Below are 209,897 nucleotides of genomic sequence, written 5' to 3'. Positions count from 1 at the left end.
GAGTAACAAATTATCCCAAGCTTAGTGGGATAATTCATGTTTATTGTCTCGGTTTTAGTGGGTCAGGAATTTGGGAACAACTTAACATGAGGTTACAGTCAAGACACTGTCCAGGATTGAACTCATCTGAAGGTTTGACTGGGGCCGGAGGCTTTGATTCTACAAATACTTATTGGGTCACTCTAAGGTTGTTTTAATCCTAGGAAGCTTGGATCTTGAGAAGAGTAATAGAAGTTGCATCAAGGAGCTCTGAATTCAAATTCCCATCTTACAACTTCTTTGTTAAGTGATCCTGGACCACTGGCAAGACCAGCGATCTTGCCTCTCTACCTCAGTTCTGTCATATGTTAAAGTGGCATAATAAAATCCGTCTTTCATAGTAGCTGTGACAACTAAGTGAGATACTGTATGAAGCCAGGAGCATAGTACATACCCTGTCTTTGCCATATTTTGACAGGACGTGTGCTCTCCAGCTGGGTATAGCTCCATCAAGCTCCCACATCCTTCTCTGTAGCTCACACCATGCACATCATATAACAGGTACCAAGACTCCTTTTCTCCATTCCCTAATCTGTCCTGACCCCTTGCCTGAACCATCCTGCTTCTCGCTTTCTCAACTCTCTCTAAGTGTCAGTGTCCACCCTCACCCCATCACTCAGATTTGGTTTTCATTCATATCACCCAGCTCTGATTTTGACCCTTCAAAAGCGAAAGCTGGCTCCACAGACTGATGACAACACCCCAGCTGCTTGGTTGATAGTTCCATGACCATTTGCCACAGCCCTGAATCTTCCCACCCTAGCAGTATTGTTAGGGGCTCGAAGTACTCAAACAAACCAACCTAAGTGTCAGGGCAGGGCAAGAGAGTCACACATGAGCCTGTCCCATGGCCGTAGCTGGCTCCTACAGGACTGTCTCCCATCTTACGTCATAAAATGCCCTTCACATCTAAGGATAGGACTCTAACTACAAGAATGAAGGGCCTCTTCTCAGCAGGAAATCTGGAGCATGCATTAGTTGGGTTTGATCAGAGAAGCAGAACTACTAAGAGTGGTACAGAATAAGGGATTCGATCATATGCAATGCAGGCACTGATGGAGAAGTCTTTGCCTTTGCACCTGGTGTTGACTTCACAATCAACTGGGCTTACATTTGGGAAGGAAAGCTGGATATGAAATAAAGCATGGCAAAGGCAAGCTGGAGCCCACAAGGACAAATGGGCACCCATGTTTGTCTCCTGCTGCCTCTACCCTCCATGATGTGAGTGACCTGCAGAAGATGTTGGCCCCTTTGCCAGGTAGCTAGCTGCACACGACCCTGGTCAAGGACTCAGAGAAGCTGGAGGAGGATCTCCAGTAGGTGTTGGAGGGGCTGTCAGCCTGGGTACTGTCCCACCCCAGCAAAGGGAGTTAGCAGATGGGTGAGATTGTGCTTGATGCCACTGTGCCTGGCACCCTTCTGCCAACCTTCAGAGCACAATTGTAGCTGCTTGACTTCCTTTGAAACTTCACATACATTTCTCTTTTTTCCCACTCTAATCCGAGACCAGAGAAGGAAGTTCTGCAAACATCATTCCGGTTTGGCTAACTTGATGAGCAAAACCATCCAAGTCCTGGAATACGTGCTGGGAAAAGTGGTTACCAACTGAGGAGGCCTTTAGAGACAGCTGGAAATGCTTCTGGCTTCAACTGGAATAGTGTTTCTGATTTCCTTTGTAGTCTGTAATGCACATGCAGCCCACATCTGACATTCTAGGGGCCAGGCCTTGGTGACTGGGAGATAGCCGGGCACCTAGAACCAGGCTGTGGTATTTTCTTGTTGATAAAACAGAATTCCAATATCAGGCAAGATCATTCCATGACTGTGACGGATCAATACAAAACAAGGCCATTTTATATCTTGTCTAAGAACAGAAGAAAGCAAGGTCACTGTGTAAACCACAAAAATACCAAATATCCCCCTCTCCTGGCTAAAATGAGTGACTGCTGCATCTTTAGCAATTATAGCTTTAGCCTCCATCTAGTCTTCCTTCTGTCTAGAGAAGATTTATTGAGAGCCAATTGTAGAATTAGCCCTGCTACCAATCCAGAACAAAGTCCCCTTTCTGGAAATCTCCCTACTGTCATCAAACACAGGCCTGAATCTTTAAAGTTCTAGCACTCTCTTGATGAGACACCCCAGTTTCCAAGGATGTGCTTTTCCCCTCACTGTAAGGAGCCATCAACCCGGCCTGTGCAATTACAGGTGTGTTCCTCCTGGCATTTGGTTTGACGGGGTGACTGTATATATAATCATGTGAAAATACATAAAACCGTACTTCTAGAAAGTGCATAAAGTTTAAGGAAATATATGATTTAGGCAAGATTCTTACTTGCCTTGGGAAAGGCCAAGTTTACATGTTAAGTGGACTTCAGAGAGTCACTGAATAGTCAACTCACACTATATCCCTTGATATGAACTTCGACAGGACTGGAAAGGAAGAGGCAATCCGTGCAGTTTTTAGGATAGGGAAAGGAAAGGCAGTTTGGAAATGCTGTTGAGGTTCAGGCATGTGGAAATAAGTCTGGCAATCAATGGAGTAGGGTTAGATACCAGAAAGGGATGGGAAGAAATAAATAGAGGCCAAGAGTTAGAAGATCCAGCAAGCTTGAAAACTAAGAGCAGTGGGATTGTGTGAACTACCTATATAAATTTTAGAGACTAAGAGCCAATGCCTTCAGCGAATTTTAATCTATTTTACCATGGTAAGGGGTAGGGGACACAGACTGGACTTATTAAAAGGGACCAAGTCTAGCTGGCCAAGTAGGAAGTTTGTAGCCATCATACTTCCCCTTTCTAGCATAATACCTGTTATCGCCCTGAGTTATGAGTATGCGACTTGAATATAAATCTTCATAGTTCTTTTGGGTTAAGAATTTCATATTGTCAAATTTGTCATTCGCTCAAAACTTATTGGGCCTTCCACATTCACCTCTTATATCAGAATGTTGGCTGATAAAATCTCTCCCATCCTGAATTCAATTATGAGTTCATTGATTTTTCCATGTGTCTTAAATCCATCAACAAAAATCTATTGTGTGCTTACTATGTGTCAAGCACTGGGAATACTAAGGTGGATAAAACAGACCTAATGCTTGCCTTCAGTCATATATATATATAATCCCAGAAGTAAATGCATAATTATAAATCATGATGGCTACTAGGAAGGAAAATATAGCATGTTGTAAGAATGCAAAATGTGGGGGAACTGATTTAATCTGGGAGGGATGGGGAAAAAGCTTTCCTCTCTGAGGAAGAGAGGCTGAATTGAGAAGTTAGCTGCTCAAAGGAGGGTGTGGAGTAAGAGGAGCATTTCCAGACAAAAGGAACAGCATGTGCAAAGACCTTGAGGAGATGGCTACTGGAAATGCAACAGGCTTCAGGGGAAAGAGGGAGGAGGAGAGTGTTGTGAAGAGAGGATGCAGACAGGGAAGGAGTCACATCATGCAGGGTCACTTTGGAATCTGGGGGACATGGGTGAAACGGCACTGTCAGAGTCACACTGAACTCACAGGTTCCTTGTGTGCTAGGAATTAGTATGGCACTTGGTTCTATTATCCTTCTAACCGAGACACTAATGAAGACCTCGAGCCTCATTGCATCGACCCAACTGCATATTGTTCTAGCAGAGAATGATCTGAAAGGAAGACAAGATGCGTTAAAGCAGAGAGCTGGCAGCCAAAGCAAGATGCGAAGAAGTGAGGCACGTTTTTATATCTTCACTCCTGCCTTTTATTTTCTCCCTCCCTTAATATCCTGTGAAAATGTTAAGTGAAATGGTTTGCATCCCTAGGGTTTGGGGAAGTTTATCTTTTCAGGGCTGTTGGAAAGATGAGAACATTTTGGAGTGGTTTGGTAGCAATTTGTGGTCTCTTTTTGCTTTTCTTGGCAGCGGGACTTGCTTTCCCTGGCAGCGCTCCGCCCGGATGTGCTGCCGAGGCCCAGCACTGTAAGAAGACCGTCTCCACCGGCTGAGTTCCTTAGGTCTCACTTCATGTTTGTAGTCCAATGCACTGAGTGTTTATCCAGGGTTTGGAGGGCTGATGCAGGCCTTTGTCAAGAAAAGAAGAAAAAAGTCAGTAGATAAAATTAGGGAATAGCTTTTGCAGGTGAAGAATAAAATCAGAGATGCAATTCTAGGAGAAGAAAACAGTGCCCTATTCTTGGACTTACAATTTCCAGGAAAAGATAATTCTGTACGAACAAGAAAGAAAGGACATTATTAATCATAAAATATGCCGAACTCAGGAAAAGTTGTGTATTTTCAGTGGAAACGGGAAGAAGGGTATTACAAATAAATCAGTATCCAGGTGCTAATAAATGAAACCTCAGAATGAATCGGGATACTTTCCAATTTACTATAGTCATAAAAGGCATACTTTAGTTCTTCAGATTTTGAGTAAAAAAAACAACCACCTCGAATCTATAATCTTAATTAAGAACTAAAATATCTTATTGCTATCTCTCTCTCCCTCTTAATAATACTTGAGAAAAATACTCACGGATTTGCTACAAAGCCTCTCCCACAATTACCCAAGTGATTTCATAGAGAAGTGAATAGAGAAAACAGAACAAGTATCACATCATGAATTCATGGGTTTTCTGAAGTCACCAGGGCCTGGCTTCACTCCTTGATTCAGTCCTTCAGTGAAATCCTTTAACATTTCACCAATCCCAGTGGAGCTGGGATCAAGCCAAGAAATCCCCCCAGATGAAACAATTTCCCTCTCCATCCTTTTGCCCATCGTGAGGCTGTCACCACTTAGTATTACAGTGTCCCAGCTGGACAAAGGAGAGGGACGATGGCTATATAATTGGCAGTCTTTGCTAAGATTAGAAGAAACTGGGGGTAGAAATGAAATACCAGCAAGCACTCTCAAAAAGTATTTCCGCTTTATACAGGATCAAGCTACTAAAACGAGACAGTCGCTCTAATTCAAAACTTTATGGTTTTTATGGTGAGCATAAAGAATTTGTGCTAACCCTGACATTTTGCCTCAAGTCATTTTTTAGTAGAAGATGCTGACATACAGAAATGATATACTGAGAACTCCCAATTCATCTTTTCCCCATTGTCTCCTTCCTCCTTCATCTGTACTCAATAATAGGAATGAATTCACACTCTGTCAATTAGAATTCATCAGGCAATATACGTTAGTACCAAATGTCTCAGCCTTCCCAAGCTCTCTACTTAATGAGGCAGTTTCTACCCAAAGACTGCATTATATTTAGACCAAGTTCTTAGCCTGAACTGAGGTTTCTGTGAAGTAACATCTCTTTCCTCATCAGCTAGAAAGTGAGATAAAAATAGAGCACCCTTACTTTTCTTCTGCTAATGTGTGTTCAACAGAGAAGAGTGAATGAACTCGTATCACACTGCTCCAACCCCCGGTGAGATGGATGATTGTCTTTTTTTCTCTTTCCAGTCACCAAATCTGACAAACAGGGATGCAGCCTGGCTCAGCTGTGGCTGCACTGCGTGGCTGGATCCAAAGCTTTACGACCAGTCTTTTGAGTCAGAACAGTGGCAGCAGCCGGGAGGCTGACCTAACAAGGATGATAATAGCTATGCCTGGGTGCCAAGAACTGTGCTGAGAGCTTTATGTGACATTGCCACATGTGGTTCTGAGCAAAGCCCAGTAGACATGTGTCTTTACAATCCCCACTCTTGCCCAGAAGTGTTGTGACTTACTAGGTCTTCCACACTGGAAACAAGGAAGGCAGAACTCAACGTGAATCTCACTGCCTCAAACATGGGTGAGACAGAGGGTTCCCAGCTCTGTCTAACTCTGCAGACCACGTTAAAACTTCTTCTGAGACCACTTTAGCATCCTTAATACAATGATCTGGTGCTGCCACTGTGGAAATTCCCCTTCTGCTGTTTATTGCTTTAAACCCTCTTCTCTTTCTCAAACTTTTTCTCAAAAAAGTTTATTCTCTCTCTATTGCTCTTGGTTTCAGGGCTAATGCTGCAAGAGAATGGTTTAGTATCTTTCCTTTAAAATAAGAACACTGTACAATAATTTTCATTCATCCTAAAAATAGCTCACATTTAAAAAATTAATATATTCAGGCTAATTGTGTTGACAGATAGGCCCCAAATATCCCCTCTGTCTTATTTAGTTTTTAAAAAACCTTTAAGTTCCTAGTTTCATCCTCTTGATCAGGCCAAAGTTTTTAAACACAGGTCCAGCAAGCAGTTATAATTTCTTCGTTATTTGGGAAGGCAGAGGACAGGCACTTACTGTGTTCCCACCAGGTGCAGGCACCGCTAGATCTGCTCTACATATATAAACCACATAGTTACAAGAATTGTTCCCATTTTACAGGTGAGGGAGTTTAGGCTCAGAGGGATTAAGTAACCCACTCCATAACACGTGGTAGAACTGGGACTGGAAGTTGGGCCTCCCTGACTTCAAAGTCCAGACCTGCTTTACCAGAAGAGCTGCATGGAAACCCTGAAGGACAAGTTCACACAGATGGTCCTGACCTCACAGAGAAGCACAAATATGGATGTCCCACCTGCTAAGCTGATGGTGGATGGTTTTTTCACTGCTAACTTCCACAGACGATCAATAATCTTAAAGAGCAAGGCAGATGAAATGGCAACTGCATTCAGGGGAAAAAGTCAAATTCATATTTCTCAGACATTAATAATGACAGTTCCTCTTGGAGGGGGTGGCCCTTGCTTGGTCACTTGGCTGCTATTACTCTCTCTAGGCCACTTTCTTCTGGTGAACTTTGCACATTGAAACATTTCTCCTCTGTTGTCATCATGAGGGGGACGGTCTCATTCAACAGCCTTTTATGGGAAAACAGGGTAGGACTTTTTTTCCTTTTCTATATTAGGAGGGTTTTTTCTTTTTCCCCTATGGAGAGATGTGATAACCAATCTCAAGCAATCCAGAGGAGACCAAGACAGGGAATGAATTCCTTAGAAGAACCCAATAGGAGGAGGGAGACTTTTTGTCCCTTCTTTGGTCCAAGCTCCTGTAATAATGGAAGAAGACTATCGAGAATTATAGAGTTTAGAACTGGAATCTTTGAGGTCATCTGGTGACCAACCACCACGGCATGAAGATACCTCCTTCTGATCTCTAGCAAATGGCCAGAGAGACTCTGTTTCTCCACTGGGATATCCTTCATGGTAGAAAGGCCTCACACGGCATGGCATGGGGGCAACCTGATCAAATAATGATGGCATTATTATCACTACAAGTCATACTGCAGAGGGGTGAAAGCAAAGTTCTACTGGAAGGCTGCTTGCTTTCAAATCCCAGCTTCATCCATTTGGCTCTGTAGATCCATTCTCCACCCGCCTCAAGCCTGCTGTGTTCCCCAGGGAAGCCAAACTGCAAAGACCACCTATGGTCGGTACCAAAGAGCTCTCCTGCCCTCTGGCTTCCAGCTGGCTTTCACCAATAGAGAGAAGGGCAGGAGCGAAGTGGGTTAAGTTATTTCCTCCCAGGCCCCGTTCTAGCAGGTTGCCCCATGTCTCAGCTATCAGGTGATAGCTTTGCCCTCTGGGTTTCAGTTAACTTTCCTTTGGGTTTAGGGTGGTAACAGTCCCTCACCATTACCAGCCCATGAGGTCTGCACCTGCACAGTTTTCCTACACCCTTCCCATACCTTTCTAGTTACTCCCTTTATTAAACTTTCCACAGTTTACTTAATTTGAATGTGTCCCCTTTTTCCAGATGGGGCATTGACTGATATAACCACTCACTATCCGTGTAACTTGGGAAAGCTTCTTAATTTCTTTTGGCCTCAGTTTTCTTCTCTGCCAAAGGACAGTGATGATGTTGATGATGATGATGGCTTCTGTCGAAAGTCATCTTGAGAATCTAACAAGGGTATACATATAAGGCACTTTGAACACAGTAAAGATTCAGTAAATATTAAGATAATGCTAAAACTACAACAAAGTCCTAAGCCTGACAGTACCTTAATTCAACTCCCATAAGTTACATCTCATAGCCGGGTTTAGGTTTTAAGTCAACAACCAAGTGGCCTCTTGATTTTTTTTGGATTCAGTTCTGTAGCGTAGTTCTTATTTACACTGGAGTTTAAGAACCCGGAGCTAGACTTAAGACAGAAAGGTAAATCTATATGCAAACATCAGAGTACCCCAGCCCTTATGCTTTTTCCCTAACTGAAATTCTTAGAGGAGACAGAGAAGCTAGAAAATTCAAAGGTGTTTCTGCTAGTTTGTAGGGTTGATCTTGTTCTGGTCTTATATTAAGGCTCTGTCAAGTTAATGCTGGCTGAGAGGTTTGCAGTGTGATGCAAGGATTAAAAGGAGGTAATGGGGTCATACTTTAAGTGGGGAGGCTAGGTGTGGCAAGTGAGCTTAGTGGGTAAGTTAAATTGGGCTCATGCTGCTGTCAAGTTTCATGGTGTGTCAGGAGTTGAGCTAAGCACTATCAACGTATTAACCCCGCCACCTTCACAAGGACCCTGAGGTCCATCATTCTACACTTTTTAGATGAGGATGCTGGGATCTTAAAGAGGTTTTGTGGCCAGTCTAAGGTCCCGCAGAGTCCAATACATAACAAGGACAGTGTTTAACCCAGATCTGACGCAGAGCTGAGCTCTTCCCCAACGCGGAGGCAGGTTGGCGGGGTGCCTCACCCTCAGTGTTCCATGGGAGTGCGACCTCAGAAGAAAGCTTTGTGTTGTCCTAGTTTCTCACTTTGGTTTTCCAGAATAACATACAAGCATTTGCCTGGACAGGTTTTGAATTTCCTGTATTTGAAGAGAGGAGGGTCAGGCTTGCATCATATCTTCCTTAGTTTTCTCCTTTCCAAAACTAAACCTAAAAATTTTCTCCAGTCATTCCTCAGAGGCATGTTTCTGGAGCCTTTTCCATCTTGTTGAACCCCTTCTAGTCTAGCAGTTCCCAATGCTGAATACGCAGGTGAATCAATCACCTGGGGAAGTTTTTTTTTTAAATGCTAACCTAGAGACCCACCCTAGACTGATGCAGTGAAAATCTCTGGAAAGTGGACTGAGGATTCTTATTTTCTGAAAGGTCTTTCTAGATTATTTTAATGGGCAGCCAAGTTTGAAAACCATTGCTTAAAACATGAGGGACTGAGGTGAACGTTGGCAGGTGCCCTTTGGTGTGAGAAAAGAAAATCAGCCCCTTCTAGTTAATGATGATTATACAGGAATTAGCTGTGGCACATTCCACCTGATTTAATAAGCTGGTCAAGGGCAGCTGAATGCAAATGTCCCAAGCACAGGTTGGATGTCAAGGTCCCAAAACTTAGCCATTTATAGAGAAGATGGCAAGTTAGAATGGTTGATCCCATCTAATCTCTCCATACTTGCCTATTCACCTGAGTTCTCTTGGGACCTGAACTTTGAAAACATAATTAAAAGTGTTAAAACACACACACACTAATGGATGTTTAAACAAATGAAAACAACTCAATCCCCTTTTTCTCTTTTCCTTTTCCTTCCCCTAAGCTTAGGCACTCTTGGCAGTGGGTTCTGATAACTTAGCCCTCCGCACTTGTGTGCAGATATTGACGGCTTACGATGGAGTAGTTCACTGACGCTCACTTTAAATGAAGGGGGCACTAGCAAGAGGGTGGTGCTGCATTAATATCTAGGGCTCTCAGAGATTCTGTGTCTTTGTTCTTCATCTACCATCTCAGTAGAAAGGGAAGTAAAACCTCCAGATTCAGAAGAGCAAATGAGACTAAAGTTTGTGCAAATGGCAGCTTCAAACACAAAGTCACACACCTACCTTTGACAGGTAAGAGTAGGTGTCAGAGTTCCCAAACAAGAAAGATGCAAGGAGGTAGCTGTTAATTTACAAATGATTATTTCTTAAAACACATTTTATCAGATAAAACAATATCTGAGATTTTGGGAGAAGAAAGTACCTGGAGTCAAAGGCCCAAGGATGAGGAGATAGTTAAGGTTCTTCTTCTTCTTTCTTAAAGAAAATTCTTAAAGAAAACTTAGAATGGTTTCTGCTATCTTGTAGGGTTCGGAAGGGTCCTAGGATGAACAAGATGCAGATTGTCTAATCTATGGGATAGAAAAGAAAGGGGAAGGAGAGGGGAAGGTAGAGATGGAGGAAGGCATGGATGGAGGACCAAGGATTGGAGGGAGTCAAATTTTGGAGAGAGAGGTCAAGGGAAATGTAGAGATTTTTTTTTTAATCACATTTAATTCATTTCTCTTTTTCTTGTTATTTTTTTCCTCATCTGCCAATTCATCCTTGCATGTTCAGCCAAGAAACTATCCTCCAAGGACCCTCAGAATTAATTCAACTGTTTTTTTGAGGGTTTACTGGGTGCCAGGTTAACGGCTTTATTTTTCTTTTATATTTCATTTAGTTCTCAGCACTGTGAGGTTAGGGACGTTATTCCCATTTCGCAGACGGGATGGAGGAGTCTGCCCCAGTTTTCTCTGCCGGAACGTGGTAAAACCCGGAATCGGAGTTAAGTCCTCAGATCCCAGCATTTAACCTCCAGTCAGTCCTGCTGGGACTTCGGATCCCCGGGCACTGTCCCTGGGGACCGGCTGGCGATTGTCCACGTGGCTGGCCGTGGGACCCGACAGCCCTGGGCGGGAGGAACCGGGAGGGACGGGGGCTGTCCCGGCGCCGCGGAGAGGGACCAGGCCTCCTTCCCCTCCCGCGGGTCCTCGGCGACAGGCTTGCGCCGCTGACATCTCCCGGCGCACTTACACTTTGCAAAAGTCCTCTCGAGAGCCTGTTTAAATCTCATCACGGCCTTTCAAAGGGGATTATTTTTGGTCCCATTTTCCAGACAAGGAAAGTGAAGCTTTCCTTTCCCCCACAGTCACAGGGTCGGCAGGTGGTGGAGCCGTGGGTGTCTGCTGCGTCCCAAGATAATGAAATATGCGCGGGTTTTGTCATTATCATGCAAAGTCGGCGGGGAAAGGAGGACTCCGGGTTGCGGTGCCCATCTGTCTCTTGGGGGCCGCCCCCGGGGCTCGCAAGCCCGGGAGAAGCAGAGCCCAGGGGGTGGAGACGCGTCCCCGCCCCGACCCCGGGCCGGGTCTCTCCGCGTTCTCAGCCCGCGCCCCCTAGGCTGACCTCCCCGTTTAAAAAAAACCCACGACTACCTCCCCACCCCCCGCCGGCCACGCCGCCCTTATGGAGCTGCATTAATATTAATCCCGATGAATAATTGAAGACCAGAGATTTATTCGGAAACCAGCAGGCGAGGACCAGCAGCTGGGCGATAATTCGGCCGCGCCGCCCGCGCACTTGACAGCCCGGGTCCCGCTGGGCCCCGCACCCTGGGTGTGGGTGGGTGGGGTGGGGGTGAGTGTGAACCCGAGCGCGCGTGCAAGGACGGGATGGGGACCGCCCAGGGCCGCTGGCGGGGGGCGGGGACAGAGGGGCACCCCGAGTCTCAGCGCCTTAGCCTGCGCTCCGCCCCGCTTGGGGTGACCCGGAGCCACGCGGGGCTGGAGGAGAAACAATAGCGGCTCCTCGGATCCTGGGCTCCTGCCACCGGGGGCGCAGGCCTTCCCTGGCGACCGGCAGGGCTCTTTTCTTCTTTTGCTAATTTATGGCGAGAAGCTGGGGAGGAAGGATGGCAGAGGAGGGGCCGCGTCCCGGGATGGGGGGCTGGAGGCGGCGGTTGGAGGGATCGCCCGAGGCGGCGGCGCTGGTGATGTCAGGCCTGGACGGAAATAGAGAGGGAGCGCCTGCAAATCCCCGGCTTCGGCCGGGCTAAACCTTCCAATCCCTCCCCGGCCGGCGCCGAGCCAGGGCGCAGCGGCCTCCACCGCCTCCCCCGGCGCGCACGCACCCGCACACGCGCGCACGCACACACACACACACACACACACACACACACACACACACACCCTTGAACACTCACCCGCACACACACTCACCCTCCTCCCGCCACTATTCCCGGTGCCTGTGCTTCGCCACTGGTCGCGCCAGCGAGCCCCCCCAGCCAAGCACAGGTGGCTGCGGCGGCGGCGGCGGTGCATCGCCCCTGCGCCCCCTCCCGCCTTCCCCCCGGGCCACGCTCGGTCGGAAAAATCTCACTCGGAGCCCCCGGGCCCCGAGCACTGGGTCCGGCGCTGCGGCGGCGGGCGGAGGGGAGCGCAGGACGCGCGCGGTGGAGAGCCCGAGGCGGCTTAGCGCGCGCCGGAGCCTCCTGCGCCCCGTGAAGCGCTAAAGGGCTTAGCCCGGAGGGGGGTGGGAGGGCGGGGAGAGGCACCCCTTTAAATACCGCGCACCGCCACTCTCCTGCGCTCGCCCCGGGCGTCCGCTGGTCCCCTCGCCGGCCGCTGCAGGATTCCGCCGAAGAGGAGGGGGCGTTCCCCAGACCATGGCATCCACGGAAGGGTGAGGGGCCTTTTCTCTGTACCCTCGGGGAATCGAGGCCGCGCGTGGGGTGGACCCCCCTATCCCGGACGGGGGCAGAGAGACACTGGCTCTGGGCCGCGCAGATGGTGGCGGAGTGACGGCTGGGCTGGGGGTGGGAGCGTGGGGAGGGGGTGATTTTCTGCTGTGGAGTTTGCTGCTTGACCCTTTCCAGATGAACATGCGCGAAGCGGAGGGCTGCTTTATTGTCTCTGAAGGGATAAGGTACGTGGAGGGTGGAAAAAGAGTGTTAAGAACAAATCTTGATGTTTTTAAAAAATACGGGATTGAGCACGGCGTGAGCGGCCGGAATTGCTGGGGAGGAGCGCTCCGGAAGCGCGGCGCGGGCTGGAAGGGGGAACTCGCCGGGAATGAATGAGCCGAGCCCAGCCCCAGGGCTGAGCGAGATCCGCTGTGCGCGGCTTTGAACCCAGGTTTGCGGAGTCGGGAGGAGATGCCCCGGCCTCGCCCATCGCTCCTTGCCCCTGGATGGTGGAATCTCCCTGGCCAACTCTTAGGACGGGTGGAAGAGATTTTTGGTGCTTCCCGGGAGGAGGCGGGGAAACACGTGGTGTGGGGCAGCGGCTTGGGTGACTATGTCCCCAGACTCCTGCCAGGGAAGCGTCGGCTTCCCCTCTCTGCCCGGTTCTCTCGAGCCCCCCGAGGTAGTCTTTGGCTTAGAGGAAGCCCCCAGCGACGGGAGACGGAGCTGTCAGGGGCACCAGAATCCCTTAAATTCTCATACCTCAGAGGAAGAGTGGGGAAATCTTGTCCCTTGATCAAACTCTCCCAGGAAACTTTTCCAGGATGGGGGAGCCTGGTTTGGAGACTCAGTACTTTGGTTAGGTGACACAATTGCATTAGCCACTTGCAAAAAATTACTGAGTTCACTTTAAGGGGAAAGCAAGTCTCAGCCGCTCTCTGGTGGAGAGTCCTTGCTGCTGATACTTTCCTGAGTTTCTCTCTCATATGTTTTACAAATTCCACATGCTTCTTTTGGAAGAACAGGTCTCTAAGGAGGAGTGAAGAGGTGTTCAAAGTCAGATCTCTAGACTGCAACCTCCAGCAAGGGAAAGTACTTCTTAAACTGTCATTTTGTGTCCAGGAGAAGAAATTCCTTTCTTTGTCTCTTGGAGTCCTTCCAAAGAGGTCTGGTATTTTGCCTTAGCCTGAAATTTCTTTTCTTCTTTTGCCTAACAGTTCAACAGTGTGGACCTTTTCTATTAGTTTTTGATGAAGGTCCTGGAGAAAGACACCTGTGTCCAAGGAGGTGTTACATTGTGCTAAAACATTTAGAAGTAAATTTAAGAGTCCTTATAGCTCAACCTTAGATCCTTCCCAGTCCATTAACTTAAATTAATTAGAAAAAAAAATATGAAGGCTTTCTGCCTGCCTTCAGGACCTTTCTACTTGACCTTTCTTGTCGAGGCGGAGGTTGGAAACCATCTGTGAAATAGATGGATGATGGTGTGCTTTCCAATCCTGCATCTAATTCACTCCTTATTTTCATGATCAGAAAGTGAGGGGAGAGGTTAAAATGACAACAAAAATCCCCAACTAAGTGTGTTGCTCTCCCCTTTATCCTAGCATTTTGAGAGCTGCCAAAATGATTGGACATTAGATATTATGGGGTGGAAATGACCTTCAGTATTTTAACAAGGCTCACATTCAGTGCAATGCCATATTTGTGCAGTGTGCATAGTTAAGAAAAGATTGGCTCTGTGTTTTAAAGGAACTTGTGTTGAGGAGATGAACTAATTGAAAAAAATTGAAAGGCTGGGGAATCAACATAGAAAGATCTATGACCCATTGATCAATTAAAAGCACTAACTGATGAACAAGTGACTTTCAAGGAAACCCTGGTCTTTGCTTTTCTTTCTCTTCCTTCCTTCTGTCTTTGCTTCTGGGAGAATTTACTGAACACTTATTGCATGGACTTCACATGCTAGGCACTCTGGGGAGATCCAAAGACATAAACGGTCTGCCAACTGGCTTTTGGGAAGCTGACTCCAGTCAAGGACTTTTATTAATAAATTGTTCATGTGGTTTGGTGAGAGTCCCTTGCTCTTTTCCAAGTCATTGGTTAATATAACTTACAAAGGGAAATTCACTAAGAATCCTCAGGCTGGTCCTCTTTGGTGAACTTTGTCCCCTAATAATGTTGAAACACTTTCCTTGAAACATACATTTCTGAGAAGTAAGAACAAAATAATTATATACTTTCAACTTATGTGGGTTTTTTTTGTTTTTCAGTTTTACTCTGATCCGAAATCTTGGGAGAATGGGATAGTATGGTAAATAGTCCATGCTAGTTAGCATTTATTTGATGATGTAGTTGCAGTCAACACCATATGATGATTACCCTTTTTAAAAGAATTATTAGAAACAGCAGAGACATCTTATGCTTGTTTGAGATTCTGCCTTCAAAGCACATCCGTGTATACCATCACATTTGATTCTTCCAATAACTCTGTGAATTAGGCAGTCCAATGAAGATATACTTTAAGGATGAAATGATACAGACTATAATGGAATCTTTCCTGGAAGATCCTAGGACTTGGCAGAGCTTTTGGGTTATTATGTGGAAATGTCAGTATCACTGAAGAGTGTGCTGGGCATGGGTAGTGTAGAAGGTTTTAGCAGCTTTCCCCCAGACCTTTGGCACACATACCCTGCAAACTGCCTTTTGGAATAGTTCTTTCTATCATCCTGTGCACTAGGTCATTGCTTTTGCAGAGCATACTCAAAGACATTCTGGCTACTTGAGGTTTCTGATTATTTGGGTTTGGGATTACTAGCATCCTGTGTCTATGAAAATCAACGTTAACTGGTAGTTCCCAGACCCTGAGAGGTACTTTCCTGAAAAGCAAGGTCTAATTTGATAATTGAGCATTCTTTTTTCCTGAATCCCCTGACATGGCTAGAATTACTGAGATGGCTTTTAGGTCCCTGACTCAAATGGGAAAGAGATTATAAGTTGTTGGTGGAAGACACACTAGTATCCGATATTGACTGGGTCACAGTTGCGTGCCCGGAGGTGGGCATTTGGGAAATGTGTTCTCGGGAGTGGGGCATGGCTGGGTCACCATGTATGTCAGGAACCCAGGGTAATCTGTCTTCTGATCAGCTCCCAGGAGCCCAGGGGTCAGGGCTGAACCCAATCACAGGCTTTGGGTTTCAGTCTGACTTAAGAGAACAAGTGAGACAAAACTGCTGACAGCAGAAAGGATCTGGCAAGGGAGATGTCCTGAATTTATTATTTCAAGCCAACAACAGCAAAACATAGAGTGCCTTCTCCCTTTGGGAATGAGGGTGTGGGGTTGGTAGAAAGAAGAGTCCATGGAGGAACTTGTTGGAAAGCTGCTGGCCGGGATGAGATTTGGGGTCTAGAGGCAGTTGCATATTTGATGTCTTAGGCTTCACTGGAATTTTCATTTCTCTTTTTTTTTATTTTCAAGAATATAATAATCAGTCTCACTGGATAAAATGGGTATTGGTGGAACTCTGAGAAAGCCATTTCATGTTTATTATGACAATCTCTAGTGAGTAATTGAAAGCGCTCTGTAATTCTTCAAGAAATAATTTGTAAATCCAATGGAAACTTGTGAAATGGAAAAGCCAGGACATTAAGAAACAAAAGACAAGTCTAGTCATCAGTATCAGTGGCAGCTTCCTTTCCTCTTTAATGCTTTAGGATTAGGTGTTGTCTTCAGCTTTAATGGAAAGGTCAGACAAGGAAAAGCCCTATAAGAGATGACGCTTGGACTGCTAAATCAAGCCGCCTGTAAGAGCTCAGTGTGAGATTTCTGGATCAATGTGCCATAAATTCTACAGATCCAGGATGGCAAAGCTTTTTCACAGGTTGAAGCTCGACACAGGTTGATTTCAATGAAAATCCATTCCCCCTCGCTCCCTTCCAGGGCTGCATTCACACAATGCCCAAATGACTGGTTCCACTCCCCACTCCCCCTTTTAAAACAAACTAAATTGTTTTCTATGCTGATTTCTTTCCGCATTGGACTGGTTTGCCTCTTAGAATAAACTGAAAGTACTCCCACTTCATTCTCCGGCTGTAATTATTATACTCGAATTAAGACTTTAGCAGTAGTAGGCAGAAGTATCTTTATCAAGACAAAATTTTAGCTTTATTTGACTTTTAAGAAACTGTCCTGGCAGCCTGAAAATCTAAGAAATGCCAGATACCATCTTGCGTGTAGTCTTTTCTTTCCTGCCTTTAACAGCTTGTTGGGGGCTGACAGGATGTTTCAAAGAAAGGATTTTAGAATCCAGATTACTGCAAATCACTATTTACCACGATGCTGTGTTGCTCTCTTTTCCCTCTGCCTGGCCCTCTCTCCTCAGTGTATCAAGTGCCAAGTCCTTGGAATGAATTAATTAAAGGAGTGTTTAAAAATATCACATTGCTCTATCTCCACGTGCTCCGTCACTGATTGGAGGCAGACGGGCCACATATTTGTCAGTGGAAATGAAAAGGGTTAGCATCTCTTATAAAAATCTGTCTGGTTGGCCTAAAATGACAGCAGAGAAGACAATGGACTAGCAGAAATAAAGGAGAATGAAGAAAAGGAGAAATCCTTGAACTTTTTAAAAGAGTACCTCATTTACATGGTGCTCTGTTTTAAAAAAAGAGTTGCTTTTCATGTTGATTTTAAAATATTCAGTTTGTTTATTTAAATTCTTACTTGAACAAGCAGATAAGACTGCTGTCTCTAAACTGCTGTCTGGTGTATTTGGCAATTTTGGCAGCTGCTTTGGATTATAGACTCATTGAGCAAGGACTCTCCTTTAAAAATGGAATGAAGAGAATGAACTCCGTTTTGGCAGCTGGACCTGATCTGTGTCAATCCTGGTTCCCTCCAGGATGTATGGCTGTGAATGTTAAAGACCTCCAGTGATGTCCTTGGGGAAGAGGAGGGAGGCATTCATTGTCCCTGCACACCTCTGTATAGTAAAGGCGTCAATTTAAATTGCTGAAAGTACCTTCTTCTGTTACATCCAGGCAGGAGAGCCATCTGCCACTTTGGGATCTGGCCCAGGGCTTTCCAGAGTGTCTCCTGCTGTCCCGGGTCTCAGGACACCAGAGAGCCAGAGACAGACATGGGATTTTGTCTGAGACTTGTCTGCCTCCCCAGCTTTACTTCTGCCACAGCACTGCATATTAGGTCCCAGGTGCCTGTGGACAGCACGTGGCCCACAGACTTATTTGGGGGGATTTTGAAAGCTTTGTCGTGTTTGCCTTTATTTAAAAAGATTTTGCTTACAAAAACAAAGCAATCCTGGTTCTGGGTTCCCTCAAAAAACTGTGAGATCTGATGACAAAGGACCTATCTTTTTTTTTTTTCCGCATGGGCAGGCGCTGGGAATCGAACCCGGGTCTCCCACATGGCGGGCGAGAACTCTGCCTTCTGAGCCGCTGTGGCCCACCCTGCCCTTTTGTTTCTTTATCTTTTAGTGAGTGCTTATAGCCCAATACTGCCATTCTAAGCACTTTATGTGTATTATTGTATTTAATCCCCACAGTCCTATGCGGCAGCGACTATTATTACCCCATTTCACAGGTGTAGAAACCAGGAGGCACGGTTAGGTTTAGAAACTTGCCCAAGCTTTCACAGCTAGTGAGTGGCAAAGCCAGGCAGCCTGGCTGTGGGACACTGGAGCACACTGCTTGATCCAAAGGGCAGGGACCTGCTGGGGCTGAGCAGTGACTGTCCCCTGAGACAGGACACGGGGCTTGCAGGTTTGGGCACAGTCTTTTCTGATGCCACCTTGCTCATGTTACCTGCCTGATTCCTTGCGGCTCTAGGGGAGCAATTGAGAGAATGAGCACTTGGATCCCATGTTCTTAGCGTCTAACATTGCCTCGAAGTTGTGGACTGGAAGAATTATTTACGCTCCTCTTTCTATGTAATGAGAGATCACTTAAATTACTTTTTTTTTTTAACCTCTTAACCACTTCATTCTTGTTATTTCCTTAACTTTGCTCTGGCTGTTCAGGATGAAGAGTTCTTTTGTTATCATTGGTCGTCAGGAAGCCAATAGCAGTGTCTCATGTAGATGCACCGCTTTGAAACTACTGGGGGCATGACCACGTGGGCTCTATCTTTTAGAATATTGAGCCTGACACTGCAGTTCAGCCTTTGGGCATATTCCAGAGGGTCTGTGCCTCTTTAGCTGCAAGTGTCGCTGAGCATTTAGCAGCCTTTGAAATTTATTCTTTCTCCCATGATCTTCAAGCCTGACTGCTTAGGGTTGTGTCTTAACTTTTCCACTTTCTTAAAACATCTGCTGCCCTGTCTCTCTGCGAGTCAGGCTGATGTCGTTTCTTTGCAATGGATGGAAACACTGATGAACAAGGGGCTGTCGTCTGAATTGAGGACAGAATCTATGAGTGGTGAGATTTCTGAGTAATTTTATGAGTAGCACAGTTTGATGATTACCAACAGGTGGCAGTAAATGTCAACACTTGGTCCAGATGGGTGTTTGGATTCTCTCTGGAAGACCCTCAGTGAAATCTGAACTCTCTTAGCATCCCATTCTCTTCTGATAAAAAAGGAGTTTTTTTCCACCAAATATATAATTTGATAATGGTGAGACAGTTATCCTATACCGACAATGTTTATAGGTATCACCTTTATCAAACAAACAAAAAACAGGACCATTCATTTGAACTTTATTCAACTATGCATGTGTGACTTTATTTAATCCGTGTGAAATTCTTGTGTGATATTATGCTCACTTTACAGATGGAGAAATTGAAGCTTAGAGATGTTTTGATTTTATGCTGTTACTGGATACCTTGATTTTGTGGCATCTAATTTTACACATTATCCACGTTTTATAGTTCCTTCACATTTCCTTACAATTTTTCCAGTCCTCCCTTTGTTTTCTTGCCCCAATGAGTGCCTCCCAATCATTTCGGTCAAATAAAGCAAGGTAGCCAAGTGTCTCTGCATAAATAGATGATAAAGAATTTAAGAGCAATGTCCAAGATAGACATCTGTGATTACAGAAAGAATTCAGCTTATCTTTGAGTGGAGATATGAAATTTTTAAAAGTGCCACCTACTCACAAACTGCCCCCCCCCCAAAAAAAAAGTAGCAATACAGTTAGGTAACTAAAAATGACCATCAGATGCCAGCTTGTTGAGACATCAAACCAAGAATTTCAAATGGAAGGGGCAGCAACAGTGCAAGAAGGGAGATGAGGCAAAATAAAACATAAAAGAAGAAAAACATTTTTCTCTATGAGGTATCATCAGGGTAAGCTAACTGCTGTAGAACAATTATTTTGTTGTTGTTTTAATCTCAGTCTTTATCTAAAAGGACAGTTGGGATCTGATAACCAGCTTTGTTAGGAAAGTCGATGTAAGTCACCCTGAACAAAGTGCAATTAAACTTGTTTAGGGGTGAAATGGAATGGGGTCAGCTGACAGCACTCATCTCAGATAGTCAAAACAGATTGATGCTGCCCAGGGGATTGGTTCAGCTATTGTTTCTTTAAGTTTAGATGCAAAGTGCCGCATGGCATAGACAGGTCAAATAACTTAAATATTGAAAAGTGGTCATTGGGTTAATCAGTTTCAAGGCTCTTCACTCGAGTCTATCCAAGGATATCTGGCCCAACAGGAGAATGGTTATTTGAAACTGATGCCTTAAAAATGGAAATTAACTCTAGTTACATTAATCTTTCTATCTAGAGTGTTAATTTAATGGAAGGGACCAGAAAGAATGATAAAATAGAGTGGGAACCAGAGTATAGCAATTATTTATAGTTCCAGGGTTGGTAGCAGCTGTTTCTGTATTCCTACTCTCTGTGCTCCCATGGATCCTTACCATGAGAGAGGTGGGCAATGAGCTGGGTAACCCCTCTCTGGATACTCGCTGCATTGTTCTATTGATTCAAGAAGTCATGTGCTCTGTTAGCCTCCGGCCAAAGGTGCTTGTGTGTTGACATTTCTCTGCTCTATTCCTTTGGTAAATGTTAAGATAAGTTCAAAGATGAAAGGACAGTTTTGTGCAGAAGCCAGTGCCTTGTAGATGATACTTTTGTGGTTATTTACCCTTATTTTATCACATCAGTTGACTCTACTTTCAGAGACCAGGACATTATCACCATGTTTGTGTTTTTATTAGCTCAACAACTTAATTCAAGTGGTTCAAGGTAGAACAATAGAAAGTAAAGCAAGTCAAAGTCCCATTGAAAATTACCTTTCCTTCCCTGTATTCAAGAGTTACAAATCTGTGTTTTGCTACAGTAGATAGATATCATACATATTTCCAGCATTTTGGTAAAGACTTCACTGATGGTGTTTAATTACCATCACCATTATCACAATTAATCACCATTTAGAAGGTACCCTTAGTATGTAGAATATAACTATCAGCAAAATTAAGGGTATGAGGGCTTCATAATCTACAAAGAAAATATTTTTAACAAAAATTTAAAACTTTTTGTCCTCTTTTCCCATAACAAACAAGCAAAAACAAAAATAAAAACATAGCATATTAGTTAAAAAAAATATAAATATTACACAGAATGGAACCAAGTTAGGAAGTAAAAGACTGCCTTCTACTTCAATTTTGTCCTCCAAAAGTATTCATTTTGTGTGTCTGTAACTTTGAGATTCTTTTTTTTATACACATATAAACATCCTATTCTCAATTAAATGCAAAAATACAAATTGGATCATCCTATGCAGACTTTCTACACCTTAATTTTCACTTAGTATCTCTGTATATGTGCATGTGTTTTATATATATATAATTTTTAAAATATTGAATAATAGTCCATTGTATTATTATATAATAACTGATGTAACCAGTCTCTGATTGATAGACATTTGGGTTATTTCGAAGTCTTTTTATTATAAAAGTGTTGGGTTGTATATGAATTTGGAGCAGAATGGGATGATGGCAGGGGCTAAAACTAGTTAGAAGTCCATAGATAGTGGTGATTCAGATGGGAGTTAATGGGTTGAATGAAGGCAGCGAGATGAAATTCATTAGCAGATACCTTTGGTAAATGTTAAGATATGTTCAAAGTGGAAAGGACACTTTTGTGCAGAAGCCAGTGCCTTGTAGATGATACATGGCCAATTGCATGTAGTGAGTGAGCCGGAGAGAAGACCTAAAGCCATTTCTCAAATTTCTGGCTTAAGCATTTGATATAAGAAAGACAGTTCAGGAGAAATGGCAAGTTTGAAGGAGAAGGTAATGAATTGGTTCAGCATATTAATTTTTTTTTTTGGTGGAGGGACATCCAGGTGGAAATCGTAAGTTTGAAGGAGAAGGTCATGAATTCATTCAGCATATTAGAATTTTTTGTGGGACATCCCAGTGGAGATGCTCAGTAAGCGATTGGATACACCTCTTTATGGAGTGGTATTTATGATCTTAGGAATAAATGAGCTCACCCAGAGAGACCATGAAGCTAGGGAAAAAATAAAACTGAACCAAGGGAAGATGGGCAGAGGGAAGTGATTCAGAGTGCCCAGGGCACTGAGAAGTAAGGTGGGAAGTCAGAAGAGAGCAGGTGTCTTGGAGTGACCAACAATGCCACATGGCATAGAGAGGTTAGATAACTTAAGTATTGAAAAGTGGTCATTGGATTAATCAACTTCAAGGCTGCCATTGACCTTTGCCAGAGTAGCGTCAGCAAAACGATAGCTCCTGTTGCCATGTTGGTATGGGTTGGTGTGAGTTGGGAATGGATGGAGAGAAAATGAGTGTACATTATTTTTTTTCCCAAGAGTAGCTGTCAAGTGAAGGCTTGGAATAGAAAAGTAGGTACAGGGGAGAACAGGATTTGAGTTTGATTTATTTGTTTTAATTTTAGGGTGAGTGTGATATAAGCATGTTCATAGGCTGAGGGAAAGACTTGATTAGCGATGGCGAGGGCTTGAGTATGCTTTGTAGAAGATGCTGATGGAGGAAAGACTAGGAACCAGAGAGTAAGTCATTGGTTGCTTTGAAGTTCCTGTAAGTGAAGGCAGGTTGCTCAGTGCTCAGTGAGTACTTCACCGAAGCTCCCTGCAATCTTCCCATTTGATGGATTTCACAGAGTAAGAAAGGACAAATTAAAACAGAGAGGGAGGAAAGTGTCACCTGCCTAGACTGCCAGATCCACGCTGTCAACCCTGGTGATTGTGGAGTGATTGACAGGGAAGCTGGCTCACCATTGGCTCTATAGCTTCATTGGTAAGCAAACTAGACTTGGATATATTTTGATTTTTTTTTCATCATCTTCCAGAAGCCTAAGTCTCTAGCTAGAAGTACTGTCTTTCTTCCTGTGACCTTTCATTTGTACTCTTGCTCAGTTTGTGAAAATTTCTTGGATTCTGTCTTGATTCCTATATGCCCCCCTCCCCTGGCTCCGCATTTTCTTTGTATCACTTCCTGGGAATTAAATTTCTCTTATAAATGGATAACTCCCAAATTTACCTTTCTATCTCTAAGCTCCGGACTTATATATCCCACTGCCTGATTGGCATCTCCGTTTGCATGATGCACAGACATCTCGAACTCACTATGTGCAAAACGGAACTCTTGATTTTCCCCTCCAGACTCATTCCTATTCCTTTCCATGTTTCCCCATCTCAATAAATGGCACTACTGTCCATTTAGATATTCAAAGCCAGAAATGTAGGTATTGTCCTTTTTTCTTTTCCTCTTCTCTTGCCCCTAACCTGTAAAGGCTCTCTCACTTCTGTCTCAAAAACATATCTCAAATCTGGTCACTTCTTTTTATTGCTATGGCCATCTCATTAGTCCAGACAACCATAATCACTCTCTTGGAAACTGCACTAACTTTCAGTTCCTCCCGCCCCATGGTCTTGTCCACCATAGGGTTAGTTCCCTTTGCCTGGACCACTTCCCACTGTACACCTTGCACCGTTCTTCAGATGGCTGACATCCTCTTATCCTATAGCATCCTTTAATTCTCAGCCAATATGCCACCTCCTCAGAGGGACGTTCTCTCACAGTCCCACCTAAATTAGTCCTTCCTTTCCTAGTCCCACCTCATCTCCTACTTTGTTTCCTTCACTGCATCAATTACAATTTTAAATATTTAATTTATTTATTCTTTTACTTTATTTTTTTTGAATCCCCCACTAGAAGGTAAGCACTAGAGGAGCAGGGACCGTCTTTGTCTTGTTCATCATTGCATCCTTGGAGTCTAACACGGTGCAGTCAATAAGCATTTATTGATTGAATGGTCACCCTCCTTGGCCTGGGGAAGCAGGGAAGCCTTCTCAGTGGAAGTGATGCTTGAGCTGGGTCTCTTCCAGGGAGTTTGTCCTAGCATATGGTGTTCCGACTTTTCTCACAGCACTTAATTGTAATAGATTTTGCTAAGTGTTTTCTTGTCTGCCTGCTCGCTATCTTGGTATCTCTCTGAGGGTCAGGACTACATTCATTTATTTATGCCCCAACTTATCTTCATTATCACAATGAATGTTAGTGTAACTTAATTGTCTATCTTGGGAAAGAGGCATGCGAGGACACAGAGAGGCCAGAGGGAGCCAATTCCAAGGGGCAAGAGGGCCAAAGATGAGAAAGCACGTTCTTTTGCTTACTGGGACCTGGCCCTCTTTGTAAGGTTCTGGAGGTCGGTCAACAGCCAGCCTTCTGATTGCAAAGGGTTAATAGGGTTCAGATGGTTATAAAAATAATCAAATCGTTCCTGTCCGTTGGACAGCAACACATCTTATGAAGTAAAAAATGTATTTGTCATAGTCAATCACATACCCATGCTGCTGTCTGAAAAAGATTACAAACTCCTGCATCTGAGGTTATTGTTTTTTTAATTTTAATATTTTTACAGTAAAAACTTAACATACAAACATACGTTCTTGACATACAAACAGTCCATATATGGTGTACAATCAGTGGCTCACAATACCATCACATGATCATTTTTTTGAACATTTACATCACTTCAGTAAAAGAAAGAAAAAAGAAAAAAGAAGAAACTCATACATACCATACCCCTAACCCCTCCCTCTCATTGACCGCTAATATTTCAATCTACTCAATTTATTTTAACTTTTGTTCCCCCTATTATTTATTTTTTATCCATAATATTTACTCATCTGTCCATACCCTAGATAAAAGGAGCATCAGACACAAGGTTTTATGTGAGGTTATTTTAAACTACAATAAAATTAATCAGATGAGAATCTTTGAGCATCTGACACCGCTCCCCCACCATCTTTCCCAAAACCACCTGCCAGCTCACAGAATGATGCCTGTCTATTCCTTTTCCTTATTCCTTATAAAGGAAAACAAGGAGAAGACACCACGAATTTGATATTCAGATACAAAGAATGGGTTTCTTAAGTAAAGATGATTTTAAAAATTTTGTCAGTGAATGAACTCCAGGACTTCACAAAGTGCTTATAAATTGATTTAGAAAAAGAAATGTTACCAGAAGCTGACAGCGTTGTTGTTAAATTGAGGCCTTTGACTTTTTTCAAGAGATTCTGAATGTGTTTAACCCTTTGCAATAGAGTTCCCTCACGCTGGCTTCCTACTGTGGTATGAGAAAAGGACCATGGGCTTGCAAACAATGAGTCTAGAATTTCTAATACTATATGAATACCAGTTGTGGGAGCTGACATCCTTGCCTTATATGCAATCTTGGTAGGAAAGCATTCGGTATTTCACATGAAATATTTTGTTTGAATGTTTTTGCTGGAGAATCTTCACACACATGCAGTCCATACATGGTAAACAGTCAATGGCTCACAGTGTTGTGACGTGGTTGTGTTTTCATTGCCACGATCATTTTTGAAAAGTTTGCATCACTCCAGAAAAAGAAATAAAAAGAAAGGGGAAGAGACTCACACATCCTATGCCCTCGTTCCTCCCTCTCGTTGACCACTAGTGTTTCAGTCTGCCCGTTTTTCCCCCTTTATCCCCTCTATTAATTTTTTGTTTTTTATCCTTGTTTTTTTGCTCATCTGTTCATACGCTCGTTGGGGGAGCATCAGACACAGGGTTTTCACAGTCACATCACATTAAATATTAGTTTTAATGTGAAAAATAATATTTTTAGTTTTATGATGTTCTTTATCAAGGTTAGGAAACTCCACCTTTATTCCTCATTTTTGACAGTTTTATTAAGGATGGTGCTGAATTTTGTCAAATGTTTTTCTGTATGAATGATATGATCGTATGCTATTCTTCATTTACCCTGTTACTGTCGTAGATTATATTGGTTGATTTTTTAAAATTTTGACTGCGACTTGTAATCCTGGACTAAACTCTGCTTATGATGCATTAAAAAAATGAGACTATAATAAGTTTTATAGTTGCTATGTGTGTTTTCTGGTCATCTAAACAAAATTTTAGGCCTTTTTATGTTTCTTGAAGTGGAATTCTTTTCCGGAGCTTTCAGGTGGGTGGACGTTGAGGGTATTTGGTGTGTCCCAGGGGACCCTGAGAATAAAAGCCTGCCTGGTGCCTTCTGTGTTGATTTGTGGTGCTCTTACCTTGGGAACCCTGTGATTGGATGAGGGGCCCAGTTTAGGGAACCCCCTTCCTGATCCTTTTGGGAAAGTGTTCAGCTGAAACCACCCTCCTACGTGGCAAACTCTAGATTCCTCCGTACAGAGCCAAGTCATTCACTCTGCTGCTTTTGAAGTGAAAGTAGAATCAACAGAAGCAGAGACACTCTGTTTTCTACCTCCTCTGATATAAAGTCATTGTTAGTTGGGAGATCCAGACCTTAACATTATCATATTTTTACTTTATTTACTTTCTCTCTCCCTCTGAAGACTCTCAGTGAATTTCAGGGCAGGTAAATTCCAATCTCAGGACAAAACTCACAGGACTGCTCTGCAACCACAAAGACCAACCCGATTTGTCCAGAAGGGGGCACTGTGGACCCACCTGCCAGCCAGCTGCAGGGCCATGCCGGGTTTTCCTGCCAGCCAGCTGCAGGGCCATGCCGGGTTTTCCTGCCAGCCAGCTGCAGGGCCATGCCGGTTTTCCTGGCGCTCTGGGACACGTGCCCGGTTCCCAGGCCTTGGTTTTTTGAAGGAAAATCCCATCACTTTGATTATTTACATTCCAAGTGACCTCGGGTTGTTCAATCAACTGGAGGGCCGGGGCCTCTGGAGGCCAAGGCTGCACCTGGAGAGCTGGGCCGAGGCTGCGAGGGCGTAGAAGGCAGGTGCCATTTACCAGCTGGTCGCTTGTCTGGTCCTGGGTCCTCCCGCTTCACCCTGAGAGTCATCAGCGAGGCGCAAACAGGATTTTCTGGTTCCAGAACTTGGGTATGTCCAACCTGGTTTTGTCTGGACTTAGGGGCCATTGACGGGGAAGAAGAGAGGCTTTTGACACAGGAGGGGTTGAAAAAGTTCATTTCAAAAGGGTTGAAAATGCCCCAGAATAAACCACTCAAGAATGGAAGCATGAAAACAGGTATTTCTCTTTTCAAAATGACTAACAAGCCACCCCAGAAGTTTGGCTTGTACTTCAACCCGTGAGGAAGCAGTCGACACAACTAAAATAGCCCTGAGAGTGTTGGGGTAAAGGTTTGTTAAAGGACATGCTCCTTTAGGAGGCTGCCATAGAGGAGCTGGGGACTTAGACGTGTGTCCACACGTTCGTCCAAGGGAGACTTTCCTGTTTGCCTTGGAGCTAAGCTGCCGAGGCCAGCCAGTGACAGGAAGACGGTTCCGTGTTTCCTCAGGGTCCTGTCCAGCTGTGGCTCTCCTGACCAGCAAGGGGGGCATTTTAAATGAACCTGTAAGTTCTTCATTTTATAGGACCACAGGCTGTTTGTTGAAAAAATAGATAAAAGCAGTCAAAGAGCTCACTGCATGAGTTCTTTACCATAAGCATTTTAACCAAAGCCCGAATTGTGAAGGTATAAGCATATGGACATGGAGAAACAAAGATGGCTTCATGGGCATGACATTTGGGCAGTCTCAGAACTTCATGCTTATAGCAGGGCCCTGTCCTTGGTTTAATGCTCCTTTGTCGCTGTCTTGACATTCTTAATAACAAGGGGCCCCTCATTTTCATTTTGTGCTGGGCCCCAAAAATGTTGCAGCCAGTCCTGCTTTGAAGTCACCTGTGTGGAGAGCTATATACAAAAAATGCCATCAGTGGTGATGGTGAGCATGATAAAAATAATGAGCTTGAGGATATTTGCTCTCTTGCATTGCACTAAACTATTCCAGTAATGAGGTACTTTGCATAAAACAGCTTCTGGGAGCCAGTGTGGCATAGTACACAGGGACTAAAAAGATGTGTTTTATATATTCAGAAAGACTCAAGCAAAACTTCCTGTTTTACCCCTTCCTAGCTGTGTGACTTGATGGAAGTTAGTTCCCCTCTCTGAGACTCAGTTACTTCATCTGTTAATTAGGGACAATATCACCCACATATTAGTGTTTTGGTAAGCATGAAGACAGGACATATATGAAGCTCTCAGTATAGTGTCTGGGACATGGGAGACACCATAGAATGGGGGCTGTCATTATTCTCCGTGGAATAGCATGACTGTGTCACTTTTAGCCTGCTGAACTTAGGTTGGGCTACCTCTCAGGCTCTTGACTTTGCTTGCTAATGCTTGGTGCATATGTGTAGGTTTGTTTGCTAATTCTTTATCATAGAGCCACGGGTGATAAGATTAGAAAGTAGGTCCTGGACTTCTTTGATCACATGACTGATGTATTTGCACTAGCAAAAGTTTGTTTGAAGATTTTTCTTTTATGTGTTTTTTTTTTTTAATTAAAGCACTGTTTTATTTGTGAATGGCCCTTGTCTTATTTTTGGTTCTGTCCAGTTTGCAGTTTTTAAAATTTATTTTATTTATTTTTTATTGACAAACCAAAACAACATAGAAACATGAACATTCTTAATATACAAACGTTCCATATATGTATAAACAATGGCTTGCAATATCATCACATAGAAGTATATTCATCACCGTGATCATTTTTTAGAACATTGCATCACTCCAGAAAAAGAAATAACAAGAAAAAAGAAAAAACTCATACATACCATACCCTCTCGTTGACCAATAGTATTTCCCTCTACCCAATATACATTTTTTCTATTCAATTTATTTTAACATTTGTTCCCCCATTATTTATTTATTTTTAATCCATATTTTTTACTCATCTGCTCATACCCTAGATAAAAGGAGCACAAGGCTTTCACAATCACACAGTCACACTGCGAAAGCTATATCATTATATATTCTTATGTGCTTTTTAAAAATGCAATTTGATTGAGATATTTTATATATTTGCTTACCATATAATCATCCAAAATGTACAGTCAGTGGTCCACAATGTCATCATATAGCTGTGCATTCATCATCACAATCAATTTTCGAACATTTCCATTACTCCAAAAAAAAAAAAGTAAAAAAGAACATCTAAAACATACCATCCCCCCATCCCCCTATTGTTTATTTTTTGTCTTTTTTTCTTTCCTATTCATCTGTCCATACCCTGGATAAAGGGAGTGTTAGTCACAAGGTTTTCACAATCACACGGTGACACATTAAAAGCTATATCGTTATTTATACAATCATCTTCACGGATCAAGGCTATTGGATTACAGTTCAACTGTTTCAGGTATTTCCCTTTAGCTACTCCAATACAACAAAACTGAAAAGGGCTATCTATATATTGCATAAGAATGACCTCCCAAATGATCTCTCAGCTCTATTTGAAGTCTCTCAGCCACTGAAATTTTATTTTGTTTCATTTCTCTTCCCCATTTTGATCAGAAGACTTCTGGTTCAGGCTCATCCCTAGGAGTCGTATCCCCTGTTCCCAGGGAAATTTACCCTGTGGGAGTCATGTCACACATTCCCACATAGCGGGAGGGCAGTGAGTTCATCTGTGGAGTTGGCTGAGAGACACCACATCTGAGTAACTCTGATGACTCTTAGGCATAACCATGAGTAGGCTTAACCTATCCTTTGCAGGAATAAGTTTCATAAAGGCAAGCCCCAATATCGACGGCTTGTCCCATCAAATTGGCAGTCCGCAAAGCTTGTGAGATTATCAGGTCTTCCCCAGATGGGGAAGTTTAACATTTCTGCCTTTTTCCCCAGTCCCTCAAGGGGACTTTGCAAATATGTTTTAATTCTGAGCCCAGATTACTCTAGGATTTATCTGAGCATCATATCAACCTGTGCAAACCAACAAGATCTCACTCCCTATTCGAGGTTCCGGGTAACTATAATGTTTGAATAAGTTGACCATACAAGCTAAATTAGATAGTGTGCTACTAAAAATATAAATTTTGCACCAAATAAACATCTCTTCCTTTGGTCTTACACAGAAGTTGAAGTTTTAAAATACAGTCAATATCATCATTTACCCTTTAGTCTGATTTACCCAGGTAAGTTTCATTCATATTTCTAATTGATGACTGATCACTTTTTCAGTGTTTTTAACAGTTGTTGTATGGGGAAATGTTGACTTTCATAGCTGCAGAACTCTATCTCTGAGTCTCAGGTATCACACAAATACCCCAAATTCCAGGGAAAGACCATAAACTCAAAGAGCTCAGCATCTCAAAATTTAGAAATAACAGTATCAACTCTGGAATAGATATGAATGTTGTAAGAGTTTACCATCTCGGAACCTTTACAATAGGCCTTGACCTGATAACCTGTGCTCTTGAATTCAATTCTCAGAGATTGCATATTATGGTCAGTCCATAGTAGTGAGATGTTATAATATTTGTCTTTTTGTTTCTGGGTGATTTCCCTCAACATGCTGTCCTCCAGTTTCATTCACTTAATTGCATGCCTCACAATTTCATTCCTTCTTGCAGCTGCTCCGTTTTCCGTTGTATGTAAACATCACTTTTCCCCCTTCCGTTCCTCGGTAGGCCACCTCCATTCATTCCAAATCAAGAACACTGACGCCATAGGCACCAGTGTGCAGATGTCCATTTGTGTTCCCACTCTGAGGTCCTTCAAGTAGACACCTAACTACTGGGTTGCAGGCTCATGTCATCCACACACCTAGACTCCGACGGAGCCACCATGCTGCCCTGCAGAGGGGCTGCATCTGCCTAGTTTCCTACTAACAGTGAATAAGTACATCTCTCTCTCTTCACATTTTCTCCAGCACTCATAATCTCTCTGTTCATTTTTAAACAGTCTTATTCACACATATGCAATCCAACCTAAGTAAAAAATCAATGGTTCACAGTATAATCACTAGCCATACCTTTACCACCATAATCTATATAGGACATTTCCATTTCTTCCACGCAAAAAAATTCCCTTACCTCCCTCATATCCACCCTCTTATTGACATTTAGCTCTGGCATGTTGTTATATTCAATGAAAGCATATTACAATATTACTGTTAACTCTAAACCTTAGCATTGATTGATTTTCCCCCTATGTATTATTCCATTTTCTCAACACCTTACAGTGTTGAAATTCATTTGTTCTCCCTCATGCAAATATAGTCTTATATTTGTACATTTAACCACTATCTTTGTCCACTTTAGGCATCACTAAATTATCACTAAGTTAAGTCCTAGTCTTTATCCTCTCTTTCCCTCTGGTGTCATACATGTCCCCAGCCCTCCTCCTTCAACCATACTCACACTCAGCTTTGTTCAGTGTACTTATAGTATAGTGCTCCATCAGATGGTATTGTGCTATCCATTTCTGGATCTTTACAATCAATCCTGTTGAACATTCCATTCTCCTTCAGCACCAAATGCCCAATCTCTATCCTCTTTCTCTTTTCAAATAACCTTTGTTCTCAATTTTAACTCTCAAAGTTAAAATTCACTCATTAAAATTCAAAGTTCACTCATTAATGTTAAAGAGACTATGCAGTATTTGTCCTTTTGTCTCTGGCTGATTTCTCTCAGCATAATGTCCTCAAGTTACATGCTTCATGACTTTGTTCTGTCTTGCAGCTGTGTAATATTCCATCTTATGTATATTTCACAGTTTGTCTGGCCACTTGTCTATTGATGGACATTTGGGCTGTTTCCATTTCCTGGCAATCGTGAATAATGCTGCTTTAAACATCAGTGTATAAATAAATGTCTGTTCGTGTCCTTGCCTTCAGTTTCTCCAAATATATATCTAGCAGTGGGATTGCTGGATCATATGGCAATTCTATACTTAGCTTCCTGAGGAACCACCAAACTGCCTTCTGGAGCAGTTACATCAACAGTGGATAAGTGTGCCTCTTTCTCCACAACACCTCCAGCACTTGTCATTTTCTTTTTCTTTTTATAATGGCCATTCTAGTAGGAGATGGTATCTCATTGTGGTTTTGATTTGCAGTAAGTGAAGTTGAGCATCTTTTCATATGTTTTTGAGCCATTTGCATTTCCTTTTCAGAAAAGTGTCTATGTCTTTTGCCCATTTTTAAATTGGGTTGTTTGTCTTTTTGTTGTTGAGTTGTAGAATCTCTTTGTATTTTCTGGATATTAAACCCTTATCTGATATGTGCTTTCCAAATGTTGCCTCCCATTGCATAGGCTCCCTTTTTACTTTCCTGAAAAAGTTCTTTGATTCACAAAAGTGTTGAATTTTGAGAGATTCTATTTATCTATTTCTTTTTTTCATTACTCATGCTTTGGGTGTAAGGTCTAAGAAACCACCTTCTATCACAATATCTTTAAGTTATTTTCCCCTAAAAATTTTATGGTCTTAATTCTAATGTTTAGGTCTTTGATCCATTTTGAGTGGATTTTTGTATAAGGTGTGAGATATGGGTCCTCTTTCATTCTTTTGGATATGGATATCCAGTTCTCCAGACACCGGTCCGGCTGTGTGGCAGGCTGTGAGACGGCTGGCTGAAGCAGACCCTGTGCGGAGACAGGGTGGCTGGCCGACGTTTCTGTCGCTGAGGGCGCCCGTGCGAGGCCAGACTGGCAGAAACTAAAGTTTGAAAAAAAGTGTTGTCAAGTATATGAAGCAGCCAGAACACTGATTGTAAATGGTTATATGGTTAAAATGGTGAAAGGAGGCCCAGGGAGAAGATGGCGGCTTAGTAAGACGCGCGGATCTTAGTTTCTCCTCCAGGACAGCTACTAGGGGAGTAGAAACGATACAGAACAGCTCCCAAAGCCACGACAGAGATAAAAAAGACAGCGTACCCCATCCTGGAACGGCTGGCTGGCTGAGAGAACCCGCTCTGGTGAGATCGCCGAGGGGCGCGGGCTTCACCGGGCGGGGCGGCAAGCGGCTGGAGTCACTCCCTTCCCCCTTCCTGGGACAGCTGGCAGAATTGGACAGGCGGTCCCCTCAAACCGCAGCGGCTGGTGCCCACACCATGCGCGGCCCCCCGGACCAACTGAGAGAATTGGATCGGAAATCCCCAGGCCGCGGAGAACGGTGACGGGGGGCGGCCCCTTCCAAACCCGTGACTCCCCGGGAACGTGCACTCTCCTGGGCGGGCCGCTGCGGCTGGCGCCCTCCCGCTATGCTTGGCGCCCCGGGCCAACTAGGAAATTCGGACGGGCGCTTTCCCGGGCTGCGGCGGCCAGCGACCCTCCCGGCGTTCGGACCCCGGGCCGGCTGGCACTCTTCCAAGCTGCTTCGGCTAGCGAACCTCCCAGACAGCGAGAGTTTTCCAAAGTTAAAGGACCCACAGCACCTTTTACTGGTGGGACCCGCAGACAAACGTGTGCCACGAGCGCCACCTACTGGGAAGGATAAGAAAAACAGAACCCAGAGATTTCACAGAAAAATCTTACAACCTTGTTGGGTCCGACACCCAGGGAAATCTGACTAAATGCCCAGACGCCAGCAGCAGAAGATAACTGTCCACACTCAGAAGATTGAGAATATGGCCCAGTCAAAGGAACAAACCAATAGTTCAAATGAGATACAGGAGCTGAGACAACTAATGCTGAATATATGAACAGAAATGGAAAACCTCTTCAAAAATGAAATCGATAAATTGAGGGAGGACATGAAGAGAACATGGGCTGAACATAAAGAAGAAATAGAAAAACTGAAAAAACAAATCACAGAATTTATGGAAGTGAAGGATAAAGTAGAAAAGATGGAAAAAACAATGGATACCTACAATGATATATTTAAAGAGACAGAAGATAGAATTAGTGATTTGGAGGATGGAACATCTGAATTCCAAAAAGAAACAGAAACTATAGGGAAAAGAATGGAAAAATTTGAACAGGGTATCAGGGAACTCAAGGACAATATGAACCGCACAAATATACGTGTTGTGGGTGTCCCAGAAGGAGAAGAGAAGGGAAAAGGAGGAGAAAAACTAATGGAAGAAATTATCACTGAAAAAAAAATTTCCCAACTCTTACGAAAGACCTAAAATTACAGATCCAAGAAGTGCAGCGCACCCCAAAGAGATTAGACCCAAATAGGCGTTCTCCAAGACACTTACTAGTTAGAATGTCAGAGGTCAAAGAGAAAGAGAGGATCTTGAAAGCAGCAAGAGAAAAACAATCCATCACATACAAGGGAAACCCAATAAGACTATGTGTAGATTTCTCAGCAGAAACCATGGAGGCTAGAAGACAGTGGGATGATATATTTAAATTACTAAAAGAGAAAAACTGCCAACCAAGACTCCTATATCCAGCAAAATTGTCCTTCAAAAATGAGGGAGAAATTAAAACATTCTCAGACAAAAAGTCACTGAGAGAATTTGTGACCAAGAGACCAGCTCTGCAGTTCTCCAAACACCATTTATTGAGGTGACTGTTCTGTCCCAGTTGAGTTGGTTTGACTGCCTTATCAAAGATCCATTGTCCATAGATGAGAGGGCCTATTTCTGAACACTCAATTCAATGCCATTCATCAGTATATCAATCTTTAGGCTAGTATCATGCTGTTTTGACCACTATAGCTTTTTAATATGCTTTAAAGTCAGGTAGTTTGAGACTTTCCACTTCATTCCTCTTTCTCAAGATATTCTTCACTATTCAAGACACCCTGCCCTTCCAAATAAATTTGGTTATTGATTTTTCTATTATCAATAATTTCTTATAAATATAATTTCTATTTCTGCAAAATAAGTTGTGGGATTTTAATTGGCATTGCGTTGAATCTGTAAATCAATTTGGGTAGAATTGACATCTTAACTATATTTAGTCTTCCAATTCATGAACACAGTGTACCTTCCTTTATTTAGGTCTTTGATTTCTTTTATCAATTTCTTATAGTTCTCTGTGTATAGGTCTTTTGTGGCCTTTGTTAATGTAGTCCTAAATTCCTGATTCTTTTGGTAGCTATTGCAAATGGAATTATTTTTCTTTATTTCCTCCTCAGATTGCTCATTACTAGTGTATAGAAACACTATTCATTTTTGAGTGTTGATCTTGTACCTGCCACTTTGCTGTACTCACTTATTAGGTCTAGTAGCTTTGTTGTAGATTTTTTTGGGATTTTCAACATATAGTATCATGTCATGTGCAAATAGTGAAAGTTTTATTTCTTTCCAATTTGGATGCCTTTTATTTCTTTGTCTAATCGTTCTGGCTAGAATTTCCAGAACAATTTTGAATAACAATGGTGACAGTAGACATCCTTGTTTTGTTCCTAATCTTAGAGGGAAAGCTTTCAGTTTTCCCCATTGAGTATGATGTTAGCTGTGGGTTTTCATATATTCCCTTTATCATGTTGAGGAAGTTCCCTTCCATTCCTATCCTTTGAAGTGTTTTTATCAAGAAAGGATGTTGAATTTTGTCAAATGCCTTTCTGCATCAGTCAAGATCATCATATGTTTTTTCCACTTTGATTTATTGATGTGTGTATTACATTAATTGTTTTTCTTGTGTTGAACCACCTTGCATTCCTTGAATAAATCCCTGTTGATCATGGTGTGTAATTCTTTTATGTGCTGTATTTGATTTGCAAGTATTGTTGAGGATTTTTTCATCTGTATTCATTCAGGAGGTGGGTCTGTAATTTTCTTTTCTTGTAGTATCTTTGTCTGTCTTTGGTATTAAGATGATGTTGGTTTTATAGAATGAGTTAGGTCCTTTCTCTCCTCTTCAATTTTTTCTGAAGAGTTTAAGCAGGAATGGTACTAATTCTTTCTTGAATGCTTGGTAGAATTCACATGTGAAGCCATCTGGTCCTGGACTTTTTAGGATGCTTCTTGGTGACCGATTCAATTTCTTTACTTGTGATTGATTTATTGAGGTCATCTATTTCTTCTTGAGTCAATGTTGGTTGTTCATGCTTTTCTAGAGAGTTGTGCATTTTATCTATGTTTTTAGTTTATTAGCATATAGTTGCTCATAATATCTTTTCATTATCTCCTTTATTTCTGTGGGGTCATTAGTTATGTCCCCTCTCCCACTTCTGGTTTTTTTTTGTCTCTCTAGGTAAAGGTCCATCTATTTTATTAGGTTCTCAAAAGAATCACCTTCTGGTTTTGTTGATTTTCTCTATTGTTTTCATGTTCTCAATTTCATATATTTCTGCTCTTATCTTCGTTATGTCTTTCCTTCTGTTTGCTTTGGGATTAGTTTGCTGTTCTTTCTCTGGTTTCTCTAGGTGAACACCTAATTCCTTGATTTTTGCTCTTTCTTCTTTTTTTAATATAGACATGTATGGCAATGAATTTCCCTCTCAGAACTACCTTTGCTGCTTTCCATCAATTTTGATATGTTGTGTTTTTATTTTCATTTGCCTCAATATATTTATTAATTTCTCCTGTTATTTCTTCTTTGACCTACTGGCTGTTTAAGAGTGTGTTGTTTAGCCTGTATATATTGGTGAATTTTCCAACCTTCCACTTATTACTGATTTCCAACTTCATGCCATTTTGATTTGAGAAAGTATTTTGTTTAATTTCAATCTTTTAAAATTTTTTGCGACTTGCTTTGTGACCCAACATGTGGTCTATCTTGGAGAATGATCCATGAGCACTTGAGAAAGATGTGTATCCTTCTTTGGGGGTGTGGTGTTCTATAAATGTCTGTTAATTTATTTCATTTATCGTATTATTCAAAATCTGTTTCCTTATTGATCCTCTGTCTAGATGTTCTATCTATTGATGACAGTGGTGTCTTGAAGTCTCCAACTATTATTGTAGAGATACCTACTTCTTCCTTCGGTATTGTCACTATATGCCTCATCTATTCTGGGCACTCTGGCTTGATGCATAAATATTTATGATTGTTATGTCTTCTTTATTTCATTTTTAGATGAGATTGTTATGTCTTCTTAATGAATTGTTCCTTTTATTAATATATAGTGTCCTTCTTTGTCTGTTTTAATTGTTTTACATTTGAAATCTAATTTGTTGGCTATTAGTATAGCTACCCCCACTCTTTTCTGGTTGTTGTTTACATGTAATATCTTTTTCTAATCTTTCATTTTTAACCTACTTTTGTCCTTGGGTCTCTTGTAGACAGCATATAGATGGGTCCTGTTTTTTAATCCATTCTCCCAGTTTGTTTCTTTTGATTGAGGAATTTAGTCCATTAACAATTAATGTTATTACTGTAAAGGCAGTACTTTCTTCTTCCATTTGTCTCTGGGATTTTATGTTATATCTTTTTTTCTCTTTTTACCCTTACTTATAGTCTTCATTTCTCAACTCTTTTCCAGATCTCACTCTCCTATCTTTTCCTGTCTGCCTGTAGTGTCTGCTTTAATATTTTTTATAGAGCCAGTCTCTTATTCACAAACTCTCTTGGTGGCTATTTGAAAATATTGTAAACTCTCTCTCTCATTTTTGAAGGGCAGTTTTGTTGGGTATAGAATTCTTGGTTGGCATTTTTTTCTTTCAGTATATTAAGTATATCATACCACTGCCTTCTTGCCTTCGTGGTGGTTTATGCTGAGAAATATGCACATGGTTTTATTGCGCTTCCTTTGTATGTGATGAATCGCTTCACTCTTGCTGCTTTCAGAGTTCTCTCTTTGTGTTTATTTGACAATCTGATTAGTAAGTGCCTAGGAGTAGGTCTATGTGAATCTATTCTGTTTGTAGTATAGTGTGCTTCTTTGATTTGTAATTTTATGTCTTTCATAAGAGTTGAGAAATTTTCAGTGATTATTTCCTCCATTATTCTTTCTGCTTCTTTTCCCATCTGTTCTCCTTCTGGGGTGGCCATAACATGTGCTGTTCACGTGCTTCATGTTGTCATTTACTTCTCTGAAAAAATATGAGCATTTTCCCCATTCTTCTCCCTGTCTTTTCTTTTGTGTGTAGGATTTCAGATATTCTGCCCTCTGGTTCACCAATCCTTTCTTCTGCCTCTTTAAATCTGCTATTGTAAGTCTCCATTGTGCTTTTCATCTCTTCGATTGTGCCTTTTATTCCCATAACTTTCATCACTTATTTTTCAAGCTTTTGAGTTCTTCTTTATGGTTGTCTAATGTCTTCTTTGAATCCTTCATATCTTTTGCCATATCTTCCCTCTACCCATGATTTGATTTTTATGTTGATTAATCATGTTTGTTTAACATTAACTAGTTGTTTCAACTCTAGCATCTCATTTGAAGTGTTAGTTTATTCCTTTGACTTGGCCATATCTTCATTTTTCATAGTATGACTCGCAATTTTTTGTTGGTGTCTAGGTATCTGATTTCCCTGATCAGTTTTTTCTGGAGGTCATTTTCACTCATTTACCTAGGGTTTTCTTGTTGGTTGGCCTTGTTCTTTTCTGTTTGTTTGTTTTTTTTTTTCCTTTTTGGCATTCATTTCAACTTATTCTAGACCTCTAGCTTAAGAAACCTCTAGTTTCTATTTAACTATCCAGAATTTTTCAGTTCTTGCTTTTCCAGCTCTTGCCCTGCCTAAATGGAACCTTTTTTTTATGATGGCCTCCCCAGATATGACCAACCCTTGTCAGATTTCCCCAGACAAGACAGGCCCAAGTTTCAGGAATAGGGTGGAATTAGTATCAAACTTTCCTGGGTTATTAGAGATTCCTGTAAAGCCTCTAGATTCTTCTTTTCCTATCCTTTGCAGCCTGCAGCTCCCCACTGGCATGACATGGTGTCATGCTTTAATTCTGAACAGACATGAATGATGTTGAGACAGAGGCTGCAGTAGAAGGTGGGCGTAGGGCCTTCTCTGATTGAGGGCCACCACTTGAGCTGGACCCCACCCCTCCCTTTACTGGGGGAAGATAAACCCTTTAGGGAATTATGTCCCTTACTTGAATTGTTACTTTTCTCTCAGACTTATCTTAATTCTGCCCTTGCCTAGGTTAGGGCTGACAATTGAAAATGCCTGAGGCTTTTTCCAATGAGCTATTTGGAATAGTTTTTTTTTTTTTTTAAAGAAATCCCTTTTCAGAGCCAGTTTCTGACCCCCAAGTTTTGCCTGTCAAGAGCTGGAGTTGGTACTTGACTCTATGTGCCTTGGGGGCACAACCCTTTTCCGGTATTTGGAACTGGGACAACTCCAAAAGTGTGTTTTTGTTTTGTTTTGTTTTGTTTTTTGATCAGCCATGCCTCCTGACTGCTGGGAGAAACCTCAGGTTTCCTTTCCTCCTTGCTCTTGGTTTATCTGTACTTGGAGCTTCTATTCAGCAGTCCAAACTTGTTAATTAAAACAGAAATCTGATCTTGGCTGAGCTGCCCTCCCTTGCTCCCAGCAGAGACTACTTCTTTTTCCCATGGAGAAGTGTTTCCCAACTGAGCCTGCTATGCCAGTGGGGGAGGGGCATCTATGTCCAGAGTTTGGGGGCTTTACTACAGTTGTGGACAGTCATCCAGGCCCTCCCACCCATTCCAAACTGGTGTATGATATGTGTCTGGTCATGGATGTCCCCCAAACAGTTGTTCCAGACAGTTTATGGCTTATTTACTAGCAGCTTAAAGGATGAGCTACATTTCACATTTCCCTACACTGCCCTCTTGCTCTGCCTCCCTCTTATGTCCTTTTAACTCTTTGATATTAGAGTCTCCCCAAGGAAGTAGCAACTTACTCTCCACTCATTCATCTTTTCTGAAGGTATCTAAAAATAAGACCAATTATTCTGGGAGATGGGAAGGCAGAGGGGCAGGGAGAAGAAGAGGAATTGAGGCATAGGCCAGATGGTCACTGGACTGGACTACTAATGGGGAAAGGGCTGAACCCTAGAAGAAGGGAGTTGACCAGATGACTGTTGCTTCCTTTAACACTGAGGGTGTATGATTTCCTCTCTGTGAAATTATCCCATCAGTTCCAACAATTTGTAGCTCAAGATTTACAACAGCTTGAAGTAGCTCAAGGGGTGTTTGCTTTAATCTTATTATGGATGGCCAAGATGAGTTTGAGTAATTGATAACAATGTGACAGATATTAAAATATCAGATGAGGGAGGGCCACAGTGGCTCAGCAGGCAAGAATGCTCGCCTGCCATGCCAGAGGACCTGGGTTCGATTCCCAGTGCCTGCCCATGTAAAAAATAAAAAAATAAAAAATAAAAAATCAGATGAGCTGGTATGTTGAGTAAAAGGAATTTGTGTGTGGTATAAAAGGAATGCTTGTGTCTCCCCCATAAAACATAAAAATTGTATGCAGCCAGGCTCTAAAAGATTTCTATATGATTATTTGTAAAGAAAATCGAGTAGTTAAAAATATTTCCTGTTCTTTTAAATGTTTATGGGACTCTTTTTTCAGGGCTATATTTATATGGTTTGTGACAAAACAAGTTAAGGTTAAGTCATATTAAGGTACAGTTCTGTAGGGGTTGAGAATACATGACAAATGTATTCATTATACATGAAATCCATACTGATTAAATACAAACAAGATAAAAAGCCCAAACAACTGTAATCTCATCAACCAGTGATAAATATCCTTGACATTGATATATTTCAGTTCAAACTTTTTCTGTACATATTTACTTGTCAATATATTTTTTATAAAAATGGAAGTATAGTCTATATGTTGTCTTATTACCTAATTTTTCAATGGATAATGTGTTATGAACAATGTCTGCAAATAAGTCTACAAACCTGTTTGATAGCTATACCTAATTTACATTTTATGGACGTACCCTAACTTTTTTTTTTTTTTTTTTTTGGCATGGGCAGACTCTGGGACTCGAACCCAAGTCTCTGGCATGGCAGGTGAGAATCCTGCCATTGAGCCACCATTACCCACCCTGTACCCTAACTTTTAAAACCCATCTCCTGTTGGATATTTAGCTTTTTTCTCATTTTCACTATTTTAAATATATTTGTATACACTCCTATGCAAACTTCTCTCATTATTTCCTTAGAGTAAATTGCTAGAGGTAAAATCATTGGCTCAAGAGATGCAGGTATTGACCATTTGACACACATCTCCCAATGTGCAGTGTCTGAGGGGGCAGGAGGCTCTTGTATTTAGTTATCCTTTGAGTCCACCTCAGGGCAGAATCTGTAACTATAGTTGTAACAGAACATTACCGCGGGATTCATTTCTAATCCCTCATCCTGTAGTGAAAAGCTTAGCCAGGTTTAGGCTAAGAAATGTCTCTCTCCTTTATTTGGTAAGATTTTTCTCCTATATTGGCTCTTCATATTTCACCGGATCATCTTTAACATCCCACATCAATCTCTATTAAGATGGCCACATACTTTTGCATCAGGTTTTTGGTAGAAATTGTAGAACAGTCTCATGATTTCTTTACCTATAATTGTACAGAATTCACACTGTATTTTTAAGAGATGTGCTTTCCTCTGACGGGTGTTTTTGGTAAAAGGCATCTCCTGACTTGACTTGGGGCTGGCTTCTGCCTTTTTGTCCTGTCTTTTCTCTGCAGATGAAAAGAGCTGAACATCCCTTCTATTTTGAGTAGGAATAGACTATCTGCAAGCAGAGTACAACTTGAAAAGGCATCCTCCACGGGGCAGGTGTCATCACTGCCAGGTTTGCTTCTAATAGCCCTAACACTTTGTCTTAGGGGCCAGTTCTGCCCCTGCCGCCTCCCTACTTCCTGTTGTGTCCCGTGGATTTTGTACTAGTTCTTTGGAGGCAACAACTACAAAGCAAGGAAGAACTGAGGAAATCAGGATAAATCCCATAGGGAAGAGTATCCGGATGGGCTTAATTATGTGGGTAGGTCAAGTCAAAGGTGTTTGGGTCAAGTAATTAACAAGTAATTGCTTTGGTTTCTCAGGAGCCTTAGAACGCTTTTGCCTTCCTTTAGGATGAAGGGGAAATGGGGGTGAGTAAATGGGGGAAAGGGCAATCTGGGAAGGAAGAAAGAAGAGCAGCGAGGACACGCTCAAGGTAAATGATGGGACTGCTTTTTCTGGGCTGGCGAGGGCAGATTGCAAGCCAAAAGAAAATATTTATTTTGTAAGTAACTTGCAGGCTGATCTAAATAAACTCAAATGAAGTGTCTCCTAGAATCTGGTAAGGACTCACCAGGTTATATGAGATTTAGTGTGGCTACCATGCCTTCCATTCAGGAGGCTGCTGAATGGTCTCTCTTCTAAAATGCAAGTAGCTCCCTTATTCTCATCTGTTTCACAGCCCCAAATAAATAAAGTGGAGGCTAAGCCTTCCGTGAACCCCAAATATCTATTTATGCAATCATTACTGCACGGTATGGCTTTCCAGAGGCGTGCCGTCCTTTACAGTGGACCATTTACTGTGGCTAACCCTTCAAGTTCGGGCAGTGTTTCCTCTGCTCAACTCAGACCACATTTGTGTTCTGTCCCCTTCAAAAGTGAGAGTGGTCAGGGTGGGCCATGGTGGCTCAGTGGCAGAATTCTCTCCTGCCATGCTGGAGACCCGGTTTGATTCCCGGAGACTGCTCATGCCAATAAATAAATAAATATATAAAAACTGAGAGTGGTCATTGCACATAAAAGTTAGAATTAATGCTAGTTAGGCTTATACATCATGTTAGGGGTAATTTTGGTGCTTCTACTGAAATGCTTATTGTCACCACAGACTCAGAATGTTCTAGATCATTTAACCCAACTTCCTCAGGATCCAGAGGCCCACACCAAGTGAAAGGCCTGGGTTTTTGTCCTAGCTCTGCCCTGGCCAGAAATCCTGCTCCTATGTCATACTACGTGCTCTGAGTTTGAGGAGGAAGAAAAGCTGAGGTTCCCTCACTAGAAGCCTGAGACTATGGCTCAGGCATATTCTGGGCTTCTCCTCTTCCTGCTCCATTTTGCAAGCCTCTGAAGACGTGTTGCCTGCCTTGCCTGTGCTGTTGGCTTCACTCTGACCTCCCCTTCCCGGAGACCGACTCTGCTGGGTCCCTTCGCTTCCGTCCTCATGATGCTGCCCGCTCTGGCCTTGCTGTGGGGGAGGCGGGGAGAGCCGAACTTCCCCCAGCTCCCCAGAGCCTCACGTACAAGGTGTCTGTGACTAGTTGGACTTTATTCAAGATATGGCAACATGCTCTCAGGACTGAAGAGAAAAGGAAAAAACCCAAAAATCTAAAGTTTTCAGAGATGAACTCATCCCTGTGGTCTGGCTTGAGGGCAGCGCCTTAGAGAAGGAGCTCTTCTCTCTGCCCTCCTCAGAGCCAACGGCCACCCCCTTTCGGAACCCCCGTGCCTGCCCACAGGGAGCTGGTGTTGGATCCCCGGCACCTTCCCCGGGCTATTCCAGCACCCAGGGAGTGTCAGTGGGTGATTGGCGCTCCCTCTGGCCCCCTGTGGTTGCTCACCTCTTCCTGGGGGCCCCCGGCTCCTTTGAGGACCTCTGAGGCACGACCCTTGCTTCTGCCTTGGGGCACAGCCCTCCCAGCAGTGGTCCTCAGAAGCAGTGCCCCCCTCCCATAAAAAAAGAACATTTTTCCTACTAAAAATGAGAAAAGTTCTCCTAAAGGCAATGTCACCTGCAGATATTTCCTTAATCCACCAAGGAGAGGACACTCGGCTTTGTGGTGCTTCTCCCAGCCCCAGGCCCTGGGCCCTCCTCACTCCTATGAGGACTCGTGCCGAGACAGGCATGAGGTTCCATCTTGGCTGGGGGCATGGTGGCTCCCTCCTGGTGAGGAGGAGTGGAGGGTGGGCAGTGATCTCTCCAGGGAACGGGAGAGGGAAGGGATCCGCTCATATTGTATGTTCTGGGTTCTTCTGCTGGACCTCTCAGTCATTTCCTGAAGGTCAGTGTGGATGCTCCTCTGACTGAATTTAGGAATGATCTTTTCCTAGGAAAGCTATATGAATTACCTGCACTTTTGTATATTTGGAAAGGGACCTTTCGTGCCGGAGGCTCAGGCTGCCTTAGGTGTGTGTCCATTCCATAGCATAGACATTGTGGGTGCCCAGAGCAGTGCGGTCATTCCCTGGGTGCTGGGGAAACCTGGTGGGGGTCTGTGTGACTTGGGGGGCCCTAAGGGATGTCTGTGTGTCTTTGGAGACCCTAAGGGATGCGTGCGGCCGAGGGCGCGGCGGGCACAGGGCGCTGACCTCAGGACTTTCCCGCAGCATCGCAGAAAACCCGGCCAGGGCTGCTGCCTGCAGCTGCTCGCGGTGGGGCATCACATCTCAGGGGACTTAGGTTTGACAGAGGAGTTTGCATTTCTTTTCTTTTTTGCATGGGCAGGCACCAGGAATCGAACCTTCGATTCAGGTCTTTGGCATCGCAGGCGAGAACTTTACCTGCTGAGCCAATGTGGCCCGCCCGAGTTTGCATTTCTAAACAAATTGGACCCTAGGGTTAGTCTGAGGGTTGGGGCAGGAGGAGGTCATGGAAGGGTGAGAGGTTTGAAAAATCACTGAGGGAGGAAGGGCTCCACTGAAGAGAGTCCTCTTACTCCTTTACAGATGGAGGAGGGAATGCTCGGGTATGGTTACTCAGTGATCTCAAGGGCCGTGGGGCCTCTTTTAGCCATTGCTGTGAGAAAAAAGCCAGAGAAAATGTGTGAAGGAAATGCACATGATAATAAAAGGGAGTCTCTATCCTCTCATCCTTTTAAACCAAAACATTTCAGGCAAACAACCCCTTTAAGTCTGTATTTAATATTTGCACACCAGTTTGTTAAAGGATTCGGGTTTTACTGTATTCACAACGATTTTCATTTGGTCATTTTTTTGGAGGGGCGGGTGGTCAAAACTCAGAGGAAAGGGGATTAGTGACTTTTGTGAAACGTGCGAAACTTCCTTCACATTTTGTCAGAGGACCTCTTTCTGGTTGCCACCTTCTAATTGGATTCAGAGCCCACTCTGGAATTACTTTGCCACCTCTGCCTAGGGCAATAGGGCAGCAGAAAGCACTGCTGGGTGGGCTCTCGGCCGCCACCCAGAGCGGGAGGCAGGTGCTGTGGGTCACGGGCAGCCATCTGACCTTGAAGGGACCTTGTGGGGCAAAGTGATTGGGTGCTGGGCAGGCCTCTGTCTTCAACACGGCAGTTATAGAAATCCAGGGTGTCTCATGGACTATCACACAGAGCCCCAGTTCAAGTTGCAAGAAAAGGTGGTGCCAATCATTCATTGAACAGACGCTTACGGAGTGGCCGAGTGTGTTCTAGGTGTTAAGGACAGTCTGTGAGACGAACACAGCCACCCTTTGGCAGCTTCAAGGAGCCCAGTGCCCCAGCCAATACTGCAGCTCGCTCTTCTGCTGCCTTCTGTTCCCACGCCCTAACCAAGACCTCAGTACAGAGCACCTGGTGCCAAGAAGGAGCATAGAAATGCTTGCTCGAGGCTCAGCTACTTCCTGGACCAGTGACTTAGCTCCTCGAACTCCAGTTTCTGCATCTCTCCCTACTCTAAATAGGAATAGTAGCATCAGCCTTGCAGGGCTACCAAGCTCATGGACCCTTTGGCCACTGCTGGAATTTATAGGTGCCCCCATAAGGACAGCTGTTTAAAAATATTTTTAAAATATTACCTTTTGAGGACAGCTGTTTGTCTCCCCGTGGAACACACCTAAAATCAAGTCTTCAAGATATATAAAACTCAGGAAATATTAATGCTACATTACCATCACCCTCACTCCCCACCCCCACTCTAAGCACACACGTGCACCATGCTGCGGCCAAATCTTCCAGAAGGAGAGGTCACCGATGATGCCAAGCCTGGATGGATGACCCTCTGGATTTCCTTGGGAAGAATAGCCGGGGAACCCTGGAAAGCAAAGGGTGGGCTTGGGGAGCTCTAGTTCTCTTGTTGTCTGGCCTGGCAAGCAGGAAGTAGAATTACAGTGTCAATAAACATTTGGAAGCTTTTTGACCCAGGCAATCCCCTTCCCTGCTCTGAGAGAGGCAGGCAGTCCCCACCCTCCTCGAGCTCCCCTGCCCTGGACGCAGGAGGGCGCTGCCTCCCCATCTTTGCTGGAAGCCGGCTAGCGGTCCTCCAGGTCAGGTTTTCTGACTGCTGAAATTGCTGCTTCGTGGAATAGAGCATTCCCCCTTGTGCTTGCATGATTTCACGTTCTCTGTGCCTTCCCAGGTGGAAATTAGTGGAAGGTTGGTGGTGCACTTAAGAAACAAAGCAAAATACGCACAGCTTCATAAACCAGACAGCTTAAAAGAATAGTCAAGCAATACATCTTCATCGTACAAGAATTGAGAGACATTTATAAGCAAAAAGAGTTCATGATACTTCATAATGGTAGTGTTCAAAACACACACACAGAGAATAATATGATCATGAGTGATTTTTATTTACCAAGAGTGATTTATGTACCACTTTGTAAAGTGTTGTATTTCTATTTCCCTTTTCATTTAAAAATAACCTCAGTAAACTTTCATCAGTCTCTCTCACATTTACTTTTTGATATAATATAAAAAAAAACATTTGTTTATTATGACTATTATCAAATCAGCAGTTTGAAACTCTCATATATTACCGCTGAAAATGAAAAAGTAGGCAATTTAATGTAGGTTCCTAACCGAAGTGAGGAGAGGCTTAAAATAATTATATTTTGGCCACTCTAACAGCAGCAGCTAAGGCAGGTAACTTTTTCTAAAATTACACGAGCCGTTAAAATCTTTAAATCCCCCAAGGCGAAGTCTTCTGCAGCCCAGTTGGCTCTCCCCAGTTAGAAAGGTAGAATTTAGCCCTCTATGTACATGGGAAGGGGATTTTGTGGGGAAGGGACAGTGAGGTGTACATAAGGCCGAGGTGACAGCTCAGGGTTTGGTGTCAGACAGGTACTAGCTGGGTGATGGCAGGCAAGTTGCTTGATCTCTCAGAACCTCATTTGTAAAACTTCTTTGGCAGGATTGTCATCAGCATCAAGGGAAGTAACACATAACCAGCACGTGGCTGGCAGGCAGTAGTCACCCAGTGCTCTATTAGGGATCTCCCAATTTTCTCTGCCAAGGGCTAAAAGGTAAAGACTTTAGGTTTTGCTGGCCAGACAGTCTCTGTTGCAGCTACTCAGCTCTGCTGCTGCAACACAAATGTGGCCATAAACTATAGGTAAATGAACGAGTGTGGATGTGTTCTAATAAAATTTTAATTACAAAAATAACTGGCAGGCCAGATTTGATCTGTGGGCCGTGGTTTGCTGCCCCCTTCTCTAGAGCAGTGCTGTCTAGTAGAAATACAATGCAAATCATTTACGTAATATTAAATTTTCTCATAGCCCCACTAAATAAAGAGAAGCAGGGATAATTAATTTTAATAATGTATTTTATTTAATCAACAAATCAAAAACGTCTGTTTCAACATGCAATCAATATGAAAAATCATTGATGTGATATTTTACTTGATTTTCAAAACCTACTGTAAGTGTATTTTACACTTACATTGCATCTCAACCTGTACTGGTCACATTTCATGTGCTCAATGTCTATATTGGATAATAACACTCTACAGGGTGATTTTCAAACTGTGAGTCATAACCATTTACTGGGTCAAGAAATTAATTTATTAGAAAAAAATCAAATTAAAAAAGAAATAGAGGAGGGTAGAGACTATCAGAATACGCTGCACATAGAGACAATATGGATTGTTTATTGCAGTTTTGTGTGCGTGAGTGAATGTATGTATGTGTGTGCTGATCATGATAAGAAACATAAGACATATATTTCTTCCTCTGGGTCGTAGTCAAACATGTTGAAATTCACTGCTTTACATGCATACTAAAGCCAAGTTTAAAAAAATTAGATTAATTGACGTGTTTATCTTCTCTCTCACTTAGCTGTGCTGGTGAAAGCTATCTGCTGACTCATTGAATGAATAAAACCGGCCAAACCAGTTATTAAATGTCATGCTGACCATTACAACAATAAAATCTCAAACTTTAAACTTCACTAACGCTATACTTAGTTTTAAAAGAATCCTCATTTTGCATGTAGTGAGCTGAAGCCTGGAGATCTGAAATGCACAATCAAGACCCTGAAGCCTCGGAAGTGATCTGGGGATTAGACTGAGAACCTCCATGAGCCCAGCCTTGGGCACATCTCCTCCCTCCTTGGCAGAATTGATTCCCAGCAGAGGCGCTTGCTAGGTCTTTCTGTCGTGCACAGGGAAGGGAAAACTGGGTCAGTTCACCGAGTGATTTTAAGCATCATGAGTCATTTTTGCCTGGAATTTTTGAATATCTGAAATAAACGTTGGCAAGTTAATGCCCTCAAGTATTTCATTCGCTTATTGGTTCCTTTAAACATTCTTCCACAATTTTTTCTGAGCACCCACAGGTGTGTCACGTGTTGGGAGACAATGGAGCAAGAGGGATGGGCTCTGTGCTCACGCAGCTGCCACGCCCAGGGAGGAGTTATCTGCCTATAAAAATATGTCTGGGATTATTTAGAGTGAACTGGAAAAGCACTTGCTGTGTCTGTTTTAATAATTCCATAAAAGGTACAAAAGTGAAATCGATCAAATTCACTTCTTTTTTTCTGCTTTTTAGCCATGGCCATGTGATGAAAACCTTTTAAAACAAAGCTTTATCTCTTTAGGTCTTTCCTTTTTAGGGTAAAAAATATTTCCTGAGATAAATACCGGGCAAACCCCACCCCCTAAGTGAACTCAGTATTCCCACCCACCCTGTCCCTTTCCCATGGGATTGATATGTGGGAAAAACCCACAAACTTTGGATTCGGGAAGACTTGGCCACAAATCCTGCCTCCAGGGCTGCAAGGCTCGGATTTGGTCATGGTCTCAGAGACTCAGCTTCCTCATCTGTAAAACGGAATAATAATGCTGGCCTCGTAAGACTGTTGTAAACGTAAGTTGGGAGAATATACGTGAAGAGAAAAAAGTTTGTGTGAAAAATGACTTTATCTATGAATTTTTGATGTGAATCCGTTTTCATAATACTTTGGCGAATTGCTTGCACATGCTTTCTCTTCAAAGTTCCTCCTCTTTCCAGCAGGGTGCAGTGTGGAGTCGAGAAATGGCGTTTTGTGTCCCTTGCTTTAATATTCTGGTTATTTCAAGACTTACAGACTGCACTTTTAGGATAGCTTTTCTCCTCCCATTTGCAGTCTCTCCCACATGTTAAGAATTCAACGGAAAAAAAAATGCCTGAACTGCTTTTTTTTTTTTTTTTTTTGAAACGAATAGGCCTTGCCGTTGTAAAACCACTGCAGCCGAACAGCCTCGGCCAGTTACCCAGAAGTAAATTATGAATGAGTCTGCCTGGGAGAGAGTCTGTAAACTCACCCGTTGCTCTCAGGAGGAACGGGACGTGCCTTGATAGCAGGCGGGGTCAGGGTGCTGGGTTAGTGGGCGGTGTTCTTGCTGCTTCATCCTGTGTGGGAAACCCCAGCCATTTGCACCGGCCTTCTCCTGGGGCCAAAGACCCTATTTTCCTGGCATTTCGGGATTGCATAAAAGATGCACCCCTCTAGCAATCCCTTTTCCAAAAGAGGGATGCTTAAACTGGCATTTACAAAAGTAATGATAAACTTTATTATTATTATTATTATTTTGCATAAGCAAGCACCGGGAATCGAAGCGGGTCTCCAGCCTGGCAGGTAAGAGCTCTGCCTGCTGAGCCACCGTGGCCCACCCATAATGAACTTCATTTTTAAAGCAGTTTTATGTAGAGAAAAATTGCACAGAAAGTACAGACAGTTCCCTCGCATCCCCCTCCCACGTCCCCACACACAGCTTCCCTGTTACTGCCATCTTGCATTGGTGTGGTAACGTTCGCTGCAGTTGATGAACCGATATTGATATATTATTAGAAACTAAAGCTATGGCTCACATTAGGGCACACTCTTTGTGTTGTAGTTCTAGGGATTTTGACAAATGCACAGTGACATGTATCCACCATTTTCATATTATACAGAATAGTTTCACTGGTGTAAAAATGCTGTGCCCGACTGTTCATCCACGCTCTCTTTTTTTTCCCCAGAGAAATTTGACCCATTCCTGCTCAGATAATCCTTTCCTACAAGAGAAAGTCACCATGATTGGTTGAACAGGAACAAGTTCCTGCACCAATTCCACTCGGGAAGAACTGTAGCCTCTGGAAGAGGAGGAGAAGGTGTATCTGAAACTTACTGAGATATAAATTACTGCCCTTCATTTTTATTTAGAAATGTTAGTCATGGATAAGCTGCTCAGACAAGGTAATTTTAAGGCATAACCTCTCTGAGCTTCAGTTTCCTCATACGTAAAATGGGGTTAATAATAGTACCTAATCCTATAGGGTGGTGGTGAGATAAATGCATGGAAAGTGCTTCCCAAAGTGCTTGGCACATGGCAAACAAGCTCTTAAAAATTAGCGATTGTTATTAAAATGGTCCATCAGAGATCATAGATCTGTTTTTCTCTAATGTTTTCATGTCTCCTGAAGTCTGTTATGATATTCAAAATGCAGCCCTTTAAAGCTGATGTTTTTTTCCACTTTCACAAATAAAAGGAGATTTTTCTTTTGCTCCCTTTCAAATGAAAATGCTTGAAATTGCCAGTGAAGTAATAACATACCATGTCTTGTCTTCAACACTTTTCTTTAGGGAGGAGGGATTTTTTTGAAATTTAATTAAATTAATTAATTTATTTGTGGTAGAAACCACAGTTTTTATTTTCTATAAGCTCCTTTAAGGATCAGTGGTCTTCAAAATTATTGGAGTTAGGGCTCCTCTTTACTCTTTTTTTTTTTTATAAGAAAACAAACAATGCACTTAGAACCACCAACAATGGATATCTTAGTTAGCTTAACCATAGACATATTTAAATAAAGTATCCATATAAACATTGTAAAGCCTGTGTTTGTGCAGTAAGTTTCATAAACCAATTTAAAATTAAGGCAACAAGGAAAAAAATCTACATATTCAGATAGCAAAGTTCTTAAATTCTAAGTATTAAACATTAACTTAGATACCGTTTGATCAGCTGTCAAAATGGTGAATGTTTTCAAAACATCAAGTAGAAAGTTCTTACAAATATCTGCGTACTGTTGAGTTTTGATTTAAACTGATATCCCTGAATTTCATGACAATAGCATCTGAGGGTCCATGTCGGAAGATATCTGGGAAAAGTATATATAATTTAAGTGATATGTTCTTCTGACAGAGCAAAAAGTGAGGGTTGAGAGAAGGCAAGATGGGTCTAAGATTAAGGTAACCCACAGAAAAGAAATATATGGTAGAGTGTAAGAAATATAGCAAGGTATGTGATTAAGGGCCGGATAAAATGAGATTATCATTATTTTTAGAGGCAGGTTTTGCTTCTTGCTTTCTGTCTTGCCTGCTTAGAGTCTTCTCATTCTGATGAGACAAATTCCTCCCAGAGATCTAGCCAGAGAACCCGCATGGTTAAGATTTTTAAAAATATTTTTTATATAAATTTGGCTATAAAGTGCTAAGGAGAATCCAGGGAAGCAGAGAGGAATACAAGTAAGTTCTGGTCTTTGAAGGAACACATTTTGGGGAAAGAGCAAGTCAAGAGAGCAGATGGACTGGCCTGGCTCATTGTAGAACTGGTTTTCTGAGACAATCTACAGGTCTCAGTGTGTCTTTAAAGGTATTTTGAAAAGACCATTTACTGCCACCTGTGCCTCTTTGCAGGGCCTTTTGCCTGAAGAGAATGAGAAGCAAAATACTGTAAAGGCTGTGGGCATTAGTGCTGACAGACTAGCTGTGTGACCTTGGAGAAATCGCCTAAACTCTCTGTGCCTCAATTTGTTCATCTCTGAAGTGTAGATGATATATTTCTTGCAAGTTGTGGTGAGGATAAAATGAGAAAACATCCGTGAAACTATAAGCTCACAACACCTGTCATCTCCCTTTTGTGTACTGAAAAAGCTCCCCGTTTCCCTAACTCACAAAGAGGTGGGCAGGGGTTGTTCGAACTGAGAGATTTACTTTCTAAATTATAACTTAGGAAGGGGTGAGGGGAGAGCCTTTTTAAATTTTTTTCTTTCTTCCATTCTGAGCCTCTAGAAATTGTGTTCTTCACATAGAGTATGATCTTGCCAGTTATTCATTCAGCATTTGGATCAATTTTCATTGTCATTACATCTTTAGTTTATCCTGTATATAAACCACTTATTTCTGGGAGGTTTAACAAAGTGCCTATCTTAATTAAAATAGTCTGAGCTCACTGAGGATTCTTGGAGCCAACATGTACTTGTCATTTTGAATCATGGCCATGCGCTGAGCAGATGGTTTCTGGGTCAGTCTTCCTTAGTCAAAGAAGTCAGTATATCTGTACATTTCTTTTGTAATTCATTTATCCATACATTTTTTTTGCTAAGACTCATGGGATTCTAAGGGTGAGGTAAGAATTCAGACAAACCATGGAATGGATGAGAAGAAACATCTTCTGTAGGCCACATAGGATCCAAATTCAGACAAAGTTCAGCAAATGAATGATTTTACCCATTTTCAGTTAAAATGTTCATAGTAATAATGCATCATTAAAAAAAAATCATTCCCACTTCTAATTGATCATAGATGAATCACCCAGCTGCCAGTCCCAATCCCCTCTGAAGAGAGGCCTCCTGTTATTACATTGTTTCTTGTTCTGGCAGTTCATGAGATAGCGATACCTAGCAATATCAGAGTCTCTTTTATTTGCACCCATGGGAGAGCATTTCTGTTTCAAGCAACCAAAAAAGTCCTGACTAGTACAGTGGAGGAAGAGGTCAGGCAATTGCTGTTGCGTAATGGCGACACAGTTGATCAACTGTCCCCTTTATCTTAACTGTCAGTGCTCCAAACATGCCAGTAGAACAACTGCTATCCCTTCAGCACCAGGAATCCATATGGGACAGTGCGTGGCGGGTGATGCCACTCAGTACATATGGTGAGTGGGGTGGGATTCTCAGGCTGCCCTCTGGAAGCCAAGGAGGTCTGTTCAACATACACTGACCCAAGACCTCTGTTGGTCAGGCAATACGCTAGGGGCCTAAATACAGAGATTAATGAGATGAGGTATTTGCTGCTCAGAGCAAAGCTAGCAGCCTCAACAAAACATGCACAAAGCAAAAAACAGAAAATGTAATATCTGTCATCCCACTGCTGTTTTCATATGAGCTCATTTCCTTTAAATCTGCAGGTGTGTTATGTGTGTAAAAATGGAATAGTGTCTTGAAGCTTGCTTTTTTCATTTAGGATTATGCCAGGAGTTTTACCATCATATTCTTTGATATAATATTTGATGACTCAATAGGCTTGCATTTTTTTTAATGTCACTGCTCCATACAATTTACTTAGTGAATCCCTTATTGTTGGACATTTAGGTTACTTCTAACATTTCACTGTGGTAAACATCTTTGTATATAAATTTGATTCTCATGTGCCTGATAATATCCTTAGGTGATTGTAGACTTTTGACTTTTATGGTGTCCAGGTGGGGAAAAATCATTTAAGATTTTTTTTACTCCTGGAAAGCTGGAAACAGTAATGCCTGAGGTAACTAAAGCATGATCAAACTCATCCATCCTCTACCTGTTAGGAGCAATAGTCAAGTCTATGATTTGTTCTTTTGGAAATGTATATCTTGATTCATGATATCCTACCAAGGTTTAGATTAACAAAGATTATCTGGTCTGGTGGCCTCTTCTCAACCATCTGAAAGAATCACTGCTAAGGATGGAATAATCAGGCACAGTAGTAGTAGGAAGACACGAAACAGGTTCAGCAGGAACTCTGAGATAGCGAAAATGTAGAGTGGCTGATAAGGGCAGGAGGGAAGGTGCAGTGAAGTAAATGGCAAGGAAAGGCCCACCCAGCAGAGGGGTTATTCAGGGGAAATGGGAAATGCTTAGTGGTTAAATGAAGACTTGGCAGGTACAGGGAGTGGGTTTTGAGTCTGACTCTTCCTCTTACCTGCCATGTGACCTTGCACACATTATTTGTTCTTTCTCAGCCGTGGTATCCTCACCTGAGCCATGGGCATGTTCTAGTACCTGCTTCACGGGTTCGTCGTGAGGATTTAGTGAGATCACGCGGGTCAAGTTCTAATAATTGTCCGCTATCCATCATTATCATCACAGACATCACCCGTGGCAGGGGGTGTTTGATGAGGGGTCTGTGCTCACATACCCCTGAGGAAGATGCAAATCAACAGAGAAGTTTCGCTTTTCTCAGAAAGACAACAAAATGAAGGGTGCAGTACGATATCTACAAGAGATCAGTGTTCCACTTCATTCTTCCGAAGTACAAAGCAGGGTGGGCTGGGGCTTCCCCACCTATTTCCTAAGGCCTCTGACCACAAGCTGGGGCATTTGTCGAGGGGGCTGGTGTTGTGCTCAGAACCAGCAGGACAGACATGCATTGGACAGACGCATGGCTTGTACTGGTCTCACAGAACCAGTGCTCCTGTGGTGCTTTTAAAAGTTTATATTTAGAGATAGTTCTGTATTAAGATTCTTTTGGGTTCCTTTGATAGAACCCCGATTCAAAGGGGAAAAAAAGGGGGAGAACTTTTTATTGGCTAAGGCTGGCTAAGGGAACTGGGATGTCTGGGGTTTCAGTGACATTCTGACACAGCAGGACCAAGTGCTCAAGTGCTGTCCTGGGGGGCCTGTACCTCTCCCCATCTCTTGGGGGAGGAAAAGGAGAAGAAAAGAAAGAAAAATGTGTGTGGCTACCACAAACTCATAAAAGAATCTCATCATTGGGTGATTTATACCTGAGCTCTGCAACACTAAATTCCAGCTCAATTTTTCAAGTTTTTTCCTCTTCTCCCATTTCTACCTCCTCCCCGCAATGTATGTGTGATTTTTCAAATCAGGTGTTGCTTTCCACCACCTGCAGCTCCAAAAGTTGCTGTGAATCCTGTTTCTTTAAGCTCAGGGTGTCATTAGAGTCTAACAGCCTCCCTGTGCAGCTTATCTTCTCCCTGCGGACTCTAAAAATACCCAGAGGCACTCAAAACAAACGGCGCAAAGTGCCTTAGCACTGTCCCGGTAAAGACAGCCATCGCCCTCACCCTACTCTTTGTTTTTCGTTCGTTTATTTCTGACTCATCGACACCTCTGCTTAGGCAGAAGGGAAGGGGCTACTGATGGACGAGAACTGACTGGAAGAAAGGGACAGAGGGAAACAGACAGAACCCACACTTAGCACAGTGTCTCTGCTACTTGCTGTAGACCTGCACTAGGGTGTATGGAGAGTTCAGACCAGTCCAGGGAGCAGCACAGATTAGCTGGGACTTAAAATAAAACTCTTAAAAAAAAAAGATCACCTAGAATAACTGTCACGTATGTGTCCATGAAGAGGCCCAAGGATCCCATTCGGAGAAGGTTAGTGCCTCACGATGAGCAGGGTCAGAACCCAGGTTGTTTTCAGACGGAAAGCGTGAACCAACCCTGTTGGTTCCTTCCTGTGGAATCCTCAGGTGGGGTTGACCCATCTGGGAATCAGGGTGTTCTTATTTCCTTTTTATGGGACCGTGGAGCTTAGGGTATTGGTGGGTGTTTCTGTCACATGCCCTGCATCTAAGTTTGGGAGCTGTCTAGTCCTGGTTGTATTATCAAAGCTTTTGGGTCTTTCAAAAGCTGGCTGAGGGATTAAATGGTAAAATCAGACAGGGTTATGAAAATATGAGTCAGAACAGATCTGACCTTCTATAGGTCACCTGGAAGATCATATGTCCAATCTTAAATGGAATCAATTATATGTATATCACTAGTCGTGGACATGGAGAAGAAAAATCTATAGCTTCTTACCAACTCCAGGGACGCCTTTACTACATGGAATGTGGGTTTTAGCTGTGGGAAATGGTCATGCGATGGATAGATTGCCCAGAAGTTGTTCTCAGAGCGACCTTTTAGTTGGCTGCTTTATGGCAGGATCCTGGGATTTAAATTAAAAAGTTAAGTCTCGATGGTAAGCGTGAGTAAGTCCTTGGAACAGAATGTATTTAGTGTTGTTTCCATCTAAACATGAGTGGAGGAAACATACATTCTCTTGGACATGTGCTTCTCATTGGAAAATGCAACCAAACGTCTCTTTCTCTTGACTGCATCTCATGGAAAATCCTTGGCCTCTTTTCAAGACTCAAGTAGACACTTCTAAACTCCCAAATTGCCAGGTGGTCTTTCCCAATGAACACCCAGAGGCAAGGGTGCTTGACTCGGTGTGGGTGTGTATTTGCTCATCCAGGATTTCATGTCCGCCTTTTTTAAAACCTAGATTGCCTATTTAACCAGCATTCCCTGTGCATTGTCTCTATGTGGCAAAGGATTTAGAATGGCTTTTTAAATCTGGGTGGCATAATAATAAAATTAGTAACAACAACAGGAATCACAACCCCGAGAGTTAGCATATATGTTGTACTCATAACGTGCCAAATATTTTTCTGTTTATCATAGATTTTAATGCATTTAATTCGATAGTGGTTTTCAGATTTACCCCCCCCCCATCTTCTCCTTGTCCTTCCTAGAGCTAAAATTAGCCAAATTGACTATGCGCTCTTTCCAAGATGACTAGGAAATTGCCAACTTTTAATTGCATCTATATAGATCTGACTTTTCTTTAATTGGAGAGAGCCACAGTTGTATATTAGTTTGGAGATGGCCTTGTTGTTTTGTGATCAAATTGAGAGCTTCAGTTACAGGCAAAGGCTCCTTTGTATTTCTTGCCCTTCCTGCTACCAACACATTGAAAAGGTTCTTACTGTTATGCAAGCGGTTAAATTTCATGCACTAGAAGGGCCGCTGGACTTTTGGAGTTGCTCATGAAGACACAGTTGGCTGACGTGAACGGAAAGGGTGAGTTCTCCCAGAGATTAAAGTTTTGACAAATCAGCCCAGGTTGTGACAATTTTAGACTGCTTCAGATCAGCCAGCATCAAAGGTTTTTTTTGGCCTTTTCCTCTGCCTTTGGTGAGAGATATATAACCTGCAGCAGAGAGCTGCTCTCAGATTGCTGTCTTCCCAGGAGGTTGTGTCCCGGGTGTCTTCTGTCATCCAAACAACACTTCAGAATAATAAGTCCCTAAAGAGTTGCTCTGTGACGGAACCAGCCTGCTTCAACTGGAGCCTGGATTTTGGGACTTGGGGACTTTACCATCTCCTCAATTCACATGTTGGCATCTCCTTTTCAGCATTTGGAATCCTAAACTGCGAATGGGCTTTTGGGATGGGAGGCAGGTGATATTTCCGAGTGTAAAATCAATGGACTGGCTTTGGAATTATGGAAGTTTATCTGATTTAGAATAGCTTTTTTCTTCTGGTTGAAGCTACTAAAGAATCTGCCAAGTGCTATGCTGTTTCCATTTGCCATGTGCAAGTATTTTTATGAAGAACTGGCCATGTAGTGCAATGGATTGTGAATATGTTTCTTAAAGAAAGTCCACATTGGAATAAAGGAAAAGGGTGTTTGCAATTTTCTAGAAAATCTAGATCACGTAACTATGTAAAATAGGTAAAAAAACAAACATACAAAAGACAGGCAAACAAGGCCCCCAAACACACACACACATACAAAAAAACTATTCTGTTTATTGAAGTCTGATTATCTGGATTAGACAAACATAACAGGCAAAACCGTCTGTGTAATTGCCAGTTCCAGCCTTCTGTTCAGCTTGAGGATGCTTATTTAGATGTCTCTTTGAGGGTTACTTTTGAGGGGTTGTTGAGAGATGGTCCATTTCTAGGAGTGCTCAATGGTACCAAGCACCATTGTTAGTCTTTCTTGGAAACAGGATAAAGAGAGTCTGGGCTTTAACCATAAGGAATATGTGGGCTTGAATTCTGGAGTGGCTGCTTTGCTGTTTGGTGCTGGACAAAAAAAAAGTTGAGTAACCTTTCTGAGTGTCATTTCCCTCATTTGAAAATGGAATTGACACTCCACTTTTATAACAATTAAATGGAATATTAGATATAGAGCATCTGGCACATAGTATGTGTTCTGAAATGCCTGCCTCCCATCTCTGAGTTGGGGACAAACCAGGGGATGATTTGACACAGCTAACCAGTCCAATATTGGTTCAAATGAGAAAATCAACTAAGAAAGAGTCGCTAAAGTCTTTCTAGACACAAGTATCCATGCTGTATGCCAACCCTAGTACTTACTTCCTGTGTGACCTTGGAGAGGTTGCTGAACCTCTCTGATCCTCGCTTTCCTGATCTGTGAAATGGGAATAATAATAGTTCCTTCCTCCTACTGCAGTGGTAGGATTAAATGAGCTAATTCAGGCAGTCTTTATTTTAGTGCCTGGTACATGGTAAGTGGGACTGACACCTCTGCTTCTCTTTTGCTTCCCTGACTGTCAGCCATCCTGACCTTCATGAAGACACAGAGGTCTCCCCTGGCTTGTCCATTCACTGGTGGTAAGGCCAACTGCATTTATGGAAGCTCAATCCTGTCTCCAAGGTGGTCCTTCAGCCTCTAAGTTTATACAGCTGCCAGCCAGGTGTAGAGGTTGGGTAGATTTGTGGATGTGGCGTTGAGGATGTGGGTCAAAGAGAGGAAATGATGATAGGTTCGCATCTGTTCTTTTGAAGCAGATCTAGGATTCTAAGTATGAGTATCATGACCCTTTTTTTAAAATTCACAATTAAGACAGATTTAATGTCAAACCAAGATGAGCAATTATCACTTATCACAATTAAGTAAAAACAGTATAATTTTATTATAATCACAAAGATAAACAAGTTAGTTTATACCTTGAGAGTATCAGTGACTTTGGTTCTTTTTCATCTGTATTTTCTTTATTGTTAATTTTTTAAAATTTTGAGATAATTTTAGACTAACAGAAGAATTGCAAAAATAATATAAGCATTCTCATATTCCTCTTTCCCAGCTTCCTCTAATATTAGCATTTTACACAGCCATAACATATTGATACAAATGCAGAAATTAAATTTGATACAATACAATTAACTTAGAGCTTATTTGGATTTGACCAGTTTTTCCACCTCTCTTTTCTAAACCAACATTCCATATTGCCTTGTCATACTTCCTTAGGTTCCTCCAGCCTGTGACAGATCCTCTGTTTTTCCTCATCTTTCATGACCTTGACACTTTTGAAGAGAACTGATCTGATATTTTATAGACTGTCCTCAATTAGGGATCATCTGATATTTTCTCCATTTCTGGCACTTTGACTGCCTTACATGCACTTCACTGCCCACGCCAGGGATATAGTGACAAATGGAAACCATGAGGCTTAATAAATTATCCAGATGTTTCTGAGACTAGCCTGCTTGGGCATTACAGACAGTAGAAGTTAAGTGGATGGACTCTGGAGCCAGGCACCCTGGGTTCTGATCCTGGCTCTGCCACTTACTGCTGTGTGACCTTTTTGTGAAAGTTACTTGACCTCTCTGTGCTTCACTGTCCTTGTCTAAAAAGTGAGGATCATAGTAGAACCAATTTCATAAGACTGAGGTGAGGATTACATGAAGTGAGTATAACGGTACTTTGCATGTCACAGTCACTCAGTATGTCTTAGCTGTTCCCTTTGCTGCATGTTTGGCCAAAGCCCTCTCCTCCCAACCCAGGTGTACTGATATTCTCAAGTGACTGTTCAGGCCTGCAATTTTGTAATGAGTGTGGTTCTGGCCTGTGTGAGAACTTTGCAGCAAAGCCGTGGTATTTTTGGGCATGGGCCTCACGTCCCATCCAGAAAAGCCATTGTAACTAGGGGCCCTGGGCCTTGGGTGCCAGGATCCCATGAAGCGTCAGGTCTCCAGGGCCTCCTTGCCGCACTCGTGTTCCCCACTCCAACCTGCACCACCAGCCCTGGGATCTGCTCAGCAATCACTTCAGACTCCCTCTCTCCACTCCACTTTTCCATCCGCTTGCTCTGCACCCTTTTGGGCATTATGCCTTGTCTCCCTCTCCTCACCTTGCAGAGAATGGACGTGAGGCAGAGAAGCATGTGTGTTTTAGTTTGCTAAAGCTGCTGGAAGGCAAAATACCGGAAATAGAATGGCTTTTAAAAAGGGAATTTATTAAGTTGCAAGGTTATAGTTCTAAGGCCATGAAAATGTCCAAATTAAGGCATCAACAAGGGGTTACCTTTACTCAAGAAAGAACGCCTCTGTCAGCTGGGAAGGCACATGGCGATGTCTGCTAGCTCTCTCTGCTCATTTCATAAGGCTTCCCCAGGGACGCTTTCCTTCTGCATCTGCAATGATCTCTGGTTGTGCAATGTGGGCATTTTTGGCACTGAGGCTTCTTCCAAATTGGTTCCCTCTTAAAGGACTCCAGTAAGCAGCCCCACTTTGGATGGGTGGAGACACATCTCCATGGAAACCACCTAATCAAAAGTTACCATCCACAATTGGGTAGGTCACATCTCCATGGAAACAATGAAAAAGATCCTATCCAGCAATATTAAATGAGGTGAAAAGGACATGGCCTTTCCGGGGTACAAGACAATTTAAACCAGCGCAGTGTGCTACACACACAGCTTCTTGAGAAAGACTGTCTAGGTTTGATGCCTAGCCTGATCACTTAAAAATTATTTCAATCTCTGTGCTTTAGTTTCTTTGTATAGGGCTAACAATAGAAATAATTATTATAGCTAAATTTACTGAGACTTTATTCTGGGTGAGGCTCCACTTTGAGTGCTAATTCCATTATTTTATTTAATCTTCATCAAACTGTGGGACATACGTACTAACATTATCCCATTTAGCAGGTGGGGAAACTGAGAAACAGAGAGTTTAAGTAACTAGCTCAAGATCACACAGCTAAGATATGGGGGAGTCAGATTCATACCCAACCTGGCTTTGGAAACAACAGTTCTATTCACTGCATTCTTTGCCAAATGTGGTCTCCCAGAGAGTTTCTGAGAGGGTTAAGTAAAATAATCTCTATAAAATGCTTAGCAAAGTGCCTGGCTCAGAGTTAACGCTCAGTAAACTTTAGCTGTTCTTAATCCCATGATCTGATTTCTGTTGCCTCTGGCTCCTGGTTTACTTGGCTCTGGGCTGCTATTTCTAGGGTTTTCCCATTTGGCTTGGTGCTCTGCACCATGGACTGTGGGCGCCTTGCCCAGTTTTCAGACCAATGTGCCCCTCACCATGCGGTACTGGCCCCATGACTGCCTACCCAGCAAGTGGGGTCACCTGCAGCCCTTCACCTTGATACAACTGAGCCTGAAGTTCTCCACCTGCTCTGTTCTGCTCAGTTTCTGGTGTTTTCATTCATTTTCCATTTGCTTTCATCTTGCACCTCAATGCAGCTGTTGATTCTGCTTCTCTGACTCTTGTTTCTACCTTGTCATCCTGTGGCCTGGCCTCACCCCTGCCTGAATCAATGACTTCCAGTCCCCTTGCTTGGTTCCTGGGGACTTTCTGAAGGTTGGAAAGAGAGTGTTCAAGGAAGAAGGAGTGAAAAAGAACAGAGGCAGAAGAGCAGTTAACAGGAGTCAGCCAACATTTCGGATGCAACGTTTTGGTCCTTGGTTTCAGACTGCCTTTTTCCTTTTGAAAACAGGGGTCCCTCGTGCTGTTCCAGGCTCTGTTCAAGTCACTGTCATGAGACACCACCTTGCCGTGTGCCCCAGGCATGGCTCAGACCCGCTTTGGTGGGTCTCTGTGCTTCTGACATCTGGCTCCTGGGTGCTTCCCCAGGCCTGAAGACAGGGAGGTGCAGTGGCTGAGAATCCAGGCACTCCAGCCAGACCGCCTGGGCCTGCATCCCTGACGAGCCCTTGCTGAAGGAGCTCCAGCAATTTACTGAAATCCTCTATGCCTCAGTTTCATCGTCTGTAAAATGGAGATAATAAGGATGCCAACCTCACAAAGTTATTTGAAGTATGCAATGAGTCAATACAAGTGAAGGGCTTAGAAGGGTGCTTGGTATATAGTAAGAACCCAAAATGTCATTTATTAAAATTATTATTATTTCTGGGAACTGGTTAAAGACACTACAGTGTCATAGTCATATTTGTGACTGGTCTTGGGTTAGGTTCTTCTTGGTTATTGACACTAAATCTGCAGTAAGTACCTGAGGATTTGAGAATCAATATCTCCAATAAATTGCATGGAGTGTGTACTTCAGAGATACTAAAAGAAGTGGCAAAGTTAACCTAGTTCAGGGACTTTTTTAAAAAATATTTTTATTGAGATATCTCCACACACGTACAGTCCAACCACAGTATGCAATCAATGGCTCACAGTATCATCACATAGTTGTGTATTCTTCACCATGATCATTTTTAGAACATTTACATCACTCCAGAAAAAGAAAAATAAGAACACATACATCCTACCCCCTTACCCCTGTAGTTCAGGGGCTTTGAATCTGGGCTTAATGCCTGCATGCCTGGGTTCCTGAATGTGGCCCAGAACCACTGAAATAGTTCTGGGAAACAGGACTCATCCACATGATAGAACCCCAAGAGAAGAGAACAGTGAGAAGCCATCAGCTGAATGGTATGAGCTGTTGAGGAAAGCTCCATGTGAAATGAGGAGAGAACTGAGAATGAGTGAAGTTGCAGCCAATCCTAAGAGAATAGACAGCAGAGACCAGGGCTGCCTAGAGGGGTGGTGAGGGAACAGCCTTGTCATTTCACTTTTCCAGGCAGGCTTCCCTCTCTTGCCCTCTTCCTCCCTCCTCTGCTTTCTCTGCAAATGGCTTCTTTGCCCACCCCTCTTTGCTCCCCTGCTGAGCCAACCTAGCATTGGTAGCCACAGACATGGCTGAAGGGAGACAGAGTCGGGGCCAGATCTGAGATAATGGTTTCGTCACTCTCAGGCTGTTCTTATTTTTGTTTTCTCAAATTAAAAAATTTTAGACGTGTAACCTGTCTAAGAGAGTTGCAAAATCAGGTAGATTTAAGAAACAGTGTTTCTTAAACTTCAATGGGTTTAAGAATCAGCTGGGGATTCTGTTAATGATGTGGTCTGGGTGAGACCTGGGATTCTGCATTTCTAACAAGCTCCCGGGTGAAGCTGATGGTCTCTGGAGCAAACTTTAAGTAGCTAGGAAGTCTGGTTAATTCAGCCAGTTGCACCTCTGACTGCTGGGTAAAGAATTAGATATTACAAAAGTGACATCTCGAGCATTACTGTAGCCTTCTCTTAAAGCCATCAAATGAGGTCACAGACTCTTTCGTTGCAAAGGATTTGGAGGCATTGTAGGCATATTCCCTCACCTGGTGATTCTAAGCCATACAGAGTGGAGCTGAGCCAGGAGATGTCCAAGTGGCTTTTCTGGTCCGTTCTGCCTGTCCCGGGGTTCCCACACAGGCTCACGTCTCAGCTGGACACGCTGTGGGTACGCTCTGGTGGTGGCCCAGAGGTCCCCTCTTTACCCCATGGTCCCTCAGCCCATTTGACTCTTTTATCCCCAAGGCCCCATCTCTTTCTCTCTCTGTCTCTACTTTTTATTGCAGTAACATAATTCCCATTTTCATCACCTTCAAGTGTGTAATTCAGTTGTATTAATTACATCACTAACGTCCATTACCCCAATTTTTTCATCACCTTAAACAGAAACTCTGCACCAATTAAGCAATAATGCTACCCTACCCCTCTTGGGCTTGGTAACTTGTAATCTTCTAAGTAGTAGACAGTATGCAGTTGCATATTCTGTCTCCATGAATGCACTTATTCTAAGTATTCCATGTCAGTAAGATAATACAATATGTGTCTTCTTGTGTCTGCCTTATTTTACTCAACATGACATCTTTAAGGCTCATCCACGTTATGGCATGTATCAGGACTTCATTCCTTTTTACAGCCAAATAATATTCCATTGTGTGTATACATCACATTTTGCTTAGTCATTTATCTATTGATAAGCACTTGGGTTGCTTCCACCTTTAAGTGCCTTCTCTTTTCATTTCTGGTTTCTGGTAATGGGTCTCATCCATTCTCTGCCCATTTTGTTTTGCTTCGCCTTATGGTAGGGGTGGAGGTGGAGTTGGTGTCCGTGGAGGTGGCGGGCTTAAGGCTTCTGGTATGGAGCCTTGAGCACAAGCTGGTAATAGCCAAAGGATGGAGAATCTGCAACACAATCAGACTTGGGAGCAATGATGAAAGTTCATTTTCTGCTGAAGTCTAACTCATAACTTACTATGATGCTAAAAATGAGTCACTTTGTTCTTGAGGTAGTGACAAAAGACCTCTCTATGGCTTCAGTCTCTGGAGCCACCAGTCCCCTGAAGGCAGTGGGGATGTGTTATTTCTGCTGCTCCCCACCTGCCCCCCAAGCCCGGTCAACTCCAGAGCAGGGCTCGACGTTTTAAGACCAGAGACACATGAAGGGAGAGCGAACAACACATATAAAGTATGCTATCACCCAGCTTGTGTGTTTTATAAAGTCTCTCCAGGTAGTAATCTGAAGTAGGGCTTAATGAAAGTCAGATGAGAAATTTATAAATGGAGCATTGAAAATCAAGGGGGGCAGGCATGAGGACATTGCCCACTGTCACCACGACGATGACATGAGCTGTAGGCTGTGCTGGGGAAGATGTGTCTCCAAGTGGTGTGGATGACAGCTCTGCCCTCACTTGCTTTCTTCCACAGGAAGGCAAATCCCAGGGCAAGTGGGCACATATCAGGGGACAAACACACGGCTTGAACATCACAAACGTCCGGACGGAAATCTGCTCCAATTCCCTGCCTATGTCCATGCACCCAGACCCTCTGTATTTTAGTGGTGAAGAGAAAGCCTGTGGAGTTGAGAAAAATAAATATAGGTTATCTTAAAGTATAGATGAAATGCTCCGTAAGGCAGTTGGAAAGTGGAGTAGAAAAGTCAAGGCTGGCAGAGAATTGGATTGGAACCCCAGCCATGCAGCTTCCAAGCTGTGTGACTGCCAAATTACTCAGCTGGGCCCTACCTTCTTCATCTGTATAATGGGTATCAATATACCTACCACACAGATTTGATGATAAATAATGATGACAGCCATCATTTATTGAGCATGATTGGGAGTCATGCTCAATGCCTTTGAGAAGGTCTTCACATTAAGAGGATATGAATATCCCCATTTTGCAGATGATGAAACTAGAGGCTCACAGAGGTTGAGTGGTTTTACCAAAGTCACACGTAAGTGATAGACCAGGACTCAAATCTGTATCTGACAGGCTTTAAAATCTGTGTGGTTAATCACTAAACTTCACTGTTGCAAGGACCCAGGGAAATAATACAGCATTACCCAAAATATGTGAAATAGATTCCCTAATGAAATGAAAGTTGATATTAGGGGACACATGAGATGATTGGGGGCGCACTGACAAGGAATTAAGTATGATTGCATTATGTGATGAGAAAATTCTTTTTTCAATTCTCTTTTTATTCTTCTGATTATGACAAGGATAAAACTTTCATTGGCACTACTATGTCTTTAACACTATTATAATACTTTTTAACAAGTATTAATACTTTTTAACAAGAAAACAAGCAGGGGAGGTTTCAGCAGACAACAATAGCTAAAATTCAGTAAAATGTCCTTTCTATATTTATTTTTATACCCATCTTTTGTTTATGACAAGTAATTCTGGCTTTCCATTGATGGCAGTAATTAAAAATTCCTCTTAGACTAGATTTATTTAGGTATAAAGAGAAATCGATGTGAAACCATATTAAGTAAATAATGGAGGTGGTAATCTGATATGGTAAAAACAGTGAAGGCTGTACCTGAGTGACTCAAGCAAGAGTTATCGATAACCTGTGAGCGCGTGTTCAGCCTGATGTGTAGAACATAGTTTATACTCAGTAAATGTCAAGGACAGAGGGGAGGGAGAAGGCGTAACAATGAACTGTCCTTTATTCCTGTATTCCTCTCTTACTGTGTGCCAGGCACAGTAAGTGAAGCATAAAAGAAATGGATCATTTGTAAACTGATGATATGGCCTTTCCCTTGAGGTCTGGGATGTGCATTTAGGTTTTTCTGAAAGCTGATAGATAAATCGGGGGGGGGGGGGGGTTGAGGTTTGAGAAAATTGAGTTAGTTTTGGTCATCTCTTATCCAGAGAAGTTGAGTGCTGGGGAAGGGATGTTAGCGCTCAGGGACTGATCCTGTGTCAGAGATGTGAGCCTTGAGGTGGTGGAAGGGATTTTTCCAAGGTTGTCCAGCAAGAAAGCAGCCTCGACGTGACTAGTGCTTTCATCCTTGTCCAACCCAAGAACCTCAACTTTATTCTCTTTCCCCCAAACAGCCACCAGGGCTATATTGGCTCATGGCACAACACACAAAGCTCAGGGCTCAGTCTACCACTCTCTAGGTGCTCAATAATTCCCAAGCACTGCACAAGGCATGAGTTACAGAGAAACTCCTAAAAGTGCAGAAAGTAAATCACAGTCTCCAACCTCAAAGAGGTGAAGAGCCTATGCTATATGACTTTGCCCTAGATGAGGATCAAATCATTTAGGAAATAAGTAAACCCAGGTCTTTTATAGTAAAGTTAGTTAGGAAGGTCCACCTTGGAATAAGAATCCCTCTATTAGTCAGCTTTCATGAGATTATGCTTCACTAACAACAACCCCACAATCTCAGTGGCTTACAAACACAGCAGTTTTTACCTTGCTTCTGTTATGCGTTGTTTGCAGGTCGACTGTGGGTACTCTCCATGTCTTCTTTTGGGGCCCAGGTTGAGGGAGCAGCCCCATCTGGGATGTGTCTCTCTTGTAGCAGAGGAGGAAAGGGCCAGTGGGATCACATAAAGGCTTTCAGTGCTTCGACTTGGAAAAGATGTGTCTTCTGTGTTGGTTTGGGTTCTAGGACAAGATTCTAGGACATGGACTTGAGCACAAATAGCTTATATTGGGATGGTTCAGGAAACACCAGTAGTGAAGCGAGGAAGTGAGACAGGGAACGGAAGGCAGCCAACGGAGGGTAGAATATGACGCAAGCTACCCCTTGAGCAACTTGAGTTGAATCCCATGGGGAAATGTCAGGAAGCAGTGCAAATCACATGCCTCAGAGTGATCCCTTTGAGAGACAGAGAGCTTGTGAATTTACACATGCATGCCTCTTGGCCAGTGGTTGAGGTCTATTTCTGGAAGCAGTGGTGGTGGTGGTGGTTCAGTCTCCAGCATTTCTAGCCTGAGTGAGTGCAGACAGAGTAGCCTTCTAGTTTAGGAAAAAGCCCTCAAGCAAAGGGAACAGACACTAGCAGCTGGAATTTGGCATGAGGCCATTAAAGTGATAAGGTGGTCATTGACCAAAGAAAGTCAAGTGGCAAAGCTAGTCTTCAGGGATGGGGAATATAATCCTCCCACAGGAGTGCAGTAAATACTTGAGAACCATAACCATCTGTAAAAGGCCCTGGTGTATGAAGGACAGTAAACTTTGTCAGCCAAATGGGTGATACTTAATTGAGATCTACTGTGCACACCAGGTGTCTCAACCTTGGCACTGTTGACATTTGGGCTGGATAAGTCTTTGCTGTAGAGGGGCTGTCCTGGGCATTGTAGGATGTTTACGAGCACTGCTGGCTTCTATTCACTAGTTGCCAGTAGCTCCCCTTGCCCACAAATTATGACAACTAAAAATGTCTCTAGACATTGCCAAGGGTCCTCTGGAAGGCAAAACCACCCCTGTTGAGAACCATTGATATTGTGGAATTAAAAAGAATTGAAGTAAGTTGTGGATACCTGGATGGATGAGCTCACGGTCTAATGGGGGAGACAGGCAGGCATATAAATTACAGTGGCAAGTTACCCAGTTTTGGTTTTGCAACGATTTGAAAGATGTAAAGGAAACAGAAGCAGTTGAGGGATGGAGATGGTCAGGGAAGGCTTTAGACAGCTGAGCAAACTTTTGAAGGATGAACAGGAGTTTCCCAGATAAGTGACACCATGTGTAAAAGTTAAATATAATCTTTGATCATTGGGATGTGATCATAACTGATGTTGAAAATGTTGACCTCAGAGAGACCAGACTGCTGGATATTAATTAAACCAGTTTTACCATGTGATGGATCATGTGTAAGGAACAATGCCAAGGTGCATTAGAAGTTCTGCCCGAATGGCATGGTTGCAGCCCAGCCTCGGAGAAGCTGGATGTGTCCTTGCACCATTATTTTGGTCCAGAGGCAAGGCCAGTTTATTCCGTGGCCTTCCTCAGTTCATTTCCTGTCCCTTCCACTTTGAGGTTGTCTGCTTGGAGTTATGCAAAGAAAACTGAATGTGGGTCATTTAGTTAACTTTTCTGGGCCTTAGTTTCCTCATCTGCTAAATGACCCCTTCTTGGTCACTTCTCAGTCTTGCTCTAGGAATCAAACCAGACAATGAGATTTCATAGCACTGACCGTGTGTTGTTATGAACCTGGGTTGCAACCTGCTTTGACTCTCCATTAGCTCATCTGTAAATGAGTATAATGTCCACCTCAAGGGGTTGTCTTGAGGACTGAATTGCCCTATGTATGTTAGTCCTCAGCCCTGTGCCTGGCATACAGTAAGGGAAGAATATAGGACAGTTCATTGCTATCATAAATATTATAAAATAGGTTGAATTTGCATAATGGTAGTAGCTAGCTTTTATTAAATGAATGTTATGCTTCAGGTACTGTTTTAAGGGTTTGCGTATATTAACCTATGAGTATATTAGGTATTGTGATTACCACCATTTTACAGATGAGGAAACTGAGGCACGGAAGAGTTCAATCACTTGCCTTATGGGGACATCTGGTGAGTGGTACTCAAACTCCAGCAAGCTGCCTGAGCTGGTCATCACATCACTGGATCATACAGTACTGAGCATTTCCACATAACGTTTTGAAAAAGAAATCAAGGATTTAGAGAGTTTTTACTTTTACCAAATTATTGGAGCTAGTGTAACTACTATTGGATAAATGAACTTTTGTCACTGTTGACTGAAGTTCCTTAGTACACTTACCACACTTACAGGATATTAATAAAAGGATGGGTGAGCAAAGTTATATTTTTAATCATTGTACCCGAGCTGACTTCTCAGTGCAAGTCTACTGGGTAATGATGAATTATTCTAAACTGACCTCTTCCAGAAATATCTGTAAGAACAACACAAAGGGAGACTTTCAGCTGCTTAGATCTCTCCCCAAAGTGCCACCACCTACCCCCAACCCCAGGCTGGGGAAATAAAATGCTGAGAGTTTGCCAGCCTCCTGGATACCACCTCTGGAACAGCAGGGGGTTTGTCTTCTTCCCCTTTGTGGGGAGGCCTAGTGTACCTGAGGGAGCAGCTTTTGCTTGTTCCAAGAACTGCCTTTACCTCTAGCCTCTGTATGCAGAGGGGTGGTGATGAAAATCAGCACACACTCCCAACTTCAGAAGGATGCCTCCTGCTGCCTGTGTCCTTGTCCCTGGCTGGACTCTCATGTCCGACATCCTCACCTTGCTAGAAACAGAAAATTCAGCTCAGAGAGGGGGTGGACCTGGTCTGCTTTGGAAAGCTCTGTGTTCCTAGCACACTGTAAGGGCTCGAACAAGAATGAACCAAATGGGCGGGCCTTGGTGGCTCAGCAGGTAAGAATGCTTGCCTGCCATGCCCGAGGACCCGGGTTCGATTCCCGGTGCCTGCCCATGTTAAAAAAAAAAAAAAAAAAGATGGAGCTAAGAATAATGCAATGCAGGGTTGTTGGGAGGATTCTGTATGAAGTGCCTGGCACATAGGAAGGGTGCTCAGGTTAGTTCTTCTCTGTGTCATTCTGAGAGAGAGCTGGAGCTGCTAGAGAGGCCCTTGGGGAAACGAGTACCCTACAGTTCCATAGTTTGGCGGGAACTTAAGGCATCTTCTGTTCTGAATCCCAAAAGATATCAGATGAGTCCCTTGTTTTAAAGATTAAAGGCACCATTGGCAACTCAAAAGAGAAGGCATCTTTGGTGGCTTTTCTCTCACTAGCTGTGTCCCAGGCTCCAGGCTGCTGCTTCCTTGCTGCCAGGCACAGCCTACCCTCTGCCTCCTACTCAGACATCCACAGGTCTGCACAGACACAAGGAAACTGTCCTCAGGGATAGATGTTAATGCTCCTCAGGCTATGCCTGGCTCGTTGACTAGCTGATTGTTTTCTCAACACGGTGCCCCAATGATGGTTTCACGCTCCATAGCTCACCTGCCATCACCTCCTGCTTCCTTTGCTGCCCAACCTTTCTAGCATATTCATGTCTCATGCCCTTCTCTAGAGAGACATTAAGCCCCTCCAGTGAGAGGCAGGGAAGTGAGGTGTATGTGCACAGGTGCAGGAGTCCAGTTTTGAAGGCTTGAACCCCAGATTTGCCATTTATCTGTTGTGTGACCTTGGGCAAGTTACTTAGCCTCTCTGGGACTTTTCCTTGGCTACAAAATGGGAATTTGTTCCTACCTCATAGTTTTATTAAAAGATTCAAACAACTGTAAAGCACTTAGGATAGTAGCTGGTACATATTTCCTGAGTCTTCAGTGAGGGCCAGCTGCCATCGATATCCCACAGTGGTAAATGTCACCAAAAGAAGATGTTAGATGCTGCCACTAAAAGAAGTTGAATGTAGTCCAGTGGCCAAGGAGATGTGAGACATGAAAATCCACTTCCCTGTGGATTTGCAATGGACTTGATGGAAGCTATCAGTAGACAAATTTCCCAAAGGACTTTTAAAGGCTCATAAAGGCAATGATATTTTGCCTAATAAATCTTTATGTAACAAATAAATAGTGATTTTAATAATAACAATGACCTTGTGTCGAATACTGCCTATGTTAGGCACCTTAACATACATTTTCTGATTTAGTTTTCACCAATCAGAAAAGATTTTGTTATTATTATATGATTATGTTATACTATATTATCATCCCTTCTTATGAATGAGTATCTGAGGCTCAGAGTTGTTAGGTAATTTGGTGAAGGTTATCAGTGGAGGAAGTAGGAGTGAAAACTCAGGTGGCACTCTGAAAGATGACCATTTAGTGTTGTAGCACACCTTATCTTAGCATACTTAATTTATGAACACAATTTAGAACCAAATAAAATAGAATCCTTTGCCAAATTCAGTAGCCCTTGTGAAATTTTCAGATTAGGATCTAGATGGCCTGCAATAAGCCAAAGACAATGTGTGAGAGGGCCATGAATATGGCAAGGGGTCTGTCTGATGGATCAAGTCCTCAGGAAGTAGGGACCCTACAGAGGTACCATTGGATCAAGTCACCTGCAAAATGTCTTGGGATGGCTGCCGTTCTGAGATGGATGGTGGTTCAGGTATCCTCCTGGGCCCTTCTCCACTACCACTGTTCTGGTTAAGACTGTGGATTCATTCTCCATGCTACACTATAGTCAGGTAAATAATTCTGCAAGCAGACCTGAGTTCTACAATTCTACAGCCTCCTGACCCAAAGCTTTTAATCATTCCTCCCTACCACAAGGACAAATCTACCCCAGTTGTCCCCTTCTTTATAAAAAAATTTTTCTGTGGTACGGAGGTTTTGATGCCTGATAGGAGGTGAGGGAGTTAGAGAGGAGGAAGGAATGATAAGATGTTTTCCCCAGAAGCTGGAAGGGTTGGCCAGTCTAGGCTTAGAGGATCTCATATCCATGATATGAGCTTGGTTTTTAGATAGTGGATCATTGCTTCCCACAGTGTGTTTCCTGGAACATTCAATCCATAATATGTATATAGTTCTTATGTAAGACAAATAAACAAAAATGTAAAATGTATTTTAGCTTGGCCAAACAAAATTGGCCAAGTTTCTTTACTAAGGAACTTCTCAGAGCTTTCAATACAATACTGCACATTGTGAGCCTCAAGGATGAGAAGCTCTTTCCAATCGTGTTTATCCCCTTGATCTTTATATCCAGGAGCATTTGTGGGGATGAGTGTCCGGAAGAGCACATTTTGAGAAATGACACTATTATCCATGGAAGCTGCTGAAGGTGATGTTGGGGACTCACATCTATCGCAACACAATAGTTATGATTTTGCATTTAATTAGAAAATAGAATTCGTGAATAAGTTTAGAGGTAGAACATTTTAAGCATATAAGCATAGATAAAGGATTGACCCTTGGAACATTTCCAGACTTCAAAAGGAGACAATATCTTTCATTTACATTGCAGGTTAGAAGTTAACCTGGTTAAGTCCCTTAATAGGTTGGGGTTAAATGTCAAAGAGCAAGGCTGTGGGGATGGAGATGGTTAATGATCATGGGTTGCAGGAATGATGGGTTAAAGAGGGTAATGCAGGTACGTATGGTGATAGGCTTACCAGCAAAGTGCTGGGAGAGCCAAGTGGGAATTTCACCGATCTGGGAAGGAAACAGCAGGTGGTTCCTGCTTAAAGAGAAGAGAGGACATTGAAGGCCTAAGATGGTCCTGTTGAGGTCTTTAACTGTAATTACACAACGTCCAAACAAACACCTGATGACCTTGAGCTCTCCAGCCAAGTGACAGCAGTCAACAGGACAGTTTGTTATTTCTCTGACATCAAAACACTGGCTAGGTAAACAAAAGCACCTGACAGATCTGCCTCTGTGGTAAAACAGGACCGTGATGGAAGACAAAAGCTCATTCCAGTGCCACATTCCCAGTGTGTTCCTGGAGCCGAGGAAATGATCAGGTCAGAAATCTTGGACGGGGGGCAGTGGGTTGCGAGGGGCAGTGAGAGAGAGGACTCACTTTGCTTTCCCAGAGGATGAGGAAAAATGCAAAGGAAGAAAGTTAGGTTATTCTAAAACACTCATTAGAGCTTATTTCCCGATTTGGCAGACATTTGTCTTCGTCACAGCTTTGAATACTGTCAGCTTCCTTCTGTGAACTAGATCTTCCCTAGAAACATAGAGGCACAGAGGAAGGAGGGAAAATTGGGAAGCATATTCTAGTTATCAGGAAAAAAATTGGCTTCTAGAAACTTGTCAGGATGGTGGGTAAAATGTAAATCCTTGCATCCCAATGCCTAAAAATGAGGCAGGCCCCTGGTACAGCTCTCAGTAAATATGTGTTGAATGGATAAATGAATGAAGATATGATATTCCTACCTTGTGCATGGAATCGTCTCCCTTTAAACAAATGCTTAAACAACATATTCATAAGATGTTTAGTGATGAGTTGTATCTTTCGTCAAAATCATCATCTATGATTACATCTCAAAGACCTTGTACATTGAGAAACGGGGGACCTAATCCTTGATGAGTCTGTCCTTTGCATCCAACCACAGAACTTCCAGGGCTTCTAATGTGAGCATCTTCAGCAATTACTACTAAAGAAATTTGTCTAGGTAGAACGCAATGATTTTTGAAAATATAAAATAGCATTTCAGCCTGAAAGTATAGGATAAGGTGAATGACATTATTTAGATTTATTGTCAACCACTTAACCCTCCTGCAAAATCTCATGGGTCCGGTGATTCAAAAGCAAACATGTGATACTGCACTGCCAAATGTATTTGGTGTGTTTGGGAACTATTGCCAAACTGATTTTTGATGGTAGAAAGATATTTTTGAATCCCTCTAAAGAGAGGGAAAAAGAAACAACTACCTCTGTCGTGGGTAATAGCTCTCCTCTGCCACTTTACATACGAGAAAACCAAGGCCCAGAGAGTTACCCAAAACTTGTCCAAAGAGAAAATCAGTTCAGGCTTTGAGTCTGACCCTGCCAGGTGTTTCTGTAATATACCTGCCGTGGACCAAGGAGGTCAGGGGAAGGATCCATGGGTGCTTCTCCCAAATGTACCTCGGTGCGTCCCCAAATGCTAATCACCTGAAACAATGCCAGTTATGGGAGAAAACAGAAGACAGACCACCAAGGATTCCTAGGGTGGAGATGCAGGTGGAGGGGGTGAAGGATTAGGAGGAGGGGGAGCAGGTCTCGCCATGGTGGCCTCATTCACAGACCCTCTGGCCACTGGTCTTTCTCCATCCTGAGAGTAAAGCCTGTGCTTTCAGCTTTTCTGCCAACAAGGTGGGCGAGTGAGAACTCACATTGACCAAGGGAGCTTACCACGAGGGGAAACTTCTTTTAAGTCTTGTGTTTTATCCTTGGAAGTTAAGCAAATTTCCTATCATGTTCATTTCTATATAAGCGAATTTATTTTTTATTTTAAAATTATGGTATATAATATATATATATGTATAAAATTATGGTATATTATATATATATATATATATATATATATATATATATAAAATATAAAATCTGTCATTTAAAGCATTTTAAGTGTACTACCCAGTGGGCATTTATTACATTCACAGTGTTGTACTACCATCACCGCCACCCATTAACCAAAAGAAATTTTTGTCATCCCAAATAAAAACTCTTTACCCATTAAGCAATAACTCCCCACTCTTCTCCCACCCAACCCTGATAACATCTAGTCTACCTTCTGTCTCTAGGCAATTGCTTATTCTAGATATTTTATATAAGTGAAATCATACAATATTTGTCCTTTCTGTGTTTTTTTTCCACTTAATATAATGTTTTCAAGGTTCTTCCATGTTATAGCTTGCATAACTTCATTTCTTTTAATGACTAATATGTGTATATGTATATATATAAATATATATACGTAGGAATATACATATACATAACACATTTTGTTTATCCATGCATCTATGATGGACACTTGGGTTGGCTGGGTTGTTTCCACTTTTTAGCTATTATGAATAATGCTGATGTTAACATCAGTATACAAGTATCTGTCTGAGTTTCTGTTTTCAATACCTATGATTGAAATTTTTGGTTCTTATGGTAATTCCAATAAGCAATCTTTTAAGCCACCCTGTTTCTCTGATTCTAATATGTCATCATTTATAAGAATTTCCATTGATTTCATAACAGGATTTGGGGGAAAGTCATGTTAAATATAAGATGCATTCCATTTCTAGAAATGTGAAAATATGGGAAGTGTGTGTATCTTCCAAGACATTCCATGACTTCTGTGGAAAGTTGGTGCTCCTGGAAGGTGTGTATTGCTATGTTGTGGCTGGGCCTGTCTTCAGGTGGCCGCCCCTGTACACTTGGGGGTAGAAAAGTACCTCTCATGTGATGCACGACCTTAGACGTGTCCTTGGGTGGTGGGAATGGGTGGCTCCAGGAGAAAGTGCGAGGAATTGTCCAGTGCTCATTCTGGGTCCTTCTTCCTTCTCTGACAACCTTTGGGGCAGAGTTTATTAGGATTTTAGTTAATTCTTTGTTGTGGGAGATGTTTAGCAACATCTGACCTCTACCCGCTAGGAGAATACCTTCCAGGATGGGACAACCGAAAATGTCACCAGACATTACAAAGTTGCCTGTGTTTGGGAACTGCTCTGTTAGGGCAAAATGGAAACCTTGGAAGATGTGGGCCATTAAAGAACCATTAGCCTCAAGCTTTTGTCTTTACTCTAGGGTTCTCTTGTCCCAAAGTGTCACAAAAGCATACCTCTGTCGTCTAGTAGCAGATTGATGTGTCTTTGACCATCGATTTGCAAAACAGTCTGACCTAAGGGCTTCTATGGACCTTTCTAGGTATGAAGTTTTTCTCAATAAGTCATAGGATTTTGGAGTTTTAAATAATATTAATGATGACCAGTAGTCATCATTAATATTTGAATGTCCCTTCAATAGAAGTCTTCCTTTCTCAAGATTCACGATGTATTTTGACATTGCACTAAATATTATGGCCTTATAATTTTTTTTAACAGCCTTGCAAGAGAGGATTTAGTTTCCAACTGAAATAAGAGTAAGAAGGAGTCACTTGTAACCACTAGGGGAAAAAGCACCAAGAGTAGCGAATATCTCAACCTTATTTAACATGCAGTGGATTAACTGCCAACATGCCAACATACTAGAAGGAGGCAAGACTTTCTTCTCTTCTGAAGTTATAGCTCACGTGCACCTTGGATGTTCGTGACATTTCTTAAGGATTACTGAAAGAAACTTTTGATCATCTTAAGTAGGAATCAGTAAATTGCTTTCTCAGCTGAATAGCAGAGATTCACATTTCCTCATCCAGCAAAAACATATTGACATTCCTATTGTGCTCTTAACTGGATTTAGAAAGAGGAAAAAGGCCTGCTCCTGCCCTGATGGAGGGGACAGTCTGGTGGAGTCAGTGGACATTCCTCAATCATGCAGACCATTATAGGAGTCAGGCCTGTTCAGTGAAGTCAGGCAGGCTTCCTGGAAGAAGCAGTGTTTGATTCCAGATAGGAAGGATGAGTGGGAGTCTGCTAGGTGGAGTGCAGATGCTGGTGTCTCTGACAGAGGGAACAGTGTTGCTTCTTGCATTTCAGTAAATAGACAAGCAGATGAGAAAGTCAGTGCAGCCTCACCTACTTCTTTTAAAAGGTTCCTAAGCAGTTATATGTACTCCATTCCACATCGCTCTTGGTTATGGCTACACTGGCAATTTAATAACAGATTTTTTTTTTGGTGAAAAGAGAAACACCATTCTAAATGAAACATTAAATATAATATGCTTCCCAATTTCAGAAAAGTTAGAATGTTAAAAAAGAATATATTTTAGGATCAAGGATATTAAGTATCAGAGTTCAAGTATCAGTCCCAAATCAGGCTTGCCATGGGACCCTATTGCCTTTATGATTTAAGAAACTCAACTGGAAGCTCCATCTCATGTTCAGAGGGTGGCTGAGTCTCTCTTTCCACATTTCCAGGAATTCTTGGAAGCTTCATTTCTCCAAGCCACCTCCCATCCCCAGTTCCTGCTTCTGTTGAATTCTTGCCTGCCAATCTGTCACCTTCTGCACAGGCTGCTTTCTGTGCTCCTTACTTCCTCACAAGCCTTTTTGATCCCCACTTCCCCCAAGTTCCACCACCACGAGGCTATGGATGTGGCAGGCCCTCTGAAGGTATGAGCCCTGAGAGAAGGCAGGCAGCTTGCACGGCAGAACAAAATAGCAAAGGGAATGCAATGGAAACTTCGACGTCTCTGCCCTTAGGAAAGCAGTCTAATGAGGTGGTGAAGAACAAAGTCTGCGAAGTCAGGCTGAGTTTTTCAAAACTCAACTCTGCCACATAACTGTGGAGCTCTGGGCAGGCAACTTTACCTTTTGGTGCCTCAGTTTCCTCACCTGTCACAGGGGGATAATAACAGCACCTACCTGACAGTACTGTTGGAGTACAGAGTGAAGCACTTGGAATGATACCTGCAGTAAGTGCTTTGTTAATGTTAGCGATCATTACCATCATCAGCGTTATTTATTATTAATGCAATTATTACCCTCACTGTTGTTATTATTACCTGCTGGACTCACTTTCGTTGGTCATCGCTGCTGTCAGCCACTGCCTCCCCAACCGTGTCAGTAGAACCTCACGCTTCCTGTTTCAAACTCCTTCCCTCTCCTCCCCAGACCACTTATCCCCAAGCCCTCAAATCCCCATTTATTCCCCAAGGGCCGTGCAGTTTAGCTGTTGCATTAGTTCACTCCCCACCATCTCAGCCTAATCCTCGCGGTCAAATGTGTCCATTGAGGAGTACTATAAAACAAAGCTGCTCTCTCTCTCTCCTGCAATAGACTACACACAGATACTTGACAATTCTCATCGGGGCTGGGAATATAAGGAGGAGAAATTGTAGCACTCCTTTGGAGAAGGGAGCTGGAGACTGGCTGGTGCCCAGAGGCCACGTTGGAAGCGCTTCTAGAAAGATAGGTTGGCAGCAGGGCGGGATGAAAATGCTTTCCCTCACTGACCTTTGAGGCTCTGTCAAGGCAGGAATGGATAAAGAGCTGCCCCTCCTGCCAGTCCGAAATAGTGCTGCTTGCATCGCAGGGCTTTCCGTAATTAACCTCTCCCTCTGCCAGTTGGGCTGGAAAGGGGCTATGGATGTGTTGGGGTAATTCACTCGTGACACTGGCACCCTTCCCTCAGCCTGAGAAGTAGGTTTGAAAACCAGGTAGTGCTCAGTGGAAGTGGAAGTTCGTAACTGTGCACAGGATGTGCAAGCAGCACAGTGAGAAAAATGTAAGGTTTATTATAGATCACGGAGTCCTTTGACTTAATGCTGAATAATCTATACATTTTTGTCAATTATCTTAGAAAATGTTTGCTTTTTTAAAAAAGTTATTATTTTTTGTATGCTGCATGTTGGGGGTCACATTTCATTCTTTTTCCATGTGCCTATCCCGTTATTGCGGCATCATTTGTTGATTTTTTTCTTTTGGAAAGTGTATGGGCCGGGAATGGAAACCAGGTCTCCTGCATGGCAGGCGAGAATTCTACCACTGAACTACTCTTGCACCCCTAGAAAATGTTTGCTTTGATTATAAAGATTACTTTTGTATAGAAAATTTTTAAAATAAGGAAAAAAATTAGTAAGGAAATGAACACCATCCATTATCTTGCTATTTAGACATAACCACTGGTAACCTTTTATGCCGTCCTTTTTTTCCACCCATCTATGTGCAGTTTTTATAAAATCAGGACCATGGTATATATACAGTTTTCTATCTTGCCTTTAAAATGTAAAATAATCTTGTAAGTATCTCATGAGGTCATTAAATGTGATTTGAAAACCAGGCCTTTTTAGCTTCTCATTTTCCTTGTGGGCAAGACTGTGCCATGCAGAATGGCTCAGAGGATGCATGTATATGTTGGCAGGAAAGTCTCTGTTCTGGAGTATTCTTCAGATAAGTCTGCAGTCGCTAGAGGAGTTGACATACTGTCTGTGAGAGCAGAGATGTGCTGATCTTTAGGGAAACGGGAGAAGGGATAGGAAGTCCCCTCGCCTCCCTGCAGAAAGCTGTACGCCGGGGTTAGAACCCAGGCTTGTAAGTCAAGCCTCCTGCCTATGACCTTAACAGGTCTATCCACCTCTTTAACCCTCAGTTTTCTCATCTATAAAGTGGGACTAATGATATTATCTACTTCATTGGGTTATTGGAGGATAACATCTGAGTTGGAGTAAGTATCAATAAATGTTGGCTATTATTATGCTTCTCTCAAATGAACACTGAGTAAGCTGATGGCTATGGATGAAGATGGGGGTGGATTGGTTCACTGTTTCAGATAATCTCTAAGAGGGTGTAAGAATGTTGATGGGTTTAAGATGTTCTCTCAGAGAGATGGTGGGTTCAAGGTGGAGGTGGTCAAACGAATGGACTCTTTAGGCTCCTTGCATCACATTCTGCAGGCCTTGAATTGCAGTGCCTCCAGTGCCTGGCAGGAGCTCACCCACCCCAGCATGGTCTGGGTCCAGGCCAGAGAGGTTCAACTTCAGACCAGGCATCTTCCCCGCCAGGCTTGACAAGGCAGCTAAGAGTATTTTAAGAAACCGTCCAAAAGTGCGTAGCGTATTTTAATTAATTTTCCAAAAATGTGTTGCTCCAGTCAAGCTTTTTGGAGCCCTGAATTGAAAAACTGGGATAAAATCTTATCTGTGTGCATTTCTGGAAGGATCCCTAGGCTTCTGGGGTTCTAGTCTGGACCGGTCAGGGAACTAGGAAGCAGCGTAAGGTGCTGAGAGAGTTCTGGGTTTGAATCTCATATTAGCTATGTGACCTCAGGCAAGTTTCACACCCTCAGCCTCTCTTTACCTTCTCTGCTAATTGGGGTAAACACTTTGTACCTTTTGGGTTGATGTGAGGATTAAAGACAAAGTCTATGATGAACCCAACACAAAGTTGAACTCTATAGATGCTCAATGTATGTTCACTCTGTCACCACCCCCACCCCCCCCACCATCTGCGAGATACAGCAAGGTAGAATAGGAGTCTCTTGGTTTCTTCATCTATAAAAAAAGAGCTGCAACAAAAAGAGTTAATGGTAGAGGCGCACTCCACTTCTAGATTCTGGGAAATGTCCTCTTATCTTTTGATGTTGGTCTGCCTTTCCCAAAAACAAATAGTGAGCCTCTAGTATTTCCCAGTACATCCTAGCAGATAGCTATTGAGTATATATCATGTGCCAGGTACTGTACTGGTCTCATTCGATGATTTCATTTTGTGGAGGAGAGAAACAGAGGTTCTGGGATATTAGGAAACTCACCCAAAATTTCCTAAAGTGGTAGGTGATGGAGCTGGGATTTGTGGTCAGGTCAATCTCCCTTTTAAGCCCATGTTCTTAACCACCATGTATATGGTGGTTTTTTATATATATTTATATATATAAATACATACATATGCCTCTAACTACATATAACTTCTACCCCTGTTGGGAAAAAAATGCAAAGCTTCCTAGAAGTCTTGTCCATGATTAGTTGGACTTCTCTTGTTCCACCTACAGAAGAGTGGCCACTCTAGCCTTCTGGTGAAATTCTAACATCCTCCTGCAGTTAACAACTTAACTCCCCATGCACGACCTTGTTGGAACTCCAAAACAAAAACAACAAACAAAAACAAAAACATTTTGCAGATAAGGAGATAAGGAAACTCAGACCAGAGAAGTGATATAACTTGTCACACAGATTGCAGGGGATTTGAAGCCAAGTCTTTCTGACTCCTACGCCTTGGCTTTTTCCACTACGAATGCTTTCTCAAGGCTGGTGTCATCTGTGGCTGGTTCTCCAGAGAGCCTGAGATAAAATGTCTCTCTCCTACCACTCTCTGAATTTTGGTCATAGATATCGCTTCGTTACTATGATAAGCATGTTTAAAAGCAAATCTACTCATCACTACCCACTCTGGGCCAACAAAAACATCTCTTCCCTCTGACTTTCTTATTTCTGATCATGACCCCATCATTCTCTTATTGAACTACATTCAAAATCTCAATCTTTACTTACAAAAACTCAGTAATTTTCACTCATTTTAACATTTTTTATTGTAAAATATAACATATATACAAAGCAAAGAAAGAAAAGCAATAGTTTTCAAAGTACTATACAAGAAGTACTTACAATACAGATCCCAGAGTTTGTCATGGGCTACCACACCATGATCTCAGATTTTTCCTTCTAACTAACTGCTCCAAAACACTGGAGGCTAGAAGGAATATTAATATAGTGCTTCAGCAGTCATATGTGTTTATTGAGTCTTATTTTGTCTGTTATACCTCCTCCTTCTCCTTTGGGCCTTCTCCCAATCTATAGGGATCTTTAGGCAATGCTTGTTCTGACTTTCATTTTGAAAGAGGTGTTGACTGTAATGGATGGGGGATGTAATTAATTGACAGTCTTGCAGAGGCTGGTCCCTCTGGGTTTCAGGATTTATCTGACCTAGGAACCCTCTGGGAATTATGGGTCCTAGGAAGGCAAACTTATTGCATGAAACCTTTATAGAGTCTCAGCTCAAGCCCTAGGTGTTCTTAAGAGTCAACAGGAATGACTCTTGACTCTTAAGAGTTGGGGTTTAGCAAACCATGGCAATTAGCACTATCTAACTGAAACTTGCATAAGAGTAGCCTCCAGAATAGCCTTCTGACTCTATTTTATCTCTCACAGTCACTGATGCCTTATTTTATTACACTTCTTTTCCCCCTTTTGGTACTGAAGGTGTTGTTGATCCAGGGCCAGACTCATCCCCTGGAGTTGTCCCACTTTGTCAGGGAGACTTTCAGCCCTGAATGTTATGTCCCATATGGGGGTGGGTGGTGGGTGGGAAGTAATGACTTCTCTTGCAGACTTGGGCACAAAGAGAGAGAGAGGCTGCATCTGAGCTACAAAAGAGGTTTCCTGGAAGCAACTCATGGGCATTTTTTAATTCAATGAACATTTCTGGGAGTCCTTAAAATGTGTCAGCTATAAAAAGACAAGAGAGAAATGGTTGCTACATAGCAAAACTTTCTAGTTTGAGAGAAAAACTAGGTAAATAGATTTTGCCCTGCTCTTTGCTAAGAGACCGCCTTAAAGAATCCATGTGGAAGGAAACACACCTTTCTATTGCCATCACTCTTGGCATGGGAGCACATTACCAAGGCAAGCAGGGCTTTAAAGGTGATTAGTGCAGTCCTCATTTTAGAGACAAAGCTGAGACCCAGAGCCATTTAGATCTCATTGGGGTGTCCCTGGACTATTGCAGTACCTGCCTATGTGGTCTCCCCACTGATTGTGTTTCTGCCTCTGCTCCATTCTGCTTGGGTAACTTGGTTCTTCATCAAGTACAGCCCTGATCATTGCACTTCCCTGTTCCCTGTCACCTACAGACCTCAGTGACTTCCCAACCTGCGCCACTGTCCTTCCTGTACCTGTCCACCCTCCAGCAAAGTGATAACTGCTGTTTCTTAGCCAGGCCTCGCAATTCTCCATCTAGCTCATGCTCTACCTAGTCTAGTCCTCTGACAATTCTATTAAATCCTTTCCTTTTGTATTTGTACCCTCTTCTATTCACTTTTTCTTGAGTCTTCCTAGCAGAAACTGATTTTCCTTTCTTTTGCAACACCTGCAGCCAAGATGCGGAACTTGCATGGTTGATGCACATTTCTGTTTGCCTGGCACAAGGTTTGAAAAGAAATAAAATATGTTTATATGACCAACATTTAAAAGTTGGGAAATTGCAGATAAGCAACTGGATTTCTTTCTGGAAAGCTTGGGAGATGACAAAACTCTCTTTTATGGCAACAATTGACCGGAAGTGAAGAGAGAATGTTCCTTTAGGCAAGGCCTGTCTGTCTTCTCAAGTTCACCACAGACTCCTCCGCTGTCTACCAAATCAAACATTTGTTATCTTTTATTACATTGAGCTACTGATTTCCTTATGGTAGGGAAGTATTTCTCTATACTCCTGTCTTTATCAAATGTGGACAAATGAAAGTGGGATCTGGAGGGCTGCTTCTTGTTCTTTGGCTATCCCATTCATCTCTGATACCTGCCTACGACTTTTACCTTGCATAAGCATGTAAGCACTAAGAGGGCAGGGACTCTGCCTTGTTCACTGCTGCATCCCCAGCAACTAGACAGGGTCTGGAATTTAGTAGGCACTCAATAAATAGTTGTTGAGTGAATGAATGCCTGGCCCCTCTAGGCATTTGAGTTTGGGGTTCTCTGCCCTGGAATTACAATTGCACCTTTTTAAGGTCATTCTTGTGCACAAATAACTGTATATCAAAGCAGAATAGAATCATCTTTTCAACTACTAAATTGTAAGCCCCCTGACCCCAAGAATTGTGTGTTACCCCCATCATATCTTTCCCGGCATCCAGCAAATAGGAAACCATGAGTGAACATACTGGGAATCTATGCAACTGGCTCAGGCCTCTGTTAGAATGCAGATGTCCTGCAAAGAGTAAATGATTTCTTACAATCTGAGTTCATGGGAGAGACCAGGACTTGACCGGATCCCTGAGTGACTGCCTGGAGCCAAGGGGACTGAACATTTGGAGGGGAAGGGCTTTTTTGCTCATTATTACCCTACAATGAGAAGGGAGTAAAAGGCAGAGAAAGGGGAGCTGGAAATGAGGAAAACAGTTTGAAAGGTTTCATAAGAAAAAAAAATCAGAATTACTGATTCCTAGGACACGGGTATTTTCTGGACAAGCTTTGGTAACCCACAGAGAATCCAAGTTTCTAAGGCCTTGTAGAAAATTGCCGCTTAATGTGCTGGTTCTTGTTGTTTCCAATGGCCTGTTGGGCTCTTATTCCTTTCTCAGGTTTGATTCCTTTATGATTCTCCCTTTTGATTTGACCTTCATTTTGTAGCTTAAGAGGAAAAGAATTTGTCTTGCTGTTTGTTCCAGTCTTGGATGGAACAGGAAGAAATCCTAAGACATCTGGTATCCCAGTGGGGATGGTCACCACTTCTCCTGCCCAGTTCTGTCCATACCAGAATTTTTTCCCTCCCTTCACAATTGCTCTTTCTTCCACCTTCTGTGCATCAAGTAATTGGTGAATTTCCTTGTATATCATGATGACAAAGCAGTTCTTGTGAACTCACTTTACAATGTGGGACTTGGTGCTGGGTTAGATGGTTCACACATGTTAACCCTCAAGGAAGTAGGTACTGTGCCTGGGAAGCAGATGTTTTGAATAACCAAAGGAAAACAAGCTATTCAAATCTGAGTTCAGCAGTCTCCAGCACATCATCTTGAAATTCATTTGATTGTACTATCTTGCAGTTAAATCGTTTTGTGCATACACCTCTCAATGTATATTTGTTATACATGTTTGTGTTATATACATGTTCTACCTCATTAATGTGTGCTAGCACAATAGATGACATTAGAGGATATGTGTCTAGAGTGTTGAAAGTCGAATTCAGAGGTGGCAAATAGATTTCCTCTCGCGTCCTGACTCTGATGAAGTGACAGCCAGCTTGTGTGCTGTGTCGAGGCTTGGAGTGGTGATAGATTATTAATGTCTGTCATGTGCATGGTATAAAAAAGTTGGTGTGAGCGCCACATATTTTTTATCCCTTGTGTAATGTATAGCTGAGCCCACAATAGTGCCTCAATTTTCTTATCCACAATATATCATAATTCATGAAAATTCTGTCATTGTTATCTACTGTGTATACAATGACTCTTTCTCTATTCTCTAAACCTCTCTTAAGTATGGGGATTGATAAGTGACTCAGCCTTTTGCTTTCGGGTGACCAAATTATCTTCCTTGGGAATTATACTCTATGTGGTGTCCATTACCATCTTGATTAGATGACTTCCAACCTCTGATTTCTTTGCCATTTTCTAGTCTATCTGAATGCTCTGTTTCCTCAAACATAATATGTCTAAAGATGAATTTCTCATCCTCCCCCAAACCAGCCTTCCCACACACGTCCTTGTATCTATTACTAGTGATATCATCCTTCCCATTGACCAGACTTGAATTCTTGACTTTGCCATTGAGTCCCTTCTCATCTTTGATTCCTTTTGATTTGGACTTTGTTTGTATCTTTACTTTCGTTGGTGTGGCCCATATCTTAATTCAGGTCACATCACCTTACTCCTGCAATACCTCCTGCTTCAAATCCCTGCTCCCAGCCTTCCTCCTTGTTGTTCCCAGACTAACCTCCCACATCAACTCCACTTGTTTGTGAACTTTGTCTTTTTCATTCCTCTCAGCGTTTGTTCTTTACGTTTCCTCTTTCCTTTTCTCTCCCAATTGGGTCTACCTATATTCCTCCAGATTCAGCTTATCCCCTCCTTTGTGCATATGTTCCAAACTATTCCATCCATCTCTTTGCTTTCTTTCTTCTGGCATCATGATGTGTAGCTACATCAGTTCATTGGGCCATTAACTGTGTACTTCCTCCAATCCCTTCTTTGGTACACACCTTGGACCATAACTTCTTGTCTGTTTGCCGCCTTCTCTGTCTTCGTGAGGAGTTCTTTAAATCTGACATCTCTTCTTATTTACTGAGTATCCGCTACATGCAAGACATATTGAGTTTGCTTATGAATAAAGTGCTTGAGGCAAGACCCCCCAAATGAGTTTCTGTTGACCCAACTCAGTTCAAGACGGTTCTTTCACCACTCCCAGTGGAGGCCAAGCCAGTTGTGCCTCTGCTTTTTGCATTCTGTATCTCTCTGACGTAAAAGCAGATGACCCAAGAATGCTTTGGTATTAGCCTAGGTTCACAGGTCTGCTCCCAGTGGGGCGCTGATTACCACTTCCAGAATCCATCAGCTGTCTTAGTAACAATTCCTCCTTCAGGGCAATGCACAGGCACTGTGGTCTGAGCACTTTCCATGGAACTGCCTGAGCTCAACCCAGGTACAGCAGACCTGTTACAGGAAGCTTGACCTCGGGCAGGGTCCATATGGGAAGCTGGTTTCAGAGAGAGAGGTTCTTCCACAACTCCTCCGTTCCTGAAGCTCAAAGCAGCCAGCTGCTTCTTCTTCATTTGTCTTAGGGTTAAATGAATTTGATCATTCATTTAACAAACATTTGCTGAGCACAGTGACCTCTATTTTCCTCAGTGCTTACCTGACACAGAAGTAAATATGACGGTCTCTGCTCCAAATGAGCCCATAGCTAAGAAATAAAATGAACCGAAATTACTGAAAGCAAGGATGTCAAACAGGGGCACATATGTGGCCATTCTCCAAATCTGTGATAACCAATCATAGAAATCTTTCTCTTTGAATCTGGATTCAGCCTCAGAATCCTTCTCAACACATTGCTCTAGGCAGCTGCTATTACTGAATTGGATTTATGCTTGCAATCCATCCTTGTCTTAAAGGTGGTTTGAAGGGAGCAGTGCAATGGTGGCTCAGCGGGCAGAATTCTCGCCTGCTATGCCAGAGACCCGTGTTTGATTCCTGGTGCCTGCCCATGCCCCCACCCCCAAAAAAAGAAAAAGGTGGTTTGAAGGCCACTAAGCTAGGGGGAGAGGATTTCAAAACAGCTGGTGAATTGAGTTTCTATATCTGTCTGGCCTAGACTCAGATAACCCTTTAATGGAAGTGTTTAAAAGTAACCCTGTTATTGGGGAAGCCCCACAAGATTGCTCTTTATGACACGTTCCTGCTTTCTCTTAGGGCTTCTTTCATTCTGACTTTTGTGAATTCTTCTTCCTTCTCTTTCCCTTCAGAATGAGTTGTTATGCAAACTTTCATCCTCTTCCTTCTTATGGTCCTTTTTCTTGTCTGTTCTTTCAGTTTGGAAGCTTATCATACCTCTCAGCTTTTATTACCTCTTTGAAATAATTAACTTCCCAAACCATATCTTCAGGAACATCTTTTTGGAAGTCCAAACTCCTTCAATTGGTATTTAAGTACCTCCAGATCTTGAATATATTTATATCTCCAGCTCCCTCTCCACCCCCTAGCTTCTTGCCCGCATAACCTCTGCTGCGAGCAGATGGTTCTTTTCACTCCTGTGCCCAGGTGGTGTGGAGTTGGCTGTAGGGAGTCCTGTTCCAAGCCCTATGCATGCCCTTGCCTCTCCTCTCTGCTTTGCCTGATTAGCACCAGCCTGTGAGTCTCGGCTTAAGTGTCACTTCGCCTGGAAAGTCTTTTCTGTCTTCTTCATGATTTCAAAAGGAAACAAGGTCCACGGGACTAGGACCTCACTGTATTATACTTTCATTCATCCAATGAACATTTTACTGAATGCCTCCTGTGAGTTCCCAGAGAATACGATATGAACCTGTCCCCTAAGCGCTTAGAGTCTGGTCACAATCCTACCATTTGTTACTGTTGTTAATATGTCATATCGCTGCCACTAGACCAAACCCCTTGAGATCAAGAGCTGAGTCCCCATCTTTGTACCCCCCAGTCCTATGCCCGCACTAAATGCTCAATGAATTCTGAGTTGCCTGAGAAGTGAAGAATCCCTTGACTTCTTTTCTGTTTGGTTTGCTGTCAACTCTATTGAAAATGTGGTCCAAAGGGAAGCTCAAAAGGGCTGGAGGGCTGGCAGGAGAAGGAGTAACCCGGGGAGGCTAAGGAAGGGAGATGCCCCGTCTTTCTACCAGTCCCAGAGCAGCAGGAGCTGGGATAGAAATGGAGGCCTTGATGGAAGAGTCATGGCTAAAATGCATTAAGACCATGGCCTGGATTTGAATTCCAGCTCCTCCATTTAATAACTGTGGGAATTTGAGCAAGTAACCTAGTTTCTCTGTGCCTCAGTTTTCTCATCCACAAATGGGTCTTGAAATAATGTCAATTCTTCAGAGTAGTAGTGAGTTTTCAACAAATGAATGAATTTAAATGAGCATAAAGCACTTAAAATAATGCTTGCCAAAAGTAAGCACTTAAATAAATAATGGCTATTACTTAGCTTTTCCTGGCAATGCAATTTACTCGTGATTTTTATTTTCCATTTTCTAGCTTCGTGTAGACAACGTGTCTATTACTTATGTAATCTGAAAAATAGGCAACAAAGCCACTTCTTTCCTTAATCTTTTTTTTTTACTGCTAAGGAGAGACTGATGGGGAAGGGGTTATGGTTAGATGCTGCTACCACTGCCCCTTGTCCAGCGAGTGCATTTCATGGTGTATTTTGTGGGGGGGGGGGGGGGGCGGGGGTGTTGGTAAACTTTAGTTCCTCATTCTCCCCCTGCCACCACCAACTGTTGCAGCCATTGGTCCCCTCCAAGCTGCAACAATCCACAGTGGAGGCTACAGCCTTCCTGGGCAGTGGTTCCGTTGCCTGGAGAACCAGGAGTGAAATCCCCCGCAGGTCTTCCACAGAGAGGCTGTGATCACCGGGCAGTGAAGTAGCATGAGCTTGGGGTCCAGATTTTCTCAGGATTCAGCAGGAAGCTCTGAGAACAGAAAGGTGGTGTGCAAAACCAATGGGAGAAAGGAAAATGGGCAGTGGGTTTGCAAAAGCAGGAGCAGAGTCCACAGGTTTTTATGAAGTGTTTTGTGGTAAAGCTGTAATTGCAACTCCGGTATTTAGCAAGAGTTATTAGGTGTGCTGGCCTTAAAACTGAGAGTCCTGGGGCGGGGGCATATGTGATACTGGCAAGAAAATCAGGCTGGGGTCATGGAGTGGGGTGCTTAGATTCAATGTGCTGCTTAATTCTGCCCTATTTAGTGTTATTTAAATTATTATTAATTTTTTACTCTTGGGGCATTCAAAACTCAACTTAGAGACAAAACAAAAATATTTGTCAGTTATTTACTCATTCTCTGTCTGGAACATAGTTGCTAAGCCTAATTGAGTGGTTCAGTTCTCTTAGTACCATGTGGAGACCAGAGTGCTTAGATTATTTCCCGCTCAGAATGTGATGGAGTGTGATCCAGACAGAGTGCTCAGGACACCAGCGCGTCCCAGGCTTCACAGAGAGAGGGACAGTGAGCAGGCTGAGTGAACTCTTCATTGTTCCTGGTTGATTTGTCTGTCCCCCAAGCTGTGAGGAAGGGCCTTACAGTCTTTTGGAAATTCAGAACCTAGAGACTACCTGAAGAAGGATTGGCCTCCTCTTTGGCTCCCCTTCAGCCCAGAAAGAGATGGCAGCCAGGACTCAGTCCTTGGAGCTGCAATGCCATAGTAGAGGCAACAAGACTTCAATGGTTGAGTAGAACAGAGAATCCTAACCAAGGGTCCGTGTGGTCTCTTAAATGCATCAAACATTCAGTGTCAGAAGTTTGCCTGTGCACATTATAGTGAGGAGCTCTTTGTTGCTGTTCCTAGAATATGCCAAGCTTGCTCCTACCTCAAGATCTTTGCACCTGCTGCTCCCTCTTTCGGAACATGTTGCCCAAGTTTCCACATGGCCATCCCTTACTTTCTTCAAGTCGTTGATTAAATGTTACATCCTGACCATCTGATTAAAACAGTACCCCATCCCTTCTATCCCAGCTTACCATTGCATCGCTTGATTGTTCTTTATAGTACTTATTACCCTATGACATTATTTGTTTGTTGGTTTATTCTCTCCTTTAGTCTATTGGCCTCTATTCTACCTGTAGCATGTAGAACGGTGCCAAACCAAAAGTAGATGCTCAATAATCTATGAAATGGGTGAATAAATGAATAGCCTTCATCATATTTGGAACTCAGATGCATTAAAATAAAATGATGGGAAAAGAGGGTCTGAGTTCTTGGTGGAGCCACTTGCCTTAGGTCCTGAGTATTTCATCTGCGGTGAAATGATCACATGGGCAGTGCAACAAATGCTAAGGCAAAAAAGCCTTCTAGGGATTTCAGAGTATTTGCACCTGTATCATTAATTTTCATCGATACTCCAAACACACTAGATCTGTTTGTGTGTGTAAAAATGGCAGGATTAGATCCCGGCACACAGATAATGGGTTTTCCTCATTTGGCGATGGAAATTCTGACTCTACTGGTGCATCACAGTCGTGTTTGTGACTTGTTTGGGGGCCTTACCCTGGGTCAGAGCAGGACAGTGATGGAAGTCTGATTGTAAAGCTCCAGTCCCACCTTTGAATTGTTATCATTACTTTCTGGAACAAATACCCCAAGGGTTGAACATTAAGTGAACAGGACTGGCTTGGAGCTAGTTCCTTCTGGTACATGAGCTTCCAGTGTTACCAACGAAGGATGAGTGGAATTGAGGCTAGGAAAGGAGGGTCTCCATTTTTTTCTAATTTTAAAGAAAAGTAAAGGGTGCCACACTGATCTGGACAATATATTCCCTCTGACAGAAACTAGCCTTTGTCTCTTCTGGACAGATTGTTTGAGTTGTCTCTGGAGCGTAAAACTCAGAATCATTTCAGAAAGAAAGTTATATTTTGTCAATATCTGTATCAAGTAATCTTGGAAGTTAAGTACAGCACACAGAGCTGATGGCCTCCCTGGTAATCTCCCTTGTAATTGACAGCTTCTTAGTTTGGTCTTTAAAAATGTTAATATTTCCTGCATTAAAAAAAACAAAACAAAAACAACTCTCCTCTTCCAAATATTTTAGATGGTTGATCACCATCTCTCAAAAGAAATCTTAATTTTACAGTGTGATACATGGACATAGTTTTGTCTTAAAAGTCAAACCCTGCAAAAATATATATTAAAATATATTAAAAGCACCCCTCTCCTCATACACACCTGCTTTCCAAACCCTTCTCCATTCCCAGAGGTAACTCCTACAGACAATTTCTTGTTTCTCCTTCCAGACTTTTTTCTCCACACATTATAAATTTAATCTACAATTTTAAACATACTTAAAGGTAAATTCTGGGCCTCTTTTCCTGTTAGTTTATATAGTGCTACCTCATTATTTTTCTTGGCTGCATAGTCTTTCATTGCATAAAAATGTACCAGACTTATTAAACCATTCCCCTATTGATGGAATTTAGGTTACTCCTCAGTTATTTTTACAGGTAATTCCACAAAGAATGTACATTTTTGTGCACACATACACATTTCTCTAGACAGATATTAACAAAAAGAATTTTGTGGGGGGTCAAAGGGTCTTCCATACTTTAAATTCTGATAGAAATTACTTTATTGTCCCCTTGTTCCAATTTAGAGTCCCATGTTAAATTTCCCCATGCCCTTGCCAATCGCAGATTTATCAACTTAAAAAAAAATTTGTCAAATTGATGCACAAAAAGCACTGTTTTAACTCGCTTTTCACTGATTTCTAAAGAGGTTGAGAATTTTTCATGTATTGCTTTTGATGTCCCATGCCTTGGTGGGGTTTTAACATGGTTTCATTAATGGGACTATTTTGGAAAAGCCTTCCCATTACTGCTGCTTAAAGGACCTTTAAACATTGTAATACTTTCATACTCCTTGGTAAAAAGCTGCAGCTCCCTTCTTAAGCTCCCTGCTCCTCCAGCTGCCTCCCTAGGCCCTTCCTGCAGGTCTGCCTTGGAGCCAGCAATTAAGAAGTTAATGTGCAGTGCGGCAAGGAGGCTTCCAGACCCTGGTCCCCTGTCCCAGCTTCCGTTCACCTGTTGTGCAATTTAAAAAATATTCCAACGATCCCCTCTGCCACGCTCCACCAAATGTGCCAACTTCTGCTTTCTGTGAGGCTTGACAGTTTCTGCCCAGGGAGAGATTTATAGTAAAATATTGCTGGACTTGTGTCTTGAACTGGCCACTGCTTGCTTTGTCCATTTCCTAAGATTATGCTTACATAATTTCCTTTTGACTGTAGCTGCCACATCACAATCTGACAGGGCATGTTGGGGGAATAAGATGACACTTACGTAATTTGTTTCATAAGAATCCAGAGGATGCTGGGACTCACTCGAGTGTCTGTAATTTTCCAAGACGTCTGAAAGTTCATTTCAAGGCAGTTTTATGTTGTCACTTTGTCAGTGAGTTCTTTAAAAGATATCCCCTTATTTACGGGATATCCCAAGGGTAGGGGGAAGGAAGAAAGATGCTTTTTTTTTTTTTTTTTTTTTTTAAAGAGGGAGGAAGGGAAGGAAAGACAGAGAGAAGGAAGGAAGGGAGGAAGAAAGGGAAACATCTTTAAACATTTTCTTGTTTTATTGTATTTTGTTTGTTTGTTACATGGGCTGGGGCCGGGAATCGAACCGAGGTCCTCCGGCATAGCAGGCAAGCACTTTGCCCGCTGAGCCACCGCGGCCCGCCCCGAAAGATGCTTTCTTGTGCACTCTGATGTACAGTAGTGCTGTACTGTACTACTATGTAGCAGGCACTTAATAGAGATAATTGCATTTAATTTAATCCTCTCTACAGCCCTCTTTCACTGTATGGATAAGGAAACTGAGGCTTCCAGGGGTTAAAATGAATTACTAAGGATTGTACAGCTAGAAAGTGGTAGAACTGGGTTATGAAGCCAGCTACTCATTTTCTTCCTGTAGATTGTGTATATGTGTGTGCATATTGGGGTGGACGCAGGGAGCGATTCAGAACCATGTTGGGCATCTTTTAAATGTCCTGTTCCTTTGAGGTCTTAAATTTTGCCTACTGAGTCTAATAAAATAAATAGGGAGCTCAGACCATTCCAAATTCTTAGTGCCTTGGAGGCCAGCCTGTGGCCAGCTCTCTGATCTCTCTGTCTGGGATGCCCTGACCCTGGCTGCACCCAGATGACCAAGAGAAACTTGGTGGCTGTTACTTTGGACTCCCTTATGCCAGCCTTCCCCTGTACCTCTAGCCTTGCACGAAGCTAGGGTAGATCCAAAAGGAACAGTTCCCATGGAACATGTTTGCCTGACATGAGCTGGGTCCCATTGCTTCTTCTTAAGGCAGAGAACAGAGAGCTCATGTATGTGGGAATATCTGCAATGGCAAAATATTACATGTTTCTATTAACCAGAACACCTGAGGAATGGGGTTCTGGTTCATTGAACTATTAGGATAACTGGGAGATGAAACCAAGAAGGATTTATTATTAAATAGGTTTTTAATTAATTTTCTCTTTTAAAATAAATCCCTACATTGAAAAATTAATATATGCACATGGTAAAATATTCAAACAGCTCAAAAGAATTTGCAATGATGAATGAGTCTCTCTCTCACCCAAGTCCCCCAGTTATTCAGTTCTTCCCAGAGACCACCATGATTAACAGTGTCCTGTGATCCTTTCAGAAATATATTTGTGTCTTTTGTATATACAATCATAAGAGTACATATTTGTGTCTATCATTTGTTTATCTATCTATCTGTCTGTCTATGTCAGTTTGCTAAAGCTACCAGAATGTGATATACCAGCAATGGCTTGTTTTGTGTTTTGTTTTTTGTTTTGCATGGGCAGGCTCTGGGAATCGAACCTGGATCTCCAGCATGGCAGGTGGGAATTCTGCCACTGAGCCACCATTGCACTGCCCATTAAGTTACATGTTACAATTCTAAGGCCATGAAAATGTCAAAATTAAGGCACAAAGAAGAGGATACCCTCTCAGAGGAAAAGCAGCATTCAGGTTCTGCTGTCACATAGGCAGGCACATGGCGATGTCTGCTGGTCCTTCTCTCCTGAGTTGGTTTCAAAATGGCTCTCTCAGCTCCTGTGGGTCCTCCTAGCTTCTGCCAAGGGGCTTTCCTTCTACTTCTCCAAACGTCTGTGTCTGGTTGTCTGCTCTCTGTATGGGCTCTGAGCTCTTTTAAGGACTCTGTTAAATTAATTAAGACAAACCTTGAATGGGTGGGGCCCTTTCTCCATGGAAATAATCCAATCAAAAGGTCCCACCCACCATTGGGTGGGCCACATCTCCATGGAAACAACTTAATCAAAAGATCCCAATCACAATAAGTCTGAACCCATGTGATTGGATTAAACAAATCATGGTTTTTCTGGCATACATAACAGTTTCAAATCAGCACACTATCTATCATCTATCTAATGATCTATCTATTTAATCATACGTCCATTCATCCATCCATCCATCTATCCATCCCTCCATCTAACTTATGCTTAACGCTTGTGGCTGAAAATCTTTCTGAAACACTTGAATTCATTCTCTTGTCTTGATTTGGTACATTGGGACCAGGTCAGAATCTTACCAGTGACAGAGGGCCCTGTGGGTCCCTCAATATGCCTGTCTGAGGTCCAGTCTTCATTCTAAAGTCCTTCAGCTGGTGAAATGTCATATTGAGCTACTCACCAACCAAAGACTTCCCTGAAAGAGTTTGTTTCCATACCCTGCATGACCTTCTCCTGAAGTTGGTCTCTCTCTTCAACATAGAATATTATGAAGCTACGCGTGGAATGGATGATTCCACTTAGGTGGGGTTTCGTGGACTCCATGCTTCTGCAAACGCTGTCCTAACTCATTTCTTGCTATAGAGAGCTCCTGACCCACAATCCTGCTCCCCAACATTAATACTGCCTGTTCACATATGTTGATTGCTAGGTGACTGTATACCCTAATGAGAGAGGTCAGCTTTCTCCCTAGCACATGCTTTTCCTGATTTAATATGGTAAGAATAAAGGGCCGAATTATGGCTATGACCATCTTCCCTTTTCGCCACTCCTCAGTATACTTTCTCCCAAATTAGCTGGCATGGGAAGTCAGTACTTTATCAGGCTTTGTCACAGGATAGTCACAAGTAGAAAGCAGGATGATCCCCAAAGAACTGCTCTCTAGAGAGCAGTGATATCATTTGGAGGTTTCCTTTTCAAAGACAGGAAAATAATCTGTTGGTTTTGTTCCCATCCTAGCCAGAAGTTCAAGAGAGCTGTAGATACTGGCCCCTTCATACTGTAGCATTCAATGTGTCCTAGGTTCTAGCCTCTCCCACTCACTAGTTATGTGTCTTCCTTGAGCGGGTAAGTCTTAGTGGGGAAAATAATCTCATCTACTTTAATGGATTGTGGTGAAGTCAGGACTCTCTTAACTGCAAGTGACAGAAACCTAATTTAATCTGACCGAATGAACAAAAGAATGGGTTGGTTTATTATCTGAAAAGTCTAGAAGTAGCTTCAGGCATAGATGGATTCAGAACCTGAAATCTAATGTTCAGGACTCATTATTTCTCCATCTCTTTTTATCTTCAAACACAGGCAAACCACTTCTATGAAGGCTCCTGGCAGTTTTATTCTAGCAGCTCAGAAACCTCAGCAAAAAAGAATTTCTTCTTACAACTATTTCCAGCAAAATCTTAAGATTGATTCTTGCTGGACCAACTTGGGTGATGTACCCACCCCTGAATCTTTGTAGTCGAGCATGGAATTCCCTGATTCACCAGGCCTGAGATACACACCCACACTAGAGATGGACAGTGGGTCGGCTGTATCACAGGGACAGGAGCAGAGGAGGGGAGGTGCTCTGAGGGAAAACCAAAGGGGCAAGAACCAAAAACAGTATAAACACATCCTAGGCAGGCAAAGCAACAGGTTTGCAGCCTCGGAGCTAAATGAGAGGCCAGCAAACTGTTTCTGTAAAGGACCAGAAAGTAAATATTTTAGGTGCTGTGTTCTGTGCAGTTTCTGTTGAAACTACTCAGCTCTGCCCTTATAGCACAAAAGCAGCCATAGACAATATGCAAGTGAATGGACCTGAGAGTGTTCCAATAAAGCTTTGTTTACAAGAACAAGTGGCGGGCCAGATGTGTCTTAGGCTCAGATGAGAGATGACACAGCACAAGTTCGCACAGCCAACTAGTGGCAAGTTTGGAGTTTGCAGTTGTGCAATTGAGCACACAAGTGCAATCCAACAATAAATATTCATTGAATTTTGGATCCAAACTGGATAACTTAGTGTGGTTAAAATTAAGCTGTTAGATCTGATTGTGGGCCAGCATGTTTTACATGACTTGTGAGAATGCGCTGCTGCTGAAATGATTCAGATGTCTATTTTACCTGCAGATTCACTACCCCTTCCCACTACATTTGAAAACAATGAATAAAATAGTTACTCACTGCCTTACTTTCTAACCTTTTTGCCACTATTTCTACTGGCTTGATGTGCTAATAGCCTCTAAACAACAAGCCATCAGACTGGCTGTACGCAGGTGAAAGGGTTCTTTTCAAAGTTTCCCTCCATCATCATTCTCAGAGAGAGGCCTGTGGGCCCTTTTATTTATGCTCAGTGGGTCAGATCCATTGGCCAAATTCTTCGTTTCTCGCAAAGCCCATACTAGGTTTTGATTAACCAATAGTCCTGCAGTGATCTACGAGATGGATATTTTAGAACCACCACTCTTAGCTCTTTTTCTCCCCCAAATTTATTCCCAACTGTCATCACTCAGGGTCATTTCTATAAATCAATGCAAAGGAAGAGAGTTTTCGTGAACCAAAAAACCAGCCATCATTTCTTGTGATCCCAAGAACCATAGAGTCCTCAATAAACAGAGTGGAAACTTTGGGATTTCGTTTACTGTTCTTCTAAGCTGAGGTGCTGCTGGATTCAGCTTCGTGGGTTCTTGGCCTTGCTGCAAGAATTCAGGGGCACAGCACAGAAAGTAAGCAAACAGAACATGCATTGAGTATGCATGCGAGAAAGACACGTGGGCGCTCTTACAAAGAAAGAGGTGAGAGGTGAGAGGCCCCAACATCGTGGGTCAATCTGCTTTTTATAGATTTTTGTTCCTTTCATTAACTGTTTTACTACCCTCCCCTTTTTCTTCCTTCCTTGATGCTTAATGGTAGATGAATCACTCAGATGGGGTCCCTTGGCCCCCCAGGTACTGATTATTGCTGTTTTTCTCAGGAATATCTTTCTCCCTCATGCCTGACCTCTTCTGGGAATTTGCCCTTTGCTTATCCAGCAACTGCCTTAATTCTAACCCTGCTTCAAAGAGACAGAAAGTTTTACTGTGAGAGGCCAGACAGTAAGTACTTTCGGCTTTGTGGGCCAGACAGTCTCTGTGGGCTATGATTACGGAACCCTTCTCTAAGCTCCAGTAAGTTGCAAATGGCAAACCAAAGGATGAAGTATTGGAATTGCTGCTACATTACTTGAGCAGAGTCTTTAGAAACTTGGGCTTTGGAGTTGAATGGATGTAGATTCAGCTCCATGGTTCTGCTGCTAATGCGGTGATTTTAGGAATGCTAGTGACCTTGGTTTCCTTGTCCATACAATGAGGGTCACAATAGCACTCTACTTACAGAGTTGTTGTTGAGAGGAAGAAGCCAAGAAAGGCACTTAACACAGCGCTGGTATACTTCTGTAAACAGTGGCAGTTTAATCAGTGCTATTATTGATAACCAAGTCCATTGGGTGAAAGGAACTGTTCAGTGGGATTTAATCAATGAATTGACTTCTCTGGGTCACCTTCAAAGGGAACTTGGTGGAAGGTGCTAAGAAACTCTTTTTCAGTATCTTTTGCAGGGGAACGTCTGAAGAGACTGGATTGGATTTACTTTGCTAAGAGCCTGGTGCTAACTCATGACAAACTATCTTCCTTTTTCTGAGAAATGAGGTCTTACATCATTTGGAGGAAAATCTCATATTAGAAATCCTTTTCTAACATTTGCTTCAGCCATAGAGCTAAGCCAAATGACATGTCCTGAGTTGGGATCATCTCTGTGATCTGAGAACCAGTGATGAGGTGAGATTAAGAGTCCAGAGGAATCCTGGGACTTTGCTAATTAGTTCCCAGTGACTTCATCCTGCTGCCCTCGAGTTGGCCACTGCTCTTGCTGGGGAAAGTATTTGAACTGAAGCCACGGTCTAGGCTTCTCTTCCTCTGGGAATGTAGCTTTCGGGAAGTATGCATCAAAAGTATTTGTGAAGAGTTATCAGTGAGGTTGAGGCTGGTGAGCAGAAAGAATGAGAAGTTTACTTGAGCATGGCAAAAAAAACCCAAAATAAAACAACCCTCCCTTGTCAACAAACACACATACACTCACACTACCTTGGACAATTCAAGGTAAGACACAATAACTGAAGGAACATCTGAGAATGTTATTCTCATCTTGAAGTTCCTGGTTCTTGAAGTAGCCATACTTGCATGAAGGAGAACAGGCTTCAGGGGGAGACACAATAGTGTATGATTCCCAACTGTGCCTTTACTAGCTATTTCAAGAAGGCAAGTTACTTAACCTTATTTCCTCAACTGTAAAATGAGTAATAGTCACTTGACACATATACAAAATGTCTGTTTTAAGAGATGCTGCAAATAACTGCATTCCAGCCAACCTCTACAGGCTGTGAGTCCAACTCACCAAGTCTGCACACCACCTCCCCACCCCCTGCCTCACTGTAGATGTGTAAAGAAAAGGTTGAAGTCACTTCTCAGCATTTAACACACATTGAATCATGACTCTAGTGAGAGCTAATCCTGGAGTCATTGAAAACAAGCAGTCCTGCTGAGAAGATCTGCTGAGAAGAAAACCCTGCTCCCCTTCCTTGTCATCTGCTAATCTGTCATTGATTATTCATCATGCGCTGACGACTCCTCTAGGAGGGAGGTGAGATCACAGGTCATTTGCTTTTTATGTTTTCACACTTGCTCCTTTGAAACTTTCCTTGAAGTTGTAAATTAAGAGATATCTTTAGTAGCAACAATGAAATTCATGCTGTTAAGCCACACTACCCCTACAGGAGAGCCTGGCAAACACATACATATTCATTCCTGGTGTGGGGATTTAATTCAAGCACACCAGGAAAGTGCTCATCTACACAGTGGTGGAGCTAGATGGGACAAGGGCTGCAAACTCAACAAGAGCCAGGCAGGAGATAGTTTACGCTCCTGTTTGCACTTTTTTCAGAAAAATGACATGAACAAACATGATGGCAAATGGCAATTGACCCTTGACCTTGGTGTCAAGAAGAACACAGGGGCTAATGGGGACTGTGGCGGATTAGAAAACTCATTCCTGACTGAGGACGACCACTTCGCAGTTCTAGCTGATTGTTGCCATTGAGGAACACTCACTACAGCTAGCGTTTTCAGTATTTTTAAGAGAAGGGTAATTCTGTGGTTTGATGTGAAATCTACCAGTTTTAAAAGGTTGTCAAATAATAAAAATTTAAAACAATAATAATCCTGCACAACTCTCCTGTTCTCAAGCACTCACGTAGACTGAATGGGAGAATTGGGTGGGGAAGGAAGAATTTGAGGGGGAGAAAAAAAAGGTGGTGTGGATTTATACCCTAAAAGCTTATAGCATTTAATGTGACACCTTCCAAGTGAAAATGTTTGCCTATTTCATTCAAGTTTTGTTGTGCTCGCTAGACACTCTTTACGTAAGGCAGGAAAATGGACAAATACCTTTAGTACTTTTCAACAACAAGGTTGAAACAAAGAGTATTGTTGCTAAGAAAAAATTAATTCATTAGCAATTGACTTGAATTTAATCATGCAGATTAATTGAGGTTTTAGAATTAATTTCTGACTCTTTATCATTAACATTGTTAAAGTTGCTATTTATTAAGCAAAACAAAATATTTCTTACTTAAAGAGGGTGTTTTAGTTTCCTAAGCTGCTTAAAGAAGATAAAATGAAGTGGGTTGGCTTAAACAATAGAAATTGATTAGCTTACAGTTTGAGGCCAAGAAAATGTCCCAATCAAGGCAACATCAAGGCGATACTTTCTTCCTGAAGATGGGTTGCTGGTGATCCTTGGCTCCTCTGCCATGTGGCAAGGCAATGACTACATCTGCTTGTCTCCCCCTTTTCTTCTGGAGTCTGCTGCTTTCAGCTTCTTACTTCCATTGCTTTTTCTCTCCTCTCTCTCTGTATTTAGTCCATTATAAAGGACTCTAGTGAGAGGATTAAGACCCATCCTGAGTGAGGTGAGTCATACCTTAACTGAAAATAACCTCATCAAAAGGTCCTTACACTGGGTCCACACCCACAGGAATGGATTAATTTTAAGAATATGTCTTTCTGGGGTCCATCCAGCATCAGGCTGCCACAGAGGGTGATTGGATTCTGTGACTTTTCTCCACTATTATTAGTGCAACAACACACAATTTTCTTAGTAGCTGAGAAAGAATACTTAAGCTGTATGGGGACAGGGGATGAGACTCACTCCAGGGAGCATGGTTGATGAATAGATGGGCAGCAGTTTGGCAATCCATCAAGGGTGTGTTTTCCTCAATGCACTAAGGAAGGTGAGGATGAGAAATGAAGTAAAAGAGAAAGAGGAGAAAAACTCTGGGGAGTATGGGAAGGAAGAACAAAAATGCTTACCATGAAATTTTATTATGTGTTTGCTGGGTGGTGCATGATGTAAATCCTATCCTCCTTCTACCAGTACAGTCTAAAATGTAGTGTTCCATTCTTGGCAATGGCTTATGGGGTTGGATCTGTTCCCAGGGAAGGGACAAGGGCTGAGTATATGCTGAGCGTGGCCACAGGGAAAATGGGGAATGGGTGAGTGGAGGAAGGGGGCCAGATTATCCATGGCAAAAAAGCTTGCCACTTCTGTGTTACACTGACCCAAAGCCCCAGGATGGATTTGAGTCCTGGAGTTTAGATCCAGGGACCTCATTTTATGAACAGTAAAATTAAGATTTTTATGAGCAGTAAAGTTAAGATTTTACAAGTATATCAGGATTGGGCCTTTCTTCCTAAGCACTTGGAATGAAGGTTTTGCTTCAATTACCAAGGAGTATAGTGATATTGGTGATGGAACAGCCAATGTGTCAGACCATCACCACTTCTAGAGGTGTCAAGGTGATATGGTGCTGCTGGATTGACTTCTGGAAGTACATGAAAACAAAATCATGACTACTTATGGTAATTAGAAATCCTGGTCATCAGAGGTTAGTTTGAACCTCTGGTGGACTTCTGGGCTGAGCAGTTTCATGACCCTTTTCTTGTGCTTTGTTTAGGCTCTCATCAAAAGCCATATTCATAGGAGGAAACTCTCACCCAATGCCTGAGCAGGGAAGACTCCTTCCACTTGCTACCAAAGGTGCCTCCCAAATCCTGTAGACATGACCCTCCCGCCTCCCAGTACCTACAAGGCATTAGTCTGCACCAAACGTGTACCAGGCACAGGGAAGGATGCAGCTGTGAACAAGAGCCATTGTCCTTTCCTCACATAGCCTACGTTCTAGGGAGGAAGACATTCAGGCATCAAGCAAATAATATCAATATGTTGAGTTGTGCAATATAGGGTATTAGAGGCAGGAAAGGTAGATGGGAGCTCAGGAAGGGATTATTCAAAGGAACAAAATCAAAGAATCAATTATTTCAGGCCCCAATATGTGAAGTAATACAATCCCATGAACTACATCTCTCTTAAAAAGAGAGAAAAAGGATAATGAAAGAGGACGCATTCTACATTGTGGACTATGCCATGTAGACATTCATCTCTGTGAGCCAACCTGTCTTAATAAGCCACCATCATGAGACATACATATTCTTCCCTTCACAAGGAATTTTCTTGGTGAGAGAATTTGCCCATTAGTGTTGATTGGATGGCTCAGGTTACATCAGTTATAAAATGAGCATTTCGAACTAGTTAAAGAAGTGATTGGCAGATGAGAAGCTGACATTTATGGTCAAATCAGCAGGGACTGAGTATTTGGTTAATTGATCAACAACCACAAATTTAGTGGCTCATTAGAAAGAACCAAAGTTAGAAAAGGCGGAAGTCCCTTGGGAGGCCCTGAAATGCTTCCTTGAGTGATGGAAGCCATTTAGGGCCCTCATGTTGCCCAGCCTTTTAGCAGATTATTGGCTGAGGAGAGAAAGATTTACTTTAGTCTGTCTTTACCTGGGGCCTTCCTCAAACAACGAAGTGCAGTAAGGAAGGCTAAGAAGCACGTATTTGGCTAAGCACACTACCTCCCTGACAGAGCTCTAGAGAAAGGAGAGGAATGAGTAGTAACAGGAAACTCAGTGTCTTCAGCATTGCCTCTCATGCCAATTGTAAATATCAAATTAATGTAGAAAGCACTTATCATAGAATTTGGTACAGTTTCTTATTGCTGCTATAACAAGTTACCACAAATTTAGTGGCTTAAACAACACGAATTTATTATCTTCAATTTTGGAATTCAGAAATCTGAAGTAGGTCTCATTGGGCAAAAATTAAGGTGTTGGCAGGGCTGCACTCCTTTCTGGAAGCTCTAAGCAAAAATCACATTATCAGTGAGATAATGCATTTGAACTGTCTAGTACATTGCCTGGAGTACCTATTATTATCATTAAGTGGCTTCCCAGGGAAGAAAACTAACCAGTGGGGTAAAAGCTAAAGGGAGAGATTTAGGCTCACCATAAAGGAAGATGTTTCTAATAGCCAGAGCCATCCAATTGTGAGAGGGTCAGGTGTGAAGTAATACTCTTCCCTTCACTGCAATGATTCAGGCATTAATCAGCTATCAGTATGTGGACTGGCTGCAGCAAGATCACCTGGAAGCTTTTGAAAAGTCCAGGGGTCTAGGCTTTACCCAAACTTGTTTAATTAGGGTCTTTAGGGATGGGACTGGAAATGTGTGTTTTTAACAAGTGATCCAGAGACAGATTTGGGGCCATGGCCCAGAGGTTTGTGGGGGTACTCAGAGCCTCTCCAGTCCTGAAATTCTAAGATCCCATGAGTATTTTGTGTGGCTTCTTGCTTCAAGGTCTAGTTTGGACTGGGCCTCAGCCTTCTTTCTGGAATTTTCTCCCCCAAAGCAAAGTCACTCTTTTGGCCTAATGTTTAGTGGTAATGCTCATTCTTAGCACAAAATCACCTAATACACAGAGCAAGTTTTCCTGGGCTGGAGAGGAGAGAGTGAGTCAACCAGTTCTTCCATGTTCAGGCTACCTGTGCTCTGTGTTCAGGACTGCCTTAGTTCAAATCCCTGCTCTACTACCTGCTAACTTTGTCACATTGGGCAAGTAATTTAACCATTTGGTCCTTCAGTTTCCCTTTTTGTAGAGGCTGATGTTATGGGTTGAATTGTGTCACCCAAAAAGAAATGTGCTGGTACCTCAGAATGTGACCTTATCTGGAAATAGGGTCATTGCAGATGGAATGAGTTAAGACAAGTCATACTGGTGTAGGATGTGTTAATCCATTATGACTGGTGTCTTTATAAGAAGGGGAGAAGAAACACAGGGAAAACCTTGGGATGATGGAGACAGAGATTAAAGTGCTACAGCTAAAAGCCAAAGATCCCCAGGGATTGCTGGCAAACCACCAGAATCTAGAAAGAGTCCAGGAAGGATGCTGCTCTACAAATTTCAGAGTGAGAGGGTCTTGCTGGCCTCTTCATTTTGGACTTTCAGCCTCCAGAACATGAGACAACATTTTTTTTGTGTTTTTTTTTCCTAAGCACCCAGTTTGTAGTACTTTGTCATAGTAGCCCTAGGAAATGAATACAGTTGACAACAGTAGTATCTACCCTGTGAGGTTATTGTAAGAATTAAATGAATTCTCATCATTATCTTTTTCCTTGTTATTACCAATTACCAGACCTTTGAGTCTATCAGTTGGGAAGTCTTCCCTGGTTAAGGACCAGAGTTGGACTGAACCCTCGTTGTGATTACACAGCAGCATGTGCTGTCTGAATCAGAGAAGCAGGATGATTCCTGTGCACCCAGGTTGCCTGAAGGAAGGGAGGCAGTTAAGTGGGTGCCTCTTTCCCATGATGGTACTTCTGAAGCCAAGGGGCCAGGAACATGGATCATCTAAGGCAGGAATCAAGGTGGTGGCCTTCCAGAGTTCATTTGGCCTTCCCCTCACTAGCAGCAGGATCCTCTCTCTGTTTTCCTTCTCCAGGTCCTCCTGGTTTTAGGAATCCATAGTTCATTAATCTCTAGTGTCTTGAGTAGATGGGAATATGTATGCATCCGTCACTTTCCAAACACCCCTAGAAAGGAGTACCCAAAGAGCCCTGACTCAAAGGCAGGGGACAGCACTCTGGCTGCAGAACCATGTGGTTCTGCTTTCAGAAGAAGCAGAAATCCTAGTTCTGCTTCTTCGAAGATTTGTGAGTTTGGGTAAGTTTCAGAATCTTCTGGAACCTTTGTCTCTTCACTTCTAAGACAAATAATTCCTTCCTTCTGAGGGATGTTGTGAAGACACAGTAAAGTGATGGATGTTTAAATACTTTGTGAGCTATGCAAGTGTTACTTTTTGTTAATGAGTTAAACTGATGGAATGTTGGTTGATGAACAAAGGAAAGAGCCTGCAGGGATTCCTCTCATGGAATTTGTTATAGTCTGACACCTAAGTACTGAAGTGATTACATTTCCACCAGTTCTTACCCTAGTCTTCATATTTCTGTTTGATCAGTGTGGACCTTACAGGCTGGAATCCCTGTGTAGGTTGTCAGCCATGTGGCACTCTCAAAATCTTAATATGATGTATTTTTTTTTTGGAATATTTTTGTTGTTGAGGTAATACATATACAACCAAAATGTCCCATTTCCACCACTGTCATGTGTACAGTTCATTGATATTAATTACATTCACAGTGTTGTGCTGTCATCATCACCATCCATTACCAAAACTTTTTTATCATCCCAAACAGAAACTCTGTACCCATTAACAATAACTCCCCATTCCCCCCCAACTACTCTCTGGTTACCTGTAATCTACTTTCTGTCTCTGTGAATTTGTTTATTCTAGATATTTCATAAAAATGAGATCATACAATATTTGACCTTTTAAGTCTGGCATATTCCATTCAACATGTTGTCTTCAAGGTACATCCATCAAAGCAATGTATTCTAGAGCATGAAGATGGCTAAATGAGAGTTCCTTTTGGACTTCTATGCCTTATCTCCCCAACAGAAAAATCTGTCCAGATTTCTGACCTTGACACCCAAATCTTGTTTCCTCAAATTGACTGTTAATTTAAGTTGAAAGGATCTTGGCAGGGCATAAAAATTTTCAATTAGATATTGAGTCTAGATTTTTGAAATAGGAAACCCAAGTAATTAAGTCTTAAATAAGATAGCACTTATTTTTCTTTCACAAAATGAAAAACTTGGAACATTCCAGGGCTGGTATAGTGGCCCAACTGTGTCACCATGGATCTAAGCTCCTTTTGGCTTTCCACTTCATTATCCTTAAGATATTCCCTTGATGCTTCAGAATGACTTCTGGAGATGACTCATCATGTCTTCATCTAGGAAGAAAAAAAGGGAAGAGCATTCCATCTAAGTTCCCCTAATATTGACCTTTCTGAAAAGATCCAACAGCAACAACTTTTGCTGGAATCTCAATAGCCAGAATCTGGTAATATGGCCAACCTACCTGCAAGAGATGCTGACAAATGTATATTTATTTTACTAGCTGGCCACATTATTGCCCCTAACAAAAGGGGAAATGGATTTTGGGGTGGCAATAAGCAGCTTCTGCCACAGAAAAGTCAGATAAGGAATTAGGAGACCTGATTTCTAATTCCATCTATGGGAAAAGCAGTTACTTCCCTGAACTTTGGCCTTCTCATCTGTGAAATGGCATTATAGATTTAATCACACCCCCCCACAAAGACCTGTTCAAGTCCTAGCTCCTGATCTTGTGGATGTGAAGCTATTTGTAAAGAGGATCTTTGATCATTCTGGTAAGATGAGACCAAACTGAATCAGGGTGGGCCTTACTGCAACATGACTGGCATTCTTATAAGCAGAGGAAATTCAGACACAGTAGGAGTGAGGAGACAGAGGTCATGTGATGGAGGCAGAGGCTGAGTTATGGATGGCAGGCGAGCCACCAACAGAACCCTATGGAGCTCAGAGGAAGCATGGCCTGCTGACACTCTGTTTTGGATGGTTAGCCTCCCAAACTGTGGGACAATAAATTCCTATGGTTTAAGCCAACCTGTAAGTGCTATTTTTTATAGCAGCCATGACAAACTTAGACAAATGGGAATAACCATTGCTGTCCTGTTGATCTCACAAGGTAATAGTCAAGATAAGATACTACATGGGAGTGCTTTGCAGTTATGGGCATAGAAGAAAGGAAGATAATGTAAATGAGTTTCTTTTGACTCTTTATTCAGAAGCCTTATAACCTGGTCTGTTCCTAAGCCCCTCTGTTTTTGTCTTGTTCAAAGGAGACTTTTTTTTGGCAACATTTTTAAAATTGTGAAATGTAACATATATACACAAAGCAATAAATTTCAAAGTACATTTTAACAAGTAGTTTTAGAAAAATTTCAAAGCATGGCATGGGTTACAGTTCTACCATTTCACATATTTCCTTCTAGCTGCTCTAAGACTCTGGAGACAAAAAAGAAATATCAATATGATGACTGAGTAGTCATACTCATTTTTAAAATCCTATCTTCTCTGTTACAACTCCTCCTTCTCCTTTGATTTTTCTCCCAATCTTTAGGGATGTTTGGACAATGACTATTCGAACTTCTTCATGTTGAGATGGGTGTTGACGTTATGGGGTAGGGGGATGCAATTGATTGATGCTCTTGGAGAGACTAGTAACTCTGGGTTTCAGGGCTTATCTGGTCTAGGAACCATCTGGAGGTGATATGTTTCTGAAAAATAAACTGAGTGAGTGAAACTCAGATAGAGCCTGGGTATTTGTTAGGGTTTACAGGAATACTCTTGGTTGGGGATTGGCATATCATGGCGATTAGTACCATCTAGCTGAAGCTTGCAAAAGAGTAACCTCCAGAATAGCCTCTTGACTCTATTTGAAATCTCTTAGCCATTGATACCTTATTTAGTTACATTTCTTTCCCTCCTTTTGGTCAGGTAGGCGTTGTTGATCCCAGGGTGCCAAGGCAAGGCTCATTCTTGGGAGACTTATAGCCCTGGATGTCATGTCCCGTGTAGAGGAGAAGTAATGATTTTTCTTGCACAGTTGGACTTAGAGAGAGGGGCTTCATCTGAGCAACAAAAGAGGTTCTCTGGAAGTAACTCTTAGGCATAATTATAGGTAGGCTTGGCTTCTTCATTACAGATATGTTTCATAAGAGCAAGCCTAAAGATCAAGGGCTCAGCCTATTACCTTGGGAGTCTCTAATGTTTGAGAGAGTATCAGGATTTCCCAAGTAGGAAAGGTTAAGTTCCATTTTTTTTCTAGTCCCTCAAGGGACTTTGTCAGTACTTTTTAATGAATTGCCCAACATGCTCTGGAATATATCCAGGTATTACATTAAGCTGTACTGAACTGCAAGACCTCTGTCCCAATTCTAGGTTCTGTGTGTTTAGGTTGTTTAACTGGAGCTGGCCAGACAGATTGTTAGATTGTGCGCTACAGAGAATTAAGGTTTTGGACAAAATAAACCTTTCTTCCTTTGGTCGCATATAGTAGGTGAAGTTCTACAATACAGACAATATCATCCTTTATGCTGTATTCTGATTTACCTTAGTCCAAGCAGATCGACTTCATTCTTATCTCTAACTGAAGTCTTATCTCTTTTTTACTTTGTTCAAAGGAGTCATTAACATGTCCCCATCAGATGTTCTTTGGGAAAAATTAGCACCTGTCCTTTTGTTAGCATATTTACCAATATGAGGATTAGTCATTTGGGTGCTCAAATAAAGATATGCTCTATCTATGTGCTGGTTTGAATCTGTTGTGTACCCCAGAAAAGCCATGTCCTTTAATCCTCATTCAGTATTTCTGAATACAATTCAGTATTTGATTGTTTCCATGGAGATGTGACCCACTCAGTTGTGGGTAGTAACTTTTGATTGGGTGGTTTCCATGCAGATGTGTCTCCATGCATTCAAGGTGGGGTTACTTACTGGAGCCCTTTAAGAGGGAACCATTTTGGAAAAAGCTTTAGAGCTACCAGAACCAGAGATCTTTAGAGCAGAAGGAAAATACCCCTGGGGAAGCCTTATGAAATGAGAGAAAGCTGGCAAAGATGTTGCCATGTACCTTTCCAGCTGACAGAGAAACCCTGAACATCACCAACCTCTCGAACAAAGGTATCTTTCCCTGGATGCCTTAATTTGGATCTTTTCATAGTCTTGCCTTAATTTGGACATTTTCACAGTCTTAGAACTGTAAACTTACAAATTAATAAATTCTCATTTTTAAAAGCTGTCCTGTTTCTGGCATATCACATTCTGGTAGCTTACTAACTAGAACAATCTATATTCACTTCTGACACCATAATTTAGTTTTGCCTGTTTATTTTTAAACTTTTTATTAAAATATAACGCTTACAAAAAAAAGTACACACATTTTAAGTGAATAGCTTGATTAATTTTCACAAATTTAACACACATGTGAAGCTAGTGTTTCACTTAAAAAGAACCCCCCTAAGGGCTTAAGAATCTAAGAAACCTCTAGAGGCCACAGTTTTTTAAAAAAGAATTGGCTGCAGGACTGATACTGGGCAATGGTGTGCAGCTGGCAAAGTGTTTGTCCAATGTCCTGACCCAGCCTCGTTTCTCTGGTCTTATGACTGTGATTCTTCTGGCAAGTATTCATTTCAAGGGGCCTCACAGTTCTCCCCAGCAAATCCTGTTCTTTGGGAAGTAACTTAGAAACTCCTTCGCGTGGGGATATAAATGATGGGCTGCTTTTTTCAAGGGTCTCTGGCTTAAATCTCAGTTCCCTTTTGGAATGCAAGGGGATAGGCTACCTAAGGAGACATACTGGACTGGAGGAAGGGGACTTTGGAGTGTGATGGAGACACTTTGAGGAAGTCCTTAGACATCACTCTAAAAGTGGAGTGTGCACCTGGAATGCCAGCCCTGGGGAATCTAGCCATTTGCATAGTCAAGATGGTGACTTGTCCTTTTGCTTGACATTGATGTTGCATTGCAAGGTTGGCTGTTCAGTCTAGGAAGGAGAGAAAAGCTGCACATGCTCTGCTTGAGGAAAGGAGAAGACTTTGGTGAAGAAAACAATGGTAAGATGTGACCAAAATACCCAGAAGATTCCTGGCTGCTATATACCTCACCAAGTTTCTGCCTGGTACCTAAAGACACTGTAGCTGATTGAGCCATTTCTTAGTATCCTAGCCACTCCCATGTCTGGGGGACAGACTGGGAAGACTCAGCTTGAAGTATCAGGGGCCAGAAGAACAACCTCCCAGGCCTGAAGCCAAACCCAGAGCTCTGTTAACCAGGAGCCCTCCTCTCAACTGGCGTTCCATTTACCTTTGGGAAGGGAATCAGTGCTCATGCTCTGTGGTTGAAGAACCACAATTTGGAGGGTCCATATTTACAGATGTTGATGCTCAGCAACTGGGTCCTAAGGGATCCAGGGTCTCACAGGGCATCTTCCTGCGTCTTCATCAGATTCCCTTGAAGCCCTGTTGGCCTGACCCCAGACTGAGTCTCACCCAGATAATTCATGGCTCCATCATCGATGAAAGCAAGCAGGGACAGTCCTGTGCAGTACTGACCTGCACTTTCTTGCCACCTACTGGTTTTTCTAATGCAGCTATTCCCTGTCATGCAGGATGGGACTTCTCCCCCTGAAGGCATTTCTGATCTCCTTGCTTTCTTTTCTCTTCTCAGATTAACTAGTCTTCTAAAACACTACCTCCTAGAACTGAGTGTCACATAGAACATATTTTTAAATGTAATCACCCATTCATTCATTCATTCAATTGTTCTATAATAAATGAGCACCTATTATCCCCCAGGGACCAAATTAGCTTCTGGGGAGACAGAATCAAGTAAGATAAGGTCTTGCCCTCAAACAGTTCATATTGAAGAAACTCTCTAGTGGAAAAAACACACAAATAAATTAATGATTCCAATGCAGTGTGATAAATGCCTTGAGGCAGAAAGCACAGAGAGTATAGTAAATTTCAGGAGGGGCATCTAAAAAGCAAACTTGGGAGTCGAGATTCTGAGGCAAGTCATGCTTGAACTGAGTTTCGAAGGGGAAATAGAAGTTAGACTAAGAAGACTGGGTTGGAGGGTGAGTTGGGGAAGGTGTTTCCGCGAGAGGGAACAGCTGGTTTAAAGGCAAACTGACTTATTCATCTGGAATTGGGGCCAAGTTTCCTGTGGCTCAAAACTCAGAACGTATGCTGCATGACTCTCCAGTTTATTTGAGTTGTTTGAAGTTTTCAAATGTTTTTTCACATTGTTTCATGAACCAGAGGCGGGTAGCAATTACTTCAGAGTTGACGTGCCTCTGGGAACTGTCCTGGCAAGTATGCTTCCAGACCATGGCATAACCTTTATTTTTAAAAAAGGTTCCCAATTTGGGATGATTAAACACCCTTCCCCAGTCACTCACTGGACTTAGTGTCTGGGACTCACTGTTACTTAGTGTCTTATTTCTGGTTTGGGTGGTGGGCCTTTCAGGAAGTGGGGAAATCTTTTGGGTTAAGGCTGGTTCAAGTCTCTGCCCTGGGGAAGACTGCACAAAAGCCCAGAGATTTTTATACTTTAGGTCTGCTCCTGATGTCCTTTGTAAGTAATTCCACTGTAAAGGGGCCAACAGTAATGGGAACTTCCCAGGCCCCCACCCACTCTGGCCTTTCTAAGTCGTTCGCTTTGCAAAAACCACAAGTACTAATTTGTTGCCAAAGAGTTACTAAAACTCAGCTGTAAGTGGTCGTGGTACACCATTTCAGTTATTTAAGACAAAGAAAGAAAGAAAACTAGAATCGAATACCTGTTACTGGTTTGATGCTTTTATAACCATTATCTCATTGGAATTCATCAATGACCCGATGAGTTGGGTGTTATTATCCAAGAGATTAAGTTGCTTTTTGTAGTCACTGCTGGGAAAGGGAGATTTTATCAACGAAGCCAATAACCATGTAATTATGTAATTGTATTCCACTGAGCAACCTTCTGGCGGCTGCTGATCAGAGCTGGTGTTTCAACTTCTGTTTCTGGATAAAACTCATGCTATTTTTATTTGTCCCTTCAGAATTTTGACTCCTAAACCTTTATTTTTGTCCCATGTGTGTGGACTCCCAGAGGGCCCAACTGACTCTATACTTGCCACTCTTTTATTAGCTGGTTTGAGTCCCTTGTCCTGGGAAGCAAAAAGAAAAGAATCCTTTTCATCAGCGTTTGGTTTTTAGTGTTTCTGCGCATGTCATCTCTCAATTTCTTTAGGAGTTGGCTGTGAATGATACAAGTGGTAGCTTGATTAATGACTTAGTGGTGAATTTGTAAATTGGCGGTTTCCATTACCAGTTTACCTGTTTAGCTACCTTCCCATGGCACTAGTCCGTCTTAACTGAGACTTGGTCAAGAGTGGATGGAGGGGTAAGAAAATGCCCGTCTTAATTATCTCCTGAAGTTGGCCCCTCACCCCACTTTGGTGGTGCTAGAAAGACATGCTTTTGGAGCAGATATAGGAAAGGTTAAAATGGAGGTAAGATAAATGGTTGTTGGTTGGTTGCACTTTGTCTCTTGTTTCTAAGTCACCCATCTGCCTCTCCCTGCAAGGGTTGCAATGCAGCTCTTGGACTGTCTCTTCATGGCCAATGAAATGATTCCTCTCAAGGTAAACTCTGAGTTTATTCGGTCCTAGGCAACTGGGATGAAGGCTCTATGAACTGAGAGCTATTAATATCCTTACTTTGTTTTCTGGAGAATTAGATTAAAACAGAATTTTAGAACTTTAAAGAACTTCTAATCCAAGCCTCTTATTTTACAGATGAAGAGCCTGGGACCTAGAAAATAAAAATGAACTAAAAATTAATACTCAAACCCTATTGGTATCTTATAATAAGAGTGTATTTTATCATTTCATAGCACTTTGCCCTTTTGCCAGTTGAATCACAGGCAAGTAACTACACATCCATTTTGCCCTAATATTATTTCTGACACAACTATTTAGGGGCAGAGCTGGGATTAGAACCCAGGCTTCCTAACCTCCGGTCTCATTCAGCCCCTTTTTGTCCACTAGGTACAATTCTGTCATGATTCCAGAGAACTGTATACCACGTTTTCTAGGTGGACCCTAAGAAGCTACAGAAAAGACACATCATTTGAGAAGTCTGAAAAGACATGTCATTTGTAAAGTCTGGAGTGGTTCACTGGCAGGCCCTTCACAGAAATTAGGTTTGTGGTCTAAAAAGTGGACACAGTGGCCAAAAGTGAACAGAAGAAGTGTTAAGGAGATTTTGGAGGTTGTGAACACTCTTGGTTTCAATTGCAGGATCTATGAGGACACAGTGGCTGTCTCAGGTAGACTCTGACTTCTGGGTCCATTAGCAGCCTGGGCACTGTCAACCCAGGCTTCACAGCAAGGGCAGTGGGACTGGAGGGCTGCTGGGAATCCCAGCGTGGCTTAGAGAACCAGGCCATTTCACAGCAGAGTGGCATTCTTTAGGGAGCCTGGGAGGGCCGGGATTTTGAAAAGTCACAGCTGTAATCACTGCCCCCTCGTGGTGCCCAGAGCCCAGCACCGATACCCGTGGTGTTTCCAGCCTTCTTGCCCACACATGCCATTACTTTAGGGAAAACTCCCTTCAACAAGACAACTTTTGTCTTTATGAGTCTGACCTGGTATCCTCCATTAGGGCAATTTTTGGATGTTCTCTTCTCCATGTCTCCCCAGGTCCTGAAGTCAGGAGGGGTGGGGAGAGTTGGACTTGGGCAGCAGGGAGGGTGGAGGGTGGGGGTGTGAGGTGGGGTGGACGGGTGATGCCTGCCCCAGGCCTCACATTCTCCAGGCAAAACACACTGCTTGCTTTTCAATTTCCTGGCAAAATGTTCTGTTGACACCTCATTCAACCAGTGAAGGAGGGAAAAATAATTGTGTGCCAGATAAGGCAACTCTGAAGGGTGCAGGCAGGAAATCCAAATCCAACACAACATTGAATGAGCCTATAATTAAGAGGCTCTTGGCAGAGCAAGGGAAATCGAATGCTGATGAAAAGCATCTTCTGAGAATAGGTGAAAACTTAGCACTAGCCCCACTACACATTCCCTCTCGAGTCGCAGAGGGTGTTTCGAACAATAAGTTGAGCCTGCCATTGAAACAGGAGTCACATGAGTTTGTGTGAGAAAGAACCACGGGACAGCGATTGCAAAATTACAGCTGTTTAAGTAATTCAATGGAGAGGCTAATGCTAAAGGAAAGTGTGGGCTCAATGTTCAAGTTTCTAATTATCCAAACAGCTGTCCCATCACATGGTCTTACTTTGTTGGGCAGCAGAGGTCATTTGAGAGAGTAGGCTGAGTCTGTTTATTGAAACCTTTACTATTAAGCAATTGCATTTCTAAATCCTCCATCCAAGAGGCACTCAAGTAAAAATAGAGGTAATCACCAGTGTTGGAGAGCACCTGGTCCAATGGATTTGGTGTTTGCAAGCCACCCCTGAGCTTTCACTTTCCTTACTTGTTCTGTTCTGTCTACATGGCCACAGGATGTAGGAAGGGAGTATTCATAAGGGAATAAGAGCACACTTGAAATAACTTATTGGGTTTATCCAGATCAGTTGGTCCTGCTCATTCTACTCTTGACCTTGGAAGCAAAGCTGCAGGCTGTTGTGAGAGCAAGCCCCCTGACTTTGTCTAATGTACCTTTCCCTGATACTCATTTCTCTTTCTGAGGGAGCTAGCACGCTCATGGAAACCCCATCACAGCCATAATAGTGATAGAGCCTGGCATTCCCTACGACGTTCCTTACAAATCTGGCATGCATTTTGATCCAGAGTCTATGTTAAAAACCAGCACACGGTCACCAGGGCTCACATCTGATAGGGGCTTCACGCTCTTGGTTGGGACTTGAGGTTTCCAAGTTGTGTCTATTCCATTTATTTTCTAAGCTCTGGCTAATTTCAGGATTCAATGAGGAGACCCTTCATTTTCTCCAGGTGTCTGTGCTGGTTTAAAATGATCTATGTACCTGACAGGCCATGTTTTAATCCTAATCCCATTTTGTAAAGGCAGCCGTTTCTTCTAATACCTATTCCGTATTGTATCTTTGAAACTGTAATTAGATCGTCTCACTGGAGATGTGATTTAATCAACAGTGGTTGTTAAGCTGAATTAGGTAGAGGCGTGTCTCCACTCATTTGGGTGGGTCTTGATTAGTTTCTGAAGTCCTATAAAAGAGGAAACATTTTGGAGAATGAGAGATTTGGAGAGAGCAGAGAATGCTGCGGCACCATGAAGCAGAGAGTCCACAAGTCAGCGACCTTGGAGATGAAGTAGGAAAACGCCTCCCAGGGAGCTTCATAAAACAGAAAGCCAGGAGAGAAAGCTAGCAGATGATGCTGTGCTCATCATGTGCCCTTCCAGATGGGAGAGAAACCCTGACTGTGTTCGCCATGTGCCTTCTCGGATGAGAGAGAAGCCCTGAACTTCATCAGCCTTCTTGAACAAAGGTATCTTTCCCTGGATACCTTTGGTTGGACATTTCTATAGACTTGTTGTAACTGGGACATTTTCTCGGCCTTAGAATGTAAACTAGCAACTTATTAAATTCCCCTTTTTAAAAGCCATTCCGTTTCTAGTATATTGCATTCCAGCAGTTAGCAAACTAGAACACTGTTCAAATGCCCCCTGATTACAGAAGCCTGCCCTGGCCCCTGATGTCAAATAGCATCGCCTCCTCCCACGTCACCCCTCCTTCCCTTCACCCCCCTCATGGCACTTATCTACACTTGAAATATATCTACCCATTTACTTGTTCTCCCACCAAACAGTACCCTCCGTGAAAGCAAGGACTTTCATCTTTTTTGTTTATTGCGGTTTCTCCAGCACCTCCAACAGTGTGGGACCTGAAGTATGTACCCAAAAGAAATTTGTGGCATAAATCCAAGAATGGTTACCGGCTTGCTGAAGTGGTGTGCTGGCAGCCTCTCTGGAGGAGGGCTTTGTTCCCGGGAGAAAGCAAAGTGCCCTTTAGAGCTACTTTTCCATTTTTAATTTCTTTTAGCAAATAGTTATCAAGCAGTTGCTCTTAAGTGTTAAAGAACACCGTCCTGCCCTCCCTGGGTTTATGGATGGATGGAAGATATAGACGTTTACATTAAATTCATCCTTTCAGATCTCACTCCGCCATCAGCCCTTCCTGAATGCCTTTCCCCCTCCCCAAAACTGGATTAGGCATCCCTCTCATGGTTTCTAATAGCATCCTGTGCAGAGACCATCATGGCCCACATATAAAGCAGCTAATTACAGTACAGGGTGCTTTTTGTTTTCCCTTCTGGTAAAAGTCTCCCTGTGGACAGCCATTGTACCTGACTTATTAATCGGGGCGGGGTCTGGTACATGGAGAATGCGCGGTCAATACAAGTTATCCTCCTTATCACCACCATTACCATATGCATCCAATAATCAGCATTTATTTGGCCATTTGTGTATGACCACATTTTTCAAAACTATATCCCTTCTTCTAGAGGGCTTAGAAACAGCGCTAAGAGTTTTAAAATGCTGCCTGAACCAGGATGTGCCGTGAGCTCTCAATAAATGTTATTTTTTATATTTTATTAAAAATCTGGGCTCTCCTTGTGTCCCGGGGGGGGGGGGTGCAGTGATGGGTTTGAGTGGCATGGAATCTTTATAAAGAGTTCTTAGGGGACTCCCTATGTGAGAGCTGCAGGCAGAGGCCCTGATTTATTTTCTATGTGGAAATGTCAGGAACTCCTATGCAGCTGGAGGGCTTAATTCCAAGATGGCAAGTTACAGGAATCCTCTCAATAAATACTCGTGTGCTCATGTCATTTTGATGCTTCCACTTTGATGTGGCTGTTTTGACTCAGAGCTTCAGGGAAATTTGGTCACGGACTAAAAAACATTGGAACAATTTTGTGCAACTAAGCAAGGTGTGCAACAGACATGCAGCCCCATTGCTGAATCGGGTGTGTTTGTTAACCTCATTTTTGTGTATTTTCACTTTGATATGGCTGTTTCAATGCCCGACACTTTGATTACATCATATTGATCCTGCTAGCATGTTTACTTTAAATACTTGTTAGTCTCACTTGAATACCAACCACATTCCTGGTTCTAACTTCAGTGCAGGAGGAATTCAAACAAAGCAGAAGGTGAGGTGATTACATCCTCCAGGGGATCATGGAGTTTTTCCCAGGAATGGCCAGAGAAATGCATTCACCATTTCAGAACATGATTCCTGGTTTAGAGCTTGAGATTACTGGAGGAGAAATTGTTAAAAGTGTAAAAAAGATCGCAAATACAGAAGACATAGAAATATGGTCTAACCATAGTGACGGATCATTTTAAATGAATTTTGCTCACTGTGTTATAAAAAAAAGAGTGTTTCTGTTCTGCTTCATCTGGGCATGGGAGGAAGCAGTGTCTCTTGCTCATTGGTCAGACAGGTCCTTGGCCACAGTGCTGTGAGCTGTCGTGTCCTGTTATCTCTTATAGACAGTTGTTAAGAAGTCAGTGGTTGCCTGAGATTTAACTAGGTAAGTAGAGAATGAGGCCATTGGGGGAGGCTTAGAAGCTTATATTTTGACTAATGTTCTTATCTGGGTACTCCACCAGACCATTCAACATTATTCTCACTTTTAAAGCATTTTGGTAGTAACTGTGTCAAGCAGCCTGTTATGACTAAGTAACTAGCTGTGTTGGAGTCCCAAGTCTTAGCTGTAAGGCTGGAAGCTACGTCCTGGGTGAGTCGTTGGAGCAGTGGTACAGCCAAGAGGTCCTCTAAGTTGTTTGTCATCCTTACTATGAATTTGGTGTTAGCTTTCTCTTCATGTTCTAAGAAGGGAATAATCTGTGTGAGGTATCCTGCTAGAATCCAAATATTAAATCATGTTTAATTTTCACAAGGTAGGTATCAGGTCCATCTCTCTACCCATCACACAGCTAACAAGTAATGGAGTCTCAGTTCAACTCAAAACCTATGCTATCTCCAAACCACTGCCCCATTTTGCAAGACAGTAATTTGCCCAAGATTGCAAGGTCCCCTTAAAAAAATGTAGATGCAATCCCAGCTACGTCTGGCTCCAAAACCTTAGCTCATTTGACTGCTTTAAGTTGTCATTTGTAATAACAGCAAAAAGGTGGCTCCAAGCTATGGGTCATCAGATTGCTATTGATTCCAAACACAGGGAGCCCCAGTCCATGGTGAGAACAGCTGGGTAAGGGTAACATCCACTAGCTTGGAAGGCACTGTCATTTATTCAGATAAGAAACCTGTCTTCTTTCTAGGTGTTAAAGACTTTTTTCCTTTTATTAAATGATGGTGATTGTAAATAGCAACTATGAAAAATGTTCTAAGTTGTCAAAGTAAAATATTGGTCTCCCTATGTCAATCCCCAAGGTTGCATTTGAAATCTTACTGGTGTATGACGCATCAAAGCTGGGACATAGGGCCGTGTGCTCATTTCTGCAGCTCCCTCCCCAGCTGGGGTTCGCCCTGGCTTTATCTGGGGCACGACTAGACTGCACCCATGGATGAAGGTGGATCAGAATGCTTCTTAATCCGATCTTTGACTCTGAATACTTGTTGACTCTTGGGCAGTTTAGCAGGGTCCTGATAATACAAGTGGCTGTTGAAAAATCAAAATGGGCTGAATTTATTTATTTTTCGTTGGTAAATTATCTCTTCCAAAAGGGAGATGAAGCTTGGACTATCAGCATTTGTGACTTTTCTGTTTCCAGGATGAGAGAAGGCTTGAGCTCAGAGGCACTTTAATTTTGGTATAATTCAGGCTGTGACTCTCCTAACTTCGGATTATTCAAAAGTCACATTTTCGTGGTTGTTGTTACAAAAGAAAAAAAAAGAAAAGAAAAGAAAAGAAGCAGCAGCAACAATTTAGAGTGGTGAAAAGAGCTCAAGTTTGGAGCCAGATGTATTTGGGTTTGAATCTCTGGTTTTTGTTGTCATTGTTGTTTTCATTTTGTGAACTGAGGCAATTTACTCTGTAAAATGGGGCAGTGATCTTTACCTTCCCGAGTTCCTGGGGTGGGTAACTCTTGGAAAAAACTCCACCACGGGCTGTGGTGGTCCTTTCATTTACTGCAGGGATCTGATGATAAATGGGACAAAATACTTGGCCCTTGGGTGTTCAGTGTCTCCCAGCGCCGTGCATATAGGGGAACTGGAAACGAGGGCACCTTGAGTCCTTCTTTTGTTTTTCCTACTACTGGTTCCAGATTCCCAGCTATGCCTGGGGAGCCTGTTCGGCCCCCTATTACCTGAGCCCCTCCAACTACGGAGGGGAAGTGCCCACCGCCTCTAATCGCTGCTCTCCCTTCTGTCCTAGTGCCGGCAGTATGCCCAAGCAGGTGGAGGTGCGAATGCACGACAGCCACCTCAGCTCCGAAGAGCCAAAGCACCGGCACCTGGGCCTGCGCTTGTGTGATAAGCTGGGGAAGAATCTCCTGCTTACCCTGACGGTGTTTGGTAGGTGCTTGAGGCCACCTCCCCACCCACCCTTCTTCTCTGCTCCCTCGTGGCTCAGTGGGGAAGCCGGCCCTCCCCCTGTGGAGGGAGACTAAGCTCCCACTTGTCCAGATACCATTGCCTCAATGGCATGATCTACTTCCTCACCTGCTCCAGCCATTTACTGTCCTCCTTTGGATTTTGGTGGGTCTCAAATGTTAGTATGTATATAAATTTCTAGTGAGCATGTTAACATACAGTTTCCCAAGCCGTATTTACAGAGGTCTTGCTTTGGGCTGTCTGGAGGGAAGCCCTGGAATTTGTAACTTCACAAACCTTCTGGGTGATTCCAATGCGGGTGGTCAGTAGACCACATTTAGGGAAATATCTGCCTCAAGATAAAGGTGGCGGTTGCAAAAATCCCCACTAGATGAGCTCTCAAGATCCTACCTCTACTGAACACCTCACTGACGTTGATTAATTTAGCACATTAGCTAATGAGGCCAGTGTGTAAGCGGGGGCTGCTGATGCCTTTATCTGCCCAGCTGCAGCTTGCTCAGCCCCGTTTCTGCTTCATCTTCACCCAAGCCAGGGCTCTTCTTTCATATGGACTCTTGACACAATCTTGGTCTGTGGTTTTCAACCAGCGTTCCTTGAGAACAGGGCAAATGGCAGTTTCTTGTAATGATAACCACACCATTTCCTTTCTCAATCCTTCCCTTGTTCTTTAGCTACGCAGAGAGACAGTGAATGGTGCATCTCCCCATCCGCCCCCATCCGCCCCCATCCGCCCCCATGTACCCCCTGCAGCCCCCCCCCCCCACATCCACATGCACCCTCATGCATACCTTCCATTCTGTGGCCTCTCTTTTGGGTCACACATCTTGGATGTGAGTGGAGCCCGGTCAGAACTGAAAGCTTGCCACAGCTCAATTCACTAAATAAAAGAAAACCCACAGGCGGTGGTAGGGTTTTTCCAAGGCCTACCATCATAGGTCTTGAAGAAGTTGGGCTGTAAGTTCTTCATCTATAGAAGAAAAGAGAAAAGATCAGGCTTTAGGCCATGTTACTTTCTCTGCATCCCTGGGATTAACACTATAACCCATAAATCTAGGACCCTCTTCCCCCCCCCCGCCCCACTCCCTTTACTGTGAGTGGTGCCATGATCTGATCTGCAGTTTCTGCAAGAGTTGTTTCTGTTGGCCATCTGTTTGGAGAGATCTGAAGTTTTTCTTGTAGGAAGCTTGATTATACAAAGTGAATGGCTCCTGCCAGCATCTCTGCCCAAATTGTTTCCTCCCTAATTATGTACATTTTAGAGACCCTCCTCAATGTCCTATGAGATCAGCAAATTCAAAGATTATGTAAGGTTGAAAATTCTTGAGTGAGCCATGTGGGGAAATTATTGGAAGGTGAAGAAAATAGATGAAAGAAAGAAACTCATGCCAGCTTGGTCAACCAAATGTCCCTTTTATCTGACATCCAGTTAAAAAGGGAAGAAATATATTAAATAAAATGCCATGTGGCCAGCCCTAGGCTGTGAGGAGAAGCAGTATCAGGTGCTATATGACATTTCTACCAATCCCTGTGAATCTAAGTGAAAACTCTCCTGTAAGGGTGGGTCAAGTTAAAAAAAATTGTTTCCTGACATGCCGCGGGGCCAGCCTCTCCAGAACATTTCATACTTCTCATAGAGCCTTGACAAGATTCTCCTTAACTCTTCCAATACTGCTATGTAGAATAGTTAGAGCTACAGAAAATTCTTTCATCAAAATGAGTTTCACTTATGTAGTGATGCTTCTGTTACATGCTATTCATCGTCTGATAAGGGGAAGCATAAAAAGGGTCAAATGCCACTGAAACCAGCCCGCACAGCTATTCATTTGACAAGGGCAAAAGTAAACTCAGTTTTTTTCCCTTCTTTTCAGGAGTCATCCTGGGGGCAGTGTGTGGAGGGCTTCTTCGTCTGGCATCTCCTATCCACCCTGATATGGTTATGTTAATAGCCTTCCCAGGGGATATACTCATGAGGATGCTTAAAATGCTCATTCTCCCTCTAATCATCTCCAGTTTAATCACAGGTAAGCCTTCCTCTCTGCGTGCTTGTCCAAAGTGACTTGTCTGCTTGCTTCAGCTTTTGAATTGATCACATAATTTCATTTTGATACAGGTTCAAGTCATTGAATGAGCTGATGTGGGACCCTCTGTGTCATTTCACCTGAGAACCCTGGTTTCCCTATCTCTAAAATTGTGATAATCAATCCCTTAAAAAAAAAAAAAGAACAACAAAGCTTGTCATCTAATAGTCAGTCAGTCCATCTGTCTCTAGCAACAAAAGAAGAAAAGGAAACACAGTCACACGTTAAAAGTGATGCTATCAGAAGTGATAGAAATGTTTAATATATAATTTTTAAATATAATTTTAACTTTCTATTCAGAAAGTGATAAATAAAGGTAACAAATAGAAAAGGATACTTTCTCTTTATTGTTTATTTCTGCATGGAAGGAGGTGGGATAAAAAGAAATGAAATTCTAGATACGGGAGCCCTTTCAGTTTTTCGGAAGAAAGTTACCCTTAAGTGTATATTTATTTATTTTTGGCTAAAATAATTATTTTATTTAAAAGAATTTTTCATTTTGATTTTTTTTAATGCTTTCTCCATGCCATTTAAATTGGTGTGGTTTACAGCCTGAGCTCTGAATTAAGAGTGGGAAGTTGAGCTTTAGCCCATATCTGGATACCAAGGAGCCAGGCCACTTTGAGAAAGTGGCCCTGATGGACTGAGCGCCCAGGAGAGTCAGAGGCTAAGTCAGCTGCACTACATTTTTCAGAGATGTTTGACCAGTGGACCCAGTGGCCGGAAACACAAGAGCTTAGTGGCTGATGGGGTCTTAGCATTCGGTTCCAGACTGAGGGAAGCTGTGCTTTTAAATGTCAACGTTAAAAAAAAAATGTTTCCTGGGATGTGGGGGGGCCAGCCCCTCCAGAACATCAGCTAGTTCCATCCCCCATCACATATTATCAACAGCCCCCTTCCAACATGAAAAAGTTAGAATGGGCATAGCCCAAAGAAAGGGAGAAATATCAAAGGTGATGGTGGAGTTATATAGACAGTATGTTGATTTTTTTTTCTTTTCTAGTACCTCAGAGAAGCTAGAAATAAAAACCTAAATTGTGGAGTTGCAATCCATACCAAACTCTGAAATCTGTTCTACAACTAATTGTTGCGATGTACTTTGAACTCTATTACTTTTTTGTATATTGTTATTTTTCACAAAAAAGATAGACGAAAGAGAAGGAAGAGTATAATAGAGAAGATAAGATTTAACAAATGAATATGACTGCTGAATCAATATACTGATATTTCTTTTGGTCTCCAGTGTATTGGAGCTGCTAGAAGAAAAAATGAAAAATCGTGGAGCTGTAACCCATACCAAACTTTAAAATCTGTTCTATAACTACTTGTTGAAATGAACTAGGAAATTTACTGCTTTTTGGTATATATATTATTTTTCACAATAAAAAAAAGTTAAAAAAAAAGTTCCTCTTCCAAACCAAAGAAAACCCTCTTTATACCTATTTAATAGATCACAACTTGGCCAACTGGTAAGGGAACCTCACTTCTGAATGGCTGTAGTGAGAGTTTAGGTTGTAAGGAGACGTGGGTCATTATGGGCCAGTTTAATTCAGAAAGGTTAATGTCAATACTTCCTCCTGCACAGCAGAAACAACTGATCCTCAGAAAGGGGCTGGAGCTTGCTCTCTAGCAAAAGCTAGAACTGAAACCAGGAAGTGGAAAAATCAAAGGAACACTGGGAAAAACCCATTGGAGGTTGGAGTTTTTGAGCTTGTTTGGCATTTCCTCTAACAATCACAGACCCTCCTGTTGCAGATGAAGTGCTCACCTCTGCGTGGGGTGCTTTATGTTCATGGTCTCTGATCCCTACAAGAGTTTGGGAAATGTAGTCTTCATCATTTCACCTTTGGGAAACTAAAGGGTTTTGCTAGATCACTGTTCCCAGGCTCAGTTTTGAGTAAGAGAAGTTTTGAGGCATGACATGGGATTACCAAGTTTTAAAAAAATTTTCCCAAGTGAGGACATTAAAAAAATAATAGTGAAGAAGAAAAAGCTGGCACATAATCAGCACTTCATAAAAGAAAGGATATCTTAAATTAGAAAAAGTAGAAAGGACAAAATTTCAGAATTAAAAATGGAATATATTCATCTTTAATTCATTATTCCAGACTGATGAAAAGTTGTCACGAACCTTTTTGTAGATGCTAAACCAGATGATCTCCAACTCTCTCCAGCTCTCTAGAATCCCCAAAATGTCTTTGGGAAATAGAACTGGAAACCGTAGGATTGATGGACTATTCAGTAGTTAAATTAACCAGTAATGAATTGGAGTCATGTGGAGCCAAAGTTTCCAGGTACGCAGAGACAGGTAATGAAAAGAGACATAATATAATGAACTCATCCTTCTGAGTTTCTTTTCCACCCAGGGTTGTCGGGCCTGGACGCTAAAGCCAGTGGGCGCCTGGGCACACGCGCCATGGTGTACTACATGTCCACGACCATCATCGCTGCCGTGCTGGGGGTCATCTTGGTCCTGGCCATCCACCCGGGGAATCCCAAACTCAAGAAGCAGCTGGGGCCTGGCAAGAAGAACGATGAAGTGTCCAGCTTGGATGCCTTCCTGGACCTTATTCGGAATCTCTTCCCGGAAAACCTGGTCCAAGCCTGTTTTCAACAGGTAACCCAAGGTTCTGATGCTCTCGACTCTCCAGCCTGATACGTTATCAAAGTGATAACTTAGAGAATGCTTCCACAAACCAGCTCTGGGTAGCAATTTTTGTCATGTTTGATTTTCTCTGTCTAGACCCAGTGGTTGTATGAGGTGAGCGAGGGCAAGACCTTGGGTGTGAAGTCTTCTATACTCTTTTTTTTTTTTTGGTGCATGGTCCGAGAATAGAACCCATATATACTCTTTTTTTTTATAACCTTTTTTTTTTTTCCAGCTCACTTACTATCTCTCTGTGCTGGGATCCTCTTCTCTCTTTGTCTTTTGTCACTTGCCTTCTTTTTATTTTTTAATTTTATTCACAGACCATACAATCCATCCAAAGTGTGCAATCAACCACTCTTTGTAAAATCACAGAATTGTACATTCATCACCACAATAATTTTGAGAACATTCTCATTGTTCCTAAAAGAAAAATCCCATAACCCTTCTACCCCCCTATTGTTGACACAACATTGGTATGGTACCTTGGTTACAATTTATGAAATAATATTGCAATATTACTGTTAACTGTAGTCTAGAGTTTGTATTAGTTATATTTTTCCCATATACCCTCCTATCATTAACACCTTATAATAGTGATTATGCTTGTTCTAGTTCATGTAAAAACATTCTTATATTTGTGCAATTAACCACAGCTACTGTCTACAACAGGTTCACTATGTTATAAAATCCCATGTTTTATCCTCTTTCCTTCTCATGACATACATGACCCTAAACTTCCACTTTCACCCATAAGCCACCCATAATTCATTGCTGTTAATTACACTCACAGTAATGTGCTATCATTACCTCTATCCATTTCTGAACATTTACAATCAACCTTATTAAGAATTCTGCACAAATTGAGCATCAGCTCCCCATTTTCTACCCTTGTTCTAACACCTGGCAACCAATACTCTACATTTTAACTCCAAGAGTTTTCTCATTGTAATTAGTTCACATTAGTGAGACCATACAATATTTGTCCTTTTGTGGCTGGCTGATTTCACTTTTAATGTCCTCATGGTTCATCCATGTTGTCTCATGTATCAGGACTTCATTCCTTCCTACTGCTGAAGAATAGTCCATCATATGTATATACCACATTGTAGGTGGACACTTGGGTTATTTCCATCTTTCGGCAATTGTGAATAATGCCACTTTAAACATCGGCATGTTCATAATGTCAGTTTGTGTTCCTGCTTTCAGTTTTTCTGGGTGTATACCTACTAGCAAGATTAACAGATTATATGGCAATTTAATACTTAGCTTCTGAGGAGCTGCCAAATTGTTCGACCAAATGGTTGCACTATTCTACAATCCCATCAGCAGTGAATAAGTGTTCCTAATTCTCTACATCCTCTCCAACTCTTGTAGTTTTCTGTATTTTGATAGTGGCCACTCCAGTAGATGTGAAATGAAATCTTGTGGGTTTTATTTGCATTTCCCTAATAGCTAGAAAAGTTGAACATCTTTTCATGTGCATTTTAGCCATTGTATTTCCTCTTTGGAAAAGTGTCTAAGTTTTTTGCCTATTTTTTCATTGGGTTGTTCATATTTTTATTGTTGAGCTGTAGGATTTCTTTATGTAGTCTGAACCCTTATTGGATATGTGGTTTCAAAATATTTTCCCCAATGAATAGGCTGCCTTTTCACTTTCTTGACAGAGCCCTTTGAAGCACAAAGTATTTAATTTTGACAAAGTACCATGTATATATTTCCTCTTTCATTGCTTGTGCTTTTATTGTAAAGTCTAAGAAATGACCTCGCACCACAAGATCTTGAAGATGCTTCCCTACACATTTTCTTCTAGGAGTTTTATGATCGCAGCTCATATATTTAAGTCTTTGATCCATTTTGAGTTAATTTTTGTACAGGTGTGAGATAGGGATCCTCTTTGATTCTTTTGGATCTGGATATCCAGTTCTCCCAGCACCATTTGTTGAAGATACTGTTCTGTCTTAGTTGAGTGAATTTGGCAGCCTTGTCCAAAGTCAACTGACCATAGATATGAGGGTCAATTTCCGAATTTGAATTTGGTTCCGTTGATCATTACACATCTGTATTTATGCCAGTCGACTGCTGTGGCTTTCCTTCTCTTTATTCCTGTTTCTGTTTCGTCCAAGGCACATTTTTATCACCCTTGCCCACAGCCCTCTGCAGTACCCAGTGTTCCCAACCTTGGCAGTGGAGCAAAACCACTTGTGGCAGGTTTAAAAAATGCACACGCCCTACAGAATCAGAATCTGCAGAGGTGGGTCTGAGGCTTAGTAGTTTTTAAATTGTGGAAGTAATACATGAAGACTATGAAAAAGTTTGAATAGTATAGAAGCATATAAATTTTGCATATATCAAAAGGTCAAAAATCCTTGATTTCCCTTCTCTAGAGCTACTCATATTGGGATTTAATGGTTCCTCCCATAAATTTCTTTGTCCATTCATGCGTGTGCGTGCATAAGCTTTGAGATATTCAACTCAAATGGTGCTGTTATACATACTGTGTTTCTCCTTGCTTTTTCACTTACCAGTATTTTAGAATCATCTCTTGCTTTCGTTTTTCGCAATTACATCATAGTACTTCTAACAGATAAATTCCTAGAAGTAAAAGTGTACTGCCAAAGCATTTTACATTTTAAATTTACTGCATGTTACAAAATGGCCCTATAAAAGTTTGTAGCAATGGATACTCCCACCAGCTGCATATAGATGTGTATCTTTCTAAAAACTAATTTTTAAAAACAGGTGATTCTGCTGAGTGGAGCCATGGAGTAAGCTGGTGCTAGTCTCCATTCATCAACCTATTCCAAGACTGGTTTAGAATATACCTCTGTTCCCATTAGTCCAGGTGGGAAACAGAGCTTAGAACCAAAGGCTGAGGGCTGCCTTCAGCCATTTCCAGGGAAACACTAAAGAACAAACTTAGAAAATGGTAGTTTAGAGGAAAAACCTGTGTTCCTAGGTGCCCCCCAAAAGAAGTTGCCCACCACTGCTGAGTTCACATTTTATTTGGGTTGTGATTTATTTTCTGGTTTGAAATGTCCTTTTGGAGGCAATGGTAGCATGGAGTTATGTTAACGGGAACTGTTCCAGGCAGAGGAAATTGAACAGATAGTAACTGTCTGAGGAAGGAGATGGTGCTTACAGGTTGTTGCTTCCTCAGTATAAGGTGTTTGCCTCTGAGACAGCCTGCGTAGAAAGATGAATTTGCTTTCCTTGAGGTGACAGACACAATTGGGTGCCAAGTCTATTCTTAACAGTCTGGAAAGAGTGCTTTGAAACAGTGGCTACTGGAAGCTGGGCTGGTTGAAGACTGGGCTCAGGGCAGGGCCATGCGAGGTTCAGGAAAGGACAGATTTGGGTCTCCGTCCTGTGCTCAGTCCTGGCCATGCTCCCTGCTTAAGAAGAGGCCCTTCGTTTCAGTCAGTGAGGCAGGACTAAGGAGCAGGCAGGCTTTGGAGCTGTTGCTCTCTCTCTTCTTGTCAGTGAGTTTTTGTGGGGCCAGCCCGGCTCATGCTCCTTGACTGCCCTGGCGGATGGTTAGCCTTTGCATATAGTGCCCAGGGCAAGGGGCACTGTCTGAGACTAGATTATGGGACTCACTATTCCTTGCCCTAACTCCACCCAACCTCACCCTTCAACTAGCAAAACTCCCATTATGACTGAACATTTAGTTCCCAGCTAAGCCCAGGCTCAAGGTCCGTTGAGTTAGGATAACCAAAGGAAAAATAGTGCAGAATCCTTTTCCCCAGGGTGAGGGTGGGTTATTGATACCTGACTTCAGGTATCCCAGAGGCAAAGGGTCTTAAACTAGATGCAATCCCATGAGTTTAGGGCCTTGGAGAGACAGAAAGGGGAACTCTTATCAGAGCATGACTTTGCATTGCTAGAGAGAACGGGTTCAAGAGAGGCCGTCCATGCCCTTGAGGTGCATTTGGAGTGATTCAAAGTAATTTCCTTTGGATGGAGGGGGCTTCCTGAAACAGAAAGGTGAGCTGTCCCTAGGAGGCCACCTTAGCCAAGGTGACAGAGACCTGTCAAATCTCCTCGTCTTTGAGAGCTGGGAGGTCTCATGCTTGATGCTTAGAGCTGACTCTGAAGCAAGGCAAGGTCTCCAAGAGAGGTCCTAGTCTAGTGCCTGTGGGACAACATGAAATCATGCCCAGTAATAGTGAGCATGTGGTTCTTTTTTTCTGGGGAATTCCATGATCTGTGTATATTCATTCAGCCTCGACTTGTGAGCACCTACTAGGTGCCAAGCTCTCTGCAGTGCAACTAGAATGACTCAGGGAGTGAGACAGACAAGGTCCCTGCCCCATGGACTGTATTTACATTCAAGGGGAGTGAGATATACCAAAACAAACAAATAAAACTCAGGAACATATAAGATATATGAAGATGGAAACAAGTGCTCTGAAGCTAGGCAGGATGATAGGTTAGGGAATAACTGGGGGATACATTTGAACAGAGATGTAGGGATCAGAATAATCTAGGTGGAGTAGAGCTGGGTGATGAATCTTCTAAATAGAGGCCCTACTTGTGCAGAGGTTGGAAAGTATCTGGCATGCTCAGAGAACAGAAAGCAGGGCAGTGGGAGGGGAAGTGTATATTGAATGAGGGAAGGGATGAAATCAGTCAGAAGAAGGCAAAACCCAGCTCAGCCAGGACCTGGTGGGCCAGAGTTTGGGTTTTTATTCTAAGAGGGTTTTAGGTAAGAAGGTGACTGTGTTTCTATTTTAAAAGATCAGTCTGGCAGTGATGGGTGCAGATATAGCCATAGGTAGCAGTAGTGATCTATAGATTGTAGGTAGACAAGAGGAGAGGTGGGAAAGTCAGCTAGAGGACTTTAATGAGTTTTAAGGTGAAAAGTGATGGTTGGACTTAAGTAGACTAGAGTTGGCTTCCCGTAGGGGTTGACTGGTCCAAACAGGTTCTTTGGGTAAAGAACCCAATCTATCTCCTCATCTTCAACTTAAATTACTTATTATGCTATTTAAATTACTTATAATACTTATTATGCTATGCTATTTGGAAGCTGAATTTTGCAGTCAAATATAACTTGCTTCTTTTAAAAAACATTTTACTGTGTAATATAACAAAGTAAAGACAGAAAAAAGCAAAACTTTTCAAAGCACTCTTCAATAAGTAGTTACAGGACAGAACTCAGAGTTTGTCATGGGCTACCATACCATCATCTCAAACTTCTCCTTCTAGCTGCTCCAGAACATTGGAGGCTAGAAGGAATAAATATTTTTTTATCATCCTAATCGACTTTTCTTTTTTGTGAAAAATAATGTATATATAAAAAAGCAATAAATTTCAAAGCCCATCGCTGCATTAAGCATAAGTTGCTTTTAACCACGGCTCTGCAACTAACCAACTCGCTGACTTTGGGTTAATTACTTAGCCCTGTGAGGCTGAAAAGACCACTATTGGCATAAGAGGTTATAGATGTAAAACATGTGGCATCTTGCCTCCCTCCTGATCCTTGTAGCCACCATTTGTTTAGGTCCATGACCTTTACCTGTATTAACCCAGGCCATGGCCTCATTAGCATCCTCAGAATGCACCTACGGTTGGGTCCCGGTTCCCCCTGCTTTCTTGGGAGCTTGTCTGTGTTGCGGTGGAAGCTTCCTTGTCTCTGTTGTTGATGGAAGCTTCCTTTCTGATTGCTCTTGAATTCTCTCTTCATGACATTGTCTCCGCAGACCAAGGGGCCATTGTGCTGTCTGTTCTCCCCATGCACAGTGAGTCCCGGACTTCCTTTCTCCCTGCACAAGCACATGTGGCCAGGCTAGAGCAGAGAGCGGCCTATACACCCCAGAAAACATTGTCCCTGTTTCTCTACCATTTCAAATAGCTGGTCAGTGCAACATGGCTTATCACTGGACCCAGCCACAGTAGGATTGTGTCCAGTAGTTTAACACACAGCTCAGGCTGTGAAAGAACTCAGGCCATCTGAGTAACTCTATGATGTCCAAAAACTGTGTTCGCTTACCCACGCATTCTCTTTCACAGCTACTCAGGGTTCAGCCATCTGTTGCCTGATACATTCTAGGATTCTGTGAATTCTGTGTGAGCTCTAGTGTAATGGTCTTGGAGGTAGTGTTTCTCTGGGTTCAGATGTGAGTTTTCATAGCACTTTGCGTGCAGGATGCCTGGCACCTTTGAAAATAGGATGGCTGCCATGGATGTGAGGCTCAATGTGAGTGGTTCCTTGGGAGGCCATTTGCACAAAGATACTTGGTGAACTTCAAATGAAGCTTGATATGGCTGCCCAAAAGGAGCGAGTGTCTTCCCACATTGCATTTGGATCTGAACTATGGACAAAACTGCAGCTGTTGCAGCTGGTATACTTAGTGCCTTAATGGAGATTCTCAGTAGAACTCGGCTCTGGAAGGAATCAAACTGAGAGCTGGCCTGTGACAGCTCTACCCAACAGGAACTAGGCAGTAGGGAGAAAAGTAGATGGATTATGAGTTACTGATGTGATCCCACTACAACAGCCCTCTCCCATTTTTTTGACTAGACCCTATAGGCCTGTCACGAGGGGCGGAAGAGGCATCTAACTGGATCTGACAATTATGAAAAGCATCCAACTCACACATTTGTTATTGTCTCTGAGGTGCAAAGCAGCAATCATGGGAGTGAAAGAAAAGACATCACTCCTCCAATTTTAACCTCATGTGTCATTACTGGGTCACATTGCTTGTAGTACATTATAAATGCATTTTATAAATCCTGTAATTATCTTGTGAGTAGAATAGTTGTATCACGTTGCATTTGTGTATAATACATCATTTTGTTAAATATGAAAATATAAAATATTCCCAATTCTCATAATTTTGTTTTGGCATTTCTAAATTGTTTATTTAATAGATTTCACTTTTTAGGGCAATTTTAGGTTTACAAAAAAATTGCACAGAAAATACCAAAATCCAGTATTCACCTCTCCCCCCGTACACACTCTCCCCTATTATTAGCATCTTGCTCTAGTGTGGTACAATTGTTAAAACTGATGAACAAATATTGACACATTTTTATTATCTAAAGTTCATAGCTCACATTAAGGTTCATGCTTTCACCATTTCCATGGGCTTTGACAAAGGCACAGTTTTCTGTATACTCATATTCTTGCACCATTATAGTATAAAGAGAATAGTTTTACTGGCTTAAAAATGGCCTATGCTCCATCCATTCATACCATACTCTTTCCCCTGAGACCCTGACGACCACTGATCTTTTTGCTGTCTCTATCGTTTTTGCCTTTTTACAGAATGTCATGTAGTTGGAATCATATATTATGTAGCCTTTTAAGACAGGCTTCTTCCACTTAGCAGTGTATATTTAAAGCACCTCCATGTCTTTTGATGGCTTGATAGCTCACTTCTTTTTAGTGCTGAATACTATTGCATTGTATAAATGTATCATTGCTTATTTATCTTTTCACCTATTGAAGACTATCTTGGTCACTTCCAATTTTCAGCAATTATTCATAAAGCTGCCATAAACATTAATGTGCAGATTTTTGCATGGTTCTTAATTATTTTTAATCTATTGGGAGCTTTAAAATTTGTCAATGGCCAGGACTTTATTGACCTTTTAGACCAAATCTCATCTTCATGCCTTTTCCCCCCCGATTCATCAGATCCAAACGGTGACAAAGAAAGTCCTGGAGGCACCTCAGTCAGACAAGGAGGCCAACGCGACCAACGCTGTCCTCTCCCTGTTGAATGAGACTGTGGCCGAGACTCCTGAGGACACGAAGATGGTTATCAAGAAGGGCCTGGAGTTCAAGGACGGGATGAATGTCTTAGGTAGGCATCCTGATAGACTGGTATTCGTCTCCCTGGGGGAAGTGCCTCTGCTTCTGTCCTTTGCTGCAGAAGAGGAACTTCTAGGGCTGTCCAAAAGAAGCCCAATGCCAGAGCCCCAGCAGCCTCATCCCAGCACCTCGGCATCCGTCACTCTCTTCTCAGAAAAATGATACCTCCGCTGTCCTCTAGGTGGAGCAGGAGGTCACTGGGACTGATAGTTGAGAGATTAAGGAAGAGGCAGGTGGGCAGGAGAAAGACCAAGTGAGGACATGGCAACTATAGGGTCAAGTGTGGGAAAAGAAGAAAGAAAAGAGGCGACTGAAATCCGCTGGACAAATTCCCCACGTTCCCTGGTTTTCTTCGTGGTGTTGGCTAGTCACTTTCATTTCTTTAGGGAGCTCATTCTTTCGTTTCTTGAGAACGTTTTTGAGCTGCCCCCGTGTACCAGCACTGTGCTAGGCAAGGTTGATGTACCTTCTTAGCTCTCACAGTCTGTAAGCAGTGCAATGCTATCAGTATTGGGAAGAGTCGGAGTTGCTGCCCAAAGGGGTATTAGAGATGATCTCATCTACATTTTTGGGATTCTAGTAAACCCCTTCCCCTAGCTTGGTCCCTTCGCAGAGTGCCATCCCAGAGGTTCTTTGGCTCTGAGTTGACCAGACCTGAGTTCGGATTCTGTTTGGACCACTTACTTGTAGTCTGACTTTGGGCAAGTTGTTCCACTTCTCTGATCCTCATATGTAAAATCAGGACGGGACTGGCAGCTCTGTTGTAGTTGGTCAGGAGGATTAAATTAGAACGTGTATCTAAAGCACAGTTTGGTACATACCAAGTGCTCCCTTTGTGTGAGCTTTTATCATTATTGAAGGTAGGTAGAGAGCTGAGGAGCTCAGGAAGAAAACACAGTCCAGATGGGCAGATTTGCACTCAATTTTATATCTGAAATTCAAATTTTACTGGGTACCCTGTTTGTTTATTTGTTTTCTCTAAATTTGTTAACTTTGCTCCTTAATCATCTAGAAAGAAGGGGAGATAGAGATAGAGGGAGGAGATTGCCCAGAGGAGTGGGAGCTATGCCAAGGGCTCTTCTGTGGCCGAGCAGGAAGCAGGTTGGTTAAATGAAAGTGAGGGAGGAGATAAACTTGCTAGGTTGCTTGGCAATGGGAGATCAGTAAACATTGTTGACCATCAGTAGGGTGGAGAGTAGGAAGAAGAAAGTAGGGAAGGTTTCCCTGAAAAGACAATTTTACAAATATCCTCAATATCCACCCTTGAACTCACTGTGCCCAGATTTCCATGACCTTCTCTGGACCTTCCCAGTTCTTACTGATCCCTTCTTGTAGGTCGTAACTGACACCCTAAGCCTCGTGGTCAAAGTGCCTCACAGTCTTCTGCACATCCTGGAAGAGATTGAGGCCATGAGTAATAGAATTCACCACTTTGGTGGGAAACATCCAGAAGACATCCCTGGCCGTTTCCAGAGTCTTGGTGGATTCTGGGAAGTGACCGTGCCTTTGGCTGTGTTGGAGAGTTTCGACACAACTCACTACCCTCTCGACCCCAAGGACCAAGTCTAAGCGGTCTTTTTTCAAATCAAACACGCCCTTTCTAGTGAGTGGGTTCTATCAGGCAATGTTTACAGAGGCAAATAACAAGCTGGATAGGGGCTCCCACCCAGATCAAGGCTCTGGAAAACCAAGAGAAGTTAGACTGTTGAGAAACTTCCCAGTTATAAGTTATGGCGGAAATGAAGGTTCTTTCCACGGTCTTCCAGAGGTGGAGATGGTGACTGTGGCTTTTTGTTTGTTTGTTTGTTTTTTATTTTTGGCTTTGGAAAGTCCCAAGGATGAAGCACTGCAATAAATGAAGATAAAACCTTGACTTGGCTTCCCGCTTCTGTAAGGATCTGTTTCTTTCCAAAAAAAATCTTCTGGGTCCCACCCGACTCCCAGTTGCTTAAATCAACTCCTGTGAGAAATTGCTCCTTAGAAAGTCTATCTCCTATACTATAGATATGGCCAATTTCTGCCGACCCTGAGAGGGGAGCTATTGGGTTTGTTTATTCCAATTTCTTGGGGCCTTGAGACCTTGTGCAGTTTCTCCTAAAATTTCCTAATAGAATAAACCAAGTAATACAAGCTATTTTCAGCCAGAATGCTCACAGATTATTTCTTGCTGTGAACTCTTCTCCACAGGCTTGAAAGAAGGGCTTGGAAATAGCAGCAAGCCCGAATTTGATTTCATATATTACTGCAGAACTAGGTTGCACTCTCCTGGTTCTAATTGTCAGGAAGACTTTGTCTTTAATGGGCCAGCAACTCACTTATGAAGTCAATTGTCAAGCTTTCTGGCCAAGAGTTGAAAAGGGAAAATATTAAATACCAACCATTAACAATCCCAAGTACAAGTGCTGGATTCTTTTTGCTGGAGACAGTAAACGGCAAAAGGAGGTAAAACAATCTGGGCTGACACATGCTTGGGGTAGGGAAGTTGGTGATTTTGGTAATAGGAAAAGGTTAAAGTCAAGGGTTCAGAGAGAATGAATTCCCTGTAAGAGAGTCAAGTTGTAATGGTATAATTTACCCCAGATAGATCAAGACTCCAGGCATAAATGGATATAATAAGAAAATGGATACAATAGAAAGGAACTGAAGATTAGGCCTGCCTACCTGCCCAGGGTAAGAGTGGGGAAGGGGAGAGATGGAGGGGGAAGCAAGGATGGCCCACTCTGCAGGTGCAGAGAAAGAGCCCAGCGAGCAAGCAAGTCCCCGGAGCAAAGGAGACATTGTCTACATCAGCAGTCAGAATCAGGCCCCCACTGCTGGCATAATTGGTAGGGGAGGAGGTGACTGGAAATTAAGGGGAATGCGTGTGACAATCAGAAATCCAGGTAGCCTCCAGTTACTTATGGAGATGCTGCTTAGCTAGCCAGTGGGCCCTAGTCACCAGATGGGTTGAGGTGAGACTCTAGGCCTGAGTGTGAGAAACTGAAGGAGTTGGGTGAAAAGGGCTAACTGGAGTAGAATTATTTTAAGGAAAAAAATTCTATCTAACCATTTGACAAAGAAAAGAATTATGGCAAATTAATAAAAAGCAAATTAAATTCAAACTAATTGGATAAACGGGGGGTTTCCCAACCTAGTTTGGATTTCTTAAAGCTTTCCATTTAGTTTTTCAACATCCCTCCTCCCTCTCACGTACGCATGTAATTTTACACTTAGGATTTTTCTAGAGTGAAACATACCAGGCTTGTGTCTGGGATAAGACCCAACCAATATAAACTTAATTGGCTAATTGGTCTTTGCAATTCCAATATTGGCTCCAAAGTTTGCAGGATAACCTCCAAGTCCGAACAAGCCTTCCCTTGGTAATCTAGAGAATAATGGAAACTGCTTGCACATGATTACATAAGTGAGGAGGAGAGTGCCTTTTAGCTTGGAATGAAAATGAATTTGTTTTCTTCAAGGAACTAGCACTACTTATACTTCACCTTGCTCATGTGGAAAATGCTTAGGAAAGCCATAATTATCCAGGGGAAGGCACTTTCAGTGTGAATTATAATGCTTTCGTCTTTTGAAGCCTAATTCATAGGGTAACGGGAGAACATGGCCCCGTGCATCAGGAGTGGTAAAGAAGGAGGGGAAGAAACACATACGCTCTAATTTGCTCTTCTGTGTGATGTGATTCACCCAACAGGTCTGATAGGGTTTTTCATTGCTTTTGGCATCGCCATGGGGAAAATGGGAGAGCAGGCCAAGCTGATGGTGGACTTCTTCAACATTTTGAATGAGATCGTAATGAAGTTGGTGATCATGATCATGTGGTAAGTGGGCTTGTTCTTACGTGGTCGTGGTGGGGTTGTGAGGTGGCCGTTGGGTCCCCGGAGGGTACCGGAGCCCTCTCAGAAGGAGACAGTGGTCATGGACTTTGAGAAAGGAAAGAAAATCTCTCCTTTTGGAGCTTCCCCTAGAACTGGGGATAGCAAACTTGCAGCTGGGGGCTAAATGTTGGTCCATTACCTATTTTTGCTGTGACATGTGAATTAAGCATGATTGCCATGCTTTTACGTAGCTGAAAAAAGATCAACTAAAGAATAATATCCCACCATACAGGAAGATGACATACAATTCAAATTTCAGGGTTTACAAATAAAATTTTATTGGAACACAGCCATGCCTGTTTAGTGTTGACGTATTTTCTGTTGCTGCGTTCACAGGACAGTGGCAGGAGTGAGTGGTTAGGGCACAGACGGTATAGCCTGCAAGACCTAAAATATTTACTATATGGTCGTTTGTGTAAAAAGTTTGCTAACCTTTGCTCTGGAAGAAAAAGAGGAGAGAGACAAGCTGAAAAATGAGTAACTGCTGAAGCTCAGCAGTAGCTGGAGACACCAAGATGGACCCAATACAGCAAGGACACAGCTTGCCTCAGGCCATGTGCCAAAGTCATGGCTTCAAAATTCTGGTATCCACAACAATGGATCTTAGACCCTGGTCGCTTATGCCACACATAGAAAAGAAAGAGGCAGTACCTAGTGAGAAGGAAATTGTGGAGCATATACTAGAACTCTAAGTGCTCTTTGAAATCCTCACCTCACCCTCTAGTTGTACAGAAGAGAAAATTCTGGCCCAGAGGTAGTAAATCTCAATTCTTAACATCATCATAATCATTATATTGTTTTCAAAAGCTATCCTTTACTGATTTATTTTACCTGCCAGGGGCCACGATAAGAGCTTCTACCTCTCAAATGTAATCCCAACAACCCTGAAAAAATGGTATCAGTATTCCCATTTTACAAAAAAGACAACTGAGTCTCATTGCGATAAATTAACTTGGCAAAGATTACATAGCTAAAGAGAGGAAGAGCTGGAGTTCATATTGATATCAAAATCCTCGATGTATATGTGGGTGGGTTTTTTTTGCCTTGTAAATTATATTGCCTTCACTTCATTTCATGTGCGTTTATAGTCAATGGTTATGAAATTGAGACTGACTGAGGAAAGCATGTGTCCACCCCTTCAGCAAAGAAGCGATGCCACTTCCAGGAGTGAGGACCTTCTAATGTCTCACCTCAAACAGAAAACATTTTACATGCACTTGTATTAGACCCCTCTCAGGGTCTTTTCTTCTGCCTAGACAAATATTAAACTACTACTAAAATAAGTCACGTCTCTGCTCTCTTTTCCATGAGAATTCTGAGTTCACATTCTCCATCTCTCTCTGTTCTAATCCTGCCTGCTTCCTTCTGTAATGTCTCCTGATCCTCTTCCATCTTTATACAGGTGTCATCACCTAACCATGGCTTATTTCTCTCTTCTTCCTTTCCTTGCTCCCCACCCCTGCCTCACAAGGGCAAAAATCTGTTCTTGATTAATCTATTATCTCCAAGGAACCAAGCACAGTGGTGTGCCCGTGGTAAGTAAATTCTGACTCAGATTTCAGGAATGAGTGAGCCAGCTGAAGGCTCCAATCTCTCAGACTAAGAAGATATTCCCCATGATTTAGTGAACCATATTTAATTGATCTGGCTTATTCACATTATTACCTTCTTGCCCATTTAAAGAAGGCAATACTAGTAAAATAATATTCTTTTTTGATTGGTACACTGATTCTTCAACTTCCCAGACAGTGCTAAATTCCTTAATACTTCTTTTAAGGCCATAAAGTGATGCTATAAAAAATAATTTTAAAATCTTTAAGAGCCATCTGAGTTTGCTGAGAACTTACTAAATGGTAATACATATAGCAGAATAGACTTCTTGCTATTAGACATTCAGACCTGCCCTTGTTTCCTAGAATTTCTTGCAGTATATGCATTCTTATTCCAGACACAGTTCATTTTGCATTATTGCCCCCTGTGATGGGGGCAATACTTGCAAGTCTCTTTTGTCATCCATACCAACATCATTTCAACTGAACCTTCTTAGGAAATCAGATGTGTTATTAGGATAAAGTTTTACTTCCTTCTCTGAAGGGTTGGAGGGCAGTGTGAATCAAGAAGCTTCCCATTCGTTGAAGCCAAAACTCATAAAACGCATCATATCCCAAGAGATAAAGAGCAGTTGCGAGGTAGGACTATTTCCTGACAGCTGTTTGGTTAACCCATCTAGGCAGATAGTCAGGAGGGTGTTATATGATATGAGATTCCAATTCTACATGTTTCATTCATTCTTTAGCTGCCCTGTCGGTGTCAGTATTTGGTAATGATGGTTGTGAAAGGTTACGGATCAGTCAGCCACTTTTAACTGACACCTCAAAGCTTAACTAGTCAGAGTTGTTTTATGCTCCTCTCTATCTAGAAGTAAGCATAATAATCATAACAGAATACAACATTGAGGAGAAAATTATTGTTATAATTGTATTATTAAATCATAAATTAGATTTATTAAATTCTTGCTATATGCCCAGTATTAGTCCAATTATTATACCTATACTAACTCATTTATTGAGGAGATAATAATTATTAAAAAGTATCAAATGATAGTTAAATATAAATATAAAAATATATATTTTATATAAAAAATATATAAATTCTTGCTATATGTTCAATACTATTCCAGTTACTTTACATGTATTAACTCATTTATTCCTCACAAAAGTATCTAATAAAAATAGATACTTTTGCTAGCCCCATTTACCAGATGAGAAAACTGTCCAAAGAGACGAACTTGCTCATGTCACACAGCTGTAAGTATTGGAACTGAGTGGAACTGGTATCTAACTCAACTTCTGACTTCAGAGTGTATGTACAGGATCCTCTTATCTACCAGCTGTGTGATTTTAGGCAAGTTAGACAAGCAATCTACACCCCAATGACCTAATCTATGAAATAGGATCATTGTATAATCCACGTGATGAGGTTGCTGTGAAAATTAAGTAAGAGTGTGACCAATAGTCATGAAATATCTCCTATATCTTGGGAACTGTCTAAGCCCTTTACATGAATTAATTTATTATTTTTTAATTTCCATTACTGTCATATTGATCTATATCCTTTGTACCTCTGTATTCATGAATTCTTTAAGAAGCCTTCAGAGCACACTGATTCACCAAAAAAAGAAAAACCCTTAATTTCAGTGTGATTTTCCCATTCTCTTTTTTTGTAAAATTCTTTAAAGCATTTTTCAAAATCTGAGAAGTTTAAACAGAAAGTAAAACTTTTCGTCATCTCACTACCTCAAAAACATAAAATGAGAAGAGACATCTCTGTTTACCCTCCAGTTCTCTCACCCCATCCATCCATCCATTCATCTGTCCATCCATCCATCCGTTGTCCATCCATCCATCCATCCATCCATCCATCCATCCATCCATCCATCCATTCATCTGTTCATCCATCCATTCATCCATTTATCCATCCACCCATCCATCCATCCATCCATCCATTCATCTGTTCATCCATCCATCCATCCATCCATCCATCCATCCATTCATCTGTTCATCCATCCATTCATCCATTTATCCATCCACCCATCCATCCATCCATCCATCCATCCATCCATCCATCCATCCATCCATCCATCCATCCATTCATCTGTTCATCCATCCATCCATCCATCCATCCATCCATCCATCCATCCATCTGCTCATCCATTCTTTCATTCAATAAATATTTTTTGAATGCTTGTTATTTATAATACTTATTTTAGATACAGATTAAATAATGGTGCATAAGACAGAGAAAGTTTCCTACTCTCATGAGCTTACATTTTAGTGAAGGGAGAGAAGTGTGTGTGTGTGGGGGATATTGAAGGAAACAAATTCAGACAGTAATAAGCTATAAAGACAATAAAATGGGAGAAATAAAAATGGGCATAGAGAGTGATGGGGTGATGGGAGTAAGAGAGTGAACTGTCTCTGGAGGGCGAGGAAGGGGTCTGTCTGGGAAGGTAACTTTTGATGAAGTCCTGAATAATAAGAGGGAGAGAGTTCAATGAGGAACCTAGGGCTGAAAATTCTAGAGGGAGGAAACAGCAAGTGAAAGGTTTTTGAGGGTCTGAAGGAAAGTTCAGTGTAGCTGGGGTATGGTTGGTGGGTGAAAAGGGGGTGAAAAGTTGTGAAGTTGGAAAGGTGGGCAGGAGGCAGATGTGTGTTACAAAAGGAAAGCCCTGGAGGATAACCAGCTTGGAGGCTCTAGAGCTGACTTTAACTCTATCCTGATGAAAAGTTCTAATCTACCTGTGGGGCTGACTCAGCATCAGTGATTCCTTGGGGAGCCAATGTGTCCTATCCCTAAGCAGACCAGGAGAAAAAGGAGACATACTACTTCCTGAGCCTGAGTATAAGACAGTGCCTTTAGGCAACTCTTGGGCTGTGTTCTTAATTTTTTATTGACAGATTCTTCCAATTCTGGGTTCTCTTGGGATCTATCCCAAACTTAAGTTGCTATTAGAAACTTGTAGGACAAAAAAAAAAAAAAAAAAAAAGAAACTTGTAGGACAGAACCAGAGGGGCTTTAGGGCAGCACTGAGAAAGTTCTTCAGCTCACCTCCACTGCAGGTGTCTGTCCCACCATCTGTTCTGCACCTGAAAGTCCTGAATCCATTATGACAGGGGGTTTAAGACTGCAAAGACCTCTCTTAAATGAGCTGGAGCTGGGGTAGATGGTTTCAGAAGATGTTAACCAAGTAAAATCTGCATGTCATCAGGTGCAGATGAGATTTTGTTGCTTCCAAACACATCAGAATTACCTGATTATCGCATATAAAGTATAAATGTCCCAAGGCCAGATTCAGGAAATTCTAACTCAAAAGGTATGTGATGGGCCCAGGGAATCCATAGTATTCATAGACAGCCCAGGTGGTTCTGGTGTAGGTGGGCCGTGCACAGAAAAACTGGTGTGATTCTGGATCTGGGGAGTGCTATGTGGGAATGTATGTTTGTAGAATAGCATGCAGCCCTGGGTGGGACGTCTTGGTGGGACCCTTGAGCTGACAAGGGCTAAGGTACTAAGTGGGTGAGTTTAGAATGGATGATACAACAGTAAGAAAAAGACTGAGACATGCCAGTCCTGGATGAATTAGTGGCCTTGAAAACAGTGCATGGAGCTTAAAATACAACAAGAAGCAAAGCAAAGCAAAGCAAAGCAAAGCAAAGCAAAGCAGTCATGGAAGACTTAGCTTTGTGATCATATCCTTCAACAATTCCTGGGTATCACTTGGTTCAGAACTCTTGGCAGTACCCTTGGCCTCTTGATGCTCTTTGGTTTATGGCCTTGATTCTTTGTTTCATTTCAGAAGCTTTCAGTGGTAACCTTGAACCCTGGGCACTTGCCCTCTCCTTTCCACGGAGTGTCCTTTTCAATGGAATAATTCATTCATATGAAAACCCAGGAACCTTGAGCCCTGGCTCCCAAAGTAAAGGCTAAAAATTGCTTGTTTTGGAAACAGGTGTAGGAATGTGATGTCCCTAAAGGCAAAATAGAACAAAGATTTGTTCCTTGTCCTGATGGTCAATTCTAGTTCCAGAGACAAAGGTGTTTGGGTTAATGAGACCATATTTATTTATCATAATGGTCCAACTTTTGGCCCTGAATAGCACTCTCCATTTAGAATGGGAACTCATGTTTTTCCCAGCAAGCTGAATGCGGGGCAGGGAGGAGGGAGTGGGGAGAGGGGTAACCTGTTCCTCTTTGCTAGTTCATTTGGCCCTGGTTTAAATGCATTCTCCAAGGGGACTCTATAGCTTGTCTGCTTTGGCAAAGAACCTTGAACACTTTTCCCCTCCATCCTATGAATCACTTGTACCAGAAGAGAAGAAAAATTGAGTGGGACCCAAATAACTCATATTTGTGTTTTTCTGGACATCTTTAAAGGGTGATTGGTGCATGGGAAAGAGTTGACCTCTTGCTTTGGGAAGATAAATGCTCTCTGGCTTTATCAGAAGACACACTCTCCTCAGTTATTTACAATCTGAGTGAACAAAGTGCCGGGTCCTGAGCATACCCACTGATGTATGGGATGTTGTGACTGTGGGCACACCCGCAGATTGTGCAACAACCAGAAGGCCAATGGTCTAATGACATGCAGGAAGTTTGTCTCAGATTCCCTAATGCCCATGGAGGTAGTCCACAAATATCCACTAGCTTGCAAATATCCCCAGGGCATGGGGCTCGATGTTTATCAGAGAAGAGAGTAGCTATGCTAATATTTTAACTAATTATTGTCAGTTACAAATCAGCTCTTTCAGGATTAGATTCCTTTTGAGAAAATATTGTGCTCTTAAAAACATCCACGATTGGGTGACAGTAGCCTGTAAATGATAAACAAAGCCTCAGTAATTCAGATTTGACTCTTGAAGCATGGGTGATGGGAGGACATGGGGCATACATGTGTGAAAACAAAAGATATAAAGGATTGCTTTGTCTGGAGTCAGAGGATTAATGAGGCTGATGGTGATGGGGATGGATTGTTAGCAGAGCACCCAAATGCATGTTTAAAAATTTAATCCTTCAGCAATCCCCAAGAGGTTGGAGTTAGCCTCTCTAAACCTTGACTTCCCCATCTGTAAAATGGGAATAAATCACTAACTAAGGTAAGATAGCTGGTAAGTGACCAGACACGCTCACTTATGTATACGTATACTTGTATAGCTTATACTTTTATATCTAAGTTTCATCTACTCTTTTGTTCTAACTGGGAAGGGATTACCCCAGACACAATTGCAAAAGCAAGTCTGGTTTAGGTGTTCTTCCTTTCCCAGCTCCTTGGCCTTTCCTCGGAGCCTTATTCCAGAACTACATTTTCCCCACAGTCTTTTGCCAAATAGGCAAAGAATACGCTGAAGATGAGCGAGAAAATGTTTAGCTTACCCAAGAATAAGGAAAAAGCTCAACTGTTTCTAAGCTGTTTATAAAACAATAATAATACAGAAATATAAAATAAGTTTATATAGTAAAACTTGGTTGAAGGCAAGTCATCTGCTTATCTACAAAGAGCTAAATTTGCTCACTACAGGGTAATGTTTTGGTTTAGAAGAGAAAAGAAAAATCCTAACCTTGGAATCTCACAGACCTGAGAGTGCTTTTCTCCTGCTTCCTGGTTTTGCCATCTTGTTATGTAAATGTCCAGAACCTCAGTTTTGTTCTTTGTCAAATAGAAATAGTGATGTCTAGATGTTGGGGTTGGGATAAGAATGAAATGAGGCTAATATATGTGACACTCTCCCCACCATTGCCTGACACACAGAGCTTAATGAATTGCAGCTACTTAATTATTAAAGGGGCTAGTATAGAAGGAAATACTTCCAGACTTAGAAGTAATAAGACCATATTTCTCTGTTTATACTCCTCAGCTCAGATGGTTGCCTTGTTTTATCGATGCTCTCTCTCTCTCTCATTTTAATATATTCACAGTCTTCCAAGAAGCAAAGCAAAGCAAATTCACAAACATTAACATATAGCTTGACTTTCTCAAAAGTTCTAAATTTATTCCCAACTTTCTAGGAAGGAACTGAGGAGCAGAGAATTTAAACAAGTTTCCGGAAGACACAGTGTGCCTCTGGTAGAATCACAGATGCAACCTGTGCCTCTCAATTTATAATTTGGTGGTTGACTAAAAGATGGTAAAGCTTGCTGCCTCTATTCCTAAAAATAATTTGCCTTTAGACTTTTCATCAGAGCAGGCACCACCATATCCGCAGGACAGATTGCAGTTAAATCCATTAGTCTGAAGATAAAAAAGAAAATCATCTATCGAATCCCATGACCTTTTGGTACAAAAAAGCAAAAGGGTGTCCTCAGAGGGCAGTATATAGGAAGGCCCAGATTTAGGTTCTGAATCCCATATGATCTCTTCAATACTCTTTTTTCTTTTATGTCTTTCAGGTACTCTCCCTTGGGTATCGCCTGCCTAATTTGTGGCAAGATCATTGCAATCAAGGACTTAGAGGTGGTTGCTAGGCAACTGGGGATGTACATGATAACGGTGATTGTGGGACTCATCATCCACGGGGGCATTTTTCTCCCCTTGATTTACTTTCTAGTGACCAGGAAAAACCCCTTCTCCTTTTTTGCTGGCATTTTCCAAGCTTGGATCACTGCCCTGGGTACCGCTTCCAGGTAGAGACTACAAGAAATCACCTTTCTTCCTCTCCGCTGACTCCATTACCCTCTTTGCCTCCTCCTGCTCAAAAACCTTCCATCACAAAGTTCAATGAGAACACTTTTCACATACGCTTCCCATCTTCTTGAACATTTGGCTCCTTCTAGGAAGTTCTGGCCCTTCTAATGAACCTTTTTGCTGGCATGCCACTGTCCTGGAAATACGTTCTCATATTAAATTTTCCAGATGAATACATGCTCTTAATTTGCATGCCTAGTTTGCCACATAGAGCATTAGCTGTTTCATTTTAAATGTTTGATGAAAGGGTATAACAGGATGTTATTCTGTTAGAAATTTTCCCCAACTGTGATTTGGAAAATGCTATCACAAAATATCGCTCTATTGAGATGTTGGCAAGTAATTTTTTAAACATAGGGGCACCCGCTTTTAAGAAATAAATGGCACAGTAGGTGAGATTTTCAAACCAACACAAGTAAGCTAAGTCTTTGAACTCTGCCCAAACCTGTAAATGGACCATTCTGCTCCAGCTTGATTTTTTCACAACTGTGACCCTGAAAGTTGGTTTTACCTTCATTAGCTAGTTCCAGTGGCTAGGAAGGTGATGAGGACTCCAGAGATATGCAGAGAAAAATAATTTCTTTTTTTGCATCTCATCTTAGACTGAATTTAGCAAACAAAACCAACAAATATATAAGAAATACCTGGCAATTTAGAATTCCACAGACTAAAGGGGTTTTATTCTTTCAGCCTGCAGTAGTTGCTTTGATTTCTGTACTTGTACCCTTGGGTCACAAAATTAGGACTGAGATCATAAAGCAGGTAGCAGAAAGGCAAGCAAGCTCTGAACCCCACAGCTCAGCATTCGTTTCCTCTGAAGTCACAGGCTGGGGGGGTCCTTCTCCAGAGAGCCCACAATGAGGTACTGCCAGCGAGGTGGCCCTTTGTGCCACAGCGAGTGGCCTGTCATTCACGGCAATAGTCACATTTGTCTTAAGTGACCTAACAAACTAATGGTGCTGGCCACCTGGAAAACTTCCATCTCACAAATCAATGAGAATTTGGTACAAGTAGAATGTGAGGTTCCAGAAAAAGCAGAAATATATTTAATCCTGGGGTTCCAAATTCTGCATCCAGTTTCACTGGTTAGTCTATCATAAAAATTTTACCTGTTAATGTAAATTCTTACTGTTACATTTTGAACAACATAGTAAGACAATGTACTACTGCAATACAATCCTCCCTGGTGACATGCAATTAAGTCATATCCGTTAAACTGGGCTATGACAAGCATCCTTGCACATACATCTCTGCAAAGTTGTCTGATTATCCCCTCGATAAATTTCTAGAAGACAAATGATGAGCACATTGACAGTTTGAAAACTTGTCACCAAAATTGTATTCAGATAAATACATCATTTTATATTTCCACTAACTTGATTTAAGCCTTTCTCCATCTACTTTCCAGCCCTTGTTGTTATCCGTCACTTTCATCCTTTCTTATCATATTGGTGAAAAATGATCTTATTGACTTTGCATCTTACCACATTTGCATTTCTTTGATTCCTAAGCCGGGGTCGGGGGGGAATATCTTTTTGTGCCCTTACTGACCATTCTCTACTCCCTTCACCCTGACCCCGTGAATTATGGTCTTGCTCATTTTTCTGTGGGGTGTTCATTGTTTTCTTACTGGTTTTCAAGCTTTCTTTGTGCATAAGAATATTAACTCATGTATCACATTGCAAATAATGTCCCTCCCCACTTGACATTTGTCTTAAAAAGTTACAATGCCTTTTCCTACTAGATGTTTTAAATCTGTATGTAGTCAGTGCTGCCAGTATTTTCCTTTAGTATTTAGAATTTTGATTTTGCTCAAAATAATATTCCCCAGACACTGTAAAATATTACTTTATGTTTACTTCCAATAGCTTTATGGTTTTGATTTTAGGCTGTTTAAAAAATATATTTTTCTTTTTTTCTCTTCAATATCTGGGTAATTATCCCAGCACCTTTACAGGGCAAGGTACATCTTAAAGGCATACATGTGGTCCAAGTTCGTATTTAACTCAAAGACAAATGTTTGGGTTATCTGACCAAGGTCACCAATGTTAGACTAATTTCTTCTCCCCGCCCCCCTTGCCTTGTGTTTCATTAGAGAAGTGAATTTGGTTTTAATCGTTGGTTACAGTGTGGCTTTTGCCTGGATGTTCCAGATGTAGAATTTCTTCTTTTAAAAAGTCAATGTGGCAAGAGTCACATTCCAGGAATCACCTCAGGGTTTTTATGGCCACAGAGGGGGAAAAAACTCAGCTCTGAGGAACAGCTAGATAAATATTCGTTCTGCCTCCTCAGTCCTTACACTGAATGGAAGAGTCAAGGATGGTTGGCTGGCTTTTCTCAGTAGGCTTAGATAGATGCAGGCAGGATGGCCTGGGACAGATCTATTTGCACTCTTCTGACTTCAGTACTTGCTGGTAAAATGAATCTGGGGAAAAGAAGAATGCCAAGTAGCTGAGAATTATTAGTAGTAATATTTGAAGCAAATCCAGCCATCCTTCCATGCACCTCCATCCTCATGGAAATGATATTTTGGCACTCGGCAACCCTTTGCCCTGCAGTTCTCTATTTAGAAGACACATGAGCATCTCTGGAGTGCTGTTCTTTGATTCTGGGTCATGTGGTCATTAAGTCCTACCCCAGGTCTGGAGGGAGTGAGGGTGAATCGCTACATGTTGTACCTTTGATTAGCTACAGAGCACATGTTTTTCGCCCTATGTTGTGGAAGAGATTGCAGAGTTGGCCAGTATCCATCTATCGGAGAGTTGGACCTTCTGTGAGATTCCCCAGTGAATTGCTAGAAGTTAGGGTTCATGCTGAGTAGTGCTTGACATGTTTGTCCAGCATTCTCAGAATTAGCAGGCCCAGCCCAGGGTAATTCCCAGGCACAGAACATAGTCCATGTAGTTTATCTTTGTTGGAAACTGTGTTTCTAGAGTGAAACTATTGGTCATTCAAAAGTTCCTGATGCCATTTCATTATTGACAGCTAATCCTCTATGGGCACAATTGTTTTCCAGCCCAATTAATGTGAGCAAGCAGGTGTGCTTCAATATTTAGTCAAAGATGAACAGAGTAACCAAAGGGAAAAAGAGAACTTGGAGCTCGGAGTAAATCTCAAAAACCCAAACCAGCAAAACAGCTGTGATGGTTTTTAATTTTGCTCCAGATACTGCTATTTACATATCACATTGCTTAACTGGAACAAAAGAACAAAAACCTGTGGTGGTATTCCAATTTGTGCTTTGTCCTGCTTCTCTAAAGTGGAGATAACCCTTCTCTCTCTTTCCCTGTGTCTTAGTGCTGGTACTTTGCCTGTCACCTTCCGTTGCCTGGAAGAAAATCTGGGGATTGATAAACGCGTGACCAGGTTTGTCCTCCCAGTTGGAGCAACCATTAACATGGACGGCACAGCCCTTTACGAAGCCGTGGCTGCCATCTTTATAGCCCAAATGAATGGCGTCGTCCTGGATGGAGGCCAGATAGTAACTGTGAGGTGAGCAAAATGGGGGGAGGGGGGAAGGACTGAAACAGCCGTCTACCCTATTTCCCCTCCGCGATAACACCACAGCACAGGGGCATGCTTGAATTTCACTTCTCCTGGGAAAGAATGATGAAGGAAATAACAGAGAAGGGGAAGTATTGGCAGGGTCAAAGGGAAAAAGTTGGGACAAGAAAGAAGAAACTAATACTAATGCCTTCTGTTTGTATAGCATATGTGAAATTGCTTTGGGAATTTGATATTATTTGATTTTTAACAGTCCTAGGATGTAGTCAAGCACTTATTTCTATAACCAATTAATAGGAAACTAGACTCCAGGCAGTAGTCTGTGTAAGGCTACAACGCTAAGCTGGCAGGTTTCTACCTGGGCCACATCAGCTAGCTCTGGATCCACTTTTTTCTTTCATTAGAACATGCTCCTTTGAACCTTTCAGAGGGCGACAGGAGAAATGCTGAAATTGCTGAAAAGGAAGAGATTCCTTAATATGGCATCTAACATTTTATTACAAGTTAATAATACATTTTTTATTATACTACAGCTATTTTTCCTATGTATATATTCATCATTAAAAAAATATTGAGAAAGAACACTTGCCCAAGAAGTCATTAAAAACATGCCACTTCTCCATTAACTTAAAGATCACACCTGCAGGGCAGTCTGACACTTGAGCCTCTTATCTATAGTTAAGGTCATTGAAAACATCCGTCTGTAAACCATACAATGCTGTCTTGACATTGTAGCATGAAATAAAATGCTTTGCAGTCATCACTTTATATCATCACTCCAACCCCAAGTGAGAGCTTCTTTTAAGCCAGAATTCAGTTGGTGACTTCAATTAAGGAAAATAAACAATAAGCCAGCTCTATGATTTTATTCATGTTGTATCCTCCCCTCTCTGTGTCTCAATTTCTTCATCTATAAAAGAAAAAGGTAGAGTCAGAATCAGAGGCTTTAAATTGGCAGTCATGGGCTGAATTCACTTCAGAGTCTTGCTTTATTCGGCCTGCAATGACTTGTAAAAATTTGGAATTTCAATGTACCTATAAGGCATGTGCTCCCCAGTTCACCGCAGTCCCCACTGCTCCCTATTACCTGTCCCTGGCCTGCCTTGCCCACCACCACCACCTTTTAGATATTTGAGTTAATGAACCCTACATTTCATTATGGACCCTACGTTTCATTAGCTTCCTTTCTTCTCTCAGAACTATGAGATCAGTAAAAACAGGTGGGGCAGGTGGGGCACATTCTGCATAATGAACGCATTTGTATTAGAAAAAATCCGGAGCATCCATGGCTTGGGTGATTCATTTTGGGAACTGAATTGGGTAGAGGCTGAAATACACAATCATCCCCCATGATGACAATACCTCAACTCTTTTGGCAATTCTGAAATGGCAGGCTCTTTCTATACATTGCCTCTCCCATATGGCCAATGGTTCCAAAGAGGGTTTCGCCATCATCTCCATTTTATGGAGGAAGAAAGTGAGGCTCAGAGAAGTTATATGCCAAATAAAGTATCTTGAGGCTGTGGGTGCTGGAGCTAGGAGTAGAATACTTTATTCCATGGCCACCATCATTCAACTGCATCACATCATCCCCACTTTCTGATTATGACTTAAAGGAAGACATTAGAATGGTCTTTCTATTTTTTCATTGGGTGTCAGGAAAAGGCTAGTGACCTTTGAGTTTATGTTAAAGTAGTGGCCTGTTTCCACTATACTCAAACTTTAGGAAACACCACAAACCTTTATATTAGAAATTCTGGTAATAACCTAGTGTCAGACCGGCTCATGGTGTTCAGGAATTCATTCTCTGGGAAGCCTTTGAGTGGTCTGGGGCCATTAGTACGAGACGTCTAAGAGAGAAAGCCCATTTAGGTCTGGTTTCTCCACATGCATAGATTATTAAAAGTCCAAACTCAGAAACTGACCAGTGTCTGTAGAAATGCTGGAAATTGCAACTAGTCATATCCTTTACCAGGGTCTAGGGAGTTGATATTGTAGTGGAATAACCACTTAGGAGGCTATGCTTGATTTATCTATCTCTGAAGTACTCACTTAGCTCAGGCATTTTGTGTAAACACAGATCTCTCCTCATTCTTGGTAACCATTCCAGTAGATCTCACGAAAGCTCCATACTCATCTGAGCTCAGTGCAGCTGCCAAGTGGGCAAATAAAGAAAAGAAAAACTCATTATATTCCACACATAAGCTTTATACACATGCACAATATAAAGACATCAATAATAAACACAATTTAGTTGGATAAAAATAGCTAAGTCCAGCATCACTGCTGTGCTTTCAAGTAAATTCCTCGTGCTCTGACTTCCCTGCATGCGGGAGAATGGTGACCATGAATTCTCAGCATACCTGTCACTTCATAGAGTTTTAGAGAAGGGAGGGATCAAGGATTTCAAAAGCTAGCTGGGCCTTGGAGTCAGGCAGACAAGGGTTTCAATCCCAGCAGATCATGTATAAGCTGCACAGCCCTAAGTTTCACCATTGCCCTGAGCTTTGGTTTGCTCTTGTGTAGAGCTGTTTTTATCACATGTACCTTGCAGGCTTGCCATGAGGTTCTGCTGTGATTGTGTGTGTATAGTATTTTACAGAGCTCCTAGGAACCAGCCCTAGAGAAGTGAGCCTTGGATGGGAGGGACAGAAAACCAGAAAGGGGTGAGAGAAGTAGAGGAGAAATTGCTGCCTGAGGAGCTGTTGCAGGGCTTAGAATTCCGCGGACATTCTGTTCATTGTAGGGTGTGAGGATCCTCCTGCTAGGAAGAATTCTCTCTATAGGGTTTTGTTTCACAAAAGGTAACCAGCTAACTTGGCCAAAGTGTAAAAGGCCCAGTAAGGATGACTCATAACAGAAGCAACGGCTGTTGTAAATAAAACAGTGGAGGCCAAGAGTGTTGCAACTTGAAGTTCCCCTTCCCTAAGATCTGTCTGTCTCAGGGAAATGCCTGAGAATTCCCACCTTCCAACAGTTGGGGCTTTGGGGAAGTTTTTATTGCAAAGTAGCCTAGTCACCGAGCTCAGATTTCCAGATAAGAATAGCAATTCACATTTATTGGGACTTTGCAGTTGACAGATCTCCTCAGAGTAAGTGCTTTTTATTCATTAGCTCCTGAGAGCTTCTGGCCACCCCAGTGATTTAGACACCATTATTATCTCCCTTTTACAGAAGAGAAAAAATGAATCATGGAAAGGTTGCGTAAATTACCCAAAACCACGTGATTAATAATGTGACAGGATTAGGATTTGACCTCAGGCAGTTCAACTCCTAAACCTTCACTGATGAACCTTCCCTGCACACAACTACCTGCTGGCCCCAGGTAGATTCAAGGAAAATGGAGTTGTCTAAAGCCCAGGTGGGGCAGGGGGAGAGCAGAGATAGGTTCTGTAGACTACACCTAGGGCAGGGGTTTACACTGTGACAGCCTAAATCTGGGAAGGGTGGCAATGCAGGAAATATATCTTTCTAATGGCATCAACCAACAACCCTCTGTGTTACTATGGACAAACCCTGGCGCCTCAGTTTCCTCCTAGGTAAAGAGGAGGAAACTTTCCTCCTAACAAAGATGTTAGATTTGGTAAATGCAGATCCCATGCAGCCCCAACCCCCTAGGATTCTATGCTGGTTAATGCCAATAGCCCGGACCTGGATAAGCCACGTGTGGGTGGCTGGCTTTCACTTTAGAGCCTGAGAACATACCTAACGAGAGCAGACCCCTTTTCTTCTCAGCACCCACAAAAGCTAGTGGGAGGTGAATACTTTCAGAAGCATCCTCCCATTTAGAGATGACATTTTATAAATGGCATCCAGAAAAAAGGAGAAAAGGTCCTGCCCTAGCCTGATCCCCAGAGACTCTCTGGTATGTGGACGGGATGCTCGAACCTTCGATGCCTTTCTCCCAGAGACAAGTTTCCAAATGGTTCTGGGTCTGTCTTGGGCACTGCTTGGAAAGAAGATTATGAGATGCTCCCTTTATTTCATTATCATTTCTCTGCGCCTTTTCTCTGAGTAATGTATTTTCCAGCCCATGGTAAACTATTCAGACATCTGAAGCTTAATGTTGTTTTGAATCTGTTGATTTGTTCCCCTGATGTCCACTCAATTGAGTCTGGCTATTTGTTCTTCTGAGTTCTCATGTTAACATTGGCAATAGCACCCTCAGACTCTTGCCACATGGACCAAATGTCTCTGGTGCTCACAGAGACTAACAGGCATAAGCAGAAATGAATGCCGTTGTGTTCCCATGGGGAAATTAAGAGTAATTTTTTTTCCTCCTTTAAAATTTCCTGGCCTGTTGTTAGAATCACATTTACCTAATTTGAGCCTGGTGATACTTTAGGCTAACTGGATACCATGAACTTATCACTCCTGCCACAGCTGAGCAGAATCCAAATAGACCCGCATTCCATGGTCTTGGTATTCCAGATTTCTCTATTCCCTAAGGGTAAAGGGATAGTATGACTGCTGGGAAAATTAAAGCTTAAAATTGCTGGGGATGGCTTTGCCAAGGCCTCTTTCTCTTCCCATGACCTGGCCTTCTCTGTTCTCACAGCCTCACGGCCACCCTGGCGAGTGTCGGCGCGGCCAGCATCCCCAGCGCGGGGCTGGTCACCATGCTACTCATTCTCACCGCCGTGGGCCTGCCCACAGAGGACATCAGCCTGCTGGTGGCGGTGGACTGGCTTCTGTAAGTGCCTGCGGACAGGGTGCTGCTGGGGACATGAGTACCACCTCCAAATGGTGGATAGGATGTGAGGTTGCCACCAACGTCTTAGCCAGTTGCCGAGCTGGCCCCTCCCTCCAACATGTACAGAGTGTCTGCTTGGAAACCCAAGAAGAAAAAGGAGTCTTTGAGGGCCTCACAGTCTAGTGGGGGGATCAGGTAGATTATAACACATAGTTAAAGGCAGAGTGGTAAAGAATAATCTATTGATGAACAACAAATGCTCATTAGATGCTCAAAATACCATATTGAACGAATGACGCCAAATACTGTATGATCCTATTTATTTGAAACTCTGGGAAGGACAATATAATCTGTAGCAATAGAAAGAGCTCAATGGTTGCCGGGGGCCAGGAATAGGACTAATTGGGAAGGGGCACAAGGAAATCTGTTGGAGTGACAGAATTGTTCCATAGGCACAGGTTTGCTTAGTTGTCTCCATTTATCAAAACTCATCAAGCCTGAACTTAAAATAGCTAAGTCTTCTCATATATGAATTACACTGCAAAAAAGTTAATTAAGAACATAGCACATACGTTGAAGCCTGGTGATAGAGAGAAGCATCCTGCCAGTCCAGAAAGGAAGGACAGAGTATAGGAGATGAGGAAACGGTGACTCTGGCTACTGAGTTCTGAGTGCTTGCTATGTGCCTGCAACCAGAGTGAGCCTTGATATCTTCTTAGAACAAGGAGAAACAGATTTAGAGAGGTAAAGCAACTTGAGAATGAACAGAGCTCCAGCCCCAGATCTGCCTGGCTCTAGAGCCCACCATGATTTTATTTACTGCCCATAGTCTTCTAAAGGTAGCAAGAGCTAAGCTGAATCATGACTGATGGGTAGAAGTCGCCCAGAAGTTACCCTGGGGGTGGGGGATGAGGTGGGTGGGAACTTGACATTACAGTTGGGAGGGCTGGCCAGTGCAAAGGCACTGGGGCTATAAATAGTGTGGGGCTGACGAGTGGTTTAGTATTGTTGGAGTATAAGATGTGAGGCAGGGAGTGATGACGGGGCAAGGTGACAGCTTCAAAGGCCATGCTGGAACTTGAACTTCATCGTGCCTGTGTGGCCCAACTACCTTTCCCCAACTGAGGACACTTTCCTAGTGTAGCAGACTCACCACCATTCACAAAGGTGGGCAAGTCTAGCCCAAAGGTACCCAATGAGGAGGTTGGAATCAATCCTCTCGAGGGCCCACCAGGCTCTGATACTCTGTGAGCTGTACACTGATGTGTCCTGTACAGTTCTGGAGCTAAATGACAGAGGGTGGAGGATGCCATCGGCTTCAGTGTAAGAGGTTTACAGTGACGAGTGTTGGCACAGAAATCCTGAGGCCAAGGTACCCACACTTACTTCTAAACTGCTTCATATTTCAGTGGCAATTTTTTTGACATTTATCTGCATAGATTTTAAGATGTAGAAATCACGTTATGGACTTGAGTTTTAACTGTGCTAAAATAACAGCCCCCACACCACACTGCCTTGCAAGGTGGGAAAAATGCGATTTGCTGAAGGAAAGAAGAATGTCTGAGAAGACTAGAAGGAAGCCTGATTCCTCCTTAAAACTTGCCTCTTTTGATGCATCAAGTAGGATTTAGCTTAGAAATAAGAAGTGACTCCCTGGACATAATCTGGTCAGCTCAAGAGGGCTACAGGAAGCTCATGGATCTTCCTGACCAGTTCTTTGATCACCTGAGAAGGGCTCCGGAAAGGCCTAAGTGGAGAGGTAAAGAGCAAACCCAGAAATGTCTCGGGACCTGCCTGTCTCTGCCAGTAGCTCTCGGATAATAGTAGGCATTGTTCCATGACAGTTTTGTTGCTCCCTGTGTCATTTCTTGGCTCCAATGTGGCAGCCTTTCCCATGAAGTCTATTCAAACAAGCATTCAGGGGGAAAGCTGAGAATAGGGACTGGAAGAATTTGGAGAGAATGGGATGATAGGGTTTGGATTGGGGGCAAGACCAAGGAGAATGAGGCCACTGGCAATGGCTTGGGGACAGGACACACAGTAGGGGTACAGCGTATGTGCGTACACGTAGCCACAGAGTTGCAGTGTGAGAAGCTGATGCACTTCCACATAACAGGAAAGGAAGGTATTTAAATTCCCTTCATGTGGCTTGTCGCTTGCTTATTCCTCTGCCTTCTTGTCTCTTGAGCCTCCTTGACTCATGCCGTCATCTAGGGTCCTTTGCTTGCTGTGGCAACATTGTCTCTTCCCGGGCTTGTTTCTGAGGCCTGAAATCTGCTATTACAGATCATCTTCTTTTACAAATTATTATTATTATGAAATGATGCCTTCATTATGATGCAAATGCCTTTGAGTGGAAAAGGTGCACCATGGATGGAGGATGGGGAAAGGGAAAAGGAGCTGATGTTTGGTGGGCACGGCCATGATCTTAGCACATGTTTTCACGTAATCCTTAGAAACAACCCTCTGGATTATTTTCCTCATGAGGAAACTGAGACTCAGACAGATAAAGTCTCTTGCCGAGGGCACAGAAGAGCTTGTGAGGTCAGCTCAGGGCCCTAGGCCACCCCCCACGTGGCCTCTTATGGCTCAGAGCAGAGCAGGTCCAGAGTTAGAGAGGTGCCGAAAGACAGGTCTATCAAGATCACTCCTGGTTCTACATAGTGAGCAATTTGTTGACCCGTCTTCACCCCTACCCCCCAGGATTACAACAGAACAAAACAAAATGACCGAATGGGGACATATGGGATATTGTCATGTTCTCAGCCACTCTTAAAATTCAAGTCCTCCAGTCCCAGTAGGTCTGCTGTGGTACTTCCTGCTCTTCTTGGCAGTCATTTCCTTTCAAGCCTGATGGATGAGAATCATTCCATGAGACATTCAAGACCTTGCCTGCTCCTGGCCCAAATGTCAGAGAATGGAGTAGGAGGGCCGCGTCTTCCTCCACGGCCCCACACGGGCGCTCGCAAGCTAACACTTGCATAGGGAGGCAGGACGTGCTAACTTGAGAGCTGAAACGTGCCAGCTGAAGGGAGTTGGCTGAATTAAAAAAAAAAGAGATGATACATTCGGACTGACTCTATTGATGAATTTTTGTCTGAGAAAACTCTCTCCCAGGCTGCAGCTGGAAAGGAAAGAGAGAATCTCTTGGGTTCTAGGGCTCTGCTCTCAGATGGAGGGAAGCCATGTGATAAGAGGGGGAGAAAGTTGAGGAGGCAGGAGCTCTGGGTTTGAGGCCCCAACTCTGCACTTCTGTTTATAGGACTTTCAACAAGTTACTGTCTGGGCCTCAGCCAGCTCGTGTGTAAAATGGGAGCAACAGCATAGCAGCTTGAAAGCGGAGTCTAAACCTGATGCCCTTGAGTGCCCTTGAGTGCCCTTGAATGCCCTTCTACTTTTAAAACCTGGAGCAGGATGTTTATATATAAATAGACATGAATGTTTCTTTAAAGAAGAAAAGAAAAAGAGGGGGAGGATCCTGGGAAAATGTGCTTAGGAGTTTGTAGCTAGGTCAGCTCTGCTTTGAATCAATAATGGTGTGACATTCTTTCTCACCAGCAAGGAGAGTTCTGGAAACAAACTCTTGGTCCTGAGCTCAGTGGCGGTTGGGTGCCCATTAGTGTGTGAGTGAGGTGGGGGTCAGCAGGATGAGTTGAGACAGGGTGCAGGGGGAGGGGTGCTGGTGTTTCTCTAGAATAGTAGATAATGGAGGGAAAAAAAAAAAAAAGTAAAAGGAGATTTCGCCCCCAGCCTCCTCTCTAGGCAGGATTTGTAAGCTTTCATAACTCTAGCGATTTTTCAATTTAAAACCAAACAAAGGCTGCAGTGACATTTCATGTGCCTTGGTGTTTGCCAACTGCTGGAGCCCAGCCAGCCTCATTACTGCCCGCCAAGCTCTGGATGCATTTCAGCAGGCAGGCTGAGCTACTCTGTAAATGTCATGATGAAAACTGAGGTTTGGGGACACAGCAAAGTACTGAGTCCTGACACACTGGATGGGCAGGGCTGGTAAAACTGGAACCTGTCCTGGGGCCCAGGGAGCCCCCCTGTCAGGAATCCTATGCAGATTTTTGGGGAATGCTGTATTTTATTTTTTTGCCTGAGCAGGTACCAGGAATCGAACCCAGGTCTCCAGCATGGCAGGCAAGAATTCTGCCCCTGAGTCACTGTCGCACCGCTCCCTATGCAGAGTGTTTAATTGGGCCTTTTTTGGTTGTTGTTCTAATTTGAGAAGTTGTAGGCTTACAGAAAAATCATTCAGAAAATAGAGAGCTCCCATACTACAACCCACCCCACACAGAGTTTTCCTATTAGTAATACTTTGCATAAGTATAATACCTTTTTTACAATTGATGAAACAATATTAAAACTGTACTATCAACTATAGTTCGTATTTCATATTTGGGTTCTTTGTTAGTGTTATACTAGGCATATTTTTTAAAAAAAATGTTTATTGTAGTACATATATGCAACCTAAAAGTTTCCCTTTAAACCACAGTCAGCTATAAAATACGGTGGTGTTGATGACATTCACAGCGCTGGGCTGCCATCAGCCCCGTCCATTACCAAAACATTTCCATCACTCTAGTTAAGCATTAAGTCTTCGTCCCGACCCATACACTGGTCCTGGATAGCTTGTATTCTAGTTTTTGACTCTATGAATTTGCTTATTCTAATAATTTCATATCAATCAGATCATATAAAATTTCTCCTTTTGTGTCTGACTTATTCAACTCAACATGCTGTCTTCAAGGTTTGTCCATGTTGTCACCTGCATAGAACCTCATTTCTTTTTACAGTTGAATAATATTCCTTTGTATGTAGATGTTGCATTTCGTTTTTCGATTTATTTCTTGATGGGCATTTAGGGGGCTGCTTCCATCTTTTGGCAATTGTGAATAATGCTGCTGTGAATATTGTTGTGTAAGTATCTGTTTGAGTCCCTGTTTTCCCAGTTCTTTTGGGTATATACCTACAAGTGGGATTGCAGGTCATATAGTAATTCTGTACTTGACTTTCTAAGGAACCACCAAACTGTTCCCCACAGCAGCTGCACCATTTTACATTCCTACCAACAATGACAGAGGGTTCCTATTTCTCCACATCCTTTCTAACATTTATTTTCCTTTTTTTTTTTAATAGTAACTACTCTAATGGGCCTGAAATGGCATCTCATTATGGTTTTGATTTGCATTGTCCTAATGTCTAATGATGTTTCTTTTCCTGTGCTTTTTGGCCATTTGTATATCTTCATTGGGAAATATCTATCCAAGTCTTTCGTTCATTTTTAAATCAGGTTGCTTGTTTTTTTGTGGTTGGGTTATAGGATTGCTTTATATATTCTGGATATTAAATCCTTATCAGATATGTGGTTTCCAAATATTTTTTTCCATGTGTATTCATGGTAAGGTCTCTTGATGCACAAGTTTTTAATTTTTAACCAGATCCCATTTATGTATTCTTTTTTTCTTTTCTTGCTTGTGCTTTAGGTGCAAAGCCTAAGAAACCATTGTCTAACACGAGTTCTGAAAATGTTTCCCTATGTTTTTTTCTAGGAGTTTTATATTTCTGGCTCTTATAGTTATGTATTTGATCCATTTTGAGTTGATTTTTGTATACGGTATGTAGTATGGGTCCACCTTCATTGTTTTACATATGGCTATCCAGTTTTCTCAGCACCATTTGTTGAAGAGACTATCCTTTCCCCATTGAGTGGACTTGACACCTTTGCCAAAAATCAGCTGGCCATAGATGTGAGGGTTTATTTCTGGACTTAGTTTGATTCCATTGGTCTGTCCTTGTACCAGTGTCATGCTATTTTAATTACTGCGGTTTGTGATGAATTTTAAGGTTGGGAAGTATGAATCTTCTAACTTCATTCTTCTTTTTCAAGATGTCTTTGATTATTCAGGGCCCCTTACCCTTTGATAAAAATTTGATTATTGGCTTTTCCATTTCTGCTAAGAAAGTTGTTAGAACTTTTATTGGGATTGCATTGAATCTGTAAATTACTTTAGGTAGAATTGACATCTCAACAATATTTATTCTTCCAAGCTATAAACACAGAGAGTCTTTCTAGTTATTTAGTTCTTCTTTGATTTCATTTAGCAATGTTTTGTAGTTTTCCATGTATAGGTCCTTTATTTCCTGTGTTAAATATACTCCTAGATATTTGATTACTTCAGCTGCTATTGTAAATAGATTTTTTTCTTAATATCCTATTCAGATTTTTTATTACTAATATAAGAAGCACTACTGAATTTTTCATGTGGATCTTGTACCACTTTGCTGAATTCATTTATTAACTCTAGAGGTGTTGTTGTGGATTTTTTAGGATTTTCTATATCTAAGCTCATGTCATTTGCAAATAGAGAAAGTTTTACTTCTTCCTTTCCAACTTAGATGCCTTTGTTTCTTTTTCTTGCCTAATAGCTCTGGCTAGAACTTCCAGTACAATGTTGAATAGCAGTGGTGACATTGGACATCCTTGTCTTGTACTTGATCTTAGAAAGAAGGCTTTCAGTCTTTCCCCATGAAGTAGGATGTTAGCTGTGGGTTATTCATATGCCCTTTATCATGTAGAGGAAGTCCCCTTCTATTCCTTGTTTTCTAAAAAGGATTTTCTATCTAGAAGGGCTGTGGGGTTTTGTGAAGTGTCTTTTCTGTGTTAGTTGTGATGATCATGTGGTTTTCTGCCTTCATTCTATGAATGTGGTGCATTACACTTGTTGCTTTCATTATGTTGAACCTCCCTTGTATGCCTGAGATAAATCTTAGTTGAACATGATGTGTAATTCCTTTAATTTGCTGTTGGGTTGGCTTTGCTAGTATTTTGTTGAGGATTTTTGGATTTTTGCATCTAGATTCATAAGGGATGTTGATCTATAATTTTTATCTTGTGGTCTTTTTATCTGGCTTTGGTATTAAGGTGATGCTGACCTCATAAAATGAGTTAGGAAGTGTTTGCAATCTTCATTTTAGGGGGAAGAGTTTCAGCAGGATTGGTTTAATACATCATGGAATGTTTGCTAAAATTCACCAGGGAAGTCCCTGGTCCTGGAATTTTCTTTGTTGGGGGATTTTTATTATTGTTTTAATTTATTTATTTGTTATTACTCTGCTGAGCTCTTCTATTCTTCTTGAGTCCATATAAATGGTTTGTGTGTTGCTAGGAATTTGTTCATTTCATCTAGGTTATCTAATTTATTGGTGTACAGTTTTTCATAGTATCCTCTTATAATCCTTTTGAATTCTGTGCAGTCAGTAGTAATGTCCCTAACTTCATTTCTGTTTTTAGTTATTTGCATTCTCTCTCTTTCTTTCTCTCTATCTTTTTGTTTGTCCTTCTAGCTAAAGGTTTGTCGATTTTGTTGATTTTTTCAAAGAACCGATTTTGGTTTTGTTGCTTCACTCTATTGTTTTTTAATTATTCCTTATTTTCATGTACCTCTGCTCTAATCTTTATTATTTCCTTCCTTCTGCTCACTTTGAGTTTAGTTTGCTCTTTTTTTTAGTTCCTCCAGTTGTGATATTAAGTTGCTGATTTGAGATACTGCTTCTTTTTACACATAAGCATTTAGACCTGTAAACTTCCCTGTCAGTATTCCCTGTACCAGATACCATAATTTTTGGTATATTGTATTTTCATTTTCATTTGCCTCAAGATATTTCCTAATTTCATTTGTGATTTCTTTTTTTACCCATTGGTTGTTTGAGTGATTGTTTCATTTCCACACATTCATGAATATTCCAGTTTTCCCTGTTATTGACTTATAGTTTCATTCCATTGTGGTCAGAGAAGATACACTGTATGATTTCAATATTTTTGAATTTATTAAGACTTGTTTTGTGACCTAACATATGTTCTATCCTGTAGAATGATCCATGTGCATTAGAGAAGAATGTTTATTTTACTGCTTTTGGGTGAAGTGTTTTGTATTTATCTCTGTTAAGTCTTGTTGGTTTTTTATATCATTTAAATCTTCTCTTTCCATATTGATCTTCTATTTGGATGTTCTATACATTATTAAAAGTGATGTATTGAATCTCCTACTATTAATATAGAACTGTCTGTATCTCCCTTCAAATATGTCTTTATTTTTTGCTGTTAGTTGCGCGTTTATTTATAGTTATTATGTCTTCTTGTTGAACTGACCCTTTTATCAGTATATAAAGGACTTTGTTCCTTGTAACATTTTTTGACTTTAAGTCTTGTTTATCTGATATTTATAAGGCTATCTCTGCTCTCTTTTGGTTACTATTTGTATGGCATAGTTTTTCATTCTTTCACTTTCAACCAACTTGTGTCTTTGAATATAAGTTGAGTCTCTTCTCTGAAGCATATAATTGGGTCATCCTTATTATTCATTCTTCCAATCTATGCCCATTTACTAGAGAGTTTAATCCATTTACAGTAAGAGTAACCATTGACAGTATAGGGGTCTCTTCTGCCATTTTAGTATTTGGTTTTTGTAAGTCTTATACCTCTTTTGTCGCTCAATTCTTCTGTTATTCTTACTTTCATTATTATTTGATTATTTTAGTGTACTATTTTGAGTCTCACCTCACTTTCTTCTCTAGATATTTTTTCAGATATTTTCTTTGTGGTTACCATGGGCTTTAAATTTAACATCTTAAATCTACAATAGTCATATTTGATTTGATACCAACTCACTTCAGTAGCATATTCAAACAACTGTTGCTATACCCCTCTGTCCGCCCCACCTTGTTGTTGTGCTTGCTGCAAATTGTATCCTTTACATTGTATGATCTTAAATCATAGATTTCTCATTACTTTTTAAAACATTTTTATTGTGAAATATATATTTTAAAAATCAATAAATTGCAAAATATATTTTAACAAATAGTTATAGAATAGATTTAAAGTTTGGTATGGGTTATAGTGCCACAATTTCAGGTTTTTCCTTCTTGCTGCTCCAAAACACTGGAGACTAAAAAGAAATATCAATATAATGATTCAATAGTCATACTCATTTGTTAAATCCTAACTTCTCTGATATAACTCCTCCTTCTCCTTTGATCCTTCTTCCAATTTTCAGGGATATTTGGGTTATGCCAATTTTTAACTTTTTTCATGTTGAAGAGGCATATTGATAATATGGGGCTGGAGGATGGAACTCGTTGATGTTCTTGGAGATACTGGTACCCTTTGGATTTCAGGCTTATCTGACCTAGGAACCATCTGAAAGTTTTAGGTTTCTGAAAAGTAAGCTAGTCTGTGCAAGTTTTGTAGGATCTCATATAGAACCTGGGAGTTCCTTAGGGTTAATGGGAATGGTATTGGTTGGGGTTTGGCAAACATTGGTGATTAGCAATGTCTAGCTGAAGCTTGTATAAGAGTAACCTCCAGAATAGCCTCTCAACTCTTTTTGAACTCTCTTAGCCACTTATACCTTATTTTGTTACATTTCTTTTCACTCTGTTGGTCAGGAAGGTATTATCAATCCCATGGTGCCAGGGCCAGGCTCATCCCTGAGAGTCATGTCCCACATTGCCAAGGAGTCTCACACCTCTGGATGTCATTTCCCATGTAGGTGGCAGGGTAATGATTTTACTTGTAAAGAGTTGGGCTTAGAGAGAAAGTGGCCACATCTGAGCAACAACAAAGGTTCTTTGGAAGTAACTCTTAGGCATAATTATATGTAGATTTAGCTCCTCTATTACAGAAATAAGCTTCATAAGATCAAGCCTCAAGATCAAGGGCTTAGCATATTAACTTGGGAGTCCTTAGTGTTTGAGAGAGTATCATGGGTTTCTCAGGTGGGGAAGTTTAAAAGTTCCATATTTTTTTTCCAGTCCCTCAATGGACTTTGTCAATTTTTTTTTCTGGGGGGTACATGGGCCAGGAATTGCTTCTGGGTCTCCTTCATGGTAGGTGAGCATTCTAGCCAATAGTTTTAGTTATTTGCCCAACATATTCTGGGATGTATCTGTGTATTACATTAAGCTGTATAGAACTAAAGCCCTTGCTCCCATTCTGGGGTCCATGTATTTGGGGTTAAATGAAGGAAGTGTCTAGAAATTTGAATTAGATTGTGTGATAAAGAAAATTTAGGTTTTGGACAAAATAAGGCTTTCTTCCTTTAGTCTCAATCAGTAGGTGAAGTTCTGAAATACAATGTCATCCTTTACCCTGTATTCTGATTTACCTTGTTTGGTCCTAACCTGACTGGCTTCGTTCTTATCTTAATTGATGCCTGATCATTTTTCAGTTTCTTTAACAGTTGTTGTATGTGGCCATCCTGACTTTCAGAGCTGCAGAACTCCAACTCTGAGTCTTAGATTGTCTGTGTAACTTTGGGTTACACAAGTACCCATAGTTCCCAGGAAATATCAAGTAATATACACATAGCACAGCATCTCAGAATCTAGAAATAATACTTAAAGCTCAGAATAAATGTGAGCATTGCAAGAACTTACATTCTAGGCCCCAATTTTCTTAAAAGTATTTTCTAAAAGAGACCGTACAATATTTGATCTTTTGTTTCTGGCTTATTTTGCACAACATAATGTCTTCAAGGTTCATTCACCTCATTGCTTGCCTCACAACTTTGTTCCTTTCTATAGTCACACAATATTCCATCATATAAATACACCACAGTTCAATTTTCTGCTTCTCAGTCATTGTACCCTTCAGCCCACCCATTGAGCATCATGGATAATGTCCGAAATAAACAATCCATGTCCAATAGTATCCTCATTTAGTTGTACAATCATCATCACTCTCAATTTTAGAAAATTTTCATTGCCCCAAAGAGAAAAATAACAGATAAATGCACCTTCATCAAAGAGAAAATCCAGAACTCCCCTTAAGTCTTGTCCCCCCTCCCAAAGTATTTATCTCTAATATTGCTAAGGTTCTAGTGATACCTTTGTGTTAAATATAAGCCTTAGCATACAATAGCAGTTTTCTCCCAAAACCCCTCTTTGTACAAGAGTCAGACCTTCGAAGTGGCTCATGCAAATACTTGCTTTTATTTGTAGTGTGAATTGGTGAGATAAATGACTCTATACAATCCCTTTCAATCATATTCACCTACAATATGGCAATTTTACTTATAAACCCACTGAAGAACTGCCATCATTTCTATCCATTTCTATACATTTAAGTTCAACCTCTTTAGGTAACTGTTCACCAATCTCTGGCTTCTGTGTATTTCTATGTCCTCTATATTCTACATTATAAGAATCTGAGTTTACCTTTACCAGGGTCATATTAGAGAAATCCTACAGTATCTATCCTTTTGTGTCTGTCTATTTCACTCAGCATTATGTCCTCAAAGTTTATCCACAGTGTCTTATGCTTCCGGACCTTATTTCATTTTCCTGCTGCATAATATTCCCTTGTATGTATATGCCACATTTTGTTTATCCACTCTTCTGTTGATGAGCACTTGGATTGTTTCCATCTTTTGGCAATTGTGAATAATGCCACTATAAACATTAGTTTGCAAATGTCTGTTCATGTCACTGTTTTCAGCTCTTCTAGGTATATACTGAATAGTGGTATTGCTGGGTTGTAGGTCAACTCCATATTTAGTTTTCTGAGGAACCACCAAACTGTCTTCTACAGTGGCTGAACCATTATGCATTCCCATCAGCAGTGCATAAGTGTTCCAATTTCTCCATATCTTCTCCGACATTTGTAGTTTCCTGTTTAATAGAAGCCATTCTTATAGGTGTGGGATGATATGATTATAGTTTCAATTACATTTCTCTTATAGCTAATGAAAATGAACCTCTCTTCATGTGTTGCTTTTTTTTAGCAATTGGTATTTGCTCTTTGGAAAAATGTCTATTCATATATTTTGCCCATTTTATAACTAGGTTGTTTGTTGTTTGGTTGTTGAGTTGTACGATTTCTTTATATATACTGGATATCAAACCCTTATTTGATATGTTGTTTCCAAATATTTTCTCCCATTGAGTCAGCGGCCTCTTCACCTTTTTGACAAAATCCTTTGAAGCATGGAAGGATTTGATTTTGAGGAATACACATTTATCTTTTTTTTTCTTTCTTTGCTTGTGCTCTGGGTGTAAAGTTTAAGAAGCTGCCTCTTATTACTAGGTCTTGAAGATGATTCCCTATTTTTTCTTCTAGGGGTTTTATGGGACTGGTTCTTATATCACTGGTTCTTGATCCACTTTGAGTTAATTTTTGTATGGGTTGTAAGGTAGGGGTCCTCTTTCATTCTTTTGGCTACTGACATCCAGTTTTCCCAGGCCCATTCATTGAAAACACTATTCTGTCCTAGTTCGATGGATTTGGGGACCTTGTCAAAGATCAGTTGACCATAGATTTGGTGGTTTCTTTCCACACTCTCAATTTGATTCCATTGATCGACATATCTATCTTTGTGCCAGTACATGCTATTTTGGCCACTGTGGCTTTATAATAACCTTTTAAAATCTGGAGGTATTAGTCTTCCCACTTCATTTTTCTCTTTTTAGAATTTTTTTTTTTGTTTTGGCTATTCAAGGTATCTTTTCCTCCCAAATAAATTTGGTAACTAGCTTTTCCAAGTCTTCAAAGTAGGCTGTTGGAATTTTGATTGGTATTGCATTGAATCTGTAGATCACTTTGAGTAGATGGTCATTGACATCTTAATGACATTTAACTTTCCTACCCATGAGCATGGAATGTCTTTCACACTATTTAGATCGTCTTTGATTACCTTTGGCAATGTTTTGCTGTTTTCTGTGTACAGGTTGTTTACATCCCTGGTTAAGTTTATTCCTAGATACTTGATTCTTTTAGTTGCTGTCTTGAAAGGAATTTTTTCCTTGATCATCTCCTCAGTTAGGTCATTACTTGTATATAGGACCATTACTGATTTTTGCACATTAATCTTGTATCCCATCATTTTGCTGAATTTGTTTATTAGCTCAGGTAGCTTTGTCATAGATTTCTCAGGATTTTCCAAGTATAAGATGATGTCATCTGCAAATAATGAAAATTTTACTATGTCCTTTCCATTTGTATGACTTTGGTATCTTTTTTTTCTTGCCTGATTGCTCTGGTTACAACTTCTCACATAATTTTGAATAATAGTGATGACAGCAGGCATCCTTGTCTCATTCCCAATCTTATGGGGGATGCTTTCTGTCTTTCACCATTAAGTATGTTGCTGGCTATGAGTTTTTCATATATGACCTTTATCATATTAAGGAAGTTTCCTCTGATTCCTACCTTTTGAAGTGTTTTTGTCAGAAAAAGGATGCTGAATGTTGTCAAATGTTTTTTTTAGCATCAGTTGAGATGATCATGTGGTTTTTCCCTTTTGATTTGTTAATGTGTTGTATACACTGATTGATTTTCTTATGTTGAACCACCTTTGCATGCTTGATATAAACACCACTTGGTCAAACTTAGTCTTATGTGTCTTCCCTTGTATGTATAGAATCACTTTTCTCTTGCTGCTTTTAGGACTTTCTGCTTCACTTCAGCATTTGGCAATCTGATTGGTATGTGTCTTGGAGTGGGTCTATTTGGATTTATTCTATTTGAGGTTCATTGGGTTTCTTTGATTTGCATATTTGTATCTTTTATAAGAGTTGGGAACTTTTCCCCATAGTCTCCTCAACTAACCTTCCTAGCCCTTTATTTTTCTCTTCTTCTTCTGGGACACTGATAAGTCTTATTTTTGTGCACTTTGTATTGCCCATCATTTCCTTACAATCAAATTCTAGTTTTTCCATTTTTTTGCCATTTGTTCTTTTGTGCATTCACATACAGTTATCCTGTCCTTTAGTTTGCTTATTCTTTCTTCTGCCTCTTCAAATCTGCTGTTGTGTGTCTCTAGTATATTTTTAATTAGGTCTACAGTATCTTTCATCTCTGTGAGATCTGCTATATTTCTATTTATTTTTTAAAACTCTTCTTTATACTCTTCTAGTGTCTTGTTGATATCCTTTAAATCATTAGCCAACCCAATGAATTTATTTAGATTTGTATGAATGTCTTTCATTAGTTGTTCCAAGTTGTGTGTCTCCTTAAGTGTTTTAAGTTGGTCATTTGGCTGGGTCACATCTGTCTGCATATTAATGTGCTTTGTGATTTTTTTGGTTTTGAGACATTTGATTATCTTGATAAGGTTATTTTGAAAGTTGACTTCCCTTGCTCATTTAAGGTTTTATATTTGCTTGGTTTTGCACTGAAGGTCTCTGTTTGCTCTTGGTTTGTCAGCAATTCCCTGCCAAACCAAGACCTGGAACTCATGCAAGAGATGAAACTCTACTTGAATATCTGTTGAAAGCTAGACAGATAGGCTGTTTCCCAGACTGCACTTTCTAGGTCTTCCCAACAGTTGGCACTCTTGGGAAGCCTGGTGGTGTGGCTCAGCTTGGCTCACTTCCTTGGCCACGCCTCTCCACCTGCATGCCTGAGGGCTCTAGATCTCCATGGAGAAAAGGAGGTGGTAGTAGGACACAATGAGTCTCTCTTGCTGGCCAGTTGTCAGACTTGCATCTCCTCCTTCTTCCAAAAGAAGCTCCCCCCGCCCAATCTCTGTCAAAAGCCAGGTGCCACAGCAGCCTGTCTGAGGGATTGGGGGAAGGCACTGTGCATGGTTGGAAGTTCTCTGTGCACTGGCAGACCAAGTCTGCTGGCTTCCGTGTTTCCCCAAGGAGCTCCCGGCTGCAGCGCTGAGAGGGAAGATCTCTCAAGCTAGCTGCAAAGGCTGGCCCTGCTCCTTCAGAACCCATACCTTTCTGTGCACTGCTGCTTGCCCAAGGTGTAATCATGACCAAGCACACTCACCCTATTCTCTCCATCCCAATTTCTCTGCCTTTTCATCCAAGACCTTCCTATAGAAGACTCTCTCTGGTCACTTACACCCTGGAACTTCTGTCCTGGTCATTTTTCTGTCATTTCTTTAACTGTTCCATGGATCAGGGGTGAACTCAGTTTATCCTAATCTACCATCTTCCCAGAAGTCTTATTACTTTTTCTGCATTTGCATTTTAGGACCTGTAAAATGTAAAATGTGGAGTTAACATACCAAAAAATACAATATATAAATACCAGAATTTATAACTACACATATAGTTACCTTTATCAGAGGTCTCTGTTTCTTTATGACATTTGTTCCAGTGTCCAATGTCCTTTCCTTTCAGTCTAATGAGTTCCCTTATTATTGCTTGCAGGGAAGGTCTAATGGTGACGAACTTCCTTAGGTTCTGTTTATCTAGAAATGTCTTAACCTCTCTCATTTTTGAAAGTCAGTCTCATCAGATATAAAATTCTTGGTTGGAAGTTGTTTTCTTTCAGCATTTGAAATATTTTGTACCACTTCCTTCTTTCCTCTTTGGTTTCTGATGAGAAATTGGAACTTTATCTTATTAGGATTCCCTTATACGTAACTAGCTGCTTTTCTCTTGCTGCTTTCAGAACTCCCTCCTTGTCATTGCCATTGGTTAGTTTAATTACTATGTGTCTGAGCATGTTTTTCTTTGAGTTTATCCTGTTTGGGTTTTATTAGGATTCTCAGATGTCCAAATTCATGTCTTTTGTTAAATTTGGGACATTTTCTGTCATTATTTCTTTGACTATTCCCTCTGTCACTTTCTCTCTTTCTCTTCTTGGACTCATAACGCATATATTGACATATTTTATTGTATTCATATGTGTTTTCATCCCTGTTCACTTTTTTCCATTCTTTTTTTCTTTTTGAGCCTCAGTCTGAACATCTCAATGGTCTCTTCTTTGAGTTCATTGATTCTTTCTTCTGCCAGTTTTAATCTTCTATTGAAATCTTCTAGGGAATTTTTCATTTCAGTTACTGTGGTCTTCAATTCCAGTATTTATCTTTGTTTCCTTTCAAAATGTCTATCTCTTTACTGAGATGTTCATATTGTTCATTGTTTGTTTTCCTGAAAGCCTTTATTTTTTCCCTTTGTTATCCTTTATTTCCTTGAGCATATCAAAGATCATGTTTTAAAGTCTTTTTCAAGAATGTCCAAAGTCTGCTATTCTCTCTTTATGGTTTCTGAATTTTTATCTTGTTCCTTTGGATTGGCTGTCATTTCCTCTTTTTTGTTTGTCTTGTAATCTTTTTTTCCACCCATTGTACATTTTAATATCTGATTGTGTTATCTCTGGGATTTAGTCCCTGCACTATATGTTCTTCAAGTTTGTATATAGCTAGTGATATGATAGAGAATTCCTTGAGTGCCAGGAGCTAACCAATGTAAAGACACCTCTAACCATCTTTGCAAATTGGCTCTGCATTACTTGTGTTCTCCTTCAGAATTTTGCTCTCCTATTAAGAAGACCAGTTTAAGGAGAAAGTGAAGTGCAGGGTTTTTCTGAGCTTGTGTCTTGTCCCAGACTTTTTACTTGTTGCTCACTCATGGCCTTGGGAATCTGCCTTGAACTGGAATCCGATTCCTTCTCTACTCCCTCTGAAATAGATGTTCCATCCCTCCAGGGTACTTTATTGTGTGTTAAAGCTAGTAATCCTTTGCCTCAGGCCTTTTTGACTTAATTGTTTCTTTCACTGCTTTAGTTTTCTGGATGGTGCTTCTGCTGACAAGACAAGTTCTAGGAGAGCAAGCCATAAATGAATGTTTTAGTTCAGTCTTTCAAACTGACACCCAATAATAGATTGGCACTGACATATAATCTCCTTATATGCACAAGGGGTTACTTTGATCCCTCTGGAACAGGGCCAGGAACTCACAATTGGAGTATGAGCTGGCTACACACCATGCTGTGGCAGAGTCACGGGGCTAGCAAGGGTGCCACAAGTGTTTCCTGCCATTTTTAAAGCTGCATTTTCTTCAATGGGCACTTGCCTAGTGATTGCAACCCTTTCATTGTTTTTCTGGAATATTTAGGAAGATTCCTCTGACAGTGTTTGCTAGTTGTTCAAAGATTCTGTTGGGGAATGGCACCCTGAAGCATCTTTCACTGCCATCTTTGTTGACCAGCTACAGATATCTAAAAGAGCCCACACTGGCATATCCCTTTTGAACTAGAAGCCAAGATGCAGGAGAGGTGATGAATACCTGGGTCTGACCACAGGTAGGAAGAGTACAGACAAAATAAAGTGAATCTTAAGTGAACTTGTGGTCCAGTTATCACATAAGACTCTGCTGATGTAGTCATTTCTAGGGACACATTTTCTAACTGAGAGATTTATTAGAAATGGCATTTTTAAAGAAGGTTAATGACTTCCTCTTGTGTCCTCCTTAAAAAATATTTTTTTATTGAAAAATCTTCACACACATACAGTCATACATGGTGTACAATCAATGGCTCACAGTATCATCACATAGTTGTATATCCATCCCCATGATCATTTTAGAACATATGCATCACTCCAGAAAAAGAAATAAAAAGAAAAAAGAAAAAAACTCATACATCATATACCCCTTGCCCCTCCCTCTCATTGACCACTAGTATTTCAATTTACCCAATTTATTTTACCCCTTATCCCCCCTATTATTTATTTATTCTTTATCCATATTTTTTTACTCATATGTACATACCCTGGATAAAAGGAGCATAGACACAAGATTTTCACAATCATGTAGCCACATTGTAAAAGCTGTATCATTATACAATTGTCTTCAAGAATCAAGGCTACTGGAACACAGCTTGACAGTTTCAGGCGCTTCCTGAGCCACTCCAATACACCATAAACTAAAAAGGGATATCTATATAATGCATAAGAATAACCTCCAGGATAATCTCTCGGCTCTGGTTGAAATATCCCAGCCACTGAAACTTCATTTTGTCTTATTTCTCTCTCCCCTTTCGGTCAGGAAGGCTTTCTCAATCCCATGATGCTGGGTCCCTGCTCATCCTGGAAGTCCTGTCCCACATTGCCAGGGAGATTTATACCCCTGGGAGTCATGTCCCAGGGGTGGGCAGTGAGTTCACCTGCCAAGTTGGCTTAGAGAGAGAGGCCACATCTGAGCCACAAAAGAGGTTCTCTGGGGGTGACTCTTAGGCATAATTATAAGAAGGCCTAGCCACTACCTAACTGGAGGGACTCTGAGGCTCCTGCATTATATTCTGTTTGGAGGATACAAGAGTAGCTGTCCAACTTGAGTGTGAACTAGAATCTCCTGAAGGCTTTTTAAAACACAAATTGTTCCCCAGAGTTTCAGATTCAGAAGGTCTGGGATGGGACTTGAGTAAATACCCCTGAGATGTAGCCTGGGAAGTTCACTTCAAGAAGCACCAGACTAGAGACAGGGAATTCCCTGATTGCAGATATTTGAGCACCTCTGTTCTTTTTCAGCACCAGTTGACAGTCCATGCATCCATTTCAACAAAGTTTGCATGGATGTGGTACACTGAAAGCTAATACTTAGTGAGTACCCCTCAACTCTCAGGTCTTGTTCTAAGCATCTTATGTGCACGTGTTTAAAAGTCATAGCAAATTATGAGACAGCTAATAGCTCTCCCCATATTTCAGTTGAAGTAACTGAGTCTCAGAGAGAAGTAACTCACCCCAATTTAGTGGATATTTAATAGGTGAGCTGGGATTCTAACCCGGGCAATCTGGATGTTCTTTGGGTGTTCCAGCCCTGCCAACCTGGGTTTTCATTTCTTTATTTATAACCTGTACACACACATATTCCCAACTGATTTATACCCTATTCCATATCTGATAGAAAAATAACTTATACCTACTTCCCCATCTCTACCGTATCTCTGAAGGTTCTTGGGCTTATATTTATCTTAGTCTTTTCCTTTGATTTCCCATTTCCACTGAGTTCTTCTCTTTTCTACATTTCACCCTATCTCCAATTTGTGTCAACACCAGGATGGAATGTGGCCCCTTTTTAACTAAGTCCTTCCCTCAAAGTATCCCTGACTCAAGGTAGTAGTTGCAAATCAAGAGGTAAAGGTGGAGTGGGAGTGGGTGCTATAGCTCTGTGTAGCAAAATCCTTTTTTAATGTATCATAAAAGAAATTCGTGCATATGGGGAAACAAGGGGTGGGGAGCAAAGCTCAGGAGCTTTTTCATGAAATGAAAAAGAAAAATACCTTTTTTTCACCTACAATTGACTCTCAAGTCACAAATTTTCCGAAGTAATCACCATTAATAATTTCTAGTAGTACAGCAAGTAAAACATGTTATATTAGGCAGCTCTTTAAAAATATCCTTCAATGTTCCCCACCTCTTTGTATCTTCCACCAGCTCTCCAGACCCCTCTCCCATTTCTGTACACAGAGCAGTTCGGGCTGTATTGTCCTCCTCCTTCTAGGTCATGTCCTGAGACTTAACTTTTCACAACCAAAATATCCAACCAGATGCTTGGATAAACAAAAACACCTCTCTCTCTAGAGTTAATTTGCTTCTACATCTTCACTAAAACCCTTTTCTGTTCCTTCTCCACCTCCCCTCACCCCACCCTGTGCCACAAGTGAATAGAACTTGGTCCCAGGTCTCAAAGAGTTTGCAGCCTAATAATGGGGACAGCTGTGGTCAAATAATCCCAACAGAGTGTGCTAGGTACAGTTTGGTGGGGACACAGAAGAGGGAATAAAAAAGAACTTTTTACTTGGACTAATAGTAATAATAATGAGCAGCTTGGTAGTTGGGCACATACCTTGCTCTAAGCAGTATGATAACCCTTTTATATGCAAAGAGCTTGCCATAGGACCTGTCACACAACAATTGCTCATACATGTCATCACTGAAGATCTTCTCAATACCTTTGGAAGTGGGCAGTATTTCCATATTTTAAAAATGAGCTGGAAAGGGTGGAGGCAGGATTGCATCCCAGGTTTGTATCCAAAGTTCACTTTCTTAGGCAGTGTTTGGGTGGGTCCTCCTTCCCTTCCCTAACCTCATGTGGCTTTAGCCCATAGATTCCACCTTGTGCCCTAAAGACAGTCTGTCAGTCTGTTGCATTTTGAGAGGCAGACAGGTTGGTTTGTTTCTGTTATTATTAGGTTGAGTCATAGGAATTGCCAGTACCGGAGCTTTTTGAGTTATGGAAATTGCAATTTCATATGGTTCCACCATATGGTTCACCAATACAAGGGACTAGGTGAATTCAGGGTGATTCTGCTCCCTGGGCTCTGTTCTTCTGTGAGAATCAGGAATTTTAGACAATTCCACAATCTTTCTGGCAGAGGATTTAGACTGAGAGATAGAAAAGAAAGAGAGCACCTTGGCAATTGCCTTCCTCCAGGGAACATGACCTAGTTACTCAGTTTGAAATAATTAAGTCAGGCCCTTCTCTTTTTATTGAGTTCTGGTGGCCCCAAAGGGCAGTCTTGTGTCATTTGTAGTGGGTCCATTAAATTAAAAATTCTGCTCAGGATTCTGCTCAAGGATAGCATCAAATACTCTAAAATGCTTTTTACCAAGTAAAAACCTAAAAGCTCCCGAGGTCAGCATGACAGACAGGGTTTCCTGAGGGGTCAGGGCTGCTTCTGAGAGAAAATGAAAGTATTTGTCTGTGGAAAAAGTTCCCACATGTGAAGCGAGTGTTCAGATTTTACAACCTCATAAATTCCCATATCCTGCTTTTGGCCACAGTTGGACTTCCCCCCAGCTGGTCAGACATTCCCCTGAAATGTCTTTAAGGGTGACCTACTTTGCTCCATTTTCAGATAGTGAGATACATACAGAGCAGCCGTGATATAACTACCAGCTGGGCCTCATGGGAATTTCCCCAATATTCTTTGTGCTGGAGAAACCTGGCATGACAGGGTTCTGATGTTTTAGTGTAATTCAGATGAACTTCTCGTTATCCAACAGATCTCCTGTAACTTCCTGCCACCTCACTTAGAAATCCACCTTCATAAACTTGTCCTTTATCCCTTATCCTCTGTAGTGAAGGAATAGCATCCCTTCCAACTAAGGGAATGGTCGTCATCTCTGTTCTGCTTCTCATTCCCTCTTCTTCTGCGGGACTACCTCCATCAATTATTCCATCTTCTCTGTATCTTCAATTTCTCTTTCTCCACTGGCTCCTTCTCCTTAGCATTTAAACTTGTTCAAGTCTTCCACCTCTTAAAACAAAATAAAAGTAAACCAAAATATCTTCTCTCGATCTTCTTTCTCCATCTACCAGTCATTCTTCTCCTCTTTTCATTCAGACTTCTTGAATTATAAATAATGATGTTTCCACTTCTTCAGTTATCATTCAATTATCTACTATGGTGAGCTGGATTCTGTCTCTTCCTCTATCAAAACTGCCCTCAGACTAAAGCAAAAAATGTTTATTTGGTACAAAATTTATATTTTGACTAGTGCAGTTCCTAATATAACTTATGTAGACAGCTTAATTGAACACCATAAGTACATTGAACCTTGAGTAGGACATGAGATTTTGTAGGTTTGTCCCAAGTGATGCCCCATAAATCCCGGAGTGATTTGAACAGTGTATAAAAAAGTATTTGCAAAGTCTCCTTTGGGGAATGGTGAGAAAGGGGGAAAATTCAACTTCCCCAAGTTGAATTCTTGATATTCTCACAAGCAGTGCGGACAGCTAAAGCTATAAACTGAGTCCCCAATCTTAGGGTTTGTTCATATGAAACTTAACCCCACAAAGGATAGGTCAAGCCTACTTAAAATTAGGCCTAAGAGTCACTCCCAAGAGAACCTCTTTTGTTGCTCAGATGTGGCCTCTCTCTCCAGCCAACACAACAAACAAACTCACCACCCTCCCTCTGTCTACATGGGATATGACTCTCAGGAGTGTGGACCTTCCTGGCAACGTGGGACACAAATCCTAGAATGAGCTGAGACTCAGGATCAAGGGATTGAGAAAACCCCTAGAATGAGCTGAGACTCAGCATCAAGAGATTGAGAAAACCTTCTCAACCAAAAGGGGGAAGGGTGAAATGAGACAAAATAAAGAGTCAATGGCTGAGAGATTCCAAACAGAGTTGAGAGGTCATCCTGGAGGTTATTCTTATGCATTAAATAGATATCACCTTGTTAGTCAAGATGTAATGGAGAGGCTGGAGGGAACTGCCTGAAAATGTAGAGCTATGTTCGAGTAGCCATGTTTCTTGAAGATGATTGTATAATGATATAGCCTTCACAATGTGACTATGTGATTATGAAAACCTTGTGTCTGATGCTCCTTTTATCTACCTTATCAACAATATGAGTAAAACATATGGAATAAAAATAAATAATGGGGGAACAAATGTTAAAATAAAGTTAGATTGAAATGCTAGTGATCAGTGAAAGAGAGGGGTAAGGGGTATGGTATGTAGGATTTTTTTTCTGTTTTCATTTTATTTCTTTTTCTGAATAGATGCAAATGTTCCAAAAATGATCATGATGATGAATATGCAACTATGTGATTATTTGTGGATTACTGATTATATATGTAGAACGGAATGATCAAAAGTTAAGAATGTTTGCGTTTATTTGGTGTTTTTTGGTATTTAAAAAAAAATTTTAAAATTAAAAAAAAAACCACCAAAAACTGCCTTCAGTAGGTCATCAGTGGCCTCCTTGTTGCTAAAATCAAGAAACATTTCTTTTCCTTTTCTTACTTTACCTCTTGGCAGTAATTGGCATTATCCAAAGCATCCTTATTCTTGAAACATATTTCCCTCCACTTGTGAAATACAAATCCTTCTGTACTCTTCCCACTTTGCCCATACCCAACTGAGGTTGGTTGCCCTCAGTGTTCTAGATCAGATTTTCTGCCCTTCTCACTGTGCATACTCTCCAAGCGTGAACTCAAGCACTGCAGCATCCATGGCCATCTCTTTGTGATGACTCTAAATTTGCTACCTGCAGCTGAGATGTTTTCCTGATCTTCAATCCATATTCTCAACCACCTGTGGGATATCTCTCCTTGGCTGTGTCATATGCCTCAGAGTCAACATGTTCAAACTGAAGCCAGGATCTTTTCTACCCTAACCAGTCAAACTCCTTACTTATGGTGGCAATGCCCACTGGTTGCCCGAGCCAGAAACCTGAGAGCAATGCTCGACCCTTTTCTCCCTTACTCCCCATAGTCAATCAGTCTTTAGTCCTGTAGTTATGTCTCCTAAATAGCTCTCAAATCTACCTTTCTCCTTACCTACCACATCCTCACTGAATGGATTTCACTCTTTCAGTCTCATGCTTTTTCTGTCTGTTCTTCATAATGGAGCAATTGTGATCTTTCCCCTTAATGACTCCTCATTTTCCTCATTCAGTTATAGTCCTAAGTCCTGAACTTGGCTAATAAGACCATACTTGATTTGGCTTGCTCTTACTTTCTGCCTCTCTCACTATATCTGTTAGCCATCTTGAAGGCTCCTTATTGCTCCTATCTCTTAGATGGCAAACCCATTACTTCTCTTCTCCCTCCAGCTCATTATCTCATACTTAACCTTATGGCTCAACTCAAGACAGTTCTACTCAAAGCTTTTTCTGGGGTCCAAATATGGCTAAAGTGTCCCACCTACATAACCCCTTAGCACCTGGATGTATTCCCATTAGAACATTAATATCACTCTAGTTGGAGAAACAGACAAGTAATGAAAGGTGGGCTTCTCGCATGTGAATGGAGGCTGGGCAAGGTCCTTGTCTTGTTCTTTTCTGTCTCTGGCACCTGTCATAATGCACTGCACATATATTAGGTGCTCATTAAATAATTGATGAATGAATTAATTGATTAACAAAGAACACAGCAACTAATGAGAGTCTATATTTTCTTCTGGCCAATTGCAGGTGTAAGAAAAAGAACATTTTCACGCTTATATGCACCTGCAACCTTTTAAGCATTCTTAAGGCATGCTGAGTGCTTCTCTCATTTCATTTAACTGTCATGACTAACTTGTGAGGTTGAGATTAGCCCGATTCTACGTTTTACCCTAAGGTAAGAAGTAATTTGCTGAAGGTGACAGAGCCAGAAGACCTGAGTGAAGATTTCAGTCCTAGGTCCAGGGTCCTTTCCATCTTTATTTTGGCTTCAAATATCAGCCTGCTTTGATTCTACCCATCTTTTTCTTCCATCCGTTCTTGTCCTGATTGCTATTTCCAGAATTCCTTTTCAAACTCAAGGTGATCTGTAGAGTAAGGAAAAGATGGGCAGTGAGTGAATGTGGAGAAACTCACCGAGCAATCCTATATAAAAAACTTGATTTTATGGTCACTTCAGGAGAGTAGGGATTTAGGATCAAAGAAAGCCACGGATTGAGGAAACAGGAAATTGTGAACATACATCACGATTTGAGTGAAAAGACTTTACTAAATTGCAAAAGTCATTAATTCTTGAGCCTAGTATTTTTTGCTTTTACGCTATGATGGGGTATGACTGGGGGCTATTCCCAAATGAGAAAGGAGCCGGGACATAATGAGTATCAACTTCGGGTTAGGAACTGGTTTTATCTTCCCCAAGGTTTATAAAGTAGATATTTTAATTGCATGAGAAAAATTTCACTTTGAGCAAGTCACCCATATCATGCAGTTAGTAAGTGAATGAACTAGATTTAAGATCAGGATGTCTGATTCCCAGGGGCTTTGTATTATGCAGCAGACAGTGGATTTGGTGTCACACCAGCTGTGTTCAGGGTCTGCTCTCGTACTCTACTCGGATGTGTGACTTTGGGGAAGCCACTTGACCTCTCCAGTCTTCAGTTTTTCCATCTGTTCATGTGTATAACAGTAGCTTTTATAGAGCTGTGATGAGGATTAAATAAGGCAATATTTATGAAATACACTGTTATACATAGTAAGTGTGATATAAATATTAGCCATCATGATCAATATTCTTATCATCCTCCTCACATTTTGTCCCTTTACTTACGAATAAGGCAGGTTCTTCTGGGCCATGAGTATTGCTTTTCAAGACTCTAGAATTCCTTGAAATTTAAGAATTGGTCAAGCCTGTTGAGTGCATGACTTAGGATATAACCCAGGAGGAAGAGAAAGAATAGTGGAATAACTCCAAAGTAGATCACCATCATCTGATGGGCAAATAACTTAGCTAGCTATGTGGGAGCCCTGTCATATGAATTATTGTCCTTTAAGTAGAGTTAATGTTTGTGGGGGTAAGAGTAGCTTGATCAGGCATCAAGTGTTTGGTCTATGAGCTGGTAAATATATATATATATATTTGAATTGACTTGATAGGATTAATGATGTTAAAATACATGTTATATAATAATTTTTTTTTGAGTTCTTAAAGCATTTTGTTAACTTATTTGCTCTTCACAACAATCCTCACATGGTGGGCAGTTTTATTATTTCCCTTTCATTGATGAGGAAACTGAGGCTCACAGCTGTTAATATGATTAGGGTTGCTCAACAGCAAAGGGGAAAAGTGGGCATTTGAATCCAAGTCAGGCTGCTCCAGAGACCATGCGTTTTCTTAGCCATCACACCCTTACATGAGGGCTTGTTATCAATCTCCACTTCAAGTGCCTGACTTTGCAAGTGAGATGAAGGCTCAGACTCCATTCCTGTACAGACTTGATCACACCAAGCAGATTCTACAAAGCACAAAGTTGGGGAAGAGCTCTCTCTTGTGTGGAGAGAAGCCCCTAAGAGAAAAAGTCCTACTGATTATTTTTTATCATTGGCAGCATCTTTCTGGTTGGAACCAGAAGGACAGCAGTGGCCATCCTAAATGGATGGCCTTGCTGGAGAAGCAGTGTAGGCTCCTCCAGTGCAGTTTTATTAATGTTGTTCTCTAATGAGAATTTGATTAGAAATCTATGATGATAAATATTAAATTTACTTTAGGCCTTTATTCCAAGAACCAGTTAAGGTTCCATGTTGCCTGAAAATTAATCCTTGTACCTTTATATTATCTGAATTGAAAGCTAGAGTGTCTGGAAGAGAACATCTCAGCACAACTAGGAGCCTGGGTACTAATTCTGAGATTTGGACCCATTTTTTCCCTCTAATTCATCCCTCCTACTCATCCAAAGCTCTTCCTTCTTCTCCTTCTTTTTTTTTTGCTATGGTTTGAGTGCTTACTAGTCATTAGAAATTGTGCTAATCACTATACATACATAATGTCATTTAATTTGCACATAAGCCTATGATTATCATTATTATCTCCAGTTGGCATACCAGGGAATCAAAAGGTCCATAAAGGTTAAGTAAGTTGCCTTGTGGATCAGGTAGAGGGCAAAATGTGGAACCAGAACCCAACCCCAGGTCTCTCTGATTTGAGACCTCTATCTTTCAACATACTGCTTCCTCATTTAACTTTTTCCTTTCGTTGTCCCCAGGGACAGGATGAGAACTTCAGTCAATGTTGTGGGTGACTCTTTTGGAGCTGGAATTGTCTATCATCTCTCCAAGTCTGAACTGGATTCCATTGACTCCCAGCATCAAATGCATGAAGATATTGAAATGACCAAGACTCAATCAATATATGATGACATGAAGAACCACAGGGAAAGCAACTCTAATCAATGTGTCTATGCTGCACACAACTCTGTCATAGTAGATGAGTGCAAGGTACCTTTTCCATTTATGGATATCGAGACCTGTATCTAGTAGTGCATGCTGCTTGATCTCTTCAAAAACAAACACATAAGCATAAGCCCTGCATGTATTTTTGTCACTTTTAGTTTTCTCAAGAATCATGTAACCCAGGCTTCTATGAGTCCACGATCATCTAACTCTGTGTCTAACATGGTGGGAAATCAACAGCTCGAACAGTGAAAGAGCCAATCAGCTGCTTGTTTCATCCACATGATACAAAACAACCCTTGTGATTTCCCTACCCATGTACTCCACTATTTGATCAGTTTTCTTGAATATTTTGCCCAAGAATTTGTGATGGCTGGAACTTTTCTGACTTTTCTATTCTTCCAGTGAAACACGAGGGAAATACCCAGCATCATTTAATTTATATAGTACAAGTTTTCCTTCTTGCTGCATGACACATATTGGTAAAAAAAAATATTCCTGCACAACTTCACAAAGCTATCTTTCTTTTAATTGTTTTTCTTTTTTTTAAATGGGAAGGTGAATATTGACCTAATAAGTTCCTTTACTACAAGAATAGGGAAGCAATTTCAAGTAAAGGATAACTATTTTTTCAGGAAAATTATCCAGAGACATTTTTAAAAACACTCTACATCATGCACACTGCCTGGTAGCACCATCTTTCCTGTGGCATGGCTGTTCTGGATTCTCCTCCAAGCTGTTGGGTGCTAAGTGTTCAAACTTGATGAGCTCTGTCTAGCCTTCATTGTAATTAACCTGACATTGTCAGAGACAGAATGTTATGACCAGAGTGAAGCAAACTTGGAGAAACCCTGGCAAGTGAGCAAGGAGTCAGCTCCGGGGATTGGTTTGCTAAAATGGTTCCAGACAGCAGCCAAGGACAATCGAGATGCAATACTCGTGTTCAATTCCTTTTCTATTCCTATTGATAAGGTCTTATTAAGTAGTCAATTTTCCCCTATGTTATTTCTGAGTCATTCCAAATAAACACCACAACTTCTGCCAGGCAACTAATGATGACTTAGAGGCAATTGTCTTTATTGGACTGCAAAATATTTCAGAAGACTGGTGGGCCAACCATAGTCTTTTGCTTATCCTTTCTATATAAGGTACATTTGTGGGTGAACCAAGGCTCAAACACAAATTAGGAAGGAAACCCATCCATCAAGAGGTGGTTGCATAAATTAATTGACTGTTCATGAAACTTATTCCAATTATTAGAAATTCAGATGTATCTAAAGGGCATACTCCATTCTCCTAATAAGTTAGTGTTTCTCACATTTATGTGCATATGTTGGACATCCCCAAGATGTTACTTTGGGACCATGAGGATATTGCATAAGGACAAATAAAACACATAATGCAAGGGTCAACATTCCCATGGAATGGCTTTATGCACTAGTATATTTAACAAATACTTATTATGTGCCTTGTAGGGTTTAGTTAAATGCCCATCTCACTTCTGTGGCCTCTTGTATTTTGGTCATTCATCACATGTTTATAGAGGGCCCATAAGATTTTAACTCAAATTACTGTCATACAAGGAGAAAAAATAGTAAGTAGTAAGAAACAAAGCGAAATCACCGTATATACATTTTAATTTTGCAATTGCATGTAAGAATAAACCTAGTAGTTAATTTTCTATGGCATGGCCCAGGCAGGCATGGAGAAATCTTAGATTTCAGACTTCCCTGGAAGCTCTTTTTTTTTTTAAAGACATCAAGCACATCAGGAACAATTTGCTTCATTTCTTAAAAATTAAAACTATGCCTATCACTAGAAATTAAGTGAGAGAGAATTTGTTCCCATTTTTCACTGCTGTGTCCTGGCACTGAAAACAGTGCCTGGCAGGTAGTAGTTGTACAATAAATATTTTTCAAATGTATCCTTTCAGCATCTCCACCCATACTTTATTTCTGGTCCTCTTTTTGCTGGACAGTTCTAATAGAGATAGTTACTCTTTTATTTAGATGGTCCAATGGTCAAACTGAACAGGTCATGAAGATGATGGCTGAATTGGCTTAATAAGTATTTCAGCTGCTGGCATTATTTTAGCGAAGCAACTGGGCTCAGCTTAGTGAAGATTAGTTGGTCCTCTACTTTTGTTAGATGAGACAATCTTCTTGTTCTAGAGAAGTAAACTATGTCAACAGTGACAGAGTTATGGAGATGAATTTACTCCCTTTTCCAGAATATCTGGGTTCCATTCATTCATTCCTTTGAACTTCTTTCTAGCCAATTCTCAGTGTCACTATTTCTCATTAAGAAAAAAAAATTGAGATGGGAAACATCAAGGGCTTATTGCTCTCTTCTTCTCCATTTTGTTTTTCTATAACCCAGGTGGCTGGGGCAGACGGGGATGGAATGGTTTGGAGAGGGGAGTCCCAAGCTTCCTTTCATGTTGTCCTAGTTACATTTGAAACAGTCCCCAGTCTTAAAAATAAACAAAACAACAACAGAAAAACCGCCACCGTGTCCCCAAGTGCTGTCTGGTTCCTCCAAAGGCACCACATCGTGATTTATACTCTTGTCCTGCTATTGACCTCACTCATCACTGAAAGCCAAATAGGCACATTCAAGGTCATGGTGAAAAGGTAGCTTTCTCTAGGCAGACAGTCTGTCCCTAGCAGTCTTTTTCTCAACAGTTCACTGAAAGGGAAACAAATTTGCTGCAGCTCTGGTCAAAACTTAAACCACTTCAAGCATTGCTATGTCATGTTGGTCTCTCTTTTCAAACTCTCGCCTGGCAATAGTAGTTTGAAGCTATACAAGAGCTTTTTCATATTAATCAAAATAACTGCATGTGGAGCTGTCACTGTGTATTGCATGGTCCTTCTAAAATATTGGGTGGGGGCTAAGGGGATGGAGGAATGAATAGTTTATGTTTTCATTTGCTTGGTTTGTGAAGGGCAGTTGGTTTTCTGTGGCTAGCATCTTGTGTGTGCTCATCACGCATGCATTTCACTTCCACTTGGGTAAGAAGAAGGTCAGATTTCTTTCAAACATTGCTGCGTTTGTCATGTCTCCATATCCTAATGCTTCCATAAATCCAGTCTCTCCATTATGTGGAATATCAGTCGTGGGTTTAAGGTTTGCACATGACGTTGAGGACAGACAGACATAAGGTAAGCTAGGAAAAGTATTTAGAAGTGGAGGGAAACCTCCCATTCTACATGAGGGTTCAGCTCGCTTTGAGCCAGGAAAGCATGATATAGACCATTTGGTGATTATATTTAATTATTAAATCCCAGCATCAAAATAATTTAGTTAACCATTGTGACTGATCTCAGGCCAACCATTGTGATTTCCGATTTTAGACTCAGGTGTGTGTTAATTCACCTGGCATCCACGCAACTGAACCCCTCATCTGCATGAGTAGAACTAGCTGCCTAGTTCTGGAATTTTCTCTGTGGTTATGCGGAGTAGCACATGAATGGTATTTTCTCAGGACTGTGGTATTGTGTAATGTGTCTGTAGATAGACAGGCCCCCCCAAAAAAGGGTTGTAGAATTTATCCCCCAAATTTCAATGTATCGCTAGCCCATCAATACCCGCAAGGCAACGTTCACAAATCAGTGTTGAAAACTAAGACAGGCTCAAAACCAATTTGGAAGAACAATTAAAAACAATATTGGGGCAGTGCTCAGGTGGTGCTCAGTGGCAGAATTTTCGCCTGCCATGCTGGAGACCCGGGTTCGATTCCCGGAACCTACCCATGCAAAACAAAAAACAAAAAAACCAAACCAGTACTGAAGTCCTCTAATAGCAGTTGAACCTAGTGCTTCTCCACATAACCTACGAGCCTTTTTTCCGGTTGGTGGCCTATGAGCTGGACGCTGATGGTAATTATTTTCAGGTGACTCTGGCAGCCAATGGGAAGTCAGCCGACGGCAGTGTTGAGGAAGCGCCTTGGAAACGGGAAAAATAAGGATATGACTTTCAGCAAGTTCTTGAATAAACTCCCCAACGTATTCTATGCTAAAAGATGATATAAAGATTAAACAAGCTTTCTTTGAAAAGGAAAAAAAAAATGCACGTTACTTCCCTGTTTACTTAGTCTGTTAGCTGAGGCTTAGAGGAGCTGTTGTGAGCCAGCGCCGAGAGGACCGGTGCTGTGTCTTTGCCAAATAACGCTCGGTAACCGTCTAATTTTCTCACTTGTGTTACTGTTTGAATGGATGCTGCTGGAGGAGTCGGTTTAAATTGAAGTTCCTTTCTTGCCAGCTTCCCTTTTCTCTCAAGATGCAAAGACGTTGAAACTCTTTTCCCAGGGGACACGACTAAGGGCGCTTGCTGCACTCCAGGGACTTGGGATAATGAGCAAACACAGTGTGTCATTCCTTAAAGTATTCTCCCTGTCGCGTCTTGTTAAGTGCGAGTGATTCTGTTAGAAGCCTCTAGAAGTAATTCCCCTTGAATGTCTTCTAGCGTTTGCATATGCGTTGATTTAAAAACAAAAAAAGCAAGTACCTGTTTTAGGGAACTCTGACAATTTATCTTCTATATACTCTTTTAAGTTAAAGGTTTCAAAGAGAGTTTTACAGGGACCCATATTCTTAAAAGCAACTGATTCTGGACCCCGCGGAATCTCTGCCCTCCTCTATCTAGCCTGTGTGAATAATTATTGAAATTTCAATTATGTTTCATAGTGAGTACTACATATGGTAATGGACTAGGAAGTAATTTACATATAACCACTGTATATAAGGACAAAAGTGAAGAGGCACAGTCAATATAGATTTTAACAAGATTCAAATATTCAAAGTCATGTATGTTGCATTTCCATTTACCTGGTGTAGTGAAATCAAGTGAGATTATTTGATCTGTTTTAATTTCTTTGTTTCACCCGTAAGATTCTTGTGCGGTTTCCTAACAAAAATGACATTTTTAATCCCTCATAGTCTCATCAGCCTAGAAGACCCAATCATTTTACTCTCTTCACACACGGAGGAGAGTTTGTTGGCTGTGCCTCTTTAATCCATCTCTTTAAAAAAAAAACAACAACTAGTATTTATCTAATATGAAGAAAGCTTTTTGTTATATTTATTTCAAAGCACATAAAACTAGTTACAGGGCACAGATGGAAGCAGGGTCAGCCTTCCTTCCCAATCAGATCCTCTCCCAGTCTTCTCTGGGGAAAGGAACAGAAAACAAGCGTCTGTGTGAAAACCCTATAAAGATGGCTTTCCTAGGGCAGAGCCCAGGCAGCCTTGACCCATAATGCGGGAACAAAGGATAACTCTATACAACTGAACATATGGACTCTTCTCATGGCTGTCGAAGTTGGAAGGAATAAATAACATAATTGGAGTCACACAGTGCCTTTTATACTATAGGCACCCAGCGAATTTTTAATGATCGATAATGCCAGCTAAATTTGTGGATGTCTCTACTATCATTTATTATTGAATAACCCACAGTATTTCCCAAGGTTGCTGGGTTTTAGGAGCTTGTTGAGGACTTGAACTTGTATTCTTGAGAAATAAAGCACATCGGCCTCTAAGGCGCGTGTAGAAACTCTGTCCACACATGAGGGTGTGCTACCCAAGGCCAGAATATGGATGCTGAGATATTCGTGCACAGTCACAGAATCCAAATTCTCAGAGGAGAAGGGCTCCATGGACATCACAGACCCTTTACATTCCAGTCCTGGTGGCTTCTTCTCTTCCCCATCAGAGACTTTGTGACTGCACAAGAGACACAAGGTTCTGTTGTTCTTGACACTTAGACCCTCGTTAGTTTTGCATCAGGATCACTACTGAGCAGTATTAAGCACCTTCTTGGTTTTGGTTTTGTTTGCTCAAGAATGGCATTAGTCTTCTTTTTCACTGGGTGGGAAGTTACCAGCGTGGCCAAGGGCATGCTGAAATGTAAGAGCAGAAAGTGCACCCTTCAGGGCAGACATTGTGGACCAAGGGGACACTTCATGGATTTAGCTGTGAAACTGTTAAGAACACACGTTTTGAAGTGGTGCTCCCAAGGGTGTGTTTATGGTGAGAAGAATCTAGACAAAGCATCTGAGAAGTTGTTGGGGTTTTTTGCTGTTGCAGGCCAGCTTGGATACACTGATGGGTTTCTCGGTGAGCGGTCAAAACCTGAATCCCAAAACCCACTCCCAGAGGATTGTCTTCCCAACCCTCTGCCTCAGTCTTTCTGGTTTGTTTTGACTTCAGCTTTTTCCCAGCTATCCTGTTAGCCTATAAATATATAAAAGGACATTGTGTTCAGTGGAAACAAGAATGTACAGCTTAATAAAGCAGACTTTTCTGGTTTGAGACTGTTTGCAAAGTCTCACGAAAATATACTGAGGAAATCACATTTAACAAGAAGGTCAGTAAATCATATTAAAGATAAACAATTTCTCAAATTCAGGACTGGCTTGAAAATCCAGGAGGTCTGCAGAGCATATGACTATGTCCTCCGGTTTCTTAGGACTCCTTTCATTCTCCCCATTTCATCCCCATAGTGATTGGTGGTCCTTGCCCAAAATATGTGCCATAAACAAAACAAATGGATCCAGAGTATACCTCTAACAACCTTGTCTAAATAGGATATGTGTATGTCTGTGATATGTATAGATTCATATTACTAGGCCCGACACAGGTAAGAATGCTTACAATAGTCTGTTAATGTTTGATGATGCACAAATGTTATATTTATATACAGACACAGCAAACCAGAGGCATACATTGCATCCTCTAAGAAGAAAAATGTCCTTAAGTCTTTGGAAACATCACTTTGCTATAGTGTCATTCATCTCCTTTTAGGAATCAGAGAATCATTTCAGGAGAACACCAAATAAGTGAACTTCAATCCTTCCCTTTCTCATTTTGCCCTTTGGAAAATCCAAGTGGAATCCACGTTTGCTTACCTACTGAAATCCAAGGAATCAGATCCAATTTTTGGTGAGAAGAATGGTTTATTTATCAAGGCACTGCTTTACTTCAAGGCTTTCAGGATGTGTCTCCCCCTGTAATCATTTTCAGAGAATCAAGGCAATCATTCCTATCACACAGAACCTCAAAATAGGACTTGAGATGATGGAGTCTGAACCAAATGGCTATCAGCTTCACTTCCTTACTGCCTACTAGGTATGGAAACACAGCCTATAGTCTCTTGCCTGAGGAAGTTACTGTACCCCCAAAAGACAAGTATTGGCTTCACCAGTCAGCCTGGATGTTCACGAAAGCTTAAAGAAAAGGTGCCAACACATCCAGGTCCTGGATTTAGACTTGTGGAAGCTGAGAAAGGGTTGGGGGAGTTCAGTTCATGGGGAGGCACTCTCCCATTAGGTGATACCAGGAATCCCAAATACTGGTTCATTAGAGAGTCTCCGGTCATTTCCACTTGTGTGTGGAGAAGTATGTCGTTTGTAAATGTATCTAGTCAAGAAGCCCTTGCAGAGTGGAGCAATTAGGTAACTCACTGACTGGACCTAAAAGGAAGCCCAATCCTTTTATGTTTATCCAAATATCATACTTCCCTCTGCTCTCAATTACGAAAGTTAATATTTTATTATCTTTTTTTTTTTTAGTTTTGTTAGAATTAAGACTCTTGCCTGTGCAAAATTTTCCATGAAATACAACCATAAATCCAAGTAGATATGCACAATACTCAGAGAGAACCCTCCGTAGTTCAGGCTCTTGATAAATAAATCTCAGCAGTTCTCACTTGGTTTGATGAATAAGATACTCATCAGTTACAGCTAAGTGGAGGGGCCCTTCCCACTTAACTGCTCCTCAGCTCTGTGGCCATGCAGCTAGCTAGGTGGCTGGCATTGCTTTTCTTATTCCCAACTAAATTTATACCAAGCTGAGAAAAAGGAACAAATGGGATTTTCAATTACTGTGCTATTGTTCTTTGAATAAGAATATCAGGGTCAGGGAGCCTAAGAAGATTATGGTAAAGCAAAAAGACTGAAAGAATTCTGAAGTGACACTTTGGTAAGTCTGGTCTGGAAAGACTAATGGTCTCATTGTCTGTGGCAATTTCTGGCTACAACTTTGAAGGGCCAGCGAGTGCCAGCCCAAGCAGATGGCACAGTAGGCAGATTGCTCTCCTTGGGCGAAGTGAGATTGAAGCTACTCGTGCAGCATTGGCTTATGGTTTTCACCAAAAGAAAACCCAATTTCCTACTCCTTCTCCTCCTTACTTCCTGTTCCATTTATCATCGTTGCTGCTTAAGAGACAACTAAACAGGCTGTACAAGTTAGTGAGAGGGTTGGCTTTAGAATGGATGACAGGGACTCTTAATAGACTAGGATCGAATTTCCTAGCATAACACAACTAATTCATGTACTGACACAGAGATGATGAGTAGCAACATGATTTGGTGGAGGAAACATTTGAATTAGACTGCCAATCTTTAGCGGGTTGACTTCAATAAGTCTCACTATATCTCCCTCTAAACCTCAATTTTTTCCATATGTAAAGGGAAGTTGTTGGGATTAAATTACTAAAACTCCTTTCCAACTCTAAGAATCCATGGTATTATGATCTCTGTCTTAATTATTTCTTTCTTAAGGGGCTTACTACACAGAATATTACTTCTTTATATTTTAGGTCAGAGGAACCCACAATAATGATTAATCAAGTAAGATTTTTCTCATCCCCTTTGTAGGAAATTAAATCCAAGCCTTGATTTTTTATAACAAGGTTGGAGGATGGCCATGTTAACCCACAGCTTCATGTCTGGGGACACAAACAAACATACTTTCATTAAACTGCCCTTTACCTGTAACACAAGTAGTGATTCGGGTCCGGAAACACACTCCCAGAGTTACCATGAGAGCCCCGGACAAGTCGGCAGCTTCCCCTGAGCTCTTGCATCACGTCTGCTGTGGCAACGAGCCCACTCCAAATATCCAAACACACAATTTTCTCCAAACAGTCCTAATTACCAACCCAGTGTGGGAATTTGGGAGCTTTTGGCAAATAACCTTGAACACTTATGAAATTTGGTGCAAGATTTGCACAATAGCAGCAACTGTCTGTAATTCTCTTCCCGCCTTTGCCTGCATACAAGCTTTCACAGGTGAGCCCAGGCCACGTGGTTTCTCTGGAGACATATGCAGGGATATTTGATTAAACTCAATTTCTGTTTTTCCGTTTGGTTTGCTATCATGATAAGCATCACTTCCCAGAGAGATAAGCTCTGATTACAGGAACAGAGTGATGCTGGTGATGATTGCATTCTCTGATGCCTGAGGGGTTTCTGGGGTGGATAGTTTGGGGGGAATTTTCACAAAATGCATGTTCTACAGCATACATGTTATCAGCATTGACATTTGAACAATTTGCACTTTCTGTTACTGATGCAATGTACTCTTGCTTTCATCTTTCCTTTTTGTCCCCAACTTCTGCTAAATATGGAGTAGAGTTGGTATTGTGTTGTGAGGCTCCTTACTGCCAGAGAACACCCTTGGTTCTTTAGATTTGAGGGAGTGAGATATAAATAAGGCTAGGTCTAAAGGGATGCTGGTTTTTCCATTAGAGCAGGAGACCTGACACAAAAGCAGCAAGGTAATGACTATTTTTTAATTCATCCATATAAGAACCTGTAGAAAAGTGAGAGAAGCCCCCAAGTTCTAATTCCATTTATACTAAATACTATCTTGGATTATTGCTGATCAGTTTTTTTCTGTGTCCAGTCTTGCTTTATCTTCCTACCTCTGAGCCAAGTATTCATTTTGATATTTTTAAAAGTACTTCTGATTGTTATGCAAGAGCCCTTTTGTGCTAAGAATAAAATCTCCTGCTGGAACAGACCCCGCTGCTTTGCAGTGGCAGCATTTGACCTAGAGAATGGGCATCAACTGGTCCCCAATTCCTCTGGAGACGCCCTCAGGCCCTGGGTGTGTTGGGGCTGAACAACTGACTGTTACCCTTGCTTCCAACCCCGTGTTGATGGGGATGATGTAGTCAGAGCTTCACTCCTTCTGGGGCTCAGCTTCTTCTCTTGGCAACCGTTTCACCTGCCTGGAAACCGTTTCACCTGTTGCCTTTGGTAGGGGGAAGTGTACACACGAACCAAGGAAGTAGGTCCAGCACATCTCACCACAGAACGATTCCTTGAGATGCATGATTAGAAAGCTTACTAGAAATTCATCTTTGGCATCCATTTTTTTCTACAAATTACCTTAATTCCCTCTCTTTTCTTTCAACTGGAAAATATCTCAGCATTACATCTTCATGTTATAGAACACAGATCAGGTTATCTGGTCACTATAGAGATTTGTATATAAAAAGCTACTTTTGTGAGGACTTTTGTATATTGTTTTTCTATTTGTTTTCTACAGTTCAAAGAGAGAGCTGGCGAACCGTGATTCTAATTTGTTCTTGCTGCCAGCAGATCTATTTTGGCTTCCTGGTAAGGATCTGTTACCAGGGACAACAGATTGCCCTCTGCTCAGTATTACACCTTAAATCCACAAATTCCTCCAGACCAATCTTATATTCTTTTTTAAACAAATGCCCGTGCTTGTTTTTGATTATTTATAAAGAGCATGAGAAAATATACTTATTGTCTGGATATTACATGTTTAATATTAATTTACTTTTTAATAATGTTATACATTTGTATCTATTCTACAGAAACCATAGAGAACTCAGTATAGACTGAACTAATCTATTTCGTATTGGTAATTTTGCAGACAGATATTTTCTTAGGGTATTTCTATACAATGACATATGCAGAATTATAATTAACTAGAGCACAAGAAGTTTCTACAGCAATTTAGAGCTATCATTGTTTCCTGAGCATATAGCCACATTTGAAAAATTTAAGAACCCAATGTTTGGTCGTGCAATAAACAAAATGACCATTAAGAGCAAGGAGTCGCTTAAATTCATTAGTTGGCTAAGAAATTGATTTAAATAATTAATCTTTTTGGAACTAAAGAGGAATGGTGCTGATTCCTTATTTTTAACACCAGACCTTGTTTTTCCAGCTAAGCATTCCAATCTTGCTTGCCTCTAAAAAGATCAAGGATGAGGTGATAATAGTCAAATCATTTCTGTATGGGAATCCCCCAACGGCTTCCTTAATTTTGATGGGAAGCCTGGCTTAGGAAAACACCAGGGAGCAGAGATTTGAGAGTGGGCACCAAGAAGTGCATCAGAACAGATTTGTTGCAATTGATTCTCGCCAAGTAAATTGGTAGTAAATGTCACACTGTTATGTAAACCAAACACACTTTCAAGAAAATGGAAAACATTTTTAAAGCCGGCTATGAAGAAATACCCTGTCACTGGGGGCTTGAGGTGAGGGCTTAGAGTCACACTGAAATTGTCAGAAGAAGCCCTGGTTGGTTCTGTCCTTGAATGAATAACAAACCATGTAACCTTCCCAAATGGCAAATCAGTAGCCACTGCAAAGGCAAGGTATCTCCCTTCTGCTAAACACACTTTCTGATATGGTTATTAGGGTTAGTATTTTTGCCAAGGTCTATGTTTCAAATAACAGCTGGTTACATAAAAAAAAAAATATGCTGGTATATATTTGAAACTGCTCCTCATTAAGTAAACAGACTAGATGTACCCTTATCTGGCAATGTTGCATCTGTGGTTTTCAAGTACAGATTGCTATCAAAGCATGAAGTTCTTATGTGTACACACTCACACTTGGTTCAAGCATGAAGACAGTGCCTGTGCTCTTTGTGTAGCTATGATGTAGGTATCTATGTGTAATTTCAGTGAAATGGTATATAGATGTATTGTAAGTTAATTTAAATGTTATTTTTGGTTGTTCATCTAAATGCTGTAGATACGTTGGTTGGTGTTTTGAAAACTCTTCTTTTCCTTCTTGGATACCTAGCTGTGAATCATTTCTCCTCTTTGGTAATGGGATTTGGAGATGTATATGAAGGAAGAACTGATCAATGAATGCTTTGTACTAATAATTTGTTTGAAAATCTGAGTGTGTCCAGCATCTTTGTAAATACACAATTCAGAGCAATGGTGGGGCATATTTGTGTCCTGGTTCTTAGTGAAAGGTCATCCAACATCTGTATAATGCACAGTGAATGCAATTGTGGAGCTTTTGATTATCTAGGCTTAGGTAGGTTTAGAATAAGGACATTCATCTACAATCCTCCTTTGATTGGTGGGTTGGGCTCAGAGTGACCAAAGGTTATTCTCTTCCTGTGCATGTTAGCCTCATGCTCTTGGGAAGAGTCAGCCTCTGACTGTCAAATACTGATCATGAATTGAAGATTCCAAAGAGCCTTGTCCACCTTGGTTCTTGAATCAGAGTACAGGAAAGACATCCATTGACCATCTCTGCCATGCAGGAGAAACTCCACAAAAGCACAATTGAGGCTGTAAACTGCACAGTTGTCTGTATAAAGTTAGAGAACTAGAAGCACAAGAACAGGCAGTGTGCAGCTTTGATATTTGGAAACTGAGGAGATGGGCAACTGATGAAGCACAGATCCCCCATATGTGAAGGGAGTATAACCTCCTATACCTAATATGTTCTGTGTGCATGTTTTGAGTGATTGCAGATGAGATTAACTAATGTAATTATGCACTTGCTTCCTAAAACACACATTCTGTCTAATTATCACTAAGTGGAATGTTATGAGATCTATCGTTCCTGTAACTTCTTCCTGCCCCCCAAGAAGGGAAAAGAAATGGTCATGTGTTGTTGGGAAAACTAAGTGCCCCTCTCTTTTCATGAGCAGACTGAAGCCTTAAAAGTCACATAGCTCCAAGGGCACAAATTCATTAATTTGCAGTAGCTTCTCCAGAGAGGAGAGAGGGCACATGGAGGACAGGAAAATTTCTCCTTGAAAAATGTGGCTTTTCCAACTCCTGTCAACTTCAGGATGGAAACCTAGCTGAATGAAAACTTGCCTTTAGGCAGGATTCTCTTTGAAGATTCTTATATGTGCAGAATGGTAGAGAAGATTGTTTCCTTCAGATCCACACTCTCCATTGGTCTGCAGTCATGTAGCATAGGGCATCTACAGCACATAATGTTTAAAGACTAATCAATGCAAAAAGATAGAAACTTCAATTAATTCTTAAGTTGTTTCTTAAATATGGTACTAGGAAATGCCTCGTTGGCCAAGCACATTTTGTGTAGTTAAGGTCTTAGCTCTCTAGTAACGTAGACTGATTACTGTAACATTTCATGTATAAGACAACTGGACATTCTTTATATACTGGAAATGATTTGTGAATCCGATACTTCACTAAGTGTTTTAACTTCTGTGTGTATATCTCTCATCAATAAATGTGGATTTAAATTCCTCTTAGTTGTTGCCTCTTCTTCAATTCCCATTTGAGGCGATTGTTAGATACATAGTAAGGGACTCCAGTGTTCTTTTCAGAGAAATTTGTGGATGGAAGGCCACGATGTCTACATGGGTATTTTCTCAGTGAAGACACATCTTATATAAAAATTAGAATCTAAAGTTAATTAACTGGGGAAAAAATGGTGATTTTCAGAATTAGTCAAAATCTCAGGGACTAGCCCCCAACTCACAGGGTCTTTAAAATAACCAAAGTTTATTTCTTACTCATGTGACATGTTCATCACCACAAGTTGGTCACAAGACTTTGTTCCATGCCCTTCTCAATAAGGGAGGTGAAGGGAGGCTCCCTCTTTGTTTCTCTACAGCTGCTAATACAGGCTAAAAGGAACATGGCAGATCTTACACTGACTTTTAAATCTTCCTCTTGAATTTTACGTACCTCACTTCTGTTCATATTTCAATGGCCAAAGCCAGTCACATGGCTCCACTTACCTTCAAGGAGGCAGAAAAGTACAACCTTGCCAGGTACCCAGAAGGAAAACTGGGAATAGTTGATGACTATTTCTAATGACTATCAGGCTATGAAAAGTCCTTAAATCTTCAATAAAGGATAGTATACAAGCATATAGTCTCTCAGTAAGTCTAACACAGCAAGTTTTTCCTCCAGGATTGGAAAAATTATTACTATGGATGTAGATGGGAAATACTTAAGGGCCAAGTTGTAGGAATAAAATGCATGATTTTCAAGAGCAGGGTCACACTCAGCATGGTGAGATTCTTACACAGGGAGAGGCAGATGTACAAGCAGGGAGACTCACTGAGAATAGCTGAGCCTCTTCACATTCCAGGGCACACACTCAGGGACTAGAACGGTAGGTGGACGGCCTGAATTAGTTGAATTTCTCTCTCTCTCTCTTTTTTCTATCATTTTTAATTGGGGGAAGGAGGAATATATTTTACATTATGTAAGATAAGTACCTAAATGCGATGCATTACTCTTTACCAAAATCAGCAATCTAGTCACATTTCTGGTGAAAATGTGCATTTCATTTGAAAAGTCATGTTCCTTTCTTCCCTTGGAGCAAGTGTACGTTGTATCCGTATTTGAAATGTTATTAAAATTTTAATTAAAGGAAAAATGCTCATCAGTAGATTTCCATGCTGCCATTTTGTTTTAAGATAGCAAAGAGACACAAATTAGATGTAAGGTACAAATCAGAACACTTTAGTATGGATCCAATTTGGTTAAAACCAGACACTCCACCAGACACTCCATCAGACACAGCCAGAGAGAAAATTTTCTTTGCTTGCTCAGAGAGTGTGGTCCCCATGTTCTAATTTCTTACCCTTTCTCCTGGCTCAGATATGTTTAATCTTTTCATTGTGAAAGTCACATAAGTGCTACCTTTCCTTATCACTGCAAAAAAAAAAAATTAATTTGGGGGGTGAGTATGGGAGAAAGACTTGTATTTGGGGAGTTATGAGACAGGAGTTCTGATCTTGTCTCAGTCACTAAAGAGCTGTGCAAATTTGACCAAGCACCTTCAAAATTTGGAAGTAATATCCAGTCTCCTTTTGATCTGTGAAATTTATATTCCAAAACCCAGGTAAGTCATTATGACTTTCTTAAATCTTATTTATTCTTAACATAGTATCTCAAACTTACAAAGGAATATTTATAACCTATATCTGAGTTGTAGTGCCACATGACATACAAGCACACTAATCCATTGCCCAGCGCGGGAAATACAACCTCACCAAAATCTGGCTTTGACATTTGTGCTTCTTCCTTATGCAGCCTCCTTCTTTGCTCCCTAGAGGAAACTGCTGCTTGGAATTCTTTGTTTATCATTCCTCTGTTTTTTTAAAAATAATTTTCTCATACACATATGCATGCCTAAACAAGTTTTGCTTAGTTTGAGCGTTATAAAAAAGGGTATACTGTAAATGATCATTTTTGAACATGCCTTTTTTTTTCTTTTCAACATTGTGTTTCTAAGGTGTTGCAGGTAGCTATGATTATTTCTTTTCAAGCTGTATAATATTATAGTAATGAAATATACCACATTGTGTGTATTTATTTTTCTGGTAATGGGCATTTGCCTCACTTTCGGTTGTTTTGCTATGATAAACAACGCAGTTATGGATCTTCTTGAATGTTTCCTCTAGGTATAACCTATTGAAGCTTTGCCGTGTGTGCTTCTGGATACGCTTTGTGTTTGTTTGTTTGTGTGCTGTTTGGCATGGTAACAGTTCATTCTTTTTCCATGTGAGTATCCTGTTATTACAGCACCATTTGTTGAATTTTTGTTTGTTTGGGGGAAGCGCATGAGCAGGGAATTGAACCCGGGTCTCCCGCGTGGCAGGTGAGAATTCTACCACTGCACTGCCCTCGCACCCATGGATACATTTTGTAAAAGTCATTTACGTCTGGGCCCCTCAGTGAGATCATCCGTGAAACCGCCTTGGGGCCTCTTGGAATCCATAAGAGGACTGATGGCTGTCTAATGGAGCCCATTTCCCTAATGGGAACCCTAAACCGGACAGAATTAGGCCATTTTCACGGGGGGAATTTAAGTTTAAAAGACGAAATGTAAAAGCTTAATCTCACATGGTGAGACCTTTGAGCACCAATAATGTGCTAAGCCCAGCAGGGTCCGTCCTCCTTCAGGAGAGTGTTATTAATCCGCTTTAGGAAACAGAGGAAGTTACAGGAAAGCATGAGAAGAAATCCCTCTACCAACCCCAAGACCTACCAGTACTCTCTTCTTCCCCAACCTGGAGGGTTATAGTACCATGAAGGGCGTGTCTCAGAAGAGGGCGAGCAGTGTGGCTGCCGAGTAAGGCACTGAATCTCTGGGTGCCTCTCCTTCCAGGCGCGGAGTGACATAAACAGGAAGCCAGAGCTCTGTACATCAAAAACCACAGGCAACAGAGGGTCCAGCAGTTTCGTGCTGCTCTCTACCCTTTTGTCGCTCCTCAGCCCAGACAGGAAGGCGTGGGTAGAGATGCCCACAAGTTTGATGTGGATTGTGAGAGGGTCGAAGACTGTGGAGTACCTCTGTGAAGCGTAAATGTTTTTAGCTTAATGCTTTTCTTTCTGGTAGTTTGCTAAGTTTAGTGAATTCTCCCTCCCACTGAGGCAGTGAGAGGACATATTTAATTCCCATGTCATTGTAGGAAAAACTGGATCAAATTCAGGAGTGTTAACTGGGTCCATGCAGCTTGCCCAAAAGAGAGTATAAGGAGAGTAAAACCATCCTAGATAAATACTGTTTTTACTTTCAGACATTTAAAAGCTGTGACTGTATACTCTGATTAATTCCACAAAGCAGATAAAGTGTTATGTTACTTTCCCTCTTCTTTTTTAAACTTTTAAGTACAACATATACAAAGCAAAGAAAGAAAAAAAGCAATAGTTTTCAAAGCACTCTTCAACAAGTGGCTACAGGATAGATTCCAGAGTTTGTCATGGGCTGCCGTGCGATCCTCTCATATTTTTCCTTCTAGCTGCTCCAGAACATAGGAGGCTAGAAGGTTTGAATACTTTTTTATCATCACAATCGACTTTTTTTTCCTTCTTTTTTGTGAACAATAACATATATGCAAAAAAGCTATAAATTTCCTAGCACAGCACCACACTTAGTTGTAGAGCATATGTCAGAGTTTGACATGGGCTACAATTTCACAATTTTAGGTTTTTACTTCTAGCTGCTCTAAAATACTGGAGACTAAAAGAGATATCAATTTAATGATTCAATATTCATATTTATTTGTTAAGTCCTATCTTCTATGTACAATTCCACTATCACCTTTGATCTTTCCATACCTGTCATTGGGGTTGTTTGGGCTATGGCAATTTTAAATTTTTTATATCGGAAGTGTCTGTCACTAATATGGGGTAGGGAGATGGAACTAACTGATGTTCTGGAGAGGCTGGGCTAGGTGTCAGGACTTATCTGGACCAGGGATCCCCTTTCTTTTTATCAGGTCAGTATTGATATGCAGAACCTTAAGCTCTTTTTTTTTTTTCCAATTATTTTCCTTTATTTTTATTTTATTATTATTTTTTTTACATGGGTAGGCACCAGGAATCAAACCCGGGTCTCCAGCATGGCAGGAGAGAACTCTGCCACTGAGCTACCGTGGCCCACCCTCAAGCTCTTTTTTTGTCTGTTATTTGGAGTAATCAGATTTTGAACTTCCAAATTTTGCCAGGAAAAATCTAGCGGCCTCCAGCTAAGGAAAAAAGACAAATATAGAGCTGCAGTCATCTGTGGTACACGCCTTTTGTTGTATGACCTGGCTGGGCTGGAATTCTCCAGCCACTTCTGTCACTTCTCAGATGTTTTCCAGGCCCGGGTAACATACTGCTCCCAGAAGGAGGAGCCATGGAATTTCCAAAGTGCCTTCATCTGAGTGAAAAGTTCAATTGGAATAGTCTCCTTTCTCCAATTGTTTCCCCTCCTCATCCCAAACTGCCCCCTCACAGGCTGAGGAAGGCAGATATCATTTCTGATTGTCAAGCTATAAAGGAACCCAGATGAGTATCTGAAGTTTAGCCATACCTTTTAGCAGATGGCAAAAATGATGGCCTAATATAAAATGAATTTGAGGTATACCTCAAACCTAGTGTCAAACCAGGTTAAATCTCTCTCTGTCCCTTTCCTAGCCATGGACCATTGGATCTACTTAGCCTCATTTTCCGCATGGGCAAAATGAGACCAGTAGAGCCTCTGACCCGGGGGTGCTGATGAGGGAGCCTCCATAGAGAAGTCAGTACGGTGCTGGCGCACAGAAAGGCCCAGTAAAGGCAGCACTCACCATCACCATCCTCACCATCATCACCACTCTTATCATCCTTTGTGTTATCAATCACAACTTCCCGTGGAAGAAGCCAGGCCTCCTTTCTTCTCTTTGGGTCTTTTTCCCAACCACATCCCATGAACACGAGCAGGTAACCCAGAGCTCAGTTGGCTTCCAGAGAAGCCAAGCTTTGTTGACGCGCCATGACCGATCCTGACCTAGCCTGGGATGATCCCTCCTTTACTTCTAGAAAAACTTATTGGGCATCACGTGATTGTGCTGTTTGATGTCCCAGATGTCCCTCTACACTTTCTCCTGTTACGTGCCAAGGCTCTAATGCTAGGACGTAAAGGAATGCACCTGATTCCTTCAGGAAAAGGAAGTGAGTTTCAGCCTGGCCAAAGTTGCCTCTCACTGGGAAGGGAGACTGAGCTGGCCAGAAATTGTCTAGAAATGAAGCAGTTATTTTCTTTACTCCCCTCAGGGAGTTCCCAACTAACAGCATTGCACGTCCTAGGAGAGACAGAGGTCATGAGGGAGGCCACTACTGTGGAATGTGCCCAATCTAGCAAGACCCTCTAGAACTCCCTGGTCTGAATCTATTCCCAGTAGCTTCCCTTTCTCTTCTGCCCTGTCTTCTTTTCAACATTAGGTTTGCTTTCTCCCTCAATAGTTGCAAGAAAGGAACTTGGGAGAAGCTTTCTGGAGTGTCTTGGTTTGGGGAGTTCATCCATTGCTTTGATAAAATTATTCACAAATGGTGCCCTTCCACAATCTTAGGAGCCTGCTATGTATTATTAATGGTGGCTCTTGTCTTAGGTAAGGCTCCCTAGAAGCTCATGTGACTTTTTTTTAAATGTAATTTTGAGATAAAGTCACATACTATACAATCCATTTAGAGTATACAACCAATGGTTCATGGTATCATCACATAGTTGTACATTCATCACCATGACATTTTCAGAACATTTGCATTGCTCCAGAAAAAGAGATAAAAAGAAAAAAGAAAACCCCAAACCCCAGTACGAGGGAGAGGTAAGGGTATGGACCCCTTACCTCTCCCTTGTATTGACCATTAGTATTGCATTCTACCCAATTATAAGACTAAAAATAGAGGTAGGTTACCTAAGACAGTGTAGTACTGTCAGAGCTAGCTACCTAGATATCAGTAGAACAGAATAAAACATCTAAAAGTAGATCCATACAAAAGGAGATCCATGAGCAACAGACTTTTTTGTTTTGCAGTATAGTTACACAATCATTATCAAAGATCAGGGCTAGTGTATTACGGTTCAACAACTTCAGGTATTTCCTTATGGCGATTCTAAAACACTGGACACTAAAAAGATCTGTGTAATAAGTCAGTGGTCACAGTCAGTTGTTAAATCCTAATTTCTCAGTTACACCTCCTCCTTCTCATTTGATTTTTTTCTCTCAATCTTTAAGGATATCTGGGCAATAGCCATTTTAACTTCTTTTGCTGGAGTCATGCCTTTATGGGGTAGAGAGATGAAACTGGTTGATGTTCTTGGAGACACTGATACCTCTGGGTTTTAGGGCTTACCTGGCATAATAATCAGGGGGCTTTCAGTTGCTGAAAAAATAAACTCACTAAGAAAAACCTTCATAGAGACTTAAACAGAGCCCAGGGCATTCCCAACAGTAAAAAGAATACTGTTGGTTGAGGCTTGGCATGCTGTGGTAGTTTGCAATATCTGCAATAACTTATGCAATAAAGATTGCATAAGAGTAACCTCCAGAATGACCTCTCGCTTCTATTTGAAATTGCTTAGTCACTGAAACTTTATGTTTTCCATTTCTTTTGCCCCTTTTGGTCAAGAAGGCTTTCTCAAACCCACAATGCCAGGACCAGGCTCATCCCTGGGAGTCATGTGCCACAGAAGGGGGAGGGTAGTGAGTTTATTTGCAGTTAGCATAAAGAGAGAGGCCACATCCGAGCCACAAAAGAGACTCTCTGGGGGTGACCCTTAGGCATAATTACACTCCAGCCTAGCTTCACCATTCTGGAAACAAGCTTCATAAGGGCAAGCCTCCAAGACTGAGGGCTTGGCTTATTTAAGTGGGAGTCCCTAATGCCTGAGAGAATATTAGGAATTCCCCAGGTGGGGAAGTTTCATAGTTCCACCTTTACTCCCAGTCCCTCAAGGGGACTTTGCAAGTACTTTTAAATTTTCTGTCCAAAATACTCTGTAATGTATTTGGGTTTTACATTAACTGATACAGAATAATAAGATTTCATTCTCTATTCTGGGTTCCTTGTAATTAAGTTGTTTAAATAAATTGACCAGAAAGATTACATTAGATAGTGTGCTACATAAAATTTAAACTTTGGACCAAATAAGCATCTCTTCCTTTGGTCCCGCACAGAAGTTGAAGTTTTAAAATATAGACGAGATCATCCTTTACCTAGGTATTCTGATTTGCCTAGGTCCAAACCAGGTCCATTTCATTCATATCTCTAATTGGAGTCTGATCTCTTTTTCAGCTTCTGTAATAGTTGCTGTGGGGAGGAATGCTGACTTTCAGAGCTTCAGAACTCGAGCTCTGAGTCTCAGGCATCATGTGACTTTTTTTGAGGGTATACTTTTCCGGAAACTGTAAAGGCAGAAGAGAGGTAGAAGAGAGAAGGAAAGGCCTTGAGAAAGAAATAGTTTCAGGGATAGTCTAACTATGAATAGTCCCCTTAATGTGAGGGTGCTCCCCTTTGAGTGCCCATACAGTCAGTCATTGGCTGCAGCCCCAACTGTAGGACAGAGACATTACCTCCAAGGTAAGGCAGCTCCCCTCAGCAGAGGGCCATTTTCTGGAGGTGGGGGCAGCTGTGAGCTATTAGCCATTGGTCGATGGAAGGGACAGTTGGGAGATGGGGGCCAGGAAGCAAGGAAGGATATCTGGGTGGAGTACCAACAGCATCTATGAAAGCTTCCATTCACCAAATACCTGCCCTATGGCAGGATCTTTTGTTCATTAGGTCATTTGCTATTATCATCTCTATTTTACAGATAAGAAAATTGAGATTCAGAGAAGGTCACATATGCCCCACAAGAAGAAGCTGGCTTAGAGGTCTTTCTAGTTTCACTGCCTCCCACAATACTGATTCCATTTTTCCAAACAACCCAGGAGGCTATACTGATTTCTTGTGGTGTTAAAACCCCTGTGCTGAGTGCAACACCCTTTCATGCTTCATCTTGAAGTCTGGTTATACATGAGACTTTAGGGCATTTGAAGGGGGTTGGCCATGCTTGTCATCCGGTAGGGTCCTGCATCACCTACTGAGCTACCTTCTGGAGTCATAAAGCCCGTGTTTGATAGAGATCTCAGAAGACACTTAGATTCCCTAGGTGCACCTGGGATAGCTGGTCTGGCTAACTGGGACAGATTATTCTTTTTCCTAGAGAATTTGCTAATTCAGGGGGAAATAAATTGTCATCCTGAGTCTCAACTCCAATCAAGTGAAAGTAAAGAAATGTCTCAGGCCTAATCTGGGCTCAATAAGAAAGAATCAAAATTGATTATCAATTACTGCAAAGGATAAGGGAAGAGGGAGTGACTCATATTTGTCTTATATTTGCCATCCTTATCAAGCACTGTGCTACATATATATTTACATATATCCATTAGTTTAATCCTTACAACAACTCTATCCACTTCATAGATGAGGAACTAACACCCTGCAGTGCGAAGGAAGATGCTTTCAGGCATATGTCTAGTAAGAAATGATCAGGGAGGAAGAGATACCTCTCCCCAATCTTTTTTTTTTTTTTTCATATCTGGAGGCTGGGTGGCAGAATAATTTTGCAAGGATTCTGCCACCATAGCTTTCACACACCAGCTCTGTTACAGCCGCCATGTTGCTACTGCTCTGAATTTTTCTTCACTCCTCCCTTACCTGTGCATCATTTGCTCAAGATTCAGAGTCCTGGGCAGGGGGTTCTTACTGTCCAAGCCCAGGGGACTTTTCTAGCTCAAGTTTAAGCTCTGCTTTTTGTGTCCCTGTACCCCACTCTCTGCTCATTTGCTTCAAGACGTGAGCATCTCCAGGGTTCTGCTAGGCCGATTGGCTCTCTTCTTGGAGATACTAATTGTGCACACACTTTTAGGCTATAGTGTAGGAGACAGGATTAACATAAGACCTGCGGAACTACTTGGGAGTAGATGGCATTAGGGTGGTGGTGGCAGTAAACTGCTTTCTGTTATCTGATTTATGTAGAACAGTCTGGGAGGAAGAGAATGTTTGTTTACCCCAAATGGTTATTTTAAGTAAGAAGGAAGAGCACTGAAAGATAAGAACTTTGTTCCCTCAGGAAATGCATGCATGCCTTTTGTTGTCCTGCAGTATATAAGCAGGATCTGGTTAAGAATAAAGTTGTCTGATGTCTGTGGTCTGTTACTGCTGAGCTTCAGACCCCCTGAACCCATCTGTGTCTTTCTTTTTCTTTCTCTCTTTCTCTCCTTCTCTCCTTCTCTCCTCTCTCCTTCTCTCCTTTTCTCCTTCTCTCTCTTTCTTTCTTCCTTCCTTCCTTTCTTTCTTTCTCATTCCTTAATATCCTTCGAGCTCCATTTCATAGGAAGCAACACTATAGCTCTGCACCAGCTAAATCAGCAGGCCCTCTTCTGTCAACTTCTTGGCTTCAAAAATCTACAGACATCTCTTTTTTCTGAAAGAAAAGTCCCTTCTTCCATTCTCTTTGTATTTGTGGATCTATGTTCTTTTGATACATTAACCATTGCTTGAGTAGGTCTTAGAAAGAAAGATACATAAAAAAGTAGGTCTGTGCTGGTTTGAAACTTAGGCATCCCAGAAAAGGCCATGTTCTTTTAATCCATTCCTGTAGATGCAGACCTCTTATAGGTGGAACCTTTTGATTAGGTTATTTCAATTGAGATGAGACCCACCCCATTCAAGGTGGGTCTTAATCCTTTTTCTGGAGTCCTTTATGAGAGGATAAAGCACATGCAAAAGCAGAGAGAGTAAACTGAGAGAAGCTTATAGAGAAAAGCCCCAGAGAAGCTAAGAGAGCACCCACAGAAGCTAAGATAGGAAGCCACTGAAGTCAGACGCTGAAAGTAATGAAACCCAGGAGTGAAGGACCAGTAGATGCCAGCCACATGCCTTCCCATGTGACAGCGGTATCCCAGATGCCTGCAGCCTTTCTTCAGAGAAGGTATCATCCTGTTGATGCCTTAATTTGAACATTTTCATGGCCTTAGAACCATACATTTGTAAGCTTATAAATCCCTGTTGCAAAAGCTAACCCATTTCCAGTATATTGTATTCTAGCAGCTTTAGCAAACCAAAACAATGTCCAATCAGTTGACTTTAACAGAGAATCTGAGATGGAATATACATTCCTCAATGGAAGCAGTGATGCATGTAGCACTCCTTCCTCACCAGCATCTCCAGGCCAATGTTCAGCTGCTTCCAAAATATCCCTTTCACTAGGAGAAGCTTTATATATGCCATGGCTTTGCTAGCTAGATCCGCTTCACCATCTGATGACATTTTGCTCTTTAGAAGCTGGGCTGAGAAATATATTCTTAGCTTAATTCTAAGTTATAACTTGCATCAGTAGTAATGAGACATCATGTCCCCATTCAAATAGCCTGGAAGAACCCCGGACTACAGTGAGTTAGGTTCCTCTTTTACTGTCACATTGGATGTGTTACTTATCATCCATCTGTGAATTTACTCAACATGTATGATTGAGCACCTACTATGTGCCAGACATTCTTCAGGGTTCAGAGGACACTGCAGGGAACATGATGTTTATTATGAAGGTTCATATTTCTAGCTACTACTATTTGCTTGAAAGCTTTACATAATAGTCAGGGGGAAGTGAGAGGTGGGGGACCAGGCATTATGGACATGCACTAGATTCTCTCTCCCCCAAACCACACAAGCTGGTGTTAGGATGACTGTGATTGCTGACATGTCTTGGTGTGTATGTGTGTTTGGGTATGTGTTGGTGTGTGTATATTCATGTGAGAGTGTGGGAATGAGATATTTTCCTCTGGAGTGGACAATGTGAGGAGACTTGCCCAACAGATGTTTCCCATCTCTTCACTCATGTCCTTCACCCCTTTTTCTTTAACCTCATCTATATCAGGTGTCCCTCCAGCCCTTTCTTTCTCCTAGTATCCATAACCCCTTTCCACTGGAAAACTCTGCCTGTTTCTGTTCTTCCTGGATCCCTTCAAGTTTCCCAGGCTTCCGTGGTGAATGTAATTAATTTTTTCCTCCTTCAAGTTACGGTTGCTTCACACAGAAGAGGGTGGGATCTGCCTCATGTCCTCTGGATTCCCCAGAGGTGAGCCCTCATCTCTGGGAACTAGAGAGGCAGGAAAAGGAACATGGCAAGAGATGGCTGTCCTGGGCTGTGGCTGGGTTTCCCCTGGATTACCTAATATAAAATATATCCTACCATCTCTAGGATTAATTTCTTTCAGAAAATGTCCTGTTCTGAGCTGCAGGATATTACCGTCCCCCACCCCCACCCCCCCACCCCCACTAATCTTGGCACTCTTCCTAAAAGAAATAAAATCCTGAATTTATGCTGAAAAAGCATTCATCCCACCTTGTATCAGAGATAATTTATCAGACATGCTACTGCTGTTTGACAATAAGGAATATGCTTGTTTTAATTATACTTCCCTAAGCCCCGGAGGCAAGGGGAATCTCAGCTCATCAAGTCACACACTACTACTTGAAAGTTAACTAATGTCTGTAACTTGTTAACAGGTTTAGATGATACATTTGGGAACAAAAAACATTCCCAGCATCCAATTTCTACAAGTAAGGAATTTTCCAGAATATAGATATTTGATAATGTTTTTATTTCCTATAAGAATGGGGCAAGCTATAACTCTTAAATTTTTAATGCTAAATTCTTTTGAAGGAACAACAAAAGACAGCATGGAAGTCAGTATTTTCTTTGAACAATCTTAGATTCTTTTAGAAAATCTGTTAAGCGAAAAGAATAATTCCACAGCAAAATTGAGAGCTAAAATTTGGTATAGAAGTGAACCTCTCCCCAAACACCAAATGCATGAGTGTTCTGTGCTGCATCGAGAAAAGCCTAGTAGGAATAAAGTGTTTTAGAGTCCAGATGATTTTGGAACTCATTTAGCAGCTCATCAATGCTGACATCCACCCTCTTTAGGAACTGTAATGAAAATCATCCCTATTAAAAGAATCAATGTGTGTGGGCAAAAGCAGTGTGATGTAGGGGTTAAGAGGGTGTGGGCTCTGATGCTGGGTGTTGGCACCTTGGCTTTGCCACTTACTAGCTGAGTAATATTCACAGTGAGTTACTGATGCTCTCTGTGTTTTAGTTTCCATATCTGTAAAATGACGATCCTTTATTTCGCAAGGTTGTGCTGAGCCCAGTTTCATTTTTTCTTATTTTAGCACACTCATATATAGTGTTCTGTGCCGGGTATCCACCACTCTAGGACCTTCATTTAGTTCTGATAATAATTCTATAAGCTACATTCCAGAATTCTCCCCACTTTATAGATGAGAAAACCAAGGCCCAGAGAGGTTAACTGAGTTAATTGAGTTCAGAGGTCTGACATGCTTTCACAGCGCTGGTAGAAAATCAAAGCCCAGTTGATGTCAACGGTCATGCTCTAAGGCATCCTTAGCACCCTTTGTCTCCACGGGTCCTCTGCTAGGCTGGACAGTGTCCCTCAGACAAGGATGTGTAGCCCCAGCACCCGGCACAGTGCTTGGCACACAGGAGGGATTCAGTAATTATGATTAAGTGGCAACTCATTAATGCTTCCTTCTCCTCATGACCTTTGAATCATTTTCACACAACTGAAAAGAAAATGTGGACTGTCCATTGTACACCGACCATATGTCCTGCTGTACAGGCAACACAGTTCCCCTCCTACCCCTCACCTAGCCTTTGGGCAGGATCACCCACCTGCATCCTCTTCCTTCTGGACTTAGGTTGAGGATTCAAGAACAGCAAGTAGGTCATAGGGTCAATAGCCAGGTGAAGGGGGGAGGTGGGTTCACCAGCATTACTTGAACAGGGGCCCATTATCAACATGCTAGAGAAGGCCAATGAGTTAGTTGAAAACAGAGAAATCATCAGTTTCAGGAAAGGATATGAATCTAGACGGAGGTTTCCCATTGACCTCTTCCTTGGATTGCTGGATGAACACACAATAGGATTTTTCTCAGTTAGCTTTAACACAAAGCTCTGAATGTTGTCCAAGAAGAAAGTGATCTAAAGAAGGGAAATAAAGGCTTCTCATGCACTGATGAAGCCCTCAGGCCGGTACTACCTTAAGACAGAGCCCAGTGTTGCCACTGTCTCTGCAGCCATTGGCTGCTTCTAGAGCTGCTTTGCCCCAAAGTCCAGTGAAAGTGGTTTTGGAAGGTGGAAGGGAAGAGAGAGCACGCACAGCCAATACAACCTGCCCTGGGAAGGCAGTTGCCAGAATCACTGAGCATTAGAGAGATGCTGCTCCTGTTGAGATTTTTAGGGATGACTCTATAACATGAAGACCACTATACTTTCCATATGCACAGACGCTATTAATAAATAGCTTTTGATTTTTCTTTCAGAACAATTGTTCAAGACTTGCTCTTCATTGCATTCCTCTAACTCTATTTTTACCCTTCTGACAGCTTGTCTCTTTTTTTCAACCCATTTTCTTCATCTCTTACTGAGATTTCAAGAATCCTGGGGAGGGGAAAATAAAAAGTGAAGCTCCTTCTGAACTCCAGTAACCTAGTCTGAAGAATGAAACACCCTTTAGCCTCATTGCTGAAAACCTGTATCTCCACTTCTGCGTGGCTGAGTTTCCGAAATGTCAGCCTAGGTGCTCCAGAGCCAGGCTCCCAGCATTCAAACCCCATTTCTTCTCCCTCCCCATCCCAGAGCCACCCTGAAGCTTGGCTCTGGCAGAGCCTTTGCATAGTCAGATGTTGGCAGTTAATATGCCTGCATATTGCACCCTTTCCCAAGAAACAAAAGAGGGAAGCTGTTTTCCTTTCTGATGGCTATTTGGAGTAGGACAGGGTGGTCTTTAGGATTACAATTCTTAGAAGGGCCTGGAAGGGGCTCAGACATTTTTGGAATACCTCTGACTTTCCCTAAATCATCATTTATTTTCTAACTAGATCCTTTCTATATATTTACACAAGAGAAGCATTGAAGATGGTGAGAACAAGGCGGGGAGTGGGTGCCACTCTGCATACCTGCCATGATCCGTGCATGTTCCATACATTATCTCATTTAATCCCCCAGCAGTCTTTCTCATTGAAATCGGCATCCCAGTTTTCCAGATGAGAAAACTGAGGCATAGAACTATTAAGTAACTTGAGTAAGATTGCACAGATACCGACTGGGAGAAGTGGGATTTGAACTCAGAGTCTTATTTTAAAAGCCACACATTTCTCACTGAACTTTAACTTCATTTCATGAGGTTTTTGCCATTCTTCCATTCAGACTGAGGAAGGAGGAAGTGGTTTGGACCTGACTTCTGGAAAACAGTAGTCACCGCCTGATGAGGCAAGTCTCCTGGAAACCCAAGGCGGGCGGGATTGAGAAAGTAGATATGGGGAGTCTTGACACACAAAGCACTGGTGCTAAAGAGAAGATGCCAGCACAGGCGAGGAGGCGGGTTTGCGATTGGGGGTGCTGTCTATTTGGAAAGGCGCATGGCTCAACCAGACTTCCTGCTGCACTGATCATCTGCCAGGACATCATGAGAAAAACCATATTTAAACATAGCCCTGTTCCTTCCCCTTCCAATAAATACAGCACCTTCGAGGTTGTTTGTAGTTTTCTAAATATGGTCTAAATGATGAGTGTATCTTCACTCACTCATCCCCAAACCCTTCCAGTGGCTTCTGGAAGCGTCCTTTGGCTTCATCAGGCAGAGAGCTCTGGCATGCTGACCTGGTTGGCAGCATTTGGAGACGGTCCTTTAGCTTCAGCAAATTCAATTCAGCAAACTTCTGGCAACAGTCATAAAGCACAGAAAGCCAGAGAGTTGGACAGAGCTGAACTCCTAGACCAGATTCTATCACTTTCTACCTGTGTTGCTTCGGGAACATAGCTGACTTCTCCGCACTTCTGGTGCTTCATCTGTTAAAAATGGGATAAAAGTATCTTCCCTGTAGGCCTTAGAAAAGATTCCTGGCATCTGTTAAGTGCTCGGTAAACGGAAGCTTCTGAGGCCATCATTAGAGTGAGCCTAGGCTGGATGTTGGAGACACGGAGCCAGATCTTACTTTCAAGAGGTTGGCCTTCTGGTGAGAGAGACAGGTCCATGGGCAAATTAATGAAATTTCAGAGTAAGAACTACATCAATGACATGCAGACAGGGGAAAGAGGTGTCATGAGAAGTGGGAAATGAACTGTCCCTGGGTGGAGTGGGTGAGACAACTTCCTGGAGGTAGTGACTGAAGCCACCCCTAGAGCCCCAACTTTGGTTAAGCTGCAGCCATAGCTTGGATGGCCAAGATTTCACTGAGAGATACCAGCTAATCTGCTTCCTGGTCTCCTTGCTCTTTAGTCTTGCTTTGACAGCAGAGTCTTTCTGTTGAAAGCAAAGGACTTCCTCTGAAAAATTCACCCTAAGTTATTAACAACACACACTTAACAGCTGGTTAGGGCCTGGGAAACTGGAGGGGATGGTGAAGGGAGAAGTTAAGTACCTATTAGGTATATTTGTGAGACAACAGACAGAAATTAATATTTTTGAGGGCCTATATTCACCAGATGATACCAAGTACTCATTACCTCATTTACTCCTGATAATGACCCTATGCAGGTTTTATTATCCCTCTTGCATGGTTGAGATAATTGAGACTCAAAGTATTTAAGAGGTGTGACCATAACCATAATTAAATAAGTGGCAGTCAGAATTAAGATCCAATTCTGTCTGATTCTAAATCTCGTGCTAATTTGACTGTACCAGGCAGTCTCCCAAGCTTTTATTTACACATGACCCTGCTCCTTCCTTTTCCAGTAAACATAGCACCTATGAAGATGTATATGGGCTTCTAAATTAACACTATTGTCAACATAGCCAAAATGGTATGTATATCTTGAGTGCAAACATAAGAAGTGCCCTGGATGACAAGAATATTTCAACACACTTGTCAGAGAGTGATTGCATTAATGACCCCAATTACTGATCTTCTTGCACTCACACTCTTTGCAATGTGTCCTTGCAGCTTCTCCTTCAAAAGGTAGAGTCTGTTTTGTTTCCCTTAAACCTGGGCTATTCTTATGACTGGCTTTGGCCATTAGAATATGGTAGAATGATAGAATGCCAGTTCTGGATCTAGGCTTTAAGGAATCTTGTACATATCCGCTCTCAGCTGGGACATGTGAGAGATAGGTGGAAAGAGGCCCTAACCATTTCAGCCATTCTTGATGAAGCCACCCTAATCAGTCAGCTTGTAGCTGATTTGTGTATTGACCAGACTTATGGGTGAGTCCAGACATGATCAACTGGGCCTGCCCATGTCAGAACTATCTAGCCAACCTGTGGACTCAGGAGAAATGATAAATGTTTATTGTTTCATGCTAAGTTTGGGAGTGGGTTTTAATGTATCAGTAGTTAACTGATACAACCGAAGAGTTATTTTCTTTTTAATTAGAGGTGAAAGAAGCCAAAACATTTACTGTTTCAATTATCAGTCAGTGCTGATTGTTTCATAGACCTTTTGCACTGCTGTCATTTGGGGATCTTCCTTTATTATCTTTTTTAGGAATTCCCATTACTTTGTTTCCTGTATCTCATGCCTTCCTCTTTCTTGATATCTTCCTTGTTTTAATGGAGTACATTCTTTGGGAGTTGTCTGGGATGGAGAAACAGGTTTTAAAATTCGCTTTCATTCTATCTTTACACTTAACTTGTGGTTTAGCTAAAATTAGGGCTCTAGTTTGGAAATATTTCCCTTAGAATTTTGAAGGCACTATATCATGATCTACTATCTTTCAGTGTGGCTGTTGAAAGGTTGGTTCTGTTCTGATTCTTGATCTTCTCTATATACCATTTTTTTCCCTCTTTTGAAGCTGATAGGATCATCTCTTTGTACCAAGTGTTATGAATGTTTAAGATGCTGTGTCGTGATGTTGGTCTGTTTTAATCCATGTGCTAAGGACTCATTTGATCCTTTTAATCTAGATGTTCATGTTACTAAATTCTGGAAAATTTTCTGGAGTTTTTCTTAGATGAATTCTTCCTCTCTATTTTTCTGTTGTCTCTTTCTGCAGCTCCTATTATTTGCATGCTAGATTTCCTGGACTGGTTCTTTACTTTTCTCATTTTTTACCCTCTATTTCTGTTTATTTGTCTCTGCTATGTTTTCTGGAATATTTTCTTGACCTTTTTTCCAAACTTACTGTTGAGTTTTAAATTCATGCTTTCATATTAAAATGTTAAAGAGCTCCTTTTTATTGTATTCTCTGAATACTCCTTTTTATCCTGGCATTGCATTCTTACTTCATAGATACATCAGCTCCTTTTACCTCACTGAGGATATTAAATAAACTTAAATAATTAAAAAAAAAAAACCTTTTCTTCTCCTTATGTAATCTCTGTTTCTTTCAAGTTGACTCTTTTGGTTTACTTTTAAACCCCTGTCTTTAATATTAAAGGCTTTCTCTCAGTGTTTCATGCTTCTTGACTGTCCTTTTGTTTAAGGGTGAGCCACAGAAAATTGACTAAAAGCCCTACATGATGGGGTGTGAGACATCATCTTCACCATAAACTGGTTTGCTGCACCAATATCTTGAAGAACTACCATTTTAGTATGTTTAGGGAGTTTCCTCAGCTTTCTCAGATTCCCCAGGAAGACTGAGCTTCTGTCTGGGGCATCCCTGCCAGCCTGCAGCCCTCTGGGAGTTATACTGGGGGAGAAGGCTAGGGGATGACCCCACTCTTTAGTAGGATTTCACTTTTTCAGTGCCGTATTTCTACTGTCAACTGTGTATACCTTGTAGTATGCCTTGTGTATACCTCCAACCAGAGATTCTCTGCTTTGTCTTCTCTAGAGAATAAATGTCCAGTCTTTTGCCAGAATTAGGAAAGGGCAGTTACCCAGCTATACAGAGTATGGGAGAGAATCTGGGGTTCTAACTGCTTCCTAAATAGACTTCCCACCTACCCTCCACATAGCCTCACCTTTCCCCCTACTTCTAGAGGTAGGTGATACTGCCAATTCCTGAGCCTGTGCGAGCCCGGAGGCTCTGCCACATAAATCTGGCTGCTTTTCAACCCTCCCACTGGCTGGCTTGGGATTTAAATTTGTTCAGTTACTAATTAACCTTCACTTTCTAGCTTCAGTTTTTTCGCTCTTTTCATTTTCATTGATCCCAGTGCTATATGCCTTTTGAAATATCTCTTCATCATCTTTTTAGAGGGCCTACATGAGGGAATGGAGGTATTTTCACTCATTTCTCTTCAACGGGGGATAGTTATTAGCTTTTAATTAACTTCATAGTATCTCATTTAGTTTGAAAAATGTGGATAACACACCTCCTACAGAAAATCAAATTATCTCCAGAAAAGAGATTCTCCAGTGATGGATTCCCATGTCATTTTTTTTTTCCTTTTAGAAAAAATAGGATGAGTTTGAGGGTTCGGCCATCTCAAAAACCTTTGACCTTGTGTTTTTAAATCACTCATACAGCCCAATAATTGCAGCTCTGCCTCTCCTGTCTACCCATCCCTCTTAAATTAGAAACCCTTGAGTCCATTAGCCTTTAAGTATCAGCCTTTTAATATTTTCCAGTAAGTGCTTTCAACTGGGCAATATACATTTCATGCTTTTCTCATTATTATTGGTCCATCAATAAATACACAAAAATCAGAGGAAGGGCTGTGCTGTGAAAAATCAAAGTAACAATGGTTATTGTACATGCATGAACAATAAGCTATTGTTTGAAAACTCCACACAAGTGATTTATCAGAAAACATACTTAAGACATAAAGATGAATGGAACATACTGTTCCTGTTATTGAGCGCATTCTACTCTTCCAGAGAAGCTGGGCCAGGATTGAATAAACCTTGGAAATGGAATCAAATTTTGTTGTCATGGATTTTGATATAAAATTTTTAAGTGGCTCTGCTAGAGAAATCCATTCTGCCAAGCTAGAACCTAGAAAATTTGGATATGAAGGTGTCTTTGGCCCAATTTGATTTTTCATCCAGTACTAATTTCAGAAGATACAGAGGATTTATAATTACACAAAATTTTACATCTTAAGCTCTCAGATTACTTTGTAAAATAATTAAATTCTGGCCATTTACTTTTACAAACAAGAGGTACAATTTAACGGATTAGCCCAGGTCACCTGGCAAGATGCAGGTAGAAATAAAATATGTATGATCAAGTTGTCTTTCCATAGTCATGCCGTTATGTCAAATGGGTGAAAATATATTCTATTCCATGAATGACAGGCAATAAATACTACATGGACAATGCAAAAATTTGGACAACTCTCCATTTCAGATGGACACAGAGGTACATCCAAGTGGGGAACCACAACAATATTGCAAGGAAAGATGATATTCAATTTCAGAAGAGAATTGAAGATGGTCTCCTATCTCTACCTCTTAGTTGGAGGTGCCTAAAAGGGGTGGAAAAATCCCCCCCCTGCTGTGAGACTGGTATGGCTACCCGTGACCCCAGAAAGAATCCAGGAACCAGGTAGAGCCAGGTGCAGGTGCAGCTGCAGTCTTCCCTAACCTGGCCCCAGAGCCGATGATTGCACCTGGCCAGAGCGCCTGAGTGAGCCTGTCTGCATCTGCAGCAGACCTAGGAATGTTCTCAGAAAGCAGGAGGCATTTTATTAGCAGTAGTAACTCAACACAAGAATCGGAGCGGCCTGACGTCTATTTCCTTTTCTTTCAACTTTGTAAGAAAAATAAAAGAAAGCAAGCAAGCTGGTTATGGAAGTGGCCAGCGATGTTCACAGAAGAGAAAGGAGGTTATTCAGGGCTGTTGGCAGGGGATAGGGGCTTAAGGGAGTGCAGAGGTTGGGAACGAATGCCAAAAGGGGGCATCTCTCCTTTAAATGATATCCTTCAGAATCAACTCCTTGTATAAGCCCTGCCCTAATTCATGTGGGACCTTTTTCTACTCCCCCTTATTCCTCCTTTTTTGGTCTGAGAAATGTTGCCAATGAAGACCATCAGTTTAGGCAATAGGTGACATTTTATGGCAGTCCAGTTTTAAAGGAACACTAACTTCATCAATCTCTTCTATTGCAAATAGC

At 41.7% G+C, this 209,897-nt stretch overlaps 1 protein-coding gene and 2 long non-coding RNA genes across 6 annotated transcripts; 2 read left to right on the top strand and 1 right to left on the bottom strand.

Annotated features, from left to right (window-relative positions):
- Positions 1-11,875: 11,875 nt before the first annotated feature.
- On the top strand, positions 11,876-189,815 carry SLC1A2 (solute carrier family 1 member 2). 4 transcript variants are annotated; one of them, XM_077114409.1, is made up of 11 exons: positions 12,130-12,391; positions 117,115-117,254; positions 119,162-119,314; positions 121,738-121,988; positions 129,664-129,832; positions 133,529-133,655; positions 141,657-141,890; positions 145,249-145,443; positions 150,014-150,148; positions 176,331-176,562; positions 180,413-189,815. In XM_077114409.1, the coding sequence occupies exons 1-11, from the start codon at positions 12,375-12,377 to the stop codon at positions 180,482-180,484; spliced, it is 1,725 nt and encodes a 574-aa protein (XP_076970524.1). In that variant the 5' UTR covers positions 12,130-12,374; the 3' UTR covers positions 180,485-189,815. The 4 variants fall into 4 exon arrangements, with proteins under 4 accessions (XP_076970527.1, XP_076970524.1, XP_076970526.1 ...); XM_077114411.1 differs by lacking the exon at positions 12,130-12,391 and adding an exon at positions 26,638-26,708; XM_077114410.1 differs by lacking the exon at positions 12,130-12,391 and adding an exon at positions 71,986-72,105.
- LOC143644865 (uncharacterized) lies at positions 43,917-47,868 on the top strand. The gene is made up of 2 exons (XR_013156913.1): positions 43,917-43,996; positions 47,430-47,868. It is a non-coding gene; the product is annotated as an uncharacterized LOC143644865 (long non-coding RNA).
- Positions 146,305-148,163, bottom strand: LOC143643741 (uncharacterized). Its single transcript, XR_013156362.1, has 3 exons — positions 148,003-148,163; positions 147,508-147,607; positions 146,305-146,365 (listed from the first exon to the last, which is right to left on the bottom strand). It is a non-coding gene; the product is annotated as an uncharacterized LOC143643741 (long non-coding RNA).
- Positions 189,816-209,897: the final 20,082 nt, after the last annotated feature.

Source organism: Tamandua tetradactyla, chromosome 8 (assembly GCF_023851605.1).
Source record: "Tamandua tetradactyla isolate mTamTet1 chromosome 8, mTamTet1.pri, whole genome shotgun sequence".
NCBI lineage: Eukaryota > Metazoa > Chordata > Mammalia > Pilosa > Myrmecophagidae > Tamandua > Tamandua tetradactyla.
This window is presented reverse-complemented; position numbering and strand designations above follow the sequence as displayed.

Coding starts and splice junctions, on each gene's coding strand:
- SLC1A2 (XM_077114409.1), top strand. Junction 133,656..141,656: donor TTGGTGATCATGATCATGTG/GTAAGTGGGCTT, acceptor TATGTCTTTCAG/GTACTCTCCCTTGGGTATCG. Junction 141,891..145,248: donor GCCCTGGGTACCGCTTCCAG/GTAGAGACTACA, acceptor CCTGTGTCTTAG/TGCTGGTACTTTGCCTGTCA.